The 288,358-nt window shown below is 44.8% G+C and overlaps 5 protein-coding genes across 6 annotated transcripts in view; 2 read left to right on the top strand and 3 right to left on the bottom strand.

Annotated features, from left to right (window-relative positions):
• The first annotated feature begins 52,735 nt into the window (after positions 1-52,735).
• NHSL2 (NHS like 2) lies at positions 52,736-130,496 on the top strand. The gene is made up of 8 exons (XM_081221743.1): positions 52,736-53,213; positions 112,152-112,307; positions 115,394-115,521; positions 115,828-116,023; positions 117,836-117,967; positions 119,176-121,500; positions 123,437-123,569; positions 124,411-130,496. The coding sequence occupies exons 1-8, from the start codon at positions 53,171-53,173 to the stop codon at positions 124,733-124,735; spliced, it is 3,438 nt and encodes a 1,145-aa protein (XP_081077869.1). The 5' UTR covers positions 52,736-53,170; the 3' UTR covers positions 124,736-130,496.
• On the bottom strand, positions 107,283-179,394 carry RTL5 (retrotransposon Gag like 5). The gene is made up of 4 exons (XM_081221742.1): positions 179,203-179,394; positions 166,992-167,099; positions 108,305-111,973; positions 107,283-107,859 (listed from the first exon to the last, which is right to left on the bottom strand). The coding sequence occupies exon 3, from the start codon at positions 111,681-111,683 to the stop codon at positions 109,935-109,937; it is 1,749 nt and encodes a 582-aa protein (XP_081077868.1). The 5' UTR covers positions 111,684-111,973; positions 166,992-167,099; positions 179,203-179,394; the 3' UTR covers positions 107,283-107,859; positions 108,305-109,934.
• Positions 179,395-179,676: 282 nt separating this feature from the next.
• PIN4 (peptidylprolyl cis/trans isomerase, NIMA-interacting 4) lies at positions 179,677-276,345 on the top strand (the record flags this gene model as incomplete). Of its 2 annotated transcripts, none has more annotated exons than XM_081222210.1 (4): positions 179,677-179,789; positions 182,371-182,444; positions 187,927-188,046; positions 276,256-276,345. In XM_081222210.1, the coding sequence occupies exons 1-4, from the start codon at positions 179,747-179,749 to the stop codon at positions 276,343-276,345; spliced, it is 327 nt and encodes a 108-aa protein (XP_081078336.1). In that variant the 5' UTR covers positions 179,677-179,746. The 2 variants fall into 2 exon arrangements, with proteins under 2 accessions (XP_081078336.1, XP_081078335.1); XM_081222209.1 differs by lacking the exon at positions 276,256-276,345 and adding an exon at positions 188,434-188,609.
• ERCC6L (ERCC excision repair 6 like, spindle assembly checkpoint helicase) lies at positions 190,766-251,228 on the bottom strand. Its single transcript, XM_081221327.1, has 2 exons — positions 251,041-251,228; positions 190,766-194,773 (listed from the first exon to the last, which is right to left on the bottom strand). The coding sequence occupies exons 1-2, from the start codon at positions 251,106-251,108 to the stop codon at positions 191,092-191,094; spliced, it is 3,750 nt and encodes a 1,249-aa protein (XP_081077453.1). The 5' UTR covers positions 251,109-251,228; the 3' UTR covers positions 190,766-191,091.
• Positions 276,346-284,103: 7,758 nt separating the features above from the next.
• The window catches only part of RPS4X (ribosomal protein S4 X-linked), a 6,614-nt gene continuing 2,359 nt past the window's right edge, over positions 284,104-288,358 (bottom strand). Inside the window, exons 3-7 of the mRNA XM_081221684.1 lie at positions 288,240-288,358; positions 287,761-287,858; positions 286,222-286,393; positions 284,910-285,067; positions 284,104-284,348 (exon numbers count right to left, since the gene is read on the bottom strand). The exon at positions 288,240-288,358 is cut by the window's right edge and continues 62 nt beyond it. Of these exons, the coding sequence (XP_081077810.1) occupies positions 284,247-284,348; positions 284,910-285,067; positions 286,222-286,393; positions 287,761-287,858; positions 288,240-288,358 (649 nt within the window). The 3' untranslated portion in view covers positions 284,104-284,246. The remainder of the gene's footprint in view (positions 284,349-284,909; positions 285,068-286,221; positions 286,394-287,760; positions 287,859-288,239) is intronic.

The raw sequence follows: 288,358 nt of genomic DNA, 5'->3' as shown, positions 1-288,358 counted from the left end.
GGAAGAGCAGTAGAACCAGTGCCTGGGCCTGCTCACCCTGCTGGAGGGAGAAACTGGAGGGGCTGAGTGGACTGGTGAGTTCCATGACTTCAGCTGAGGGGGCTGAGGGGGACTTCCAGGAGCTACCACCACTCCACTTAAAAACACCTCCTCATAGCAATATCTGTCTACAATGCACTCTGGACACTTGGGCTTGAGCTGGGCTTATCTGAGGGGCTACTTCTGAGCCAAGAAGGGAGATGGGGACTAGACTGTATGATTTCTTGAGGCTATGATGGTGACGCTCTGCAAATTTATCCTCGTCCACCCTTCAAATCCCACTGTGGTTGCTCCTAGCTCCCCATGAAGAGCTATCACCGAGCTACACCACCCTCTCACATGCTGTGCCCACTTCCTGGACCCCGGGCTCTGCCTGCAAGCTCCTGTCATTCTTTCACAGAATAAAGCTGCTGCCGCAAGCAAGTTGTTCAGCTGGGTGGCTGAGGGGAGAGGGGCAGGGAAAGCAGAGGAGGACAGGAATTGTGTCAGGCAGGTTAAATGCCAGCCAGCATCCTAAAGATAAAATAGGGAGCTGGGCCTTCCCATCTAGGGCAACTTCATGGAAGAAGTTCAGTAAACGTTGTTTTCTCTCTGAGGGTGCATTTTGGAGAAGCACTTCGTTTAGTCTCCATTTTCTCCACAAATTGATTGTCTAAGGGGAGCAGGTTTTGTGAACTATTTGTTTAAAGTGGAGAAAATCACCCCTGCGATGTAAAGCTAAGTAATTCCAGTAAAATGATCCAAGCAAATGAGGCTTCTGCCCAAGTATGGGAAAATATCCGTCCATCTCTCTCCACTTAATTAGAAAAATGATCTGCTGGGTAGTGAGTCATGCTGCCCGTCAGCAAACAGCACCATCCCTAGCCACAGAGCCAGAAATAACGTAGGTGAGAGATGACAGCAGCTGTGACGAAGAAAAGACGTGACGGGGCTCGGATTCCTGATGCCAGCAGCTGTTTGGACCACCTTTGCCCCCTCCTGCGCAATAGATAATGCACTGAACTGGGATGCCTCATCATCCGTGACGCATGCAGATCAGTATGGCTGGGGAGCGTCAGTGCAGCTTGATTAGTGGGGTCTCTGCAGGGGGGCACTCAGGATCAATCTGCAGCTCTTTGCATTGTCTGGGAGTTCCTTTTTATTGAGTAAAACACACATACAGTAAATTGCATACATTTCGCTAGTTGTAAATGTGCAGCTCAATGGATTTTTACCTGTGTATACATCTGTGTGTAATCATAAGCCAAATCAAGATAAAGGACATTCTCAGCACCCCGGAAGGCTCATTTTTGCCCCTTCCACCTGGGAGTTCTTTATTTACATGCACCTAAGTGCTGCAGCCAAATGTCTTGAATCGGCAGTGTGCTGGTAAATGTTTAACAACCAGTTCCGGTGTTTGTGGGGGGTGCCCTGCTTTGTAGCATTTGCCAATTTTTGTGGCATAGATATTCCTGCCATGGCTGATTTCAAGCTGTGAACAGTTTAACAATTGATTTGCAAAATTCTGAAACTTTAACAATCAGCTATGGTGAGCCAGGGCAAACTGGCTCCAGTATACCAGTGGCTGTGATGTGGGCTCAAAGAGAACTGGGTCCACACATCTATCCAGCCCACCTGAGATAGATGAAGGTGGGCTGTCAGATACTCCCAGGTGCAGCCCCCTTAGTTAAGAGAATTGGTCACAGGATTTAAAGTGACCTCTAACTTCTTTCACCCGTGCACCAGACATCAGTTGTTCCTCTATTCTAGAGTCATGAACCTGAGTAAACCATGGTTCTGTCTCTCAAGGAGCTTCCATAATTTAGCACCTGGAGGGAGAGGCAGGCATGTGGAGGTAGGTATGCAATAAAGTGTTCTAGGGACTGGGGTAAGAGACTCATGGGACTTATTGAGGGCACCGAGGAAGGCTCATCTCTGCTTTGGAATCTGAATTTCTTACCCCACTTTACTTTGGGAAGTGCCTTGGGGTTGAGGAAAAGAGCATCATACACGCCTGTCTTGGATCCTGATTCTACCTCTTCCATACTGTATGATCTTGAGTAGGTCATTTAACCTTGCTGAGCTTCAGGTCCCTCATCTGTTAAATGGGAGTAATAGTAGTACCTGCCTTACATAATTATTTTGAGTTATTAAATGAAATAATTCATTATAGCACTTAGCACACAAAGCACTTAATAATTATTAGCTTCAATTAGGAATTATTAGCCACTAACTTGGATAAGCTCTGAGTCTCTTTAAGACTTATTTTCTTCATCTGTGAAATGAGAAAAAAATACCAACCTTGCCAGAGTTGTCCTGAGATTTAACTACAGTCATGTAGGTGAGTTGTCTGGCCCAGAGCATGTTCCCAGCAAATGCTGGTTTCCATCCCTTACCTGCTTTCTGATAAACTGAGAATGAACCTCTCCCAAAAAACCCCAGCTCTGATATCTTAGGAAATAATACATCAAGTAAATATACCAACCCCCCTTTTTAAAATTTTTATTTGGAAATAATTATAAATTCACAGCAAATTGCAAAAAAAAAAATGTACAGGGGGTCCTGTGACCCTTCATCCAGTTTTCCCTGATGTTGACATCTTATATGACTGTAGTACAATGCCAAAATTGATATTGGTGCAATCCACAGAGCTTATTCAGATTTCATGTTTTACACGCACTCTGTGAGTGTGTGTACGTATTGTGTGTGTGTATGCAATTTTATCACGTGTGTAACCATCCCCAAAATCGAGGTGCAGAATAGTTTGGTCACCACAAAGATCTCCCTGGTGCTACCTCTTGATATTCACACCCACCCACTCCCCACTGCCCCCATCGCTAACCCCTGGCAACCAAGACGCTATTCTCCATCTATATGGTTTTGTTATTTGTTTAATGTTATATAAATGAATTCATATCATATGTAACCTTTCGAGACTGGCTTATTTCATTCAGCATCACTTTCTTGAGATCCTTGCAAGTTGTTGCATCTATCAATAGTTCGCTCCTTTTTATTGCTGCGTAGTATTCCATGGTATGAATGTACCAGTTCATTTAACCATTCACCTGTTGAAAGACACTGGTGTTGTTTCCAGTTTGGGGCTGTATGAATAAAACTGCTATGAGTATTCATGTAACAAGTTTGTCTGTGAACATAAGTTTTCATTTCTCTGGGATAAATGCCCAAGAGTGCAGTTGCCAAGTTGTATAGTAATTGCATGCTTAATTTTTTTTCCATGAGGATTTTTTTTTATTGAGGTATAGTTGATGTACAATATTATATAAGTTTCAGGTGTACAATATAGTGATTCACAATTTTTAAAGATTGCATTCCATTTATAGTTATTATTGGCTATATTCCCTGTGTTGTACTATATATCCTTGTAGGTTATTTATTTTATATGTAGTAGTTTGTACCTCTTAATCCCCTATCCTGTCCCTCTCCACTTCCTTCTCCCCACTAGTAACCACTACTTTGTTCTCTATATCTGTGAGTCTGTTTCTTTTTTGTTATCTGTTTCTGTTTTGTTATATTCAATAGTTTTTTTTAGATTCTACATATAAGTAATATCATACAGTATTTGTCTTTCTCTGTCTGATTTATTTCACTTAGCATAATGCCCTCCAAGTCCATCTATGTTGTTGCAAATGGCAAAATTTCATTCTTTTTTATGGCTGAGTACTATTACATTGTGTGTGTGTGTGTGTGTGTGTGTGTGCGTGTGTGTGTGTGTATACACAACATCTTCTTTATCCGTTCATCTGTTGATGGACACTTAGGTTGCTTCCATATCTTGGCTATCATAAATAATGCTGCTATGAACATTGGGGTACATGTACTTTTCAATTTAGTGTTTTCCCTTTTTTTGGATAAATAGCTTAAGAGTGGAATTGCTGGGTCATATGGTAATTATATGTTTAGACTTTTGAGAAACCTCCATACTATTTTCTTTAATGGCTGCACCAATTTACATTCCCTCCAACAGTGTGTGAGGGTTCCCTTTTCTCCACATCCTCACCAACATTTGTTATTTGTGTTCTTTTTTATGATAAACATTCTGACAGGTGTGAGGTGATACCTCATTTGCATTTCTCTGATGATTAACAATGTTGAGCATCTTTTTTTTTTTTTTTTTTTTTTTTTGCGTTATGCGGGCCTCTCACTGTTGTGGCCTCTCCCCTTGCGGAGCGCAGGCTCCGGACGCACAGGCTCAGCGGCCATGGCTCACGGGCCTAGCCGCTCTGCGGCATGTGGGATCTTCCCAGACCGGGGCACGAACCCGTGTCCCCTGCATCGGCAGGCGGACTCTCAACCACTGCGCCACCAGGGAAGCCCGAGCATCTTTTTTAAGTGCCTGTTGGCCATCTGTATGTCTTCTTGGGAAAATGTCTGTTCAGATCTTCAGATTTTTTAATCGGGTTGTTTGGTTTTTTGATATTGAGTTGTATGAACTGTTTATATATTTTGGATATTAACCCCTTATCGGCCATATCATTTGCAAATATTTTCTCCCATTCAGTAAGTTGTCTTTTTGTTTTCTCAGTCGTTTCCTTTGCTGTGCAAAAGCTTTTAAGTTTAATTAGGTCCCACTTGTTTTCTTTTGCTTCTATTTTCTTTACTTTAGGAGATAGATCCAAAAACATACTGCTACGATTTATGTCAAAGAGTGTTCCGCCTAGTGGCTGTACCAGGATTTGGTGTGGTCATTTTTTTTTAAGCCACTCTGATAGGTGTGATATCTCACTGTGATCTTAACTTACATTTCACTAATGGCTAATGATGTTGAACATCCTTCTCACAGTTTACTTGCCATCTATATATACTCTTCAGTGAAATGTCTGTTCATGACTTCTGTCCGTTTTCTAATTGGATTGTTCTTTTTTTACTGTTGAGTTTTGAGACTGCCTTATGTATTCTAGCATCTAGATATGTGGTTTCTTGGATATGTGGTTTGCGAATACTTTCTCCCACTCTGGAGCTTGTCTTTTTGTCCTTTACACATGGGCTTTTGCAGAGCATACATTTTAATTTTGACAAGACTCAGTTTATCAGTTTTTCCTTTTATGGCTTGTCCTTGAGATGTCAAATCCAAGAACTCTTTACCTAGCCCTTGATACCAAAGATTTTCTCTTTTTTTCTCTGAAAGTTTTATAGTTTATATTTACATTGAACTCATCATCCATTTAGAGATTCTTTTTCCCCCCTGGGGAGGTCAATTCCTTCAGTACCATTTTTTGAAAAGGTTATTCTTCCTCCATTGAATTGCTTTTTCACTTTTGTCAAAAATCAGTTGGGCGTATTTTGTGGGTCTATTTCTGGGTTCTCTATTCCATTTCATTGATCTGTATATCTGTCCCTCCACCAATACCACTCTTGATTAATGTAGCTATATAGTATGAGTAGAGTGAGTCCTCCCACTTCACTCTTCTCTTTCAAGATATCTTTAGCTATTCTAGGGCCTAGTGCCTTTCCACATAAATTTTAGAATAAGTTTGTCTATATCTACGAAAGAATCTGTGGGACTTTGATAGGAATTGCATTAAACCTATACCTTCAGTTTGGGAAGAATTGGTATCTTTACTATGTTGAGTCTTCCAATCCATGATACAGTATTGTCTCTCCATTTACTTAGGTCTTTAATTTCTTTCCTGATCGATTTAGTAATTTTCAGCGTAGAGATCCTGTACAAGTTTAATACATAAGTATTTCTTTTTCTTTGGAACAATTGTAAATGATATTATGTGTTTTTAATTTGGTTCCCACATGGTCAATGCTAGTATATAGTAATGCAGTTGTCTTTTCTGTGTTGAGTAAGAGTGGTAAGAATAGACATCCTTGCCTTGTTCCTGATCTCCAGGGGAAAACAGTCAGTCTTTCACCATTAAGTTTAATGTTAGCTGCAGATTTTTTTTGGAGGTGTTCTTTACTAAGTTGAGGAAGTTCCACCTCTCTTTCCTGGTTTTCTGAGCATTTCTATCACGAATGGGTGTTGGATTTTGCCAAATGATTTTGCTTCAGTTGATCCGATCATACGATTCTTCTTCTTTAGCCTGTTGATATGGTAGATTACACTGATTTTTCAAATATTGAACAACTCTTGCATTCCTGGAGTAAACCCCCATTGGAATAAAATATCCACTTTGTCATGGCATTTAATTCTTTTTCTATATTGCTGATTTCTATTGCTAATATTTTGTTAAGCATTTTTGTGTCATGTGTCAATTCATGAAGGATATTGGTCTGTAGGTTTCATTTTCATACTGTCTGTGTCTAGTTTGGTATTGGGGTAATACTGAACTCATAAATGATTTACAGGAGTGTTCCCTCCTTTTCTGTTATCTATAAGAGATTGTGTAAAATTGGTGTTAAATTTTCTCTAAATGTTTGGTTGAATTCTCCAGTGAAACCACCTGGGCCTGGAGATTTCTTTTTCGGAAACTTTGTAAATCTTGAATGCAATATTTTAAATCATTATAGGACTGTTCAGATGATCCATTTTTTGATTGAGCTTTGGTAGTCTGTGGTTTTGAGGTATTGATCCATTTCTTCTAAGTTGTTGAGTTTATGAGTGTACAGTTGTTTTATAATATTTGCTTATTATTCTTCTAATGGTTTCAAGATCTGTACCAATATCCCTGTTTCATTCCTGATATTGGTAATTTGTGCCTTCTCTTTTTTACCTTTGTTATTCTTCCTAGAGGTTTATCAATTTTACTGATTTTTTTAAGAACCAGCTTTTTGTTTCATTGATTTTGATCAATTGCTTTCTCATTTTTCAATTTCATTGATTTATGCTCTTATCTTTATTATTTCCTTCATTCTTCTTACTTTGGGTCTATTTTTTTCTTCTGTGTTCTTGGAGTATGAACTTAGATTATGGATTTGGGGCCTTTCGCCTTTTCTAAGGTAAGCATTTAATGCCACAAATTACCCTCTAAGCACTGCTTTAGAAGCATCCAACAAATTTTGATATGTTGTATTTTACTTTTCATTCAGTTCAATGTATTTTTTTATAATTTTATTTATTTATTTATTTTTGGCTGCGTTGGGTCTTCACTGCTGCCCATGGGCTTTCCCTAGTTGTGGAGAGCAGGGGCTACTCTTCGTTGCAGTGTGTGGGCTTCTCATTGCAGTGGCTTCTCTTGTTGCGGAGCACAGGCTCTAGGCATGCAGGCTTCAGGTGTTGTGGCTCACGGGCTCTAGAGCACAGGCTCAGTAGTTGTGGTGCATGGGCTTAGTTGTTCCATGGCATGTGGGATCTTCCAGGACCAGAGCTCGAACCTGTGTCTCCTGCACTGGCAGGCAGATTCTTAACCACTGCGCCACCAAGGAAGTCCAGTTCAATGTATTTGTTAATTTCTTTTGAGACGTCCTCTTTGACCCATGGATTTTTTAGAAGTGTGTTGTTTAACTTCCAAGTATTTGGAGATTTTCTTGTTGTCTTTTTTTATTGACTTGTAGTTTGCTTCCATTACAGTCATAGAATACACTCAATATGATTTCAAATATTTTTAACTTACTGAGGTCTGTTTATACATAGTCTAGGATATGGTTTACCTTAGTGAATGGTCCATGAATGCTTGAAAAAAATGTATTCTGCTCCTGTTGGGTGGAGTTTTTCATGTATGTCAATTAAATCCTATGGATTGATTGTATTGTTGAGTTCTTCTGATTTTATGTCTAGTAGGTCTATCAGTTATTGCAAGTGGAGTGTTTAAGTCCCCAACTATAACTGTGGATTCATCTATTTCTCCTTTCACCTCTTTTATTCTTTTTTTTTTTTTTTTTTTTTTTTGCGGTACGCGGGCCTCTCACTGCTGTGGCCTCCCCTGTTGCGGAGCACGGGCTCCGGACGCGCAGGCCCAGCGGCCATGGCTCACGGGCCCAGCCACTCCGTGGCACGTGGGATCCCCCCGGACCGGGGCACGAACCCGTGTCCCCTGCATTGGCAGGTGGCCTCTCAACCACTGCGCCACCAGGGAAGCCCCCTCTTTTAGTTTTTGATTCTTGTGTTTTGCAGCTCTGTTGCTTGATGCATCCATATTTAGGATTGCTGACTTCCTAATGAGTTGATCCTTTCATCATTATGTAATGTCTTTCTTTTTCCCTATGTAGACTTGAAAGCAAAGAAAGTAATTTTCTTTGCTTTCAAGTCTACTTTATCTGATATCAATATAGTCTCTCTTGCCTTTTAAGTTAATGTTTGCATGACATATCTTTTTCCATCTTCTTACTTTCAACCTACCTATATTGTTATGTTTGAAGCAAGTTTCTTGTGGACAGCATATAGTTGGGTAATGCCTTTTAGTCCACTCTGCTAATCTCTATCTTTTAGTTGTAGTATGTAGACCATTTACATTTCATGTAATTATTAACATGTTAGAGCTTAAGTCTGCCACTTTATCTTTTGCTTTCTATTTTCCTTTTCCTGTCTTCATGTGGGTTACTTGAACATTTTTTAGAATTCCATTCTGATGTATCTAAATGTCTTTGAGTGTATCTCTTTGTGTAACATTGCTGAAGGTATTTATAGATAGGTAGATAGACAAATAGATATAGATAGATAGATATTTATATAAATAGATATCTCATAAGATATAGACATAGATGTAGATATAGACCTTATCACAGTTGCTAATGTTGTCATTTTACCAGTTCAATTGAAGTGTAGAAACCTTACCTCCCTTTATGTCCTTTTTAGCATCCATTTATAATTGTCTTAAATATTTCCTCTAGATACATTTAGAACTATGTCAGACAATGTTATAATTTTTGCTTCAACCATAAAACGTAATTTAGAAAATTTAAGAGAATCTTAAATCTATTGTATTTACCCATATTTTTGCTTATTCTGTGCTTCCTTCCTTCCTGATGTTCCAAAATTCCTTCTTTAATAATTTCCTTTATATTTAAAGAATTTCCTTTAGCTATTCTTTCAGGGTAGTTCTCCTGATGACAAATTCTCTTAGTTTTCCTTTCTCTGAGAATGTCTTGATTTCCCCTCCATTCCTGAAAGATATTTTCATTGGATATAGGATTCTAGGTTGACAGCTCTTTTCTTTCAGCACTTGAAAAATGTTCTACTTTTTTCTGAACTCCATGGTTTCTGATGAAAACTCTACTGTCGGTTGCATTGTTTTTGCACTATGGGTAATAGATTGTTTTTCTCTGACTGCTTTCAAGATTTTTTCTCTATATTTAGTTTTCAGAAGTTTATTTATGGCTTGTCTTGGTGTGAATTTCTTTGGGTTTATCCCATCTGGGTTTGCTCACCTTCTTGAATCTGTAGGCGTATGTCTTTGACCAAATCTGGGGAGTTTTCACCCTTTATTTCTACTCTCCTTCTGGGGCTCTGATGATATTAATCTTAGATCTTTTGTTATTGTCCCACAGGTCTCTGATGCTCTGCTCATATTTTTGAGTCTATTTTCTCTCTGCTGTTCAGATTGTATAATTTCTGTTGTTCTATCTCCAAGTTCATGGATCCTTTCCTCCGTCATATTATTTCTTCTACTGAGCCTAGCCAGTGAGTGAGATTTTGTTATTGTATTTTTAAGTTCTATAATTTATGTTGGGTTCTTTTTGTATCTTCTATTACTTTGGTTGAAATTTTCTATTTTAAAAATTTTTTCAGTAGTATTTGTTGAAGCACTTTATGATGGCTGCTTTAAAATCCTTGCTTAATAATGCCAACATCTGATTCATCTTGGTGTTAGCATGTGCTGATTGTCTTTTCTCATTCATTTTGTGATTTTCCTGGTTCTTGGTATGATGAGTGATTTTTTTTAATGTGTCCCAGACATTTTGGATATTATGTTAGGAGACTCTAGATCCTATTTCAATCTTGTATTTTAACAGGAAGTAATTCTGTTTAGGTTTAACGGGCGGGTCCTGGCCTAATTCTGTGGGCTGTGGGTCCAATAACAATTTAGTTTTTAGAGCCCTTGCACTAGTATTCTGGTCTTTTTGTTCACCCTACTGGTGAACAGTAGAATGGGAGTAGAATGCACTTTACATGGGAGTAGAATGCTTCACATGGGAGTAGAATGCACTTCTCCAGGACTGATACTGTTATGTGAGGGTGTGAGACACCAGGCCTGTGAAGGAAGAAAGCTCTTCGCCAGGCCAGATGTCTGTGGACCTCCCACTGGATCCCTACTGGTGCCCCCAGTGGTGGCAGAAGGTGCTTCCCCAGGCCTCTTACCAAGTTCTTCTTGGTAAGCAGTGAGAGATACCAGATTGCTAAGCAGAGAGTGCCGCACCCAACCAACTCTCTGGGCAGCCTGGTGCCAACAGGGTTCCCACTCCATCTCTACTAGTGCCATCAGGGAAAGAAAGGCTTACCTAGGCTACCTTCTGTCACTGGGTGGACGGCTGGGAGATGCTGGACCTGGGTTGCCTTCTGCCACAAGGTGGAGGGTTGAGAAATGCCGATCAATCCCATTTAAGAATCCAAGCCACCAGAAAGCTCAACGAATCCCAGTTTGCTTTGGCAGCATAGGACTTATACTTCCAGATGCAGGGTATGAGAATGAGGTCTGGGAGCCTAAGACCTAATCATGCTTCTTGTCTTTGGACAAGTCATTTCACCTGTCTGAGCCTTAAGTGCCTCCTTTGTAAAATGAGGTGAAGGTTGTGTGAAGGTTTAAATGATCTGTGGTCTGTAGCAGGCCCTCAACAAAGAAGCGTGTGTAAAAGGATGAGGCAGGGGCAGCCCGAAACACTTTTTTCCTCCATATTTTCAAAATTATAAACTCTTTCAAACATACATCAAAGTAGACAGGAAAATGTCAAATCTTAACATTTTGCCACATTTGCTTGAGATCTTTTTTAAGAAACAGCTCATTACAGATCCAGCTGTGAGCCCCACCCCATCCTGGCCTGGAGGAAGCCAGTATCCCAAACTGGCTCTTTCTAATTCCCATGCATGCTTCCACCACATACATATGCATCCATAAAAATATATATATTGTTTTTTGCATGTTTTTAAACTTTGTATAAATAGCATCATACTGTTCATGCATATTCTTCTGCAACTTTCCTTTTTTAAAAACATTATGCTTTTGAGATTTATCCATGCTGATACAAGAGTTACAATTTATTCATTTTTATTGCTGTATACTATTCCATATAATAGCTGTACCACAATTTATTTATCCATTCTCCAGTTGTTAGACATTTAGATTTCTTCTCATTTTTCAGTGTTTACAAATACTGCCACTATGAAATGCCTTTTGAAGCTTTCAAAAAAAGTCTCCCACTTCGAGTTTAGTCAAGTTCAGTGGCAGGTACACTTCCAATCAGTAATCCCCATGTGGTATCTGTGGGAAATCTCAGAAAGGTCCATTAACCACAATCTGGCCCACTTTAGTTGGGTAGGAGCTGGTTATATCAGCGGGCTGGGTCCTGTGTGGAGTTGTTGTGGGTATTCAGGACACACACATGCATCTTCTTCACTCGTTCTCAATCCCTTGGCCTCATCTCATCATGGGCCTATTAAAATTCCTCCTGTCCTTGTCACTTTCATGTACACCCCCTTCAGTACACAACGTGACATGTCCTCAGTGTCCCTCCCTCTGCCATTATTTATTTGTTAGCCTGCAGTCCTGTGGCCCCATGGAAGGGAAAGGGCCCAAGGTTTATTGAGCATCTGCTCTGTACACTAACACCAAGTTAAGTGCTTCAGATGTCCAGTCTCATTAATGGTCCCACCCAGCCCTCCAAGCAATTGTTATCATTTTCATTATAGAGATGAGGAAACATCCAAATGGCAGCCAAAATGGGTTAAGTGAGTGCAGCACCTATGGGTGTTGTGGGCACTAGGGGATGGGGATTGGGGTGGCGCAGAGCTCTGCTGTGCCTGTGAGCAGCCTTTGATGGAGGAACTGGACTTAGCTCTCTCTTTGGAGGTCTTGTTAACCATCCTGTAATAGGATTCTTCCTTTTAGAGGATGTGTCCTAATCTTCCCTTGAAGTATCCCAAGGCATCGGAGCTGAATAGGAAAACAGATCACATCTGTACGGTTCCACATGTAATTTAACATACCCACTCACTCTCACACACACACATACTCCTTACTAACCTAGACCAACAAAGGGCCCAACACTTATTAACTGTCTGCAACATTTCACTTGACCTAGAGATACCTTGTTTATACATCATACCTACTCTGTGATAAAGTATCATTATTATTTTCTCTTTTTTTTTCTGGTTTGGATGTTGAACCTCAGAGAGGTTAAGTCATTTGTCTAGGGCCCCAGAGCTAGGATGTGCTGGAGGCAGGATTCTAAACCAGAGTGATGTGAGGTGGCCCCTGGAGCACTCCAACTCCAAACTAAAGTTTAAGTATCACTCTCCTTGGTCAGATGAGCTCCATTCTTTTAATCCGTGAGCATTTAGAGTGTGACAGGCTCTGTGCCAAGCACTTGGTGCCTAATGAGATTGACTTCAGGGAAACTAGAATCGCTCTGGTACCACCCAACTGGCCTCTGGTCCCCATCAAGGGATAGTCACTATCTATCCTGAGTGAGCACTTTACAGCTCCCTTTTCATCCCTTCAGTCAGTCATTCCATCATTTATTCAACAAGCATTTGAATGTCTCCTATGTGCCAGGCCCCTTGCTAGGAGATGGCAATTCAAAGATAAGGAAGACCTAGTTTAGTAGCACACAGTTTAGTAGCAGAAACAGACATATAAATGCATAATTATCATCCAATGGGTAAATGATAATGGTGGAGCATTGGCCTCGATGCAAGAATCCAGACAATGAAATCCCCAGCTCTGCTTGCATGAGTTAGGGAAGGCTTCACAGGGGAGATGAGGTTCAGTTAGGTTGTAAAGGATGGGTAGACATTTTCTAGGTAGGCTATAGGGTGGCATTCCATGCCAACAGTAGAATAAAGCAAACATGGAGGTGTGTTTTGGAAATAATAAGTAGCTGAAAGTAAATCAGAGATCTCAGCTGAAGTGCTGAGAGGGCCCCAGAAGTTAATATAAGTGCGTGAAGCAGGTCATGTACAAACAAAGACGAGCATGAACATAGTAAGTGGCCCTCCATGCCTGGAGCACCAGAGGGAAGTATGAGGAATGTGGGAAACTGGACAGTCTGTGCCCCAAGGGGACTGCTGCTTCTAAGCTCTACTACTCGTTGTCATCTGGAATTACTGGCCCAGTGCTGCCACATTTTCCAGTTTTTCGAGATGCCAGAAATTAATATTTTTTACTGTAAAATATTGTCACTTTTCAACGTTGACAATGATTTCAAATGTGTAAGCTACACCATCAAATCATGTCTACTGCAGGAATAAAGATGCAAATGTAGAGAATGGACTTGAGGACACGGGGAAGGGGAAGGGGAAGCTGGGATGAAGTGAGAGAGTGGCATGGACATATACACACTACCAAACGTAAAATAGATAGCTAGTGGGAAGCAGCCACATAGCACAGGGAGATAAGCTCTGTGCTTTGTGACCACCTAGCGGGGTGGGTTAGGGAGGGTGGGAGGGAGACGCAAGAGGGAGGGGATATGGGGATATATGTATACGTATAGCTGATTCACTTTGTGATACAGCAGAAGCTAACACACCATTGTAAAGCAATTATACTCCAATAAAGATATTTTTAAAAATAAAATAAAGGAATAGCTGGATGGAAAAAAAAGAACACATCTACTGGCCACTCCTTTACGGCCTCTGATATGACTATAACATGGAGAGCAGAGGGAGCAGGGAAGAAACACTAGGGCCAGATGCCCTCCCCTCCCCCTCTGCAAGTAGCCCTACTCCTGGGTGATGCAGAAGTACATCCACCTGACTTTAAAAATTGGCTTTCAAACAGGAGACAGCACAAAATAATATCCAAGAAGTTGGAGAAGAAAAAATGGGAGGAGGGTTTCATGTCACTTCCCTCTTTCCCTTTCTGGGTGGAAACATTTAGTGTCTGGCTTATTTACTCATCTGATCCTGGCCTTCAGCTGGTGATTCTCAGCAGGCTAGGGGTGGGGGTGGGATGGAAAACAAAAGGAGTTCAAGAGGGGCATGGTGAGGGCTTCTCTCAGAAGCTGCCCATGCAGGATGCTGCTTGTCTTCTCTTTCCCCTTCACGCCTCAGTTCTGGGCTCCTCTATGAGACCTGCCAGCCCTGAGAGAAACAGCTGCCACAGAGCCCAAGAGCTTTCTTTTGGGTAAGAGCAGGTAGACTGGCCTGGGGTGGAGACTGGAGGCTTTGCTTGGGGACAAAGGCCTTGCAGGCATCATGGATGAAGCCACCCCCTTGGGCCTTGCCCCTGGGTGTTCTACTCTCCCCTCCCAGTCTGTCTGATCCCTAGTCCCTGTGATTTCAACAGAAAAACATCTAGGATGGTTTCAACCCACAGGGTCAGGTGGAGTGAGTTAGCCTTTGAAACAAAAGCCTCAAAGTCCGCTCATTGGGCTTCAACCTCCTGTGGGGATGCGGCGGGGCAGCCGGCCCAGTGTGCTGCCTCTGTGAGAGACTGGCTGTCCCAGTTCACCCCCAGTGGGGGTCTAGGAAAGGACTGTCCCCAGCTGACTTCCTGGCCTCACTGTTTCTCTGCCCTACTCCATCCCGATCCACGTCCTCCCTGAGAGCAGGGCTCAGTTGCTCTCTTCTCTTTGTCTTTGAGTTGGTCCTCAATCCTGACCCCTTTTTCAGGCCAGTAGGAGCCTGGAGTGTTAGGGCCAGGCCAGGGTGGGGTGTCCTGGAGCTGGAGGGGGGTTAGGAACTACACACCACACCTATTTGTAGGCCGTAATGGGAGGAGCCAAGAGGTAGGATTTAAGAAGCAGAATCTTGTGAAGAAGCTGAAAATCAAAGCTGAGCAGGATGTCCGGCGAAGAAGACAGTTCCTGAACCCAAAGAAGGAGCTGCAAGGACTTTGTAGAGTGAGCAGGGAGACTTAGGCCTGGGTTGGTGTGGACCTACTGTGTGCCTCGTGCATGGTGGGTGCTTTATTGAATAAGTGAATGTGTTGCAGGAAAGAGAGCTGGGGCCAGAGAGGATGGTCACGTCCCAGGTCTCAGGCGAGTCCCTGGGACGGCCGCCAAGTGTGTGTTCTTGGCTTCATGCAGAAAAGAATTCAAGAGCAAGCCATAGTAAAGTGAAAGGTTTGAAACATACTCCATAGACAGAGTGTGGGCCATCTTGGAAGCTGAGAGAGGCAAGAGGGTATGGAGTTGTCAGTTTTTATAGGGGTGGGTAATTTCATAGGCTAATGAGTGGGAGGAGTATTCCAGCTATTTTGGGGAAGGGGTGGGGATTTCCAGGAATCGAGCCACGGCCCACATTTTGACCTTTCTGGTTGGCCTTGAACTGTCATGGCACCTGTGGGTGTGTCATTTAGCTTGCCCATGTGTTACAATGAGCGTATACTGAGGATCAAGGTCTAGTGGAAGTCAACTCATCCGCCATCTTGGACCTATTTGGTTCTAATCAGTTTATGTCGTGTCCTTGGGCTATGTCATTCTTTTAAAGGTTGTGCCCTGTCCCCTTCCTGTGTCAAATGGATGGATGAACGAACAAGGCGAAGACATGTAATTCAGGGCTCTCACAGACCCAAGTTGGGTAGCTTCTGTCCAGAATTCTCTGGTTGCCCTGTCCCCTCATGCATCTGCTCTGTGCCAGGCCTGGGCTAGGTACGTAGGGTGGTGGGGCAGAGAGAGGAGGGTTGGGCTTGGTGCTGCCACTGGGGTGCCCACAGTTGGCTTGGCGGAGGTGAGCATGCACACATGCAGCTGCAAGGTGCAGGTCCCTACTCCAGTGTTCTCTGCCTCATCAGACCTAATAAATAGCCAGTTCACTGTCACCTCATTTACTATCCTAAAGTGAATTTCCTAGAAGATATAAGCTGCCTACACACATAATTCCACCCTGAAGACCCTGCTTGAAGTCTCTGCAAATTTAACCAGGTTCAACTTTGTGTGTCAGGATCAATCATGTGCCAAACATTATTAATCATATTACTAATATATGCCATTTATTGAGAATGTTCCAGGTTACAAGGTAGCTTCTATGTATTATTTGTAACCTTTGTGCTAACTTGAAGCAGATAACGTTACTATCCCCATTTTACGCACGAAGAAATAGGCAAAGAAGTTTTCTTAGGAAATTGCCAAAGTCCCCCAGTAGATGGCAAAGCTGGGATTTGATCCTAGGCACTCTGGCCTCAAACCTGTATGCTTTCTGTTACACCGTGCTCCCTCAGAAATGACTTCTTTAGAGCCCCTGTGCACATTTCAGCACTCTTTACTTGGGGGCCCCTTTCCTCAGAGGCTGCTGTGCATTAAGACTCCGAGGCTTCCTTTTGACCAATGTGGTTGCTGTCCCTCTTGGACCACGCACAGTTGATTATGTTGGCAAATATTTACTCTCCATCTCACCTGGGGCCTGTGTTCTAAGCCCTTGTCCTTCCCCACTCAACTCAGCGTGAGCAAAAATTCACTTTGTAATCACAAGTGGAAATCCAAGTTTTAGGTCAGATCTTTCTTTGAAAGGAGTGGAGATTCTTCAAGGACAAAATAAGCTGACCAAGCCATGAGGAAGCCAGTTTAGTCCTACACTCGAAGCCGAGTGCAGGTATTTGTTCTGCCAACACTTACAGGCCCTCCTTTGTGTCACACACTCTGTGGGTGGTGATGGAGATACAGCGATGAATGAGACCCAGACCCCATCCTTAAGGGCCTCCCAGGCTAATTGGGAGGTTTGTGGAGAGCCAGTTCCAGATGGGCATCACCAGTGCTGTGGTCATGGAAGACAAAAGGCTGGAGCTGAGGGGACACAGGGCAATCTTAGACCCGGCAGACTGGCACTTAAGGCAGACTGTCACAGAGAGCCAGCATTGACACGAGAGCCAATCAGGAATCCAAAGAAGTACCAGAAGCAGATATCTGGGGCCAACATGGTAGTAGTGGAGGACGTTGTGGCTCTTTGGATTCTCACGTGCTTGGGGCCCATCCGACACAGCTAGAGACCAGGATTTAGGACAGCAGACTGAATCCCGGTTCCTCCTAGTTTTGGACCTCTTCCCCACATTGAGTGGAAGGGAAGGTGCTGCTCCCTAAACAAGGACTCAAGCCCTCTTTAGTGTGAGCATCAACCAGTATCCTTGTCAGTGTGCCCCTCCCACCTCCCACCTCAGCGTGGCTTGTGCCCCCACAGAACATTGAACTGAATGAAAAGTAAAATACAATATATCAAAATGTGTAGGATGCATCTAAAGCAGTGCTTAGAGGGAAACTTGTGGCACTAAATGCTTACCTTAGAAAAGGGGAAAGGCCCCAGATCCAAAATCTAAGTTCTTACTCCAAGAACATAGAAGAAAAAAAATAGACCCAAAGTAAGAAGAATGAAGGAAATAATAAAGATAAGAGCATAAATCAATGGCTCATGGAAACTTCCTAACTGGGGTGGCCCTGGCCGTACAGCAGGCTAGAAACTCCCACGTGGGGGTATGGGGCCATCAGGGTCCAAGCTGGCTCTGGACAGAGGGGCCGGGGACAGCTAGAACCCAGCAACCTTCCCAGCTTCTAGCTCACGGTAGGTGCTAAAATTAAGGAATAGCCCAGCCAGGGCATGAGAAGTAGTCTGAGTATAAAGTCTAAAGGATATGGGGGAAACTCAAGGCATATGTGATACAGAGTGCAATATCTAGGGAGTGTGGGCAGCAGGGTGCAATAGCAGGCTTTGGCGTTCAGTGGAAATCTAGTCACCCATCCCGCAAGCCCACACAAGGCATGAGGTCTAAGTACAGTTTTAACATTGAGGAAAGGGAGGGACTGGCAGGAACCAAACCTGCCAATTGGCTCCCCAACAGCCAGCTGAGGCTCAGGACTGGATGCCAGGTCCCCTGGGAGGTGAGGCTGATGGAGAGATCAAGGACAGTGGCCCCAGGCACAATGGCTGGTCAGGAAAACCAGCCCTTCAAGGTGGGGGTTCAGGGGCAGTGGGAGGTGGGAGACCCCCATGACCTCTGGGGCTTAGCTCACTCCCAGCCTCAGATGCAGCGCCCAGGGCAGCAAATGCTATTTGCAGTGTCCCCTCATACCGCTTGCTGAGGAGGGAACCCCCTAGCGCCCTGTCAGGCTGGGTTCACATTGATTCCAGAGCCGGGCCGAGTTGGGCGGGCAGAAAGTCTTTGATCATCCTTGCTGAATGAGACAGGCTTGAGGCAGGCAGGGACTGACATATAAATAGCTTTTCCTTCACTCAGGGGTTTAAGATGACCATGTGTGCCTTTTTATATCATGTACCGACCACATGCCTATGGCCTGCACAATTTGCATTTGTGCAGACCTGGCAAAAGCAAAAGTCTGCTAAAAACTGCTGTAGGATTTTTTGTTTTTGTTTTTGTTTTTAATATGACTGAGACCTTACGGATGCCAAAGGCCTGAGTGGGAACGCCCCCAGCTTTCTTAAGCCCCCTCCATGGACAGGTATAAGTACCTAAACAGAGCTGCAGACCCCTCCTCCCCTTTCCCCAGTTCAGGAAGACAGTTTCTTGATCACAGCCAATGATAATCAAGGCTGCCTCATGGAAACAGAGGGGCTCCTCCTCCATTGGTCCTTGGATGTTGCTGAGTGCTTTCATTGGTCCGTTCCCCCTATCTCCCTGGGCTCTGCATTCCTAACCTTTTAAGGTTTGGAGTTTCTTTCCTCCTAGGCCTCCCCACAGCCCCATCTGATAGGTAAAAGGGTCGCTTAGACAACACCAGGCAGCCTATCTTCCTGGAAAAGTATCGAATGGCTCGAGACCCTAAAATGCCATCCCTAAAATTCTAACAGCAATAAGGCAACTCCGCATACCCAGAAGAGGGTTTTGATCAGGCCAGGTGTTGGAAATGGCAGAAATCTTGTGCTTCCCAATTCCCACATCTTTAAACAAAAAGAAAAATACTCCCGTGCCCCCTGAGGGCTGATGTGGGAATGAACTAATCAGAGTGATCTCGATGCACTTTGCCAATATAAAAGTGAGCTGGCAGTACTCATGATCGCTAAGGAATCTGGCCCATTTCCTCCTCTTCCTGTGGTTATGAAAGCAGAAAGCTTATTAAAGCTGAGAGTCTGGTGGCACTGATAAATGGGCCATGCCTCCTGGATTCTGCCTCCCAAATCCTGGGCTGAGGATTATGCTCTCTTCTCTGGGGACATTTCAAGGACAGACACTACGGGGGGGGGGGGGGGGGTCAGGGGTCACCTTTGCCCTGTGTTTCTGCTTCTCAGTGTCTTTACATTGCTGGAAAAGCCCCCAACGCCGGCTCAGAACAAAATTTAGATGTAACAAATAAATGACTTCCTCTGTGCCCGGCACTTGGCTGGTTTCTCTTGTACACATTTAAGCCCCCAAGCAACACTACCAATTTAGTATTGTTATTGTTGTTATTATTATCAGGGTTGTACAGATGGGAAAACAGAGGTTCAGAGAGGTTAAGTGACTTCTCCAAAGTCACACAGCTAATAAGTGGCAGAGCTGGTATTAAAATCTCAGGATTGTTTAATTCAAAATGTAATGTCACGTGCATACACTACAGCTGTTGTTCACCCTGAAGGTGGTGAAGTTGAAACACGGCTGCCCCCTTAGTTCCCTCCCTCTTACACACACATACCTCACTTCATCATCCTTTTTGCCCACCATCCTGAAACCGTATCCAGGAGCCTAGTTTCCCTCATGCTTCCCCCAAGGGGTCTCCCCCATTATGCTTCCCTTACTTGTATTTGAGTATTTATTTCTCAGTAGGTGTTGGCAGACAGAGCATGGGGAGAAGGGAGCTGGCACCCATTGTGTTTCTCAGTTTTGCAGAGACTTTGCTCAGTAAACTGTTCTACTAAAGCCATCAACATTCGAGGCGGATTCACTGTGTTCCCATTCTCAGGCTTCGCATTCTCACTGGGAACAATGGCTTTGGCCATGGAATGAAGCTTTCTAATGGCAACAGCCACTGAATGACAGAGGAGGCACTTCTCGGCTTTTCTCTTGCTCTCCAAATCCTCTCTGCCTATACTGAGCCTGGCCCTGACTGTAAGTTTTTTAGTTCACTAGTTGTCTCACCAAATCGGGTTCCAGGGAGCCCCAAGTGTCTCAGGATGAGAACCATTAGTAGATTTCTCCCAACCGTTGTGAGGCCCAGTGTGCTGAGCTGGACACAGAGAAGGTGTGCCTGGTGCCTGGATGCAACATGGCACCTGAGGCCAGCTCCTAGTGCTAGCAGCCCTTGGGGTTGCCCAGTCATTTCAGATCAGGAGAGCAAGTCGAAATAGGGTGAAGAGGAGGCAAGTTGGGAAGCCAAGAGTTTCAGGAGGAAAGGATTGCCAACTCCGCCATGCAGAAGAATGCACCCTGAGGGCTCTGGGATCCAGCCTGGCAGTGACCAGGAGCCTTCTTTTGTAGGGCTTCCATCCTGAAACAAACCCTGAGCTATCCAACCCAGACTTGTCCAGACTGGTTCAGTGCCATTGACACTTCATTGCCGTTCACCGTGCCCTTCACACTCAAGATAATGATAATAATAATAAGCGACGCTTATCGAGTCCCTACTACATGGGCAGGCACTAAGCTAAACACTTTATGTGGATTAACTCCCTCAATCCTCGCAACAACTCCATAGGGTAGATACTGTTTTCTTCCCATAATACAGATGAGGAAGTGGAGGCACACAGATTAAGTCACTTTCCACCACTTGTGTTAAAGGAAAGGTAGTAGTTAATAGGATGGGATGTGATCCAGGATAGAGGTGGGCAGGGGCAGACTTGAGAAAAGATGAAGGACCGATCATCCTTCAGGGGAGAAAGGAACTCACGAAAAGCAGATGCAGATAACTTTGTTGGTGGGAGGGGCGGAGTGACAGAGTTCCCATCTGATGGCTACCACTTTCTCAGAATTACGAATCTGTATTCTCTTGCTTGAAAAGGGGTGACATGATCCCACTGCGATCTTGGGGAGAGTGCTGATGCTCTATCCCCATTATTCCCAATGCAGATGTTCCAGCAGACTCAAAAACTCACGTGTGGATGCCAGTGGGGGAGCCTTTTATTTCTCCTTCAGAGTGACAGGAGAAATGTCATCAACGTTGCCTTTAGGCAACACCAGGGGGTGCAGCAGCTTGTTTGTAGCCTCTGGCTTCTTGGACTTTACTCGACCTCTGTTGGGAGGGTAGAGAAGCACGTACCTCCCTAAATGAGGCAGGTGAGATGTTGCTGATAATAGAACACAGAGTCCTTGCTTGTAGAATAATATTCAGAATTCACCCAAGAACTGATTTTCGTCCGATGGCTCCACCTACCTTCCTGCCAGGGAAGAAACTGCTGTGTTCCAGGGCAAGGTGGCCTGTCAGGAGCTGTGAAACAGGGATAGCAGCCAGGGTGGTGACAGTGCCCTCAGCAGGTGGCAGTGGGTTACAGAATGATGGGAGATTAGAAACAACCTGGTTGGCCAGAGGGCTGATGCGGGGATCAGGACCGCTGCATATGGTTCTTCAAGTTGTGCCCTGTGCAAGGGCGCCCAAGCAAGTTGGGACTGAAATCCAGCCCAAGCTCCAATAGCCAAGCTCTGCATCTGGGGGCCATTTACCCTAATCCTCCCCAAGGCATCACTGCTCTCCAAATTGTGTGTCCAGCAGGAGAAGACACCTTTCTCAAATTTGTGCAAAGGTGCCCTTATGAGCTAGCAGTGCCCAATGGGAGTAAGACCCTCCTCCCTTCCTTATTCTCTCTGGTGTCCGTTTTGCTTCTAAGAGCCCCCTCCCCATACATTTTTTAGGGACGTTTCCTGCCTGAGCCTCCTGGCTTTTTCCTCTTCCTGGAGTCTCACTTCTCTGTAGCTCTATCACCCTTCCTTCTGCCGACGGCTCAAACCCAGTCCCCAGCTCCTACCTCAGGCAACAGTATACATTCCCTAGAAACACTGTGAGCACCTGCTTTGGCACATCTGAAATCCGGTCATTTGAGCAATCAAAATGATGCAGAGCTGGGGACACTCAAGGCTTCTCCCTTCCACCCTGTGCCCCTCAGCGCTCCTTCTCACTCACTCAGCAGATAGTCAGTGAGCATCTACTCTGTGCCAGGCGCTCTTCTAGGCACTGGGGACGCAACAGTGAACACGGGTAAATCCTGCTGGAGCTTACGTTCTAGTTCTAGAGAGATCACATTCCCTTTGATTTCACCATCCTTCTCTGGGTCTGATGACCTGAAAGCTCTCCTCTTCTCCTTCCCCTCCGGAAGACCCCCTCCTGGCCCCTGCGGAGGCTGGACCTGCCACCTTGGCTGTGGAGCTCAGACATCCTGAAGGGAGGAGCTGATTCTCATGTGAGGAACATATGTGTAAATTTTGCTCTCCAAGTGCCTTTGCATCCGGGCCTGGCAATAAGTTCCAAATCATTGTTCTCCACCTTGGGTCACTTTCGTTTAATATTTATTTATTGTTTTTCTGACTGAAAGCCAGTGAAGCTGGGTACGGGCAAGGGTGGCACTGAACCCAGGCTCTGTGATTTGGCTTTTATTAGGAACTGTGGGATCATTTTTCCTGTTATTTTTCCTGATCATGGCTGTGTTGTTCTTCCGTACGGGTCTGTGGGCTTCTAGTTGGTTGGATGCATTAGTGGCCAGCTCTGTATCTTTCATCCCTCTCCTACTTTGCTTTTTTCTCTTTTACTTAAAGAATATTTCAGAAAGTCAGAGGATAATGTAGCAAATGCTCATGTACCTTCCACCAAAATGAACAAATGTTAACATTTGCATCATGTTTGCCTGAGACTTTTTTCTAGCAAGATGACACATTACAGGTCCCACTCAACTCCCTATGCTGTCCTCTCAGTCCCATCCTTCATTGCCTTAGCCGTGATAACGTTACGTATCCAGGCCATGTTTATGTGTCCATATATGGTGTGTAGTGTTACTTTTTGAACTTTAAAATTTGTCGTAAGTGATATTCTTTATGAAATAGCTCTCTAAAATTTGCTTTTTTCACTCAGCACTATATTTTTGGTCTCTGTTCTTTTTACACATATAGATGTAGGTTGTTCATGGTAACTGCTACATGGTGAACCATCATATGAATAATAAAATCTATTTCTCTAATCCCCGATGATAGAAACTTAGGTTGTTTCTATTTTTTACCACTGCGAACTACGCTGCAGTGAACGTTCTCGTGCATATTTCCCCACGCACATGTAGAAATTCAACTGTATGTACCTAGAAGTCAGATTGCTGGGTTGAGGGGTATGTCTAGATATTACAAAACTGCTCTTTAAGATGGCTGTGCCAATTTACAGTTCCACCAGTAATATATGAGAGAACCTCTTCCCCTAGGTCGACATCAGCATTTCCCACAGCAACTGCACAATCCCAGATAATGTCATGCCACAGGATCACCTCCTGCCTGACCCACCTCTCTCTTGCTTCTCCCACGTCACTGCCGGGTCAATCTTAGTTAAGATTTCCTTCTCCACAATGCATTCCTGATCCATTCCTCCAGCTGGAATTTAAGACCCTCCACAGGATGGGTACGGGCAACCTTTCCAATATCATCTCCTACCACTTGCTTCCAGCAAAGTCTTCTAATTGCAGGCCTCCAACCATGCATCCCAATCTGTTATCTACACACCTTTGGTCATGCTACTGTTCCCTACACCTAACCACAGTGTTCATTTCCACCTATGAAAACCTCATTTATTCCTCAAAGCTTGCCTCAATGGCACCTTCTCTGGAAGCCATCCCAGATACCTCTAGGCAAAGCCCCCTCTTGGTTCCCACTGCACTTAATACAGTATGTATCCCAGCAGCTTGAAAAAAATCAGACATAAAGCCTCTTGACTCTTGCTTGGAAAGTAAGTTTGGCCAGCGTGGACTCATTTTCCCTTGTTGCTTAGAATTTCTTCAAGAAATTAAACAAATATGAATCACATGCCCACTACATCCGGGCCGGGTACTGACTGGTGGCTGAGCCCAACTGGGCCCCTGCCCTCCTGGTGCTCCCAGTGTGATGGGACAAGGAGCAACATGCGTGCCTGTCATCCTCTGAGAAAGCTGGGCCCTCGGGCCTCTGAGGCATGCCTGACTGGATGCCCCAGTTTATGTCCCCAGTGCCTGGCGCCAAGGAGGGATGAGAGTGAGCTTGCTTGTGTGCAAGGTCAGACACTGAAAGGCTTGGAGACTGGAAGGGGGAGAAGCAGTCCTCAGTTAGGTCACAGAGGTGCCAGGAGGCCTCCAAGCCAGCCATCCTGGGAGTTGTCTGGGAGGCCACACAACTTCTGGAACAAAGCGAGGAGTCTCAACTGAAGGAGGTGTGCTTGGAGGCGCAGGAGGGGATGGGGCAGGGACCTGACTACTCTCTGGTCCTCCCCACTTCTGCCTCTCCACTCCACCTTCCCCTGTGTCCCTCTCTCATTCCTCCAGGGGCACAGGGCACTCTCACCTGCCTCTCCAACTTGGGCTGATGCCCTGGTGGTTTCCAAGCTTGACATTTTCCTGTGTGTGAGGAGTGAAAGCCCCCCTCCAGGTTGCAATGGAAAAGGCAGTTGGTGGCCTCCCTGGAGCCACCCATCTCTCTGGGCTTTCCCTCCACGCTGCTCAGGCAGCAGAGCTGGGGACATGTCACTGCCTTGCCCCCCACAGCCCCTCTGCAGACACCCCATTTCCGGGTTGCTAACTGAAAAGGATAATTTTCTCTCTTGTTAACACCTGTTAAAGGTGCCGCTGTGGTCTGGCCCTCTTGGCCTCTGTAGGAGGTGGCCTGATTTCTACTTGCAAAAGGCAGCAGGGATCTGATGTGAACCTTTCCTGTGGGGAAACATTTCCTGCCATTGCCCAGTCCAATTGGCACTTTGTTTAAACAGCCATAACAATGTGTCCCAAATTGGGGAAGGGAAATGAAAAACAATACTTCTCCATGTTGGGAAGAACATAATGGCCAGAATTGAATGTGAGCCCTGCCTCATTAGGAATTGAGTGCAGCGAACCGGGAATTAGAAACCTGTTCTTTAGTCGGTCACTTCTCCCCGCCGACCCCAGGCTTCTGGGCCACTTCTTCAGCGTTGAGGGCCGCACCCCCTCTCACTAGATTCTTGCAAGAGCCTCCTGACTAGTTTGCCCGCCTTCATTCTCTCCCCATCCAATCTTCTCAATCCTGGAGATACAGCCTTCAGTGGCTCTTTATTACCTTTGGTACAATTTCCCAAAACTTGGAATCTCCTCCACTTTCATGAATTGAAATGCCTTCCAGAGGTATGGATGAACTTTTCCTTTTATTTGAATGCTTATGTATTTATTTTTCTATACACTAGGGAAAAGTATAAGCAGCATATCAAATCCATGGTGTCATAGAGATATTATTGCTTAGGATGAGGCTGAAGTTCAGAACCACAGACTGGCAGAGCTGAAAAGGGCCTGAGAGATCATCTCGCCCACTCACATGTCTTTGCCTTCACTTCAACTCTCATCCTCTCCCTGACTACATCTGCCTCCTGAACTCCTACCCTACCTTCAAAGCCCATCTCAAAAGCCGCTTCTTTCACAAGTTGCATATTATCTTCCCCAAACTGGGAACTTTTTGTAATAAGCTTCTCATCTGGGGGTCCACTCCTCCACTCCCATCTCACGCCCAGCACATAGTAGGTGTCAAGCAATGTTTGTGGGAGAAATGAACAGTCTCACCATCTAGAGAAACACAGGATATGTCTGCTTCCCCTGGGTGAGTCCCTTGAAGGTGGCTTGGGGGCAGGGACTCCATCTAAGGACTTGGTCATCATGAAGAGAGCCTTACAGAATCTTCAGCAAGGCCTCACTGAGCACCTTCTCACTCTGGGCCAGGTCTGCTCTGGATGCTGGGGATACAGCCTAGCCCTCTTTCCAAGGAGACTACGTAACCCGTTCTCTGCCATACTCCTCTCTGCACTCTGTATAGGAAGCAGAGTTATCCACTTGCACATGTCAATGACAAGTTCTAGTACCATTTGGTAGGTTGTTCTAAATTGGCTGCTTTTAGATGGGTTCAATAAGCTTTAGGAGACCCCCACTCTCACCTCCCCAGTGCAATAAGCAGGACATTTTCAAACTCTCTTCTCTGGGCCACTTTTGCAGTTGTCTGAGCTAATCCATGTTCCGAGATTCTTAATAGCTTCCCTTTCAGAGAATGACATGTTCTTCTGGTCCTGCCCCCCAACCTTGTCTTAAATAGAGTTGATTTTCCTGATTATAAAAGTAGGGCTTCCCTGGTGACGCAGTGGATGAGAGTCCGCCTGCCGATGCAGGGGACGCGGGTTCGTGCCCCGGTCCGGGAGGATCCCACATGACGCGGAGCGGCTGGGCCCGTGAGCCATGGCCACTGAGCCCGCGCGTCCGGAGCCTGTGCTCCGCAACGGGAGAGGCCACAACAGTGAGAGGCCCGCGTACCGCCAAAAGAAATAATAAATAAATAAAAATAAAAGTAAAATGTTTTACTTATTGGCAAAGAACTTAGTACTTAAATCTCTTTACGTAACATAGATATTAACCTTTTTTTGCCCTGTGCTGCAAATATCTTTTTATTTCCCACTTTGGTACTTTGATTTTTGATTTATTGTGCTTTGGGATGTGCTAACATTTTTTAAAAAAAATGATGCTGCCAAATGTGTGGCCGTTTTCCTTTGTGATTTTTATGCTTAGAAAGTCTTCCCTCTTCCCAGATCAGATGAGTACTCATCTATATTCTCCTCTAGTGGTGAGGGGAACGTTCACCGACCTTGCCCCATTCTACTGCTTCTGGGCTTCCCTCTTCCAGCCTCCAAGCAGCCCCTCCCCCTGCGGTGAACACAACCTTTCTTCAATGGAAGCCAAAGCAATCAATTAGGCTGAGGCTTTAAATATGCTAATGAGGTCTATACCCCAGTCACTCTTGCAGCCCCTTTGACAAAGGACAGCGTGGTGTGGATCCCTCCCACCAAGTGTCTATCTCCTGCTTCCTAACCTCCTTCTCAGTGGGGAGAGGGAGGAAAAGAAAAGGGAGAACTAACTTCAAGTGTTAGAGGGCTACCTTGCTGTCACCCCATCTCCAGTGTATGCTTTTCACCTCTTCTCAGTAACTACATTTTCAATTAGGTTCAAATCTAGTGCTCCCCGTTAATGGACCGTCCCTGAGCATCTAAACACTAGGGCCTGAGCGAAGTCATGCGGCCAGCAGCCAGAGCTCCCCCAGCAACCACCAGGCCAGGCTCCCCCAGCAACCGCCAGGCCAGGCTCCTGCATCTTCTCCGACACAGTTGCCATGGGAACTCGAGCTCTAAATTGCTTTGTGTGTTTGGAAGCTGAAGACCTCAGCTTTGACGCATGTAGCCCAGAAATCAATTGACCTTACGTTAGGTTTTTGTTTTCCTGAAGCATCTTCTGCTCGCGTCTTGCCCATCCCTCTTGAGGACTGCATTGCAGAGAGACCCAAGCATTAGCTCAATTTTTGTAAAAAATGATTTATACCTTGACTTATTCCAAAAAGGATTTAAGGTAGCTTATGAAGGTACACCCAGTACTTGGAAAGAGCCTAAAACAGATGTAAGAGAGAAAGATGAGGCAAGGGGAAAACAAGAGTAACCGGTGAAGAAGTCCCTTCTTGATAAACATGAATCTCGAAATTTGGCTTTAAGCTTTCATGGCAGATAACAGAAAGGGGAGGCATGATCAGTTATAAGACTCACAGATAAAAGCAAATCAATTGCTTAGTGAAAGCACAAGTGTTCCAAACCTTGAGACTAAACAACAATCTGCTTTTTTTCCCTGGAAACTCTAACAAAAAGTTCTTATCTTTTTATTCCTGTCACCCAGCATGTAACTTGAACAAATGGAGACATATTCTAACCTCAGTAGATGCTCTTTTTTTTTTCCTTTTCCACCTTTGTTATTATCATTGTTAAATAAGTTTTAAAAAATTGTAATGGGAAAAGAGTAGAAATGGCCTGAATAGCCATGGAATACTATGCAACCTTAAAAAATGAGGTGGCTCTTTGTGTTAAATGAAAAGTGTAAGGTGCCAAAAATGTGTGTAATATGATGCTACCATCTAATTTCTTGTATATGCACAGAACATCTCTGGCAGGATGTCCAAGAAACTGGGCTAGGACTCAAGGAGACTCACTTTTCTCTGAATTCACTTTTGTACTCTCTTAATATTTATGCAGTGCATATGCATTAAACTATTCAAAAAACATCCTAAAATGAGTAACACACATACACACAAGAGTGGTTAGAAGGTGGAGAAATGAGGAGAAATATAAATGTAGAAAATAAAACAATCTTTACAGAATTTTTACCACTTAGATCTGACTACTGTTGATCTTTTATTTTTTGAAACAGACTTGTTCCCATGTAAATCGGTACAGCCTTTCTGCAGGGCATTTAGGCAGCATGTTTCAAAAACCTTAAAATGTGTATACCCTTTGCCCTGGCAATTCTACTTTTAGAAATGCATGCTAAGGAAATAAACAAGTGCCCAATGATTCTTATACAAAGATGTACATCAAAATGTTGGTTATGATGTGGAGAGAAAAGGAAAACATTCTAAATGCCCTAAATAGGAGACTGGCTAAGTCAGTTATGGCGTGGCCCTACAGTGAGGTACTGTGAAGCTGTTGAAAATGAGGATTGAGATCTCTGTTTATCAGCAGGTCTCCCGAACTGCACCCAGCCTCACCAGTATACACTCTCAACATCCTGTACCTTCTTCCTTCCTTGCAGTTATCATGGTTTAATTATATTTGTATTTATGTGCTCACTTAACACCCACCTCCCCCCACCTCACACACACACACATACACCCCTAGGCTGGCAGGTCCATGAGGATAGGGACTATGCCTATTTTACTCCTTATGGTATCCCAAGTACTTTGCAGTCTTCTTGGCACATAACAGACGTTCAATAAATATTTGTTAACTAATTGACTGACTAAATAAATGAATGAGAAATCAAGGCAGTTTTCCTCCCATCTATCTCAGAGGTTCCTCAGCCTCCAGCTGGGCCTTCGATGCTGCCTAGACATACTTTTATTTCTCTCTAACCTCTATGGCAGCTGCTTCACATCTTCCATGGCTCCTCTTATTTTATTTTGTTTTGTTTTATTTATTTAATTTTATTTTTTATTTGGCTGCATCGGGTCTTAGTTGCGGCACATGGGGATCCTCGTTTCAGCATGCGGGATCTTTCATTGCAGCATGTGGGATCTTTCATTGTGATACATGGGGTCTCTAGTTGTGGCACATGGGCTTAGTTGCCCCGTGGCATGTGGGATCTTAGTTCTCCGCCCAGGGATCGAACCCGCGTCCCCTGCATTGGAAGGCAGATGCTTAAACACTGGACCACCAGGAAAGTCCCTTCCCTGGCTCTTGGAGCCCCAACTACATACCATCTCCTAGCCACGATCTCATCTCCTACTTCCCAGAGAAAATAGGAGCCAGCAAGTGGAAGCTCCTTCCATGCCCTCCCCTATCTTATTCTGGCCTTATTCTGTGAACTTTAGAAACCAGGAGGCCAGTGGTAACCCAAGCTAGTGCATATTGGGTAGATTGATAGAAGGCAAAATGCAGATATCCAATCCACTTCTTTCTCGGGACCTCTCTCCAGCAATCCCCCCTGCCTTTCACCACCAGAGCTCTTGAAAGAGTAGACTGTTTTCTGCCTCCCATTAGTTCTGTCCTTATTTGCACTCAAGGGCACAGTTAAATATATTGCTCTGCATACTATTATCTATCCATGAAAGGTCCTTTAAATTTTTGTGTAGTTTTATTTTATTTTTCCCTTTCACCTCTAATCCCCACTCCCATCCCCTCTCTAGTCGGTTGGTATGTGTTCTTGGAAATACACGCATACCTCGTAGATGTTGTGGGTCCAGTTCCAGACCACTGCAATCAAGCTAATGTCGCTATGAAGCAAGTCACACAAATTTTTTTTTCAGCTTCCCAGTGCATACAGAAGCTGTTTACACTATACTTAGTCTATTAAGTGTGCAATAGCATTGTGTCTAAAAAAAAAAGATGTACATACATTAATTTAAAAATACTTTATGACTTAAAAATGCTAACCATTATCTGACAATTCAGGGTTGCCACAAACCTTCAGTATGTAAAAAAAAAAAAAAAAAAACACCATCTGCGAAGCACGATAAAGAGAAGTGCAATAAAGTGAGGTGTACCTGTATGGATGTCTTTGAAAAATACATAGTCTTTTATGTATATATGTGCTTTTAATTTACATAAGTGGTGTTGATCCATAGATCATATTCTTTTTTCCCTCAACACTCAGTTTTTGAAGTCTCCCTATGCTGCTATGTGCACATCTAGTTTATTACTTCTGACACAGCGTACATCTGTCACATTTTACTTCTCCGTTCCTCTAAGATTGGACGTCTTGGTCCTGCCAACCTGTTATGACCACAAATAGTACTGCAATAAACCTTTCTTAAGTTGCCCCCATGGACCTGGGCAAGAATTTCTCTAAACCAGCAGTTCTTAAAGTGTGGTCCACAGACCCCTAGGAGTTACCAGTGCCCTTTCAGGAGGTGTGCAAGATCAGAGCTATTTTCAAGATAATATTGTACTAAGACGTTATTTACCTTTCACAAGGCTGACGTTTGCACCAAAGGCAAAACTGCTGGCACCTTAGTATGAATCAAGGCAGTGGCACCAAACTGTACTAGCGGTCATTGAATACTTCACCACCACACGCTCTCAGTTTTTTTTTTTTTTTAAAGTCGGTCTTACTGAAGAATGGCTTTGATAAAGCAGTAAAAATTGTTAATTTGATTAAATCTTGACCCTTGAGTTTAGATCTTTTTAATATTCTGTGTGACAGAATGGGAAGAACACATAGACCACTTGTGCTGATGCCGAAGGATGATGTTCGTCTCGAGGAAAAGCACTTGTGCAGTTGTTTGAGGTGTGAGCTCAACAGGCCTCTTTTTTCATGGAACATCATTTTTACTTGAAAGGACGACTGACAGACAAACTATGGTTATTCAGACTTGGGTACTTGGCAGACATTTTCTCAAAAATGAATGGAGTGAGCCTGTCACTTCAAGGAAAACAGCTGACAGTGCCTGTTACCAAAGATAAAATTTGAACTTTCAAGTGAAAATCAGAATTTTGGAAAATTTGTTTCTGCCACCACGGGCTTGACAGCTTCTCAATACTTAAAGGCTTTCTCTTCCTGCCCCTTAATTCTTCATGACCTGTTGGGATTATCAAGTCCCTCTTCCAGAAAATCCTCATGTCAAGGGTGCCAGCTGCCTGCCTGGATTACTAAGGCCCTATGCACACGAGCCCATGTCATCTTTGTCCGCCCAGTTGCAGGAGGGCATTGGTCTGCATTGCAGGGGTTTCCCTAAAAAGTTGGACTAGTGCAGAGCCAGGGAGAGACACAAAAAGGACACAAAACGTAAACGTCAGTGCTCCCTTCTCTTCCCATTTTCCCCACTCAAACTGGACCGGCTCATCTGTCTTTGGCTTCATATACCCCTGAGAAGTAGTGACTGCTCCATATACCCCTGACCTCCTCCGAGCTCCAGATTGCACAGCTCCACCGCCTCCCAGACAGCTGCGCCCAGAGGCACTGCACATGCCCAGTGGCCAAGCTGAGCTCTCTCCCCTTTCCCTGCACCTGCCCCTCTTCCAGAGCCACCTAACTTGGAGAATGGCACCACCCATTCTATTCCCATGTCACTGTGGCTGTCTGTTCTTCTCTCCACCCCACCGCCAGGAGAGAGCCAGGGAAAAGGGTCAGGTCATGACAACCTGGGGTGCTGTGTTTTAGGGAAGTTAGGCAAATCTGCCAACCAGAAGTATTTCCCCAAGACACGGGCTTCGGACCCTGGTAACCTGGAAGTGAGCTCAGGGATCTTTATCAGCATACACAAAACCGGCTCGAACCTCTCCACGCCCTGCCTCTGGGAGATACCCCCACGGGGCTTGGGCCTCTCTGTTGAGGCAGCCCTTGAGCAGATTCAGGCACCCAGCTGCCTGTTGCCATGGCAACATTCCAGCGTGCTTTGCATAGTGACAGGGATGCTAGGCTTTGCTAACAAAATGCTCTGTAAAGGACTTCATGTCTTTGGCAGGAACAATTCCGCCTTCTTTTTCACACGGATAACTTTGGGGGCCGTGAGGGATTTGGCAAGTCACTTCCCCTGGCTTGGCCTGCGCCCCTGGGCTTTCCTTGAAGGCACAAATTGGCAGCTTTTTATTTTTCTCTTTCCAAATACACCATCACCACCCTCCTCCTGTCCACCCCCCCTCCAAAAGAAAGAATGGGTTTTCCCTTACTTTGAGCTCTGGTGAACTCAGCATGTTTAAGAAAATGGGACAAATGGACTGTTTTAATCACTTATATAACCTTGGCTGAGTGCTGGGTCAAATAGTCTTCAATCCTCTTTTCTTTGTTCAGGATGCCCAGTAATTTTCAGGATTGAATCAGGAAGACCCTGTATTGTCTTGGTGAATGAGTCCCTGGAGCAGGAAACATAATTAGAATTCTGAGTAGGATGGAAATGTAGCCAGGCAGACCTGGGTGAATCCTGCTTTTTATCACTTACAAGCTGTGTGATCTTGGACAAGTTAACTTCTCGTGGCTTCAGTTCCCTCATAAGGGGAGTGGGGATGATGATACCGGCCTTTCAATGGCATTATTGTAAGGTTGTCACAAGGTTTAAATATATCTTATGCTCGCCTGCTTCTCGCTGTTTCCATTGCCCTGATCCTTGTCCATCGTCTCTTGCCTGGACCAGTATAGTAGCCTCCTCGCTTCCCCATTTCTACTCGAACCCCCTTTCAGTCCATAGTCCATATAGCAGACATGGTGGCCTTTAAAAATTTTTAAATCAGACCTTGTCACACCCTTGTTTAAAACTCTAACAGTTTCCCATTGTACTTAAAATAAAATCCACGACTCTCCCCACCACCTCCTCCACCCTAGATGTGCTGGCCTCCTTTCCATTCAAAAGCATTAAGATCCTTTTCACCTCATGGACTTGGCACTTTCTGTTTCCTCTGCTGGCTCCTGGTCATCCTCATTTCTTAGCTCAGAGGGACCTTCCCTGATGACTCATCCAAACTAGCTCCCCACCCCACCCCCATCGCTCACCGTCATATTGCCATGTTGTTTTCTTCATAACACTTTTCACAAGCTAGCCCTACCTTGGTTATCTGTGTCTTTGATTATCGTCTGTCTCCTCTGACCGGACTGTAAACTCCTTGTGTGTGTCCTGTCCATCTCTCTGTACCCCAGTGCCCAGCACAGGGCCTAGGTATAATAGGCTCAATGAAATCTATTGAATGAATGCATAACCAAGGCATGCAGAGCACTGAGAACAAAGCCTGAAAGCTAGTAGAGCATAACACATGCTTATCCCCTCCTTTTGCCTTCTTCCACCACCTGGCTGTAAGGCAGATGGTGGTTCACTAGACCTGTGGCTTCCAAAGTGGGTGCATAATCCATCGGGGTGCAGGAAGAGAATATTAACATTCCTATTAACATTCATTTTAATCACATCTGAATTTCCATATTTGTCTATCTTTTATAATGTATAAGATCGATTAGCACAGTATTACATGAAGATCATTTATACGTCAATATACAGATGTTGGGGTATGAGCTCAAGAGGACTGGGAGACCACAGCTGGTGGGAAGCACACTGGCAAGCTGTTGGCAGCCTGTGGACCACAGATAGGTTGGGCTGGGCTAGCATAGAGGTTTCCCAGATTGGAGGTTGAGTGCTTAGGGGCCAGAGTCAGGGATGGGCAGCATGCACACTCCAGCTCTCCACCCCCCACTGCTTCCCCCAGCAAACTTCACACATTTCTCTGCCCTTCCCGGCCTTGTGCATTTCCAACCCCAGCTAGGGTTTCCCTTGCAAGTCTCTAGAGACCCTCCTACTCTGGAACTCGGTGCTGGTCTATCCCCAGGAGCAAGTATATTGGAAAAACCGAGGCCTGGGAGGCCCCTGAGGGCAGCAGCTGGGGCCTCTCAATCTTGCATCCCCTATGACCAGAATGTTGCCTAGAGCAGAATGAGTGCTCAGATGATTCAAGAGCGCATTCGTTGACAAATTTCAGTGCATAGGACAACACCTTTCTGAACGTCTGAGCTGACAGGACCCTCAGGGAGCAATTAGGTCCATATATTTCACTGCCCAAGTGGGAACTAAATGGGGTGCAGAGAGGCCCAGAACCCACCCAAGGTTATGAAGCATCCAGCCAACACTCTGTCCCCTGTGCCAGCCTCTTTGCTCAGCCTCTGGGATGTATGCTCGTTTATGATCCAGGCTGGTTCCGCCCCCTTGGCCTGCGACTCATCAGCACCAGCTCTCAGAAGGTGCTCTGGCTTTCTTACTGGGACAGGGGACAAAGAAGAAAACATGCCCCAAATCACAAATCCATAGCCTCCTGCTTTCCCTAAACCCACTTTCTATACAGCCATGCCCTCCCTTCCTTGGATGTTAATGGCACCACCTTTCTAGTCACTTGGGCCCCAAACACAAAGTATTCAGCTCCTCTTGAGCAAGGGACTGTTTTTAAAAATTTGTCAGCTGCTTTTCCAAAAATAAATCTTATGGGTAATTAACATACACACCAAAAAATGCACACATCAAAAAGTGCTCACATTGATGAATGATGACAAAGTGAACACACCAATGTACCCACTACCCAGGTCAAGAAGTTGAGCCTGACCAGGACTAGAGAAGCCCTCCTCAAAGCAGTTTTTGGCCATCACTGCAGATCTTCTCACAACAGCCCTGGGAGGAAGGTGTAAGTAATTCAATATACTTTAAAGATACTGAATTATTTTTCTTTAAACCAACTCACTTAATTCAGCCTTGAGTACTCAGGAAATTACACATTTTCTGCGCTAGAGTTTTCCTCTGAATATTATTAGAATTTAATATGCATTAGAATGAATACATGACTATTAAACTTTAAAAAGATCCTTCACATATACTGAAAATTCCCTCTCTCGTACCATTCTCTCACTAGCATTTGCCACAGCAAAATGTATACCACACTTTGGGGAACATTGTATTGTAACATTGTAAACACAAGGAAGAGGCAGTTTACATTTGGGAAGATCAGGAAGGGCTTGAAGCAGGACGAGGAGGCATGTGCTATGGGCCTGACATTTGTGAAGAGGATATGTTTTCTTAACCATTTTATTGAGGTATGATTGACATACAAAAACTGTACATAGTTAATGTATACAACTTGATGAGTTAGGGGAAAAAAATTTTAATAATAAATAAATAAAGAGGACATGGCCACGTGGAGGTGAGTTTGCTTCTGGCTGCAAGGCTGAAAGTAAGCTTCATGGAGGAGGAGGCTGGGTCTTGAGAGATGAGTATGACTTTTCACAAGCAGAGTTGGAAGTGGAAGGAAAAGCATTCCTGGCAGAAGAAGTAGAAAACAGGCAGCTCTTATTTGGGGCTGGAAGAGAAGTTAGTGCTTCAGGCTTGAGGGGCTGTGACTGATGTGCAGTGGGAAAGTGTCCCCAGGATGGGACACTGAGTGAATTTCCAGGGGCCAGCTTCTCATCGTCTACGGCCTGCCAGAGCCAGAGTTGGAGCTGGGTATTAGAATCCACTTCTCCTTGTGGAACTTGCACCTGGAGGTTTGCCCACAGCAGGATAGTGTTTGTGAGGGTCATGGCAGCCAGGCCAGAGGAGGGAAGGACCAGGTTTGGAGTTGGTCTAACTTGGCTTTTAGTTCTGACCATGTATGTCACTTAGCAGCTCCACCTCCCTCCCCAAGCTCTACTTCCTCATCTGCAGAACCGGGCCTAATAATGCACAGGTCACAGGGTGGTTGTGAGGAGTGAGTGAGAGCATGACTCAAGCCACATGCTGGCTCTAGTCCCAGCTCCTGGGCTCCCGGGGACAGTCTGGAGATAGTACTGCCCCGTCCACTCTTCCCCCAGCCCCGAGTACAGCTGGATGTGACTGATGAGGTGGCAACAATGAGCCTTAAACGCTTTCACTTTGGGGAGATGGACCCCAGACTTGCTTATTTCAAGCCTCAGACTTCTCTGTCACCTCTCCTGGTGTCTCTAAGACTCCAAGTCGGGTGAGGACCTGGCCCTTCCTCCATAGACACGGCTGCTCCTGGCCTGGCTTGGCTTATGTGTGTGCTGAAGCCCTTTCCCCTCTAAAACTCTACATGAAAACACCATAACGGGTCTAACCCCTTCCTAAAGCCACTGCATCCCACCCCCAGCACACTACTCGGCGCAATGGATAGCTGATCTTCCTGGCACCATTCTACGAGCAGTGATCTCATATCAGTGGACCCAGCAGAACAGCTGCCACTAGCACCACACACAGCCTGGAGGTCCACCCTGGTAAGTAGGAAGGGATGAGAACATTTTCGGAAGACTCTTGGCTTGGTAGGGACACAAGGACCAAGCATGTGGAGCCTTTGGAGGGATTGTCAGGGAGCAAAGAAGATGTGGAGGAAGAGGAGGAAGGAAGGTCTGCCTGGTCAGGGTAGCTTGGTCTTTGCTGATTCACTGGCAAACACTGAGACATCCTCTGTGCCAGGCCCTGCACAGGGCATACTCGAAGATGCAAATTCCAACCCGTCCCTCAAGGAACTCACAAGCTGCCTGGGCAGAGAAGGTTCATGAGCACATGCAAGATTTCTAACAATTTCAGGACATCTATGTTTAGGGACAAGTGAGTGGCTCATATAGCCGGGGCTGAAGGTACTGAGGAGGGAGTGAGCCCTGCAGACTGAGGGCGGGTGGGGAGAGGGCTTTCATGGGATGGTGGGGATTGAGCTGAAGCTTGAGGGGCTGTAGGATTTGGGAACGGTAAGGAGAGACAGTGAGAAGGGGATGAGAAGCACTTTTTAGCAAGCACCTACTACGTGCCTAATGCCCGTTAGCTAACAGAAATCTCTCAATAGCCTGCAAGTTAGATGTTTTCATCCTCCATTATACAGATACGGAAAATCGAGGGCAGGGATGTTAAGTAACTTTGCAAGATCACACAGGTAGAAATGGCAGAGTGGGGATATGAATCCAGATTTCTCTGACTACAAAACCTTTCCCGGGTTGCTGCACCATGGAGTGATAAATCACAAGGACAAGGTAAAGAATATAACGAGTAGCCCACAGGTTGTGTGGGCAGAGGGGTTTGTTTCAGGGAACAAAGAGAGAGAAGTTGAAGAGGTCAGCTGGGCCGGTTCTGAGTGGTGGCTAGAGAGCATGGACTTGACACTTTAGACAACAGATCACTGGAAGGCTCCAAGCAATGGACTGATATGATTTGGTTTACGTTTGTAAAAGCTCATTCTGGCTGTTGTGTGCAGAATAGATTATAAGATGCAGGGATGGAAGCAGGGAACCCAGTGAAGAGGATGCTCACTGCAGTTTTCTGGGGGAGAGGGATAATGGTGGCTGGGGCCAGGGTGAGAGAAGTGGAGGTGACACTGAGAGGTGCTTGGATATGAGACAGTTCCAAGGAATAGCTTACAGGATTCAGTAAATGGATCGGGGAAGAAGAGGAAAGTGGTAAACATGTCTAAAGGCATTTCCCATCCCCGTTAGATGATAAAGAGGGATATGGTGGAGAAGGTGCTGAATTTGGAGATAGCCAGACAGGGGTTCAAATACTGGCTGCCCCGTGTACTAGTTGGGTTCATTTAGTCAAGAAGGAGCATGTGACTCCCAGTGGCAAACAGAGCAGGGAGACCCAATGACAAAAGATGCTGAAGCATCCTGGATGTGACCATGGGGACATTGGTGACTGGATGAGGGATGAGGAGGGGCCAGGGCTGCAGAGGGGAGGAGGTGAGGACGTGGGACACGGGCTGTAGACTCCTCTTATGAAAAGCTCAGACAGGAAAAGGAGGGAGAGGAATGATAAGGTCAAGGGACACAAGGAGAAAGGAGGGGTTCTGTGTCTGTTGTTCTGTTCTGTTGGCTTTTCTCCTCTGGGGGCAACTTGAGCAGGTGTATAGGCCCAGTGGAAGAGGCCAATGGAGACCTCAGTCAAGCTCCCTCCCCTCACTTAGCCTCCGTTTAGGTATCTGTAAAGTGGATTGAACTGATATCTACCTGACAGGGCTATTGTGAGGAGATCTGCAATAATGGTTTAAAAACTGCTTGTATGAGGCCTTCTGTAGTCCTCGTCAGGCTCAGCTTGTTGACCTGGATAGTGAGTACACAAGTGTGCTCAGTTTATCATTCACTCATTCTTCAGCAGCCCCCTCCATCCCCTTAGTCCCCAAACACTTCCAAAACATGCCTGTTCCTATTCAAGCTTCCTCACCTGGCCCCTGGGAGTATCATCTGGTGGCCCAAGTGCACAGCCCAGTTGAGTTCGATTCTGCTTTGACTCTCAGGGTGTTCCTGTGCATTTTAGGACTATCTCAAGACATCAGGGTTCTGTCTCTTCCAGCCTCTCTAAGCTTTTTTCAGTCCATGTTTACAACCTTGGACCTACGAAGACTCATATCTGGGACGCACCACAAGTGGACAAGAGGGCAGGGACCAAACCGTCCCCAAACCTCACCTTCAAGGTTTTTCCTATGCTCATAAATCTTTAAGGTTTTTCTCATAAATCTATTTTCCCAAGATGCTTCACCCTCGGTCCTTCACACTTGCTCTGGGACCTCTATTTCCCAAGACCTCTTTTCTGACCTCCAGTAGGTCCCCTTGGAGGCCTCCTGACACATTCAACAGTGAGCTGCAAAGCCCAAGCAAGGATCACACCATCCTGTGACTTCTCAGTATAATTATCTAACTCCCCAGCAGTGTCTGCCTCCCTCTGTAGCCTTGTTCTGGCACAGAGGTGGAGCTGAAGGGATGTGTGTGGAATTATTGAAGAAACCTGAACAGACCCTTGACATCTGGGGGCCTGGCAGGAGATGTTCCTAGCACAGGTACTACTCCAAATACTTAACAGTCTACCCTTTCCCTTTCTGGGTCTGGCCAATTCTTCTTCATCCTTCTCGACCCACTCCAAGAGTTACCTCCTCTGGGAAGGTATCTCCAACCTTTCCAGACCAAAGAAGCTTCTCTGGTGTTCCCCCAGCATGTGACCCTTTCCCTGGTACAGCAGTGATCACACTGTACTGTCATGGTCTGTGGCTATGTCAGTCACCCCTCCTACATGGTGACTTACACCACTGTGTCCCCAACACTTAGCACAAGGCCTGCCTGGCCAGAGCAGATCCCTGGGAACTGTTGAAAGAATGACTAAATGACTGAATGGGAGAGTGAGTGGGTGGATGGATGGATGGATGGATGGACGGACAGATGGATCCCACTTTAGACCTTTTGCCCCAAAGTCAGAAAGCTCTGCTTTCTGGGTGGCACAGAGCCTCAAGTCTGCCAGGCCGAGGCTGTAGTTGGACCTGCATCCACAGTGCTCTGTGGCCGTGATTGTGACAGACAGGCTCCCTGTCTCTGTGAGCATGAGTCTGATGACATCAGCGTTGGGCTCTGCTAAGTAAGTGAAGTCACTCAAGGCTGTCTGGCCCTGGCAGAGTTGATTCCAGGAGTCATGGCCCTTCCTTGCTGCCAGGCTATTGGCGCTGGAATGAGCTGCGAAGCCAGCACAGCCTGCCCCATGTCATTTATCCCACAGGGCTGCAAGACTTGCAGTGAACAGCTTTGTGTGTGTGTGTGTGTGTGTGTGTGTGTGTGACAGAGAGAGAGAGAGAGAGAGAGAGAGAGGAAGAGGATTTACAGTGGGACTCATGGAAGGAACCTTCTCATTGGCTGCCAAGGGTCCCGGCTCCAGTCTGTGAATCTCTGGGCTGCCAGCGCTACCCTCCCCTGGGAAGACAAGGCAGGCGAAGGAGGGGAGAGTGGAGTGAGACTTCAGGTGTGTCTGACAAGGAGGCAGGTACACCTAGTGGCCACATTGGGCATGCGAGAGGCATCTGGCTGTGTTCGTTCCCAGTCTGCAGCCTGGCAGCCTCGTGCTCTGCCCAGATCTCCTCAGTCAAGACTGGAGCCCAGAGTCCATTGGCAGCTGTCACTTACAGAACTGGATCCGTCCCCCAGCGGGGCAGGGAGCTGTGTCACTTAGAATTCCTGGGTAGCACATTCCTTCACTGGTCCCTGTCACACTCCCAGATTAGGCTCTGTTATTGGCCCCTCGCTCCTGCAAGCTTCTGCAGACAGAGCCGCAAGCTAGCGGCAGCAGAAATGACAGCACTAGGAACAGAGGCAGCCAGGGACGGTGAGGGCTGGCGAGACGGGTCCCCGAGGGCTCCCGCGCTGGCCCCGTCTGCGGAGGCAGATGTGGCGGGGGCCAAACTCGAGGCTCACTAGGATTCTCCTGCAACCTGGGCTGCTCAACCTGAGTGGAGCACCAAGCAAGGGGGAGGGGGGAGGGAGGGGGAGAGAGAGAGAGGAAGGGAGGGAGAGAGGGAGGGAGAGAGAGGGAGAGAGATAGAGAGAGGCTGAGAGAAGCTCCTAGCAGGCTCTAGTCCAAGTGAGAGCGTCAGGTCTGGACAATTGTGTGCCAGGGGCACAAGTGGGATTTTGATGAGCCATGTGTGTGAGAGGCAAAGCTGAGGTGATGTAAGCACCTGGGGAGGAGCACAGGCAGAGGAGGAGGAGAGGAGGGGGGAGGAGGGGGAGGGAGGAGGGGGAGGAGGAAAAGGAGGAGGAGGAGGAGGAGGAGGAGGAGGCGGCGGCGGCAGCCACGGGGCGGCTGCCAGTCCAGAAACAGAATGATGGGCAACTCTCACCACAAGCAACCGAGGAGTAAGAGCCAAAGCAGGATGCATTCAGCAACAGGTACTCTCTTCCCTTCCCTCCTTTTTCCGGGGCCCCTCCAACCAGGGCCTCCCCAGCTGCAGCCGCGCGGGGGGCCCCTGACCCTTGGCGTGACTTTCAGGGGCTGGCAGGGGGCGGCGAGAGAGCCCGGGGGAGATGCCGGTGAACTCCCAGCTCCCCTGCTCCCGCGCCAGCGTGAATTGCATAAGTCAGAGCTCCCCGAGCCGGTAGGGGCCGGCCTCTTCACCAGCAACCCGTGTAGCTTCTGGAGGGTAGCTGGAGCGTCAGGGAAGTGAGCAACGTGCTGTGGACTGAAGTTTATTGCTAGGACTGTGCTTTCTGTCTGCATCAGTAGGCAGAGACCTGGAACCATGCACGGCTTATCCTTCATGAGCCTTCTTTGTTATTCAAACCTTCATCTCCCCCAGCGGCCCCACCCCCGCACTGTACACCTACACCTCTCCTGGCTCTACCTCCTATGCTGCATGCACGGAATGATCCAGATGAATCTGTTTCTTGCTGTGTAATGCCCCGCCCCCACCTTCTGCCCCAGCCCCGGCAGGGAGCTCTCCTCACCACAAGGGCGAGAGGAGCCTATGCCAGCTTTGAGCTTGTTGCCTTCCTACCCTGGGCGTGCCCTGCTTCGCCCCTGGGCCCTCTCTAAACAAGGACACAAGGGTGCTGGCGTAGCTCCCCCCCAACAACCCCTTCCTGGATGCTAAGGGTGTGGAAATCAGGGACACAGGATCTGGAGACAACTTTTCCTAGCCCGCCATCCCAGGCAGTGCAAGAGCAACGTGGACGCAACTTCTCTTGTCCCGTTCACCCCCCCACCAACTCTTTTCCCTCCTGCTTTTCCCTTGGTCACTGGGTAGCACCTTCCACTGCTGCTTCAGATCAGGCCGCACGCAGTAGGGCCAGGGGTACCTCCCCTGCCCTCCTCCCTCTGTCTTGATGGTGCCCCCTCCTCTCCCTCCTCACAGAGAAGCCCGTGGTTTTCATCTGTACCTGTTGGGGAGGCCCTCAACTACCATTCAGGCCAGCGGGAAGGAAGAAAAAGTTTTCGCTAAATTTAATTCAAGCTTACCATAAGAAAGCAACAAATAGATAGGTGTCTTGCTGAAAGTCTGCCATGCTCAGGCCCAGAGGGTTGCCTCTCCCTTTTCCTGGGGACTCAGCTGGCCGTCTGGTTGAGGGGAGTTGCCCAGGGCCAGCCAGTCCTAGGGGCAGCCCTAAAACGGGAGTCTTGCAGGGTGTAGTGGGGAGGGAAGCTACAAAACTAGTGACTTGGGATGTGCTGCCAGGCAGGGTGACTGCCACGGGGGCCCGCCTGTCAGAGCAGGTCCTGGTTTGGCCTCCTGGATGGGCTGAATTGGGGACCCTGTGGTGGAATGAGCCAACGGCAAAGGTTCTGGGCATTGAAGTTTCTTTGGAATCTTCTGGGGACACACTCTTCTAAGGACACCACTAAGTGAATGGCCCAACCACCACCTCCTGCTTCTCTGCCACAGAGCTGGAAGCTCAGGACCTGCTGGTATTAAATGGAGATGCCTTGTACAGGCCACTACAGGAGCTTGAGGATAACTTTCCACATAACTGCTGGTGCTACAGCTTGGGACAGTTACTGGCTGCCATTTCATCTCTTAAAAACTGCTCTGCATCTTCAATGGCAGCTCCAATCCAGGATCATCCTGGAGGCAGTAGCTATGGGAGTAGCTTCTGGCTGCCTGAGGAGGTGGTCTCATGACCACTTCTCCCCCCGCCCCTCACTCCACCTCCTGCCCCGCTTCACCTCCTGGCCCTTGCCATCCCCCAGCACTGTACCTTCACCCTCAGCATCCCTAGGCAGTCCCAGAAGCCTTGGTTGAACATTCATGCCCACTGGGCTAACTAGAGAAAGCCTGGTTAGCCTCCTAGCCCCAGGCTGCCCACAGACTGGTCAAGGAGAGGAGGGAAACACAGGAGAAAGTCAGCTAGTGGCCTAAGGAAGGAAGCGAGGCCCTGGCCATGGGAGGCAGTTTGTCCTGAGGTCATGAGGAAAGGCTTTGGGGAGAAAGAAAGTACCTCTTCCATTGCCCACCCTTGCTGCAAATTCCTTTCCTCAGAGCGCTGGCTCAGCCTGTGTCTCCTCCTACTCTGCACCCTCTCCCCTGGCGGTCAAGGCCACACCCAGAGACCACCTCCAGAGGCTTGGCCTCCAAATCTCTACCTCCAGCTCAAACTAACATAGTCAACTGCTCCATCTCCACCTGAATATCACATGAGGACCTCACACTCAGCTGAGCACATCTTCTTGTGCCGCTCTCTGCCCCTGCAGAGAAGCCCCCCTTTCTCTTTTCCATTTTCTCTTGGGGACACCACCATCTCTCCAGGAACCCAAACTAGAAAACTGGGAGTCATCTCCTCTTTCTCCCTCACCTCACACTTACAATTTTCACTCACCCACCCACCCATCCACCCGTTCATTCAACAAATCTTTATTGTTGAGTCTTCCCCTGAGACCTGGCAGCCCCTCCTCTTATCCCACTGTCAATGTCTGAGTCCAGGCCTTTGTTATCTCTGGCCCGTTCCAGAACTAGGCTTCCTGCCTCCATATTTGCCCTTCTCCTGGCCACGCATAGCACAGCCCCTAGAATGATCTGCCCCTGCACTCCCGTGCTATGAAGCCAAGCCTTGCTAATTTGCAGAAGGGAGATCAGGATTGCTCCCAACATGTACCCTGCATGTCCCAGGTGGCCCAGAGAATGATTTGCAGGTGGTATAGACAAAACTTTTTTTCACCTTTCAGAGTTCTGGATATAGTTTAATGTGTATTAGGAAAAAATATAACTAGCAAATCCAACCTGTGGTTTCTCATATATTTTTTTATTAGGGCAAGATTAAGTGTTTTTAAAGTGAATCTTTTTTAATAAAATGGCTAAGTAAATAGTAGTGTAGGTGCATTGAAAAATTTGAGAATGTGAAACAGGATTGCCTAAGGTTTGGGAAGCACCAGTTTCTAGGGTAAATTGTATGTTCCTTAGCACAACTTAGAGACCTTCCATGATTGGACCCCACCTACTTCTCTGGCCTTACCTCCTGTCACTTCCTGTTGAACTTGATGATCCAGCCATCTTGAATAACTTGTGGTTTCCCAGGTACACCATGCCCATTCAACACGTCCGTGCTTTCACAAATGCACTTTCCTCTGATTGGACCCCTGCCTCTAACCACCTAATATCTTCTGTTGGCAATTTCCTAGTCATCCTTCAAAACCCTGATTGGGTGTCACCTCTTCTTTAAAGCCTTACCTGAGCGACCTCCTTCCTCCATACAAAATTAATTAACAGAGTTCATCCTTCCCTCCTCTGTACTAATTTGGGAACTTGTACATAATTGTATCGTTGCTGGCATTGTCTTTTTTTTTTCAATGTGCTTTTCATCTGTCTTTTTAAAAATAAAGCCTTTTCTTTTTAAGAGCAGTTTTAGGCTCACAGAAAAATTAAAGAGCAGGTATAGAGATTTCCTATATCCCCCCTCCCCCCGCACATGCATAGTCTCCTGCATGATCAGCATCCCCCACCAGAGTGGTACATTTGTTATAATTGATGAACCTACACTGACACATCATAATCACCCAAAGTCCACAGTTTGCATTACGGTTCGCTCTTGGTGTTGTACATTCTATGGGTTTGGACAAATGTATAATGACATGTATCCGTCGTTGTGGTATCATACAGAGTATTTTCACTGCCCTAAAAATCCTCCGTGCTCCACCTCCATCTCCCCTCCACCACCACCACTGCCAATCATTCTAGCAACCACTGATCATTATAATATCAACATAGCTTTGACTTTTCCAGAATGTCATATAGTTGGAATCATGCGGTATGTAGCCTTTTCAGATTGGTTTCCTTCAGGCATTGTTGTTTTTATGGTTGTTATTACATGCTCATCTGCCCTAGTAAAATGTGAGCTTTTCTAAGGCAGGGGCTAACATTTGTTTACCAGAGGGTGGAGAAAAGCTGTTGACCAGGCCTTGGAAGGCTTGGGTTCTCATCTCTCTTGCCTGTGAACCAGCAGGGTGATCTTAGGCAAGTCATTCACCTCTGTTACCTCCATCCTTCAGCTATAAAACCTATAAATCCTTAAAGGTGATCCTTAGCACACACACCCCACCCCACCCTTGCCAAGGGGGCTTGGGAAGATGTGGTGTGAGATGCTAGGAAGCTTTTAGAAAGTTGGGATTGCTTTCCAAATGAAACAAGTGATTATGATTGCAGATCGGGGAGCACCATGGGTCTTGCCCTGAGAATGGAAGCAGAAGTGAGCTTGGCATGTGTGAGGACCGTGGGGAGCAGCCAGTGCAGCTACAAAGCAGGTGGAGGTGGGGGGTGGGGGCACGGTAGTCACAGTGTGTGGAAGCCCAACATGACCTTAGAGCATAGGTTGCTTTGACCCTGGAAAGACTTGTCTACCAGGCTCGTGAGTTGGAATTGATTTCTCATCAACTTTCACACCCCCTTTCACCTCTTGAGTAAGTGTAGCCCTGTTGCCCTGTGAATCTGTACGGGGTGAGGGAAGATACGTGCTAGTGCCACCCTAACTACACAGCATGTGCATACCTGTGCACATATGAACCATCTATGTGAACCAGTATCCCACAGAGAAGAGACAGGGAACCCATATCACACACCTACTGTATGCCAGAACCTTTTTTTTTTTTTGCGGTACGCGGGCCTCTCACTGTTGTGGCCTCTCCCGTTGCGGAGCACGGGCTCCGGATGCGCAGGCTCAGCGGCCATGGCTCACGGGCCCAGCCGCTCCGCGGCGTGTGGGATCTTCCCGGACCGGGGCACGAACCCGTGTCCCCTGCATCGGCAGGCGGACTCTCAACCACTGCGCCACCAGGGAAGCCCTGCCAGCACTTTTTAAAATTGAAGTATAGTTGATTTACAGTGTTGTGTTAATTACTGCTGTACAGCAAAGTGATTCAGTTATACATATATATACATTCTTTTTTAATATTCTTTTCCATTATGGTATATCATAGGATACTGAATATAGTTCTCTGTGCTATACAGTAGGACCTTGTTGTTTATCCATCCTATATATAAATGCCGGCACATTTCATCCACAACTTTACCTAACCCTCAGAACAACCTCCAGGCAGGGAGTGGTTTTTTTTTTTTTTTGGGGGGGGATTGTTTTTTGGAAAACGATAGAGAAACGTTTTATTTATTTTAATAATTAGCACATATTGCATTCAACTTCCCATTAGTATAGCTCCTATTTGTTCTGTGAAACAGTTTTCAAAAATGGTTTGCCTGGAGGTGAGATGACCAAATCACAGTCTTGGACTTGATGAATCTCTCCTGGTAAATGATCCACACCAACTTTCACTGCTCCCTTCCCCCCACCACCCCCACTCCCCTCCTTCTCCATGTACCCCTCACTTCCCATCTGCCCCCTTCTCCCCTTCTCTCCCAGAATGCCTCTGACCTGTACCTGCTGGGGGTAACCTCTGCTCATGGGTAGTCTTGTCTGTGCTGGTCAGGCGGGGACTGTTGATGCCATTTTACAGTGGAGAAAACTGAGACTCAGGGGGTGAGCTCCCTCATGGTCTGATAGCAAGGAAGTTGCAGAGCCAGGATTTGAGGCCAAGTCTGTCTGATTATCAAGCTTGTGCCCATTGTGCCACGCCATGTGCTTTTCAGCATCTTTGCATCTGTGACAGGAGTTAGTAACCCCGGGGACCAGGTATGGTGAAAGGAGGGTCTATGGTTCTGTGCTGGTAGGGCTAGCAGATCTCTATAGCAGCAAGGACTGCAATTCCCAGCCTTGTAGAAGTCCCACCATTTGTGTGTCTGATGACACGTTTGTGTTGTTGGAATAACTGAACTCACTTGAGGCTCCATGTTGGGTCCAGAAGCTAGAGCTGAGGATTCCTGAGATAGTGAGAAAGTGGGGGATTCTTGAATTTAAGCCCAAACCGGGTATTGTGAGGGGCTTCCGATGCAGAGACAACTGGTATCATGCTTCTTTCCAACCCCTCTCCACGTCACCAAGCAGCCACGCCGGCACTGTAAGCAAAGTGATCTGTGCTTCAGGAGGAAAATGAGTCCACCATTCTCTCCTCTGTACCTAAACACAATGAAATCATCTCATTGCATTTGCCAGGCATTTTCATAGTTGACCTGGCCCTTTCATAGTCACAAGCTTACGGAACTCTCACAATCCTTGATTTCAGTATGATGGATGCTGAAGTGGCAGAGACTTATAAGGGAGTCAAGTGGTGTCTATCCCCCTGGGGTCCTTCTTCCCAAAGGCATAATTCCTAAGCCAACTTAATGAGCCCATTGGAAGGTATGGAGGAAGTGGAAACCCTAGGCCACCAAACAAGGTATTTCCTGGTGCTCCTCACCTCCCACAGCTGAGAGACATGTTGAAGGTAGAGGCATGGGCCCAGGGCTTGAGGCCAATCGTGATACTCCCACATTCCCTGGGCCAGAACTAGAAGGAAGCAAAAAGCGTATATAAAAAAAGTACAGTGCCCACCCTACTGTCAAATAATAGGGGAATGGCTAAGTGAACCTGATGCAGCCAACCTCACTGAAGTGAGATGGAGCCGCTAAAGAGCTAATTATGAAGATAGTTGAGCAACACGGACAATGCTCTTAGTAAAGTATAACATACAAAAGGCACGATACCAAATTTTATCTAGGCTGAGCTTCACAAACCCTGCAAAAAAGCATGTCTACACACGAGCGAGGGCTGGAAGGAAATTTGTGGAAAAAGCAAAACTTGATTTATTGTGGGTGGCAGGCTTATTGGTGAATTTTTCTTTTCCCTTAGACTTCCATTAATGCTGTTATAATGTCTGTGCAAAGAAAAATAAAAACCATTAACATATAGAACAATTACCCTGACAAATCATTCTGTCAAGCTGAGAGACCAAATCATATCACGTCCCTGAGCCAGCAAATATACTTGAAAGACATAAATGCAAAAGTCGGCGTCTGTTTTTATGGAGAGAAGCAGCCACGGGGAATGTGGAAATGTGTGGATTTAGTGTGGAAAACCTCAGGTTCGAATCCAAGCTCTGACCCTTGCTGAGGGTCTTTGGAGGAAGTTATTTTACTCCTGTAGCCTCGGTTTCTTCATCTGTCACGAGAGGATAATAATAATCACCACCACCACTTTACAGGGCTGTGGTGAGGAGAAAATGGCACAGGATGTTTTAAAGGGCTTTTTGTGTGAGGTGTAAAAATGCCACACAGTGTAAAGCCTCATCATGGTAGAGATACAAAGACTTGGAAACAAAAGTAATAGGTACTGTTTGCCACTGTCCCACCTCACTTGACAACAAAGCCAGGCTGGGCCTGTGCTGCTGGGTAGTTTCAGGTATCTTCTCTGATTGCAGGATGCCATTGAAATTTGATTAAGCAAGTGAAGCTTTCCGGTTTTACCTATGGTTGGGGAATAACTGGGGCAATGTTGTAGGTTTTTCTCCTCTAAAATGCTTAAAATTCACGGAGAGATTAGAATCATTGATACAGAACATGGCGAAGAGTTCCACAGCTGCTTGGATTCTCAGCCAGACTTGGCCACGTACTAGCTGTAGGCCTTTAGGCAAGTGACCTAAGCTCTCGGAGTCTCCGTTGCCTCCTTGGTCTGGTAGGATTCATAGTGTCTACCTCATAGGGTGGTTGTGAGGATGAAACCAGGTGCTGCGTGCAAAGCCCCTGGCACATGGTAAGCAAGGAGCATGGGCGTGCTGCCATCATTACTGCCTAAAACTGTCAGAGTAGGAGGGGTCTCTAGGGATCACCTGATTCTGAGCTTCTCAGCAGGTGCCAAGAGGGGTGTGGAGGGAGTCCTAGAGGAGCACAGTGTGTGTATATTATGATTTTTGCATGTCAACGTTAAAAAGTCTTCCATGGGAAAAGTAGACATTTTGTCTATCATGGTGGGACCCTTTTAAAAGGTGAGATATGCTTTTGGAAACCACTTATCTCCCACAAACCTTTCATTTTATAGACCCACACAAGTGCGGCGATGTGCCCACAGTTACCTAGCTACAGAGATGAGATTGATGTGGGTCACAGTCCAGCTGCTCTCCGCCCCCGCTCCCCCCACCCACCACTGTTACCAGTGCCCAAGAGATGTCCCTGTGGCCTCTGGGATTTCCTCATCACTCTGGTGGCGACACACTGTGCCGCATTGGCCATGTGACCAAACTGGGAGAAAACAGACAAGGCTCTGACATGGAGGAGAGGCAAAAACGATGCTTGAGATGACAAGGAAAGATGTCCCTGGAAGGGGGTCCTGCATGCTGACAGGTCAGTTCTGCATCACCCCTGGGCAGTACTTCCAAACAATCTGGGCTGACGTGGCCTCCTAAGTGCCATCTGCATCCCTGTCGAGTAAACGGTCTTTGATGAAACCTTCATCCCTCCCAACAGCAGATTTTCTATTTAACAATCTCCTGTCAAATTCTCCAAGAGCACACATGGAGGGCTGTGGGGTCCCAGAAGCGGGATGAGGCTCCCAATTGCTCCCTGCCATCCGAGTGGAGTGTGTTCTCTGCCTCTCGTTTCTGGCACTGGGGAAGGTGGCACAGAGCCACCTCTGTGAATTCCTTTTGTGGAATTTGTAGACCTGGAGGTTGGGGGATGGGGCAGGGCGGCACGGTTTGCTGGTTAGCCCCTTTAGGCTTGCCTTGGAGAAGATGTGCCCCTCTCCTGTGCCACACAGGAGATAAAAGGCACATACCATGTCTAGCATACTGCTCCTTGGAAATATTCTCACCCACCCAGCAGCCTGAAACCTTGCTCTTGCTTTGGGGACCTGGCTTTGGGGGCCTGGCTTAGCTCCTCACACTTCTGCCCTTACTTTTGTTGCGGAACACAGATGCTTACCCCATCTCCTTTTCCAGACTCTTGACTACCCCTGCCCCTGTACCATGGCTGTCTTCCTGGACATCTACCCCAACCTTTGGTTCTGTCACCAGCTCTTTCCTATTCTTTGGGTGCTTCAGGGCCTAGCTTGGGGGACAGGAGATGTCTACTCAAGGTAAAGGGCAAAAGGGGAAAGTTTGAGGTCTCTTTCAGTGGCCACCCAAGCCAGAGTCCTGATCCAGAGAGCCCAAGGTCACACTGCTTATTCTGAGGATGAAGACAGCCCCTTCCCCCATCATCATCAGGCCTCCAACCCCCCCAAAATGAAGTCTGTGTTGTGGAAACTGACACACACCAATCATTTCTCCACCCAGGGACAATAGTTTGCCCTGACTCCAGCCAGAAGAACTCAGAAACCTGAGTTGAGAAACAAAGGGCAGATATCGGCCGAGACTCTAATTGTGGAGTCTTCCCACTCCAAACAATATGGCTCTGCTCATGCGTGGTGGTGGTTCCTATCACAGCAACAGCAGCCAGCTCCAGCCTAGAGGAGCCCAGGTGAGAAGCAGCTGCTGAGGGGGCTGACAGAATCCAGCCTGTGCAAGGCAGGCCAGGGATGATAGCTGATGGGAGACCAAGCCGAGGGCAGGACCACCAACATTTTTGAAGGGAGGCTCTCCTGAGCCTTACGTGGACTTCCAGGAGAGATAGTAGAAGACACGGGCCAGCCCCAGCTGTCAAACTCTATCAAACTCAGCAGCATCCTGAGTACTTTGCAGATATTAACTCATTTGATCCACACAACAACCTGATGGTATAGGTACTGTTATTATCTTTTAAAGAGATGTATAGTTTAGAAACGGTAGATTATATAACTAATCTATAGATTAGAAACTGAGGCTCAGAGAGGGTAAGTAACTTGTCCAAGGGTGCACAAGTGAGACTGGGATTCAAGTCCAGACAGTAGGGCTCCCAAGTCTGTCTTCTTAACTACTCTGCTAAGCTGCCAACATAGGGGAGCTAAGAGAGTCAGGCCACTTTCCCCTCTACCCACTAGCTGGGCTACGACTGGACTTCAGTCTCTACCAAGAACTAGTGTGATGATTCTCAGCCGGGGGAGATTTAAAACACTATCAACTCCTGGGCACCACCCCTGAGAAATTCTGGTTTAATTGGTCTGAGATGACGTCCAGCCTTCAGGGGGTGTGGAGGGTAGGATGAGAGGCAATTTTGATGGAAGCTCCTCGACTTAAAAACACACAGCATGGGCTTCCCTGGTGGTGCAGTGGTGAAGAATCCGCCTGCCAATGCAGGGGACATGGGTTCGAGCCCTGGTCTGGGAAGATCCCACATGCCACGGAGCAGCTAAGCCTGTGCGCCACAACTACTGAGCCTGTGCTCTAGAGCCCGTGAGCCACAACTACTGAGCCCACGTGCCACAACTACTGAAGCCCGCGTGCCTGGAGCCCTTGCTCCACAATAAGAGAAGCCACCGCAATGAGAAGCCCATGCAACGCAACGAAGAATAGCTCCCCTCGCCGCAACTAGAGAAAGCCCACATGCAGCAATGAAGACCGAATGCAGCCAAAAATAAATAAAATAAAAATAAATAAATTTATTTTAAAAACCCAGCAATCTTGACACAAAAATAATAAATGAACACATATATCTATGTAACACACACACACACACACACACACACACACACACACACAGCATCTCTCCCATCTTGACAAACATCTCATTCCCAGCCGTAGCTCTGCCTCTCCCTCTAACTATGGCTCTCTCTCCTCTCTAACCACAGCCAGACTCCCTGAGGGGTCTCCCCTTCCCTGCCGTTTCCCTCCCTAACCTGTTGTCGTCTGGCCTCTGGAAGCTGGCCTTGCCAAGCTACCCTTTCGGTGTTGCAACAGTGTATATTCACCGCTTGGTCCTCAGCCTACTTAAATTCTTGAATGCAATTGATGATGTCAGTAGGTCCTTGCTCCTAGAAGCTAACCTTCTCCCAACCTTGGGGGCACAACCCATTGTCCTTGCCTGGAAATTTCATGTCAGTCTTTTTAGATGGGATTTTGTCCCAAGCCACACAAATATGTTCTGAGGGTGGGGCCTCCAGAGACCCACAGCCCTGCCTTCGAGGAGTTGAGAGTCTCGTCAGCACAAGAGGGGCTCAGCATCCTTGTACTTGAGGCAACAAGGTGGTTCCTCCAGTGGAGGCCCCCACCTCCCTCCCTCAAGCTGCTTCCCTGTCTCTTTGCACCTCTGGCAAAAGTGGGAAAGAGAACAAAGCTCCGGCTAGGTCTTCACTCTGTGAGCGAGAACCCATGATGCCTCTCTTCCGGTTAAAAGCCGGTTACTGGGACAGGGCGCCGTCCGTCCGCCTGTGCTCTTTTTGCCAGGTATGGTCATGGAGTCCCTCTGCAATGAGCTTCTGGCACACATGGCTTATTTCCCAGGACCTTGTCTTTCTAAACACACAGAAACAAATTTGAACAAGATATGTTTTAAATGTTTTAAAGTCAGCAATTCTCTCCTGCTTTGTGTCCTGGGAAATAGGCTTTGCTAGAATTTGCAACGCTGATTCTAGAATGCTGGCAGGGTGGAGGTGGGAGAAGCAGTGAGGAAGGACAGCAGGGTTCTCCACTTGATGCTATGGAGAGCAAAGTCGGACTCTGAGTCTCACTAGTCTCTGGCTGTTGGACCTTGTGAAAGCCCCTTTCCCTCCTCGAGCCTCAGTTTCCTCCCCAGTTACTGGGGCTCCTAATCATTAGCTCCTCTGTCTGTGGCGAAGATGCTGGGACATGACCCTTATGTGCTGGAGGCGTGATCCTCTGCCAGAGTAGGCACTCGCTAGGAGTTGGGGAAACTGAATTGAATTGTGTTTGGCCATAGTGCACAGCCTTGTTCCAGGCCAAGAGAGAAAGTGTGTGTGTGTGCAAGAGAGGCTTGCAAAAAACAAGGCCTATCTCTCTGCACGTCTCTCCTCTGGGAAGGAAGGGGCCCGCACGGTGACAATAGACCAGGGGCGCTGACTCAGACAGCCAGTTCCTGCTCATTTCCCCTCACTGTAGGACAGCAGCAGAGCGGGAGGTCAGCCCTCCGTGTGGCTCTGATTCGGGCCTTTGGCCGAGAACCTTTCCTAGAGAAAGACAAGGCCAACTCACAGACAGGTCTCGCTGTGACGGGACGGACTGGACCACTGTGGCTGTGGGCAGGCAAGTGGGGGCAGCGGGGAGTGGAAAAGGAGAGAGAGGAAACTCACTCTTTGAATCCTGCTTCGCTTTCCCTGGGCTGGGCAGCCTGGGAACAACTTTACGGGCAACAGAGCATGTGACCGATAGGGCCAAACAGACCCAGCCAGGGTGCTGGGAAACGGGGTTCAGGAAGAGTCCCTGGGTGTCCGCTGAGGAGCCTGGGGACGGGGTTCAGAACAGCGTGGAGCCCCTCGGCTCCCTGCCCTCAGTGTGGGCTCACCACACGCTTCTCCCTTGCATGAGGAGTTGCTGGATGTGGAGTCTTGGTCGTCCACACCGCTAGGATGGAGAGAGCCGAGGCTATCACCCTCTTCTGGAGCCGGGGAGGTGAGTCGGAGGAGGAGCAGGGTCGCATGCTCAGCAGAGGGGGCGTGGGGAGGAATCGGGGCTCGCTGAGGGGGAGGGTCGTGCACTCAGAGCTGTTCTGAGGCAGCCTGGGCCTCTTGGGGGGACGATGGGTTCCTTTAGTGCTAGAGGCATGCGATGAGGGGCAGGATAACCGCTTGGCAGAGGGGCTATAAAAGGAATTCAAAATTGGGTGGCTCTGGAGGAGGAGAGGGTGGATGTGATCACATCCCAACCCTGATAATCTGGGATTCTAGAGGGATAAGAAAAGTGACTGAAGAATTATAAGTGTATGTGTCAGAAATACTATCTCTCACTTTCTATAAATCGACTTAACATGCTCTCCGAAGCCTTGTCCCTTGCATGGTGGAAAATGCCTTTTCAGTCAATCTCGGGGCTTTACCCGCCTCCTGAAGTCCTGCTAAAATGCTGATTTTTTTTGCACTACCAAAGGATGCGGACGGGAGGGGGCAGGAAAGGGGTGCCTATCACTGGTCATCTGTCAACACAAGTTACTGCCAAGGGACCAAGTGCTTTCTAAGCACAGTTCAAGCCAGGCCTCCTGGCAGTAGGGTGGAATCAAGTTCAGGGTCCTGAGCCACACCAGGGGACCCCTCTTTGGTTTGTGTGAAGAAGATGTTGCCTGCCCTTGACAATGTACTGGAAGCTCTAGTTACGGCCGCAGAGGTAGCTGGCAGGAACAAGGGTTGGTCCTCTGTGGTAGGCTCAAAAGGAGTTTATGAGCTAAAGGAGTTTGAAAAGCAGAGTGATGACACTGAGAACTGAATACTGTGAGGACTACGTGCTGTCTGACATGGAGAAGAAGCAGAGGAAAGTGGTCTTTGGTCTTCAGGTCTTTGAGGGTCTGTCACAGGGTGAAGGGAATAGATGGGAGCTGAGGGGGGCTCAGGAGGCAGAGCTGTGTGACCTGTGGACAAGGAGGAACTCTCTAACAGACTCTCCATGGGCTGCCTTACAAAGCAGTAAGGAGTCTGGGTGTCTTTGGGAAGTAACAGAGCGAGCCCTAGAGAAGACAAGGGCAACTGAGAGCTGGTCTTCTTCTTCCAAGGAGGGAGGGGTGGAGGGAGGGAAGCCCCAGGGGCACCTGGCCTGCAGGGCCGGCCCCATCCTGCACTGGGTTCTCTCCTCCCATTCCTCTGGTCCAGCACTCCCATCTCCCTCCCTGCTGCTGGGCTCCCTGCTTCCACTCTTGCCCCTCTCCAACCCATTCTCCACTCAGCAACCAGAGTGAGACCTTATACAACAGCCCCGGCTGCTAAAAATCTTCCAGTGGCCGCCCACCGCCCACTGGTGCAAGTCCAGATTTATTTCTCTTCTCTATTGCCTCCTTTCTACTCTCTAAAAACAGAGCAGAGATAAGATCGTTTCTCACTCTAACGCAACTCTGACATTTCATAAATCTATGTCCTAGACAGCTGGAAAGGGCTATATTTAACCTTCCGCCTTGTAGTTTATAATGGAGGGACTTGTTTAAGGCGCTGCCTTCTAACGCCGCCACAGGAGCCTAGCGCCTTTTCGTTGTTCTCTGCTAAGCCACAGCCAGCCTTTCCCTCCAGCGGGTGCAGGCCACTTGCCCCAGAGCACCCACCATCCCCTCTGTCTCTCGGTGAGAGAGGTCCCCGTCCCACCCCCTGTAGTGTGCCCCCTCAGCTTTCTTATCTGCAAATACCTGAAAGACTGCTTATGAACCCCATAGCCCAATAAGTGGGACAGCAGGTGAGCACAAGAATAGATCAGAGGATGGGCTGCGAGGGGTGGGCTGGGCTAAGGGAGGGAGCCAGGAGAGAAGAAAATGTCTTGTCAGGGGTCTGGTTGTGGCCATAGAAGGGGGAAAGGGAGTAATGCTGAGTAATGTGCCGGACCCTGTATATGATACTTTGCATACATTGCCTTGTGCCATCCTCACAGCATTCCTAGGAGGTAGGTGCTAATAGTACCCGCATCATCTCCAGAGAGGGGATGGGCTCAGAGCAGTTCAGTGACTTTACCCAAAGTCAGACACAGCTAGAAAGTGACAGAACCGGGATTGAGCCCAGGCCTGTCAAACTCCAAAGCCCGGTGGTGAACAGTATGGAGGTTCCTTAAAAAACTAAAAATAGAATTACCATATGGCCCAGCAATCCCACTACTGGGCATATACCCAGAGAAAACCATAATTCAAAAAGACACACGCACCCCAATGTTCATTGCGGCACTGTTTACAATAGCCAGGTCATGGAAGCAACCTAAATGCCCATCGAGAGATGAATGGACAAAGAAGATGTAGTACATATATACAATGCAATATTACGCAGCCATAAAAAGGAACGAAATTGGGTCATTTGTAGAGACGTGGATGGATCTAGAGGCTGTCATACAGAGTGAAGTAAGTCAGAAAGAGAAGAACAAATATCATATATTAACGCATATATGTGGAACCTGGAAAAATGGTACAGATGAACCAGTTTGCAGGGCAGAAATAGAGACACAGATGTAGAGAACAAGCATATGGACACCGAGGGGAGAAAGTGGCGGGGGGGCTGGTGGTGGGATGAATTGAGAGATGGGGATTGACATATATACACTAATATGTATAAAATAGATAACTAATAAGAACCTGCTATCTAAAAAAATAAATAAAATAAAATAAAATTCAAAAATTCAAAAAAAAGAAAGCCCGGGGGCTTTGCCCAGTCCCGGGACACCTCTGGCTGTGTCGGTACTGCCCTTTGGAGGCAGTTCTCCCTCATTTCTTTGGGTATCTTTTGCAAATGCTTGAGCCCCTTGCAGGCTCTGTCCACACTGCCCACTACGCAGGCCCCAGGCCCACCTCAACCTCTGCCCCTAGCTGTGGAGCCCAGCCTAGGAGGTCTTTTGATGGTGCCCCCGTGCTCTCAGGCCTGATGGGCTGACTTCCGCCTATCTCTTCTTCCACGTTCTGTTCTCTTCTCCCTCACAGGTAGCAGCTACTAGGAACAGGAGTCTCAAACAGTAGGCTATACGATTCTTTCTTCCATGTCTGCCCACTAGACCACTAACACTAACACCCTCTGTGGCCTTAGACAAATTGTGTCCCTCCTCTGGTCCCAGTTTCCCCACCTGTAAAGTGGGAAGATAGGGTGCTCTATAAAGGCCCTCACAGTTCTAAGAACCTGGGATGCCCAGGGTCCTGCCCCTCTCCCAGCCCCACCCTTTCTGCTTTCTCTCGCACAATATGGATAATGATGGTCACCACAGGCACTGGTTTGGAAACCTTCACTAAGCCAAGGAAAGGACAGCTACATCAGAATGACTGCCCCAGAGCCAATGGACAAAGCAATCAAGTGGTAATAACAAGCACATTTGTAGGGCACTTTATTGTTTACCAACTGTTCTCATAGCCAGCCGAGCGCTAGGGAGGGGGATGCCAAGGGGATCTTAATGGTACGCGGTGCATCTTTAAAAAACATTAAATTACATGGTGAGAAAATGATTCTCGCTTCCTTCTCTTTCCAGTTTTCTGATTACATCAAGGAGAAAGTCTCAGTGTGATGTTATTCTTCACCCTGTGTAATGCTTGCTAATCTTCTTTCGGAACAGAGCTAGAGCAGGCCTCAGGCTCAAAGACAAAGACAGGCAATGATATCTACATAGAATTTAATTACTCTGTTCTGTTCCCATTGTATTTATTTTTACAATTACTTTCTATTTCTGGCAAAAGATCCTCTTTTTTGTTTTGGTTCTTGGGTGCCATATAAAATTTTTTAATATATATTTCTTTAAGCAAAAAAAAATTCATGTCGAGAAAAAGATGAAGTGAATAGTAAATAGAGCCAGCAGTGCGCAGATATGGCAAAACTTGTCAAAGTGGTTCCTAAATGGCTGAAGCTTGGGCCACACTGGAAGGTGGCATTCGTTCAGCACCAAGTTCCTCAGTGTGACCCATAGCGCCCTGCACAGTCTACACCCACTAGTGTCCCAGAATTTGTTGTTCCTTACTCCTTTCCCTCCCACACCCTACACCCTTTCACGCCTGCCAGCCTTTGCACATGCTGTACCCTGTGTCTGGAGTGCCCCTCCCACATCCCTTGTCCACCCATCAAACCCTAACTCAGCCTTCAAGACTCAGTTTAAATGGTACCTCCTCTAGGGAGCTTTTCTTCAGCTAAGCACTAGGTTCATTTATTTCTCTATTATAGTCTCTCCCATGGCTATAATCATGTGCTTCCAGGCTAATATCTTCCACCCTATTGGTTCCAAATGCATTTTATAAGAAAGAGAGAGAGAGAGAGAAATGAATAAAAATGTAACTGTGAGTAAGGCCTGGGCACAGTGATTGGGCCTTGGGGACTGTTACAGCTCCTGGGATCACTTGGAATTGAGACTTACCAGATGCTGAGCCAGAGCCTACACAGGCCACAAAGCTGGCCCAGGAGCTGCCTCTGGGGGACGGTTGCAGGCTGCATGTAAGAAGTTTACTGGGTGCCTTTGAGATCAACACCTGGGATCTAAGAGAAGGAGGCAAGATTGGTTCGAGGGAGAAGGCTGGGCTGGGACAGCTCATAACAGCTGACCCTGTGAGGAGCTCTGGAACTGGGTTGGCCCTTCAGAGTTGTTCTGAGTTAGGGTGAGGGGCCCAGGCGTTGACACCAGCCCATATGGACCAGTTATTAGATGCAGGCTGGTCCCAGGGAAGGAGCACGGTCTTGGGTGACGCAGCACTGGTCTGAGGAGGCGGCTGGGCAATCCTCGAAGAGGACTGTCAGCCAACAGTGCTCAGTCCTGGGGTGGTCTCGGGGTGGGGGCCTCGCTGTGTCCACAAAAGGAGCTTTGTCTTGCCCCCTGGGACTTCAGTGCTGGGAGGGCAGGGAAAATAGAGCAGTGGTTTGAAGGGCAGAATGTAGCTGTCAAGAGTTGGTGGCTGGAAGAGCCTAGTAAATGTTTGTTAAAAAATAAATGGCTGAGTATGAGGTTCGAGGCAACGTGCTTAGAGGCAAGGAGGATACAGAGGCAAACAAGTCACAGGGAACTTCTGGTATAATTAGGGTGACAGATACGGAAAAATAACTATTCTAGAACAATGTGTATAGGGGCTACAATGTGTCCCACAGACCATGCTGCCACAGCATCTCGTTCTTGCTTCTCTTGGAAGCCTTATCTTACCACACTTCTGACAACCCTCTAAGGCATGAATTCTTGTCTTCACTCTTCACATGTGAAAATTGAGATCCAGGGATTTTCTCTAGAACTCACTGCCATTTAGATCCCCCAAGCGGGTGGGCCTAAACCACCCAGCCCCTCTCCAAGCCACGTGCAGTCCTTTGCAAAGTGCTTATTACGTACGTTCCATCTTGTCACAGCCCTGTGAGGGAGTAAAATAAGGGCGTCAGAGGAAAGTAGATTTTTACCTTTATTTTCTTAACTTGTCAGATATAGATATATTCTGATCATATTTATAACAGTGACATTCTTTTTTATTCTGGTTTTCTTTTTCCTACACATTCTTAACCACCTGTGAAATTCTTCCATTACACTCATCTGTTCTTCCATATCTTGTCTCAAAAGTGAGAAAATTGTGATCAAAATCCAATTCGTTCCTTTTGAGCTGTGAGGGGGAAAAATATGTTTTTTTTTTTAATTTCAGCCTTACTCAAAAAGGCAAAACTTTCTTGGTTTGAAACATTAAAAATGTATGAAACCAAGAATACCCCTGATTCTATGTGTGATTAATACTCTAGGAGAGATGTTCTATGGGGGAGATTGTATAGTTTGAATAAAAGACCGCTCAGGAGCAACTAAAAATCCCCACTGAGAAGCTGTGTCTTGGGCAGGGTTGTTGTTCCTTGCTCCCCGACCCACCCAAGTCTGTGCCCTCTCCCTACCTTTGTGCCTACCCTCCTCCTCAAACTGCAGGCTGAGTTTCTTTCTTCTCTTCATTCCCTGCCTTAAAGATTTTCTGTCAAATGATGATGAGGGCAAAGTTTGAAGCTGCCCCCAAAGAATACTAGCATCTCTCCCAGTGGATTCATTTCTGTGGCCTCTCTGGTCCCAGAGCTCACCTAAAGCAAAACTTTTCTCTAGAGTTTTCCTAGCCGAAGCTGTCACACTGTAGAGAACCAACAGTTGCTCTATGTTCTGAAGGAGAAAAGTCTCCATACGTTCCCAGTGAAAATAAAGATGTACACGCTCTGTGTCCATGCCTAGCCCTGCATGATTTTATTTGCCATCACTATTACGGGATCATAATTAAAATTTCCCCTCTTGTTATAACTACCAAAACACCATGCTGGCCTCACGGCAAGGGAGCCCTCATTTCTACTCATTTCCTTGACTTCCTTGTAGGGAGCTTGCAATAGGCAATAGGGGCCGAAGTGGGGTGCAGGAGTCAATTTTACGCTTTAAAGATTAGCAAGGCAGATAAATTGCCCTTATCAAAGTGTAACTTTCAAAGAACTAAAAACATGACTCTCATTGAAATGTATAGTGATCACGTATCAAAAGTGTATTGAACTCATTGATGAAGGAACCAACATTGTGGTAAAGCTGTTTTTAAAAAGATATGAGAGTTTGGCAGTTCCTCAAAGTTAAATATAGAAGTACCATATGAGCCAGCAATTCCACTTCTAGGTATATGACCAAAAGAATTGAAAATAGGGACTTGAGCAGATACTTGTATGTTAATGTTCATAGCAGCATTATTCACAATAGCCAAAATGTCCATTATTCACAGCCCAAATGTCCATCAATGGATGAATGAATAAACAAAATATGGTATATCCATACAGTGGAATATTATCCATCCATAAAAGGGAGTGAAGTTCTAATCCATACCACAGTATGGATGAACTTTGAAGACATTATGCTACGTGAAAGAAGCCAAACACAAAAGAAATATTGTATGATTCCATTTATATGAAATATCTAGAATAGGCAAATTCATAGGGACTGAAAGTAGGCTGGAAGTTACCAGGGGTTGGGAAGAGGGGGAAGGGAAATTACTGCTTAACGTTTCTGTTTGGGGTGATGAAAAGTTTTGGAAATGGATAGTGGTGATGGTTGTACAACATCGTGAATATAATTAGTGCCGCTGAACTATATACTTAAAATGATTTAAATGGCAAATTTCGTGTTATATCTATTTTACCACATTAAAAAAAATAGTAAAAAAATGTGTGAGAGATCAAAAGATTTGAGGGACTTCAAAAGAAGGCTGGAATAAGGTCAAAAAGCTGGATACAAAACTGGTTAGTTATACAGGATAATAAAACATTAACTCTTGGGGCTATCTTTCCTACTAGACAGAAATAATTTTCATTTCTACCAGGCAAAAATCATTTGCAACTTATCAGTCTTTTACAAGATAACGTTTAACTTTACAGAGTGGGCCTTAATTAATAGTGAATAGTCAAACAACGATTTACTGTACAGAACAGGGAATTATATTCAATACCTTGTAATAACCTATAATGGAAAAGAATGGGGAAAAAAAGACTATATATATATATATATATATATATATATATATACATATACATATATATATACACACACACAGATATATATGTATAACCAAATCACTTTGCTGTACACCTGAAACTAACACAACATTGTAAACCAACTATACTTCAATTTAAAATTTTTTTTTAAATAGTGAATAGTCAAACAACCACATAGATGATACTCTCCTATGTTCTTGAAAGGGCACTCAGTAATATTTTTTGCCCTGTGGCAAGCTGCAGATAATTTTTCTTAACACCTCAAATAATACATGACAAATCACAACTCCCATATGGGTCTCCATGAAAGAAACAACTTTAGCTTCAAGGCCTGACTCTCATGGCATTAACATCTTGGTGGCATCTTCTGAGGGGTACCCAGCAAGTACAGACCTGGGCCACTTGTCAGGCTCATTTCAGTCCATACTAAATCCAGTATGAATCCACCAGACTGGTCTTTCAAAACACCACTTTCACTGTTCCTCCCACACACAGAACTGAAATGACTCCTGATCTAGCCCACACTTCCCAGACTGGTTAGCAGAAGCCTCTGGAATCTAGCCTGGCTCAGAGTTTGAAAAGGAGCTTTCAAGTCTCAGTGCCCTCAGTCCCAGCCAGGTTGGCTTCTCCCAACTCCCTGCTGAGTTTCTGAGCTTCACTCAGGCAGAGCTCCCACTTTATGCCCCTGGCCCATCTCTTATCCTAATGGGCTTATGGCAGTTTCCCAAATTTCAGTCATCCACGTACCTCTGTCACAAATTTTGTTCGCTATCTGGACTGTTTTCTAATTTTTAAAAAATTGACTCTCTTTTAAAAGATTTTACTTGCCCAAAGCTGCAGGTTTGCTAAGCTATGTAAAGAAAGAAGTTCATCGGTGTACCACCTCAAATCACATTTATTTCATACTTGGTTGTATTCTAATTGTTCAGCGTGTTTGGCCTCAGTTGAAGATGGTAAGCTCCTTGAGGACAGGTACTATGGTTCTGGTGTCCCTCAGCGTGCAGCACTGGCCTAAGCCCTCGGCAGGTCCCCACCACATGCCCTTTGGTTGACTGTCAGTCTCCTTTGGTAAGCTTCTCATAAGAACACTGCTGGCTTTCCCTCTGTCCCCTTAGTGTGCACAGAAACGTTGAAAATGTACCTCGAGGGACTTATACTCTGGCTGGAAAAACAGAAGCAGGTGTTCTTGGTGAGTCCGGCAGACCTAGCTCCCTCTTGGCCACTTTCTATGTATGTTACCTTGAAGAAGAAGCCTCCCTGCCCCTCAGTTTCCTCATCAGTAAAATGAGAATAATAATCATAATACCTGCCTTGCCTCCTTCATAGAATGGACGGGAGGCTCCAATGAAGTGATGGTCGTATAAGTGCTTTGTAAACAAGAACATGATATCCATATTTTAGTTAAATGTTTCCATAAAGCTTCCATAACAATACAAGATGGCCAAATAATGTCACAAGACAGTTTCCCAAGCTCCAAATGAGTCCCTGTGGTGCTCAGTTACTAACGGGCGGAAGGCTTCCAGAAGACTTGCTTGAGATGGGCCATGAAGCATGAGCAGAAGGTCGATAAGGAGTGGGGGTGGGGAAGGACAGCAGAGCCAGCTGTGGAGCATGAGGGAAGCAAATTGAATAGGGAAGAAAGATGGACACCTGCTTGGGCCTGGTGAGGAGTGAGGAGGCCAACTGGGCTGCACAGAGGAAAGCGTGAAGGGGCAGTGGAAGAAAAGGGGAGGTGAGCCAGACCTGGAGGCCTCCAGTGCCAGACTGAGGTGCTGGACCTTCCTGCTGTGAGGTCACTGGGCAGCTTTTGAACAGAGGAGCATGTGAGGAAACCAAGCTTTAGAATGCAGATTCCTCTAAGATCAGACTTCTTGTTTTCCTCATCATTTATTTACCATTTATATATTTTTATTATGAGATAAAATACAGAGTCATTATGCCAAAAAAATCACAGGTAAATCAGCAAGCATTTAGAGAAAAAAATTAAAGTTCCCCTCTAAACTCTCTTCCCCTCCCCCTAGTCAATCCCAGTCACTTTCAGAGACTACATCTGTTATTTGCATGTTGTGACTCATTCCAGATCTTTTCCTATGAATATGTCTGTGTATGTGTATACATATCTTTTTACATAAGTGAGATTCTCTTATGCATCTTGTACAGAGCCTTGATGTTTTTAACCTAATCTGTCTGTGGACATTTTTCTATGGCAGAATCTCTTCTTCTGAATGGCTATATAGCATTCCTTAGTAAGAATATGCTGCAACTTATTTAACCAACACCCTATTGATAAAGAATTCTGCAATTAATTTTGCTTTTTCTTTTTACTTTCATGTCTTTGAAGTAATATATGCATGTGGCAAAAGAAATTCAACAGTAAAAAGGAGTATTTAGCGAAAAAGTAATTCTCCTGCCTACCCCTAACCCCCACCCCCACTTTAATAGCTCCCCTCTCAAGAGGCAACCACAGAGACCAGTTGCTTGTGTGTCCTTCCAGAAGTGATCGACGGGCATACATAGATCACTTCTATGTGTGAGAGTATGTGTGTGTGTGTGTGTGTGTCTGTGGTGGGGGAAGGAGGGAGGGAGAGGGCAGAGGAAGAGACAACATTCCATATCAGCACATATTTCAGCTACATGATTCTTCTTAATGGCTGCAGAGTATGCCATCATGTGGCTGAACCACTGTTTAACCTATCTTCTACTGACGGGGTTATTGCCAGTAGTTTGCTATTGCACATAGTACTACAATGTATATCTTTGTTCATGTGTCTTCGTGTGTACTTTGTCTCTAGTGTAAATTCCTAGAAGTGGCATTGTTGGATAAAAGGAATGTGCATTTTACACTTTTGACAGATCATGCCAAACTGTCCTCCAAAGAAATTGTTCCAGTTGACCCTCCCACTAGCCATGAGAGTCCTGTCCCTCTCTCCCCATCACAGTGGGTAACAAAATTTTTTCCTCTGTGCCAGAGGAAGAGGATGAAAACCTGAAGTGGTGGGGTGGGAGTGTAGTCAGGGAAGGCACAGATCGCCCACTTGTTCCCCATGGGTATGGTTGAGACTCTCATAACAGCCCGATGGTGCATTTAACCCACAAAATTGTGTCCCCAAGACCTTAGGTATCTAGTGGCACCCAGGAATTACCCATGATCCACAAACCCATGTGATAGAGGTCCTGGACTGCCCAAAGAGATCCTTTTGGCTCTTGCCACCCTCTTCCAGCTTCACACAGAACCTCTTCTGGACCTGCTTATGTGCATCACCAGCCAGGACCAGGAAGCCTGGATGGCATTCTGCTGGAGAGTGGGGCCTCCAGCAAAACGTATTTTCACCCACTGTTCCCAAATTCACACACACACACACACACACACACACACACACACACACACACACACACAAAAGGACTGAATATGGAACTCAAGACCCAGGTTCAGAAATGCAAGCCCGGGCCTTGGGAAGCACAGCTCATGTGCGGTCTGGGTTCCCAGACACTTCAGGTTAGTTGGTTGAAAGAACAAGGGTGTGTCTTGGTTTCCTGGGTGGCAGGGCGTGAGTGTAAGGATTCACGTGTAAGTGAAGGACAGGAAGTCATCTCCGGCAGCCACTACTCTTCACAACTGATGCCTCAGCAGTGCTTTACAAGAAAGCAAAGTGCCCACCACTTCTCCCACTCAGCTGCTCTCTGCCATTGCTTCTCCTGCTGCTCCCTGTGGTCTTGCTTTACCCACTTCCCGTGGCTTCTGCTTACTGCTGTCTCTGTGGGCATCCCCTGGCTTCTGGGCCTCCCGCACTGCATGTGCTCTTCTGTCTGTATGTCTCACATCACATTACTTAGGGAAGGAGTCTCATCGGGTCAGTTGGTCATTCTGCATTCTGGAACACCTGTCTGTCTGGGTCCTCACTGCAGAACACTCACAGGCCACTGGGCGCCCTCAGAGCCAGCTGGCAGATGGCTACCCTTGACTCAGGCACAGGTTCCCCAGTTCATTCAGTCATTACCAAAAGAACAGTGCCTGGCACAGAGTAGCCACTCAACAAAATATTTATTGAATGAGTAAATAATAATCCAGAATCAAGGAATCACTTCTGTACACTTTGTTCAGAAGGGGCTATGGGTGAGGCAGGCACACAAAGCATTGTGGGAGCCCTCTCTAAGGCCACACTTAGCAAATCAATTACCTGGGTTTCTGATCTACTTCTGTCTTCCATGTAAAGGTGCAGCATGTTATAAGGAGAAAAATGCAGGCTTTGTCACCAGACAGACCTGAGTTCAAATCCTGACTATCACTAACGCTGCAGCTTTGGGCAGGTTCCTTGACCTCTCCCTGTCCTTACCAATAAAATGGTAATATATATATATATATATAAAATATTACATATATATCATAATATATCTATCTTGTGTCATTAAGAAAACTAGCCTAGACAAAGAATGCAGTGCCTGGTACTTAAAGGTGTTCAAGAGGTATTATCTATTGTGATTATTAAAGTCACTTTTAAAAGTTAAACCTTCTGGCTTTATCTATTAAGCTCCCAGTAAATGAGAGTGTGCTTGCAGTTCTAGAGATATGCTTGAATGTCTCAAGTCAAATACCACCAGGCACCACAAACATTTCCTCTTATTGGTGTTCATTACCAAAGGAAAGAGCCTTTTCTTCCTTTTCTTTCTGCTGGCCATTTAGCTTTGAGACTAAACAAGCCACCTCATCAATTTGCAAATGTTCCTTTCAAACACTTATGAATTCTGTCTCCCTCTGATTGATAGTTCCACAACCTGAGTTCTAATTTATTCCTTGGATGATTTCCCTATTTTTATTGAAATTGATTGCCAGGAAAGGCACCTTCCCTGCAGACATGGGACTCTGGCCAGGTCTCCACATGGCAGGAGTGAGGGTATCTCTATCTAATACACCAGCAGTTACAAGTCACCTCCCGGGTACCTGGCCCTGTGCTGTGAGCAACATTATTTCCTCAGTCCAGGAGTCAAGGCAGTAGGTGAGAAAGGGACTGCTTAACATTGCTTTCTTCCAGAGTCCAGGCATTCTCTAGGGTGGGGGTTCCATAAGTTGTTCATCTGCCCTGCTCTGCACTGATGGATGTTGAGAATGTTTCCAGTTTCACCCAATTGCTGATAGCGGGGCAGTGAGTGTTCTTGTACATAAATCTGTGTGTACATGTATGACTACTTCCCTAGTCTACTTTTATGAAAGTGCAGGTACTGGATCAAATAGAGTATGAATAGTTACTTTGGATAAATATCAGAATATTGCCCTTGGGACTTCCCTGGTGGTGCAGTGGTTAAGAATCTGCCTGCCAGCTCTATTTACAATCGCCAGGACATGGAAGCAACCTGAGTGTCCATCGACAGATGAATGGGTAAAGGAGATGTGGCACATATATACAATGGAGTATTACTCAGCCATAAAAAGGAACGTAACTGAGTTATCTGTACTGAGGTGGATGGACCTAGAGTCTGTCACACAGAGTGAAGTAAGTCAGAAAGAGAAAAACAAATACCATATGCTAACACATATATGTGGAATCTAAAAAAAAATGATTCTGAAGAACCTAGGGGCAGGACAGGAATAAAGACGCAGACATAGAGAATGGACTTGAGGACACGGGGAGGGGAAAGAGTAAGCTGGGACAAAGTGAGAGAGGGGCATGAACATATATACACTACCAAACGTAAAGTAAATAGCTAGTGGGAAGCAGCCACATAGCACAGGGAGATCAGCTCGGTGCTTTGTGACCACCTAGAGGGGTGGGATGGCGGGGGAGGGAGGAGATATGGGGATATATGTATATGTATAGCTGATTCACTTTGTTGTAGAGCAGAGGCTAACACACCATTGTAGAGCAATTATACTCCAATAAAAATGTTAAAAATAAATAACAAAAATAACAAAATAAAAAAAAAAAAGAATCCGCCTGCCAGTGCAGGGGACATGGGTTCGATCCCTGGTCCAGGAGGATCCCACATGCCGCGGAGCAACTAAGCCTGCGAGCCACAACTACTGAGCCTGCGTGCCGCAACTACTGAAACCCGCGTGCGTAGATCCCGTACTCTGCAACCAGAGTAGCCCCAACTCACCACAACTAGAGAAAGCCCATGCACAGCAACGAAGACCCAACACAGCCAAAAATTTTTTAAAAATATAAAAAAAGAATATTGCCCACATATAAGGCTTAAAAACTTACACTTCCACCCTTTACCTCAATTATTGCATGCCTAGGTGTCTATCCTAGAGAAACTCTCACGCAGATGGACACTGGCACATATAACATGGATGTTCATGACAGCATTGTTTAAAAGAGCAAAAACTTGAGAAACAACAGGAGGACAGGTAGATAAATAAAATCACTGTAAATTCAAACAATGGAATACTACACAGCATAAGAATGTCTGAACCAACATCAATGTGCTATTTCTCACAAATCTAATGTTGAGCAAAGAAAGCAAATTGCAGAAAGATATATACGGTTCAATATAATTTGTACAAAGTTTAAGGACATGCAAAACAATACTGTATCTTGTACATTGTTTACGAGCATATGCAGAGTATATTTTGAAGCATGCATGTGAATCATAGGCTGTCCATTCAGGAGGATGGCTGCCTCTGGAGGGAGGAATATGTGACTGGGGAAGGACACAAGCAGCTTCAACTGAACCTGTACTATTTTATTTCTTTAAGGAAAAGGTTCTGGGGTAAATACTAGGAAATGTGTTTGTTCCTAATACTTCTCTTTATGCTGAAAATAGTTCATCATCTTCAAAAAAGAAGAAAATAGAAGTAGAGCAAAGGTTCCCTCTGCTCCTTTTTTGCAGATGAGGAAACTGAGGCTCAGGCAGGTTCACAGCCTCTCTGGAGCCGACCCTTTTGTCCAGGATCACCCAGTACATCAGAGAGACCAATATCCTCTACGGGAAGGGACCTCGCACCCTGATTCACTGAGAACCCCCTTCTGTCCCAGACTCCAGTATAAATCCTTGGCATGGACTGCTTGGGTAATAACATCATGATTCTTGGCTTCCTGGCCCAAGAGGATGGCCACCTAATTTTTGCTATTGTCACCCAAATGGTGGAGGCTGCCTGCCCGCCCATGTAAGGATTCTGTGTGTACTCAAACCGAGTGTGATGAATGCGTAGGGCACATATTAGATCCAGTCCTGATTTGTCAAGAGCCTTTACCATGAGCCCACCATTGCAGCATGGGTGCAGGGCAGCAAGAGTATTGCAAAGCTCTTCCCAGAACTGAAATTTTGCCACAATGCCTCCTGCAAGCAGCATTGCCCTGATCGGGTGACACAATGGAACCATCAGGCCTTATCAGCAGCACTTGGTCCAAAACAGAAACTAGGAGGGGTAGGAAGGGCAGTCCTCAGTGCTTGGCCCTGTTGCCATGGCCCCTGTTGCCATAGTCCCCAAGCACTTTTGCTTATTATTTCTTTCAGCCATTCATGGCATCCATCAGCAAGCAGGACCTAGAAGTTCTTTGAGGCAGACCAGGGAGAAAGTGGTTAACAGAAAAGATAAGAGAGAGTAGGGAAGTAATTAAACACACAAAAAGAGTGGGTGGAAAGAATTTGGTGTATAGAAACACGAGGCCCAGAAAACAGTTACTTTTAAGGAATCTTCTTGAGATGTGATGGACCAAGATGGCTGAGTCAGAATTAGCTGAGAAGTGCCCATTATGCAGCTGTCATGTGTTTCAGGTATAGCAACTCTGTGCCCTAGATTTTCCAGAAGAGTCCCAGTTTCAAGTATTGGGTTCTGTTTGTCAGACCAAGGATCCTGATTTGAGATTCAGAAAATAAGGTCACTGTAGTTATAGTAGTTCTCTAAGTCAGCCTGGAAAAGCTCATTAGAATTCACTCTGCCCCACTGGGCGGCAGGGAATCCCTACAGTGCCTGCCCCTGGGCACTAAAGGCCTGAGCAAGGTGGCCTCTTATACTGCCAAGAAACATCAAAGTGCCTCTAGACTCCTTGCCCTCCACGCCACTGTAGCTCTCCAGGGGGCGTGTAGCCAGAAAGGCATAGGTTTTGACCCCCACAGGCCTGGGTTTCAATATTCTCTGCATTAACTCTGTCAGCTTGGGCAATGCTCTGAGCCCCAGTTGCCTCATCTGTAAAGTGAGAACAATAATATCTACGATACAGTGTTATTTCAAGCAAGCATCAAATGAGATGTTTACCTTTAAAGTTCGTACAAGTGTTAGTTGTTAAAATTTATCCCTACATTCAATCAGTAAGTGTCCACTACATGCCAGGCACGAAGCCAGTCCTGGGGATACAGACATGAGCAAAACAGACAAGGTCCCTGCTAGAATGGAGCTTTCAGCCCAAGGCAGATGGCAGACAGTAGCCAAAGAATTACCCATCCAAAGTTCACACAGAGGTAGAGCTGTTCTTTCTAAATGCTGGCTCTGGCTGTTTTGTAGAGTGAGAGGGCGAGAGAAGGGTCTGGAGGCCGCTTAGGAGGCTTCTGCCAGCCGTGATAGCGTGGACTAGGGTGGTGGCAGTGACGGTGAGAAAGGGTCAGATTCTGGATCTATTTTGAAGGTAGAAGCAACAGAACTGGATGATGGACTGACATTTGGGAGCAGGGAAGAGGCAAGGAGGTATCTTAGCTAGCTGTGTCCCAAGGACTGGAGCCATGGGAGCCACACAGAGTCAGTCCCAAGGCTGCTGAGGGATTCCATGTGGAGGTTGAGTTTCTTCTCTTCTCCCTTCTGTAGAATGGTGCAATTCCAGTCAAATTGGTTTGCTAGACTTGATCTTAATCGTTTAGTATTTAAAATTTTGCTTTGAGGTAGATAATAAAGGCAAATATACGGCATTCCGGCTTTACAATGAATGCAGATTTCCCCTTAAAGGGAAATCCTTTGCTTCCAAATTTCAAATGTAATGTTACTTTAAAAACAACATAGTTTCCATTCATTTAGGATGCTGAAAAAAATCTTCAGTCTAGGTGATCTCCTCAGGGACCAGCATATGTTCTTTAAACTGGATTCCTTTCAAACCTCTGGCTCAGTATTTTTTGTTCCAAGAGTCTGGGAGAGAACAGGCCTGAAAGGGGAGGGAGAGACAGGAAGGGCCAAAGACAAGTTTGAGTTTCATAACAATAGTGAACCACACTTTATAGTTTTCGAAGGAATTTCACACCAATTATTTGTTGTCATATTTTGCAAATTCAGGACCAGAGCTATGTCCTGACTCCCAGTCCAGTGCTTTTGCTACTTACAACACTGCCAGGTCCTTAACTTTGGGGAGTGGGGGAGGGGTGGGGGAGGGGCAGGTCTCTCCATGAAAAACAAAAAGTTCAAATAGACATTCAAGGCCCTTCTTTATTGAAGCAATTTATTTCATTTGCACTGAGAATGATTGTTACAAGAAAATTTGGTATTTTCCCACACCAATTGTCCCCTCTACACATCAACAGGGCTTTTATTCCTCAATCCTTGCAGGCCCACCCTTCAGAAGCTATTATCTGCTTGACAGTCTGCTGAGACCTCTTGTCTTTTTTCCTCTCTCAATTAAACACTAAGGACTGAGGTTCCATCTGCCCTGGAGCAAACAAATCTTTTGTTTCCCAGTAGCTAGAGAGCTTTTTTCCTTTCTCCAACTTCTATAGTTCTCTCTTCAAAACACTTGAACCTCTTAGTGATTTTTAACTGCAGATGGCACATGAAATTGGTTTCCCAAACTTGGACCAAACCTCTCCAAAGCCCACTGCTTTTACCCTGCCTCCACCCATCCCTGAACTAGGAAAGAAAAAACCACACACAAGTTTTCCTAAGTTGTTATTTTTCTCTTTTCTAAGCAGTCTCATCTTAACATGAATGTAGCAAACTCCTAGGGAGAAATGGTAGGGTGTATCTCCACTGGGTAGGTTTTCCTCTCCACAGTGGATGGGGCTGACCTGGTGGTCTTTGTCTTTTTTGTTGTTGTTGTTTTTAAGACTTATTTATTATTTATTTATTTTTAAATTTTATTTATTTTTGGCTGCGTTGGGTCGTAGTTGTGGCACATGGGCTCTTCGCTGTGGCACGCGGGCTTCTCTCTAGTTGTGGTGTACGGGTTTTCTCTTCTCTAGTTGTGGCGCACAGGTTCCAGAGCACATGGGCTCTATAGTTTGCAGCACGCGGGCTCTAGTTGAGGCGCACGAGCTCAGTAGTTGTGGTGCCCAGGCTTAGTTGCTCCGCGGCATGTGGGATCTTAATTCCCTGACCTGGGATCGAACCCATGTCCCCTGCATTGTAAGGTGGATTCTTTACCACTGGACCACAGGGGAAGTCTCCTGGCCGTCTTTGATAATGTTGTGGGTAGTTGAGCTTTATCCAGCATGGTGCCTTCCTTTTCTATGGAAAGACATAGGGGGCCTCAGGTTCAAGCTGAGCAAAGAGCCAACAGAAGTGGAATGGCTCCCCATGCACAGAGTTTTGAAGGTGAGAGGAAACAGAAGGTGAGGAAATAAAAGGGCAGAAAGGGAGGAACAAGAAAGTGTAAGGCAAGAGGGGTGTTTGCAAGTAGAAATAAAGCTATGAAAAGAATAATAGAACCTCTGATTTGGGGGCTGAAAAATGTTAATACTTTTATACTATTATATAAACTATTATAATAAATTATTTTCCAACATATAAAATTTAAATATATGTAATGGGCTCATTACTGTAAAAATATCACATTTGTTGTTAAAACTTCAAATAGCACTGAAGGGTTTAAAGTGAAAAATCCGGGTCAGAGTCCTTCTCCCTCCCTCTCAAAGCCCTCCTCATGCTCCCAAGAGGCCGTTGATGGTAACAGTCCTTGTGTGTCCTTGGCAGACTTGTTTACAATATGATATATTATACAATATACCATTATATATTGTATAGTATACAATATACAATTATACAATACAATACAATATATTGTATCATTCATATACAAACTTATGTGTGCTTTCTAGATGCACAAATGAGATCATATTGTACATGCTGGCCCATTCCTTATACTTTTTCCCTTAAAATTAAAAATAACTCTCTGAAATTTTCCCATTTCTTTTTTTAAATTTAATTTTTGGTAGTTTTAAAACAAAGTTTTTATTTTAATTGAAGTATAGTTCATTTCCAATGTTGTGTTAGTTTCTGGTGTACAGTAAAGTGATTCAGTTATTCACATATATATTCTTTTTCATCTTTTTTCCATTATAGTTTATTGTAAGATACTGAATATAGTTCCCTGTGCTATACAGTAGGACACTGTTGTTTATCTATTTTATATATAATAGTTTATATCTGCTAATCCCAAACTCCTAATTTATCCCTCCCCCTCCCTTCCCCTTTGGTAACCATAAGTCTGTTTTCTATGTCTGTGAGTCTATTTCTGTTTTCTAAATAAGTTCATTTATATCATTTTTTATACTCCACATATAAGTGATATCATATGATATTTGTCTTTCTCTGTCTGACTTACTTCACTTAGTATGATAAACTCTAGGTCCATCCATGTTGCTTCAAATGTCATTATTTCATTATTTTTAATGGCTGAGTAGTATTCCATTGTATATATGTACCACATCTTCTTACTGATTTATTTTCATTGAAGTAGAGTTCATTTACAATGTTTGAAGTTTTCCCATTTCTACTCATAGATATCTACTTCATTCTTCTCAGTGGCTGCATGGCACCCCATTGTATGGACACCCTGTGGTGTGTGGAACCCTGTTGATTGACATTTAAGTAAAATAGGAAGCCCAGCACACAGCGCCATCCAATAGAAATAGAATGTGAAGCACAAATGAAAGCCACCTATGGAATTTTGACTTTTCTGGTAGTAGCCACATTTTCTCCCTGCTGATTTGAGATGCCACTTTTATGATACTCTAAGCACTCATATACACATGAACCTCTCTTGGACTATTTTATTTCATTCAACAACTTGCCAGTTTCTACACCAGTATTGCCCATTTCCAGTAGCCACATTTTAAAAGGAAAAAGGGAAAAAAAAGAGATTCTAGAAACGATTTTTGGCATAGTCGGTTTTTTCCATTATATATCTTGTTTCAACTCGTTTCCATACTAAAAAATAACATTAAAAAAGATGAAATTAATCTTGAGAATATACTTCATTGACTCCAATTATCAAAAATATTTTTCAACATGAAATCAATATTAAAAATTATTAATAAGACAGATCCACCAGAGGGCAGGCAGCAGAAGCAAGAAGAACGACAATTCTTCAGCCTGTGGAAAGAGAACCACATTCACAGAAAGATAGACAAAATGAAAAGGCAGAGGACTTTGTACCAGATGAAGGAACAAGATGAAACCCCAGAAAAACAACTAAATGAAGTGGAGATAGGCAACCTTCGAGAAAAAGAATTCAGAATAATGATAGTGAAATGATCCAGGACCTCGGAAAAAGACTGGAGGCAAAGATTGAGAAGATGCAAGAAATGTTTCACAAAGACCTAGAAGAATTAAAGAACAAACACCTAAAAGAATTAAAGAACAAACAAACATAGATGAACAATACAGTAACTGAAATGAAGAATACACTAGAAGGAATCAATAGCAGAATAACCGAGGTAGAAGAACGGATAAGTGACCTGGAAGACAGAATGGTGGATTTCACTGCTGTGGAACAGAATAAAGAAAAAAGAATGAAAAGAAGTGAAGACAGCCTAAGAGACCTCTGGGACAACATTAAACACAACAACGTTCGCATTATAGGGGTCCCAGGAGGAGGAGAGAGAGAGAAAGGACCCGAGAAAATATTAGAAGAGATTATAGTCGAAAACTTCCCTAACATGGGAAAGGAAATAGCCACCCAAGTCCAGGAATCTCAGAGAGTCCCAGGCAGGATAAACCCAAGGAGAAACACACCGAGACACATAGAAATCAAATTGACAAAAATTAAAGACAAAGAAAAATTATTGAAAGCAACAAGAGAAAAACGACAAATAACATACAAGGGAATTCCCATAAGGATAACAGCTGATTTCTCAGCAGAAACTCTACAAGCCAGAAGGGAGTGGCATGATATATTTAAAATGATGAAAGGGAAGAACCTACAACCAAGATTACTCTAGCCGGCAAGCATCTCATTCAGATTGGATGGAGAAATCAAAAGCTTTACAGACAAGCAAAAGCTAAGAGAATTCAGCACCACCACACCAGCTCTACAACAAAAGCTAAAGGAACTTCTCTAAGTGAGAAACACAAGAGAAGAAAAGGACCTACAAAGCAAACCCATAACAACTAAGAAAATGGTAATAGGAACATACATATCGATAATTACCTTAAACGTGAATGGATTAAATGCTCCATCCAAAAGACACAGGCTCGCTGAATGGATAAAAAAAACAGACCCATATATATGCTGTCTACAAGAGACCCACTTCAGACCTAGGGACACAAACAGACTGAAAGGGAGGGGATGGCAAAAGATATTCCATGCAGATGGAAATCAAAAGAAAGCTGGAGTAACAATACTCATATCAGATAAAATAGACTTTAAAGAATGTTACAAGAGACAAGGAAGGACACTACATAATGATCAATGGATCAATCCAAGAAGAAGATATAACAATTATAAATATATATGCACCCAACATAGGAGCACCTCAATACATAAGGCAACTGCTAACAGCTATAAAAGAGGAAATCGACAGTAACACAATAATAGTGGGGGACTTTAACACCTCACGTACACCAATGGACAGATCATCCAAACAGAAAATTAATAAGGAAACACAATATTTAAATGACACAATAGACCAGATAGATTTAATTGATATTTACAGGACATTCCATCCAAAAACAGCAGATTACACTTTCTTCTCAAGTGCACACGGAACAGTCTCCAGGATAGATCACATCTTGGGTCACAAATCAAGCCTCAGTAAATTTAAGAAAATTGAAATCATATCCAGCATCTTCTGTGCCCACAACGCTATAAGATTAGAAATCACTTACAGGGAAGAAAACATAAAAAACACAAACACATGGAGGCTAAACAATACGTTACTAAATAACCAAGGGATCACTGAAGAAATCAAAGAAGAAATCAAAAACTACCTAGAGACAAATTACAAGGAAAACACGATGATCCAAAACCTATGGGATGCAGCTAAAGCAGTCCTAAAAGGGAAGATTATAGCAATACAGTCCTACCTCAAGAAACAAGAAAAATCTCAAATAAACAATCTCACCTTACACCTAAAAGAACTAGAGAAAGGAAACAAACAAAACCCAAAGTTAGTAGAAGGAAAGAAATCATAAAGATCAGAGCAGAAATAAATGAAATAAAAACAAAGAAAACAATAGCAAACATCAATAAAACTAAAAGCTGGTTCTTTGAGAAGATAAACAAAATTGATAACCTTTAGCCAGATTCATTAAGAAAAAGAGGGAGAGGACTCAAATCAATAAAATTAGAAATGAAGGGCTTCCCTGGTGGCGCAGTGGTTGAGAGTCCGCCTGCCGATGCAGGGGACATGGGTCCGTGCCCCGGTCCGGGAAGATCCCACATGCCGCGGAGCGGCTAGGCCCGTGAGCCATGGCCGCTGAGCCTGCGCGTCCGGAGCCTGTGCTCCGCAACGGGAGAGGCCACAGCAGTGAGAGGCCCGCGTACCACAAAAAAAAAAAAAAAAAAAAAAAAAAATTAGAAATGAAAAAGAAGAAGTTACAACAGACACTGCAGAAATACAAAGCATCCTGAGAGACTACTACAAGCAACTCTATGCCAAAAAAAGGAAAACCTGGAAGAAATGGACAAATTCTTAGAAAGGTTAAACCTTCCAAGACTGAACCAGGAAGAAATAGAAAATATGAGCAGACCAATCACAAGCACTGAAATTGAAACTGTGATTAAAAATCTTCCAACCAAAAAAAAGCCCAGGACCAGATGGCTTCAGAGGTGAATTCTATCAAATGTTTAGAGAAGAGCTAATACCCATCGTTCTCAAACTCTTCCAAAAAATTCCAGAGGAAGGAACACTCCCAAACTCATTCTATGAGGCCACCATCACCCTGATACCAACACCAGGCAAAGATACTACAAAAAAAGAAAATTACAGACTAACATCCCTGATGAATATGGATGCAAAAATCCTCAACAAAAGACTAGCAAACAGAATCCAACAACACATTAAAAGGATCATACACCATGATCAAGTGGGATTTATCCCAGGGGTGCAAGGATTCTTCAGTATATGCAAATCAATCAATGTGATACACCATATTAACAAATTGAAGAATAAAATCCATATGATCATCTCAATAGATGCAGAAAAAGCTTTTGACAAAATTCAACACCCATTTATGATAAAAAAAAAACTCTCCAGAAAGTGGGCATAGGGGGAACCTACCTCAACATAATAAAGGCCATATACAACAAACCCACAGCAAACATCATTCTCAAGGGAGAAAAACTGAAAGCATTTCCTCTAAAATCAGGAACAAGATAAGGATGTCCACTCTCGCCACTATTATTCAACATAGCTTTGGAAGTCCTAGCCATGGCAATCAATCAGAGAAGAAAAAGAAATAAAAGGAACACAAATGGGAAAAGTAGAGGTAAAACTGCCACTGTTTGCAGATGACACAATACCATTCATAGAGAATCCTAAAGATGCTACCAGAAAACTACTAGAGCTAATCAATGAATCTGGTAAAGTTGCAGGATAAAAAATGAATGCACAGAAATCTCTTGCATTCCTATACACTAATGACGAAAAATCTGAAAGAGAAATTAAGGAAACACTCCCATTTACCACTGCAACAAAAAGGATAAAATACCTAGGAATAGGGGCTTCCCTGGTGGTGCAGTGGTTGAGAGTCCGCCTGCCGATGCAGGGGACACGGGTTCGTGCTCCGGTCCGGGAAGATCCCACATGCTGCGGAGCGGCTGGGCCCGTGAGCCATGGCCGCTGAGCCTGCGCATCCGGAGCCTGTGCTCCGCAACGGGAGAGGCCACAGCAGTGAGAGGCCCGCGTACCGCAAAAAACAAACAAACAAACAAACAAAACCTAGGAATAAACCTACCTAGGGAGACAAAAGACCTGTATGCAGAAAACTATAAGACACTGATGAAAGAAATTAAAGATGGTACAAACAGATGGAGAGATATACCATGTTCTTGTATTGGAAGAATCAACATTGTGAAAATGACTATACTACCCAAAGTAATCTACAGATTCAGTGCAATCCTTATCAAACTCCCGATGGCATTCTTCAGAGAACTAGAGCCAAAAATTTCACAATTTGTATGGAAACACAAAAGACCCCAAATAGCCAAAGCAATCTTGAGAAAGAAAAATGGACCTGGAGGAATCAGGCTCCCGGACTTCAGACAATACTTCAAAGCTACAGTAATCAAGACAGTATGGTAGTGGCACAAAAACAGAAATATAGATCAATGGAACAGGATAGAAAGCCCAGAGATAAACCCATGCACCTATGGTCAACTAATCTATGACAAAGGAGGCAAGGATATACAGTGGAGAAAAGGCAGCCTCTTCAATAAGTGGTGCTGGGAAAACTGGACAGCTACATGTAAAAGAATGAAATTAGAACACTCCCTAACACCATACACTAGAATAAACTCAAAATGGGTTAGAGACCTAAATGTAAGACTGGACACTATCAAACTCTTAGAGGAAAACATAGGCAGAACACTCTTTGACATAAATCACAGCAAGATCTTTTTTGATCCACCTCCTACAGTAATGGAAATAAAAACAAAAATAAACAAATGGGACCTAATGAAACTTGAAAGCTTTTGCAAAGCAAAGGAAACCACAAACAAGACTTAAAGACAACCCTCAAAATGGGAGAAAATATTTGCAAATGAATCAACGGACAAAGGATTAATCTCCAAAATATATAAACAGTGCATGCAGCTCAATATTAAGAAACAAACAACCCAATCAAAAAATGGGCAGAAGACCAAAATAGACAGTTCTCCAAATAAGAGATACGGATGGCCAAGAAGCACATGAGAAGCTGCTCAACATCACTAACTATTAGAGAAATGCAAATCAAAACTACGATGAGGTATCACCTTACACCAGTTAGAATGGGCATCATCAGAAAATCTACAAACAACAAATGCTAGAGAGGGTGTGGAGGAAAGGGAACCCTCTTGCACCCTTTTGGTGGGAATGTAAATTGATACAGCCACTATGGAGAACAGTATGGAGGTTCCTTAAAAAACTAAAACTAGAATTACCATATAACCCAGCAATCCCACTACTGGGCATATACCGAGAGGGAACCGAGAGAAAACCTTAATTCAAAAAGATACATGGGGCTTCCCCCATGCACCCAAATGTTAATTGTGGCACTATTTACACTAGCCAGGTCATGGAATCAAGGTAAATGCCCATCGACAGATGAATGGATAAAGAAGATGTGGTACGTATATACAATGGAATATTACTTAGCCATAAAAAGGAACGAAATTGGCTCATTTGTAGAGACGTGCATGGATCTAGAGACTGTCATACAGAGTGAAGTAAGTCAGAAAGAGGAAAACAAATGTTGTATATTAACGCATATATGTGGAACCTAGAAAAATGGTACAGATGAACCAGTTTTCAGGGCAGAAATAGAGACACAGATGTAGAGAACCAACGTATGGACACCAAGGGGGGAACGTGGCGGGGTGGTGGTGGTGTGATGAATTGGGAGATTGGGATTGACATATATACACTAATATGTATAAAATGGATAACTAATAAGAACCTGCTGTATAAAAAAGTATATAAAATAAAGTTCAAGGGGCTTCCCTGGTGGCGCAGTGGTTGAGAGTCCGCCTGCCGATGCAGGGGACGTGGGTTCGTGCCCCGGTCTGGGAGGATCCCACATGCTGCGGAGCGGCTGGGCCTGTGAGCCATGGCCACTGAGCCTGCGCGTCCGGAGCCTGTGCTCCACAACGGGAGAGGCCACAACAGTGAGAGGCCTGCGTACTGCAAAAAATAAATAAATAAATAAATAAAGTTCAAAAATTAAAAAAAAAAGACTACGAAAGCGGAAATAAACATATTGGACTACATGAAACTAAAACACTTTTCTTGGTAAAGGAAACCATCAACAGAATGAAAAGGCAACTTTCAGAATGGGAGAAAATATTTGCAAATCATGTATCTAATAAGGGGTTAATATCCAAAATATATAAAGAAGTCACACAACTCAATATTAAAAAAATTCCAATTAAAAAAATTATTAATAAGACATTTAACGCTCTTATTTTCATACTAAGTTTTAAAATCCGGTGTGAATTTTACACTTATAGCACATTGCAATTCAGAGTAGCCAATTTCAAGTGCTCAAGAACCACACATGGCTGGTGGCTGTGGTACTGGAGGGTGGAGGTCTAGCAGGCAGAGGCCAAAATGTCACCTGAGTTGTGTGTCTCTGTGGTGAGTAGGAATGGATTAGAAGGGCAGAAGCTGAGAATGAAAACCTCAGCGTCACCACTTGGGACAACTCCTGGGGCCTCTCGGGTCCTTTGTGTGTGGACCCCCATAAACTCGCTGCACGCTGGCCTGGTGCAGGGCAGAACAGCCAACCAAGTACAAAAAGCCCAGCTCCCTACCCCTCATGGGCTCTAGCTCTGCTGGCCACAGAGATAAGGAAAGGACCTCGAGTGCTCAGGAAGTGATCATCTGGGGCCTGTCACAGGTTCCCCTTTCTTTGCTTCCAGAGGTACCTCTGTTCACAGCTTCTTATTGTACTTAATGAGCATTGTACCCGATGCTCCATTTCCTTTTTTCAAAAACAGAGTGGTGTGGCAATGGGGCTCTGAGGAAAGCCCTGGCACTGGGGTCATGGAGGGTGTGGTGTGAGGAACCCACACTGTGGCTTACTCAACTGTGAGATCTTAACCCAGTGGCCCCCAGAGCTCCTGCGGTCCTTGGTGTCAGTGGTGACGGCCATGGCAGCCCAGCCTAGCACCTGGAATGGTGAGCATGAGCACGATTGCATATTGTGAGGGGACTTGCAGTGGGGTTTGAGGTTGGGGGTTGGCGCCTGGATGGATGCTGGCAGTGCGGGACGAGGCAGGTGGCTGGAGGGCCCTGAGGATGGGGAAGCCAGCTTTGGCCTGGCCTGAGCCAGGCCAGGTTTGGGAAGCATTTGGACTTCCCAGCAGGCTTGAGAGCTTGCCCCTGGGTTGGCAGGAAGCTGAGAAATGTGATTATCCCCTGCAGGGCAGCATGCTGCCCCTGGGCAACGGTGGTGGCCCCCTGCCCACTGCCTGACTGATTTCCAAATCAGCCCTACCCCCAGCCTACCCTTCCCCTCCTGGCCAGCCACAAGAACCAACCCATGGTGGCGGGCTGCGCCAAGGTCTCACAGTGGACTCTGGAGCAGGAGAAAGGAATGTCGTCCTGTGGCAGCTGGGAGGGAGCTCTTCTTCACCTGTCTCACACCCAGTTTGCCGGCGGCTGCCTTGCCGGGGCGGGGGCCCAGCATTCCTCTTTCACTCCTGCTGCTGCCTTCTCCAGCCCTGCAGCCTAGAGGCTCTCAGAGGGATTGGACTCCTGAAACACCAGCAAAACCCAGCTGCTTTCTGCCTGGTCACCTAAGCTGGAGCCTCCCAACAAGTCGAGCCTGGGCCAGAGGAAAAGGACTAGGAAGACAGAGCAGCTTCACAACAAATCAAAGTCCCATATGCACATGGTGGCCTCACCCCAGTTCCACCGTGCCAGCTCCCTCCCCCAGCTGACCAAAGGGTGGAACCCTGCTGATTAAGACTCATCCCTGAATGTCAGTAGCTCAGCACCTAATGCAGAGCCTGGTACATACATGGGAGCTAACCAGTAGAGTTCCCATGGATGGATGGATGGATGGATGGATGAACATGCTCTAGATTTGGTCTTTGCTGTACCACCTGCTCCCAAAGCCCTCAAACTAAAATCTCTCACATCATCACTTTAGGGCCTTCTACTCCAGGCACCTAGGCTGACACTAATCTCCAGTAAGTAAGAAAAAATCCTGAGTACAACCAGCCCGAGGATTCCTGAGGGTAGGCTTGGAGAATGGTCTCACAACCTTGTCTCTCCTCACATTATTACTTGTGGGGTCTTCTGGGGCGAATCATCCTACTTTGAGAATCAAGAGCATGGGGGTTGGGTTCAAGTCTCAAGCCTGCTTTTTCCTATCTATGTAACCTTAGTCAAAAGTCATTTTGCCTCTCCAAGACTTAGGACTCTGCTCTGTAAAATGGAGCTAAAAATACCTATCTGGAATTATGGTAAGGAATAAGTGAGAAAATGTATTAGGTTGAACCCTAAGAAATTACCCCAAAACAGTTGAACACCAGCAATTTTGTACGGTTCAACCTAATATATAAAGTGTTTTATCCCTTTCATCAGAATACAGGTCAAACTAATAGAAGCAGCCACTTCTCCACCAATCATGGCTGCAGACATTTCCTGCAGTAGTTTGGCCTGGGAACAGGGTGACTCGTGGCAGCTCCTGCCTGGAAATGATTTACCCACAAGGGCACAGTAGGAGTTGGCACCTTCTCCTGACCTGGGTGAGAGTGCCCACTCCCTAGGTCAAGTTCCAAGGCAGAGATGGCCCAGGACAGGCCTTCCTTCCCAGGGGCAGAGCCACAGGGGTCCCAGGCCACCAGGCACTTGGAAGAAACTGAAAGCAGCTGCCTGCCAGCTTTTCTCTGCCTAGTGACAGCTGTCAAGCCCAGATCCTCTTGATCCAGCAAAGATCCAGGCCTGAGAAAGCTCCAGTTTGGAACTGACAGCTGTGGTGACCACAGTAGGAAAAGCCCTCTCACCATCCTACATATCTGCTACCCAATCCCAGCTCTAGCTGTAAAAGTCACAGGGATTTCAGGTGGGAGGGGGATGGGAGGAGTCAAGAGAAATGCCCATTGACTGGCCATGCCTCGGATGCTGGCGCCCCAGGCTGATGAGGACCACGGGGGCACTAAGCAGACATTTATAGAGTGCCTACTCAGTGTTTCCCACTGAGGGCATGATTGTCATTTTGGTTAAGACAATTCATTGTATAGGACTGTCCTGTGCATTGCAGGACAAGTAGCATCTGACAGCAAGATAAGGATAGGGTGCACACTGTAAGCCTAAGAACCCGGTGAGTCCCAGCCACTGAGGCTCAGGAGAAGGGCCCCAGCAGAGTGGTAGCCTCTCCACCGTTCTGAATGGCACCTTGAAGGTGACTTTTTTAACTAGATGCTCCACAGCTATGTGTTGGCCTGATGGCCGTGAGTTACCCCATGATCCTAGTGCCTGGGTAGTCTTGGCTAGGCCAGTGGAGACATGTAAAATCACTCAGGCCCGGCCTGGGACCTCAGGGGAGAAAAACCAGGGAAGACATCCCCCAGGAGCTGCCCAAATGGAGTGTGTACTCCTGGCAGGCAGTGAACCACTCTGCTCAGGGCCCCAAGCCCTGGCCAGCCTGCGCGCCAGAGAGTCCACATGGAGAGTGAGGCCAACTCGACCCATGGCCCAAGTGCTAGTTTCCCAGCATCAAGCAGGATGGGATGCGTGAAATTTGTTCAGGGAAGTGTGATGAATCTCCAACTTGAGCTACAGCATCGACTCCCAGCGCACAGAGGTGCCTGACCAGGAGTCCATGTACTTGGATGGGAAAAAAAATTGCAACTTTGTCCTAACTAACCTCTAATTGAAATTTCACCTTGCCTTCCCTAAAGAATGCAGCAGCACACTGAAGTCATATTAGCGCTACCTGCGACTTTGTCTCCAATTAGAACTGCAGAGAGTTTTCTCTCATTACCGTTGCTGCAGGTATTTTGAAATAACATTACACTCATGGCTACTTCAAAAGTGTGGTAGTTACTGGACCTGCCACTAGATCATGTTACTCAATGTGCTCATAATGAAATGTCTACTACTATATCACAAATTTTAAAACATATATATTTATAACCATCTTTAAATATGGTTGGCTTCCCTTGTAATCCTATGTATCTTATTTTATGCTTATAGAAACATTCCAAGAAGGGCTCCATAGGTGTCATCAGACTCCCAAAATGGTCCAAGCCATAAATGTGTTAAGAACTCCTGGGTTCTAGAGTTGGCAGGAAATCAGGCTGATTGGGGTCAACAGGGAAGGCCTGGATGCCAGAAGAGGCAGCACAGGCTTGTGCTCTGTAGGTACCAAGAGGATGCTAAAGGTTTCTAAGCAGGAGACGACGCAAGATGATGCTGAGGTTTCCAGCCTGGGATTCCAGAGATGGTGGTAGCATTAACAGAAGTCGAGAAGTCAGGAGGAAAGTTTGATCGGGGGAGTGGGAGAGGGTTTTGTTTTAAACATATTAAATTTGGGACTCAAAAAATGGCCATCCAGGTGAAGTTGTCCACCCAGCTCTGGGAAATGCAAGTGGGCAGACTGGGAGAGTGTCCATGGCAACAGGAATGATTTGAGGGGGGTCATCCTTCAAGATGGTCATGGAAGCATTTGGAGTAATTACAGTCATCAGTGGAAAAAGGACAGTGGGAGAAAAGACACCAAGGCAAGGGGCTGTCATAGGCTGGCTTCTCTGGGAAACAGATTCTGAGACAGAGATTTGTGTTCAGGTTTATGGGACTGGCTTCTAGAATAGCACCTGTGAAGAAGTAAGGGAAGCAGGATTGGTCAAAGGCAGGAGTTGAACTGCAAAACACAGTCACACTGGAGACCTTAGCTGATCCCATGAGGAGCTCTGAGCTGGGATGTTCCCTTCAGAGGGTCCCAACTGAGGCTGGCGGCTGGGCCTTTCTCCTCCCACCACCCTTGCCCCCCATCTATTGACTAGTCTTTGGATGCAGGCTGCCCTCTCCCCGGGGAAGGAGCATTACCTTGGATAGGGGCTCAACTGTGAGCCATCAGCCAACATCTCTGGCAGCTGGGGGATTGAGTGCCTTGGTCCTAAATGGGGGAAGAGGGGAAAGTCTGTTCTCCCAGCCGCAGGGAAAGTGCAAGTGGCTACCCCCCCAACCCTGCGCAGGCCTCTGAGCAAGCCCCACCCTGCCGTCCACAGCCAGTTGTAGGAGTCCCAGGGACAGCGAGTCAGGGCCTAAAAGGAATTTGAGTCCTTGGTGCCTATAATTCAGGGTCCTCAGTATCTCCTCCAACCTCTCCCATTTGGGGCTAAGCTGGGGGGGAAGTTGGAGAGAGCTGAGCCGTTGCCATTCTCTGCAGTTTGTTTTTAAGAGGTTACCAAACTAAGCAAACCAACCACAGCAGAAACAGGTTCTGTGGCCTCTGTGTTCCTCCCTTCCTTCTGGGGCGACCCACATCTCAAAGAGGGGATGTCACCACAATTGAGGTTAGAGCCCTGCTCACAAGGCCTGCAGTCTGTCCAGGAAATGATACTGTTAGAGCTGCCAAGTAAAAGGAGGTTGGGCTTCATTTTGAAAGCGACAAATGTACAAACTTGACTTTTGATTTTGACATTTATGTCCTACGACCAAAAAAGCAAACCAAATAGCAACCCAACTGATTAGGCACAAACTCTCCCCAAACTTTAAAATCCAGAAAAATTGATTTGTTCATTCATTCATTCATTCATTCATTCATTCCACAAAAAAAATAACAGGTTCTGAGTTTGCAAAATGATAGGCTGATAGACCAAATGTGGCTGAAGACCAGCTTGTTGTTGTTGTTGTACATAGTTTAAAAAAATAATTTAAGTTAGTTGCCAATTCACTTTTTATTTTAACATCTTTATTGGAGTATAATTGCTTTACAGTGGTGTGTTAGTCTCTGCTGTATAAAAAAGTGAATCAGCTATACGTATACATATATCCCCTTATCAATACCCTCTTGTGTCTCTCTCCCACCCTCCCTATCCCACCCCTCTAGGTGGTCACCAAGCACCGAGCTGATCTCCCTGTGCTATGCGGCTGCTTCCCACTAGCTACCTGTTTTACATCTGGTAGTGTATATGTGTCCACGCCACTCTCTCACTTCGTCCCAGCTTACCCTTCCCCCTCCCCGTGTCCTCACGTCCATTCTCTAGTAGGTCTGCATCTTTATTCCTGTCCTGCCCCTAGGTTCTTCACGGAATCTAAGGGGAAAAAAAAAAGGTTCTGGAGACCCTAGGGACCAATTCACTTTTTAAAAAATTGTAAGATCTGACCACAATGAACCCGTCAGCAAGAACTAAGTGCTGCCCCCTTGTGGGTGGGCGTGGGTCCCCCCTCCCCAGTTCACCTCAGACCCCATTCAAGCCTGCTGCTCTCCTCAGCAGGGGCCCTGTCATGTCAGCGTTCTTGTTCATGAACACTAGGGCCAGAAAAGCTGGATGCTAGGATTGCAATGCTGGATGGTGTTATGGCTCTTGCTCACAGGGCTGTCTCTGCTCTCTTCCACTCACTACCTAGGGTGGGACTTGGACCCACCGACCTAGACATTGCAGACTCGTTGTGTACCAATATACAGGGCCTTGGGGAAGGAGCCACAAATGTGGTCAAGAGAAGTTGGGAAAACATAACAGAGATTCTAGGAGGATGGATAGACTTCTACTGGGTGGAAAAGAGGGCAGGGGTGGGGGAAAGAGGCGTGTCAGCACAAAGGAATGCCGGAGGATGGCGCTTCTAAAGGAAGTGGCACGTGTGTAGTGGAGAGGGGCGGAGGAGGCCTTGCCAGCCAGGCTGAGGAACTGGCATTTTATCCCAGAGGTTTTGAGGCAGAGGCATGAGGTGATCTGACTTGTACGACTAGAAGCTCACTCTGGTGGCCACATGGAGGGCAAGATCCCAGGCAGGGAGGACAGGCAGGAGGTTCCTGCCACTGTTTAGGTGAGAAGTTAAGAGGGCTTTGATGTGGGGAGGTGCCAGTGAGTAGAGGAAGGAAGGGATTCAAGAGGGATTTAAGAGGTCAGACTAACAGGTCCTCTTGATTCTTCAAGGTGGGTGGGAACTTGCACACCATGGCGCATTGCTGAGCTCTGCTGGCGGCCACAGTAGCGGGTGCCCTTTGTTCGGCACTTGCCCATCCGTTAATGCACTCCAACCTCAAAGCCAAAGACAGCCAAATGACTGTCTTTCCACAAGGCAAACAGCTCCTTGAAGAGCTCCCTAGCATCCCTCCGGACACCCTGGCACATCCTGACCTTAGCCATAAGGACGGTCTCCTCAAACCATCCTTTGCTTCAAAGCGAAGTCCAAGAGGGCAGGGACTGTGCCCATCCTGGTCATTATCCCCCAATGCCTGCGTGCCCAGTACACAGGAAGGACCCAATGTATTTGCTGAATGAATGAACTATTTTTTGGCACCTACTTTGTGTCTGGTACTTTGCAGATATTAATTCATTTCATCTTTAAAACATCCCCATGAGGATAAGCCAGGTATGCTTATGATCCCCATTTTGTAGATGAGGAAAATGAGGTATGGAGAGGTGGAGAGACTTGCCCAAGGCCATGGGGCTTGGGAAGAGACAGAGCTGGGATGTGACTCCTGACTGATGCTGGTTCCCCTACAACTCATTGCTCCAAAGTGTGCATTCAAACAGGATCTCGACTGAGAAGGTTGAGGTTGTCCCATTTTTCTTCTTGTTTATTAAAAAACCCACAGATTTAGAGAAGTTAGATTTGCCCCTCAGAGTGCAAAGCAGAATGTCTACTCAGTAAGAAAGTCATCTCACCCCAGTGGGAGATGCAGCTGAAACTCACAGGACTGAACATCCCCTGGAGGATGCAGGAACAGAGGGGTGAAATGCCTCCCTCTGGCCCAGGTGTTTTTTCTCTACCAACTTCTTCTTAATCAGAGTGTGATACGAGGACCAGCAGCAATAGCGGCACCTGGGACCTAGTTAGAACTACAGCATCTCAGCACACACCCCCTTCCCACCTACTGATTCAAACCTTCATTTTAACAACATCTTCATGGGATTCATATGCATGAAAAGTTTGAGAAGCAGTGACCTAGGGGGCAGCCTCTGAGAGTGACCTAGCCCCTCACCAGATGGGAGCTCCCTGAGGGCAGGGTTGTGTCTTGTTGTGTCCCCAGTTTCCTTGCACAGTGCCGGGCACTAGCGGGTACTTAGTAATGTGTGTTGAATGAGTATATTGCCGAAGAAATCTAGCCACATACAGCCAGCCTTAGGCACAGATAGACTCATGTACCAGGCACATTGTGCAGCCCCGCCTGCCCTTGTCACCCCCCTTCTGCAAGCTACCCAAGGCAGAGGCCCAGTCCTGGGGCTCCTTCCTAGCCTATGGTCCCGTGAGGGAGGCCCAACAACAGGGAATTTGTTGCTATAGTCCTTAGACTTTGCACAGGACGCTGAATAGGCTTGCTTCCTCCATCCTCCTACCCCGAAAACCCCAAGGAGGAACTTCTGAGGTGCCCACACCCTGGTTTTTGCTCTCTTCACCGAGAGCCTGTCCTCCTCAGCACAAGTGACCACCGCCATCCCCATGCCACTTCTCAAATGCCCCCCCTGGAAATCCAGGTCCCTTCCAGGGTGCAGAAGGTGCTGCCAGGTGCTGGCTACCAAGCCCTTGCTGAGCGGGCAACCAAAATAAACCTCAGTTGATATGGAAACGGGTCAAATTATTTTAAGAAAAAAATTGCTCCTTCATTAAGTCACGTTGTTATGGCAACTGGGATTAGGAAAGTAACTTGGCCGGGGAGGTTATGTGCAATGTTTTGGGACTGAGAGTTTTCAGAAGAGCGGAAAACAATTTGTGAGCTCATCTCCTCATCCCCTGGTTCTGCCTAGAAGAGGAGGAGGAGGAGGGCCAGTTGAGGATCAAGCCATCCCACCTGGGTGGGCTTGTGCAGGGGGACTGGGGGCCACTCTCAGGGGACCCACCTGTGGTGATTCAGGCTGAGGTCATAAAGGATACGTGGGAAAGGAAGCTACCCGGGAAGAGGATGTCCTGACCAGAGGTCCAGCAAGCGTGTGCAAGCGAGCCTTCCACTCTGCTGCCAGAGGAACACCACAACTTCCTGGAATAAGGGGAAGGCAGGAGAGTTGAAGAAAAATCACAGCAGCTACTCTTGATTGGGTCCTAACTACGTGCTGGGCACTGAGCTAAGTTGACTCTCTCTCTCACATTCAATCCTTGCAACAACCCTGCCAGGCATTATTATTACCTCAGTTTTGCAAATAAGGAGACTGAGTCTTAGGTCTGTGGAGTGACTTGTCAAAAGTCACACAGTAAGTGCAGAGCCGGGATTGGAATCTTAGTCACCGCTTGTGGCCTTTGCTGCAAAGTCAAGGGACTAATCAGCTGAAACATGAAACCAGGTATTATCTTATGCCCTCATTCATTCGTTCATTCAGTTCAAAATAATTTATGGAGCACCTACTCTGTGTCAGGCCCTGAGAAGAGCATAGACATATTACATTTGCTTTTTGCCTTCAAGGAGTCCAAGGATGCATTGGGGGAAAACGTTGCAGTAAGTTGGGTGCCAATACAGGCATCCCCAGGCAAGATGCTGGGCAGCGTTGGGGAGCCAGAGGGCCCTGCACAGAAGGAATGGCAAATTGGTCCCTCCTCAGAGGGGCCCTGCTCTCGCTTCTTGATTCCCTCTCCCTTTCAGATATTCCAAAGGGCTCCTCAGACTCAGGAAACACTGGCCTTTGGGATGGGAAGAAGAGAGGTTGAGTGTCTCAAGCCAACAAGGAGAGGGGTGGCAGCACCTGAGACTCCAAGGGTCAGGAAAGGAGGCCAATCAGAGGGCCCAGCCTCAGTCAAGTTTTCTGCTTCCTTCCCTACAAAGCTGGGCAATGCACTGTGAACCTTGGAGGTTAGGAGGCTGCTGTGAGGTGTCCTGGGCCCACTAGAATAAGCCGGCTCCATCCCGCTAAGCTGAGTCATTGTGCACCAAGGCTTTTCTTAATACATAGCAAAATCTGTTGCTGCCTTTGAAATTGCCAGTTAGTATTAAATGAATAGTGCTGAGGCCCTTTGCCCTCTTTTCTTTCTAGCCTTGAACGGGCTACTGTTGTGAGATTATCACCAGCCTGTTGTACGCTGGTTTGCTTGGTGTTATGTAGCTGTCAGCATGGGCTGAGGCCCAGCTGAATAACAAGGGCCTAAGAAAGAGCCCCTCACCCAGCCCAAGACAAAGCCTTCAGAGCCTGCCTGGAGGATCACCAACCCAGGACCAAGCGGGTACACCCTCACCCCAGCACACCACAGTCAGTGCTCAGCAGGGAGCACAGAGGGGGTCCGTCTGCACTCCGGAGACCCAGCGAGGGCCCTCACATGCGGACGCGCACACACACACACACACGCACACATGCACACACACACACACCAGGTCTTGTGCAGTTTTGAGTAGGGAATAAAATTTGCCAGAAATTAAACATCCCCATTCCCACTTAATCCTCACTGTAAGGTAGATGCTATTTTTCCCATTTTATAAAAGATAAAACGGAGGCTCTCAGAGGGCTAGTGACATGCCCATGGTCACACAGCTGGGAAGTCACAGAGCTGGGATTAAGAACCACAGAGTTCTCATCCCTCACTGCTTCCAGGGCTAGAAGAACCCCCCAGAAAACTGCCTTATGACTCTGTTGACTGCCTCAGCAGCCCCAAGCTCTATTTACATTCAGCTCAGTGTTAGCAAAGCCACTGCCCACTGGAATCACTGGGGATATATATGCTTAAGAAATCGTATCTATTTCTGCAAGCTGGGTTGGAAAATTAACTGTCAGAGAGACCTGAGTTTAAGTGTAGGGCTACTCTTTACTGGCTGGGTGATTTACAGAGCCCCTCAATCTCATTTTTTAAATGAAAGCTTGTTGTAGGAATTAGAGATAATATATGTACGGGGCTTACCTAATGCCTGACATACAATAGGAACTGAATAAAGGGTTAAAAAAAAAGAATCATCTGGAGAGTTTTTTAAAACAGCCCATGTTGGAGCCTTACTCCAGAGCAAATAAATCAAAATCCCTGAGGGTGGAGCCCAGGGATTAGTATTTTTAAGTTCCCCAGATAGTTCTAAGGTACAGGTGATGTTCCAGGAATGACGCCCACGGCCCCTCTCTTCAAGGAGCTCCCAACCTGTGGAAAAGACAGAGGTCACCAGGCAACCACAGTCCACAGCAGCCAGGACTGCTTCCAGGTGCTGGGACTAGGACTGGGTAGCAGCTGACAGCAGGTGGTAAGCGCCATCAAAAGCTAAATTAAAGAATCACAGGGAATTCTGTGGCAGTCCAGTGGTTAGGACTACGCACTTCCACTGTCGAGGGTGTGGGTTCGATCCCTGGTCTGGGAACTAAGATCCCACTAGCTGCGCTGTGCGGCCAAAAAAAACCCCAAAAAACAGAGCTATAGCAGCAGTAGCAGTTCCAAGGTAGCATGTTAGCAGTGAGGAAGGGCTGCACTGATCCTCCAGACACTCACACTCAGTCTCCCTCAGCATCAGGAGCAGATATTTGCAAGGACAGTTGGCTGGAGTGAGAGTCACTCGTTTATTCATTCAACATGCATTTACCCAGCACCTACTATGTGCCAGGCACTGTGGATAGGCTGGTGACCAAGACAGACAAAGTCCCTGGCCTCAGGGAGTTTACCATCCAGTGAAAGGCAAATAGACAGGAAACAATGAAGTCAATAAACCAGAAAAGTTTCAAATGGTGGAAGCGCTATGAAGGAAAGCAAGCAGAGATGTGGCCAGGGCGACTAGGATCTGGGTACCATAGGATTGCAGGATCAGAGAAGGTCTACCTGAGGAGGCGATAGTTGAGCAAAGACCCAAATGAAAGAAGGAAGCAAACCATGTGATTATCTGGTAGAAGGGTGTTCCAGGCAGAGGCAGCAGCCAGTGCCAAGGCCTTGAAGTGGGAATGGGCCTGGCATGTTTCAGAAGCAGCAAGAAGGCAGCAGTGACCAAAAAAGAGCAAGCAAGGAGAGTGGTAAGCAATGAGGCCAGAGAGGGAGCCAGAGGCCACATCATGGTAAGGGCTTTGCATTTTCATCTAATGGGATGAGAAGCAATGGGAGGGTGTGGTGAGGAACAATAGAATATAATTTACTTTTGTGTGTGTGTGTGTGTGGTACGCGGGCCTCTCACTGTTATGGCCTCTCCCGTTGTGGAGCACAGGCTCCAGATGCGCAGGCTCAGTGGCCATGGCTCACGGGCCCAGCCGCTCTGCGGCATGCGGGATCTTCCCAGACCAGGGCACAAACCCATGTCCCCTGCATCGGCAGGCGGACTCTCAACCACTGCGCCACCAGAGAAGCCCTACATTTTTCTTTAGTAACAGGTTTATTGAGATATAATTCACATGCCGTATAATTCACCCATTTATTTATTTATTTATTTACTTGTTTATTTATTTAAATTGAAGTATAGTTGATTTACAATGTTGTGTTAATTTCAGGTATACAGCAAAGTGATTCAGATACATATATACACACACATATATATATATATATATATATATATATTCTTTTCTAGATTCTTTTCCATTGTAGTTTATTACAAGACATTGAATATAGTTCCCTGTGCTATACAGTAGGTTATTGTTGTTTATCTATTTTACACATAGTAGTTTGTATCTGTTAATTCCAGACTCCTAATTTATCCCTCCCCCACCCTTTCCCCTTTGGTAACCATAAGTCTGTTTTCTACGTCTGTGAGTCCATTTCTGTTTTGTAAATAAGTTCATTTGTATCATTTTTTAGATTGCACATATAAGTGATATCATATGATATTTGTCTTTCTCTGTCTGACTTACTTCACTTAGTATGATAATTTCTATCTACGTTCATCCATGTTGCTGCAAATGGTATTATTTCATTCTTTTTATGGCTGAGTAATATTCCATTGTATGTATATATACCACATCTTTATTCATTCATCTGTCAATGGACATTTAAGTTACTTCCACGTCTTGGCTATTGTGAACACTGGGGTACATGTATCTTTTCACAATTCACCCATTTAAAGCATACAACTCAATGGTTCTTAGTATATTCCCATATATGTGCAACCATAACCACTGTCTAATTCCAGAACGTTTGCAACCCTTTACCCATTAACAGTCACTTCCCACTTCCACCAACACCCACCCCCGACCACTGGTAGTCACTAATCTACTTTCTGTCTCTTGGATTTGCCTAGTCTGGACATGTCATATGAATGGAATCATACAATGTGTGACCTTTCGTGACTAGCTTATTTCACTTAGCATAATGTTGACAAGGTTCATCCATGTTATAGCATGTACCAGAGCTTCACTACTTTTTATTGCCAAATAATGTTCCATTGTGTGGATATACCACATTTTGGTTATCCATTCATCCGCTGATGGACATTTGGTTTGTTTCCACCTTTTGGCTATTATGCATAGTATTGCTACAAGCATTCGTGTACAAGATTTTGTGTGAACGTATGTTTTCAATTTTCTCGGGTGATAACTACAAATGGAATGGCTGGGTCATGTAGTAACTCTATGTTTAATCATTTGAGAAACTGCAGCCTGTTTTCCATAGTGGCTACACAATTTTACATTCCCACCAGCAGTGTATTTGGGGCCAACTCCTCCACATCCTTGCCAACACTTGTGATTATCTGATTCTAGCCATCTTAGTGAGTGTGAAGTGGGATCTCATTGTGGTTTCGGTTTGCATTTCTCTGATGACTAAAGATGTCAAGCATCTTTTCATGTGCTTACTGGCCATTTGTATATGTTCTTTGGAGAAATGTCTACCCATTTTTGCATTACGTTACTATTTGTCATTTTATTATTGAGTTGTAAGAGTTCTTTATATATTCTAGATACAAGTTCCTTAGGTAGATGACTGGCAAATATTTTCTCAAGTTTTGTGAGTTGTCTTTTCACTTTCTTGATGGTGTCCTTTGAAGCAGAAAAATTTTTAACTTTAATGAAGCCCGATTTATCTTATTTTTTTCTTCTGTTGCTTGTGCTTTTGGTGTCATATCTAAGAATCCATCTCCTTATCCCTTGACTTTGAGAATGACTCTTCTGGCCATCATGCTGGGAACAGATGGGAGGCAGGGCAGCAGAGTACTGAGCAGAAGCAGGACGACAGTGGCCGTGAGGGGTGCTCTGAGTACTCTGCTTAGAGTACTGAGCAGAACATTGGCCTCCTGATTGAGGGCTGGGCTCTGAAGCCTGCAAAGTGGCCCAGACCCGGGCACAAACACTGATATGCTGTCCTTGTTTTCTTGCCTTTCTTTTATGCAAATCCTGTTTCCTGCTCCTCTCCTGGTTTGAACCTCATTGGGCAACTCAGACATCTGGAAAACAAGCTCAGGAAGTGATATGGATGGCCTGGGGTGGTGGGGAGGAGCCCCTGTCACACTAACACAATGTGAGACCTGAGAAGACACCTCTCCTCTTTCTCGGCCCCAGTTTCCACATCTCTATTATGTGAGGGGCTGGACTTGGGTCTCTGGCTGCCCACAGGCTTCTGGGTCTTTACCTCCTCAGTCTCACAGGGTAGCTGAATAAGGCTGACAGAAAAGATTTATTGTGGGAGTGAGAGAGAGTTTAAGCAAACAAACCACAAAGCAATATTTACAGTATGATCCCTTAATTTGTTTGGCATAGGAAAATTTCAGGAAAGATACACCCAGGGTATCAGCAGTGTGTAGGATGATGTGTATTCTTTTCCTCTTTCAGTTTGTTTGTATGTTCTGGTTTTTCACTGTGACAAACACGTTTTGCTTTTGTAAAAAGGGGAAAAAAGAAAGGCATAGGAGAAAGAAACTAAATTTGACAATTTTTTTTTGAAGAGAGAGATTGCCTAGAGGTCATTAACAGGAAAAGGGAGAGGGAAAGCTAGTCTCCGTCAGGGCCGGTAGGAGCATGCCTCTACGCACCTTTCAAAATGCAAGGTGCTCTCTCTGCCAAGCGAGGTTGGGTGTCCCAGAAAGTGGACTCTGAGAGGGAATGAGCGTGCGGGAAGTTTAGTAGGGAGGATCTTGTGATCGACAGCTGTGGAAAGTGGGTAAGGAAGCAGGATCATGCAGAGGGGATAAAGTAAACTGCACCGCAGTCCTGACAACAGCCTCACTCGGTCAATCTAAGCGGGAGGCTCTGTCTGTGAGCTGGCCCCTCAGAGTTGGCCTGACTTGGGATGAAAGAGCCACCCCAGGAAGGAGGTGCGACATTTGACAAGCGATCCCCAAAGAGGGCTGGCAGTGCAATGCTACCTATGGCAGCTCTGCTGACACTTAGGAGACTAAGTTGTTTGTCCCTGAGGTGAGATCTGGGCAGCACATCACAGTGTCCGCTATAAGAGGACTGCCTTGCAGGTGACCCTCATGAAGGGCAAGGCCATAGGCAGATATTAGGGGGCGGTTTCAAAGAGGAAAGCCTCTTTTTTTTTTTTTTTTTTTTTTTTTTTTTTTTTTTTTTGTGGTACGCGGGCCTCTCACTGTTGTGGCCTCTCCCGTTGCGGAGCACAGGCTCCGGACGCGCAGGCTCAGCGGCCATGGCTCACGGGCCCAGCCGCTCCACAGCATGTGGGATCTTCCCGGACCGGAGCACGAACCCGTGTCCCCTGCATCGGCAGGCGGACTCTCAAACACTGCGCCACCAGGGAAGCCCCGGAAAACCTCATTTTTGACCTCAGATGCCTGTCTGCTCTATCATTCTGAGCTCTGATCTCTATTCCTGATTTGTCTCCTTAGGCAGTGACCTTTGAGGGCCACCGATGGGCCAGCCTTTAGTTTAGGTACTTCCCAGGATCCAAAACATTGCTCCAGACTTTGTCTCCTAGGATCCTTTCATGGCTTTGGAATACAGACAGGGTGGAAATATTATGGTTGCATATTATTAGTGAGGAATCCTGGGCTCCGAGAGGAGACACAGCTAGGTGGTGATGAGGTAGGCTCAGAGCCCCAGGTCCCACCCTCTTTCCCTGGTGACACAGCTGCCCAAAATTTCAGGTGATTTGTTTTGTGATCAAATGGACAAATCTCTTCCTCCTCATTAATGCTAAACCAGCTTGTTCCCCACACCTACCAGTCAATTTCCAGATGAGCCCATCTCAATCCTGCAAATCACAAAGTGAAATTTGACTTAGTGGATGCAACACAAAATGGCCCTTCCTCTTCTGGAAAGCTGCTCTCTTTGGAGGCGAGCAGAGCTTCCTTGCACCGAGGACAAGCCTGAGCCTCCCCAGTTTGGGGGGGACATGAGAGGCTTCAGGCAGTCTGGCTGAGTTAACCTTGAGTTAATCTTATTAACCTGTGAGATCAATTGGCTGCAGGCACCAGACAAGTGACAGCACAGGCATTAATTCAGCAGTGGCCGGGGCAGCCTGACAGCCAGGGGCCGATTTATCAGTCTTTTTAATGGATGGGATTGCATTTAGCTAATTGAGTCTGAGACTGGCATGAATAAGCCCTCTCTTCAGGCAACCCCCTTGTGATGTGGTGCTCCTCGGTGGGTGTCCCGCAGAGGGAAGGATGGGGGAAGGAGAAGAGGAGGCAGGTGACAGGTGATGCCCCCTCCCTGACCACTGTAATAACTGGTTTGGGGATCCAGGTATCTCTAAGCTGCGTGCTGCTGTCGGGAGGCAGTGGTTCTCAAATGTGATCCTCGCACCAGCAGGATCAGCATCCCTTGGGAACTTGTGAGAAATGCAGAGTCTTGGACTCTACCCCAGACCTACTCGATTAGAAAGTCTGGGAGCGGGGCCCAGCAGTCTGTGTTTTAAGAGGCCCTCCATGGCATTCTGATTCTCACTGAAGTTCGAGACTCGCTGGATAAGTTATGAGCACAAACTCTGGCACCAGGCAGCCTGGGTTACTAGTATATGACTTTGGACAAAGCATCGAACCTCTCAGTGTCTCAGTTTCTTCATCTGTAAAATGGGGGCTATAATAGTACCTGTCTTATAGAGTTATTGTGAAGGTTAAGTTTGCAAAGTTCCTAGAGCAACGTCTGGGACGTGGTAAGGGGCTGCATTTGTAAACGTTAACAACTGCTGTTATTGTTGGAAGTAATGGAGCCTCGGGCTTCTGTCTGCTCCTTCAGCATGACAGTGACTCTAAGTAAAAAACAGGATCATAAAATTCCTATGATTTGATAAGTAAAACCATATGGTACAAAACTGTCTCTTTACTGTGATTGTATTTATGTAAAAATGTGTATACACGTGAACAAGGTAAAATTATGGGTGATTTATTTCTCTAATCACAAATGTTTGCATGTGGTTAAATGTAATATACCTTTGGAATCAAAATATTAACTACATTCGACTAGATGAGAAAAATGTATTGGATCATAGATAACCAATGGGCAGAGTTGAAGACTACTCCAGAACGCTCAAGATATAGGGCTGCCACATGTGGGTCCCTGTCTCCACTCAGGGACAGGACAGCAGTTCTGGGCTCATCAGGTCACATCAGAGCAAAACACAAGGTCCCTCAAGGTTAAAAGGGAAGAGATGTGAGCCAGAGTCTGGTCCAACTAAGGAACCTCAATAATAGCATGAAGGATGGCTGGGAGGTGGGCATGAGGGCTGGGCAATGAATTCATCCTCAGGAAGGGAGAAAGTTTCCAGCTGAGAGTCAGCATGGCCTTGGGAGCTCTAAGACCTTGATGACTGCTGTGTAAAGGTCTGAATATTTGGTGAGAGCTTCAATTAAATCTCCATCTCTAAAGGAATAAGTCCAGCTAGCCGGCGGGTCTATATCTCCATCTTGTCACCTACATATATCTAGGTACCAGGGGGCTCCTGATTGGGCTGTAAAATCCTAGCATAGGGCCAGGATAGCTGACTTCAAGATTAAGATCTAGGTCAAATTATTGGGGTAGGTGTGTAGTTGGCTTGAAACTTCAAACATGTATGCTACCCTCAGCTCCACTTTCCTCTTTTAAACTTTGGTACCTAGAACAAGGACACTCTAGTTAGAGTTGACTAAGATCTGAATATAGTGCTTGTTTCTACAGAGTATTTCTTTGTACCTCGGTAACCTGTTTACTTTTAAATGGTAGCATATCTGTTGATACATGGTGACTATGGAATCTACTAAGACGTACTAGAATTTCTGCAGTTTATCACATAAACTACCCTGATCTCATCTTATGGCCTTTGTTTTAATACTTGAGTATGATATTGTGGTACATTTCTGACTTACCAAGGTTATTTTTCATGTATACAACAGCTTTATTGAGACGTAATGCATGCATATACCATATAGTTCACCCATTTTAAAATGTACAATTCCATGGGTCTTAGTCTATTTAAAGAGTTGTGCAGCCATCACCACAATCTTAGAACATTTTCAACACCCCTGAAAGAAACCCTGAACCCCCTCCCCAGCCCTAGGCAAACACTAATCTGCTTTGTCTCTATGGATTTGCCTATTCTGGTCATGTCATATAAATGGAATCATTCACTATGTGGCCTATTGTGTCTGGCTTCTTTCACGTGGCATAATGTTTTCAAGGTTCATTGATGTTGTAGTATGTCTCATTACTTCATTCCTTTTTATGGCTGCGTGACATTCCACTGCGTGGCTCTACCACATTTTGTTTATTTATTTATCCGTTCACCAGTTGATGCTCATGAGTTGCTTCCACTTTTGGCTATTGTAAATAATGTGGCTATGAATATTCATGTACAAGTTTTTGTGTGGACGTGTGTTTTCATTTCTCTTGGGTGTATGCCTAGTAGTGGAAGGGCTGGGTTGTATGACAACTCCATATTTAACATTTTGAGGAACTTACCATTTTCCAAAGCAGCTACACCATGCTACATTCCCACCAGCAATGTGTGAGAGTACCAGTTTCTCCACATCCTCATCAACATTTGTCTGACTTTTTGATTCTAGCCATCCTGGTAGGTGTGGAGTGGGATCTCACTGTGTTTTTTATCTTCATTCCCCTAATGAATAATGATGTTGAGCATCTTTTTATGTGCTCATTGGCCATTTGTATATCTTCCTTGGAGAAATGTCTATTCAGACCTTTTGCCCATTTTTGAATTGGTTTATTTGTCTTTTATTATTGATTTGTAAGAGATGTTTATATATTCTGGAAACAAGTCTCTTATTAGACATATGATTTGCAAATATTTTCTGGCATTCTGTAGGCTTTTTACTTTCTTGATGGTGTTATTTGTCACACAAATTTTTTAATTTTGATGAATTCCAGTTTATCTATTTTTTCTTCTGTTGTCTGTGCAATTTGTGTCACATCTAAGCACTATTGCGTAATCCAAGGTCTCAAAGACTTACACCTATGTTTCCTTCTCAGTGTTATAATTTTAGCTGTTATGTGTAAGTCTTTGATACAATTTGAATTTAATTCTGTAAGAGTGTGAGAATGAATTCCAATTTCGTTCTTCTACATATGGAAATCCAGTTGTCCTAGAACCACTTGTTGAAAAGACTGTTCTTTCCACATTGAGTGAATTCGGCACTCTTGTCAAAAATCAGCTGGCCTTGAGTATGAGTTTATTTCTGGATTCTCAGTTCTGTTCCATTGATCTACATGTCTATCCTTATGCTATCAGCACATTATTTTTTATTATTTTTTATTTTTTTGCGGTATGCGGGCCTCTCACTGTTGTGGCCTCTCCCGTTGAGGAGCACAGGCTCCGGACGCGCAGGCCCAGCGGCCACGGCTCATGGGCCCAGACACTCCGTGGCATGTGGAATCCTCCTGGACCGGGGCATGAACCCGTGTCCCCTGCATCGGCAGGTGGACTCTCAACCACTGTGCCACCAGGGAAGCCCAGCACGTTATTTTTTTATATACATTTATTTTTTTTTATTTATTGGCTGTGTTGGGTCTTGGTTGCTGTGCGTGGGCTTTCTCTAGTTGCAGCGAGTGGGGGCTACTCTTCGTTGCAGTGCACAGGCTTCTCATTGCAGTGGCTTCTTTTGTTGCGGAGCACGGGCTCTAGACACGCGGGCTTCAGTAGTTGTGGTGCATGGGCTTAGTTGCTCTGCAGCATGTGGGATCTTCCCAGACCAGGGCTTGAACTCATGTCCCCTGCATTGGCAGGCGGATTCTTAACCACTGCGCCACCAGGGAAGTCCCAGCACATTATTTTAATTACTGTAGCTTTGTATAAAGTTTTGAAATTGGTGGGAAGTGTGAGCCCTCCAACTTCGTTCTTTTATAAGTTTGCTTTGGCCATTCTGGGTCCCTGGAATTTCCATATGAATTTTAGGATCAGCTTGTCAATGTCTATCAATGCAAAGAATCCAGCAGGGCTTCTTATCGGGATTGCTTTGAATCTATAAATCATTTTGGAGAGTATTGCCATCTTTACAATATTAAGTATTTTGATCCATGAACATAGGATGTCTTTCCATTTGTTTCAATCTTCTTTAATTTCTTTCAACATGTCTTGTAAGGTTTCAATGTACAAGTCTGGCACCACTTTTGTTTAATTTATTCTAAGTGTTTTATTATTTTGATGATATTGTAAATGGAATTATTTTCTTAATTTTATTTCAGATTGTTCATTACAAGTGTATTACAATGCAATTTTTATATTGATTTCATATCCTACAACTTTGTTGAAATCATCTATTAATTTAAATAGTTTTTTTTTACCAGGTTCCTTAGGATTTCTATATATAATACAAGATCATGTCATCTGTAAATATAGTTTACTTCTTCCTTTCAGATCTTTCCAGTGCCTTTTATTTCTTTTTCTTACCAATGGCTAGAACCTCCAGTACAATGTTGAATAGAAGTGGCAAGAGGGGACACACTTGTCCATTCCTGATCTTAGAGGGAAAGCTTCTAGCATTTCGCTATTGTCATGTTCTTGTGGGTTTTTCACAGATGCCCTTTGTTAGGTTGACAAAGTTCCTTTCTATTTCTAGTTTGTTGAGAGGTTTTTTTATTATTATTATGAAAGGGTGTTGTATTTTGTTAAATCCTTTTTCTGTGTCTATTGAGATAATTATGTTTTTGTTTATCATTCCATTGATATACTCTATTTTATAAATTGATTTTCAGACGTTAAAACAACTGTGCCTTCCTGGGATAAATCCTACTTGGCCATGGTATATGATCCTTTTTATATGTTGCTGGATTTGGTTTGCTCGTAACTTGTTGAGGATTTTTGTGTCCATAATCATAAGAGATATCGGTCTGTAGTTTTCTTTTCTTGTGATGTTTTTTGTCTAGTTTTGGTATCAGGGTAATATGGGCCTCATGGAATGAGTTGAAAAGTGTTACCTCTTCTTCTATATTTTGAAAGAGTTTGTGAAGAATTGACATTAATTCTTTAATTATTTGATAGAATTCATCAAAGAAGCCATCTGTATCTGGGCTTTGCTTTCTTTTTTTTTTTTTTTTTTTTTTTTTTTTGCGTTACGCGGGCCTCTCACTGCTGTGGCCCCTCCCATTGCGGAGCACAGGCTCCGGACGCGCAAGCTCAGCAGCCATGGCTCACGGGCCCAGCCGCTCCGCGGCATGTGGGATCTTCCCAGACCAGGGCATGAACCCGTGTCTCCTGCATCGGCAGGCAGACTCTCAACCACTGCGCCACCAGGGAAGCCCTCTTTCTTCTTCTTTTTTTTTTTTTTAAGTCAATCTTATTTATTTATTTAATTTATTTATTTAATTAATTAATTTAATTTATTTATTTTTGGCCGCCTTAGGTCTTCATTGCTGCACGCGGGATTTTTCTAGTTGCAGTGAGCAAGGAGGGCTACTCTTCATTGCCGTGCGTGGGCTTCTCATTGACGTGGCTTCTGTTGTTACAGAGCACGGGCTCTAGGCACACGGGCTTCAGTAGTTGTGGCTCGCGGGCTTCAGTAGTTGTGGCTCGTGGGCTCTAGAGCACAGGCTCAGTAGTTGTGGCTCATGGGCTTAGTTGCTCTGCGGCATGTGGGATATTCCCGGACCAAGGATCGAACCCGTGTCCCCTGCATTGGCAGGCGGATTCTTAACCACTGCGCCACCAGGGAAGCCCTGGGCTTCTCTTTATGAGTAGTTTTGATTACTAACTCAATCTCTTTACTTAGATTTATTTGGAGTTTTTGTTTCTTCTTTGTGTCTTTTCAATAGTTTGGGTCTTTCTAAGACTTTATGCATTCTATCTAAGTTGTATACCTTACTGTCATATAATTGTTCATAGTATCCCTTTCTAATCTTTTTTTATTTCTGTAAGGTTAATTGTAATGTCCCCTTTTAAATTTCTGATTTAAGTAATTGGGTTCTTCTCTCTTTTATTCTTGATCAATCTAGCTAATCAAAGTTCTTTTGAATTCTCATTTGGTCCTCAGTCTCTTTCTGCCTATGTTTGGGAGCATTGGCCAACCTAAGAACATACATATATTTCTTTTATAGTCAAGAAAATAGGTCTTATTCACACTCCAGCATGTGGAGCTCTCAATCTGAACCCCCAAAGCATACTGTTCTCTTCCCTCGACTAACTGAGGCAGACTCACTGCGAACCAGACTCTCTATTAGCCCCTGGCTATAGCTCATAAAGCTATCACAATCTCATCCTCTCACTCTGAAAATTAAGCTTCAGCTCTTTTAGCACATTAGCCATCAGCCAAGTATTGCTCATTTCTGAGTAAATATGGGTGCCTGGGGAAGAGCAGAAGGCAGCGGACCCTGGCCAGCTGGGACCCCCAAGCAAGGCATTGTGAGTAGGCCTGGGGCCTGGTCTTGATGAACAGTGCTTTTTGAGTCTTGAATGGGAGCAGAGGCCTACTGCTGTTCTGACCATTTGTCTGCTTGGCCATGGCACCCACACTGTGCTGCCCTGCTTGGCAGGGATTCAGCTGACAGGTGGCAAAGCCAGGAAGTCAGGAAAAAGCATTTGGTATTTTGGGAAATTGCCGATTTTGACTGGTGTTCTGGGGTGCATGGCACAGTTGGTGATCTTTCCCCTTCTCTCTGCAAAACTTAAGCCTGGCTGGGGTGCTAGGGCAGAAGCATCCATTAGCTCAGAAAATGTCTTCGAGCCAATCAAATGTTCGCTTAAAGATTATTTCCAAACTAATGGGAAATCTGTGTGTGCAAGCAAGTCCAAATTTTAAAATGGAGCAAAACCCACCAAGATTTCACTGGTAAGGAAGTGGCAACAAATCAGCTCTTAGGGAGGAGTGTGTGGTGAGCTTGAAACTCAAACCAAGTGTGACAGCCTCAGCCCCACCCTGGGCTGCTGACTCAGGACCAAGAGGAAGAGGGAGCTGCCAGACTTCATGATTTCTGTAAACAGTTCTTGAAAGAGAAACCACACACTTGTCTTTCTGCCAGCCCCCAGCTTCTCCTGGGAGCTTACAGTTCAGCTATTGTCTTTTCTCTGACACCCGAGGGCAGGGTTTCTCAACTTGAGCTCTATGGACCTCCAAGGGGTGGAAAGAATTTGGGGGTCTGTGAACTTGCATGGGAAAATTTTTTGATCCTTTTCCACTAACCTCTAACAGAAATTTAGCGGTTCCTCAAACTAGGAATGTAGGCAGCCCGCATAATAGTATTAACAGTATCTTTATTAACAGTGACTTTATCCCCAATAGAAATCACAAATATTTTCATATATCAGATTACAGCTATTGTATCTCAAGAAAGTTACTTATGCTCATCATCACTTCAAAACTTCTAATCTATAGACTTGCCGCTCAGTCTTGTAACTTAATGCATTATTAAAGTGGTAACATAACTAGATCATAATTTCTGAAAAGTATTTTATAACTATTTCAATGTGATTCATTTCCTTTTTAATTCTATGCATTATATTTTATGCATCTGAAAACATTATTCTGAGAAGGAGTCCAGAGGTTTCACCAAACTCCTAGAGGGACCCATGATCTAAAAGGGATTGAGACCCCAGCCCTGGATCTTGGCCCTCTCCTGCTCCACTGGCCTCATTTCTGCTCCACAGAACTTTCCCTGTCTTACTGGAGGGCTCGAAAGCACTAGCATGCTAGTGCTGTGTGACATTAGGCAAGTTAAAATTTCCCTGCTGTTTCTTAGCCTGCAGAATGGGGAATAATAACACTACCTACTTTTATAGGGTTGTAGTGATGATTCAGTGAGTTAATCAGTGTAAAGCGCTTAGTGCCCAACCAATAGTAGGTGCTTGTAAGTATTAGCTATTTTTATTGTTGTTGTCATTTGATATCAATTCTCTCACTAATATCTACTATTATTATCTCCATTTTTAGAAAAAGGAAACTGGGGCTTAGAGAGGTGAAATGACTGACCCAAGGGTACACACAAGGAAATGGCAGAGCCAGAGTTCAAAGCCAGGTCTGTGGGATTCACAAGCCCAGCGGATGTCGCTCTCCACCTCATCACAGATTGGGAGTGATGGCCCCCCAAAGAGACAGGGACCATCAACAGGGGGCTTAGTTGGGAATGAACAACAAGCTCTGCACCCTCCTGCTTTCCCTTCCCAACTTATTCCTACTGTCCACACCTCCAACTTGATGGCGGGGCGGGGGGAGGGGTGGTGCTCCCAGTTCCACTTGCGTACCGTCAGCCCTCAGCCAGATCTCAGGAAGTCAGTCCTCCTCCCAAAGGCTACTGCCAGTGCAGCCCCCATGTGCCAAGGGGACAAATGAGCACCAAGCTCATTTGAGGTCATGGACCAGCTTCTGCTCAAGCCTTATGGAGCATTGGGGTCAGGGGCAGGGGAGTGACTGGGGACTCAGAAAGGCAGGAGCTTGTCTGGGGAGTGAAGGCAGCATGGTGGAGGAAGTGGTCTTGGAGCAGAGGAGATTGCCAGTTGGAGTGGGGCCAGGAGTGCTTATGAATTTTTAAGGCAGAGGGAATAGAGTGTGCAAAGGGCCAGAGGCATAAAGGGGCCCCGGGATGTAAGGAAAGAAGAAGGTAATTCAGCATGTCTGGGGTTTGGACTGAATGGAAGAGGGAAGAAGGTTGGCATGGGCAGAGGAGACGGCATAGGTAGTTTATTTATAACCAGCTAGTGAGGAAGGCCGGAACCGAGTCCACAAGTCTTCCAATAGAGGAAGGAGAGGCATTGAAGGGTTTTTGTATAGGAGCAACAGGAGCAGATTTGTGCTTTCAAAGGACCATGCCCACCCACACTCCAAGCAGGCGTGTGGAAGGTGGATTGATTAGAAGGGGTAGAGACTGGAGGCTGGTTAGACCAGCAGGGAGGCTACTTCAGCAGTCCAGGGGAGAGATGAGGGGTGTGCTAAACTGGGTGGGGAGGAGTCTGGAACTTGTGACACTCCCTCTGGCTCACGTGTCTGCACTAAGTGGTGAGGAGGAGGTAGGACCAAACCGGCAATTGCTGGGGGCACTTGCCCCCCTCAAGTTTGGTTGTGGATGGAAAGGCTTCCTTGGGCCAGAGGAGAGTCGCCATGAATTCACAGGCTAACACCTTCCATTTTAGCCTCTTTCTCGTATTAGCAGTGCACAGCAAGAGCAGAATAAAAAGCCAGGGCCCTACTTTCTGGCCCTGCCCTCCTGGGAGAGTAGCTGAGGTGAGGGGCCCCAGCTGTACCCCTCTGTGTGGAAGGCAGGAAGGGCACAGGGGCCGTGAAGAACAGGTCAGAGCCCCGCCCTCTGTCAAAGGAAATATCCACCCTCCTAAGCCTTTCAGAGACTATTTTCTTCCAAGTAGGTCCCGCTGTTACCAGGGCAACCGAGAGCCCTGGGCTTTGTGTTTCTGTGTCTGTGGAGTCCCTGGGGAGAAGTGGTCTGCCGAGCTTTCCCTAGTCTGGGCAGGATGCAGGAAGTGCTAGCCGGAGGTAGAGCCCCCATCCCCATTTGGGGGTAATCTCTTGCCTTGTTAATGCCTGTCCTCATCCCCTGGGAGGGGCCAAGGCCCCATGGGAGTCAGTTCTGGCGGTCAAGGGTTAAGGCTTAGGACCTGGTTTCTCAAAGTCAGATTTCTGCACTGATCCTATGGCACACCTCTCTCAGGAGGTGCAATCTGAGCAGGTGTCCTGGAGGGGCGAGCTCACACCAGACCATTGTACATGCTGGGGGATCATTGCACAAATATTTCTTGATGACTTACTGTGTGCTAGTGCAGGATCTCCAGGCTGGTTCCTGCTCCAGGGAGCTCTACGGGAAGTCTCAGGACCAAACTGGCTGCTAAATATCACCCGGGCTAGTTGGTCCCCAGTGCTCTTTTCTGCACTGGGCTGAGCTGGTCATTAGAATTGCCTAGGGAGCTTTTTAGAAATAGAAATTCCTGGACATTCTGATTCTACCAGCGTGGGTTGTGAGCGGAGGGTGGAGGTTAAGAGTTATGGAGGTCTAACCGCTGGAGTTCACAGTCAAACTCTGCAAATGGAGCAAGTGACCTTGAGCTGCCAGTTTCCTCACAAAATGAATGAGAGGAACAGTGAAGCCTGCTTCACAGGCAGCAAGCTTTTCTCTGCCTTCCTCCATACCTTGGGGCCAGAGGTTTTATGACTCTTGCCATCCTTGTCACCCTTCTACTGCCCCCACTCTTTCCTTCCTTCCTTCTTCCTGGCTTTTGCTCTATTTTCTTATTTTGGGCATGCAAAAGGGCTTCTGTGAGATGCAACCTGGTCACCTTCCATTGGGCAGCCAGGATCCCAGGTGGGCCCTGTCCATCTCCTGGGTCTCGCACTCACTCTGTTGCAGCAGCCCCAGAAGGTATTAGCATTTCTGGCAGCCACGGCAGTCTGCTGATTCATCCTGAGCCCCCATCAACTCAGGTTTTCAGATTTTTTTTCACAAGTTTCTTCTCATCCACATCTTCCCCACTCGGGCTTCTGCAGATGGTTTTCGGAACTTAACTGCAAGATCTCACAAGTGCACCTAGTAAAGGTCATTTCAGTACATCCTTCCAAGTTAGAGAGATTGCAGGGGTGCTCCTGATTCCATTTTGGAGGGGATCCTCTAGTCCTCCAAGCTTCATGCCATCTGCAGATGCCCTCAGCGAGCTACCTCTAGGTCTCCATCCAGTGGCCCATTTATTCACTCACTTCTTAGTTTATGTACCAAACTGGGGTTGCGATCCTACTGTGTATCCAGCCATGTGCTGGGCCCCAGGGACTAGGTGGATGAGGAAACTGTGTTCTGAGCAGGAATGGGACTCACATAGGGCCCCAAATCCAGTCAGTGGTGGGGCCGGACTGGAATCCAGGGTTTTTTTCCCTATACTCATAGGGCTCCCCACTGCAGGGGTGGGCAAGGCTGACCTTGCTCTTACTTTCCCCCGCCTGCTCTGATGGGCCATCACACACTCAATCTGGGATCACCTATTCCCTACCTGCAATGGCGTGAGAAACTCCAGGGGGTGCTGGAGACTTTATCTGACCCCCTGAAGCAGAAAGGGGAACCCTAGTGCTCACTGATGCTGCTCACGGCCCCACAGTCCTGTCCCTCCCCAGAAGGGGCAGTCAGCCACACACTCATGCATACTCATCGCCGTAAACTCAGCCCTGCCACTGGCCTGGCTTGCTCTGCAGGCCCTTCCCTGCAGGGCAGAACTGACTGGTTCTGGAGCCTCCAGAGAGAGGGCACCTGATGCATACCTGGTTGCTTTGGCAAAGACCCAGAATCCAGTCAGGGTGAGGCTTGAGCTCGTCAGGGGGCTTTCCTGGGAAAGGGCATGGAGTATCAGAGTTGAGAGAGTACGGGTCTGGGAGTCACAAAGACCCAAGTCCCCCACGCAACCTAATATCTCTGAAATTCAGGTCCCTCAGCTCTAAAACAAGACACCTGCCTCACTGAGTGTGGGAATGAAATGTGGTGAAAGTGTCTGGCACACAGTCAGAAACAAGCTGGTTTCCTCCCTCCCCCATAAAGAGGCAAAGCAAGTGCAACTCTGATGCCTGGCTTCGTTTCTCACTGCACGCCTGTACGGTGGCAGGGCAAGAGGACAGGTGGGCAGGACAGGGCAGACCCGGGAAACAGGAGGGCCACTGGAGGGGAGGCAGAGAGGGGTGAAGCATCCCTGGAGCTGACGAATGGGCAGCTGCCGTGCTGTGATAGAGCCACTTAGCAGCTGTAAACTTTGGGCCAGTGACTTCTCCTCTCTAAGCCTGTTTCCTCATCTGTAAGATGGGGGTGAGATGAAATGACATAACGCATGTGTAGTGCCTGGAACGGCACTTATACCTGGTAGGGGGTATAAGTCCATAAACGTTCTCACCCAGTGTCCCAGGGGAAGAAATTTCAACTCATGGCTGGGAATCTTGAGCAAATCCCAGAATGGGATTCAGTTTCTTCTGCTCCCACAATCTGTGAGGAGCAGTGAAATCTTACTGGAGGGTGTCTGCGTGGACTGCTCTAGGGATGTATTTAAAAATCTTCACCAGCTTTCTCACTGGTGTCCCATAGCACCATCTAGTGCCAAGAAGTGGAAGGGCCCTCCCCCTTCCCCAACGTGGGCCCCCTCCCTCCCTCAAAAGTCCTGTGTGGGGGTGTGTGTGCAGGGCGGGGGTGCGTTTGGGGGCCAGGGGTCAGCACTGTTATAGGATGGTAGGGTAGGGCTAGACCACTCATACCTTTATATTAGTGGAGAACTAATGCTGTTTTTCAAGATACCTAGCCCCTCCACTTCCCTCCTGACAACTTCTGCCATCCACAAGCCCTTAGTTTCCTCATCGAAGGACTTCAAGGCTTCAGGCTAGGGTTGATCCAGGCGAAGTGCCTGGTAAGTACCTAATGCCTCCTAGGTGGGCTTCTGTGCTTGCTCAGTAACCCAGAGAGACACAGTCTTTACACACCCTATATCTTTTTTATTGAGGAGAAAGCTTTAGCATACAGAACGATTTCTCATCTTCACAACACAGTAATGCAACAATATACGATAACACATTGGTTTCAAACGATTTCTTCCCGGGTCTCTGGGAATCCGTGGGCTGCCTTCATACCCCTGCATGCATCCCCTCATCCCCACCCACCCCTCTTTCAACCCAAGAAAGCACCCAAAGCCCATAGTTCCTCTTACAGCCCTTGTGGCTGTTACATCACAATATTGAAGACCTGGGAAAAGGGGGGAAGAGGGTCAAAGGGAGCCCAAGCCCCCTTGCCACCAGAGGGCCAGAAACCAGCTCACTGCTCATCTGCCCTTTCCCCGGCTGAGGCTACACGGGCTCAGGATGAGAAGCACCATGGGAACAGGCAGGGCCTGTGCTGAGGGGTCCCTGGAGATGGGCGTGCAAGGCACCTGTCCTTTGCACTTCTCCGGCAGGCACGTGGGCAGCAGGGCCAGCGTGTCAACCATCAGCAAACAGGGTCCACGGCCTTGAAGAACAGCGGTTCCCCTTCTGGAACTCTCTCCTGAGGAAATAGCTGAAAAACAGACAAACTTTTCTTTACAGGGTTATTTACTCCTGCACTGGTGGGGATGGGGGAAACCAGGCAACTGACATGTCCAACACATTAGGAGAATTCTTAAATAAATGATTCAGTCTGTGTGACTGCATAGGTGGCAGCCATTTTAAATCCTGCTGATCGAGAGCTCGCGGGATGATCTTGGCTTTGAAAAGACGCAGTGAGAACACATTAGAAAGAAAGTGTTAACAGTGCTTGCGTCTGTGTGGTGGGATTCCGAATGTTTGGGACTTTGGGGTTCTTATCGTTTTCTCTATTTGCCAATTTTTCTATAATGATTATGTATTACTTTTCTCTTTGGAGGAGGGGAGTAGCCTTTTTAAAAGATAACAACAGGTTATAGGAACTTGACTCCACCGATCCCCAGGCTGAGAAATGTGTGAGCAACAAAAGGGCTTCTTACCTCCCACTGATGAACAGAGACCTCACCAGAAACCAGCCGAGGCCTGGGTTTCTCCATGACTCCTCTTCCTCCAACTCCTTCCTCTTGCCTCTGGGCTCAAAATCCTAAGGCTGGGCTGAGGTTACCTATCAGACTCCAGTGAGGAACAGAGGCTTAATTTACTATGTTTTCCTCCCTTTGGCCGCAGACACTTCGGCTGCACTTGCCCGGCTGCCAGGCCCTGTGCAGGAAGCCCAGTGTGGAGGGCAGTTCAGGCCAGCAGTGGATCTGACTGGCATTCTGTGGCCAGAGTGACATAGTGTGTATTTTTCACTGCAGAAGCAGTGTTTTCTGGACCCAAGACAGGCAGCAGGTCTCTATGAGGGCCCCTAGGTTAGGACCCAGAAGCCCCAGGAGTTACTAGGAGGCAGTCAACCGCTTAGGCCTCACCGCCTACTCGATGCCCAGCGCCAGGCCATGGCTTGCCCCGAGTGTGAGAGACACAAGGTCATCCCGACAGCAAGGCTGCAGTGGGTGAAGTCTCTGTAGACAGGACCTTCCTCTCTACTCTCAGAAATAAGGAGTCCTTTAAGTTGGAGTTGAAGAGCAGGCCTTGGGCCTCTCTCTCTGGCAGTCTGGGAAGGAAAGGCCAATTAGGCCACCTCTGGAACCCCAAGGATGGCAAATCTTCTGCCAAGACCTTTGGCTGGAGACTGCAGTCCAAGGCCTGGCTGGGGGAGGAGACCACCGTCCCTAAGGAAAGAGTCACTCTTTACAAGGTCAAACTGAGTTGTTGCTGCTGCTTTCTCCTCCTCCGGCTCCCCCACCCAACTGCGTACCCTCTAGGCAATGTCAAGGAAAAGGGTAGGGCATGGAACATTGGGCTCTGTCCACTGGGGATGCCCAGGAGGGTAATGTAGTAAGAGGAGAGGGTCCCAGATCTGGGGAGCCCTGAGGCCCTGAGCCTGTAGTCTGTGGGAAGGTGGAACCAGCTTGCTCAGTCAGTCAAGGTCAGGTCTCAGCTGGGTGGTCCACTGGACACGTGGTTTTGCATACTCTCACTGGGCTAGATGGAGGGGGTTCTTCGGGGCCCTCCTGCTGGAGGGGTGACCCGAAGCAAGTGTAGGCTTCCAGGAACGTTTCTTGATAGCATTTGCTCTCCACTGATTATACCTAGTAAGTGGCCTCAGCGGCTTTAAGAGTTCAGTGGAGCCTGTCCTTTCACTCACTGGGGCAGAGCAGTGAGGCACTGGGTGAAGTCCTGGTTAGCCCGTCAGAGGATTAAACCATAGAACACGGCGTGAATAAACGCAGGAGAGGTGAGCGCTGGGAACAACTAGAGGGGAAATACAAGAGGGTGACCAGTTCATTTACAGGAACAGGCCCAGACACCTGCTCTCTAGCTCGTGGCAGGACTGAGCAGAGTGCACACCAAGAGGGCAGCTATTGCTGAGCCCTCCCTTCCCGGGTGTCACTCCCCGGTCACGGTCGCAGGAAGGTCTGGAGTTCTCCAGGTCTTCTTTGGGTTCTGCAAGTTTGGAACTCCCTTAAGTACTGGTCAGTCAATGGGGCAGGTGTGGCAGCGAAAGCAGGGGCAGGGGACGCAGTGGAAGGGTGTGTTCGCGTGGGGGGGGGCGGCTCGCCCTGGCTGTCACACGCGAATGCGGCCCCGCGCAGCCCGGTGGCCCCCCTGCCTCGGAGTGAGGCGGAATAGCACGGGGGGACGGCGTCGTATTTGGCGTTGCCCCAGGCGACCTGCCCGGCGAATCAGTGGCGGCGAACTGTAGAATGGTGAATTGGTACCTGGAAGGCCCTCCAAAAGTGGGACTCGATTCTGGTTCCTCCGTCTGCTGGGCTGTATGATGGGAGGTGACACATCTAGGAAATTTTCATGATAGTAGCCAGAAGTCTGGGATGAAGCATTGGCGTAGGTGGGCTCTATCTCCATCAGCTCATCCAGGTCATCATCTTGGGTCTCATCCTCTGTCTCTTGCTCCTGTTCTGGCTCCTGCTCGAGCTCCTGCTCCGGTTCCTGGCGGCCACCCTCATGTTCATCATCTTTCTCGTCCTTATTCTGATCTTCCTCCTCCTTCTTCCTCTTCTTCCTCATCCCCTCCTCCTCTTCCTCCTCTGCTTCCTCCTCCTCTTCTTCCTCCTCCTCTTCTTCCTCCTCCTCTTCTTCCTCCTCCTCTTCTTCTTCCTCCTCCTCGTCCTCCTCCCCTTTTTGTTTCAGCTCCTTCTTCCTCATCTCTTCCTCCCTCTTCTCCCCCTCCTCCCCCCTGGTCTCTTGCTGAATAGCTCTCACGCGCCTCCCCTGGTCCTTGTCCTGGAGCCTGCGCCTGCATGCCTCTTCATCTTCATCCCCACTGTGGCACTCTTCTCCCTCTTCACCTTCAAGATTACGGTCTGCTGCAAAAGGGAAGAAAATATTGCGAACCCCAGGGAGTGGGATTGGCTTGGGGACACGCACCTTTCTTTCTATCTCCACGCACTCGAGAATCAGCTCGTCCAGGTCGGCCATTTCAGTTGACCATAAGAGCTCCTTGCGGAAGAATTCTGACAGGCCTTTGAGGAATTGGTTTTGAAGGCGGCAGTCATCCCAAGACAAGAATTGAGCCAGGAACTGAAAAGCATCTGCATAGCTGCCCAGGGTACAGTCTCCCTGCTTGAGCTTGCGGATGGCTTTTTTTGCCACGCTTGGGGGGATGGGGCCACAGAATTCCTTACGGATTTCATCCAGGAAGCGCGGGAAGTTGGCATGCAGGGGGCTCCCTTCCTGGGTGACTGAGACAGCCCAGTCCTTGGCTTCACCAGCGAAAAAGGAGATCAGAAAGGACACCCGCTCAGCGCCCCCGGGGAAATGATCCTCATGGTCGGCTATGAAAGTCTCTAGCTGCATCAGGAATTCAGCCAGGTAGACTGGGTCGCCCGAGAAGGGTTCTATCTCGGGCCGCTCCAGCGGCGGCAGAGGAGGCTGCGGGGGCAGCTCCTTGGCCGAGGGTGGGGGCAGCGCCGGCGGGGGCGGGCTGGGCAGCGGGGGTGGGTCGGTGGGCCCGCCGGAGGTGCCGCAATCCTGGATCACGCTAATCAACAGTTCGTCTGGGGCGTACTCGGGCTCGGCGCGCGGGGGAGGCCAGCACAGGAAGGGCAGCTCTCCCTCAGGAACGGCGTCAATCTCACTGAGCGGGAACTCAAAGTTCTCCTCGGAAAGGACGGGCACCACGGGCACCGGCCAACGCATGTAGCTCGAGACATTGCCCCGCAAGGAATTGACCTCGGCCAGGGCTCTGCCGAGCTGAAGGCCCAGATTGGCATTCTCCCCGCGAAGGGCATTTAATTCTTCTCGCAGGGCCACGTTCGCCATGCGGAGACTATTGAGATTCCCGGCCGCCTCGGACATCAGGACTAGCCTGGGGGCCTGGGGCTGCGGGCGGGGATGGGATGGGGAGCTGGGGGCCGCTAGAGGAGCCGGGGGCGGCGGCAGGGCGCGCGGGAGGCCGAGCCACACCCACCGGGGCAAGGGCCCGGCGGCTCGGCCCAGGGCGCGTTACCTCGTCCCGGGGAGCGCAAAGGGCGGGCGGCGGCGGGAGCCGGGAGGCGCCGGGCGGAGGAGGCGGGCGGCGAGGCAGCGAGGCGAAGATCGGGCGGGCGGAGGCTGATGGCGAAGGAGAGAACGGACTGCGGCACGATCTGTCGAGGAAAAATCGTGCGGCTGGCGCATCCCCGCCTTTTAAGTGTGGCCCGCGCCGCCCCCTCACCCCCGGCCGGGGCGGGTCTTGGGGAACCGCGGGCGCCCACTGGCCGCCGCGCGCCGCCCCCGCCCCCCCGTTCGCCGGCGGCGCCTCTCACTGCCTCTCTCCTTCCCTAGCTGCAGCTAACTCGGGTCGGGAAAATGCGACAGAGACTGCCCACTCGAGGTCGTCATGGCGACAGCCAGTGAACGTGTTCCTCTCCTCGGGCAGGCCCCCGAGTGTAGAGGAGCTGCTTCGCGAGGCGCAGCTCAATCTCCAGAGCCTGTTGCAAGGTACTGAGAGGGAGGGGGGCTGCGGCCGGAGCCCACGGGACAGATGCATAGCGTCTGGAGGGAGGCGACGAAGAAAGAGGACAGGGACTCGCGAAATAAAGAGAGAGAATAGTAGAAAACCTATTGAGAAACAAAACACACTCTTTCCATCTTTCACCTTCCAGACTACTGACTCCAAAAGCCCTAATTCTACGGCTGTTTACACCCTCTGGTCCCCCTCCCTCGTTTTTTTCAGTTCAGTAGTCTCTGGGGAAAAGGGACAGAGGCCGAGGCAGGGCCATGGGTCAAGTCATTTACAAAGAGCGCTGGATGAGAGGCTCCCGCAGTGTGGGCCCACATACCCTCAGGCCTTCTCTTGCAACATCACCCAAGTCTTTGGAATCCCGTCGCCCAAAGACAAAGGAGGCATCTGCAGGGTCTCCCACTCTGGGCTTCACTCACTCTGCTCTTGCAATAACCTTGTCCACATATCTCCTGGGTCGCTCCTGCCTCACCAAAGTAAGCCCAATACACAGCACTCAGAGCTCACCTCATCCCCAATTCCCAACCCCATGTCTCTGAAGTATACTAATGAGCACCTTGTACACAAAGCTGGGTCCACACAACCCAGAGAAACAGCCCAGCCATAATGCCTGAGCAGTCAGATTGCCTGCACCAGGCAGAATGAGAAAACCGAGACTTTCAAATCAGACAGAGCCAGAATCTAATTTGAATCCCACACCTAACTAGCTGTGTGACATTATGCAGATTACCCAACCTCTCTGAGCTTCAGATTAGTCAGTCATCTTTACTTTGTTTTTTCTTTTTTTTTGCGGTACGCGGGCCTCTCACCGTTGTGGCCTCTCCCGTTGTAGAGCACAGGCTCCGGACGCGCAGGCTCAGCGGCCATGGCTCACGGGCCCAGCCGCTCCGCGGCATGTGGGATCTTCCCGGACCGGGGCACGAACCCATGTCCCCTGCAGCGGCAGGTGGAGTGTCAACCACTGCGCCACCAGGGAAGCCCAGTCAGTCATCTTTAAAATGGGGATTCCACTTCCCCACATGGCATTTTGTGAGAATTAAAAATAGGGTGTCCATAAACTGATTAGCAAGAGTATCTTGCAGCTGGAGAGACCCAGATAAGATGCAACATCAACTCCCGGTCTGTGTCCTTTGGAACATAGGATGATCTAGACGCAATATTAAAATTAACGTAAAAGAAAAAAACAATTGTGGTCCCCCATAGGACCTTACAATGTGAAGAACATACACACTGACCAGAGGGATTTATCCAGTGTAAGTGGCAATAGGATTAAAACTCAGTGCTATGAGAGAGACTACTGGGGTGCTACAAATATCTGGATGGCAGTTACAAGGGGCATGCATATGTCAGAATTCACTGAGCTGCACACTTAAGATTTGTGCACTTTACTGTAGGTAAGTTAGATCTCGAGAAAATAAGACAAATAAAACCCCAGTGCTAGTCACAAGCTCCTTACACCCTCCAGGCACTCACTCTCCCATTCGGGCCTCTTTTCCAAGCCTAAAAGCCCTTACTCCCTCTTCCCCACTCCAATCCTTACACTTTCTTCCAAGTTCTATTCTTGCCGCATCCAAAAAGACCTTTAACACTAGTTCTGCACTTTGCATCATTCCCTCCCTAAGCACTCATACGAGGCCCTTTGTACCACCCAGCTCAAGAGGACTTGTATAGTTCCGAACTGATTTTTCTTTCATTTGTTCATTCATTGACTCATTCATCTACTAGTCCCAGGTATATATTTTGTCCACCTAACCAGACTGGGCTTCTGAATGTAAAGGATCACGTCTCTTACTACTCTCCGGTTTCCAGAAACACCTGGCACAGGGCTGGATCCCCAAGAGGACATTTGCTGAGTGAACATTAAAAGTGAAAAGAGGTCTTATTAGCTGTCATTTACCCATACCAACAAAGAGTAACTTTTACGGAGAACAGAAAACTGCAGAGGGGCCACCCAACTGAACAACGGCCATGACCCCACCTCCCTGCCAGGGCAGTGGCAAGCTTAGAGAAGCAAGATTCTAAGGGACACCATGAGCCTTGTGTTCAGATAAGAGAGGAGCTGCTATGCAGAAAGAAAGAGTCAGTGTGCTCTGTGTTGCCACCATGGGCAGAATGAGGACACGTGGGTGGAAACCTAGGGGGAGGCCAAGGTACCTCAAGATGAGGAAGAACTTTCCTGACATGGCTGAAAGCCCCAACTGTCCTTGGATGGAATGAGCCACCTTGGGAGGAAGGCTTCTCCCCTTCTCTGCAGGCAGGTGTGTGTGGAGGCTGAAGAAACACCTGGAAGGGATGCTGAGGAAGCCGGAGCCCAGAATGGGATGTTGGACCAGAGGACCCTCGAGGCCCCCCTGACCCCAAGTTTCTATGATTCTTCAAATCTCTGTTCAAATGTGCAGAGTCCTGACTGTTCTTTAGTCTCACTTCCTTCACTCGTTGAATTCATCACTTAAATGAAACCCATTCAAATCTTCTGCATCCTTCTTATTCCCCAACGATGCCCCTGAACTTCTCCTTCCTCCTCCGCCACTACCTCCACCTTCCCTATCCTTCCTGGACCTGATATGCCCCCCACAGCGGGACTAAGGTGCAGGGAACCGAGCCCTCAGAGGCTCAGGTAAGAGTTCTCAGCATCCAAGGGAGCATTCCACGTTGGACTTCCCAACGCAAATTTCTTTGTGCTCCACACAGGTCATGTCCCTGGTAGGGTTGCAGAAAACCTGAAGAGATGCAGGGCTTCAAAGAGAGAATCTCGCAGCAGAGAGTAGCAAAAGGCATCTGCATCCTGAGCCTCTTCCCTGAGTTGAGCACTTAAGGTGGGGGCCATGGAGACAAAGGCTTGGTCCCCGAACCAGCACAACTCAAATCCATTGACTCTCTTTTCTCCTCATAGGAGGTAGGCATTTTTCCATTCCCAAATGGCTCAGATGCCGGGAACTATCCCAAAGAAACAATGAGAGTCAGACCTGGCAGCTAGAGCAGGAGCCCCCAGCTCATGGTCCTTCCCTGGCCCACCGCTTGGCCGTGGCTCCCTAGAGTGTGTATCCACTGTGCTGTTTTTCAGAAGAATATGAGGAACAGTACTCGGAGGCCAGACTCCTGGGGCAGACCTTCCGCTCTGCTGATGAGGCCCCTGAGCCCACTCCCAGCCCAAGGCCCCAGTCTGCCAGGCGTCTGGAGTTTGTACTGATGGTGAGTTGCCTCCTCCCCCACCTGGGAGAGCCAGCATGCAGAGCTCGCCCCGCGCCCATTGATGGGGAACCTGGAACTGCTTACATTACCCACTGGAAGCTGCTGCTCATCTCTGCTCACCAGCAGAGCCATCCTGAGGCCCTGCCGAGATGGGACCTGCACGGCAGGCGTCCGGCCTGGCAGCCTGTCCACACTTTCCTGCCTCCCAGATGAAGCCTCCAACCACCCTGCCTAGACAGCCATTCTGTGGGCACGGCTCGTCTCCAGTCGGGAGCACACCCTTCCCATCACCTTCTTTCCCAACAGCCCACAAAACGGCAGCTGAGCGAGGATGAGACTACCATGCAGGGTGTGAGGGCCCCTGAGGCCTCCCTGAGCCTGCCTACCACAGCCGACAAGCAAGCTGTCTGGAATAGCCCCTTCCCTCTGCCCGTCCTAGAGGAGAAGCGATGGCTTCAGCCTTGCCCCACGCACTCTGACATCGTGCCCATCAATGTCTCCGGTAGAGTTGTTTAGCATCGCCTCTGTTCGCTTCCTCCATGCCAACTACAGATCATCCTCTCCAAATGCACTGGGTGCTGGGGGAGGGAGCGAGACTTTCTTTGCTACTGGCTCACCCTGCACTGTCAAGGTCGTGGCTCTCGCCCGGGAACAGAGGCATGCTCTTTCTTCACTCTCTACTGGCCCTGCCACACTAACTGAGACCATTTGATGGCAAAGGAAACTCTCTTAACAGAAAACTCTAAAACCTTATGAATTCATGTGCTCTTTGGAGCATCTGTGGAAACTTAGAGTGTATGAGTTATGTTTGGTTTGGGGAAAGAAGACTTCCTGTGCCAGAAGCCGGGTTTGGAGCACACAGATAGGAGTTGCAGGGGAAGTGTGGGGTTCAGAGTGCTGGCGGTAAATGGGAGGATCAGACCCAGAGTACAGACCAAGGGCCTTGTGGCACTTTGAGTCATCACTCAGTCTCCTAGTGAGGTGGGCCTCTTCCACTTGTGTGAGACCAAAGAGGGATCCAGTACTACCTTGAGATGGGGAAAATAATGTACGCAGCTCAGCTGGCTATGTCTCTGGGGACATGTGGCACCCTGTACCATGCCCATTATTAATTCATTCTCCACACTTAACCGGCTGTAAGTGGAAGCGGAAGAGGGTCAGCCATTTCAGAAGGAGATAGGGCCAACGGCCTCATGAAATCAAGACCTCCTAACCCAAGGGGACCAGAGGCACCCTGTGAGCCAGTGCCAGCCCGTGGTGTGCTGGAAAAAGTTGGTGAAGATGATGAGGACAGCTCTGGCCACAGGTGGTGATGCTCCCTGGATATGGGGTAATCCAGCACCACTGGTGTCATCTCAGGAAATTAGAGACAGGAAATAGAGCCCAGAGCCTAGGGAGATGTACTAAGAGGTGTGAGGGCTGAGAGGAGAAACTCACAAAGTGATGGTGGGTGCTTTGCTTTTGAACTTCTACCTTACTCTCAATGAGGCTGGCCCTGTGTTTTGCCCACAGAGCCACTTTCTGTGGAGGGGGGTACCTATGTGGCCATGGGGCTGAGAGGGGAGGGTTTGGTTAGCCAGTCGCTGAATGAAGACAGTGCAGGGGAGCAGCAAACCTCACCCCACTGCCCCCGCCCTGCCCCTGCCCTAGCAATTCCATAGGAGCAAAGACTGAGCGGGTGCTTTGAGAAAAATAGATCTCAATCACCACGCAGGGGCGAACTTTGATCAAATGTGATCATGTGGCTGGAGGGCAGACCATCAGACTGCTTCCTGGATAGTGGGGAGGGATGGCGCAGCTTCTTGGAGACACTGTCTTCGTCGGCCTGAATAAAGGCTTTTCTCTGAGAAAAGATTGCAATCAAGCAATATCTAGTCTCAACATGTCTCTCCACTCCAGTGGTTCTCACCCCGGGCTGTACATCTGAACAATCAATCACCTGGGGAGTTAGAGAAAATGCTTCTATCTGGACCCTATTCCCAGAGTATTAAGTGTTCTGAGGTGGGGTCTAGTTATTAGAGTTTGAAAAGCTGCCCAGTTTATTTCGATATGTAGCCAGGGTTGAAAACCATGGCTCTCGGCCACCTAAGACTCACAGGTGACCCTGGGTGGACCTCTGAAAGCCAGCATGCGTGCTTTGGAGCTGCGGGTGCCCGGGGCCAAGTTGGGGGGGATGGGGAAGAAGGGTCACCTGCCTGGATGCTATTCATGCTCATCGCTACTGCCATCATCCCTTCTCTCAACCTCAGGCCAGTTTCTACCATACTGTAAACAGAAACCAGGATGCACCCAAGTGTCTTTATTTTGGCTACAGGGCAGCAGTTTGATAAACATGCAAGTTTGCGACACTCGTTGTTTAACACAGAGACAGCCGTGAACCCCAAGTCCACCCTGAGGCGGAGGCGGACCATTATTGGATTCTCTAACTATTCTCAGCGAGACCAAGGTGACCCCACCATAGCTGATCCCTCAAACCCTTCCCCTTGCTCACTCTCACCATTTCTGCAACCCAAGTGGTATTGCTGTGACAGGGAACGGGAATGATGGGGGGGGGAGGGACTTTGGATGTCCTGAAAAAGCCAATATAGTAATTAAGGATAACCAAGGACCTTTTGTCTAGGGCAGCAACCGAATATGGAGAGCAGGTCTCCCAGGCTAATAAATTCGTTATGTTATTGTTTCCTATTATAAGTGGAATATAACTATGTATCTCGAATTTAGGCAGATAGATGCCTAAGAGGGGGAATCATCGCTAAAAGTGCCACCTTCACAGAACCATTACTGCCATTAAATGAAGGCCATCCAAAGAGCATAGACCAGAGAGATATGGATACAAATTCTGGCCTGTCCACTTACTGTGAGGCCTTAGCCAAGTTTCCTAACCTCTCTGAGCCTCAGCTTCTTCATCTATAAATTGGGGATGATGATTCCAACCCGGTGGAATGTTCCTGAGGATCAGAGTTATTGTATGTAATTTTCCTACCATGTGCCTGGTACATAGTATGTGTTCAGCAAATGGTGGCTGTTATTATAAATTATCATAAGAGTAGTCGTCATCGTTGTCATCATCATCATCATATAACATCATCATGATATAATTGTTGTGTATATGAGAAAATATTTGGGGATTTTCAACATCTGAATGGTTTCCTCACATCTGTAGGTTATTCTCACTTTTTCCTATTGCCAAGTTAAAAAGTGAAAGGTGTCAAAAATGCAACCAGACTCTGAACTTTCCAGCTGTGGCATACTCCCAATGCACTGCTGGAGCTGAAGTTCACACTGCTGCCCTTTATCAGTTTGAAAGCCTCTGCTCTCATCTCAGAGGAGGTGAACGCTGAGGTCTGTGGTCGTTTCATGAGCCTGGGGTGAAAGCCTGGAAAAAACCCATGGTAGTCCCACGTGCCACTTCAGCTCTGAAAGGCATATTCAAAGCCGGAAAGTCTTTGGCAGCCATCTGGACAATTCAAGGGCGCCCTGTGACTCACTGTGTGGTGATGGGCAAGGACCCAACGTCCAAGGAACCAAGGAATTCTGACCAAGCTGTTGGCAACTGCTTCTTGGCAAAACTTTGGTGCTCCCATCTCTTTAGTGACAGCTGCTGCTGGGGGATCTCTGGCTGCACCACTAACATTCTGTGTTTACCTCCCCCAGGTCACAGCAACAGCCCCACAGGCAGTGTGGCCCGCTCTACCACCTCAGACATCAAGCCCAGCCATTCAGTTCCAGGAGGTGTTCATGGAAGAGTTGCCATCAGTCAGGAAGCTCAGTTACCAAATCTCACCTCACCAGTCCTGAGAAATCCTTCTAGTGATCTGGAAGAACCTCTCCAGGCACGTGGTGGCACAAAAGTCCCTGGCATGGAGAGCATGGGGATGGTGTACAGCGTCCCCAGTTCTTGCAATGGACCAACAGAATCAACGTTCTCCCCTTCCTGGAAGGGAGATGCTTTTACCTACGTGACTCCAAGTGCCACTGCTCAGAGCAGTCAAGACAATGAAAATGGAAAAAGTCCTTCCTCTGGGAATTCTTGGATCTCTCTGCACACATTGCCACCTCTTCCTAAGGAGGCTGCTACCTTCTTTGTCACTCGTGATACCCCAGCAGGATGCAGTGGGTCTGCTGGCTACTCTGAGCATTCTACTCAACGAAGGCACGTATCAGAACGACCCTCCAAGATTGGCCTCCTGACTGGTGATACCTCAAGGCTGGAGACAGGCCCAGGTGGGGCCAGCAGGTTCCGGGAGCGGTCACTGTCTGTACCCACAGACACAGGCACCACGGATGTGGACAATGACGAGGAGCAGAAGGCCAGTGAAGCCTGTGCCCTGCCTTATGCCAGTACAAGTTCTGAGGGCAGTAACAGTGCTGACAACATTGCCTCCCTTAGCGCCCAACAGGAGGCCCAGCAAAGAAGGCAGAGGTCCAAGAGCATCTCACTCAAGAAGGCCAAGAAGAAGCCTTCCCCTCCGACTCGCAGTGTCTCGCTGGTCAAAGATGAACCAGTCCTCTCGCCAGACAGTGGGTCAGCGCTACCCAAGGACCAGAGGCCCAGGAGCCTTTGCCTCTCCTTGGAACACCAAGGACATCACTCATCCCACCCAGATACTCAGGGTCACCCAGCTGTGCCAACCTTTAAAGACCCAGAAGGTACACAATTCGCCCACCACTGGTATCTTACTGACTGGAAGTCTGGTGACACCTACCAATCCTTGTCCAGCTCCAGCACTGCCACTGGCACCACAGTCATTGAGTGCACCCAAGTTCAGGGCAGCTCAGAGTCTCTTGCCTCCCCTTCCACCTCCAGAGCCACAACGCCTTCCCAGCTTTCCATCGAGGTGGAGGCCAGGGAGGTATCCTCCCCAGGAAGGCCCACTGGGCTGATGTCACCCTCCAGTGGATACTCCAGCCAGTCAGAGACACCAACACCCACTGTCTCCATGTCCTTGACCCTGGGCCACTTGCCCCCTCCAAGCAGCAGTGTCCGGGTGCGTCCAGTGGTACCTGAGAGGAAGTCATCACTACCCCCAACATCACCAGTGGAGAAAATGTCCAAGTCACGGCTATCATTTGACCTACCGTTGACCTCTTCAACCAACCTGGACCTGTCTGGGATGAGTATCTCCATCCGAACCAAAACCAAGGTGAGCCGGCATCACTCGGATACAAATTTTGGGGCCAAGCTGGCCCAGAAAACTAGCCCCAACCAGCCAATCATGCCCATGGTTACTCAGTCTGACTTACGTTCTGTTCGCCTGAGGTCAGTCAGCAAGTCTGAACCGGAAGATGACATTGAGAGCCCTGACTATGCTGAGGAGTCAGGAGCCGAAGTCTTCACCTTGCCAGAGAGAAAGGCAAAACCTCCCATAGCCGAGAAGCCCCCACTGGCCCGAAGGCCTCCAAGCTTGGTCCACAAGCCACCAGCTGTCCCCGAGGAGTACCCACTAACTTCACCTACCTTGGCTATGACCCCCAAGACCTCAATTCAACATATGAGGCCACTCCCTCAAGATATATACACCGTGGTTCGGAAACCAAAGTCCTCCAGCTTCCCTGAGGGCAGAACCCTGGGGGAGTCAACAGCACCCTCATCTCTTGTTTTCACGCCTTTTTCCAGTTCCTCTGGTGCTTTCTTCTCAGGAACACAGCAACCTCCCCAGGGAAGTACGGAGGATGAGGGCCCCAAGGGGAGAGCCCTACCTGAAAGAATTAGCCTCCAAAGCCAAGAAGAAGCTGAGAAAAAGAAAGGCAAGGTTCCACCTCCTGTACCAAAAAAGCCCAGCGTGCTGTACCTGCCTCTCACCTCACCTACAACTCAAATGGAGGCCTACACGGCTGAACCAAGGCTGCCTCTCAGCCCCATCATCACCCTGGAGGAAGATGCCAAGTGTCTCCCAACTAGCGACCACCTGCCATCGGCTGGTACAAGGACAACCTCCACACCACAAGCTGACAGTGAAAGGGAGGCAAGCCCTCTGGGTTAGTAAAGTGTCTGCTGGCTTTTCCTTTCAATCCCAGGAGAGGTGAGGGTGAGGACAGAGTGCCAGAGGCAGAAGCAAATGCCCCCAGATAATGATCCTGATCCCAGGGCGACCAAATCAGTAGGGTACACCTCTTGAGGGTTTGAGTTACTCTAAATCCATCTCACTGCCCTTGGGATCGGGACCAACCCAGGGGCGGATCTCCAAGGCCCAGTCTGGGCCAGACTACTCTGAAACCGCCAGTGCTGAGCTAATGAAATCAAACTAGGTCTTAGCACCCTAGGACCTTAGGAGCTTATCTTCCTCCTCAGGCAGGCATCTCCTGCCCTAGGCACTGTCTCTCCACGTCACCACACGGCACTTTTCACCAGCCACACTGAATTTAGTTTCATGCGCGGGACTCAGTACCTTCCCAGCCTGAGTTCAAGCGTCGTGGCAGGCTGGAAGGCTTCAAGCAGTGGAATATGTTACCAGCAGCAGCTTCTCTTAGTGTTTTCTAGAGGGAAGGGGGCTCATTTTCTTGGATGGTTTGAGCCTTGCTCTTCCTGGAACCTTAAGACCAGGCTAGAAAATGTTTCTCATCCTTTTGGGGGTTTTTCTTGTCTCTCTTTGTTTTAATTGTGGTAAAATACATATAACGTAAAATTTACCATCTTAACCTTTTTTTTTTTTTGCGATACGCGGGCCTCTCACTGTTGTGGCCTCTCCCGTTGTGGAGCACAGGCTCCGGACGCGCAGGCTCAGTGGCCATGGCTCACGGGCCCAGCTGCTCCGCGGCATGTGGGATCTTCCTGGACTGGGGCACAAACTCGTGTCCCCTGCATCAGCAGGTGGACTCTCAACCACTGCGCCACCAGGGAAGCCCATCGTAACCATTTTTTTTTTGCCGTACTCGGGCCTCTCACTGTTGTGGCCTCTCCCGTTGCGGAGCACAGGCTCCAGACGCCCAGGCTCAGCGGCCATGGCTCACGGGGCCAGCCGCTCCACTGCATGTGGGATCTTCCCAGACCGGGGCACGAACCCACGTCCCCTGCATCGGCAGGCGGACTCTCAACCACTGCGCCACCAGGGAAGCCCCATCTTAACCATTTTTAAGTGTACAGTTCAGTAGGTGTTAAGCACATTCACAATGTTGTGCAACTATCACCACCATCCATCTCCAGAACTGTCTTCATCTTGCAAAACTGAAGTCTGTACCCAGTCAACAATAACTCCCCATCACCCTCTCCCACCAGCTCCTGGCAACCACTCTTCTACTTTCTGTCTCTATGAATTTGACTCCTCTAGGGACCTCATATAAGTGGAATCATACAGTATTTGTCTTTTGGTAACTGGCTTATTTCACTTAGCATAATGTCCTCTAGGTTCATCCATGTTTCTCATCCTTTTTGAAACCCTTAACACCAAACATCAAAATCTTATGGCCTTCCTTAAGCTGATTTGGACTTTCAACGTAAGTTAAATCATTGTGACTAAAACAAGCAAACAAATCAAAGCCACACGCAAAAAAAAAAAAAAAAAAAATCAAAGCCACAGGTAATTTTAGAATCTGCTTCCTCAAACTCCACAGGCTCCCTCTGAGATTCAGATAGGTCCCACTCCCACCCACTGGTTGAGTCATTGCTTTAGATTGCTCTCAGCTCCTTGAGCTTTAAAAATGATGCATTTAAAACGAGAGAATGCTCAGGCAACCTGTTGTAATGGAAAAGGCATGAGAGAACAGGAACCCAGGCTGATCTTCATCACTCCCTCCATGTTTTGTTGGCCAAATCACTAACCTTAGGAACATTTTGTTCCTCTGCAAGATGGAGACAGCAAGTCTCTGCCCTGCTGCCCTCCCAGAGTTGCTTTGAACATCACATGAAATACATATGAGAATGTGCTTTGTCCTAACAATTGTGGTCAAAGTCGTTCCTTCTGGTTCTTATGCCTAGGGAGCTCGATGGAACCAAGCACCGAAGAAAAAAGTGTAATCAGTGATAAAACAGCCGAATGGATTGCGGAAGATGATGATGATGTGTTTGTGGCTTCACGAACAACTGAAGATTTATTTACTGTGATCCACAGGTCTGGACCAATTTCCTAAATTCCTATTATAATCGCCTCTCCTTCTTATATCAGAAGAAAAACTGCTACCTCTAAGCAGAATGCTTAGAATGGAAACTGGAGACTAAGTTCAGATACCCACGTAGTGAACCCAGTCCAGGGCCTCACCACCTCCAATTCACTGACATCTTTGGGTGAAGTGGAAGAGAGGCGGGCGGGGAAGGGAGGACCAGGTGCAGAGTGAGAGGCCCCTCGTCTCCTAGCAACCCCATGGCCTATTGTGGCTCCATCTGCTTTCTCACAGCTTTGCCTAGAGTCAGAGACATTTAACCCTTCACAGAATTCCTTGTACCAAAAAATCTCATCAAGAAGTGAAGTGGGGCACCAGGCCGAGCATCAAAGCAGGAGCTTAGGCAAAGGGGGACCAGACGGGGACCCAGTTATTGGACAGAAGCACAAGGCACGGGCTCCATGATGAGGAAACGTGAAAGAGCCCAGTTATGGGAGTTGGAGCACCAGTTCAGAACAGGATCAGCTCGTGGGCTGTCTTGATTCAGAGTCATTGAGCTACTAGCTTTGACTCCTTAAATTCTTCCTTGGTACCAGAACCTGGGCAGGACTGAGCCTGCAGGCATAGGCCAAGTGACTCTAGCTGTGGGCATTGAAAGGAGTGTAGGGACAGGGGGCCAGACAAGGGACTCTGAGGACTTAGTGGAGAGAGAGAAAGCTGGTTAGTACAACTGCTCACAAGGCTGTTGCATAGAAGTTCCCAGATTGTGTCACTGGCATTCGTGAAGTTATATGAAGCATTAGGAAATGTCTGCCGCACGAATTCACTCAAAGCAAACTTTCTCTCATTTAGGTCCAAAAGAAAGCTGCTTGGCTGGAAGGAGCCTGGTGAGGCCTTTGCTGGTGGCAGCAAACCAACCTCCCACTCACCAATAAGGAACACGGCTGAGTCTCCCATCAGTGAGTTGGCTGCCTCTGCAGGGTCAAGCGGCAGTGCCAGCCTAGATGCTGGCAGAAATGATGATTTCAAGGCCTTGCTACAGAAGAAGGGAAGCAAGGCGACTCCAAGGTCCCGCCCCTCAGCAGCTGAACTGCTGAAGACCACTAACCCACTAGCTCGGCGAATTATTGCACAATTTTCGAAAGACTACGAAACCCCTGATAACCCCACTACCTAAGCCCTGAGTTCAGCAAGCAAGGTTGAGTTACTAAGCTTGAGTAGAAAAGGGGGAAGAGAAAAAGGGTTTTAAAAAGGAACCATGGAAATAACAAAAGAGCCTGCATTTCTTTTACATTAACTCACACTCTGGACAGCAGGAGAGAGGCCACATCCAGAACTAAAATCATCAGGCACTTTAATCATCTTCAGACATTTTATGTTCTCATACTTACAATCTTGCCATTACTAACTACCGATTTTCTCCTTACTTCCCCCAAGTGGTATGCACTCAGAAGAAATTCTCAGATGCAAGGGCACATATGCCATCTTTTAAATCAATGACCAGGCTGCTCGATCCCTGGCTCCTATCACTGAGGGGCACAGTGAGAGAGCAGATTGGGGGCTGCCAAACCCAGGGGACATAGGGTGCCATTGCTGATTATTCACTTTCCCAGCAAGGCCCTGATGGCCCTGCATGGAGAAACAGAAGGACCCTGATGCCTCTTCAGCCACAGTATAATTCTCCGCTGCAAGAGGTTTGCAGGTGTGCACTTGTTTCGGCATGAGGTTGATTGGATGGCTTTTGTCGTGCAAAATATGAATGTGACGCTGTCCTGAACTTCACACCTTTTTCAGTTTGATTGTCTACACGGAGATCAGGGTGATGAGTTTTAGTAAACATATAGACCTCCTCCCCCCTCCCCACCCCCTTTTGCTAGAAAAGGTCAGGACTGAGTTGCTTTGGATGAAACCAACCTCGGCCAACAAACAAGGCAGCCGTTTGTTCACTCAGATCTAGCCAAGGTAACTCACATGTGCGCCTTGAGATCCTTCAAATGTCTGCCAACAATGGTAGCTAGTGTCTGTGCCCAGCTCATGCTGCATTCGAAGAACTCTCGCTTCATTTGCTTATAGTATTCATTACAGGAAGTCTTTAGCTGAAGGAACAGCATCCTCAAAGTCACAAGGAGGAGAGAAAGTAAGTGTAACTTGCCCACCACCATTCACTTCAGATTGTGGTTTGTGGTTGGTTTGGTTTTGTTTAAAGGAAATCTTCCTCTGTTCCCAAACCGAGAACGTATAGACTAAAAGGATAGATCCAAACTCTGAAAGGCAGCCTTGCAAGTTGCTATGGCCCATAACCCAAAAAAAGGGCTACTTTTTGCCATTTACTTTCTGCTGTTTGACCAATTTTCAATTAACCTGCTGGGGGAGAATGTAAGGACTGGGGTAAATGGGATACTGGATGCTGACAGAGTCCCAGGACAGTCATTGTGACCCCTTCTCCCCACCCCCTGCCAAAGCTTATAGACACTAACTGTCCTTGTCAGTTCAATTTTCTAAGCAAAGCAAGAGCCGTGATTCATTTGATTTTCATATGTCTGGTTTCTGGGAGGTTGGGGGGAAAAATAGCACTGAACAAAGAAAACTGGCTGACCAATAATTGAGGATTAATTGTCCACCATTCCCAAGAGGGAAAAAGGAAAGTCAAATGAAATTGTAGCCTGCTTCACAAAGAGAGTCCCCTGACCTCTTCCTCCTTCACCCCCCACCCAACAGATTCATTGGTCAACCTCTTGGAGAATGTGGAAACTGCTCCCAGAGACAAGCAGATCTTGATTTTGGCAGGTCTCAATAAGAAGCAAGCTCTTTAGCCCAACTGCCCACACAGCGGAAGAGCAACTGGAAAACCACACTGAGTGCTGAGGGGACTTGGGCCTCTCACATAGAAGCCCTAGGCCTGGGCCCTTGGTTGGTACAGTTGTGAATTCTAGACTTCTGAGTACAGGCCAGGCCCAGCACCTCCCCCTGATTTAGACAGAAGCCACCTCAAATAATAGACAGTTCTTAAAAGCCCAGTTGCTTTTGAAAGCGTACCAACTATTTAGTTCAAGGGTCCTGACCAAATTTTAGAGGTTTTGCCTGAAATAAAATAAGATTCATTCCTGGCCTTAATTTATATACGAATGCCACACACTTGTCTGCCCCGGACTCAGAATCCCAAAGGATGGAACCATTTTCCTCTGTGGGGAAATGAAGGGGTGTTTGTGCTTTTGCCTAACAAAAGTGAAAGGCCGCCGGGGCCCTCTAGTCCAGAACCATTGGGAGCTCTAAAGCAGAGTATGAGAGTCACACAGTATAGGACTTGTTACTTCCGCTAACTTTTCTGGAAGCTTCTTGTTTGGTACTTCTAGTGGGTTTTGCCTCTCCCCTCACCTTGCCACCTCTGGTGGTTTTTCCGAAGGATTCTAAAGCTGAATATCCAGACACCTTGACGTTTTTCAATTACCTTGAGTCTTGCTTTCCCCTGCAATACTTCGTATGCCTGGAATTGTTTAGAAGGTCTTCTACATCTTCACTATGGCCCTCCAATGCCCAGTGGTGTTGCCATTAGCATAAGAGGATTCGGGGCAGAGATGATGTGGTCACAGGTAACACTGAGGACTGGTAATATTCATTTAATATTTTGCAACAGGTGGACCTAGTCCCAAACAAACAACCAAATTGTAGAATTTCTACCAATCTCTGATGAACATAATACCGGACAACTCTCCTAATCCTCACACTCAACGTCTCGCCTCCCCTTGGGTATCATAGCACCAACTCTGTCTTCCACCCAGGCACAAGCCACAGTGTCTGCTGTCTCGTGCACCTACTCTGCCAAGGCTGGAGAAGAGAGGCTGAAAGCCCCTTCCAGGAGGCCTTTCAGAGAAGCAACTGTTGCCACTATTACTAGTGTGAAGAGTGATAACAATTTTTGAAGGTGGAATACAGAAGGGATACAGGTGAAATGAAGTTGGCCCCAGGAAGTCAGGTTCCAATTCAAGTTGTTTCTGTCCCTTTGTTTCCTCTGACTCCAACCAACAGCAGCAAGTGGCTCTACTGGACTGACTTCTGCCTAGGCAGGAGTAGATGCAGTCGTCCCCAGGGGAGGAGGTTAATCGGTAGCTAAGAGCACTTTGCCCTTGGTGGGTGTTCATTATGTATTTGTGGTTCAAACATTGAGGGTAGGGAGCAAGTCGTTCTCAGCACAGCAGGAAGCTTCGCTGCTCTCTCCTGTCCTTTGCCTGTCTCAGTCTCTCACCTGGGCCTCCCACATGGCCCCAACTTGCCCCTCAGTCCCTATTTCTTTGAACTGCATCCCTAGCCGACAGCTCACCCTTTAAGGATGCAAAACCACCGCAGGCAGCAAAATAGCTTGCGTTAGCTTACTGACCACAGGTCGACCAGTTGATCTGGAATCATTACCTTGAATGTGCAAAGACAGAGGAGAGTCTGCAAGGCTCTCACAACAAGCACGTCACCGGACACCCATTTTAACTCTCCGACAACGTGGGTCAGATTGTGATCCCGCTGGCCCCATCAGTCTGAGCAGATACGTCCATGCCACCTGCTCTCTTCCTCTTCAACAAACTACTTATTAAAAATACAAGTTCACAGTCAGTGCCCTGTTCCGCCAGAGAACCTTCCATTATCATCAAGTCTGTAACACAATGGCCAGGCTTCACTTTAATAGGATTTGCCAGGGCCAGGACTAGAGTGGGGTGAGTGAGGTGCCTGGGGTGCAAAATTTAAGGAGGCACCCACTCTCAGGGCCATGTTAGTGCCTTACCCTCGTCCCGGCCTTGCGATTTGCACTCTGTAAAGTTATATTGGTTTATCTTCTTTCTATGGACATGTATGGTTCTTCTGATTTGGGGGGGGTAACTCCCTATCTGTTGTCGCACCAGATGTTTTACTGCCATCTATTTTCCCATTGTTCTAAACCTTTGTATGCCTACACATCAAAGACTCTTCAATATTATCAGAAAACATGGCCGATTTCTAAGTAACCTACTCCAAGTGGCAAGTTAGCACCCATTTCAATAGGGATGCTGACAGGGACAGCCCTTCAGCAAAATAGTGAATGAGTTGGAGGTCTGTCAATGGGATCCTCCGTCTCCTCTGTCTGCTCAATTCCCCCCAGACCTTGCTTCTTGGCACCAACTCTCCTGAGTGCGTCCTCATTTGTCCTCCTCCTTGCTAAGGAAAGCATGCTCTCAGGAAAGGGATAAATTCCTTTACTTTGAGATTATAAGGCTTAATGATACCTCTTTGGAGGGTCACTTGCATTTTAACAGGGAAAAAGCCTTAAGCCAAAGGAATGACGTTCTACTTGTAGAATTTTAGGCATCAATCAGTTGCAGAAGTGTCTTTTTCACCATGGAAAGGTCAAATTCCCTGATGACTAACTCCCGAATATAGAAAAAACCTTAATCTGGAACTAAGTAAATTGCTGATGGTCGATTAAATTCTCCTGATTCGCAGTGCTGTTCAGTATGGTTACTACCAAGGGACTCTCAGAAATGGCTACTAAAGCCACTGAGAAGGCCCAGATAATTCTTATTATACCTTAACATTTTTACACAAATGGAATTAATACTACTTATTATTTGAGTAAAGAACACAAGGATTTAAAGAGTTTGTGAAAATGTGTCCTGTTTATGAAAGGTGAAACTGTCCAATCGGTGTCAGATCAATGTCAGCCGTCTAGTACCTCTGGTACCAGATTATTAAACTTCCTCGAGGCGCAAATTTACTGCACACAGCCTCGGCTGCCCCGCAACGCTTATCTGTGTTTTGTGCTACTACTTCCCCTTGGTGTGAGAATGAGACCCGATCTATTCCAGAGCACCCAGTCCCTCCAAAGCCTTTGCGTGTATTTCAGCTGTACTTGACTAAACTATTTGGTATTTAAACGGATGAGTGGGAAAGAGGTACAGAGAGCTACATTTGTCAAAGGGCAGCAAAAATGATACAGATTTTAACAAGGATATGAAATAAACAAATTTTTTAATACTCTGAAATATTTGTAGAGGAATACAGTAGGAAATGGTTATAGGCACACATTTAAGGCACTTTTAATAAGTTTAACAAAACAAGAAATTTGCATAAGTAATGGGTTATGTGAAATAGGTATCTACTTTTGCTCAGTAAAGCCCAAAATCTAGGCCAGTGGTTCTCAAAGCGTGGTCCCAGGACCAGCAGCAGCATCCCTATAGTGTGTGTGTGTGTGTGTGTGTGTGTGTGTGTGTTCCAGTGACGTTACTTCTTCAAGCCCCTGAGTCACTGTAGCCACGACTCTCCAAACGATTCCAGCCTTTCCCATCTTTTCTGCTGTCGTTACTTTATGTTGTCAGTCTCTGGCCATGTGATTTATATTGTCATGTTGCTCGGATACATTTTTATTTGCTGTTAAGAAATTATCAGATTGAATCAACTACTTGCTCAACCTGCAAAACCTTTGATTTGACTTAGCCAGCACATCTGGCCAGTTTTTGGTTTAAAAACAATTTTGTAATTCACAAATAGGAAAGAGGAAAATGTGTTACATTCATTTGGTACCCTTAAATGTCTGTCTTTCCTGTGGTGGCTGTTCTCTAGGAGGGCTCTGGCAGAAATAGATTTGATTTTAAGATTTTGCATATTTGTGGAATTTGATATCAACAAATCTGTAAACAAAATCTGAACTGGAACAACCAGTTAACTCCTCTCTCTTTAATTCCAAGCTTTATGGAAATGTATTCCTTATGTGGTGTTGAGCTCTTTTTAATGTTCAATTTTATAAAATGTTCTGCATGCAAACGCAGCATTGTGCTCATTGTACAAGTCACCTGACACTCATCTCCTCCTCCATATGTGTGATGGTGAAGAAACAGCAACATGTATGTTCTTACCTCTGCTGAATCAATTGTAAATTACAAATCTTTTCATTAATTTTTAAATGAGATATATTTACTCTGGCTAGTAGTTAAAATTTTATTCTTTTTATTATATTTCATTGCTACTTTTTTCTACTGACTCCAGAGCTTACTTTGGGGACTATTTCTTATTTCTATATTTATCTGTAGTCATGGAATGTTAGAGCTGAAAGAGACCAACCTCTCCTTTTACAGAGGAGGAAACTGAGGCCCAGAAAGTCAAAAAGCTTACACAAGGTCACGCAGTGGCAGGGCCCAGCCTCAATCCCAGTTCTCCTGCCTCTGGGCCCAGTGTTTTTTCATCCAAAGCACTGCATTTATGGAAGAGCCACAGCTGGCTTCTACTTTTATGACACGTGAATTTCCCAGGTATTTCAGCAAGCAATATATATGCTTTAAGGAAAATGTTCGAGTTCTTCAGCTTGTGAATCCAAAGACAAATCTGATTTGCAGTTTAGAAACTTTCATTTCCCTCCAATTTCAATGTACATGCCCTACTCTATACAGTGGATGCTTTCCCTAAAAGTTATTTGAAGAATGAATTTTTATAGATTAAATTTCATTTTTTTTAGTAGAGAAGCTTCCTATGGAAGGGAGTCTTCTGGTGACTTCTTTTGAAAAATGAAAAATCCTCTTGTCAATGTCCCCTAATGCCTCTACTTTTTTTTTTTCAGTGTGAACTTTTGTAAGTGGCGTTTATTTAAAGTAGGGCAAACCAGTGTAGGCTTTCCTAGAATCTACTTTATCCTCCCCTTCTTAAACTTTACAAGATAGTTTCAGACTGTTAGGTGTTCGTGAGATACTTAGTTGTATTCTAGAAACTTCTTGATATTTTAACAATCCCTGGGCTCAAACTCTATCTCAGTCTTATCAAACGATAACCAAATTTCCTAATCAGTACTGAGCTCTGCATGCAGTTTCGTTTCCAGAACATTCTTTGTCTAATGCTCCTTAGTATGACTCTCTCTTTAGCTATTCTCAGGCTTCCTTCTATAGCTCCTGTGTACCTCATTAGTCTAGTTTAGTAGAGTTGCAGGCAGTGCTCATCAGATGGAGTGGTATTTCCAATTATCCCATTGTTCCAGTCCTTCTCCTGGACCTCCTCTGGTTTCCCTTTTCAGGAACGTTCAGAGATTGGTGGGATTTTCCTCATCATCTACACCAAGGTTTGACAAAGTTTTTCTATAAAGGACCAGATAGTAACTCTTTTAGGCTTTGTGGGCCACAGATGATCTCTGTAGCATGGTCTTCTTCTTTGTTACTGTTTGTTTGCTTGCTTGCTTGCTTGACAACACTTCAAAAATGTAAATACTATTCTTAGCTCTTGGGCCATACGAAGCTGCAGATTGGATTTGGCCTGCTTGTCATAGTTTGTTGACCCCTGGGACGGGCATTTCTGTGACCCACATGATGACTGAGTTGTGTGCTGGGTGATGTGGCTCACTGCCCTCCCATCTCCCAAGCTATCAGGCCGGCTTGTGCAGAAGGGAGTGGAAAGGGGCTGCATTTGCCAACTAGTACTCTCCGCTAGATGGACTCTCTCATCTGTCTCTGTCTCTCTGTCTCACTCTCTAACTACCTCGGTGTAGAAACCCTCATTCTTTTCTTTAGATCTCCTGTACTGGTTATCCAATGTGCCTCTGCTTCCTCGAGTGTGGGGTGAGCTGGCAGGAAAGAATGGATTTCTGAGGTTTCTTATTTCGTTTGTCCCAAACTGTGGTCAGGGACGCCTGCCCTGGATCATCTATCCCACTCTGCCCTATACTGCCATCACGTGTTCAGGGCCATCTCTGGAAAGTCTGGTGGCCCAGGCCATGAAATTCCAGTTCAGTCTACTGTTTCCTAGGGGAATCACTAGCTCTCTTGGTTCCAATGGCTGGTTTTAAAACCCAAAATGTCCATGTGTCCAATTTAATGTGATTTGGATCTGTTCTAGACTCAGCCCCAGCAATGAAATCAATGAGGTATGGAAGGTGTTTTGTGCCCACAGTTTTTCCCCACCTTAACCCCCTGCCTCCTAGACCCCCAGCCTTGGGGATCGGCTCCTTGGGATGCCCCATGCAGCACCACAGCCAGCGGTCATTCAGCACACCACCACCTCCTGTTTTCTGAACCCCTAAGAGGGTTCCTTAAAGCTTCTTCACATCTCTCTCATCTCACTCCCATCTCTACCTTTCATGCTACTTGGGGGTGTAAAGCTCAGTTTCACATTTTCACATTTGCTTGTATAAATTTTGGGGGATACGGGTGAATGACAAGGTGTGTGCCTGTGTGTGTATGCGTGGTTTCTCCACCTGGACTATGAAGGTCCCATTTACTTGTGTATCTCTCTCTCTCTCTCTCTCTCTCTCTCTCTCACACACACACACACACACACACACACACACACACACACACACACACCATCCAGTTCTGTCATCAGTTCTCTGGTCCAGTTCCAGGTCTGATGGGGCTCGTCAAGGAGGAGGGATGGTGGGGCTCCTGAGGCATTTCCCTTTTCTTGTCTCTTGAAACCTTCTTCCCACTGGCTTGTGCTGGCTTCTCCCAGGAAGCCATTTGAAGAAACTCCCCTGGGGCAATTCTGGACAGGCCAACATACAAAGAGCTAGGACTTTAATTCCATATGAACTCTGTCACTTAGACATACCTCTCAGGCTGCAGGATTTTTTTTTTTAATCTAAGAACATTGCTTCTTGGGACCTTTAGTTTGCTTTCTGTCATTTGAGCCCAGGGATTTACCCACTTACTGAAATCTAGATTTTAAAAACTCAAGACACGAGTAACTTTAGGATTTCCTTATTTGAAAGCATCCATGAAACAGTTTCTTTCTGCCTTTTGTTTAGGATTTCCAGCCTTAAGAAGGAAACCAGGCTTGTACCTTGGACTCTAAAGCAGCAAAAGTACCACACTTGCCAAAAGCAAAATGAGGAAGGAGGATTGGCTAGGCCTAGTCTGCATAGTCAGGAGAAGGACTTTTGTTATGTTAGCGCTCACCATTCAATGCTTACTGAATGCCAACGGTGCACTCAAGAAAAATAAGGGAAACAGGAATTTGCAGACCGAGATCCTAAACTGGAAGGCAGAGATAAGGCAATTCCCCCAAGTGATGAGAATGTGGCCCTGGATAAAAATATCAAGAAGCAGCATAAACTAAGAGAGATTGTCATCCCGGTCTTTTTAGAGTTCCAACACAAAATGGAAGGGAGCCCTCTGTGGGGTGATATTACAAAGGGTTTTTCTGGTCTTTCTTTTTCTTTTTTTCCTTTAAAAGAAAAAGCATTCCTTACTGGCTTGCTACCAGCAAATTGAACTGTATTCTTTATATAGCTAGAGCTGTTTGTGTCTTCTTAAAATAAACTTTTTCTGTTAAAATCATTTTCTGTTTCACCCTCTGATTCTCATTGTAGCAATGATGACTTTATCCAGACACTAAGCCCAGTTTGTGAGTATGTTTTCCAGACCACACAAGTGTGGGACCCACAAACATGAGCTTTGACTCTCACAAACCCCTGAGAGCCCAAAACAGATACGCGGGACACAGTGTCTTGCAGAAACCTGGCCCACCGAGCTGTGAACCTAAGTTATAGGGGCAGGGAATATGTCTTTGAGGACTTTGTCTCAGGGATTCTAGTTCAACTGCTCCTAGAAGCAACAAGGGGCCTCAGACAGGCGCAGCTCTGGTGAAGTAGGCACCGGTCACCAAGCTCCTAAGGAGAGGAGGTTGCCATAGCAACTGTGCTCAGGGCATGCACTCCCTCTTTGTTCTCTGGCTCAATGAAGCCACCCAGCAGGGAAGACCAGAGTGAGTCAGGGCTGGGAGCAAAAAACACAGACCAGATGTGGCCCACATCACTTCCATCCCTCAAGAAGGGTATGGTCCCACCATGTAGGTGGTGACAGCTATATTCAAGGGTCAAGTCCCATCCAAAAGGAGCTTTGTTCTCTGGTGCCAATTGGCTCAGGCCTCTAAGGCTGAGGCCCTTGCAGCCAGTATCCTTGTCTCCCCAGGCCCCGTGCTAGCTCACGTCCCCTGACACCACTGGGCTGATCTTTCAAAAAGACACCACAGAGCCTGAAACAACCTAGAAAGCTTACAAGGGAAGGGAGAGGGGCTAGGGCTACTCTCAGACAATAGTAGGTGTCAAGACTTAAGACCAAGATCAGAGAAGGAGACTGGCTCGAGGTAGGCCTCACAGCAAGCAGTACCTCGGTGAGACCCTGTGGTTCAGGGGCTGGTGTTGACCCTGGCAGGGTCTGGGCCTGCTTGTGCCCCCCCACCATGAGCTGGGGGAGCTTTGTGGGATTGACCCACACTGACCAAACTCACAAAAGACATGTTAAAGCCAGGGGCCGGTATATTAACCAAAGAGAGAGGACACCTTTAAAGCCCAGGTCCTAAACAGGAGGCCTGCAAACTGAATTGAGTTTTCATACATTGCCAGGAGTACACAGTGTTGGTTTTTAATTTTTCAAAATGTAGATGGGGCACAAACTCTCCACTTTACCTAGTTCCCCACCACTCCCTGTTATATGAAGCCCAACCAGCTTCATTCATTTATATCACGTGCCAGGCTCCTGAAGGCATTTGAGCCTTGTTGCGGGTTGGGTTCCCTGGGAAGCAGACTCGGGAATGGAGTTTGGTGCACGGGATGTTTATTAGGAAATGTCCGAGGGATTGACATCTGTGGGAGGGAAGGGAAGGAAGTAAGCTTAGGCTGAAGAAGGAAAAGGCAGCAACGCAGGTGCCACAAAGCCTCAGCTGACTCAACAGAGAGCTCAGGCACTAATGTGACCCATCAGAGTTGTCCCACATGGGCCAAAGGCAGGCTTTCACACCCCTGCTTCAGTCAGGCCCTGGGTGAGGTGGCTCTCTGCAGCAGAGGCAATCTCCGAAGGAGTTGACAGCTAAAGACAGTTCTCGGCTGACAGCACTCCCAGAAGCTGGGGCAATATCTGCCCTTGAAGGGGGATCTGGGCAACACAGTTTTGTGTCCATTACAGGTGTCTTTCTCCCAAGCACAATGCAGGTTAAACACTTACAAATTCTTATTTTCTGGTTCCTACTCCTTACCTCAGAAAGATTACAGTTTGTTTGATGAGGTTCTTACCTTCCTCAAATTGTAGTCACCATGTCGGGATATGTACCAGTAGCCTTAATTGGCCTTTGCTGTTTCACAAGCCTCATTCATGCCCATTAACAAACCTTCTCCAAGGGCATGTCACAGATGCAAATGGATAAGTAGAGCCATCATAAGATACCAGGAATAAAATGGCACCAGCATCTATCAAGCACCTGCAGTGGGCCAGGCATTTCGTGCTCCTCCAGCCACTTCTTTTATTCATCCAGTCAGCAAAAATGTAACAAGCTCCTTCTACCTGCCTGGCAGCTAGATGCTGAGGGTAGAGTAGTGACGGACACAGACACCATCCCCATCCCTCATGGAGCTTACAGGCGAGTGGGGCCACTGCTGAGATTAGTTCAGTCTGCAGCCCTGGGGACCAGGACCAATGGCCACACGTTCCTGTTATCTGGGAGTCACCACCCTGGATATGAACTCCCTTGGTCACCCCTTTTCTCTCAATACTGATTTCACCGTGCTCTAAGCTTCCACTCTCCTACCCAACCTTCCACTGTCCCCCTCCCTCCCATCATTTTCAACTGTGCCCACTGGAACCTCAATTCTAGGGATTAATAATTACCCCTACAGGGCCTCCCTGGTGGCGCAGTGGTTGAGAGTCCGCCTGCCGATGCAGGGGATACGGGTTCGTGCCCCGGTCTGGGAGGATCCCACATGCCGCGGAGCGGCTGGGCCCGTGAGCCATGGCCGCTGGGCCTGCGCGTCCAGAGCCTGTGCTCCGCAACGGGAGAGGCCACAGCAGTGAGAGGCCCACATACCGCAAAAAGAAAAAAAAAAAAAAAAAAAAAAAAAAAAAAAAAATAATTACCCCTACAGCCCCAACATAAAGCATCCCTATGCATTCCTTAACTGAGATCTCACTCTCCCCTGAGAACTCCACTTCTCCTATAGGCCTCTCCCCAGAGATTCCTTCCCTCCCTAAATACTTCTGCATATGGAGGTAGAGTGGGTTCCTTACTTACTCCCCACTGTACCTTCCAGACCATGATTGCTGAACCTCTCAGTCACTCCCCTTCATTCAGTCTTCCTCTCCACCCCTAGACTTGCCAAAATCTGGGGTCCCTTCAACCTTCCTGTGGAAGACCCATTGCAAATCCCTGGCTTCTTCTTCCTTTCCTGCTCTCTTCTTATGGCCTCCTCTCCTGCTCCAGTCACCCACTCTCAGGGTCACAAATGAACCTTGTCATCCTCCAGAATTGCTATATCACTGAAATCTTAACTTTAGTCTTCCACAACCTCCTAGCTTTCCAGCTCTCTCATTCAATTACTCCATGACACTGTTCAAGTTCATTGAGACCTCCAATAACTTAACACATTCATTCATCCAATATTTAGTAGGCATCTAACACACCAGACACTGTATTAAGTACTGGAGATACAGCTTTGAATATGAAAAACATCATCCCTGCTCTCATGGAGCTCAGTGTACTTTCCCTTTATATTACAGCCCTTCCCTCTCTTTTAACTTCTTCCCCAGTTAGTTCAGGCCTATCATTTTGACCACTCTCTTGCAAACATCCTCGACTACCTTAGTTCCATTGTCCTTCCTCCCACCCACGAGGTACAACCCCCCTGGATCAATCCAACTGTCCACATTCTCTGTTCTCACACCCAGGCTGCTGGAGAAGACCACGCACAGTCATGCAAACTGGTGTTCTCTTACTGAAAAGGGGCCTTTGGCTCTACTCAAAAAAAAAAAATCTCTCTCTCTCATTCCATAATCAGCTCTCCTATTCATCACAACTTCAAACATCCACTTTCCTCAGAGTCAAAACCCTCCACTAGTCTCCCCTCCCTGCTACCTCTCCAGCAGATGATGTTGCCACCTGCTTCTCAGAGGAATTAGAAGCCATCAGAGGGGAAGTCCTCTACCTTAGTAACATCAAGTCCACAATCCCACCAGTGTGCACTCACTTCCTTATCCCCCCTCTATCCTGTATCTCCAACATCTCCTTTTCAAATGAACATTTAGTCAACAAATATTAACTGAGCACCTACTATATGAGAGGCACTCGTCTAGGAGCTGGGACTATAATGGTAAGCAAAACAGTCAAGGTTCCTGTCTTTAAGGAGCTTACATTCTAGTGTGAGGGAACAGACAACACACTGATAAACAAACAAGCAAGATGATTTTAGATTATTAAGGAAATACAATAGGATGTTATGATAGAAAGTAATAGGGGAGAACTATTTTGGATAAGGTGGCCAGGGAAGGCATTTGTCAGGAGGTGATGTTTGAGCTGAAGGGAACAATTTGCGTTTTAAACACATGAAGTTATTAGTTATACAAGTGGAAATACCAAGTAGAGAGCAGGTTATGTGAAGCTGGAGCTTAGGAGAGAAGTCAGGGCAAGAGATATAAATTTGGAGCCATGAACATATAGGTGGATTTGGTGCCATGGTACTGAATGAGCTGACATAGGGATAGAATGTAGATAGCGGAGAGAATCAAGACAGAGCTGTGGGAAGCCTCAAATACTTAGAAACTGAGTAGAAGAAGATCAGCAAAGAAAACTGAGACAGAGCAGCAGAAGGAGAAAACCCAGAGAATGTGGTGTCATGAAAGCCAAAAAGGAAGGTTTTACAAGACGTAAGGAATGACCAACTGTGTCGAGTGCTGCTGAGAGATCAAGTAGTATGATACAAAACAGAAATAGACTCATAGACATAGAAAACAAACTTATGGTTACCAAAGGGGAAAGGGGGGAGCGATAATTAAGAGTTTGGGATTAACAGATACACACTACTATATACAAAATACATGTCAACAAGGACCTACTGTATAGCACAGGGAACTATATTCAATATCTTGTACTAGGGAAAAACCAAGATGGCGGAGGAGTAGGAGGACGTGGAGTTTATCTCTCTCCACAAATGCATCAAGAATACATCTACAGGGACTTCCCTGGTGGTGCGGCGGTTGAGAGTCTGCCTGCCAATGGACGGGACACGGGTTTGAGCCCTGGTCCGGGAAGATCCCACATGCCACGGAGCAACTAAGCCCGCATGCCTAGAGCCCACGATCCCCAATGAAAAGCCACCGCAATGAGAAGCCTGTGTATCACAAAGGGTAGTCCCTGCTTGCCGCAACAAGAGAAAGCCCACATGCAGTGACGAAAATCTAACGCAGCCATAAATAAATAAATAAATAAAAAGAATACATCTACAGGAGGAGCTTCAAGATGGCAGAAGAGTAAGACGTGGAGATAACCTTCCTCCCCACAAATACATCAGAAATACATCTACATGTGGAACAACCCATACAGAACACCTACTGAACACTGGCAGAAGGCCTCAGACATCCCAAAAGGCAAGAAACTCCTCAAGTACCTGCGTAGGGCAAAAGAAAAAAGAAAAAACAGAGACAAAAGAATAGAGATGGAACCTGCACCAGTGGGAGGGAGCTGTGAAGGAGGAAAAGTTTCCACACACTTGGAAAGCCCTTCACAGGCGGAGACTGCAGGTGGTAGAGGGGGGAAGCTTTGGAGCCACAGAGAAGAGCACAGCAACAGGAGTGCGGAGGGCAAAGTGGAGAGATTCCCGCACAGAGGATAGGTGCCAACCAGCACTCACCAGCCCGAGAGGCTTGTATGCTCACCTGCCAGGGCGGGCGGGGCTGGGAGCTGAGGCTCAGGCTTCAGAGGTCAGATCCCAGGGAGAAGACTGGGGTTGGCTGTGTGAACACAGCCTGAAGGGGGCTAGTGCACCACAGCTAGCCGGGAGGGAGTCCGGGAAAATATCTGGAGCTGCCGAAGAGGCAAGAGACTTTTTCTTGCCTCTTTGTTTCCTGGTGTGCAAGGAGAGGGGATTAAGAGCATCACTTAAAGGAGCTCCAGAGATGGGCTCAAACCGCGGCTATAAGCGCAGACCCCAGAGACGGGCATGAGATGCTAAGGCTGCTGCTGCCGCCACCAAGAAGCCTGTGTGCGAGCACAGGTGACTCTTCACATCTCCCCTCCCGGGAGTCTGTGCAGCCCACCACTGCCAGGGTCCCGTGATCCAGGGACAGCTTCCCCAGGAGAACACACGGTGCGCCTCAGGCTGGTGCAACTTCACCCCAGGCTCTGCCGCTGCAGGCTCGCCCCACATTCGGTACCCATCCCTCTCCCCGGCCTGAGTGAGCCACAGCCCCCAAATCAGCTGCTCCTTTAACCGCATCCTGTCTGGGTGAAGAACAGACGCCCTCAGGCGACCTACACAAAAAGGCAGGGCCAAATCCAAAGGTGAACCCCAGGAGCACACAAAGAAGAGAAAGGGAAATCACTCCCAGCAGCCTCAGGAGCAGCGGATTAAATCTCCACAATCAACTTGATGTACCCTGCATCTGTGGAATACCTGAATAGACAACGAATCATCCCAAATTGAGGAGGTGGACTTTGGGAGCAACGATATATATATATTTTTTCCCCTTTTTCTTTTTTTGTGAGTGTGTATGTGTATGCTTCTGTGTGTGATTTTGTCTCTATAGCTTTGCTTTTACCATTTGTCCTAGGGTTCTGTCTCTCCGATTTTGTTTGTTTGTTTGTTTGTTTTAGTACAGGTTTTAGGTCTTCTTATCATTGGTGGATTTGTTTTTTGGTTTGGTTGCTCTCTTCTTTCTTTCTTTCTTCTTTTATTACTTAAAAGTTTTTTTGATAATTATTATATATTTTAATAACTTTTTAATTTAATTTTATTTTATCTTCTTTCTTTCTTTCTTTCTTTCTTTCTTTCTTTCTTTCTTTCTTTTCCTCCCTTTTATTCTGAACCGTGTGGATGACAGGCTTTTGGTGCTCCAGCCAGGCGTCAGGGCTGTGCCTCTGAGGTGGGAGAGCCAAGTTCAGGACATTGGTCCACAAGAGACTTCCCAGGTTCCACGTAATATCAAATGGCGAAAATCTCCCAGAGATCTCTAACTCAACGCCAAGACCAGCTCCACTCAATGACCAGCAAGCTCCAGTGCTGGACACCCTATGCCAAACAACTAGCAAGACAGGATCACAACCCCACCCAAGAGCAGAGAGGCAGCTGAAAATCATAATAAGGCCACAGACACCCCAAAACACACCAACAGACGTGGACCTGCCCACCAGAAAAACAAGATCCAGCGTCATCCACCAGAACACAGGCACTAGTCCCCTCCATCAGAAAGCCTACACAACCCACTGAACCAACCTTAGCCACTGGGGGCAGACACCAAAAACAACAGGAACTACGAACTTCAGCATGACAAAAGGAGACTACAAATACAGTAAGTTAAGCAAAATGAGAAGACACAAAAACACACAGCAGATGAAGGAGCAAGGTAAAAACCCACCAGACCTAACAAATGAAGAGGAAATAGGCAGTCAACCTGAAAAATAATTCAGAATAATGATAGTAAAGATGATCCAAAATCTTGGAAATAGAATGGAGAAAATACAAGGAATGTTTAACAAGGACCTAGAAGAACTAAAGAGCAAACAAACAGGGATGAACAACACAATAAATGAAATTAAAAATTCTCTAGAAGGGATCAATAGCAGAATAACTGAGTCAGAAGAACAGATAAGTGACCTGGAAGGTAAAATAGTGCAAATAACTACTGCAGAGCAGAATTTTAAAAAAATGAAAAGAATTGAGGACAGACTCAGAGACCTCTGGAACAACATTAAACGCACCAACATTCAAATTATAGGGGTCCCAGAAGAAGAAGAGAAAAAGAAAGGGATAGAGAATATATTTGAAGAGATTATAGTTGAAAACTTCCCTAATATGGGAAAGGAAATAGTTAGTCAAGTACAGGAAGCACAGAGAGTCCCATACAGGATAAATCCAAGGAGAAACACGACAAGACACATATTAATCGAATTATCAAAAATTAAATACAAAGAAAAAATATTAAAAGCAGCAAGGGAAAAACAACAAATAACATACAAGGGAATCCCCATAGGGTTAACAGCTGATCTTTCAGCAGAAACTCTCCAAGCCAGAAGGGACTGGCAGGACATATTTAAAGTGATGTAGGAGAAGAACCTACAACCAAGATTACTCTACCCAGCAAGGATCTCATTCAGATTTGATGGAGAAATTAAAACCTTTACAGACAAGCAAAAGCTAAGAGAATTCAGCACCACCAAACCAGCTTTACAACAAATGCTAAAGGAACTTCTCTAGGCAGGAAACACAAGAGAAGGAAAAGACCTACAATAACAAATCCAAAACAATTAAGAAAATGGTAATAGGAACATACATATCGATAATTACCTTAAGTGTAAATGGATTAAATGCTCCAACCAAAAGACATAGACTGGCTGAATGGATACAAAAACAAGACTAGTATATATGCTGTCTACAAGACACCCACTTCAGACCTAGGGACACATACACACTAGAAGTGAGGGGATGGGAACAGATATTCCATGCAAATGGAAATCAAAAGAAAGCTGGAGTAGCAATTCTCATATCAGACAAAATAAACTTTAAAACAAAGAATATTACAAGAGACAAAGAAGGACACTACATAATGATCAAGGGATCAATACAAGAAGAAGATATAAAAATTGTAAATATTTATGCACTGAACACAGGAGCACCTCAATACATAAGGCAAATACTAACAGCCATAGAAGGGGAAATTCAGAGGAACACAATCATAGTAGGGGACTTTAACACCCCACTTTCACCAATGGACAGATTATCCAAAATGAAAATAAATAAGGAAACACAAGCTTTAAATGATACATTAAACAAGATGGACTTAATTGATATTTATAGGACATTCCATCCAAAAACAACAGAATATACTTTCTTCTCAGTGCTCGTGGAACATTCTCCAGGATAGATCATATCTTGGGTCACAAATCAAGCCATGGTAAATTTAAGTAAATGGAAATCGTATCAAGAATCTTTTCCGACCACAACACTATGAGACTACATATCAATTACAGGAAAAACTCTGTAAAAAATACAAACACATGGAGGCTAAACAATACACTACTTAATAACCAAGAGATCACTGAAGAAATCAAAGAGGAAATTAAAAAATACCTAGAAACAAATGACAATGAAAACACGATGACCCAAAACCTATGGGATGCAGAAAAGCAGTTCTAAGAGGGAAGTTTAGAGCAATACAACCCTACCTTAAGAAACAAGAAACATCTCAAATGAACAACCGAAACTTACACCTAAAGCGATTAGAGAAAAAAGAACAAAAAAACCTCAAAGTTAGCAGAAGGAAAGAAATCATAAACATCAGATCAGAAATAAATGACAAAGAAATAAAGGAAACTATAGCAAAGATCAATAAAACTAAAAGCTGGTTCTTTGAGAAGATAAACACAGTTGATAAACCATTAGCCAGAATAATCAAGAAAAAAAGGGAGAAGACTCAAATCAATAGAGTTAGAAATGAAAAAGGAGAAATAACAACTAACACTGCAGAAATACAAAGGATCATGAGAGATTACTACAAGCAACTCTATGCCAATAAAATGGACAACCTGGAAGAAATGGACAAATTTTTAGAAATGCACAACCTTCCAAGACTGAACCAGGAAGAAATAGAAAATATGAACACACCAATCACAAGCACTGAAACTGAAACTGTGATTAAAACTCTTGCAACATGGCTTTCCCGGTGGCACAGTGTTTAAGAATCTGCCTGCCAATGCAGGGGTCACGGGTTCAAGCCCTGGTCCGGGAAGACCCACATGCTGCAGAACAACTAAGCCTGAGTGCCACAACTACTGAACCTGCACTCTAGAGCCCACACCACAACTACTGAAACCGCGTGCCTAGAGCCGTTGCTCCGCAACAAAAGAAGCCACCGCGATAAGACTGCGTGCCACAATGAAGAGTAGCCCCCTGCTCACTGGAACTAGAGGAAAGCCCATGCGCAGCAATGAAGTCCCAACACAGCCAAAATAAATACATAAATTTATTTAAAAAACAAAATCTTCCAACAAACAAAACCCCAGGACCAGATGGCTTCACAGGTGAATTCTATCAAACGTTTAAAGAAGAGCTAACACCTATCCTTCTGAAACTCTTCCAAAATATAGCAGAGGGACGAACACTCCCAAACTCATTCTACGAAGCCACCATCACCCTGATACCAAAACGAGACAAAGATGTCACAAAGAAAGGTAACTACAGGCCAATATCACTGATGAACATAGATGGAAAAATCCTCAACAAAATACTAGCAAACAGAATCCAACAGCACATTAAAAGGATCATACACCATGATCGAGTGGGGGTTATCCCAGGAATGCAAGGATTGTTCAATATATGCAAATCAATCAATGTGATACACCATACTTACAAATTGAAGGAGAAAAACCATATAATCATCTCAATAGATGAAGAAAAAGCTTTTGACAAAATTCAACACCCATTTATGATAAAAAACCCTCCAGAAAGTAGGCATAGAGGGAACTTACCTCAACATAATAAAGGCCATATATGACAAACCCACAGCCAACTTCGTACTCAATGGTGAAAAACTGAAACCATTTCCACTAAGATCAGGAACAAGACAAGGCTGCCCACTCTCACCACTGTTATTCAACATAGTTTTTGAAGTTTTAGCCACAGCAATCAGAGAAGAAAAGGAAGTAAAAGGAATCCAAATCAGAAAAGAAGAAGCAAAGCTGTCACTGTTTGCAGACGACATGATACTATACATAGAGAATCCTAAAGATGCTACCAGAAAACTCCTAGAGCTAATCAATGAATCTGGTAAAGTAGCAGGATACAAAATTAATGCACAGAAATCTCTTGCATTCCTATACACTAATGATGAAAAATCTGAAAGTGAAATTAAGAAAACACTCACATTTACCATTGCAAAAAAAAGGATAAAATATCTAGGAATAAACCTACCTATGGAGACCAAAACCTGTATGCAGAATACTATAAGACACTGATGAAAGAAATTAAAGATGATACAAATAGATGGAGAGATATACCATGTTCTTGGATTGGAAGAATCAACATTGTGAAAATGACTCTACTACCCAAAGCAATCTACAGATTCAGTGCAATCCCTATCAAACTACCACTGGCATTTTTCACAGAAGTAGAACAAAAAATTTCACAATTTGTATGGAAACACAAAAGACCCCGAATAGCCAAAGCAATCTTGAGAAAGAAAAATGGAGCTGGAGGAATCAGGCTCCCTGACTCCAGACTACACTACAAAGCTACAGTAATCAAGACAGTATGGTACTGGCACAAAAACAGAAATATAGATCAATGGAACAGGATAGAAAGCCCAGAGATAAACCCACGCACATATGGTCACCTTATCTTTGATAAAGGAGGCAAGAATATACAGTGGAGAAAAGGCAGCCTCTTCAATAAGTGGTGCTGGGAAAACTGGACAGCTACATGTAAAAGAATGAAATTAGAACACTCTCTAACACCATACACAAAAATAAACTCAAAATGGGTTAAAGACCTAAATGTAAGGCCAGACGCTATTAAACTCTTAGAGGAAAACATAGGCAGAACACTCCATGACATAAATCACAGCAAGATCCTTTTTGACCCACCTCCTAGAGAAATGGAAATAAAAACAAAAATAAACAAATGGAACGTAATGAAGCTTAAAAGCTTTTGTACAGCAAAGGAAACCATAAACAAGATGAAAAGACAACCCTCAGAATGGGAGGAAATATTTGCAAATGAAGCAACTGACAAAGGATTAATCTCCAAAATTTACAAGCAGCTCATGCAGCTCAATATCAAAAAAACAAACAACCTAATCCAAAAATGGGCAGAAGACCTAAATAGACATTTCTCCAAAGAACATATACAGATTGCCAACAAACACATGAAAGAATGCTCAACATCATTAATCATTAGAGAAATGTAAATCAAAACTACAGTGAGGGGGCTTCCCTGGTGGCGCAGTGGTTGAGAGTCCATCTGCCAATGCAGGGGACATGGGTTCGTGCCCAGGTCTGGGAAGATCCCACATGCCACGGAGCAGCTGGGCCCGTGAGCCATGGCTGCTGAGCCTGCATGTCCGGAGCCTGTGCTCTGCAATGGGAGAGGCCACAACAGTGAGAGGCCACTACAGTGAGAGGCCCGCGTACCACCAAAAAAGAAAAAACTACAATGCGGTATCATCTCACACTGGATAGAATGGCCATCCTCAAAAAATCTACACACAATAAATGCTGGAGAGGGTGTGGAGAAAAGGGAACCCTCATACACTGTTGGTGGGAATGTGAACTGATACAGCCACTATGGAGAACAGTATGGAGGTTCTTTAAAAAACTACAAATAGAACTACCATATGACCCAGCAATCCCACTACTGGGCATATACCCTGAGAAAACCATAATTCAGAAAGAGTCATGTACCACGATGTTCATTGCAGTTCTATTTACAATAGCCAGGACATGGAAGCAACCTAAGTGTCCATCGACAGATGAATGGATAAAGAAGATGTGGCACATATATACAATGGAATATTACTCAGCCATAAAAAGAAAGGAAATTGAGTTATTTGTAGTGAGGTGGATGGACCTAGAGTCTGTCATACAGAGTGAAGTCAGTCAGAAAGAGAAAAACAAACACCGTATGCTAACACATATATATGGAAACTAAGAAAAGAAAATGGTCATGAAGAACCTAGGGGCAAGATGGGAATAAAGACGCAGACCTACTAGAGAATGGACTCGAGGATATAGGGAGGGGAAAGGTAAGCTGGAACAAAGTGAGAGAGTGACATGGACATATATACACTACCAAATGTAAAATAGATAGCTAGTGGGAAGCAGCTACATAGCACAGGGAAATCAGCTTGGTGCATTGTGACCTCCTAGAGGGGTGGGATAGGAAGGGTGGGAGGGAGGGAGATTGAAGAGGGAAGAGATATGGGGATATATATATATGTATAACTGATTCACTTTGTTATAAAGCAGAAACGAACACACCATTGTAAAGCAATTAAACTCCAATAAAGATGTTAAAAAAAAAAGAATACATCTACAGATGGAACAATTCTCACAGAACACTGCCTGAACACTAGCAGAAGACGTTGGACACCGAAAGGACAAGAATGATCCCCACATAACCGGGTAGGCGGAAAGAAGAGGAGAAGAAGTGGGATGGTATCTGCACCCCTGGGGGAGAGCTGAAGCAAAGGAGAGGCTCCCACATTGGGGTAGCCCCTTCACTGACGGGGAAATCCGTTGGGACAGAAGGGGAGCATCTGAGGCTGTCAGAGGAGGGTGAAACGGCCAGTTTGTGGCAGACAGGAGAGAGTGAGTCCTACACAGACAGTCTGTGCCACAGCCCTGTGCACCCCAGACTGGGACATGTGTCCGCCGGTGCACACAGAGGCTGAGAGCTGGAACGTGGGGATTGGAGAGCAAACCCAGTGGGAGGACTGCTGTTGGCTGTGAGGAGACAGCATGAGGGGATGGGAGGGAGGAAATCCACATACAGGAATGCTTGTGGAGGAAACCCAGACTGCCATAGAAGCAAGGCTCCACTGCTGAGTGAAGCATGGGGGAGAGCCACAATTGCAACCTCTCTCTCCCCACACGCTGGCCCCCTCCCCTGCCAGGTGCTACAAAAAGCCCCCACCAGGGCTGGCCTTTTCGCAACTGCCACCAGGTACTAGGAAAAGCCCCCACCAGGGCTGACCTTTGCACGTCAGCCACCAAGTGCTAAGAAAGGCACCTACTAGGGCCGGACCTTTCGCACCAGTGGCCCCCAGCTTTCCCATGCAGCTGTCATCGCCAGGGCCCCCACGACCCAGGCAGTCGTGCCATCTCCATGCCCTGTCTTCATGGGGACAGACCTGAGTGCTCTAGGGCAGCCTCCTGTGGGAGGCCCACACCAGAGATGGGGCTAAAACCACAGCTGAGCCCCAAGGGTGGGGCAACTAAGGAAGAGGTGAAAAATCTTTCCATGCAGCTGCACAAACCACAGATTAAATCCCCGTGATCTGCTTGGTAAACCCTGCATCTATGGAGTATCTGAATGGATGAGTGTTCCCAAAACTGAAAGCGGTCTAGCTCTAGGAGCTGTGGACACTGGGGACTACTACACGTAGGAGTTGGGCCAGGTCAGAGTCTAAGCTGCTTGCGCAGTGCCCACAGAGGGACCAGAGACCTACCTAGAGGTTTCAGAGGGCCTCCTGGGTAGGCAGAGGTTGGCTGTGACTCACAGTAGGGGCAAGGACACTGACAGCTGAGACCCCAGAAAATATAATTATTACTATTTTCTTAATGTTTTGTTTTGTTCTGTTATTTTTTATTATGTTTTTATTTAGTTTTTTAATTTTTTAATGTATTTTTTTAATATTTCTATTTCTATTTTACTTTTTTCTTCTGTGTTTTTCCTTTTTTTCTTTCCGTTGTTCTGTTTTGTTTTTATCTTTTTTCCTCTGTTCTATTTGTTCTTACCTTTTTTTAATCGTTTTTGTGTGTTTGTTTTGTTTGCTTTTTCCTTCAGTTTGAATTCTGCTTTTGTTTTGTTTTTTATTTTTTGTTTTTGTTAGTTTTGTTTTTAATTCTTTGATTTCATTTTGGGATTCTTTTCTTTGTCTGGTTGTTCTCTTGTTTTTTTGTTTTCTCTGTTTTATGTTTTTGTTTCTTATTTTGTATGTGTGTGTTTCTTTGGGTTTTGTTTTGTTTTATTTTTGTTTGTTTGGTTTTGCTTTTACCATTTGTCTGGGGTTTTGTTTGTCCATTTGTTTGCTTGTTTGTTTTTAGTTGTTGCTGTTGCTGTTTGCTTGTTTTCCCCTTTGCTGTTTGTCTTGGGTTTTGTATGTCTCTTTGTTTTCATTTGTTTTCTTCCCGCCCTTTTTTCTTCGTTCTTTCTTTTTCCTTTTCTTTTTTTTCCCCTTTATTCCTGAGCCATGTGGCTTCCAGGGTCTTGGTTTCCAGGCTGGGAGTTGGGCCTGATCCTCTGGGATGGGAGCTCTGAGTCCAGGATGCGGGAACGCCAGAGAATTCCTGAGCTCTCCTGGAGGTCTCTATCTCAACTCCAAGACCCGGCTCCACCCAACTGCGTGCAGGCTCCAGTGCTGAACGCCTCATGCCAAACAACAAGCAAGACAGGAACACAAACCCACCCATCAGTAGACAGGATGCCTAAAGTCATACTAAGCCCACAGACACCCCAATACACACCACCTGATGCGGCCCTGCCCATCAGAGGGAAAAGATCCAGCTCCACCTACCAGAATGCAGGCACCAGTCCCTCCCACCAGGAAGCCTACACAAGCCACTGAACCAACCTCACCCACTGGGGGAAGACACCAGAAGCAAGAGGAACTACAACCCTGCAGCCTGCAGAAAGGAGACCTCAAACACAGTAAGTCAGACAAAATGAAAATACATGTTGCAGACCAAGGAGCAAGGTAAAAAGCCACAGGACCAAATAAATAAGGAGGAAATAGGCAATCTACCTGAAAAAGAATTCAGAGTAATGATAGTAAAGATGATCCCAAATATCGGAAATAGAATGGAGAAAATACAAGAAACGTTTAACAAGGACCTAGAAGAACAAAAGAACAAACAATGATGAACCCAATAACTTAAATTAAAAATACACTAGAAGGGGGACTTCCCTGGTGGTCCAGTGGATAACACTCCGCACTCCCAATGCAGGGTGCCTGGGTTCAATTCCTGGTCGGGGAACTAGATCCCTCATGCATGCCAAACTATAAGAGCCCACACGCCACAATTAACAAGTCCACATGCCTCAACTAAGAAACCCACATGCCACAACCAAAAGATCCCACGTGCTGCAATGGAGATCCTGTATGCAGCAACTAAGAACAGGCAGAGCCAAAATAAATAAATAAATAATTTTTAAAAATACACTAGAAAGAATCAATAGCAGAATAACTGAGGCAGAAGAACAAATAAAAGAGCTGGAAGATAGAATGGAGGAAATAACTGCCGAGGAGGAGAATAAAGAAAAAAGAATGAAAAGAAATGAGGATAGTCTCAGAGACCCTGGGACAACATTAAATGCCCCAGCATTTAAACTATAGGGGTTCCAGAAGAAGAAGAGAAAGAGAAAGGGCCTGAGAAAATACTTGAAGAGATTATAGCCAAAAACTTCCCAACATGGGAAGGGAAATAGCCACCTAAGTCCAGGAAGCACAGTGAGTTCCATACAGGATAAACCCAAGGAGAAACAAGCTGAGACACATATTAATCAAACCATAAAAAGTTAAATACAAAGAAAAAAATATTAAAAGTAGCAAGGGAAAACAACAAATAATATAAAAGGGAATCCCATTAAGGTTATCAGTTGACCTTTCAGCAAAAACTCTACAGGCCAGAAGGGAATGGCAGGATATATTTAAAGTGATGAAAGGGAAGAACCTACAACCAAGATTACTCTACCCAGCAAGGATCTCATTCAGATTTGACGGGGAAATCAAAAGCCTTACAGACAAGCAAAAGCTAAGAGAATTCAGCACCACCAGACCAGCTTTGCAACAAATGCTAAAAGAACTTCTCTAGGCAGGAAACACAAGAGAAGAAAAAGACCTACAAAAACAAACCCAAAACAATTAAGAAAATGGTAATAGGAACATACATATCGATAATTACCTTAAATGTAAAAAGATTAAGTCCTCCAACCAAAAGACACAGACTGGCTGAATGGATACAAAAACAAGACCCATATATATGTTGTCTACAAGACACCTACTTCAGACCTAGGGGCACATACAACTGAAAGTGAGGGGATGGAAAAAGATATTCCATGCAAATGAAAATCAAAAGAAAGTTGGAGTAGCAATACTCATATCAGACAAAACAGACTTTAAAATAAAGACTGTCATAAGAGACAAGGAAGGACACTACAAAATGATCAAGAGATCAAGCCAAGGGATCTCCCTGGTGGCACAGTGGTTAAGAATCTGCCTGCCAATTCAGGGGACACAGGTTCGAGCCCTGGTCCAGGAAGATTCCACATGCCACGGAGCAACTAAGCCCGTGTGCCACAACTACTGAGCCTGTACTCTAGAGCCTGTGCTCCACAACAAGAGAAGCTACCTCATTGAGAAGCCCACACACTGCAACGAAGAGTAGCCCCCATTTGCCGCAACTAGAGAAAGCGCGGGCACAGCAACACAGCCATAAATAAATAAATAAATAAATTTATATATATACAAAAAGACATCAAACCAAGAAGAAGATATAACAATTGTAAATATTTATGCAGCCAAAAAAGGAGCACCTCAATACATAAGGCAAATTCAAACAGCCATGAAAGGGGAAGATGACAGTAACACAATAATAGTGGGGGACTTTAACACTCCACTTACACCAATGGACAGATCATCCAGACAGAAAATTAATAAGGAAACAGAAGCCTTAAATGACACATCAGACCAGATAGACTTAATCAATATTTATAAGACATTCCATCTGAAAGCAGCAGAATGCACTTTCTTCTCAAATGCACACAGAAAATTCTCCAGGACAGATCACATCTTGGGTCACAAATCAAGCCTCAGTAAATTTAAGAAAATTAAAATCGTATCAAGCAGCTTTTCTGACCACAATGTTATGAGAATAGAAATCAATTACAGGAAAAAAACTGTAAAAAACACAAACACATGGAGGCTAAACAATATGCTACCAAGAGATAACTGAAGAAATCAAAGAGGAAATCAAACAATACCTAAAAAAAAATGACAATGAAAACACGACGACCCAAAACCTATGGGTTGCAGCAAAAGCAGTTCTGAGAGGTAAGTTTATAGCAATACAATCCTACCTCAAGAAACAAGAAAAATCTCAGATAAACAACTTAACCTTACACCTAAAGCAACTAGAGAAAGGAGAACAAAGAAAACCCAAAGTCAGTAGAAGGAAAGAAATCATAAAGATCAGAGCACAAATAATGAAGTAGAAATTTAAAAAACAATAGCAAAGATCAAGAAAACTAAAAGCTGGTTCTTTGAGAAGATAAACAAAATTGATAAACTTTTAGCCAGATTCATCAAGAAAAAAAGGGAGAGGACTCAAATCAATAAAATTAGAAATGACAAAGGAGAAGTTACAATTGATACTGCAGAAATACAAAGGATCATAAGAGATTACTACAAGCAACAATATGCCAATAAAATGGACAACCTGGAAGAAATAGACAAATTCTTAGAAATACACAACCTTCTAAGACTGAAACAGGAAGAAACAGAAAATATGAACAGACTAGTCACAAGTAATGAAATTTGAAATGTGATTAAAAATCTTCCAACAAACAAAAGTCCAGGACCAAATGGCTTCACAGGCAAATTCTATCAAACATTTAGAGAAGAGCTAACACCTATGCTTCTCAAACTCTTCCAAAAAATTGCAGAGGGAGGAACACCCTCAAACTCATTCTATGAGGCCACCATTACCCTGATACCAAAACCAGACCAAGATATCACAAGAAAAGAAAATTACAGGTCAATATCACTGATGAACATAGATGCAAAAATCCTCAACAAAATACTAGCAAACTGAATCCAACAACACATTAAAAGGATCCTACATCATGATCAAGTGGGATTTATCCCAGGGATGCAAGGATTCTTCAGTATACACAAATCAGTCAATGTGATACACCACATTAACAAGCTGAAGAATAAAAACCATATGATCATCTCAATAGATGCAGAAAAAGCTTTTGACAAAATTCAACAGCAATTTATGATAAAAACTCTCCAAAAAGTGGGCATAGAGGGAACCTACCTCAACATAATAAAGGCCATATATGAGAAACCCATAGCAAACATTATTCTCAATGGTGAAAAACTGAAAGCATTTCCTCTAAAATCAGGAACAAGACAAGGGTGCCTACTCTCACCACTATTATTCAACATAGTTTTGGAAGCCATGGCAATCAGAGAAGAAAAATAAATAAAAGAATCCAAATTGGCAAAGAAGAGGTAAAACTGTCACTGTTTGCGGATGACATGCTATACATAGAAAATCCTAAAGATGCCACCAGAAAGCTACTAGAGCTAATCAATGAATTTAGTAAAGTCACAGGATGCAAAATGAATACACAGAAATCTCTTGCATTCCTATACACTAACAACAAAAGATCAGAAAGAGATTTCTGATCTTTCAGTAGTAAATGGGAAACAATCCCATTTACCATTGCAACAAAAAGAATAAAATACCTAGGAATAAACCTACCTAAGAAGGCAAAAGACCTCTACACAGAAAACTATAAGACACTGATGAAAGAAATAAAAGATGACACAAACAGATGGAGAGATATACCATGTTCTTGGATTGGAAGAATCAACACTGTGAAAATGACTATACAACCCAAAGCGATCTACAGATTCAATGCAATCCCTATCAAATTACCAATGGCCTTTTTCACAGAACTAGTACAAAAAATTTTACAATTTGTATGGAAACACAAAAGACCTCGAATAGTAAAGGCAATCTTGAGGAAAAAAAAAAAAAGGAGCTGGAGGAATCAGGCTCCCTGAATTCAGACTATACTACAGGGCTACAGTAATCAAGACAGTATGTAGAAAGATAACCAACAAGAACCTACTGTATAGCACAGGGAACTCTGCTCAATGTTATATGGCAGCCTGGATGGGAGGGGAGCCTGGGGAGAATGGATACCTGTATATGTATGGCTGAGTCGCTTTGCTGTGCACCTGAAACTATCACAACATTGTTAATTGGCTATTCTCCAATATAAAATAAAAAGGTTTAAAAAAAAGACAGTAAGGTACTGGCACAAAAACAGAAATATAGATCAGTGGAACAGGATAGAAATCCCAGAGATAAACCCACACAGCTATGGTCACCTAATCTATGACAAAGGAGGCCAGAATATACAATGGTGCAAAGACAGCCTCTTCAATAAGTGGTGCTGGGAAAACTGGAGAGCTACATGTAAAAGAATGAAATTAGAACACTCCCTAACACCATACACAAAGATAAACTCAAAATGGGTTAAAGACCTAAATGTAAGGCCAGACACTATAAAACTCCTAGAGGAAAACATAGGCAGAACACTCTTTGACATAAATCACAGCATGATCTCTTTTGACCCACCTCCTAGTGTAATGAAAATAAAAACAAAATAAACAAATGGGACCTAATTAAATTTAAAAGCTTTTGCATAGCAAAGGAAACCATAAACAAGACGAAAAGACAACACTCAGAATGGGAGAAAATATTTGCAAACGAAGCAACAGACAAAGGATTAATCTCCAAAATACACAAATGGCTCATGCAGCTCAATATCAAAAAAAACAGACAACCGAATCAAAAAATGGGCAGAAGACCTAAACAGACATTTCTCCAAAGAAGACATACAGATGGCCAACAAACACAGTAAAAAATGCTCAACATCACTAATTATTAGAGAAATGCAAATGAAAACCACAATGAGATATCACCTCACACCTGTCAGAATAGCCATCATCAGAAAATCTATAAACAATAAATGCTGGAGAAGGTGTGGAGAAAAGGGAACCTCTTACACTGTTGGCTGGAATGTAAATTGATACAGCCACTATGGAGGACAGTATGGAGGTTCCTTAAAAAGCTAAAAATAGAACTACCATGTGACCCAGCAATCCCACTACTGGGCATACACCCAGAGCATACACCGTAATTCAAAAAGATACAACCATAATTCAAAAAGACAAATGTTCACTGCAGCACTGTTTACAACAGTCGGGACATGGAAACAATCTAAATGTCCATCAACAGAGAAATGGATAAAGAAGATGTGGTACATATATACAATGGAATATTACTCAGGCTTATTTATTTGTTTGTTTGTTTGTTTATGGCTGCATTGGGTCCTCATTGCTGCACATGGGCTTTCTTTAGCTGTGGTGAGCAGGGACTACTCTTCATTACAGTGTGCAGGCTTCTCATTGTGGTGGCTTCTGTTGTTGCAGAGTACAGGCTCTAGGTGCATGGTCTTCAGTAGTTGTGGCACACGGGCTCAGTAGTTGTGGTGCACGGGCTTAGTTGCTCTGAGGCATGTGGGATCTTCCTGGACCAGGGTTTGAACCCATGTCCCCTGCATTGGCAGGCAGATTCTTTTTTTTTTAACATCTTTATTGGAGTATAATTGCTTTACAATGGTCTGTTAGTTTCTGCTTTATAACAAAATGAATCAGTTATACATATACATATGTTCCCATATCTCTTCCCTCTTGCTTCTCCCTCCCTCCCACCCTCCCTATCCTACCCTTCTAGGTGGTCACAAACCACCGAGCTGATCTCCCTGTGCCATGCAGCTGCTTCCCACTAGCTATCTATTTTACGTTTGGTATATATGTCCATGCCACTCTCTCACTTTGTCACAGCTTACCCTTCCCCCTCCCCATATCCTCAAGTCCATTCTCTAGTAGGTCTGTGCCTTTATTCCCGTCTTACCCCTAGGTTCTTCATGGATGGACCTAGAGTCTGTCATACAGAGTGAAGTAAGTCAGAAAGAGAAAAACAAATACCGTATGCTAACACATATATATGGAATCTAAGAAAAAAAAAAGGTCATGAAGAACCTAGGGGCAGGCGGATTCTTAAGCACTGCGCCACCAGGGAAGCCCTACTCAGCCTTAAAATGGAACGAAATTGGGTCATTTGTAAAGACGTGGATCAACCTAGAGGCTATCATACAGAGTGAAGTAAGTCAGAAAGAGAAAAACCAATAACGTATATTAATGCATATATGTGGAATCACTGGTATAGACGATCTTATTTACAAAGCAGAAATAGAGACACAGACGTAGAGAACAAACGTATGGATACCAAGGGAGAAAAGGGGGGGTGTGGGATAAATTGGGAGATTGGGATTGACATATATACACTATTGATACTATGTATAAAATAGATAACTAATGAGAACCTACTGTATAGCACAGGGAACTCTACTCAATGCTCTGTGGTGACCTAAAAGGGAAGGAAATCCAAAAAAGAGGGGATATATGTATATGTAGAGCTGATTCACTTTGCTGTGCAGTATAAACTAACACAATATTGAAAAGCAACTATACTCCAATAAATTTTTTTTAAATCTTGTAATAATCTATAATGGAAAAGAATCTAAAAAAGAATGTATATATAAGTATAACTGAATCACTTTGCTGTACAGCTGAAACTAACACTACATTGTAAATCAACAATATGTCAATTAAATTTTTAAAAAAGAAAGAAAAGGTGAGAGTGAATAATACCCTGAACACAGGAGGAAGGGTTGGTTGACTTTTTATAGGCGTGAGGACAGTTCTTCCATATTAACAGGACAGAAGGCAGAGTATTTGGGCACAGCCACGGGTTGCATGGACTGGTGTGGATATAGGAGCCTGAGGAAGTTCATTTTTGGCTGCTTCAAGTTTCTCAGTGAAATAGGAAGCAGAGCCATCAGCTGAGATGGTGTGGCCTTTTGAGGGGAGGGGTCACTCTCTCTCTGGAAATAACAAGGCAATGTGGAGGTCATACAGTGACCTGGGATTCCTTTCTCCTAACTCCTTTTGTTTGGAAAAGAAACAGCCACATCTCTCTATCCTAAAAATACCTCTTCCTGGACATCACACTTCTTTCCAGCTACCATCCTGTGCCTCATCTCCTTTCATTAAAATTAACATCATGATACAAATGAACTTATTTACAGAACAGAAACAGACTCAGACATACAAACTTATGGCTACCAAAGGGGAAAGGGGGAGAGGGGATAAATTAGGACTTTGGGATTAGCAGATACACACTACTATATGTAAAACAGATAAAACAACAAGGTCCTACTGTATAGCACAGGGAACTGCATTCAATACCTTGTAATAACCTATAATGGAAACAAATCTGAAAAAGAATCTATATATGTATGTATGCATAACTGAATCACTGTGCTGTACACCTGAAACTAACACAACATTGTAAATCAACTATACTTTGATTTTTTAAAAAATCAGTTAGGATAGGAAAATCTTTAATATTAACTACATTTATGACTAATTTATTTCTTTCAAGGGTTGATAATGAAAACAAATCTGGATTTTTGATCTCTCATGAGCGAAAGTCTCAACTGTGCACTGCTGTGTAAAATAATATTTTGTGAAGATTTGCAACTTATGAGAAGTCACTTTTTTAACATATTTTAAAATTATAATACCTCAGTCAAATTCTCCTAAGGAAAGTTATCTATTCTCTGGTTGTGCTCAATATCAAAATAACAAATATAAAACCAATAGGTATTGAACAAGAAAAAAAATTAACATCATGAAAGAATTGTCAGCACTGTCCAGCTCTGTCCTTCATGTGCCACCCACTCACAACTCTCTCTGATCTGAGTTCTCTCCACCATGTACACACGCCATCCTGAGGACCACTAAGGACCTCCATGTCAAAAAAAAAAAAAATCGGGACTTCCCTGGTGGCACAGTGGTTGAGCGTCCGCCTGCCAGTGCAGAAGACACGGGTTCAAGCCCTGGTGCGGGAAGATCCCACATGCTGCAGAGCAACTAAGCCCGTGCGCCACAACTACTGAGGCTGTGCTCTAGAGCCCGCAAGCCACAACTGCTGAGCCCACGTGCCACAACTACTGAAGCCCGTGCACCTAGAGGCCGAGCTCCACAACAAGAGAAGCCACCGCAATGAGAAGCCCATGCACCGCAACGAAGAGTAGCCCCCGCTTGCCGCAACTAGAAAAAAGCCCGCACGCAGCAATGAAGACCCAATGCAGCCAAAAAAATTTTAAAAATCCAGCAATGCTTTCAGTCCTGTCTTATACCTCTGAAGCACTTGGTACTGTTGAGCTTTTTTTCTTCTCAAAAAGCTTCTTCTTTTGGCCCCTTGACATTGCACTCTCCTGGTTTCCCCACTCACTTATCTGACCACTCCTTTGCAATTTCCTTTGCTTCTCCCTCTGCTCTTTTCTTTTTTTAAAAATATTTATTTATTTATTTGGCTGTGCTGGGTCTTCCTTGTGGCACGTGGGATCTTCGTTGTGGCATGCAGGATCCTGTTTTTGTTGTTGTTGTTGTTGCAGCATGTGGGACCTAGTTCCCTGACCAGGGATCAAACCCATGCCCCCTGCATTGGGAGCATGGAGTCTTAGCCACTGGACCACCAGGGAAATCCCTCTCCCTCCACTCTTATTTTAAGTTGGAGTCCTCAGGCCTGTATCCCAGGCTTTCTCCTCCTTCTCCTTTACAAGCTTTCCCTGGGCTGTCTCAGTCACACCTACTGCCCCTCTCTTTGTGTTTCTTCCCTCAGTGAATTGTGTCACCATCCACTCATTTGCATGAGCCAGGGGCCTGGGCACCTTCCTAGATGTCTCTTCTTATCTCCTACATCCAATAAGCTTTGCAGATTCTACCACCTAAATATCTCTCATATGTCTTTATTCTTCATTTTATTTGTTGCCATAGGGGCTCAATAAATATTGAGAAGCCTATCATTCTATTTTATTTATTTCACATGATAAAAATTAAGCCTCATACCATACTGAGAAATCGGTTCCAAGTAGACAAAAACCTAAATATGAACAGCAAGAATATAAAGCTTTTGGAAGATAATGAATGAAAATATCTTCATGACCTCAGAATCGAGAAAGATTTCTTAAATAAGATATAAAACCACTAACCATAAAGGAAAATTGATAAAATTCAACTACTTTAAAACTAGGAAACTATTTAAAGAATGAAAAGGTGAGCCACAGTAGAAGAAGAGATATTTGTAACACATATAACCAACAAAAGGCTGGTATTCAGAATACACAAAGAACTACAAATTAGTAATAAAAACAAAACTCAGTAGAAAAATGGGCAAGGGACTTGTATGGGCTCATGATAAAAGAAGAACTCCAAATATCCAATAAGCATGAAAAGGTGCTTAACCTCATCTATCAGAGAAATGAAGAATGAGGGAAGAGGGAGGATGAATTACCAAGGAGCAGGGGAACTTTTGGAGGTGATGGGTATGATCATTATATTGATTGTGGTTCTGTTCACAGATGTTTACTCATCAAATTGTCACTTTAAATACGTGCAGTTTGGCGTACATCAATTATACCTCAATATAGCTGTAAAATAAACACACACACACACACACACACACACAATGACATACCATTTCACATCCACCAGACTGGAAAAATATTTTTTTTAATTTTATTGAAGTATAGTTGATTTACAATGTTGTGTTCATTTCTCCTGTACAGCAAAGTGACTCAGTTATACATATATATTCTTTTTCATTATGGTTTATTAGGGGATATTGAATATAGTTTCCTGTGCTATACAGTAGGACCTTGTTGTTTACCCATTCTATATACAATAGTTTTTTTTGTTTTTTTGTTTTTTGTTTTTTGTTTGTTTGGTTTTTTTTGCGGTATGCGGGCCTCTCACTGTTGTGGCCTCTCCCGTTGCGGAGCACAGGCTCCAGACGTGCAGGCTCAGCGGCCATGGGTCACGGGCCCAGCCGCTCCACGGCATGTGGGATCTTCCCGGACCGGGGCACGAACCCATGTCCCCTGCATCGGCAGGCGGACTCTCAACCACTGCGCCACCAGGGAAGCCCACGATATTTTTTTTGAATTTTAATGCAAAATATTTTTAAGTCTGACAATAACTAGTGTTGAGGAAGATGTGTAAGAATAGAAACTCTGATACACTGCTGGTGGGGATCTGAATTGGTTCAACCACTTCGGTTAAAACAGTTTATCGATTCAAGTTGAAGGTACACATCCCCCAAGACCCAGCAATTCCACTCCTAGCTATATATCCTAGAGAAATGTGTACCTATCTTTCCCAAAAGATATACAGAAGATACATAGCAGCATTGCACATAACAGCCCAAACTGGAAACCACCCAACAGTCCATCAAGAGGAGAACAAATAAACTGTGGAATATTATACAGCAATGACAATTAAACTACAGCCACATGCAACAACGTGTATGGAGCATACAGATATAAATTTGAGCAAAAGAAGCAAGGCACAAAGGAACACATACAGTATGATTCCATTTATATAAAGTGCAAAAATAAACAAAACTACACTCTTGTTTAGGGATGCACAGATAGATGATAAAACTATTTGTGAAAAAGCAAGGAAATTGCTATCATAAAAGTTAAGAGAGTGGCTCCTTATAAGACGAAGAGTAAATTGTAATTGGTGAGGACACAGGGGAGGCTTCTAGGGTGCTGACAAAGTTCTAGTTTTGGACCTGGGTAGTGGTCATACTGGTGTTCACGTGTAACAATTTTTACAAGTGTACAAACTGTACATTTGTTTTACTTTTCTGTACGCATACTTTTCTGTACGCATGTCTGTGTATTACATTTTACAACAAGAACATTTTTTAAAGACCTGGGATACAATTCTGAGTTGCACCAAATTTAAGGGAAGGGCTGCAGGAAAAGGAGTCTAGGAAAGAGACGGGGCAGGCAGCAACCAAGGAGAGAAGCTGCTGCCAAATTTCCAAAGGAAGTGGACCACAGCACCAACCCTTATTCACCCCTGCTCCACAGGATGCATCAGAGCAGGTCTGAGAGCCACCAGCCTGGGTCTTTGCAACCATGATAGGAATACGCTTGCATGAGAGGAAAATGAGCGAAGACACAAACAGACGGGAATACTATTAGGAGGCAAACATATGGGGAAATGTCTACTCTTCCTTAATGAGAGAAGACATACAAAATTTTGAAAACTGAATGGCAATTTTTTTGCCTATTATAGTAGCAAAAATTGAGGAGAGGCGGAAGAAATCACAATATGTCAGGCTGGAAAGAGTACCAAATTGATGCCTGGAGTTACTGGCTGCTGACGCTATGAATAAACATGATCCCTTTAAAATAAAATCTGGCAATTGCATCAGGAAATTGTAAATGCTCATACCTTCTTATTCAGTAATCCTACTTCTGGGAATCTATGCTAGGAAAATTATGCAAAGGAAGGAAAATGTTATATGAATGAGTCTGGAAGTGACTCAAGTATCCCTCAACAGGGAAACCATTGAATAAACTTTGTTAAGCACCACTAAGTAAAAATCATAATTATGATAATGGGAAGGAAGGAAACTAACATTTATTTAGTGATACTTCTTAACATGTATACTATACTAAGTGCATTACTTTATCTAGTTTAATGCAGCCACCTCCAAAGTCTTTTATTGTTACTTTCATTTAAATATAGAGAAACTGGGACTTCCCTGGTGGTCCAGCCCTTAGGACTCCACACTCCCAACGCAGGGGCCCCAGGTTTGATCCCTGGTCAGGGAACTAGATCCCGCATGCCACAACTAAAGATCCCGCTGCTGCAACTAAGACCCAGCACAGGCAAATAAATAAATAAATATTTAAAAAAAATAAATATGGAGAAACTGAAGCTCAGAGAAGCAAATTAACTTGCCAAAGATTACACAGCTAGTGAGGGGTAGAACCAAGATTTGAGTACTATGTCTGAATATGAAACCTCTGTTATTTTCATTCCATTACACTGCAACATGAAAACAAATACTTCTGCTAGCATTTCTTGAAGTATTTTTTTCCCAAAACACATAAGACATTACTAATAGGTCTTTTTAATACAGATTTAAAAGGTTTCTTTAGTAGTAACTGGACTTCTCAGAGCCTTTATTATACATTTATTCATTTGACAAATATTTATTGGGTATATAAGACACTTAGGTGTTAGGGATACAGCAGTGAACAGAGACACAAGATCCCTGACCTCATGAAGCTTATATTCCAATCAGAAGAGGCAAAATACAAATAAATATGCCAAATTACTTCAGACTGCAGCAAGTGCTGTGCAGGAAATTGACAGGGTGATATGGGAGATGGGAATTGAGAGGGAAGGGCTACTCTAGATGGGTTGATCACAGAAGGTTCCTCTGGGGTGACATCAAGGAGCCTGAAGGGAGAGTCTTCTGGGCAGGGGAACAGCAAAGGCAAAGACCCGGATGAGGGAGAGAGTTTGTTGTTTTACAGGAATAGAAAGAAGCCGACATGACTGGCAGAGAGTGAGTGAAGCAGAGTGACCAAGCTAAGGAGTTGGGATTCTATTCCAAGAACAAAGGAAAGCCCTTAGAGGGTTTTAGGAGGGTTGCTGACATGATTTTTTTTGTTTGTTTTTTTTCAAAAGTGTTCTGGCTGCTCTGTGGAGAACAGAGTGGAGTGAAGCAAGAATGAAGGCAGAAGACCAGTAAGAAGACTACTGCTTCAAGCCAGGAAGAGAGGACAGCAGCTTGGGCCAGGGCGGCAACAATGGAGATGGGGAGAAGTGGAAGGATTTTGGTTATGTTTTGAATATTGGACCAACCAGACTGTCTGGTGACTTGGAAGTGAAAGGGAGGAATCAAGAATGACTCCTGGGGGATTCCCTGGTGGCACAGTGGTTGAGAGTCCGCCTGCCGATACAGCGGCCACAAGTTCGTGCCCCGGTCCGGGAAGATCCCACATGCCGCAGAGCGGCTGGGCCCGTGAGCCATGGCCACTGAGCCTGTGCATCTGGAGCCTGTGCTCCACAACGGGAGAGGCCACAACAGTGAGAGGCCCACGTACTGCAAAAAAAAAAAAAGAGAGAGAATGACTCCTGGGCTTCCCTGGTGGCTCAGTGGTTGAGAGTCCGCCTGCTGATGCAGGGGACATGGGTTCGTGCCCCGGTCCAGGAAGATTCCACATGCCGTGGAGCAGCTAGGCCCGGGAGCCATGGCCGCTGAGCCTGCACGTCCGGAGCCTATGCTCCGCAACGGGAGAGGCCACAACAGTGAGAGGCCCGTGTACCGCAAAAAAAAAAAAAAAAAAAGAATGACTCCTAGTTTGGAATTAACATATACACACTACTATGTATAAAATAGATATACAACAAGGTCCTACTATAGCACAGGGAACTATATTCAATGTCTTGTAACAACCTATAATGGAAAAGAATCTGGAAGAGAATATATATTATATATATATAATATATATATAATATAATATGTATTACATATAAATATATATATAATATATAATTTATATATATAAAACTGAATCACTTTGTTGTACACCTGAAGCTAATACAACATTATAAATGAACTATACTTCAATTTTTTTAAATGATTATTAGAAAAAAGAATGACTGCTAGGTTTGGGGTTTCAGCAGCTGCATGGATGGTGGTGCCATTTATTAGGATGGTGAAGATTTGAGAAAGAGCAGATTTGGGAAGGTCAGAGGAATGAATGGTTATGTTTTATATAGACTGAATCTGAGTTGCCTATTAGATATTCAAAGGGTGATGCCAGTGGACAGCTGGATATACAGATGAGCAGTTCAGGGCAGTGGTGAGGGCTGGAGAGAAATTTGGGAGTCCTTAAAACATTGATGGTTTAAAGCCTTGAGACTGGATGAGTTCACCTAGGGAGCAAAAGTAAATAAAGAAGAGGACCCAGGATGAGCCCTGGGGCTGTCCAGTGTTTAGGTACCTGGTAGAGAAGCAACAACCAAGAAAGGAAACTGAGCTGTAAACTGTCAAGAGAAGACCTCTAGATTGCAGTGTGCCCAAGCCTTCTTGATCATGGAAGCTTTTTGTCATGGGGCAGCTTGTGCTCAGCAAAACACATGAGGGAAATGCTGGCTTATGCTACTGTAAGTGGAGAGGCGGGCTACAAAATGATGTGCAAATTATGATCACACCCACGTACAACCATGTACAGAACATGCCTGCACGTGTGCTCAGTAAACATTTGTTGACTGAATTAAGAATGCAAAGTAATATACATATGGTATCACAACCACTACAAGGGGATAAACAAAAATGACAGTAGTTGTTAGTAGTGAGATATGATTAGAAATAGTTTTTTCAAACTTTCTGCAATGTTTTATTGCCTATTTTTTTCTAACGGTGTTTTGCCAATTCCATGCATCCATCTGCCTCTGCTGCATTCAGGGCCACTGTTCCCAGACACTCTAGGAATCTGCCTGTTCTCTCCTGCTCACTTTGGAATCCTTGACACCTGTTTAATTTTAATTCCATTCAGTGCCATCAATAAATATTTACTGAATCACCTTCAGCCTAGAGAGATGATTAATACATGTGGCCCCTGCCCTCACCTTGCTCACAGTCTAAAGGGAGATAGATGTGTAAACCTTACTCAGAATCTACTTCCCCTCTAGCCCCTCTTGTTCAGTCTATCCCTGAATTTTGACACCTGTTTATTTACACTTTCCTGCTTCAAGTCAATTCCCTCCAGCTTCCAGCTGTGGCCCTAGCCCTGCCCCTCCAAATAGTCCATTCACGTATCTAATGAGGGTAAATAAACTCCACTGGCAAATACCTGGAATAAAAGGTTACAATGGAGTTTCTACCACAGAGGTGATTTTCTGAGTCCCTGCATGAAATGTCTTTTACGGACAATTGTTCATTGCTGTTAAATGTGTCTCTGTGTGTGTGACTTGCTTCTCTTTGTCTTTGGAATAGCTCCTAAGGGTTTGATTGGTTTTGCTAGGAGAAGGCACCTTACACTGTAAAACACCCTACCATCTACCAGGACATCATCTCACGGAGCTTTGATTATGTTAATTAATACATTTTGCCAAAAAAGAAAAAAAATACTGGCTCATGCAAACATAGTAATTGTTTATGTTTGTTGAGAGTGTACCATGTGTTAAGCATCATTCTAAATGCTTTATTCAAATTAATTCTTGTAATCCTCCTAATGTCCTATGAGGAAGATACTAGTATTACACTGCTTTGCAGACGAGGCCAGAAATATTAAGTAACTTACCTGTGATGTTACAGCTGGTAGGTGACGAAATTAGGATTCATACCCAGACAGGTGCCACCCTCACTATACTCACTGTAAACCTACTCCCACATACAGATACATCCTACAACACTTTTTGTATTGTTTTAAGTCAACTAACATTGACTACCACCTGAATCATACTAAGCTCTTATAGCAGACCTAGCATACTTTCATATCACGGAGTTAGAAGTGGCAAAACTTTGAGACACCAAAATGCCCCATTAGAACATGTGAACTTCATATTCTTTGTAGACAAAAGCATTTTGTTGAGGTTACAAAAGAGTAACATGCCTAACTTTGCTAAAATACAATTACTAACTTGAAATGTTTTAGATGTAATCCTAGTCCCAAAGGAGCTAAACCCCCGCAAAGGCCTGTAATTAATTTACTTTGCTTAAGAAATGTTTCAGCAGAGCAAAGACTAGCACGTTGGAACCTTGCCATGGCACTGTTCCCTATAAAACCAATTTAGTATTAGGCCAGAGGCCTTGGATGGGATCCAAAGGGGGGTTATTTCTGAAGTAATCGGAGACCCTTGCTAGATGGTGACTTCCCTTCCTGAGGCAGTACTATGGCCTGAATACAGAGGAAAATGTTTTCTAGGATGATCTTATTAAACTATTAGCTAATTAAGTAATCAAGGCAGCTCTTTTAAGAATAAAAGGTTAGTAGAGAAATAGGTGCCCTTACACATGGTCAGTGGGAATGTTGTCTGGTCTTCTCTCTTTGGAGGGAAATTTGACAATTACTACCTAAGTTCAAAACGCACACATCCTTTGCCCCATGTGCGGGAATCTATCCTAAAGACATCTCACATCTGTGCAAAATCTACATTCAAGATGTTCATTGCAAATAATGCCATTTGCAGCAACATGGATGGACCTAGAGATTATCATACTAAGCGAAGTAAGTCAGAAAGAGAAAGACAAATACCATATGATATCACTTATATGTGGAATCTAAAATATGACACAAATGAACATATCTACAAAACAGAAACAGACTCACAGATATAGACAACAGACTTGTGGTTGCCAAGCGGGGGGGTGGTGGAGGAGGGAAGGATTGGGAGTTTGGGATTAGCAGATGCAAACTATTATATATAGGATGGATACAACAAGGTCCTAATGCACAGCACAGGGAACTAAATTCAATATCCTATGATAAACCATAATGGAAAAGAATATGAAAAGGAATATATATACACATATACATGTATAAATGAATCACTTTGACACAACATTGTAAATTAACTATACTTCAATAAAATTTTTTTAAAAAGATGTTCTTTGCAGCACTGTTTGTCATAGCAAGAGACCAGAAATAATCTCTAAATGCAAATCAATAGGAAACCAGTTAGATAAATTATGATACATCCATACAATGGAACTCTATGCAGCCATTAAAAAAAGAGAAAATGTCCATACAATGGAATATTACCAGTAATTTTAAAAAGAACACAATCAAAAAAATGGGCAGAAGATCTAAATAGACATTTCTCCAAAGAAGACATACAGTTAGCCAAAAAGGACATGAAAAGATGCTCAACATCACTAATTATTAGACAAATGCAAATCAAAACTACAATGAGGGGCTTCCCTGGTGGCACAGTGGTTGAGAGTCCGCCTGCGAATGCAGGCGACACAGGTTCGTGCCCCGGTCTGGGAAGATCCCACATGCCGCGGAGAGGCTGGGCCCGTGAGCCATGGCCGCTGAGCCTGTGCGTCCAGAGCCTGTGCCCCGCAACGGGAGAGGCCACAACAGCGAGAGGCCCACATCCGGCAAAAAAAAAAAAAAAAAAAAAAAACTACAATGAGGTATCACTTTACACCAGTCAGAATGGCCATCATCGAAAAAATCTACAAACAGTAAATGCTGGAGAGGATGTGGAGAAAAGCGAACCCTCGTACACTGTTGGTGGGAATGTAAATTGGTACAGCCACTAGGGAGAACAGTATTGAGGTTCCTTAAAAATCTAGAAGTAGAGCTACTGTATGATCCAGCAATCCCACTACTGGGCATATATCTGGAGAAAACCATAATTCGAAAAGATACATGCACCCTAATGTTCATTTCAGCACTATTTACAAGAGCCAAGACACAGAAGCAACCTAAATATCCATTGACAGAGGAATGGATAAAGAAGACATCGTACATATATACAATGGAATATTACTCCGCCACAAGAAAAGAATGAAATAATGCCACTTGCAGCACCATGGATAGACTGAGCGATTATCATACTAAGTGAAGTAAGTCAGACAGAGAAAGACAAATATCATATGAAATCAATTCTATGTGGAATCTAAAAAATGATACAAATAAACTTCTTTACAAAACAGAAATAGACTCAACAAACTTAGAAAACAAACTTATGGTTACCAAAGGGGAAAGGTTGGGGGGTACAAATTAAGAGGTTGGTATTAACATAAACACACTACATATAAAATAGATCATCAACACGGACCTACTGTATAGCACAGGGAATTCTACTCAGTACTCTTTAATAACCTATATGGGAAAAGAATCTGAAAAAGAATAGATATATGTATATGTATAACTAAATCACTTTGCTATACAACTGAAACTAACACAACATTGTAAATCAACTAGACTCCAATATAAAATAAATTTTAAAATAAATAAATAAAAAGAACGAACTGCTGCTACTCACCAAAAGAAGCCAGATACAGAGGAATACCTTCTATACGGTTCCATTTATATGAAGTTCAGAACTTCCCTTTCTGGACAAGATGGAGTAACAGGGACCAGATTTATCCTCCTGTCCAAAATAAAAAAATAATAGACAGAATATATGAAACTATGGATTATGGTTTTTAAGACACTGAACATCAGAAAATGAAGGATAGTGATCCCTGAGAGACAGAGAACAAAGTAGGTAAGCCCTCCAGTTGCCCCAGCTACTACTTTGTGAGAGTTTCCAGGCTCTGGTGCAGGGAGGGGGAACCCAGTTAGAATCCAGTGGACTTTCTGAGTCGGGTAAATGGAGCTGAGAGTCCAAGAAGACCAAGGCAGCTAGAGTTTGCAGGACAGTAGTCCAAAGAGGAGGACACCACATAGAAAGAAAGAACCTCAGAGATCTGCAGAGGGTATTCCTCAAGTATTCAGATGAGTACTGATCAGTTTGGAGGAAACTGCCTGAAAGGAGTAGGAGTAGAAATTGCTGGCGCTCACATAGGACTATAAATAGTTCATGTTCCCACCAAGAAGAGCTGCAAAACTCCTGACTCATGGGGAATTGATTATAGAGTCCTCAGAAGGCTATTGCCTCAGTAGTGGGGTCAAATTAGATCTAGATTGAAGCCTATTCTGGGCCCCGTTTAACAAAACTTAAAAATAAGCTTCAAAGGAATCAAACTGTTTCCAAATAACTTAACTGCATCCCAGAACCTAGCTCAAGAATCTTTAAAGGAATACAGAAATCTAGCACACACAACATAAAATTCAATGTCTGGCATCCAATCAAATATTAACATGGTGTAAAGCAGAATTCCAAAATGGCTCCCCAAGACTTCCTGCCCTAATCCCAAGAACTATAAATAGGATAATACACCCATGATTATGCTAAGCTTCATGGCAAAAGTGATTTGGGGGATGTAATTAAGGTCCCTAATCAGCTGACTTTGAGTTAATCAAAAGGGAGATTATCCTGGTTGGCCCAGTCTAATCACATTGAGATCTTAAAAGCAGAGTGTTTTCTCTGGCTGGTAGTAGAGGAGGACCTGAGAGAGATTCTAAATGTGAGAAGGATTCAACACACCATCATTAACTTGAAGATGGAGAGGGCCAAGTGTCAGGGAATACAAGTAGCTCAAGAAACAGAGAGTGGCCCAAGGCTGTCAGCCAGCAAGAAAACAGGGACTATAGCCCTACAGGTGCAAGGAAATGACCTTCAGTCACCTGAATAAGTTTGGAGCAGATTCTTAGCCAGAGGCTCCAGATAAGAGCCCAATTCAGCTGACATCTTGATTTTCAGTTTGTGAAACCCTAACTAGAGAATCCAGCCAAGCCCACCCAACTTCTGACCTACATAACTGTCAGCTAATAAATAGGTATTGTTGTTTTAAAGCACTAAGTTTGGGATTTCCCTGGTGGTCCAGTGGGTAAGACTCTGTGCTTCCACTGCAGGGGGCACAAGTTCGATCCCTGGTCAGGGAACTAAGATCCTGCATGCTGCGTGGCATAGTCAAAGAATAAAAATTAAAAAAAAAATTTAAAGCACTAGGTTTGTAGTAATTTGTGACTTTTTAAAAAAGACTAATATACGGACTTTCCTGGTGGTGCGGTGGTTAAGAATCCGCCTGCCAATGCAGGGGACATGGGTTCGATCCCTGGTGTGGGAAGATCCCACGTGCCACGGAGCAACTAAGCCTGTGCACTATAACTACTGAGCCCACGTGCCACAACTACTGAAGCCCATGTGCCCTAGAGCCCATGCACCACAACTACTGAGGCCATGTGCCGCAACTACTGAAGCCCGTGTGCTCTAGGGTCCGTGTGCCGCAACTACTGAAGGCCATGCGCCTAGAGCCCGTGTTCTGCAAAAAGAGAAGCCACTGCAATGAGAAGCCCACGCACCGCAACAAAGAGTACCCCCCGCTCACCACAACTAGAGAAAGCCCACACGCAGCAACGAAGACACAATGCAGCCAGAAAAAAAAAGGACTAATATAAATCATTATGTAAAGATGCAAGAAAATACAACCCATAAAAAAGAAAAATCAATCAACAGAAACAGAATCAGATTATCTATTTAGTAGACAAGGATGTTAAAACTGTGATTATAACTATCTTCCATATATTCAAGAAGACAGAGGAAAGAATAAGCACAATAAGAAGAGAAAGAAATGATATTTTTAAAGACCCAGATTAAAATTCTTATAAATAACTGAGAGGAAAAATATTCTAGATGAAATTAATAGAAAATTAAATACTGCAGAAGAAAAGATTAATGAACTTGAGAGCAGATAAGTAAACTTTAGAGCAAAGAAAATTACTGAGGACAAAGAGGGAAATTGCATAATGATAAAAGGGCTGGAGGAGTGATGGGAACAAAATGGCAGAGTAGGCAAATCCAAATGCCTATCCCTCCACAGAAACCTTGAAAAGCAAGCAGAAACGATCAGAACCAACTCTGTCAGAACCCTGGAAAATAGTCAAAGGTTTATAGCAACCAAGCAAATGCTGAATCAAGAAAAGGGTAACTTTAAAATGGTATGTAGGAAAGCTTCATGGCTTTGCCCTCGCCTCACTTCTTCCCTGACTGGGTAGTGGTCTTGAAGATGACAACCTATGTTCCCACCATGCAGACCTCATCCCTGGTTCCAGAGGGAATAGAGAAGACCTTGCTTGCAAATTATTTTGTTTGTCTCTTCTAAACTGTCTGGGGGCTACCTGAAGGACTGAACTTGGAACTTGCTCAGAGTGAAAAGGTAGCAGGCATTGCTTGAAAACCTGCATCTTTCCAGGGCAAGAGATTATGGTTGAGACATACAATAGACCACCTAAGGCCTAGGATAGAGTTTCTTTGGAAATTAGGGCATTTGAAAGCACCTGTGTATACTGGAGAGCTTAGAAAGCCAGATGCATGCCCAGGACAGCTTTCACCTCTGGCTGATCTCTAAGCTCACAGTAAGCAGTAAGTGAAGGCTAAGGCAGAGCTGTAAATGATCAGGCTAAGTGTTGAAAGGGTGACCCAGCACAGAGCCAAACCACAAATACTGGGAGAGAAGCTGTTTGTTTGCTTGCTTTAGTTCCTGATGTTCAAGGAAACTTATGTCCAATACTAGCTGAACACAAGCTAAAAGAACAAAGACTTCAGGGACCCCACAAAAAGATAAGTAAGCAGGCTAACAGACATATTATGGGAGCCCCAGAAGGAGAGCAAACAAAAAGAAGGAAATAATAAAAATAGGAACAAAAATCAGTGAAACTGAAAACAGAAAGACAATAGAGAAAATCAATGAAACAAAAATCTTGTTCTTTGAAAAGATGAATAAAATTGGCACACTTCTAACAAGACTAGAAAAAAGAGAGAAGATACAAATTATCAATAATAAAAAAGAAACAGGGCCAAACCCTATGGATATCTCTACACAGATAAATTTCGACATTTTGATGAAATGGACCAATTCCTCTGAAGAAAACTGCGTATGTAATTAAAAATTTGTCCAAAAGAAATATTCAGGTCTGAGGACTTCCCTCGTGGTCCAGTAGTTAAGAATCTGCCTTCCAATACAGGGGACACAAGTTCAATCCCTGGTCGGGGAACTAAGATCCCACATGCCGTGGGGCAACTAAGCCCCTGTGCAGCAACTACAGAGCCTGTGCGCCACAACTAGAGAGCACACTGCAACAAAGAGCCCGCTCACCGCAATGAAAGATCCCACATGCTGCAACAAAGATCCTGCGTGCCACAACTAAGACCCCACGCAGCCAAATAAATAAATAAATAAATATTTTTAAAAAGATAAATATTCAGGTCGGGTGGTTTCACTGGACAGATCTACCAAATATCTAAAGAAGAATTAATACCAATCCTATATAATCTCTTCCAGAAAATAGGAGGGAACACTTCCCAACTCATTTTGTCAGGCCAGGCCCTGATACGATAACCAAAGACAGTACAAAAATTAAACTACAGGGGCTTCCCTGGTGGCGCAGTGGTTGAGAGTCCGCCTGATGATGCAGGGGACACGGGTTCGTGCCCCCGTCCGGGAAGATCCCACATGCCGCGGAGCGGCTGGGGCCGTGAGCCATGGCCGCTGAGCCTGCGCGTCCGGAGCCTGTGCTCTGCAATGGGAGAGGCCACAACAGTGAGAGGCCCGCGTACCGAAAAAAAAAAAAAGAGCAAATAGAATTCAGCGATATATAAAAAGAATTATACAGCATAATCGAGTAGGGTTTATTCCAAGGATGCAAGGCTGGTTCAATATTTGAAAATCAATATTTGAAAATCAATCAGTGTAAGAAGAAAAAAATCACGTGATTATATCAACTTATGCAAAACAGGCATTTGACAAAATTAAACACACATTCTTTTTTTTTTTTTTTTTTTTGCGGTACGCGGGCCTCTCACTGTTGTGGCCTCTCCCGTTGCAGAGCACAGGCTCCGGACGCGCGGGCTCAGCGGCCATGGCTCACGGGCCCAGCCGCTCCGCGGCATGTGGGATCTTCCCAGACCAGGGCACGAACCTGTGTCCCCTGCATCAGGCAGGTGGACTCTCAACCACTGCGCCACCAGGGAAGCCCACACATTCATTTTTAAAACCCTTAGAAAACTAGGAAGAGAGGGGAACTTCCTCAAGTTGGTAAAGAATATCTATAAAAACCCTACAACTGGGGACTTCCCTGGTGGTCCAGTGGTTAAGACTCAGCACTCCCAGTGCAGGGGGCCTGGGTTCGATCCCTGGTCAGGGAACTAAGATCCCACATACCGCAACTAAGCCTGTGCACTGCAACTACTGAGCCTGCGCGCTCTAGAGCCTGTGTGCCGCAACTAGAAAAGCGCGTGCACCACAACGAAGACCCCACATGCCACGATGAAGACCCAGTGCAGCCAAAATAAATAAATAATAAATAAATAAATAAATAAAAACTCTGCAACTAATATTATACATATTTAATGGTGAAATATCAAATATTTTCTCCTCTAAGATTGGGAGCAAGGCAAGGACGTCTACTCTTACCACTCTCATTCAACATAGTACTGGAAGTCCTAGCCAGACAAGAAAATGAAACCAAAAGCGTACAGATTGGAAAGGAAGAAAAAAACTATCCCTATTTGGAGATGACATGATGTTCTCTATAGAAAATCACAAGAAATCTACAAAAACAAACTAATATAATACCCAACCTTCTAGAATTAATAAATGAGTTTAGCAAGTTCACAGGATACAAGATCAACATACAAAACTCAATTGTACTTCTAAATATCAGCAATGAACATGTGAAAGACAAAATTAAAATTACAATATCATGCACAAATCACTCAAAGAAAATGCAAAGGTATAAATCTAAGAAAACATGTACAGAACTTGTGTGCTGAAACTACAAAACACTGATGAAAGAACTCAAAGAAGATCTATCTACATGGAGAGTTATACTGCGTTCATGAATTAGAGGACTCAACAGAGTAAGGATGTCAATTCTCCCCAAAATGTTTTACAGGTTTTAACACCATTCCTATCAAAATCTCAGCAACATTTTGTTTAGATACAGACAAAATTATTCTAAAATGTACATGGAAAGGTAAAAAGAACTAGAATAGCTAAAAGAACTTTGAAAAAGGAGAATAAAGTGGGAGAAATTGCTCTACCCAATTTTAAGACTTAGTACGTAGCAACAGTAATGAAGGCTGCATGACATTGTGTGATACTGATGGAGGGATAGACACATAGATCAATGGAACAGAATAGAGACTCCAGAACAGATTCACACAAGTACAGTCAACTGATTTTTTAACAAAAGTACAAAAGCAATTTAATGAAGAACAGCTTTTTCAACAAATGTTGCTGGAGTAATTGGACATCTATATGCCAAAAGAGAAAAAAGGACTTCAAACTAAACCTCACACCTTCCACAAAAATTAACTCAAATGTATCACAGATTTAAGTGTAAAACATAAAGCTATAAAACTTTTAGAAGAAAATATAGGAGAAAATATTTGAGACCTACAGCTTGATAAACAGTTCTTAGACATGACACTATAAAAGCAAAATTTGGGGCTTCCCTGGTGGCACAGTGATTGAGAATCTGCCTGCCAATGCAGGGGACACGGGTTCAAGGCCTGGTCTGGGAAGATCCCACATGCCGCGGAGCAACGGGGCCCGTGAGCCCCAACTACTGAGCCTGCGCGTCTGGAGCCTGTGCTCCTCAACAAGAGAGGCAGCGACAGTGAGAGGCCCACGCACCGCGATGAAGAGTGGCCCCCGCTCGCCGCAACTAGAGAAAGCCCTCGCACGGAAATGAAGACCCAACACAGCCAAAAATAAATAAATAAATTTATTTTTTTTAAAAAAGCAAAATCCATAAAAGAAAAAAAATTAAGGACTTTTGCTTTGCAAAAACCCTCTTAAGAGGATGAAAAGACAAGCTTAGAGACTGGGAGAAAATATTTGCAAACCACATATCTGACAAAGTACTCATATCTAGAATATATAAAGAGCTCTTGACACTCAATAACAAAAAAAATCCAATCAGAAACTGGGTAAATGACATGACATTTATTTCACTGAAGAGGAATTACAGACATCAAATTAACACATGAAAAGATGTCCAACATCATTAGCCATTAGAGAAATGCACATTAAAACCACAATGAGGGACTTCCCTGGTGGCGCAGTGGTTGGAAGTCTGCCTGCTGATGCAGGGGACATGGGTTTGAGCCCTCGTCCGGGAGGATCCCACATGCCAGAGCAACTAAGCCCATATGCCACAACTACTGAGCCTGTGCTCTAGAGCCCATGAGCCACAACTACTGAGCCCGCGTGCCACAACTACTGAAGCCCATGCACCTAGAGCCTGTGCTCCACAATGAGAGGCCACCGCAGTGAGAGACCCACACACCACAGCAAAGTGTGGCCCCTGCTCGCCATGGCTGGAGGGATCCCGCGCACAGTGGTGAGGACCCAACACAGCCAAAAATAAAAAAAAATAAAAAAATAACCACAATGAGATATCAGTATACATCTACCCAAATGACTAAAATAAAAAATTGTAATGATACAAAATGCTGGCAAGTAGGTAGAGAAGCTGGATCACCCATTCATGGCTGGTAGGAATGTGAAATGGTACAGACACTCTGGCAGTTTCTTACAAAACTAAAATGCAATTACCATACAACTCAGTAATTATACTCTTGGAAATCATCCTAGAGAAATGAAACCTTGTATTCACACAAAAACTTGTACACAAATGTTTATAGCCACTTGATTTCTAATAGCCTCAAACTGAAAACAAACCAGATGTTTTTCAATGAGTGAATAAGTGAACTATGGTCCATCTATGTCACGGACTACTACTCCAAATCATACAAATGGCAGACATAAGCACAGGGTGCTTTGGAAGCACAGAGGAGTGCCTAGCCCAGCCTGGAAGAAGGTGGCGAAGAGGGTCAGGGAAGGCTTCCAGGAAGAAGTAACACCTGATCTTGCTCTTAAAAGGTAAATAAGGGTTAGCTAGATCAAAAATGGGGAAGGAGTATTCCAGGTAGAGAGAACAGTATGTGCAAAGGCATGGAGTCTTAAGAGAGCACTGTATACTTGAGGGCCTGTAGATGGTAACTCGACATGGCTGGAGCCCAGTGGGGATCAGCACGAGATGAGACTGCAGATGTCAGCAGAAAGGCCCTTGGCCCTCCAGGCTAAGGAGCCTCTCAAATAGTGGGGAGCCACTGAAGGGTCTTCATTGGGGGAGGGTCAGATCTGTGTTCCTGAGAGCTCTCTATCAGTTGCTGCGGAGGGTAGTTTGGAGGGGGTGGTGAGACTGGTGGCTGAGACACCAATGTGGAGGCTGTTCCAATGGTCTAGAGAACATGCAAAAGGCTGCAGCAGCAGGGAAGTGGGCAGGAGCCAGTACAAGAGATGACTGCTGAATCCTAGTGAAGTGTTTATTGTTCACTATAAATTGATGAAGGGTGTGGAGAAAGAGCTGTTTAGGAGGCAGAATCCACTGGACATGGAGACCAGTTCCCAAGGACACAGAAGAGCTCTTCCTAACCGTCCCACCTCTGCCTCGGCTACCTCGCTCTGCCCACTGGCCCCCACCCACACCGTGTTCCTTCTCCTCGCCTCTGTGCTTCTGGGCTTGGGAGCTACATCACTATAGGCAGAGGCAATCACCTTCTAGATTACTCCGAACCAATACACTGACACATAAACCAGAGGTGAGTTTATTTCTGTCTCATGGTGGGGCCATAACTTGGCCCTGGCACCTCTTGGGCAGAGAGGTCCCTGGGAAGCTGACTTGGAGAACAGGCACTCAGAACAAAGGGAACTGGATGCTCTTGAATTTCATTTACAGGATGGCAAAGCCTGGAGCAGTGTCATCATGCAGAGGGTACCAGCTTGGAAGTCACACAGCCCGAAGTTCTGAGCCCAACAGTGCCACAGTCCTTAGCTGTGAAAACTTGAACACATTACTTAACTTCTCTGAGCCTGTGTCTTCAGCTCTGAAATGGCAGTGATGATTCTCGGCCAGTAAGACTGTTGTGAAAACTAAGAGAGATCATGAAGATCTCTCATGCCACATATGCCATTTGTGTCACCATTGCCTCAAATGAACACTGCCTCCAAAAAAAATCCTCCTCACTAGACACTGGAATATTAATGTTCTCCAGAAACTGCAGCTCTTTTGCTTAGACAATGCTGGACAAACCTAGATGGAATCTTCTTCTCTGACGCCCTTTTTAAAAAACAGTTGGGCTTCCCTGGTGGCGCAGTGGTTGGGAATCTGCCTGCCAGTGCAGGGGACATGGGTTCAAGCCCTGGTCCAGGAAGATTCCACATGCCCCGGAGCAACTAAGCCCAGGTGCCACAACTACTGAGCCTGCGCTCCAGAGCTTGCGAGCCACAACTACTGAGCCCACGAGCCACAACTACTGCAGCCCGCGCGCCTAGAGCCCATGCTCCGCAACAAGAGAAGCCAGGACAATGAGAAGCCCGCGCACGGCAACGAAGAGTAGCCCCCGCTCGCCTCAACTAGAGAAAGCCTGCGAACAGCAATAAAGACCCAACACAGCCAAATATAAAAACAAATAAATAAATTAATTAATTTTTTAAAAAAACAGTTGTTGGACTTCCCTAGTGGTGCACTGGCTAAGAATCCGCCTGCCAATGCAGAGGACATGGGTTCGAGCCCTGGTCTGGGAAGATCCCACATGCCGCGGAGCAACTAAGCCCGTGTGCCACAGCTACTGAGCCTGTGCTCTAGAGCCCGTGAGCCACAACTACTGAACCCGTGTGCCACAACTACTGAAGCCCACGCGCCTAGAGCCCGTGCTCCGCAACGAGAAGCCACCACAATGAGAAGCCCATGCACCACAATGAAGAGTAGCCCCCACTCGCCGCAACCAGAGAAAGCCTGTGCCCTGCAATGAAGACCCAACGCAGCCAAAAATAAATAAATTAAAACAACAAAAAAAACAGTTGTTGGGACTTCCCTGGTGGCACAGTGGTTAAGACTCTGTGCTCCTAATGCAGGGGGCCCAAGTTCAACCCCTGGTCAGGGATCTAGATCCCACATGCATGCTGCAACTAAGAGTTCGCATGCCACAACTAAGAAGCCCTCGAGCTGCAACTAAGGAGCCTGTGAGCCGCATCTAAGGAGCCCACAACTAAGACATGGTGCAACCAAATAAATAATAAGTAAATTTTCTTAAGAAAACAGTTGCTCAAAGCTTATCTCATGTCAGACATGTTACAACAGCATGAAGAGGGACAGAAAGTTTTCCGCCCACTGACTGTGCTCAGGAGACACATCCATCCCATCAGCAATATCCCTCCATCCATTTGCCTTGATGGGTGGCTACTTTTGCAGGTGGTTATTCTCCTCTACCATGTACTGAATTTTCCTTGTTTCGGTTTCCAAAGGTGACCTTCTTGTACCTTTGTCCCTAGAGTCTGGGGCCCAGAGCTCCCCATACACTGACCTCCTCTGAATGGGATCAACCAGAGCTCTGTGTTTTGTTGCGTCAAGGCCCCCTTTCAGAATAAGCTCTGCTGGCGTCTCAAACGGGAAAGAAACTGCAGCCCTTTGGTTGTGGAGCAGGTGGGGCGGGACAGCGAGTTTGGGTCAAGGTTTGTGAACCTGTGTCCTGGGAAGAGGGCTGCCAGCTTCCCTGCCTGATTTTCCTCATTTAAGAAATGTGTGGAAGAATCAGTCTGAGGAGATAATTAATAGAAAATACGACTGGCAGCCATCCCCGGCTCTGACTCACTGTGCACGCTCCTGCAGTCGTTACCATGGTTTCGAGGCTGAAGTTTTCTCCTCTCTGCCCCCCTGCCCGCCTTGCTGTTCATTCGTCACTCTGCTCCCACAGACTCCTCCACAGCTGGCCTCCACAGACTGGTGCAGACTTAACCCTGTATAGAGGCTAGCTTTTTTGTTGTTTGTTTTACAAATAGCATTATCTTTTTTCTTGAATAAAATATATATATATATATATATGCCAATTCATATAAACAGAATATAATTTAAACAGAAAAAAATGAAAGTTAGCCATAAATTCACATCCCAAAGCTAACACTTAAGATGTTTGTGATGCATACTGCATAGTTGAGATCGTACATGATTTTATCAGTCTTAAAGTGCTTTTGACCTCGAAACCCCTGGACCTATGCCCAGAGTTTTCTCCTTTGAACTACTGGCCTTTAGGCACTGCTTTGGGCACATTCAGCCACTTACACAGGCTTGTTTATTACTGTTGTTGTTGTTATCTGCTGGAATGCCCAGAACTCTCACAACGTTCCAGGCACCAAGCATTTGCCAGGTACGTCAGCCATTTAATGCTGGCTCTTCACTGGGGTCTGAACTTTGCTTCATTCCCACTCCAAGACTGCCATAGCCAGTGGTTGCAGGAAAGGCTGTTCCCTAAGAAAAACCAGAAGTAAAGGTGCCCCCTCGGCCTCCTGGCTGTGGATGAACTGATGACCATGAGGCCATACTGTCACTGTCAACCCGCCCCATCTCCCAGCTGAACTCTGAAAGTCAATACACAGGTGGGATCCACCTCAGAAGTGGGGGAGCAATGATCTCCTCAGCGCTGGATGTGTTCCCCACAGTTGATCACTCCCAATCCAAAACAAGGAGTGCCTAAGCTGAAACGTGTTCAGAAATGACAGCAGTACAACGTGCGGGGGCCGCTTGAAACGTATGAGTTGGAGGTGGCACAGTCTCAGAAATACTTGATCCCCCAGTCTGGGCATGAAGCATGCCAAGTCCCACAAGACTGTATCCAAAAACTAAACTCTGAGCTGGAGGGCCTACACATTCTGGCTGGCAGGGGCAAGCTAGGACAGCTGTCTCATGGAGTAGAGGAAAAGCCCTGACCTTATATTGGGAGGAGAGGCGTTGTGGATAAGGGTAAAAAGTTTGAGGGCATAAATTCAAAACTCATTCACCTTAAGCTAACACTCCACAAGCTAGTCGTTGTTTTATGTGCTTTACAAATACGAACTTGTTTAATTCTCTTCACACCCTATTAGAAGGTATTATTATCATCAATTCCATTTTACAGATGATGAAACTGAGCCAAAGAGAGGTGAGGTAACTTCCTCAAGGTCACAGAGCTAGTAACCAAATGGTGGAGCAGCGATTTGAAGCCAGGCGGTCCAGAATCCATGCTTTTAACTATATTACGCTGCACCATTACAGAAATTTTGGAAACTGTGCAGAAACATACACTGCACTGGCACTCCTGGTCACGTTTTGCTGGATAGTCTTCCTGTCCTCTATAAGCAAATATTATATAGTACACGAGATGCCTTTTTTTTAAAAAATGAATCATATTCTATAGCTTGGTCTGTAACCTTCCTTAACGCCATTTCTCGAGTCTCTACCGAGAGCTTTACACTAGTTATTTTAAGTGGAGCATATCCTATGGTGTGGTTGAAACATCATTTATTTAAACAATACCCTATTAAGGGGAATTTAGACTACTTCCATTTTTTCTCCATGACAGAGTTCTGCAAGAGGCAGACGGGTGATAGTCTTCTTTTAAAAGAGGGAGGGTAGGAGGGAGATGCAAGAGGGAGGGGATTTGGGGATATATGTATACGTATAGCTGATTCACTTTGTTATACAGCAGAAACTAACACACCATTGTAAAGCAATTATACTCCAATAAAGATGTTAAAAAAAAGTACCTTTTGAACTCAGTCAACTACAGGCTGCAAAATAAACTTTAAAAACGAAAACCCGCAAGGGAGTGTAGGCCCGTGTGTAGGAGGGCGCAGGAGGGAGAAGCGGCCGCCACTGTTCTTCCGGCTTTGCCTTTGTCTGGCGGCCCCGCGGGATTGGCTAGAGCCAGCGCGGAGAGACTGCAGAGGTCCGCGGCTTTCACTACGCACGCATGGAGGAGGTGGGTAGGGAAGCGGGAGAGCTGGGGGCAAATAAGGGCTTGTGAGAGAAGTTCAAAAAGCGCAGAGGCTTGGTTTCCCGCCCCGGCCCAACCTTTGGCTCCGCCCCTCTACCCGGCCCAAGCTCCTTATTGGTCAGACTCTTCAGCCCCCATTGGCCCTAGAGCCAAAGGACCGGGCCTGCCCCAAGATATGCCTGCTTCCAGAGCAACAGTAAGGATGGCCATTTGCGATGTCACTTTCAGGCATATGTTTAGGACATACCGATGGGGCCTGAAGGGGCTTTGTGCGGTAACCGAAGCAGTTGAGAGTTCGACGGCGAATTTCGGGGATGCCGCCGAAAGGAAAAAGCGGATCTGGGAAAGGGGGGAAAGGTAGAGCAGCCAGAGCAACCAAGGAGAATGGGGTTGGGTGAGGAGCGGGAGGGAGGGAGCAGACCGGCGGTCCCCGGGGTCCGGGGCGGAGGCAGCGGGTGGCCAGTTACTAGAAGACTGACCAGGAAGTGATAAGTTGAAGACAGTCAGTGTGGACTTCTCTGGAAGGTTTTGATAAAAAGCATGGGGATGAGATGGTGGATAGACGAGGGCAAAGGATTATGAGAAAGCTTGACTTTGATAGATTTTTCCGAATGAGCAAAACTTGGGAGTGAGGCTGAAATGAAGGATCCAGTAGAGCTAGAGAGGTAAAGGTACAGAGGAGTGAGATTTGGGAGAAAAGAGGTGGAGCAGTTGACCTTTGAATAGGAGAAGGGACACCTTATGTTTGACGTCACAAAGAGACGAGGATGGATGTGGTGGTAAAAATTGGGGCCAGAGCGGGGGAGGTTTTAGGAGATCTGGCTTAGTGGCCTGAATTTTTTAATAAAGTGGAAGGCAAGGGTAGTTTTTAAGACTGCGGGGCAGGGACTGGCTGGGGGTCTTGAGAGTGGTAAAGGTTTGGAATAGTCGTTGGGGTGATGGGAAAGGGGATGAAACACTTATAAAAGGATTTCCTTCAGTGCTGAGAGCCTAAGATTGAAGGCCATGAATTTGTAGAGGACACGATCTGCTTAGTCATGATTTACCTAGTACCATATAAGTGGCACAATACAGGACTGAAAAGAGCTAGGTGTAGCCTTGAGCCAAGGTTGAGGTTTTGTTGGACAATGATAATAGAAGGAAAGCAACACAAGGGAATTAAGGGTGCCAGTGGGGACGCAGTTCAGATAATCGAGCATGGGATCCAGACTGGGAAGGGAATGAGAAGTCTGATAGTCTAGGGGGACATAGCAGGATAAAGGGACTGAATGGGGGGGGCGGTTCTGTGAAATTAAAGAGCCAGTGTTGTGGGAATGAGGCATGAGAAAGCTGGAAGAACAGAGTTGTAGCCAGAGACTGAACTACTAGTTCTGAGTGGCACAGTTCCATCGTGTGCCCCTGGCAACAGGTGGCCTGGAGTAAAAGGCATGGGCATTTGGGAAGGAGGTCCAGAAGTGTGAGATTAGACTGCTGGATGATTCCTCTGCATAGATGGTGAGGTCATCCAAGATGATGACAGTAGTGAGGGTGGAAAGGAAGCCTGAAGTTGCTGCCAGGGTCGTCAGTCAATCAGGGAGTGAGGTGGCAGTCAGAAGATGACAGCATCCAGTGGGGGAGAGGATGGAATAATTGGAAGGTATCATTGTTCTGGAGTGAATATACAGCAAACCCCTTGAAGAGTTTGGTGTAATAAAACTCCTTTGGCAGTAACATTTTCTTAGGCATTTGGTGGTCAGCATTTTGGATTTTCAGTTTGGTTGAGCATTCATTGAACAACTGTTGTGTGCTAGGCTTTGGAGATCTTAAGACAAGTAAGATGGAGTCTCCTGAATAAAATTTTTCAATGGCTCCCTATTACTTCTAAGATAAATTTCAAGTTCCTTAATGGGGCCCACAGGCCCTCATGCCCTCATCCTCAACCATCTCCCCTGGGCTCATCTCACAGCACTCCCACCTCAGATTTGGCTTCACCCATAGTTTCCTGCACATACTACACTGTTCCCTCACCCTGGAATGTCTCCTCACCTATGTCCTTTCTTTGCCTGGTCAGCTCCTGTTCATCCAGGAAAGCTTCCCTGACTGGCTAAAATGTCCCTTTGTGCTTCCACAGCCCCCTGTCTGTAGAGCATAGCTCATTCTCCTGAAAAGATCTATTTTACATAACTTTACATAACCATCTTCCCCAGTAGTATATGAGCTCCCTGAAGGAAGGTACCATGGCTTGTTCATCTTCGTATCCCCAATGCCTGGAACTTAGTTATTTAGGAAATGTTTATTGAACTGAACACTTAATCCAACAATAGTTTTTAGGAATATCAGCCTCTAACAGTAAGTATGCTGCCATCAACACAGAAGTTGGCATAGTAGCAAAATGACACAGTAGTAAAATGTAGAATGCTGCCAGTGGTTCTTAATCTGAATATCGATATCTTTTCTTAGGAAGGTATCAATAGGCAATGTAGTCGACTCCAGGAGTTTGGACATCAATGTGTTCTTTAGCCAAATATGGGTGGTGGGAAATTTGATCTTTATTTAAAATATATTCTTGGAGATTTTACTTACTGGAATTGTGAGTATTCAGGTACATAGTTGCAGTGCTTATTAGAAATCTCACAAGAGCTCAGGGGTTTGCCCTTAGAAGGCAGGATTTCAAATTGGGTCCAGAGAATCTGGGCCAGGCTTTTGGCGCTCCCATTCAACTATTAGCACACTCACTTGTGTATCCATTTTCCTTGAAGGGTTTATGTAGGGCACAAATTTCCTGTTTGAAGAGGTGAGTCACAGGTTAATTTAGCTTGATGTAGCAAAGTGTCTACAGAGTTCCCTTTTGAAGCTTGGTGCTATGATGGAAGTATCAACTCCTATTGTGTTGAACTTTTCTGTAAATAACAAGGGGAAGGTGCAGTTTAAATGAGTACCTGTCATCTCTTCTCTAAAGGAAAAGCAGCCTCTGGGAGTGATGGTTCTGACAAGAAGGCTCAGGGTCCCAAAGGTGGTGGCAATGCAGTAAAGGTGAGTTGCTTGTTCCTTTTTTTCATGTTAAATATAAATAACATACATCTGTTATTTTGGTTCACATAAAAGGAAAAGACAGTATGCTTAACTCATTCTAAGGCTAGCCTAATACTGATGTACGATAGCACAAAAGTACAAAATAATAGGTCACTCTCATTTATGAAAAGTAATTCCTTTTAAATATTTTCTCAGATGTTTTCTCAGACATCCAGAATTTCTTCATACTCTAGTATTTTTCCTTAAAATGTATTAAGTTAGGTCTTCCCAAGTAAGTGAATGAATTATTTCTCAGGACGAAATAACATTTGACAAAACGAAGAACTGAGATGAACAGGCAAAGGCACAGGTCTCATTAGATAGCTCCCCTGCTGTTGAGCTACAAGCCAGAGCCCTGACCATGAAAATGAGGGGAGACAGTTGCAAATAATTACTTGAAGTACTTGACCTAGTGCCAGAGGGGTGTCTGCCCTGGAAAAATATAATCTACAAACAGAATTATACTGCTTAGTGCTAGTAACAAGGCAGTTACCACGTTTCAGTCAGGATATGGGGTTCCATACTTTGATTCATTCATTCATTAAAGATTTAGTGACATCTGCCCTGTGCTAAGCAGTGTATTAAATTCTGGGTATTTAAAAAGACAAAAAAACAGATAAGAGATGGTCCCTGTTATCACAGTCTAGTTGGGAGCAGTTAGGTAAAGAAAGAAATTTCATTGCTATATGAGAAGAGCTGTAGTGGAGTTGTATCATATAAATGCACCCATACACATGCAGCCAAAAAAAAGGAGAGCGAATGTAAATAGTGTGGGCCATTCTGCCCACTTTTCTACTCAGTGAACCCAGAGAGAGAGAGAGAGATGGGAGACATGAATTTGCTTTTCCATAGTCGACCTCCATTCACGTATGAACATCCAACCATGTAAAGTGGGATTCTGGGGCTTCCCTGGTGGTGCAGTGGTTGAGAGTCCGCCTGCAGATGCAGGTGATACGGGTTCGTGCCCCGGTCCGGGAAGATCCCACATGCCATGAAGCGGCTGGGCCCGTGAGCCATGGCCGCTGAGCCTGCGCGTCGAGAGCCTGTGCTCCGCAACGGGAGAGGCCACAACAGTGAGAGGCCCGTATACCGCAAAAAAATAAATAAATAAAGTGGGATTCTGGTATCCAAAGATAATTTTCATAAAACATGGTGCCTGAATGCAAGCCAGCTACTTCGTCCTGCGGTCCAGCTGAAGAAGTGGTCATTGTTACAACACAGGTGGGGGAGACAGGCTGTGTCGGGCTTACTGAGGGCTGACGTGTTGGTTTCAAGTACACCATCTTCGTAAGGGTTGTTGTAGGGTAATTTTGACTGTTATGTGCTGACTTTCACAAGCACCTAACCTAAGAGACTGCTCCACTGCATATGGCTTTAAAGAGGCATCTTGTCCTTTCTGGAAAAAAATAAGTTCAGTGTGGCTATACCTGAGGTATATGGAAAGGAGTGGCATGCAATTAGCTAGGAAAGTCAATTAGGATTAAACTCTTTTGTTAAACTTTTCCTTTTGAGATAATTTTAGACTCATATTCAACTGTAAGGTAGATGTGCCTTTTATACATGTACATGTACTTTTTACCATTTCCCCAATGGTAACATCTTACAAAACCCTAGTACGTTAGCACAACCAGGAGATTGTCATTGCTACAGTCAAGATCCAGAACATTTCCACCACCCCAGGGATTCCTCCTGTTGCCCTTTTATAGTGATACCCACTTCCCTCCCACCCCTACCCCTGCCCCCTCCTTGACCCCATAGCAGTGGCTAATCTCTTCTCCATTTGTGTAATTTTATGATTTCCATATGAGTGAAATGATACAGTGTGTAACCTTTCGGGATTGGCTTTTTTTCCACTCAGCATAATTCTCTGGAGATTTCATTCCAGTTGTGTGTATCCATAGTCTGTTCCTTTGTATTACTGAGTAGTGTTCCGTGGAATGGAAGTGCTGTAGTGTGTTGAACTGTTCACCTGCTAGAGTACAGCTGGGTTGTCAGTGTTTGTGAAGGCCCCAGCAGGGGAGGGACCCCAAACCCTCCAGCCTTTTAGGATCTAGGCTCCTTCCACATCCTGCTATTCTGCTTCAGACCCCACTCCTGAAACCACCCCTGCTCTGTGTCACTAGAGCTGCCCAGATTCTGAAACCCACCTGCCGACCACAACTTCCTTCCTTCCCCACTTCCCACCTCCCCCAATCCTTTTCTGTTCCTCTCCACGCACAGACTTCCAGGCAGGCCCTCAAGCCTGCCCTGTTCGCCTCACCTTCTCTAAGGCCACATGTCTGTTCTCCAAGCCCTGTATGTCTTGTAGGCTGGAAATTAAATGGAAGGGTTTGACCACTGGATCAAGGAGCCCCACCTCCTTTTCCTTTTGGTCATCCACTGCATCTACCTGCCAGACTACAACTCAGGATCAATCCAATTATCTACTTTCTTTACACTCAGACCCAGAACTGCTGGGCCCCACTGGAGAGTCACACAACCTCGGGTTGGGGCCACTGATTCCTGGTCTCTAACGTGAGCTGGGCCCTCAGTACTGCACAGCGATCCTTTGCCACTTGCCTCAAGCCATCCACCACCCTCCTCCAGTCAGTCAGCAGACAACTTCATCCAGGGTTCTCAACCCGTGTACATCAGATTCACCTGAAGAGCTTCTAAAAGTCTCAGTGCCTAGGGGCCCACCCCAGACCAGCTGCCTCAGAATCTCTGGCGGGTGGTGACTGGACCTTGATATATTTTTTAGAAGCTCTTGGTGTGATTCTGACATTTGCCAGGGTTGAGAAACACTGATCTAGTCTCATGGGGTTGGTGTGAGGATTTCATGAGATCACACATGTAAAGCGCTTAGCACAGTGCCTAGCGAGTATTAAGTACTCGATAACTGAAATATTGTTATAATTGTCACAAGAAAATGGAAACTAGAACTTTAGTCATGAACTCATGGCTTCCCAGCCCCCTACCAACAAAGTTATCTTCACCCACACCTCCCTCATCTCTCTTACCTCTCTTCCTTTAAGGCTGATTTTTCCAGCAGTGCTCTGAATGCCCAGCCTTGCTCCTTCATTTATCTCCACCCTCTTTCTTTGCTCTGTCTTCAACCTTTCCCTCTTTACTGCATCTTTCCCTTCATTCTGAAAATATAGCCAGGGATCTTTAAAATATATCCGTGACTGTGACCCTTTCCCTTTGACTAGAGCCCTTTCTCCTCCTTTTCTAACTCAGTTAGTTGGGGAAACCCCACCCGCATTATCGGCCTGCTTCCTGTTACTTCCCCAGTCAGTTGCTGCAGCCTGGCTTCTGCACTTACTACTCTTCTGAAACAGCTTTTGCTGAGGTCCTCAGTCAATCATTGCTAAATTGATTATACTTCTAACCTGATCACTCTGAAGCATTTAACCCTGTTGACCATTTCCTCCTTGAAACTTTCTCTTGCCTTGGTTTCTTTTAACACACCTTTCTCTCTACCTGTCTAGCCCTTCATTTTTATCATGCTTGTTGAGCTTCTTTCTTTGCTTATTGCTTACACATTGATATTCTCCACGGATGTCTTGAGTCTGCTTTCCGCCTCTTCTCATTCTGTGTAGCCTCCCAGGATGATCCGTCACCTCCCATAGCGTCAGCTACTACCTCCATGCTCATCACTCCCACATTCTCTGGAGCTTGGTGTCTCCTAAGACAACAGTCTCACACTGCCAGTTGGTCGGTCACACTTGCAAACTCCACAGGTACTACAGACTCATTATGTCTAACCCATCAAACTGTCTAAAGCAGAATACTTGTTTATTCATTTATAAAGTGGTGGATGGGATCCCCTTTCTGTGATCATTAATGCTGTGTGCACTTTCCCAGTCATTGAACCAGAAGGTTGCTTTGTGAGTGTGGAAGCAGAAAGACGGAGGCAGTCGAGAAGGTGTTTTAGCCAGGCCAAGATGAGGTCTGAGAAACCATCCTTGTCCCCCAACATGTATCTCTCTGGTGTCCAGAGTGTTTGTCCCTGTCTCCCGTGGACAGTGCTGGACACATTCTATAGAAGTTTGCCTCCCTGAGCCCTACTTTTTCATACATTCTTTCCTTTGCTGTGTCTGTATCTCCTGTGTCGCTCCTCCAGTCAGGGATCCTCTCACCCCCAGTTTCAGTAATTGAATCCTGAGGACAGCCATGGTTTGTCTTTCTCTACAGGGAGACACCTTTAGCCCCCACCCTAGTACACGACAGTAAGAAATGAATAACGGATTCTATTTGAATAGAATAGAGAAATGGCAAATCCTACAAAACAGATATCTTGACAAAATCATTTTTAAGGATATAGTGATTTTTTTAAAACATGGCTTTATGTAAACATAGGTTACATTTGAATACTTCTCTAGGGTTGAGTATTCTTTCATTTTTTAAAAGATTTATTTATTATTTATTTTTGGCTGTGTGGGGGCTTAGTTGCGACACGCGGGATCTTTTGTTGTGGCTTGCGGGCTTCTCTCTAGTTGTGGCACGCGGGTTTTCTCTTCTCTAGTTGTGGCGAGCAAGCTCCAGGGTGCGTGGGCTCTGTAGTTGTGGTGCATGGGTTCCAGAGCGCGTGCACTCTGTAGTTTTTGCAGCACATGGGCTCTACTTGAGGCGGGCAGTCTCAGTAGTTGTGGCACACAGGCTTGGTTACCCTGCGGCATGTGGGATCTTAGTTCCCTGACCAGGGATCAAACCAGTGTGCCCTGCATTGGCAGGCGGATTCTTAACCATTTGCACCACCAGGGAAGTCCCCGGGTTGAGTATTCTTAATCTTCAACATATGATTCATTTTCAAAGTGTTAAATTGTGGGGAGGCTTTATACATTGGGCCTCTTTTGGTGAAAAGTATTTCCTGGTGGGTTTTTTTCATATCATCCCCACTCTGATGAAATAATAGCTAACCTTTATTGAGTGCTAGCTGCATCATCTCAATCTTCACAAACCTATGAGAACATATAGGTACTGTTATCTCAGTGCACAAATGGGGAAACATTTAGAGGTTTAAAAACATGCCTAAGGGACTTCCTTGGCGGTTCAGTGGTTAATCCCTGGCTGGGGAACTAAGATCCTGAATGCTGCTAGGTACAGCCTTAAAAAAAAATGCCTAAGATCATACAGGAGAGTGGGGATTTGACTCGACCTAAGCTCTCAACCATTATCATGTTTCCTCTTCCTGTTACCATTGAGGTACATGGTAAAGGCTGGGAGCTTCCCACATCCAGGTGCCCACTTTCCATCTAAATCTGGGTTCTGAGATATTGTCGTGATATGGGAAGTGGGTTTGTGGCCATCGCCCAACTGGGCAGACTTCCAGGATTTTCCATTGCCTGAGCGAATGTGTTTTTTTCACTAGTGGGGGGTAGTCCTGACACGACTGCTGTACTGTGAGGAAAGGAATCATTTGGGTCTCCATGTATTACGTGAACATACTTTTGCCTTGTAGGTCAGACACATTCTGTGTGAAAAACATGGAAGAATCTTGGAAGCCATGGAAAAGTTAAAGTCTGGAATGAAATTCAATGAAGTGGCCACACAATATAGTGAAGATAAAGCCAGGCAAGGGGTATGGTGCACTCATCATTTAAAACGTCCCCCATGGAGGACACACAGCAGTAGGGATTATTTCTGTTTCGCCATTAATTTTAGCCATATCTTAGTTTAAAGATCTTAAAAAAGCAGAAATGTCCAACTTGTGAACAGTTGAATACGGGTCACCTTTGTCTAAACCTAGGCATAACCAAACTTGCACAACTAACAGACACCCAGCAACATTGTGTTTGTATGTTCAGCCCAGGGTTCAGCCCTGTTTGTCCTTGTCGAGCCTACTTCTCTCCAGCCCAGATGAATAAACCTAGGAACCTTAGCATTTGTGTTGGGAAATTCTCAGGCTACAGTAGAACTGTGCCCTCTTCAGGGCCACTTGACATCACAAATCTTTTGGGTTTTTCAGGGCGACTTGGGTTGGATGACCAGAGGGTCCATGGTGGGACCATTTCAAGAAGCAGCATTCGCCTTGCCTATAAGTGTGCTGGATAAGCCTGTGTTTACAGACCCTCCAGTTAAGACAAAATTCGGGTATCATATTATAATGGTTGAAGGGAGAAAATAAAATTGTATGAAAGACTACATGTATTTTATACATTGTTTATTTATTTATTTAAAAGGTGTTGAATAATCCTGGTATTTTATGAACTCTGTCATCATGGGTTTGTGGGTGCAGAATCAGGTGGGTAAATGTTGGTGTGCACAGCAGTAGGTATTCAGTCAGTGGGTCTTTAAGATAAGTCAAGCGGACTCCTCTTAACCTGTTAGTCCCTTCCCTCTGAGAACTGCTTTATCTGATTCTCAGTATATCCCATAAGTTAATTTAGAAACCATCTCTAGGGGCTTCCGTGGTGGTGCAGTGGTTAAGACTCCACCTGCCAATGCAGGGGACACAGGTTTGAGCCCTGGTCCAGGAAGATCCCACATGCCGCGGAGCAACTAAGCCCGTGCGCCACAGCCATTCAGTCCATGTAGGGAAACGGTGAGCTGGAGTTAGATGCAGACTATGAATTGCTGAATCACACAGTGTTATCGCCAGGATTTTTCTCAATAATGACATGTGTTCAATCATATCACCCTCCCTAAAATATTAGTCAGTCGTCTGTATCCACGGTTCTGCATTCACAGATTCAGCCAATTGCAGATCAGAAATATTTTTTTAAAAATTCCAGGGCTGGACTTCCCTGGTGGTGCAGCGGTTAAGAATCCCCCTGCCAATGCAGGGGACACGGGTTCAAGCCCTGGTCCGGGAGGATCCCACATGCCGCGGAGCAACTAAGCTCATGCGCCACAACTACTGAGCCTGTGCTCTACAGCCCGCGAGCCACAACTACTGAAGCCTATGCGCCTAGATCCCGTGCTCCGCAACAAGAGAAGCCACCACAATGAGAAGCCCATGCACCACAACGAAGAGTAGCCCCCACTTGCTGCAACTAAAGAAAGCCCACGGGCAGCAACGGAGACCCAACGCAGCCAAAAATTAATTAATTAATTAATTTAAAAATTCCAGAAACTTCCAAAAAGCAAAATTTGAGTTTGCCATGCACAGGCCTAACTATTTACATAACACTTATATTGTATCTACAAACTATTCTCAATTTATATTTATGTTGTATTAGGTATTATAAGTAATCTAGAGATGATTTTAAAGTACATGTGAGAATGTGTGTAGGTTATATGTAAATACTACACCATTTTATATGAGGGACTTGAGCATCTGTGGAGCTTGGTATCCACAGGGAGTCGTGGAAGCAATCCCCCTTGGATACCGAGGGGCAACTGTAATAATTTCTTTCGGTAAGAGCAAAATTTTGTACTATCAATAAATAACCTAGGGGCTTCCCTGGTGGCGCAGTGGTTAAGAACCCGCCTGCCAATGCAGGGGACATGGGTTCCAGCCCTGGTCCGGGAAGATGCCACATGCTTCGGAGCAACTAAGCCTGTGCACACAACTACTGAAGCCCACATGCCTAGAGCCCGTGCTCTGCAACAAGAGAAGCCACCGCTCGCCACAACTAGAGAAAGCCTGCGCACAGCAACAAAGATCCAGTGCAGCCAAAACAAATAAATAAATAAATAATGAAAAACTAAAGTGCTAAAAAAAAAAGCAGGTCAATTATTATAGTGGCTTTTCACTAGGTAACACATGGTTAACAATCCATTTCACCCCTTACTGCGTGATCTTGGGCAGGTCACAGCCTCACTGAGCCATTTCCTCAACTAAAAAATGGAAATGCTACCCTCGACCTCAAAGGATTAAACAAGAAACCTATGTAGAGTACCTAATACATAGTCAGTACTTGATAAATTCTCCAGTGACAGAGCACAGAGTGCCGTGCTGCACTTTATGTTTCTGGGAGGGAACCAAACTCCTTTTCAGTCTGCAACCCAAAGATACAATGTGCTAGCATGTGTCAGAATGCAGCTGGTGGTGAGTGAAGGATGGCCAAATGGTAGGCAAAGGGACTCCAGGGTAGGGTACCAGTGATAAAGAAGCCCAGCACCAGGTAGCTTATCCCAGTCTTCGGCTATAGTGAACCGAGAGCCTACAATAGCATGTTAAGTGCGTCTTAGATCTTGAATACTAATGACAAACTTCTGCCTAAATGAATTTTTATATGCATTTGCCGATATCAATCATCTCAGTGAAAGAAAGTAAATGAAAAGTAACTTTAATATTATCTGAACTGTGATATACAAAATTCATCATTTTCAGAATAAAATTTTAAATGGCCAGAGTAATGTTACAAAAATTTCTCTAGAAATAACACAGTTCTATTATGTTTATAGAGTATGCCTAAAAGAAAAATACAAGAATATTTGAGTAAAGAAATATTAACCTAATGCTCAGAATACCAGAATATATGTATAGGAGAAAGCAGGAGCAGGTGGTAAAGGCAAAATTTACAAAAAACAATTGGAAACAAAAACTCCCTTTTTGACTTCTCTCACCTTAAGCCTGAATGCTTCATGCTCCCAAAGAATCCAATTATGGGAACAAATTACCTTATACTCAGTTTTGCTTTAAAATACAAAATTTTTGCTTTAAATATACAATATATTCTCAAGTTTTATTAAGTTGCTTATACAAATTTAAAGTCATGAGCATGACTTCAGAATCTGAGCTTTTTATGTCAAGTGCTTTAACTAAGCAGTCTAAGGCTTCCTGTATTTTTCCACACTCTTTCAGTTCTTTTCCACGCAAGACAAGAGTCTCATAGTCGTCTGCAGCCTCCAGTGCCACATCCTGGGGAGAGTCAACCAACTGTCCACCAGACAAAGGCTCAGGGTCACCAGGAAAGTTCTCCTGAGCCAGAGCACCAGGCTTAGGTGTACTTAACCAGCTAGACTTATTTTCTGAAGACAGTGTTTCTCTGGAAGGATCTTCTTCTGTATGCTCTGGGGCTTCACCACTGCTTTCCTCTGCTCCTTCCTCCAGGTAATCTTCAGCAACCTTTGCTTCACTGCTATTGTCAAGTCTTTCCTCCATATCCTCCACATGGTCTAAAACCACATTAATAAGAGACCTCCTAGAAGCCAGGGATCTTCTAGAGTTTATAGACTTATTTAAACTATCAGATATTTTAGGTGAAAAGAACCTTCCAGGTGGACTGATGTCATCTTTGGGAGTTGAGGCATCAAATTGTTTTACAGATAAAAACGGGAAGGGAGATGTGTTGAATGGGTTTGTGCCTGAAGTATCTGTAATAAAAGTATCATGTTCAACTTCATCGTCTGAATCGATACGTCTAGCTTTTCTTCTGACTTTCACATTAACTACTACTTCTTCTGGCTCATCATCTTTCTCAGAAAGATCCACACTGAGACATGCTTTGCTATGCACGGACTCTGCTCTGGAATTAGCTGCAGAGCCACACAAGCTATTTTCTTTCTCCACATGCTCCAAAGACTGACTGGAAAAATTTTGTCCATTGTCTGCAGAATCTTCCAAGAAAAGATTGAAGTCACATGCATACTGTGCTGGAGATGCTAAAGGTTCCTCTTCCAACTTGGCCTCATTCACTTGAACATCCTGTAGTGCACTGTGGGCTGCTGCTAAGTCATCATCAGCTATCTTAATAACAGATACATTCGATTCTGGCCTTTGATATTCCTTTGTTTCGGGATTAGCAGGCCAGGGATTGCAGTGATGTAAAATCTCATCTTCCTCTAGTTGATCTAGATTTGGCCCAAGATCAGCTCTAACTGACTTGCTAGGTAAAAAATTGAAACTTCCCTGAGGGCTCTCTTGCTGTGCCTCCCGCATAGGCCCCTCTTGTGATGCCTCTTTTTGGAGAGCCATTCCTGATAAAGAGTCAGTCCAAATTTCTTCTACATCTTCACACCCCTTGGGTAAAGTGGCTACAAAATCAGCATCAAATGTACTTGCACACGGGTGCCTACCATCTTGTGGGATGGTAATGTTCATCTTTCTCCTGGCGAGATCTTGTTTTTCACCCTCTTCAGGCAGATCCTCAATGATTACACTTGCCATTTGGGAACTGATTTCGTCTTCCTGGGTGTGGTGAGTTGGTAGAAGACGTGAAGGCCAAGGCTGTGGTTTATTTAATTCATGGCAGTTCTTCTTTGTTTGAGAAGGAAATACAGGTTCTCTCAGCCATATCCCCTCATTTCCAGCTTTTTGTCTTTCCATTAAGAACTCTGTATTTTGAGACTCGAATTCAACAAGGAATTGAGCTTTCTGAACCCTTTGTTGAATATAGTGAGAGTCTTCGATCACATCAAGCTCTTCTTTAACAGATAGGTCATGCGTGTACATCAAATCATGGTCTGAGATTCCAGCTATCCTCAAAGAGTGCAGGAAGGCAATATGTTCATCTAGTTTCTTATCAGATCTCCTCTGAGCAGCATGCAAAGACTGAAGCTGCATCTGGGTTGCAGAGTTCTGAAAATCCTCAATTGTAAAGAGCTCTCTCAATTCTTGTTTACTAAAATATCGGAAAGGGTTCTTCTTATCACCAGTAGTTTGTCTTATTAATGAGTCCTTGAAAACCTGTCTTCTGTATATTTTTTCCTCTACAGTTCCACAAGTGATTAGCCTATAAACTACAACATTTTCTTTTTGTCCAATTCGGTAAACTCTATCCACAGCTTGAGCATCAGTTGCAGGATTCCAGCTAGGGTCAAAGATGACCACTCTACTTGCTGCGGTTAGTGTTAAGCCAACACCACCTACTTGAGTGGTAAGCAGAAAAACAGAGTAATCTTTATTTTGCTGGAATAAGCTAATTCTTTTTTCTCGTTCCACAAGATGAGTAACTGTTCCATCAATTCTCAATATCATAAAGTGCCTATTCTTTAACAGGCGTTCGATGATGTTTAGAATTCGTCTTGACTGGCAAAACACCAGAGTTTGATGCCCTTCATCTCGCAGTCTCTTAAGCAGGTCCATTAGAAATATCATTTTTCCAGATTCTTCCATCAGTGCATCATCACTTATTTGATCAATATGGTCCACATCTGAGGAATCTTCCCCTTCAATTTCATCTTGAACAGAGAATTTGACAGCTCCTAGATTCAGCAAACCACAAGCCCGTGCAGATAGCAGCCTAGGATGATCACAGAGCTTCTTTAAGACACTTAGCTCAGCCAAAGGCGAGCGTGTCTCCATTAACAACTCCTTGATATGATCTAGAGACACGAATTTCCTGTATATTTCTTCCTGTAAAGGTACAAGACGTATCCAAATAATTAAATCATTTTTTCTGGAAAGGGAAGGCATTTCACATATGGCACCAACATCTGGACTCTTTTCACTAAGCTGGACCTCTGGGTTGCTTGACTTTTTCTTCTGTACCTCTTCTTTAGTCCTCCTAAGAAAATAGGGCTTTATGATTGCCATTAAATTTTCAGATATTTTAAATCCCAAGGCTTTTTCCCCTGGGGTAGCATCCTTCTCTCTTGCTCTAGTAATAGGATTTTCGTACTCCATTTTAAAAGTTTTTAATGTTCCTAGCAGGGACCCTTGACAAGCGAAATCAAACAGGGACCACAGTTCTTGTAAATTATTCTGGATCGGGGTTCCTGTGAGGAGGATGCGATTACTGGCAGGGACAGCACGAGCACATATTGCTGACTTGGTAGATGAGGTTTTTATTTTATGTGCTTCATCAAGGATGACATAGTCCCACACAAACTCTTGGCCATTCAAGCTGGAAAGTTGCTGCCAATTATTGATTAACATTTGGTATGTGGTGATAATGACACCATTCCTTTGCTGAATCCGACTGAGGTTTCTGGTACGTTCATCCTTGCTAGGACCATGAAAGGTTTTGACTCTCATTCCTGGGGTCCACTTGACAAATTCTTTTAGCCACGTGCTGATGAGACTGGTTGGCATGATCAATAGCACATGGTTCACAAGTGAAGCATCAAACATACCAGAAAGGAAAGCGATGATTTGAACAGTCTTTCCTAATCCCATATCATCTGCCAGAATACCACCTCTCCTTCCATCCCTATATAGGCTATAGAGGAAAGCTACACCTTCCTTCTGGTACTCAAATAGTTGGTTGTGCAGTTCTCTATAGAGCAGCAGGCCACAGTTGCACACATCCGTGAATTCATCATCTCCATGTTCTGCCAACTCCTCCAAGGCTTCCTGTAGTTTTTGGATTCTGCTCATCACCTTTTCATTGGGAAAAATGTCCTTTGCCAAATTGAAAAGTTTAAGTGCTTCTTCCAGATCTCCATTCTTAGTTGCTTCTTTGGCCTCTTTCACGTATCTATAAAAAAAAAGTTAAAAAAAAGATATATATACATAGAGAGAGATTGATAGGTAGAAGATTAGAAAGAAAGGAAACAGACTGAACATTCAGTCTAAGAACACTTTAGAGTCCATTTTGGAATCCAAACCACAGTTGAGCTTTCAATATCCTCAATTCAGGATGGGAAAGATGAGCACAGAAGATGCCAATGAAAGCTGGCACCACTTAAGAAGACACAAATATCCACCAGACACTGCCAGCAACAACTTCATGCATTAGTTGTAGGAAATGTATGTGCAAAGGTTATTGCACATACAGTAACAAACCAACCAACCTATATTGTGGGAATATGGAAACAGGAAGATACATGGGCACTTCTCGGACCTTATTTTTCTGGACCTCTGTTCACACTATTGATTACTCTCCTTACAATTCCCTCCTTCCACCGGATTCCTATAGATTCCTCCTGGTTTCCTCCCCCATCGCTGGCCCTTTCTTCTCTGTGTCCTTCTTAGGCTCCTATTCTTCCTCCACAAGGGCTCAGTCCTGGGCCCTCTTCTCACTCCTTTTACTCTTTGCTCATTGTCTCCCAGAGCTTCCACTCCCACCTATGTGCTCATAACTCCCAAAGCACTTTCTCCAACCCAGGGCTTGCCCTCAAGCACTAGTCTAGACCCATATTCCAACTACCTTCTGGACATCTCCATTTGAAAGTTTCACATGCACCTCCAATTCAATTAATCCCAAATTAAACTTATTATTTCCCCTCTTAAAACGTACGTCTTGGGACTTCCCTGGTGGTCCAGTGGCTAAGACTCTGCGCTCCCAATGCAGGGGGCCCGGGTTCAATCCCTGGTTGGGGAACTAGATCCCACATGCATGCCACAACTAAGAGTCCGCATGCTGCAACCAAGAAGCCCGCATGCCACAACTAAGATCCCGTGTGCCACAACTGGGACCTGGTGCAGCATGCATGAATGCATAAATAAATAAACGTGCTTCCCCATTTGTGTGGTAATAAATGACACTACCATCCACTTAGCCATAAAAGCTAGAAACTGAAAGATCATCCTTGATCTCCAAGCGAAATGAGTCATTCTTGACTTCTCCCTCTTTTTAACCACCTCAGCCCTTAGCCAAGAGTCCCCCAAGCCTGTGTCAAAACAGAAATATAGATCAATGGAACAGGATAGAAAGCCCAGAGATAAACCCACACACATATGGTCACCTTATCTTTGATAAAGTAGGCAAGAATATACAATGGAGAAAAGACAGCCTCTTCAATAAATGGTGCTGGGAAAACTGGACAACTACATGTAAAAGAATGAAATTAGAACACTCCCTAACACCGTACACAAAAATAAACTCAAAATGGATTAAAGACCTAAATGTAAGGCCAGACACTATAAAACTCTTAGAGGAAAACATAGGCAGAACACTCCGTGACATAAATCACAGCAAAATCCCTTTTGACCCACCTTCTAGAGAAATGGAAATAAAAACAAAAATAAATGGGACCTAATGAAACTTAAAAGTTTTTCCACAGCAAAGGAAACCATAAACAAGACGAAAAGACAACCCTCAGAAAGGGACAAAATATTTGCAAATGAAGCAACTGACAAAGGATTAATCTCCAAAATATACAAGCAGCTCAGGCAGCTCAATATCAAAAAAACAAGCAACCCAATCCAAAACTGGGCAGAAGACCTAAATAGACATTTCTCCAAAGAAGATATACAGATTGCCAACAAACACATGAAAGGTAGCTCAACATCACTAATCATTAGAGAAATGCAAATCAAAACTACAGTGATGGGGCTTCCCTGGTGGCACGGTGGTTGAGAGTCCGCCTGCCGATGCAGGGGACACGGGTTCGTGCCCCGGTCCGGGAAGACCCCACATGCCACAGAGCAGCTGGGCCCGTGAGCCATGGCCACTGAGACTGTGCGTCTGGAGCCTGTGCTCCGCAACGGGAGAGGCCACAACAGTGAGAGGGCCGCAAACTGCAAAAAAATAAAAAATAAGAAAACCTACGGTGAGGTATTACCTCACACCAGTCAGAATGGCCATCATCTAAAAATCTACAAACAATAAATGCTGGAGAGGGTGTGGAGAAAAGGGAACACTCTTGCACTGTTGGTGGGAATGTAAATTGATACAGCCACTATGGAGAACAGTATGGAGGTTCCTTAAAAAACTACAAATAGAACTACCATATGACCCAGCAATCCCACTACTGGGCACATACCCTGAGAAAACCATAATTCAAAAAGAGTCATGTACCACAATGTTCATTGCAGCTCTATTTACAATAGCCAGGACATGAAAGCAACCTAAGTGTCCATCGACAGATGAATGGATAAAGAAGATGTGGCAGAGCTTCCCTGGTGGTGCAGTGGTTGAGAGTCCGCCTGCCTATGCAGGGGACACAGGTTCATGCCCCGGTCCGGGAAGATCCTACATGCCACGGAGCGGCTAGGCCCATGAGCCATGGCCGCTGAGCCTGTGCGTCCGGAGCCTATGCGCTGCAATGGGAGAGGCCACAACAGTGAGAGGCCCACGTACCGCAAAAAAAAGAAAAAAAAAAAAGATGTGGCCCATATATACAATGGAATATTACTCAGCCATAAAAAGAAATGAAATTGAGTTATTTGTAGCAAGGTGGATGGACCTAGAGACTGTCATAGAGAGTGAAGTAAGTCAGAGAAAAATAAATACCGTATGCTAACACATATATATGGAATCTAAAAAAAAATGGTTCTGAAGAACCTAGGGGCAAGACAGGAATAAAGACGCAGATATAGAGAATGGACTTGAGGACACGGGGAGGGGGAAGGGTAAGCTGGGACGAAGTGAGAGAGTGGCATGGACATATATATATACTACCAAATGTAAAACAGATAGCTAGTGGGAAGCAGCCGCATCGCAAAGGGAGATCAGCTCAGTGCTTTGTGTCCACCTAGAGGGGTGGGATAGGGAGAGTGGGAGGGAGATGCAAGAGGGAGGAGATATGGGGATTTATGTATATGTATAGCTGATTCACTTTGTTATACAGCGGAAACTAACACACCAGTGTAAAGCAATTATACTCCAATAAAGATGTTAAAAAACAAACAAAGAAAAACAAATATAACCTGTGTCTTTCTCTCCCATCACTACTACTACTGTGGTCCAAGTCACCATCATCTCTGGATTGGATAACTGCAACTTCCTACTCACTGGTCTCCCTACATCCACTCTTGGCCCCTCCAATACATTCTCTACATAGCAGCCAGCGATATTGTCTTAAAACATAAAAGAAATCGTCACTCTTCTGCTTAAAATTCTTCAGTGGTTTACAGTTGATAAGATTTTGAGAGGATGCCATAACAATTCACTGAGGACAGGATAGTCTTTTCAACTAAATATCCATGTGCAAAAGAATGAAAGTGGTCCCCGACCTCACACCATACACAAAAATTAATTCAAAATGAATCAAAGACCTAAATATAAGCGCTAAAACTATAAAACTCTTAGAAGAAAATATAAGTATAAATCTCCATGACCTTGGATTTGGCAATGGTTTCTTAGATATGATACCAAACACACAAGCAACCAAAGGGAAAAATAAATTGGGCTTCATAAAAGCTAAAAACTTGGGGACTTCCCTGGTGGTCCAGTGCATAGGACTCCATGCTCCCAATGCAGGGGACCCGGGTTGATCCCTGGTCAGGGAACTAGATCCCACATGATGCCACAACTGAAGAGCCTGCATGCCACAACTAAGACCTGGTACAGCCAAATAAATAAATAAAATAGTTTTTAGAAAACAGCTAAAACCTTTTGTGCTTCAAAGGATACCATGAAGAAAGTGAAAAGACAACCCAAGGAATGAGAGAAAATACTTGCAAATCTTGTACCTGGATAAAGGATTTGTACCTTAAAAAGAACTCTAAGAACTCAATAATTAAAAGACAAATAGGGACTTCCCTGGTTGTCCAGTGGTCAGGACTCAGCACTTTCAGTGCTGTGGCCCCGTGTTTGATCCCTGGTCAGGGAACTAGGATCCCACAAGCCGCGCAGCATGGCCAAAAAACAAAAAACAAACAAACAAAAAAGACAAATAACCCAATTAAGGTGGTCAAAGGATCTGACTAGACATTTCTCCAAAGAAGAAATACAAATAGCCAATAACCATATGAAAAGATGCTCAACATCATTAGTCATCAGGGGAAACGCAAACCAAAACCACAATGATACCACTTCATGCCCATTAGGATGGCTAGAATCAAAAAGAGAGAAAATACCAAGTGTTGGCAGCAATATGGAAAATTGGAACTCTATAACACTGTTAGTAGGAATGTAAAATGGTGCAGCTGCTTTGGAAATTAGTCTGTCAGTTCCTCAAAAAGTTACACATAGAGTTACCATGGAATTTAGGAATTCTACTCCCAGGTACATACTCAAGAGAAATGAAAACATTTGATCACAGAAAATCTTGTACATGAATGTTCATAGCAGTATTGTATTATTCACAAAGCCAAAAGGGGAAATAACACAAATGTCCATCAACTGATGAATAGATAAAAATGTGGTATATCCACACAACGGAATATTATGCAGCCATAAAAAGTAATGAAATACTGATTCATGCTACAGCATGAATGAGTCGTGGAAACGTTTTGCTGCATGAAATAATAAGGCAGTCACTCACAGATGCAGAGAACAAACTAGTGGTTACCAGTGGGGAGAGGGAAGGGGGAGGGACAATAGGGGTAGGGGATTAAGAGGTACAGACTATTAGGTATAAAATAAGCTAAAATGATATATTGTACAACACAGGGAATATAGCCAATATTTTATAATAACTATAAATGGAGTATAACCTTTGAAAATTGTGAATCACTATATCTTACATCTGTAATTTACATAATATTGTATATCAACTATACATCCAAAAAAAAAGCCAGTCACAAAAGGCCACACATTTTATGATTCCATTTATATGAAATGTCCAAAACAGGCAAATTCACAGAAAAAGTAGATTAGTGGTTGCCAGGGGCTGGGGGGCTGGGGGATTCATGGACTTGGGGGTGGTACGTATGATGGCTAAAGGGTAAGGAATTTCTTTCGGGGTGATGAAAATGTTCTAAAACTAATTGTGGTGATGGCTGCACAACTCTGTGAATATACTAAAAATTATTAAATTGTACATTTTAAATCAGTGAAATGTATGGTATGAGAATGATACCTCAACAAAGCTGTTAACAACAACAAAAAAATCTTGGGACTTCCCTGGTGGCGCAGTGGTTAAGAATCCGCCTGCCAATGCAAGGGAAGTGGGTTCGATCTCTGGTCTGGGAAGATCCCACATGCCACAGAGCAACTAACCCCGTGTGCCACAACTACTGAGCCTGCGCTCTACAACCTGCGAGCCACAAATACTGAGCTGACGCACCGCAACTGCTGAAGCCTGTGTGCTCTAGGGCCTGTGCTCCGTGACAAGAGAAGCCACCGCTATGAGAAGCCTGAGCACCACAACGAAAAGTAGCCACTGCTCGCCACAACTAGAGAAAGCCCATGCACTGCAAGACCTAAAACAGCCAAAAAAAAAAAAATCTTCAGTGGCTTCCTATGGACTACAGAATGAAGTTTAAGCTCCTTAGCTTGGCATTCCAAGCCCTGACTGATACACCCAGGAACTGCTTTCCTCTCTGCCTTAACTTCTGCACGTCCTGCCTCAAACATTTTATTTTAACCCCTTATGCCCATCATACTGTGTTATGTGCTCTAATGCTTAAGCTCACCCCACCCTCCTTTCCTGGAGTACACTCCTCTCCTTTCACCAAGCTTACCTCAAAGAACTCATTCTATCTATCTATCTATCTATTTACTTATGGCTGCATTGGGTCTTTTTCTTTTTTTACATCTTTATTAGAGTATAATTGCTTTACAATGGTGTGCTAGTTTCTGTTCCACAACAAAGTGAATCAGTCACACACACACATATGTTCCCATATCCCTTCCCACTCGCGTCTCCCTCCCTCCCAGGTTCCCTATCCCACCCCTCTAAGTGGTCACAAAGCACCAAGCTGATCTCCCCTTGCTATGCAGCTGCTTCCCACTAGCTATCTATTTTACGTTTGGTAGTGTATATATGTCCATGCCACTCTCTCACTTTGTCTCAGCTTACCCTTCCCCCTCCCCATATCCTCAGTTTCATTCTCTAGTAGGTCTGTTTTTATTCCTGTCTTACACCTAGGTTCTTCATGACATTTTTTTTCTTAGATTCCATATATATGTGTTACCATACGGTATTTGTCTTTCTCTTTCTGACTTCCTTCACTATGTATGACAGACTCTAGGGCCAGCCACCTCACTACAAATAACTCAATTTCGTTTCTTTTTATGGCTGAGTAATATTCTATTGTATATATGGGCCACATCTTCTTTATCCATTCATCCAGTGACGGACACTTAGGTTGTTTCCATCTCCTGACTATTTTAAATAGAGCTGCAATGAACATTTTGGTACATGACTCTTTTTGAATTATGGTTTTCTCAGGGTATATGCCCAGTAGTGGGACTGGTGGGTCATATGGTAGTTCTATTTGTAGTTTTTTAAGGAACCTCCATACTGTGCTCCATAGTGGCTGTACCAATTCACATTCCCACCAGCAGTGCAAGAGTGTTCCCTTTTCTCCACACCCTCTCCAGCATTTATTGTTTCTAGATTTTTTTTTTTTTTTTGCGGTATGCGGGCCTCTCACTGTTGTGGCCTCTCCCGTTGCGGAGCACAGGCTCCGGACACGCAGGCCCAGCGGCCACGGCCCACGGACCCAGCCGCTCCGCGGCATGTGGGATACTCCCGGACCGGGGCACGAACTCGCATCCCCTGCATCAGCAGGCGGACTCTCAACCACTGCGCCACCAGGGAAGCCCTGTTTCTAGATTTTTTGATGAGGGCTATTCTGACCAGTGTGAGATGATATCTCAATGTAGTTTTGATTTGCATTTTTCTAATGATTAATGATGTTGAGCATTCTTTCATGTGTTTGTTGGCAGTCTGTATATCTTCTTTGGAGAAATGTCTACTTAAGTCTTCTGCCCATTTTTGGATTGGGTTGTTTGTTTCTTTTAATTGAGCTGAATGAGCTGCTTGTAAATTTTGGAGATTAATCCTTTGTCAGTTGCTTCATTTGCAAATATTTTCTCCCATTCTGAGGGTTGTCTTTTGGTCTTGTTTATGGTTTCCTTTGCTGTGCAAAAGCTTTGAAGTTTCATTAGGTCCCATGTGTTTATTTTTGTCTTTATTTCCATTTCTCTAGGAGGTGGGTCCAAAAGGATCTTGCTGTGATTTATGTCATAGAGTGTTCTGCTATGTTTTCCTCTAAGAATTTGATAGTTTCTGGCCTTACATTTAGGTCTTTAATCCATTTTGAGCTTATTTTTGTGTATGGTGTTAGGGAGTGTTCTAATCTCATACTTTTACATGTACATGTCCAGTTTTCCCAGCACCACTTATTACAGAGGCTGACCTTTCTCCACTGTATATTCCTGCCTCCTTCATCAAACATAAAGTGACCATATGTGCGTGGGTTTATCTCTGGGCTTTCTATCCTGTTCCATTGATCTATCTTTCTGTTTTTGTGCCAGTACCATACTGTCTTCATTACTGTAGCTTTGTAGTATAGTCTGAAGTCAGGGAGCCTGATTCCTCCAGCTCTGTTTTTCGTTCTTAAGATTGCTTTGTCTATTCGGGGTCTTTTGTGTTTCCATACAAATTGTGAAATTTTTTGTTCTAGTTCTGTGAAAAATGCCAGTGGTAGTTGGATAGGGATTGCATTGAATCTGTAGATTGCTTTGGGTAGTAGAGTCATTTTCACAATGTTGATTCTTCCAATCCAAGAACATGGTATATCTCTCCATCTATTTGTATCATCTTTAATTTCTTTCATCAGTGTCTTATAGTTTTCTGCATACAGTTCTTTTGTCTCCCTAGGTAGGTTTATTCCTAGATATTTTATTCCTTCTGTTGCAGTGGTAAATGGGAGTGTTTTCCTGAATTCACTTTCAGATTTTTCATCATTAGTGTATAGAAATGCCAGAGATTTCTGTGCATTAATTTTGTATCCTGCTACTTTACCAAATTCATTGATTAGCTCTAGTAGTTTTCTGGTGGCATCTTTAGGATTCTCTATGTATAGTATTACATCATCTGCAAACAGTGACAGCTTTACTTCTTCCTTTCCCATTTGGATTCCTTTTACTTCCTTTTCTTCTCTGCTTGCTGTGGCTAAAACTTCCAAAACTACGTTGAATAAGAGTGGTGACAGTGGGCAACCTTGTCTTGTTCCTGATCTTAGTGGAAATGCTTTCAGTTTTTCACCATTGAGGACGATGTTGGCTGTGGGTTTGTCATATATGGCCTTTATTGTGTTCAGGAAAGTTCCCTCTGTGCGTACATTCTGCAGGATTTTTATCATAAATGGGTGTTGAATTTTGTCGAAAGCTTTCTCTGCATCTACTGAGAGGACCATATGGTTTTTCTCCTTCAGTTTGTTAATATGGTGTATCACATTGATTGATTTGCGTATATTGAATCCTTGCATTCCTAGAATAAACCCCACTTGATCATGGTGTATGGTCCTCTTAATGTGCTGTTGGATTGTGTTTGCTAATATTTTGTTGAGGATTTTTACATGTATGTTCATCAGTGATACTGGCCTGTAGTTTTCATTATTTGTGACATCCTTGTCTGGTTTTGGTATCACAGTGATGGTGGCCTCATAGAACGAGTTAGGGAGTGTTCCTCCCTGTGCTATATTTTGGAACAGTTTGAGAAGGATAGGTGTTAGCTCTTCTCTAAATGTATGATAGAATTCACCTGTGAAGCCATCTGGTCCTGGGCTTTTGTTTGTTGGAAGGTTTTTAATCACAGTTTCAATTTCAGTGCTTGTGACTGATCTGTTCATATTTTCTATTTCTTCCTGATTCAGTCTTGGCAGGTTGTGCATTTTAAAGAATATGTCCATTTCTTCCAGGTTGTCCATTTCATTGGCATAGAGTTGCTTGTAGTAATCTCTCATGATCTTTTGTATTTCTGCAGTGTCAGTTGTTACTTCTCCTTTTGCATTTCTAATTCTACTCATTTGAGTCTTCGCCCTTTTTTTTTTTTTTTTTTTTTTTACTTTTTCGGTACGCGGGCCTCTCACTGTTGTGCCCTCTCCCATGGCGGAGCACAGGCTCCGGACGCGCAGGCTCAGCAGCCAGGGCTCACGGACCTAGCCGCTCCACGGCACGTGGGATCCTCCCGGACCGGAGCACGAACCTGTGTCCCCTGCATCAGCAGGCGGACCCTCAACCACTGTGCCACCAGTGAAGCCCTCCCTTTTTTTCTTGATCAGACTGGCTAATGGTTTATCAATTTTATCTTCTCAAAGAACCAGGTTTTAGTTTTATTGATCTTTGCTATTGTTACCTTCATTTCTTTATCATTTATTTCTGATCTGATTTTTATGATTTCTTTCCTTCTGCTAACTTTGGGGGTTTTTTGTTCTTCTTTCTCTAATTGCTTTAGGTGCAAGGTTAGGTTGTTTATTCGAGATGTTTCCTGTTTCTTAAGGTAGGATTGTATTGCTATAAACTTCCCTCTTAGACTGCTTTTGCTGCATCCCATAGGTTTTGGTTCGTCGTGTCTCCATTGTCATTTGTTTCTAGGCATTTTTTGATTTCCTCTTTGATTTCTCCAGTGATCACTTAGTTATTAAGTGGTATATTGTTTAGCCTCCATGTGTTTGTATTTTTTACAGATCTTTTCCTGTAATTGATGTCTAGTCTCATAGCATTGTGGTCGGAAAAGATACTTGATACAATTTCAATTTTCTTAAATTTACCAAGGCTTGATTTGTGACCCAAGATATGATCTATCCTGGAGAATGTTCCATGAGCACTTGAGAAAAATGTGTATTCTGTTGTTTTTGGATGGAATGTCCTATAAATATCAGTTAAGTCCATCTTGTTTAATGTATCATTTAAAGCTTGTGTTTCCTTATTTATTTTCATTTAGGATGATCTGTCCATTGGTGAAAGTGGGGTGTTAAATTCCCTTACTATGAATGTGTTACTGTCGATTTCCCCTTTTATGGCTGTTAGTATTTGCCTTATATACTGAGGTGCTCGTATGTTGCTGCATAAATATTTACAACTGTTTTATCTTCTTCTTGGATTGACCACTTGATTATTATGTAGTGTCCTTCTTTGTCTCTTCTAATACACTTTATTTTAAAATCTATTTTGTCTGATATGAGAATTGTTACTCCAGCTTTCTTTTGGTATCCATTTGCATGGAACATCTTTTTCCATCCCCTCACATTCAGTCTGTGTGTGTCTCTAGGTCTGAAGTTGGTCTCTTGTAGACAGCATGTATATGGGTCTTGTTTTTGTATCCATTCAGCCAGTCTGTGTCTTTTGGTGGGAGCATCTAGTCCATTTACATTTAAGGTAATTATCGATATGTATGTTCCTATTCCCATTTTCTTAATTCTTATGGGTTTCTTATTGTAGGTCTTTTCCTTCTCTTGTGTTTCTTGCCTAGAGAAGATCCTTTAGCATTTCTTGTAAAGCTGGTTTGGTGGTGCTGAACTCTCTCAGCTTTTGCTTGTCTGTAAAGGTTTTAATTTCTCCATCAAATCTGAATGAGATCCTTGCTGGGTAGAGTAATCTTGGTTGTAGGTTTTTCTCCTTCATCACTTTAAATATGTCCTGCCAGTCCCTTCTGGCTTGCAGTTTCTGCTGAAAGATCAGGTGTTAACCTTATGGGGATTCCCTTTTGTGTTATTTGTTGTTTTTCCCTTGCTGCTTTTAATATGTTTTCTTTGTATTTAATTTTTGACAGTTTGAATAATATGTATCTTGTTGTATTTCTCCTTGGATTTATCCTGTATGGGACTCTCTGTGCTTCCTGGACTTGATTAACTATTTCCTTTCCCATATTAGGGAAGTTGTCATCTGTAATCTCTTCAAATATTTTCTCAGTCCCTTTCTTTTCCTCTTCTTCTTCTGCAACCCCTGTAATTAGAATGTTGGTGCGTTTAATTTTGTCCCACAGGTCTCTCAGACTGTCCTCAGTTCTCTTCATTCTTTTTTCTTTATTCTGCTCTGCAGTAGTTGTTTCTACCATTTTATCTTCCAGGTCACTTATCCGTTCTTCTACTTCAGTTATTCTGCTATTGATCGCTTGTAGAGTATTTTTAATTTCATTTATTGTGTTGTTCATCGTTGCTTGTTTCCTCTTTAGTTCTTCTAGGTCCTTGTTAAATGTTTCTTGTATTTTCTCTATTCTATTTCCAAGATTATGAATCATCTTTACTATCATTATTCTGAATTCTTTTTCAGGTAGACTGCCTATTTCCTCTTCATTTGTTAGGTCTGGGGGGTTTTTATCTTGCTCCTTCATCTGCTGAGTGATTTTCTGTTTTCGCATTTTGCTTACCTTACTGTGTTTGGGGTCTCCTTTTTGCAGGCTGCAGGTTCGTAGTTCCCATTGTTTTTGAGATCTGTCCCCAGTGGCTAAAGTTGGTTCAGTGGTTTCTGTAGGCTTCCTGGTGGAGGGGACTAGTGCCTGTGTTCTGGTGGATGAGGCTGGATCTTGTCTTTCTGGGGGGCAGATCCACGTCTAGTGGTGTGTTTTGGGGTGTCTGTGGCCTTATTATGATTTTAGGCAGCCTCTCTGCTAATGAGTGGAGTTGTGTTCCTGTCTTGCAAGTTGTTTGGCATAGGGTGTCCAGCACTGGAGCTTGCTGGTCGTTGAGTGAAGCTGGGTGTTGGTGTTGAGATGGAGATCTCTGGGAGATTTTCGCCATTTGATATTACGTGGAACTGTGAGGTCTCTTGTGGGCCAGTTTCCTGAAGTTGGCAATCCCACCTCAGAGGCACAGCACTGACTCCTGGCTGCAGCACCAAGAGCCTTTCATCCACACAGCTCAGAATAAAAGGGAGAAAAAGTAGGAAGAAGGAAAGAAAGAGGATAAAAGAAAATAAAATAAAGTAAGAAAAAATAAAATAAAGTTATTAAAGTAAAAAATATTTATGAAGGGGCTTCCCTGGTGGCGCAGTAGTTGAGAGTCCACCTGCCGATGCACGCAGGTCACCTTCCTCCCCACAGATACACCAAAGATACATCTACACGTGGAACAACTCCTACAGAACACCTACTGAACGCTGGCAGAAGAACTCAGACCTCCCAAAAGGCAAGAAACTCCCCACGTACCTGGGTAAGGCAAAAGCAAAAGGAATAAACAGAGACAAAAGGATAGGGACGGGACCTGCACCAGTGGGAGGGAGCCATGGAGGAGGAAAGGTTTCCACACACTAGGAAGCCCCTTCGCGGGCAGAGACTGGGGGTGGCGGAGGGGGAAAGCTTCAGAGCCACGGAGGAGAGCACAGCAACAGGGGTGCGGAGGGCAAAGCGGAGAGATTCCTGGACAGAGGATCGGTGCCAACCGGCACTCACCAGCCCAAGAGGCTTGTCTGCACACCCGCCGGGGCAGGCAGGGCTAGGAGCTGAGGCTCGAGCTTCCAGCTTTGGTCGGAGCACAGGGAGAGGACTGGGGTTGGTGGCGTGAATACAGCCTGCAGGGGATTAGTGCACCACGGCTAGCCGGGAGGGAGTCTGGGGAAAACTCTGGACCTGCCAAAGGGGCAAGAGACTTTTTCTGTCCTCTTTCTTTCCTCGTGTGCGAGGAGAGGGGATTAAGAGCGCTGCTTAAAGGAGCTCCAGAGACGAGCGCGAGCCGCGTCTAAAAGCGCGGACCCCAGAGATGGGCATAAGACGCTAAGGCTGCTGCTGCCGCCACCAAGAAGCCTGTGTGCGAGCACAGGTCACTATCCACACCCCCTTCCAGGAAGCCTGTGCAGCCGCCACAGCCAGGGTCCCGGGATACAGGGACAACTTCCCCGGGAAAATGCACGACGCACCTCAGGCTGCTGCAACGTCACACCGGCCTCTGCCACTGCAGGCTCACCCTGAACTCCGTACCACTCCCTCCCCCCGGCCGGAGTGAGCCAGAGTCCCCGAAGCAGCGGCTCCTTTAACCCCGTCCTGTCTTAGAAAAAAACAGAGGCCCTCAGGCGACCTACACACAGAGGCGGAGCCTAATCCAAAGCTGAGCCCAGGGAGTCGTGAGAACAAAGAAGAGAAAGGGAAATCTCTCCCAGCAGCCTCAGAAGCACAGGGTTAAAGCTCCACAATCAACTTGATGAACGCTGCATCTGTGGAATACCTGAATAGACAACGAATCATCCCAAATTGAGTAGGTGGACTTTGAGAGCAAGATTTATGATTTTTTCCCCTTTTCCTCTTTTTGTGAGTGTGTATGTGTATGGTTCCATGTGAGATTTTGTCTGTATAGCTTTGCTTCCACCATTTGTCCTAGGGTCCTATAAGTCCTTTTTTTCCCCTAATAATTATTTTTTTATTTTAATAACTTTAAAATAAAGTAAGATAAAATAAAATACTTTACTTTGTCTTCTTTCTTTATTTCTTTCCTTCCTTCCCTACCTCCTTCCTCCCTCCCTCCCTCCCTCCCTCTTTCTTTCTTTTTTCTTTCTTTCTTTCTTTCCTTTCTTTCTTTCTACTTCTACGAATTCTTTCTTTCTACTTTTTCTCCCTTTTATTCTGAGCTGTGTGGATGAAAGGCTCTTGGTGCTGCAGCCAGGAGTCAGTGCTGTGCCTCTGAGGTGGAAGAGCCAACTTCAGGAAACTGGCCCACAAGAGACATTCCAGCTCCACATAATATCAAACGGCGAAAATCTCTCAGAGATCTCCATCGCAACACCAACACCCAGGTTCACTCAACTACCGGCAAGCTACAGTGCTGGACACCCTATGCCGAACAACTAGCAAGACAGGAACACAACCCCACTCATTAGCAGAGAGGCTGCCTAAAATCATAATAAGGCCACAGACACAACAAAACACACAACCAGACATGGACCTGCCCAGCAGAAAAACAAGATCCAGCCTCATCCACCAGAACACAGGCACTAGTCCCCTCCACCAGGAAGCCTACATAACACACTGAACCAACTGTACCACTGGGGACAGACACCAAAAACAACGGGAACTACGAACCTGCAACCTGCAAAAAAGGAGACCCCAAACACAGTAAGATAAGCAAAATGAGAAGACAGAAAAACACACAGCAGTTGAAGGAGCAAGATAAACCCCCCCCCGACCTAACAAATGAAAAAGAAATCAGCAGTCTACCTGAAAAAGAATTCAGAACAATGATAGTAAAGATTATCTAGAATCTTGGAAATAGAATAGACAAAATGCAAGAAACATTTAACAAGGACCTAGAAGAACTAAAGAGGAAACAAGCAACGATGAACAACACAATAAATGAAGTTAAAAATACTCTACATGGGATCAATAGCAGAATAACTGAGGTAGAAGAATGAATAAGTGACCTGGAAGATAAAATAGTGGAAACAACTACTGCAGAGCAGAATAAAGAAAATAGAATGAAAAGAACTGAGGACAGTCTCAGAGACCTCTGGGACAAAATTAAACACACCAACATTCGAATTATAGGGGATCCAAAAGAAAAAGAAAAAAAGAAAGGGACTGAGAAAATATTTGAAGACATTATAGTTGAAAACTTCCCTAATATGGGAAAGGAAATAGTTAATCAAGTCCAGAAAGCACAGAGAGTCCCATACAGGATAAATCCAAGGAGAAACACACTAAGACACATATTAATCAAACTGTCAAAATTAAATACAAAGAAAACATATTAAAAACAGCAAGGGAAAAACAACAAATAACCCACAAGGGAATCCCCATAAGGTTAACAGCTGATCTTTAAGCAGAAACTCTGCAAGCCAGAAGGGACTGGCAGGATGTATTTAAAGTGATGAAGGAGAAAAACCTGCAACTAAGATTACTCTACCCAGCAAGAATCTCACTTAGATTTGATGGAGAAATTAAAACCCTTACAGAGAAGCAAAAGCTGAGAGAGTTCAGCACCACCAAACCAGCTTTACAACAAATGCTAAAGGAACTTCTCTAGGCAAGAAACACAAGAGAAGGAAAACACCTGCAATAACAAACCCAAAACAACTAAGAAAATGGGAATAGGTACATACATATCGATAATTACCTTAAATGTAAATGGACTGAATGCTCCCACCAAAAGACACAGATTGGCTGAATGGATACAAAAACAAGACCCATATATATGCTGTCTACAAGAGACACACGTCAGACCTAGAGATACATACAGACTGAAAGTAAGGGGATGGAAAAAGATATTCCATGCAGATGGAAACCAAAAGAAAGCTGGAGTAGCAATTCTCATATCATACAAAATAGACTTTAAAATAAAGACCATTAGAAGAGACAAAGAAGGACACTACATAATGATAAAGGGATCGATCCAAGAAGAAGATATAACAATTGTAAATATTTATGCACACAACATAGGAGCACCTCAATACATAGGGCAAATACTAACAGCCATAAAAGGGGAAATCGACAGTAACACAATCATAGTAGGGGAGTTTAACACCCCACTTTCACCAATGGACAGATCATCCTAAATGAAAATAAATAAGGAAACACAAGCTTTAAATGATACATTAAACAAGATGGACTTAACTGATATTTATAGGACATTCCATCCAAAAACAACAGAATACAGTTTTTTCTCAAGTGCTCATGGAACATTCTCCAGGATAGATCATATCTTGGGTCACAAATCAAGCCTTCGTAAATTTAAGGAATTTGAAATTGTATCAAGTATCTTTTCCGACCACAATGCTATGAGACTAGATATCAATTACAGGAAAAGATCTGTAAAAAATACAAACACATGGAGGCTAAACAATATACCACTTAATAACGAAGTGATCACTGAAGAAATCAAAGAGGAAATAAAAAAATACCTAGAAACAAATGACAATGGAGACACAACGACCCAAAACCTATGGGATGCAGCAAAAGCAGTCTAAGAGGGAAGTTTATAGCAATACAATCCTACCTTAAGAAACAGGAAACATCTCGAATAAACAACCTAACCTTGCACCTAAAGCAATTAGAGAAAGAAGAACAAAAAACCCCCAAAGTTAGCAGAAGGAAAGAAATCATAAAAATCAGATCAGAAATAAATGATAAAGAAATGAAGGTAACAATAGCAAAGATCAATAAAACTAAAACCTGGTTCTTTGACAAGATAAACAAAATTGATAAACCATTAGCCAGACTGATCAAGAAAAAAACGGAGGAGACTGAAATGAATAGAGTTAGATATGAAAAAGGAGAAGTGACAACTGACACTGCAGAAATACAAAAGATCATGAGAGATTACTACAAGCAACTCTATGCCAATGAAATGGACAACCTGGAAGAAATGGACAAATGCTTAGAAATGCACAACCTGCCAACACTGAATCAGGAAGAAATAGAAAATATGAACAGACCAATCACAAGCACTGAAATTGAAACTGTGATAAAAAACCTTCCAACACACAAAAGCCCAGGACCAGATGACTTCACAGGCGAACTCTATCAAACATTTAGAGAAGAGCTAACACCTATGCTTCTCAAACTCTTTCAAAATGGCAGAGGGAGGAACACTCCCTAACTCATTCTATGAGGCCACCATCACCTTGATACCAAAACCAGACAAGGATGTCACAAAGAAAGAACACTACAGGGCAATATCACTGATGAACATAGATGCAAAAATCCTCAACAAAATAGCAGCAAACAGAATCCAACAGCACACTAAAAAGATCATACACCATGATCAAGTGGGGTTTATTCCAGGAATGCAAGGATTCTTCAATATACGCAAATCAATCAACGTGATATGCCATATTAACAAATTGAAGGAGAAAAACCATATGATTATCTCAATAGATGCAGAGAAAGCTTTCTACAAAATTCAACACCCATTTATGATAAAAATCCTGCAGAATGTACGCACAGAGGGAACTTTCTTCAACATAATAAAGGCCATATATGACAAACCCACAGCCAACATTGTCCTCAATGGTGAAAAACTGAAAGCATTTCCACTAAGATCAGGAACAAGACAAGGTTGCCCACTGTCACCACTCTTATTCAACATAGTTTTGGAAGTTTTAGCCACAGCAATCAGAGAAGAAAAGGTAATAAAAGGAATCCAAATCAGAAAAGAAGAAGTAAAGCTGTCACTGTTTGCAGATGACATGATACTATACATAGAGAATCCTAAAAATGGAAAACTACTAGAGCTAATCAATGAATGTGGTAAAGTAGCAGGATACAAAATTAATGCACAGAAATTTCTGGCATTCCTATACACTAATGATGAAAAATCTGAAAGTGAAATCAAGAAAACACTCCCATTTACCACTGCAACAAAAGGAATAAAATATCTAGGAGTAAACCTAAGGAGACAAAACACCTGTATGCAGAAAACTATAAGACATTGATGAAAGAAATTAAAGATGATACAAATAGATGGAGAGATATACCATGTTCTTGGATTGGAAGAATCAACATTGTTGAAAATGACTCTACTACCCACAGCAATCTACGGATTCAATGCAATCCCTATCAAACTACCACTGGCATTTTTCACAGAACTAGAACAAAAAAGTTCACAATTTGTATGGAAACACAAAAGACCCCGAATAGACAAAGCAATCTTAAGAACGAAAAACAGAGCTGGAGGAATCAGGCTCCCTGACTTCAGACTATACTACAAAGCTACAGTAATGAAGACAGTATGGTACTGGCACAAAAACAGAAAGATAGATCAATGGAACAGGATAGAAAGCCCAGAGATAAACCCACACACATATGGTCGCCTTATCTTTGATAAAGGAGGCAGGAATGTACAGTGCAGAAAGGACAGCCTCTTCAATAAGTTGTGCTGGGAAAACTGGACATGTACATGTAAAAGTATGAGATTAGATCACTCCCTAATACCATATACAAAAATAAGCTCAAAATGGATTAAAGACCTAAATGTAAGGCCAGAAACTATCAAATTCTTAGAGGAAAACATAGGCAGAACACTTTATGACATAAATCACAGGAAGATCCTTTTTGACCCACTTCCTAGAGAAATGGAAATAAAAAGAAAAATGAACAAATGGGACCTAAGGAAACTTCAAAGCTTTTGCACAGCAAAGGTATCCATAAACAAGACCAAAAGACAACCCTCAGAATAGGAGAAAATATTTGCAAATGAAGCAACTGACAAAGGATTAATCTCCAAAAGTTATAAGCAGCTCATGCAGCTCAATAACAAAAAAACAAACAACCCAATCAAAAAATGGGCAGAAGACCTAAATAGACATTTCTCCAAAGATACACAGACTGCCAACAAACACATGAAAGAATGCTCAACATCATTAATCATTAGAGAAATGCAAATCAAAACTACAATGAGATATCATCTCACACCGGTCAGAATGGCCCTCATCAAAAAATCTAGAAACAATAAATGCTGGAGAGGGTGTGGAGAAAAGGGAACACTCTTGCACTGCTGGTGGGAATGTGAATTGGTACAGCCACTATGGAGAACAGTATGGAGGTTCCTTAAAAAACTACAAGTAGAACTACCATATGACCCACCAATCCCACTACTGGGCATATACCCTGAGAAAACCATAATTCAAAAAAGTCATGTACCAAAATGTTCATTGCAGCTCTATTTACAATAGCCCGGAGATGGAAACAACCTAAGTGTCCATCATCGTATGAATGGATAAAGTAGATGTGGCACATATATACAATGGAATATTACTCAGCCATAAAAAGAAACGAAATTGAGCTATTTGTAATGAGGTGGATAGACCTAGAGTCTGTCATACAGAGTGAAGGAAGTCAGAAAGAGAAAGACAAATACCGTATGCTAACACATATATATGGAATCTAAGAAAAAAAATGTCATGAAGAACCTAGGGGTAAGACAGGAATAATGACTCAGTCCTACTAGAGAATGGACTTCAGGATATGGGGAGCAGGAAGCATAAGCTGTGACAAAGCGAGAGAGAGGCATGGACATATATACACTACCAAACGTAAGGTAGATAGCTAGTGGGAAGCAGCTGCATAGCAAGGGGATATCAGCTCGGTGCTTTGTGACCACCTAGAGGGCTGGGATAGGGAGGGTGGGAGGGAGGGAAACACAAGAGGGAAGAGATATGGGAACATATGTATATGTATAACTGATTCACTTTGTTATACAGCAGCAAGTAACACACCATTGTAAAGCAATTATACTCCAATAAAGATGTAAAAAAAAAAAAGAAAAAAACACAGATCGCTGGACCCCAACACCATATTTTCTGATTCTGTAGTGAGGCCCCATAATTTGTAGTTCTATAGAGTCCCCATGTAATGCTAATTCTTCTGGTCCAGAGACCACACTTTAAGAGATGCTTTAAGATCAGGCCTCACCTGTAGTTCCTCTAGGATGCCTTTCATCGCTACCCTATCCCCCATCTTGATCAGTTGTTGCACCTCAGTACTCCTCTATGTGTTCATCTTTATCGGTACATTTAACATATTGTACTAAAATCATTACAAAACAATCTAGCTGTATTACAAATGTATGAAAAAACCTCATTGAAGGGGGTCGAGGGAAAAGGTGCTGACCTAAGTAACCTAGGAAATGAATGAAGTCTATAAGACTAAAACCAAAAGAAACAACATAAGCATGTACTCTAGTGGATAAAATTGTTTCCCATGGGGTTTATAAGCTAACAATTCTGATACTGCAATGCATGTATACTAGAGTTGAAGAATTAAGTAAATGGGTGGCAGATAGTGGGAACCAGGTTTCTGACTGTAGGAGTGGGATTTTACAGATTGGCAAGAGGAGGTTAGAATGATCCATGTGGTAATGGATCAAAGTTGGAGACATCAGTACAAACCCACGTTCAACATAAATACAGATAGTTACACCTAGAAATATTTACAGACCTGTGTATACACATGGGTTAGTATATACACGTATTTCCTTGCTCTGTCAGCTAAGAGGGCCTAGAAGCAAAGAAACCCCAGCAGCAACAAGTACACTTAGCACCCATATCTTTTTTTTTAACATTTTTATTGGACTATAATTGATTTACAATGGTTTCTGCTGTATAACAAAGTGAGTCAGCTATACATATACATATATCCCCATATCCCCTCCCTCTTGCATCTCCCTCCCATCCTCCCTATCCCACCCCTCTAGGTAGCACCCATATCTTGGTTTCTAATACCATTCGCCAATAAAAAGAACTGGGCCTTCTTGGAAAAATGACTGATTCTAAGGCTGTGGGAAGAAATCTATAAGATGCACAGAAATATCTCGCATTCCTGTACACTAACAATAAACGATAAGAAGGAGAAATTACGGAAACAATCCCATTCACCACTGCAACAAAAAGAAAAAAATACCTAGGAATAAACCTACCTAAGGAGGTAAAAGACCTGTACTCAGAAAACTATAAGACACTGATGAAAGAAATCAAAAATGACACAAACAGGGACTTCACTGGTGGCGCAGTGGCTGAGAGTCCGCCTGCTGATGCAGGGAACATAGGTTTGTGCCCCAGCCTGGGAAGATCACACATGCCGTGGAGCGGCTAGGCCCGTGAGCCATGGCCGCTGAGCCTGCGCTCCGCAACGGGAGAGGCCACAACAGTGAGAGGCCCGCATACCGCAAAAACAAAAAAAAAAATGACACAAACAGATGGAGAGATATACCATGTTCTTGGATTGGAAGAATCAATATTGTGAAAATGACTACACTACCCAAAGCAATCTACAGATTCAATACAATCCCTATCAAAATACCAGTTGCATTTTTTAAAGAACTAGAACAAAAAAATCTTAAAATCTTAATGGAGACACAAAAGACCCCGAATAGCCAAAGCAGTCTTGAGGGGGAAAAAAAAAAAAACGGAGTTAGAGAAATCAGACAACCTGACTTCAGACTATACTACAAAGCTACAGTAATCAAGACAATATGGTACTGGCACAAAAACAGAAATACAGATAAATGGAACAGGATAGAAAGCCCAGAGATAAACCCACACACATATGGTCACCTTATCTTTGATAAAGGAGGCAAGAATATATAGTGGAGAAAAGGCAGCCTCTTCAATAAGTGGTGCTGGGAAAACTGGACAGCTACATGTAAACTAATGAAATTAGGACACTTCCTAACACCATACACAAAAATAAACTCAAAATGGATTACAGACCTAAATGTAAAACCAGACACTATCAAACTCTTAGAGGAAAACATAGGAAGAACACCCTTTGACATAAATCACAGCAAAATCTTTTTTGATCCACCTCCTAGAGTAATGGAAATAAAAACAAAAATAAACAAATGGGACCTAATGAAACTTAAAAGCTTTTGCAAAGCAAAGGAAACTACATACAAAAAAGATGAAAAGACAATGCTCAGAATGGGAGAAAATATTTGCAAACGAATCAGTGGACAAAAGATTAATCTCCAAAATATATAAATAGCTCATGCAGCTCAATATTAAAAAAACAAACAACCCAATCAAAAATGGGCAGAAGACCTAAATAGACATTTCTCCAAAGAAGACATACAGACGGCCAAGATGCACATGAAAAGCTGCTCAACATCACTAATTATTAGAGAAATGCAAATCAAAACTATAATGAGGTATCACCTCACACCAGTTAGAATGGACATCATCAGAAAATCTATAAACAACAAATGCTGGAGAGGGTGTGGAGAAAAGGGAACCCTCTTGCACTGTTGGTGGGAATGTAAATTGATACAGCCACTATGGAGAACAGTATGGAGGTTCCTTAGAATACTACAAATAGAACTACCATATGACCCAGCAATCCCACTACTGGGCATATACCCAGAGAAAGCCATAATTCAAAAAGATACATGCACCCCAACGCTCACTGCAGCACTATTTACAATAGCCAGGTCATGGAAGCAACTTAAATGCCCACTGACAGATGAATGGATAAAGAAGATGTGGTACATATATACAATGGAATATTACTCATCCATAAAAAAGAACGAAACTGGGTCATTTGTAGAGACGTGGATGGGTCTAGAGACTGTCATACAGGGTTAAGTAAGTCAGAAAGAGAAAAACAAATATTGTATATTAACACATATATGTGGAACCTAGAAAAATGGTACAGATGAACCAGTTTGCAGGGCAGAAAGAGAGACAGATGTAGAGAACAAACGTATGGACACCAAAGTGCGGGGAAGTGGCAGGGGCAGGGTGTGGTGCTGGTGGGATGAATTGGGAGAGATTAGGATTGACATATATACACTAATATGTATAAAATAGATAACTAATAAGAACCTGCTGTATAAAAAGTAAAATAAAATTCAAGATAAAATCTATAAGATAAGCCTGGAGCATCTTGTACTGTCAGAAAGTAAGGAAGTGCTCAAAACAAACAAACAAAAAACAAACAACACACAACAATGATGGGAGTATGTCAAAGAGACACAGGAGCCAAATGAAAGAGCTCCCAATGGTCATAGCTGGAAGAATTTGAGCAAAAAATAAAGTAGTACTGGATTATAACCCAAAGTATAAAATAAATATCTGTGAGTCCATACTAATATAAATGAGTGAATAAATACATATAGGAGATAAGACAAACCTCCCATACAGAAGAATTTCAAATAATTTATGTAGCTACTCCACCCTCAAGAAGATGGAGCATAATTCCTGCTCCTTAGCTGTGGAGTGCACATAGTAACATCCTTACAAAGAGTACAGTATGGAAAGGTGCAGTGGGGGAAAGAGTAACTTTAAGGTGAAGAAACTGGGAATTCCCTGGTGGTCCAGTGGTTAGGATTCCACTGCAGGGGGCACGGTTCGATCCCACAAGCCATGCAGTGCAGCCAAAAAACCCCACCAAAACCCAAAACAAAACAAAACAAAAAAATAAAGTGAAGAAACCTGGCAAACAGTACCCCAGCCAGGTGATTACAGTCAACATCAACAGTGATAAGTCATGTGGGTAGTACGTACCCTTGATACGATTTAATGAGAAGGGTACTTTACCTCTGTAGTCTTCCCCCCCACCCCGCCCCAAACCAAAAACCCCAGTCTAATCATGAGAAAATACATTGACAAATCCCAGCTGGGGGAACAGTCTACAAACTGCCTGATCAAGTACTCTTCAAAACGGTCAAGGTCATCAAAAACACGGCAAGTCTAAGAGACTGTCACAGGCAAGAAGAACCTAAAGAGACAGATGACTAAACGTAATGTGGTGTCTTAGATAGGATTCTGGAACAGAAAAAGGACATTAGGTAAAAACTAAGGAAATCCAAATAAAGTATGGATTTAATTAATAATAATGTATCAGTATTGGGTTATTAATTGTAATTAATGTACCAAACGAATGTAAGATGTTAACAATAGGGGAAACTAGGTGTGGGGTTATATGGGAACTCTCTGTACTATTTTTGTGATATTCCTGTAAATCTAAAGCTACTCTAAAATTAAAAGTTTGTTTAAAAAATTATCCATTTGTGTATCTGCCTGCTTGTGTATCTGCCTGTGAACTCCTTGATAACAGGGATAGGGATCAGGTCTTAGAGCAGACACTCATTAAAGTCAGGTGAATGAGGGCTTCCCTGGTGGCACAGTGGTTGAGAGTCCGCCTGCCGATGAAGGGGACACGGGTTCGTGCCCCGGTCCGGGAAGATCCCACATGCCATGGAGCGGCTTGGCCTGTGAGCCATGGCCGCTGAGCCTGCGCATCCGGAGCCTGTGCTCCACAACGGGAGAGGCCACAACAGTGAGAGGCCTGCGTACCACAAAAAAACAGTCAGGTGAATGAAAAGATGAAGAAGCGAAGAAAAGAGCCCACTGGCTACAAAACTCTGCCATTCCTACCCTGCCAGGTTAGCTGCCCACCTCCCCTACTCTGGTGGGCTTTAGAATTAAGTTACATTCCCCGTTACTCTGATCTCGAACATGATGCCATAGTGGTGACCACTAGGCTCCTCTACCTGAGAGCCAGACCCTGAACCCATTCAGTGTTCTCCCTTTCTTCCTGGCCCTTCCCACCCCCAGGGTGTCTTCACCTGGATAACTGGTCTTCTGCCTTGGTCTATGTCATTTTTTATTACTATTAGATTGTCTCCAAGTTCCCGAAGTGGTCATCTACCCAGTATCCTGAACCCCTATGAAGCCCCTGGGCTTCTAACTCCAGCCAGGCCTCCTCCCCAGAGAGAAAAGTGCTGCCCCTGAACCCTACCTTTTGGCCAGAGTCCCCATAATCATGCACCAACCTCTAAAATGGCAACTGCCTGCCTAGACTTCTTACCACCAGCCCAAGACTCATACTACTGGGTTCTTTCTACCCATCCTCTGTAACTCCCACATTTGTCAACCTTCTGCCTGAACCACAACTGGAATTTTCAGTATTCGTTGGACGCCACCACTTTCTGGCTGGGTCAAACCCCCCTGCTGTCAGCCAAACTACCTTCCCAGTCCCTGGAACACTCTAGTTAGCAGATCTAATACTGCATCTCAGCTCTTCCCCTCCACCCTGTCTTCTCCAACAACAAAGTTAGACCTAGGATGCTATTCTTTCCCTATAATGGAATCGGAGGAAAAAAATGAAATCTGCTTTTTATAGCACTGCTCTGGATATCTTGTTATTTACAAGACTACAATGCTTTCTGTAATACAGTTTGATTTAGCCACTTAACCTTTAATCCTGGGCTTGGAAGGAAAACGTCATTTTTACTACCACTGCAATCATGTGTCCATCTATAATGCATAGGATCCCTAACGATCTGGAGAACTCAGCTAATACTTCATGGGCTCAAATATTTTTTCCAAAATTTAATAGTTTTTAAAAGATGCTTACATGTTAAAGAACTTATTCAGATGCAAAACTGTCAACCCAAAAGAGAGTTTTAATTCCATAGCAAGGGACAACAAAACAAAAATCTTTACATTTTAATGATTGTACCCTAAATTACATGCCTAGAATATGGTTCCCTTTAAGGAACGCTTTAAAGGACATATGGAAAGACTGTATACAAACAACTCCTGGAGGAAAAAGACACAACCATTAAACATAGGCTACAAGTCCTATACCTGCAAAGCTACCCTTTCATTGGCAGAACTGCCCAGCTGCTAATTCCCTGGGTCCTAACCCATCCTAAAGATGTTTGCCTTAAGAAATCCTGCCCAAGTGGCCATTTAAAACCATCTCTGCCCAAAAGCACTTTCTGTTTCCCCGGATGCAAAAATCTTCCTCAACCACAGCCAACTAACATCTCAACAATCCCATCCCATCTTCCACCTTTCCATTCCTTGCCTGATACCTTGTGAAGCATTTCCTGTCCACAGAGGGAATGCCAGGCTTAGATGCTGCAAAGTTTTCCTACCAGGAGAAACCAATTAGCCATGCTATACCTATATGCCAAAAAGCTAAGCCCTGCCAAACACAGCAGTGTTTGCAAATCAGCAGCTGAAAAGACACAAGCTTAAACTGCAGAGCCAAGCACTAGGTTTTCCTTAATCTGGAGGGCCCTTTTCAACATTCCCTATGATGTTCTTCTGGAATGTGACAAGACAGGGAACTAAATGCAAAGACCCCAACCCAATAAAACTTTATCAGCTTCACTTGCAAAGCAACCAGAAGTTGCTCTTTTCTAACCTGACCACCAGCCACAGGGCCTCTGGTAGTGGTATAGGAGCCTGGTCCTGCTAATCTCAGTCCATGTGAGTAGAGTTATCGCTGTCCTTCCCACAAGAACTCAGTTCCCCATAACCTATAATGGAAAAGAATCTAAAAGAATCTAATTCAGATATATATATCTGAATCATCTTGCTGTACACCTGAAACTAACACAACATTGTAAATCAACTATATTTCAATAAAAATTTTTTAAAAAGAACTCAGCTCCCCTATCCTGATCCAGCCCCCTCATAAGGAGCTCACTGACACATCTCTATGTATTCAGTCCCCTTCTCAAGATGCATGTGGATACATCATACACAATTGGTTAAGTCTTTTGATTCTCAATCAGAATCAATAAAACATGTGTGGCTGACATAAAAACTGCAGATGGGGACTTCCCTGGTGGTGCAGTGGTTAAGACTGCACTTCCAATGCAGGGGGCTCGGGTTCGTTCCCTGGTCAGGGAACTACATCCCACATGCATGCCGCAACTAAGAGTTCGCATGCCACAACTAAGGAGCCTGCGAGCCGTGACTAAGGAACCAGTGAGTCACAGCTAAGGAGCCTGCGAGCCACAACAAAGGAGCCCACCTACCTCAACTAAGGAGCCCACATGCTGCAACTAAGGAGCCGGCTAGCCGCAACTAAGGAACCCGCGAGCCACAACTAAGACCTGGCACAAACAAACAAATAAATAAATAAATATTAAAAAAAAAAAACTGCAGATGACCTGAATGCCAGTATTGGAAACTGGTCCATCAAAACCTGGGTCACTGGGACTCCCCTGGTGGTAGAGTGGTTAAGAATCTGCCTGCCAATGCAGGGGACACAGGTTCGAGCCCTGGTCCAGGAAGATCCCACATGCCACAGAGCAACTAAGCCTGTGCACTACAACTACTGAGCCTGCACTCTAGAGCCTGCATGCTGCAACTACTGAGCCTGCGTGCTGCAACTACTGAAGCCCACGCACCTAGGGCCCATGCTCCGCAACAAGAGAAGCCACCGCAATGAGAAGCCCGTGCACTGCAACGAAGAGTAGCCCCCGCTCGCCACAACTAGAGAAAGCCTGCGTGCAGCAATGAAGACCAAATGCAACCAAAACACACACACACACACACACACACACACACACACACACACACACACACAAACCTGGATCACAGAACTAGCCTGGGAAGATGGCCGCCTTTTGGCCTTACTTCCAGGGGTGATCATTTTAACCAAAGTGGAAAATAGTTTATAATAATAACTTATAAATACAAACTAATTATTAAATAGCAACCTCTGGGATAAATTAGAAGAGAATATGGTCCACATTTCAGTCAAATAGCAAGTATTACTAATTATTTAATAGTTAGCTTTCCCCTGCTTAGCCCCATTTGTGAGATGGACATCTAAGAATAAAAAAACAAACAAACAAAACCCCCCTACATTGCTTTATTCTTTTTTTAAAAAAAACCTTTTTTCAAATTTATTTATTTTTGACTGCATTGGGTCTTCATTCCCGCCAACTCTTCGTTGCAGTGCATGGGCTTCTCATTGCAGTGGCTTCTCTTCTTGCGGCATATGGGCTCTAGGACCATGGGCTTCAGTAGTTGTGGCACGTGGGCCCAGTAGTTGTGGCTCATGGGCTCTAGAGCACAGGCTCATCAGTTGTGGCCCATGGGCTTAGTTGCTCCACAGCACGTGGGATCTTCCCGGACCAGGAATCAAACCCATGTCCCCTGCATTGGCAGGCAGATTCTTAACCACTGCGCCACCAGGGAAGCCCTCTTTTTTTTTTTTGAATTTTTTTTGATGTGGACCATTTTTAAAGTCTTTATTGCAATTGTTAAAATATTGCTTCTGCTTCATGTTTTGGTTTTTTTGGCCCCAAGGCATGTGGGATCTTAGCTCCCCAACCAGGGACTGAACCCACACCCCCTACATTGGAAGGCGAAGTCTTAACCACTGGACTGCCAGGGAAGTCCCCTTGCTTTACTCTTAATAGCCAAAAAATGGAAACAGCCCAACTGTCCATCAGCTTGAATTATCGATCTGTGGTATATTCAAATAATAGAATACTACTCAATAACAGAAAAGAATGAACTACCATATGTATGAAAGCATGCATAAATTCATACATGTATGAATCTCAAAAACATTATGCTGAGCCAAAGAAGCCAGGTATAAAAGTAGAAGCAGTGTGATTTTTTTTACTTACGTCAAGTTCTGTATTAGGCAAAACTAATCTGTGGTAGAAAACATCAGAGCAGTGGTTGCCTCTGGAGGTGGGATTGGGGATTGCCTGGGAAGGGGCATAAGGGAACTTTCTGGGGTGATGACAATGTTCTATACCTTGACAGGGGTTTGGGTTACACAGGTGTATGCATTTGTCAAAACTCAATAAATGTACACTTAAGGTGTGTCCATTTCTTGGTATGTAAACTTTACTTCAAAAGAAAAAAACCCTAAAATATTGAAATCTAGTTAATGGTAAGTATGCTGAAGCAGGAGGAAATATCCTGATGTCTGCAACTTACTTTGAAATGCATCCAAAAAATGAGATGGATTGGTACAGCAGATATGTGATAAAAACAAATATAGTGAAATGTTAATAATAGAATCTGGGTGGTGGGTCAGAAAAAAACGGGGCCTGCTTTGCCCATAGACTGCTGCCTCTCAGTTCAAAGTAAAACATAACTGGGAGTCATAACTCAACACGCTGCAATTAGGCTTCTTACCCAAGCACCCTAATGCAACTGTTTTCACCAAAGGCACCAATAACCTCCATATTGCCAAACTCAATGGCCACTTTTTGGTCTTTCTTGACCTTTCTGCTGCATTTAAAAGCACTGAGGGACTTTCCTGGTGGTCCAGTGGCTAAGGTTCCGTGCTCCAAATACAGGGGGGCCCGGGTTCAATCCCTGGTCAGGGAACTAGATCCCACATGCCGCAACTAAAGATCCCGCACGCCACAACGAAGATCCCACGTGCCGCAACTAAGACCTGGCACAGCCAAATAAATAAATAAATAAATATTTTAAAAAATAAAAAGTAAATAAAACCACTGACCACCATGGGACTTCCCTGGTGGTCCAGTGGTTAAGACTCCATGCTTCCACTGCAGGGAGCGTGGGTTTGATCCCTGGTCGGGGAAGTAACATCCTGCATGCCAGTAATGTGTGGCCAAAAAAAACCACTAACCATCATCCCCCTCGTTAACTTTTCCCTCCTCCTTGGGTACAGTGGCACACAACACTCTCTCCTGGATTTCTTCCTACCTCTCTAACCGTTCCTTCTCAGTCTGCATCTTGAATTCCTCCCCCTCTGCCTGTCCCCATATAAACATTGATATTTCCAAGGATCTTTCTGTTGTCATTGCCCTTCTGCCCTTCTGACTCTATGTACTTTCCCCCAGAAGATTTTATCCGCAGCAGTGGCTTCCTACTGGGTTGAATAGCATCCCCCCAAATTTCATGTTGACCTGGAACATGTGAATGTGACCTTATTTGGGAAAATAGAGTATTTTGCAGATGTAATCAAGTTAAGATGAAGTCATACTGGATGAGGGAGGGCCCTAATCCAACATGGTGTCCTTATAAGAGGTATATTTGCACACAGAGAGACAGACAGAGTGGAGAATGTCATGGGAAGACAGAGGCAGAGACTGGAGTGATGCATCTACATGCCAAGGAACTCCAAGGATCGCCAGCACCACCAGAAGCTAAGAGAGGCATGGAAAAGATTCTCTCTCACAGCCTCCAAAAAGAAACTAACCGCCCCCCAAAAATGTCATGAAGAACCTTGGGGTAAAACAGGAATAAAGACACAGACCTACTTGAGAATGGACTTGAGGATATGGAGAGGGGGAAGGGTAAGCTGTGACAAAGCGAGAGAGGCATGGACATATATACACTACCAAACGTAAGGTAGATAGCTAGTGGGAAGCAGCCGCATAGCACAGGGAGATCAGCTCACAGGGAGATCAGCTAGGTGCTTTGTGACCGCCTGGAGGGGTGGGATAGGGAGGGTGGGAGGGAGGGAGATGCAAGAGGGAAGGGATATGGGAACAGATGTATATGTATAACTGATTCACTTTGTTATAAAGCAGAAACTAATACACCATTGTGAAGCAATTATACTCCAATAAAGTTTAAAAAAAAAGAAACTAACCCTGCTGACACCTTGATTTCAGACTTCTGGACTCTGGAACTATGAGAGAATAAATTTCTGGGGAATTATTTTATTGTGGTAAAATCTATGTAAGATAAAATTTGCCATTTTAACCATTTTAATTGTAGTTCAATGGCATTAATCACATTCATAATGTTGTAAAACCATCACCACTATCTATTTCTAAAACTTTTACATCACCCCAAACATAAACTCTTTACCCATTAAGCAGTAACTCTCCATCCCTCCCTGCCCCCAGCCCCTGGTAACCTCTATACTTTCTGTCTCTATGTTGCCTATTCTATGTATCTTATACAAGTGGAATCATACAATATTTGTCCTTTTGTGTCTGGCTTATTTCACCCAGCATAATGTTTTCAGGGTTCATCCATATTGTAGCATGTATCACAATTTTCCTCTTTTCTTTTTTTTTTTTCTTTTTTTTTTTTTTTTTGCTGTACGCGGGCCTCTCACCATTGTGGCCCCTCCCGTTGTGGAGCACAGGCTCCAGACGCGCAGGCTCAGCGCCCATGGCTCATGGGCCCAGCCGCTCCGCGGCATGTGGGATCTTCCCAGACCGGGGCACGAACCCACGTCCCCTGCATCGGCAGGCAGACTCTCAACCACTGCACCACCAGGGAAGCCCACAATTTTACTCCTTTTTAAGTCTGAATACTCCACTGCATGGAAAAACATTTTGTTTATCCATTCATCTGTTGGTGGACACTTGGGCTGTTTCCACCTTTTGGCTCTTATAAATACTGCTGCAACGAACACTGGTGTACAAGTATCTGTTTGGGTCCCTGTTTTCAATTCTATTGGGTATACAACTAAGGTGGAATTGCTGGCTCATGTGGAAATTCTGTGTTTAACTTTTTGAGGAACTGCCATTTGTTTAAGGGGATGGGTGTGGGTAGGTGGGAAGTAAAGCAGTCTGGACGAGATATAATAATTTGGCTAAGAGAAGGAACAGAACAACTGACCCAGGCCCAGATATCCCCATTTTATATGAGGAAACTGAGACTCAGCATGCATGGTCAAATGACTTGTCTGAAGTTACCCAGCTAGCAAAGCAAGTGGCAGAGCTAGAATTTTAACTGAAGCCTGAAAAATCCAAAGCTACTGCTCTATCCACCATTCCACCTTGCCTGCATATTATATTTTTCACTGGCCTACCATCAAGGTCCAAAGATCTGCTTTCACTCCCCCAACCTCCACTGTGTTCCAGCAATGCGAAACTTCTACACTGCTCTGAAGGGGCCAGCCATGCTTCCTCTTGCTTCTGAACCTTTACACATAAAACTATCTAGTATGCCATGTACATCAGCTTCTTCCCCACTGCTTAGTTAATTCCCACTCATCCTTAAATAATATACTTTTTAAAGTAAATTTATTTATTTTATTTATTTATTTTTGGCTGTGTTGGGTCTTCGTTGCTGTGCGCAGGCTTTCTCTAGTTGCGGCGAGCAGGGGCTACTCTTCATTGCAGTGCACGGGCTTCTTATTGCGGTGGCTTCTCTTGTTGCAGAGCATGGGCTCTAGGCATGTGGGCTCAATAGTTGTGGCTCGCAGGCTCTAGAGTGCAGGCTCAGTAGTTGTGGCACACGGGCTTAGTTGCTCCGTGGCATGTGGGATCTTCCTGGACCAGGGCTCGAACCCGTGTACCCTGCATTGGCAGGTGGATTCTTTTTTTTTTTTTTTTTTTTTTTTTTTTTTGCTGTACGCGGGCCTCTCACTGCTGTGGCCTCCCCCGCTGCGGAGCACAGGCTCCGGACACACAGGCTCCGCGGCCATGGCTCGCGGGCCCAGCCGCTGCGCGGCATGTGGGATCTTCCGGGATAGGGGCACGAACCCGTGTCCCCTGCATCGGCAGGCGGACTCTCAACCACTGCGCCACCAGGGAAGCCCTGGCAGGTGGATTCTTAACCACTGTGCCACCAGGGAAGTGACAACTCTCCCCTCCTCTCTCTCTCTCCCCCCCCTCCCTCTCTCTCTCTCCCTCCCTCCCTCACACACACACACACACACACACACACACACACACACACAAAGCCTGGATTAGGGACACATCCTCTGTATTTATATCTATCATATGAAATTTTCCGTTTGCTTTCTTCTACTCTAGACTATAAGGGCATGTGTCTTCTTCATCATTGCATCCTCAGCAACCAGCAGTGTGGGCTGGTCCACAGGAGGCATTTGGTAAATGTTCACTGAAGGCATGGAATGGTGAGATCGGGATAGATACTCAGAAAGTTAAGAGAAAGCAAGCATCTTTCACATACAATGGGCAGTCTTTTGTCTTTCCAGGAGTTTGCAACTCTCCGAAACCTTCTTCCACTAACCATACATTAGCAGATCTTAATGGAGGAACTTGAGCTTAGCCATAAGGCCCAGCAGAAGCTTAGATCCTGAGACATAATTGCTCCTGAATTAGCTCTAATCACAGGTAGCATAAAGGCACCAATCCCCAGTAATGCCCCAGTAAGCTCTCGCTCAGAATATTCTCCTGTGATAATCACCCAATGTTTATAGGTTCTCCACTGGTGAAATTGTAACCACTGTGGTTGGAGGACATTTGACCAACCAAAATAAGCTAAGAAACATTCACTTGTTCATCAAATATGTATAAAGCATTTACCACATGTCAAGCATTGTGCTAAATGCTGGAGATATACCTAAGAGCAAAACAAGTCTCTGCCTTTGTGCAGCCCATAGTACAGCAGACTGACATTTACCAAAGAATCACATAAATAACTAGCTACAATCTGTAGTAATGGCTATGAAGGAAAAGTATAGAGGGCTATTAGAGCATACAAGAGGGGAACTCAGGGATGAAGAGCAGTGGGCCTCAAATCTTACAGAATTCTATTTTAACTCTTCAGGTTTGGTCCTTGCCAAATACACCCAAAGTATAGAGGTCATAAAGCAAAGACTTACAGGGACAAGGCAAGTAAAAGAAACAAGTGAAGCTGCTGTATGAAAAGCAACACTGGGGCATGTGCCCCATGTAAAGGGGGCACGCTGCTATTCATCTCCAGATGGTAACTGAAGCACAGAAGTAAGAACCCAGAGTTGCCAATATCTTCTGATGGTTGAAAAACAGTTGGAAATTCTGATTTTTACGTGAATTCTCCTGAGTTTTAAATGGTAACTAGTGCATACATTTTAAAAGCACTGGGCAGGACAAATAAAACTTATCTGTGAACATGGCTCATGGGCTGCCAGTTCGTGACTTCTGGTTTATCTCAGAAAGAAAAAGTACCATCAACTTTGGTTGTATCCCTTCTCCAAATGCTTTCACCTGCCTCCACCCCAAAAATGGTAAGCCTAGGGCTCTCAGGATAGAACCCTACCACAAGGTTTGATTTGGGTCTTAACACTGTCCATATATGTACTCTGTTTCCCCTATCACTTAAAACAGTTTAAGGCTTTCTGTTGCATTTATTATCTGTGTCACTGGCTTGGGATTCCAGACAAGAACTATCTGGACCAAACCATATGGCCCAAAAGAGATCCAAGGTTCCCAGTGCTCTTTCAGGTCCTTTGTACCCTGTCACAAAGAGAATATAAACAGGCAGGAAGAGCAAGGCCTATTTTAAAGTGAGTAAAGGCAGACAGGGATCTAGTCCACCTCCTTTGTAATTTAAGACCTGAAAATTTTGGTTGAATTGGGCAAACACTCTCCTACCAGAATAAATAGGAAGATAGCATCATCTTACATGTTAACATGCCCTTAGAAAGCAGCTGAACCTGCTCCTAATTACTCCAGAAAAAGCAGCTAATTAATAATTATGCCAAAACCAAAATTATCTTTTATTCTGACACAGAGGATGTGCTTTGGCATCCAGATGGACCATACCAGCTAATGCTCCTCATCAGGAAAAATAGTTTCATTATTTGGGGGAGCATTTGGTGGCTAACATCCTGACTGACCCTTTGAGATAAAGTCTAACTAAAAATGAAAAATTCTCCAGGAACAATATTAAGTTCTTTTATGGGGACTTCCCTGGTGGCTCAGTGGATAAGACTCCACACTCCCAATGCAGGGGGCCTGGGTTTGATCGCTGGTCAGGGCACTAGATCCTACATGCAGGCTACAACTAAGAGTTTGCATGCCACAACTAAGGAGCCTGCCTGCCGCAACTAAGGAGACCACATGCTGCAACTAAGGAGCTGGCAAGCTGCAACTAAGACCTGGCGCAGCCAAATAAATAAATAATTTTTTTTAAAGTTCTTTTATGGTAGAAAAGAACTTTGGTGCCTCCAGCCCCCAATCTTCCAGCCCAAGGTTATCTGGTTAATCACTGCACTGGAATGCAAAACTCTGGGGCTTCAAGCAAGCAATTAATCCAGAATCTGAATAAACCTAGGGTTGTTTGGGAAAAAGTCCTGAACCCTCAAGTCTGCCTTCAGTTCACCTTCAGGCCACCTCAGTGGGGAAGTAGATAAGACTTTCCATTAAGACAAGAATATAAATCTAAAAACAAACCATGACCTAGGTAGTGGTTACAATAATAATTCATTAAATTGAGTATTTACATTTTATACATTTTCCTATATATGTCTTATTTTCAGAACAAAATGTTAAAGAATGTTACTCGCCCACCCTATTGGCCAAAGGATAAGCTCTACCACCAGAAGAAGAAGGTGGATGTGAAAGCTTGCTGAGCAGACAAAAAAACCAAGACAACAAAACACAATAGCAACCATTTAGTTTTGTAGTAAGCTTTGATATCAGGTACAGTGAGTGCTCCAACTTTTATTTTTCAAGATTGTTTTGGATATTCTGGGTCCTCTGCATTTACACAAGGCTTTTTTTTTTATAATAGCTTGCCAGTTTCTGGGGAAAAAAACCAGCTAGGATTTTGCTTGATACTGCATTCGAATTTGTCTATCACTTTGGGGAGTACTGCCATCTTAACAATATTAACTCTTCCAACCCATGAACACTGGCTATCATTCCATTTAATTAGGCTTTCTTGAACCTCTTGCAACAATGTAGTTTTCAGTATACAACTCTTGCACTTCCTTGATTAAATTTATTCCTAAACATTTTATTATTTGTGGTGCTATTGTAAACGGAATTGTTTTCTTAATTTCTTTCATTGCTGTGTAGATAAATACAACTGAATTTTGAATATTAATCTTTGCATCCTAAAACTTTACTTGTGGGAAGCAGTCAGCCTTGAGAGCAGGCTGCGGACATGCCAGGCATGCCACCGCTGCTCGAAGGGACTGGCCCTACTTGTTACCCTCCTTGTTCCATTCCATGGGAGATAAATCACCCAGAGATCAGAAAGAATGTAAAATGAGATAAGCAAAGCTGTCTCCCCCCTGCACGTGCAGGTTATTTTTGATGATTCTGGGTTTATGGGTTTTCTCCCAGGGAAGTTAACCTTGAACCGAGACAGTCTTTAGATAATGTAAACCACCGTCTGGCAACCTTCCCTTTTCTAGCCTACATAATCTGCAACTGTAGCACAATAAAATTTGCCTTGCTACCATCAGTTGTCTTCGTCCTTCTGACCCCATTTGTCCGTGCTATTTCAGTTCCTTACCCCTTCCCTTTTGACCCTGGGCGGTGAGATCCTCTTTCTCCGGCATTTACTGAACTCATTTATTAGCTCTACAGGTTTTTTTTTTTTTTTTGTAGATTCATTAGGGTTTTTTATATAAAAGTTCATGTCATCTGCAAATACAGATCGTTTGACTTCATTCTTTCCAATCTGCCTGCCTTTTATTTCTTCTTCTTGCCTAATTGCCCTGGCTTGAACCTCTATTATAGTGTTGAATCAAAACAAATTATAATGTTGAATAGAAGTGGTGAGAGCACCCAACCAAAAAATGGGCAGAAGACCTGAATAGATATTTTTCCAAAGAAGAAAAAGAGATGGCTAACAGGCATATGAAAAGATGCTCAACATCGCTAATTATTAGAGAAATGCAAAACCACAATGAGGTATCACATCACACCTGTTAGAATGGCTATCTTCAAAAAGTCTACAAATAACAAACGTTGTACAGAATGTGGAGAAAAGGGAACCCTTGTACACTGTTGGTGGGGATGTAAATTGGTGCAGCCACTGTGAGAAACAGTATGGAGGCTCCTTACAAAACTAAAAATAGAAATACCATATGATCCAGCAATTCCACTCCTGGGTATCTGGAAAAAACGAAAACACTAATTCAAAAAGATACACGCAAGAGCCCTGAACCTAGATGGCGGAGTAGAAGGACGTGCTCTCACTCCATCTTGTGAGGACACCAGAATCACAACTAGCTGTTGGACAATCATCGCCAGGAAGACACTGGAACTCACCAAAAAAGATACCCCACACACAAAGACAAAGGAGAAGCCAAAATGAGATGGTAGGAGGGGCACAATCACAGTAAAATCAAATCCCATAACTGCTGGGTGGGTGACTCACAGACCAGAGAACACTTATACCACAGAAGTCCACCCACTGGAGTGAAGGTTCTCAGCCCCACGTCAGGCTTCCCAACCTGGGGGTCCAGCAACGGCAGGAGGAATTCCTAGAGAATCAGACTTTGAAGCCTAGTGGGATTTGATTGCAGGACTTTGACAGGACTGGGGGAAAACAGAGACTCCACTCTTAGAAGGCACACACAAAATAGTGTGCGCATCAGGACCCAGGGGAAGGAGCAGTGACCCCAGGGGAGGCTGAACCAGACCTACCTGCTATTTTTGGAGGGTCTCCTGCAGAGGTGGGGGATGGCTGAGGCTGACCGTGGGGACAAGGACACTGGCAGCAAAAGTTCTGGGAAGTACTCCTTGGCATGAGCCCTCCCAGAGTCTGCCATTAGCCCCACCAAAGAGCCCAGGTAGCCTCCAGTGTTGGGTTACCTCAGGCCAACCAACCAACAGGAAGGGAACCCAGCCCCACCCATCAACAGTCAAGCGGATTAAAGTTTTACTGAGTTCTGCCCACCAGAGCAACAGTCAGCTCTACCCACCACCAGTCCCTCCCATCAGGAAACTTGCAAAAGCCTCTTAGATAGCCTCATCCACCAGAGGGCAGACAGCAGAAGCAAGAAAAACTACAGTCCTGCAGCCTGTGGAATGAAAACCACGTTCACAGAAAGACAGACAAAATGAAAAGGTAGAGGACTTTGTACCAGATGAAGGAACAAGATAAAACCCCAAAAACACAACTAAATGAAGTGGAGATAGGCAACCTTCCAGAAAAAGAATTCAGAATAATGATACTGAAGATGATCCAGGACCTCGGAAAAAAAATGGAGGCAAAGATCAAGAAGATGCAAGAAATGTTTAACAAAGAACTAGAAGAATTAAAGAACAAACAGAGATGAACAATACAATAACTGAAATGAAAACTACACTAGAAGAAATCAATAGCAGAATAACAGAGGCGGAAGAACGGATAAGTGACCTGGAAGAAAAAATGGTGGAATTCACTGCTGTGGAACAGAATAAGGCAAAAAGAATGAAAAGAAATGAAGACAGCCTAAGAGACCTCTGGGACAACATTAAACACAACAACATTCGCATTATAGTGGTCCCAGAAGGAGAAGAGAGAGAGAAAGGACCAGAGAAAATATTTGAAAACTTCCCTAACATGGGAAAGGAAATACCACCCAAGTCCAGGAAGCGCAGCGAGTCCCATACAGGATAAATCCAAGGAGAAACATGCCAAGACACACAGTAATCAAATTGGCAAAAATTAAAGACAAAGAAAAATTATTGAAAGCAACAAGGGAAAAACGACAAATAACATACAAGAGAACTCCCATAAGGTTAACAGCTGCTTTCTCAGCAGAAACTCTACAAGCCAGAAGGGAGTGGCATGATACATTTAAAGTGATGAAAGGGAAGAACCTACAACCAAGGTTACTCTAACCAGCAAGGATCTCATTCAGATTCGATGGAGAAATCAAAAGCTTTACAGGCAAGCAAAAGCTAAGAGAAAACAGCACCACCAAACCAGCTCTACAACAAATGCTAAAGGAACTGCTCTAAGTGGGAAACACAAGAGAAGAAAAGGACCTACAAAAACAAACCCAAAACAATTAAGAAAATGGTAACAGGAACATACATATCAATAATTACCTTAAACGTGAATGGATTAAATGCTCCAACCAAAAGACACAGGCTCGCTGAATGGATACAAAAACAAGACCCATATATATGCTGTCTACAAGAGACCCACTTCAGACCTAGGGACACATACAGACTGAAAGGGAGGGGATGGAAAAGATATTCCATGCAAATGGAAATCAAAAGAAAGCTGGAGTAGCACTACTCATATCCGATAAAATAGACTTTAAAATAAAGAATGTTACAAGAGACAAGGAAGGACACTACATAGTGATCAATGGATCAGTCCAAGAAGAACATATAACAATTATAAATATATATGCACCCAACATAGGAGCACCTCAGTACATAAGGCAACTGCTAACAGCTATAAAAGAGGAAATCGACAGTAACACAATAGTAGTGGGGAACTTTAACACCTCAATTACACCAATGGACAGATCATCCAAAATGAAAATAAATAAGGATACAGAAGCTTTAAATGACACAATAGACCAGATAGATTTAATTGATATTTATAGGACATTCCATCTAAAAACAGATTACACTTTCTTCTCAAGTGTGCATGGAACATTTTCCAGGATAGATCACAACTTGGGTCACAAATCAAGAGACAGTAAATTTAAGAAAATTGAAATCATATCAAGCATCTTTTCTGACCACAATGCTATAAGATTAGAAATGAATTACATGGAGAAAAACGTAAAAAACACAAACACATGGAGGCTGAACAATATGTTACTAAATAACCAAGAGATCACTGAAGAAATCAAAGAGGGAATCAAAAAAAAAAAACCTAGAGACAAATGACAACGAAAACACGACAATCCAAAACTTATGGGATGCAGCTAAAGCAGTTCTAAGAGGGGAAGTTTCCAGCTACACAAGCCTACCTCAAGAAACAAGAAAAATCTGAAATAAACAATCTAACCTTACACCTAAAGGAACTAGAGAAAGAAGAACAAACAAAACCCAAAGTTAGCAGAAGGAAATAAATCATAAACATCAGAGCAGAAATAAATGAAACAGAAAGCAAAGAAATCAATAGCAAAGATCAATAAAACTAAAAGCTGGTTCTTTGAGAAGATAAACAAAATTGATAAACCATTAGCCAGACTCATCAAGAAAAAGAGGAAGAGGACTCAAATCAATAAAATTAGAAATGAAAAAGGAGAAGTTACAACAGACACCACAGAAATACAAAGCATCCTAAGAGACTACTACAAGCAACTCTATGCCAAAAAATTGGACAACCTGGAAGAAATGGACAAACTCTTAAAAAGGTACAACCTTCCAAGACTAAACCAGGAAGAAATAGAAAATATGAACAGACCAATCACAAGTAATGAGATTGAAACTGTGATAAAAAATCTTCCAACAAACAGAAGTCCAGGACCAGATGGCTTCACAGGTGAATTCTATCAAACATTTCAAGAACAGCTAACACCCATCCTTCTCAATCGCTTCCAAACAACTGCGGAGGAAGGAACACTCCCAAACTCATTCTATGAGGCCACCATCACCCTGATACCAAAACCAGACAAAGATACTACAAAAAAAGAAAATTACAGACCAAAATCACTCATGAATATAGATGCAAAAATCCTCAACAAAATACTAGCAAACAGAATCCAATAACACATTAAAAGGATCATACACCATGCGCAAGTGGGATTTATCCCACAGATGCAAGGATTCTTCAATATATGCAAATCAATCAATGTGATGCAACATATTAACAAATTGAAGAATAAAAACCATATGATCATCTCAATAGATGCAGAAAAAGCTTTTGATAAAATTCAACACCCATTTATGATAAAAACTCTCCGGAAAGTGGGCACAGAGGGAAACTACCTCAACATAATAAAGGCCATATACGACAAACCCACAGCAAACATCATTCTCAATGGTGAAAAACTGAAAGCATTTCCTCTAAGATCAGGAACGAGACAAGGATGTCCACTCTCACCACTATTATTCAACATAGGTTTGGAAGTCCTAACCATGGCAATCAGAGAAGAAAAAGAAATGAAAGGAATAGAAATTGGAAAAGAAGAAGTAAAATGGTCACTGTTTGCAGATGACATGATACTATACATAGAGAAACCTAAAGATGCCACCAGAAAACTACTAGAGCTAATCAATGAATTTGGTAAAGTTGCAGGATACAAAATTAATGCACAGAAATCCCTGGCATTCCTATACACTAATGATGAAAAATCTGAAAGAGAAATTAAGGAAACACTCCCATTTACCACTGCAACAAAAAGAATAAAATACCTAGGGATAAACTTACCTAGGGAGACAAAAGACCTGTATGCAGAAAATTATAAGACACTGATGAAAGAAATTAAAGATGATACCAACAGAGGGAGAGATATACCATGTTCTTGGATTGGAAGAATCAATATTGTGAAAATGACTATACTACCCAAAGCAATCTACAGATTCAATGCAATCCTTTTCAAATTACCAATGGCATTTTTTACAGAACTAGAACAAAAAATCTTAAAATTTGTATGGAGACACAAAAGACGCCGAATACCCAAAGCAATCTTGAGAAAGAAAAACGGAGCTGGAGGAATAAGACTCCCTGACTTCAGACGATACTACTAAGCTACAGTAATCAAGACAATATGGTAGTGGCACAAAGACAGAAACATAGATCAATGGAACAAGATAGAAAGCCCAGAGATAAACCCACACACCTATGGTCAACTAATCTATGACAAAGGAGGCAAGGATATACAATGAAGAAAAGACAGTCTCTTCAATATGTGGTGCTGGGAAAACTGGACAGCTACATGTAAAAGAATGAAATTAGAACACTCCCTAACACCATACACAAAAATAAACTCAAAATGGATTAGAGACCTAAAAGTAAGACTGGACACTATAAAACTCTTAGAGGAAAACATAGGAAGAACACTCTTTGACATAAATCACAGCAAGGCCTTTTTTGATCCACCTGCTAGAGTAATGGAAATAAAAACAGAAATAAACAAATGGGACCTAATGAAACTTAAAAGCTTTTGCACAGGAAAGGAAACCATAAAGAAGACGAAAAGACAACCCTCAGAATGGGAGAAAATGTTTGCAAACGAATCAACGGACAAACGATTAATCTCCAAAATATATAAATAGCTCATGCAGCTCAATATTAAAAAAACAAACAACCCAATCAAGAAATGGGCAGAAGACCTAAATAGACATTTCTCCAAAGAAGACATACAGACGGCCAAGAAGCACATGAAAAGCTGCTCAACATCACTAATTATTAGAGAAATGCAAATCAAAACTACAAAGAGGTATCACCTTACACCAGTGAGAATGGGCATCATCAGAAAATCTACAAACAACAAATGCTGGAGAGGGTGTAGAGAAAAGGGAACCCTCTTGCACTGTTGGTGGGAATGTAAATTGATACAGCTACTATGCAGAACAGTATGGAGGTTCCTTCAAAAACTAAAAATAGAATTACCATATGACCCAGCAATCCCACTACTGGGCATATACCCAGAGAAAACCATAATTCAAAATGACACATGCACCCCAATGTTCACTGCAGCACTATTTACACTAGCCAGGTCATGGAAGCAACCTAAATGCCCATCGACAGACGAATGGATAAAGAAGATGTGGTACATATACACAACGGAATATTACTCGGCTATAAAAAGGAACGAAATTGGGTCATTTGTTGAGACATCGATGGATCTAGAGACTGCCATACAGAGTTGAGTAAGTCAGAAAGAGAAAAACAAATATCATATATTAATGCATATATGTGAAATGGCACAGATGAACCGGTTTGCAGGGCAGAAATTGAGACACAGATGTAGAGAACAAACATATGGACACCAAGGAGGGAAAGCTGTGGGGGGGTGGGGGTGGGGGGTGATGAATTGGGTTATTGGGATTGACATGTATACAGTGATGTGTATAAAACTGATGACTAATAAGAACCTGCTGTATAAAAAAATAAATAAAATAAAATTTAAAAATTAAAAAAAAAGATACACACAACCCAATGCTCATAGCAGCACTATTTACAATATCCAAGACACGGAAGTAACCCAACTGCCCATCAAGAGACTATTGGATTAAGAAGATATGGTATGTGTGTATGTATGTATGTGTGTGTGTGGGTGTGTGTGTGGGTGTATATATATATATATACACACACACATATATTCGTGTGTGTAGACACACACACATACACACTGTACTATTAACCATAAAAAAACATGAAATACTGCCATTTGCAGCAATGTGGATGGACATAGAGAATATTATGCTTTGTGAAATAAGACAGAGAAAGACAAATACTGTAAGATATCACTTATATGTGGAATCTAAAAAAATAATACAAGTCAGTATATATGCAAAACAGAAACAGACTCAGATACAGAAAACAAATTTGTGTTTACCAAAGGGGAGAGGGAACTGGGGAGGGACTAATTAGGGGTATGGGATTAACAGATATAAACTACTATATATAAAATAGATAAGCAACAAGGATATAAACTGTATAGCAAAGGGAATTATACCCATTATCTTGTGATAACCTATAATGAGTATAATCTGCAAAAATATTGAATCACTATGCTATACACCTGAAACTAACACAATATTGTAATTTAACTATACTTCAATTAAAAAAAAAAAAACTACTGGCGAGAGCAGACATCCTTATCTTGTTCCTGATATAATGGGGGAAAGCTTTCAGTCTTTCACCATTAAGTATAATGTTAGCTCTAGGTTTTTGTAGATACCCTTGATCAGGTTGCAGAAGTTATGTTGTATTCCTAGCTTGTTGAGTGTTTTTATTATTGCAGGATGCTAGATTTAGTCAAATGCTTTTTCTGTACCTATTGAGAACACATGGTTTTTGCCCTCTGTTTTTGGATGAGTTAAGTTTGATATGTCTATTATCAAGTAGAGATGTCAAGTAAGCAGCCAGATACAGGAGTCTGGAGTTCAGAAGAGGTCAGGACAAAAGACAAAAATGTGAAAATTCTCAACATAAAGATGGGATTTAAAACCAAGAACCTGAATAAGATCACCAAAGGAAGGAGTATAATTTTAAAAAGACATGGCATTCCAACACTCCAACATTAACAGATGAATTCCAGCTAATGAATACAGAAAGAATGGTGAAATTAGAAAACCATCACTTGTAATCCCTAATGAAATAACTGATTTGGGCAATGATTATCAATGGATGAAAGGTTGCTGGGGAACTGGGTATCCACAGGATGCTAAAGTATCCCCGACATATTATTTATTCATCACAAGGGGGAAAATGCAACTTTGCAAAGGAGTGATCAGCCTATGACTACCTGAACCCATTGATCAATCATAAAATTAATTAATATTCAATACAGTATTATTAACTATAGTCACCACACTGTACATTACATCCCAGGATTTATTTATTTTATAACTGGAAGTTTGTACCTTTTGACCCCCTGCATCCATTTCGCCCACCCCTCAACTCCGGGAACCACCAATCTGTTCTCTGGTATCTATGAACTTGGTTTTGTTTTTGTTTTAGACCCCACATATAAGTGAGATCATACAGTATTCGTCTTTCTCTGTCTGACTTATTTCAATTAGCATAATGCCCCCAAGGTCCATCTATGTTGTCGCAAATGGCAATAATTCACTCATTTTATGGCTGAATAATATTCCTCTGTGTGTGTGTGTCACATTTTCTTTATCCATTCATTTATCAGGCCTTTAAATTTAAATTACAGGAGATAGAAGAACAAACTAATGACACTACAGACTAATCCAAATCATTGGCATAGAAATAAAACTGGGGAGTGATTTTTCTAGATTAAAAGATGCTTAAGAAAAGAATCTAAAAAAGAGTGGAGGGACTTCCCTGATAGTCCAGTGGTTAAGACTCTGTGCTCCTGGGACTTCCCTGGTGGTCGAGTGGTTAAGAATCCACCTTCCAATGCAGGGGACATGGGTTCAATCCCTGGTTGGGGAAGTAAAATCCCACATACCGCAGGGCAACTAAGCCTGCACGCTGCAACTACTGAGCCCACGTGCTCTAGAGCTCATGTGCCACAACTAGCGAGCCTGCATGCTGCAACAAAAGATCCCACATGCCGCAATGAAGATCCTGCATGCCGCAACTAAGACCTGATGCAGCCAAATTAATTAATTAATTAAAAAGAAAGACTCCGTGCTCCCAGTGCAGGAGGCCTGGTTTGATCCTTGGTCAGGGAACTAGATCTTGCATGCTGCACCTAAAGATCCCGCATGCCACAGTGAAGGTCCCAAGTGCCACAACTAAGACCTGGAGCAGCCAAATAAATGAATAAATAATTTGTAAAAAACAAATGAGAGTGGATATATGTATAACTGATTCACTTTGCTGTACACCTGAAACAACATAACATTGTAAATCAACTATACGCCAATAAAAACTTAAAAAAAATAAAGTGTTATCTTAAAAAAAAAGAGGCTAATGAAATATAACCAAATGCAGCTTGTGGAACTTCTTTGGATCCTGATTCAAACAAATCAATTATTAAAAGACTTAAGACCATTTGAAAAATGCAGATAGGAACTGTGTATTAGCTGATATCAAAGTATTAATTTATTTTGTTAAGCGTGATATGGTACAGTGGTTTTGTAAGAATATGTTCTTTTGTAGAGACGCGTACTGAAATATTTAAGGATGAAATACTATGATGCCTGAGAATTCACTTTAAAGTACAGTAGGGACTTCCCTGCTGGTCGAGTGGTTAAGAATCCACCTTCCAACGCAGGGGACACGGGTTCGATCCCTGGTCGGGTAACTAAGATCCCACATGCCACGGGGCAACTAAGCCCGCAGACCACAACTACTGAGCCCGTGCACCACAACTAGAGAGCCCACGTGCTGCAACTAAGACCCAATGCAGCCAAAAATAAATAAATATTTTCTTAAAAATTAAAATAGGGGCTTCCCTGGTGGCGCAGCGGTTGAGAATCTGCCTGCCAATGCAGGGGACACAGGTTCGAGCCCTGGTCAGGGAACTAGATCCCACATGCCGCAACTAAGACCTGCATGCCGCAACTAAAGATACCACACGCCGCAACAAAGTTCCCACGATCCCACACACTGCAACTAAGACCTGGCACAGCCAAATAAATACATAAAATATTTTTTAAAAAATAAAAAGGGACTTCCCTGGTGGCACTGTGGTTAAGAATACACCTGCCAATGCAGGGGACACAGGTTCAAGCTCTGGTCTGGGAAGATCCCACATGCCACAGAGTAACTATGCCCGTGCACCACAACTACTGAGCCTGTGCTCTAGAGCCCACGAGCCACAACTCCTGAGCCCATGAGCCATAACTACTGAAGCCTGCGCACCTAGAGCCTATGCTCTGCAACAAGAGAAGCCACCACAATGAGAAGCCCATGCACCGCAACGAAGAGTAGCCTCTGCTTGCCACAACTAGTGAAAGCCCATGAGCAGCAACAAAGACCCAACATAGCCAAAAATAAATAAATAAAATAAATTTTAAAAAATGTTTAAGCAGTGCCTTTAAAAATAATAATAATAATCAGCCTGCCAGTGCGGGGGACACAAGTTCGAGCCCTAGTCCAGGAAGATCCCACATGCCGTGGAGCAACTAAGCCCGTGTGCCACAACTACTGAGCCCACGCACCACAACTACTGAAGCCCGAGCACCTACAGCCCGTGCTCCACAACAAGAGAAGCCACCGCAATGAGAAACCCGCGCACCACAACAAAAAGTAGCCCCCGCTCGCTGCAACTAAAGAAAGCCCGCACACAGCAACGAACACAGCCAAAAATAAATAAATAAATAAATTTGAAAATAAATAAATAAATAAAACTAAACTTTCAAAAAAAAAATTTTTTAAATAAAGTACATTAGAAGAAAAAGCAAAAGCAATTGGGGATATGAGAAGAAATCAGCAGAATCTAAGAAGCAGCAACCAGCGAGGTAGAAAGAAAGTCAGGAGAGTGAGGGGTCCTGGTGGCCAAATGAATCTAGCATTTTGTGGAGAAGTGATCAATTCTGTCAAGTACTACTGGTGGGTCAAGGAAGAGGAAGATTATGAAGTGACCATTAGATTTATGAAAGTCGACCTTGACAAAAGCAGTTGGAGTAGAATGATAGAAGAAAGTGGGTGACATAGAGAATAGAAAGCAGATGCATAGAGAATAGAAAGCAGATGGGTGACAGCAAGAGAGAGTTGACAACATAGAGTACAAGCAAGTGAGTAACAGAGAGGGTGACACAGACAGTGAGTGACATGGGAGAGAGGTTGGATGACAGATAAGTAGAGGGTCAGATAATTCTGCCAGTCGTCATTTATTGCCTCTCAGTTCCAAATTCACCCCTCAATACCTGCTCTGTGATAATGACAGAATTCCTTTAAGCATCTCTCCTCTACAGCCAGCATGATGTTAAACTTTCTCAGTAGAGGATGCCTGAAGGACACTGCAGGAGGAGGGGGCTCTCCTGAAGTTGCCAGCTGCCGCTGCACAGGGGGTCAACCAAGTGACACACAGCCACCCACCCAGAACATGCAGTCTTTCAACGACCTTGAAGTCTCCACCTGGCCTGGCGATAACCTTCTTGCAGCCCTCCCTACATGGGAACCAGCCTCCCCAGCAGCTGCCTGTGCCCCAGGTCCCACCCCTTCTGCACTCCTACACCATGGGTTGCTGCTGGCCTGCTTCCCACCTGCACTCCAGAAGGTTGCTTCCTACGAGCCCAGGGAGTGCAGACCAGCTCCAGCCTGGGCAAGCCAGCACACTTCTCTGCTATCCAGTGGGCTGAACTATACCTTCTCCAAGGAGGTCTGAACCTCAGCCATGGGGAGAGGGCCTCCTTCCAAGTTTGTCCTTCCTTGGGTACTCTCCCTTAGCCCTAGGGCACCATATGGAGTTTCCTTATTTCTTATAGTTACTCATTTATCAATTTAATAACTCTTACTTTAAAATTCCTGTTTTAGTGGTTGAGAGTCCTCCTGCCAATGCAGGGGACACGGGTTCGTGCCCCGGTCCGGGAAGATCCCACATGCCGTGGAGCGGCTGGGCCCGTGAGCCATGGCCGCTGAGCCTGTGCATCCGGAGCCTGTGCCCCGCAACGGGAGAGGCCACAACAGCGAGAGGCCCGTGTACAGCAAAAAATAAATAAATAAATAAATAAAATAAAATTCCTGTTTTAATATACTGTATGGTTTCTACCTCCTGATTGGACCCAGAATGATACAGTGACAGAGAAAAAAAGAGGATGGGTGACTGAATAAGGGAGTGGGTAACAGAGAAAGAAAGTGGGTAACAGGGAAAGAGTGGGTAACAGAAAGAGAATGGGTAATAGAGGTAGAGAGTAGGTGACAGAGATGATGGGTGACAGAGAAAGGGGGTACAGAGGTACAGAGTGGGGAGGTTGACAGAGAGACAAAGAGTAAGTGGGTGAGAATGAATGGATGACAGTGTGAGCAGGTAGTTGAGAGTGTGAACAGGTGGGTGACAGAGAGGAGGGGGTGGTAGGTGACAGAGAGATAATGGGAGAAAGGGAGAGAATGAGAGAGAGAGAGAGAGAAAGAGAGAGAGAGAGAGAATTGAGTGCCAGAGAGGGAGAGCAGGTGACAGAGGTGGGTGACACAGAGAAAGAGATAATGGACAACAGAAAGAGACAGAGGCAGGGGAGGGAGAGAGGGAGGGAATGCCAGAAGAAGAGAAAGAGGGGGCAACAGGGGGAGAGGGACAACACAGAGTGGAAGCAAGCAGGGGGTACAGAGAGCACAAGGGGCCGGTAGGCAAGAGAGGAGCTGGTGGGCGGGCATCACCAAGGGAGAGCATGACTGACACAGAGTGTGTGACAGAGTCATTGTATGCGACAGAAGATGAAGGTGTGGCAAAAGGAAAACGTGCAGAGAGTGTATGACAGCAAGTCTCAGTTCACTTTCATCTCTTGGACTGGAGAGGCAAAGAAACAGGGAAGGAGAGGGACAGAAAAGTGAGAGGAGAGAGGAAGAGAGAGACAGAGAAACTGTGAGAGCAGGATTGTACCAAGGAGTAGAATTATGAGCAAGAGAGAAGGGAGAGAATGTAGAGAAGGCGATGCTCTGTGCAAGGCGGTTTTGGTTTGGGGGGGATTTGGAAGAGGATGAGAGAGATTGAGACAGATTAGGAGAAATAAAAGAGGGATTGGGGGAGTTGAGGGCTCATGAGAGTTGGAATGTCAGGAGAGACAGAGAAATGAGAGAAAGGTTGGGATTGTGAGAGTAGAAGATGATTGCGAGAGAAGGGGGTGCTTGTTGAGGGGGGTGGGAAAGAGACCATTTGAGCATGCTCACAAGAGAGCATGTGGACTGAGTGAGACAGGTGCCAGCACGAGAGGCAGTGTTGGTGAAACCAAGTGGGGCCCTGTGGGGCTCCTGGACACGGAGGCCTTTTTGTCCCCTGTTTCTTGTAGGCAAGACTCCAGCCTCCATGACCTCCCCTGAGTTCCAAAGGGCAGATTCAAACAGTTGCTAATCAATGGGGGGAAACAGCCAAGAAACCACCTGAGGCAAGATTAAAAGGACCAGAGAAGCTCATCAAGATTAGGAGAGGACCACCTGAGACCCTACACACACCCTAATCTTGTCAGCAACCCCACCTTGGGAAGTATTGTTATAAAACTCATCAGGGCTTCCCTGGTGATACAGTGGTTAGGAATCCACCTACCAATACAGGGGACACGGGTTCGAACCCTGGGCCGGGAAGATCCCACATGCCGCGGAGCAACTAAGCCCCTGTGCCACAACTACCAAGCCTACGCTCTAGAGCCCGCGAGCCACAACTACTGAGCCCGTGTGCCACAACTACTGAAGCCCGCACGCCTAGAGCCCATGCTCCTCAACTAGAGAGGCCACTTCAATGAGAAGCCTGTGTACCACAACGAAGAGTAGCCCCCGCTCGCCACAACCAGGGAAAAGTCCACGTGCAGCAACAAAGACCCAATGCAGCCAAAAATAAAATAAATAAAAATAAATAAATTTTAAAAAACTCCTCATCAAATCCTCGGGGTTGGGGGGTGGGTGGGCACATAGTTTTTTGAGACAGGAGCCCGCTGCCCGCTGTGTCCCCCTTTGCCTGGCAAGGTAATAAAGCTACTCCCTTTCTACTCCTCCAAAGCTCTGTCTCCACGTTTCTATTCGGCACTGGTGAACAGAGGCCGGGTTTTTGGCAACAAAATTTGGGGGGCTCTCCTGGTATCTGACTCGAGGGCCGGCAGCCCCGTTGGGCCCCTCGGCTTGATCAGACGCTCGGAGGTTTCTCTGCACACCAGCCTCCTTCGGGAGAGCAGAGGTTTGGAGGACTTCTCTGAGGCCAGATCACTAGGGATGCCCTGCCATAGGGCTGTTGTGCCCCGATAATACCCGGACTGCCATCTCAGTAGTCGGAACTCCGAGATGGAGGTGGAGAACGGGAGAGAGGTTGCCCTAGTAACTGCTAAGGCCACCTTTGCCTTGAGGACACCCCCTCTTCTATCCACATCAGTCCGGACTTCCTGCTCTGAGAAAGCATTTTGGAGAAGGAGAAAAGTAGGATTAGGTACGTCACAACACCTCTGCCAGCATTTTTGGAAGTCCCCCAGCATGCACACCGAGGTAGCTCGACCTGGTCCGTTTGGGGGAACTCTGGTTCCTGTTCGGGGATTTTCCATTAGGAAGATCCCATTTGTAAGGCTCAACTTGGACCAAGGCCACCAGCTTAGTGGGACTTAGAACCCAGTTTGAACCTTGGGCTGTTTGTTTTGTGTGTGTGTGTGTGTGGCTTCCGTTTGGCTGGCGAGATTTCTGGTTTTGCTTTCAGTTTTGTGCACATAGCTGTTTAATTCGACTCAATATGGGAAGCGCTTCCTCTTCCTCTCCATCTGACAGTCCCCTAGGGAAGATTCTGGCAGATTGGTCAACCTATAGCTATGAATCTATTTTAATTCTGTTTAGCCAATGTATATTCTTAAAAGTGAGGAGAGGTGGCCTTTGTATGGTAGCCTAAATTATTATACTATTCTTCAGCTAGAATTGTTTTGTCACAGAAATGGAAAGGCTGGGAATTCTCTCCACTTCATCTGGGCTAGCCACTTTGGCCTCGCTCCCTTGCAGCAATTGAGCCACTCTGGGCCCCCTGAGAGCCAACTCTGGGTTTGTTCTCTTTCAAGGACTGAGCCAATCTGTTTGGAAGCCTTTGTCCAGGAGTGGAAGTGGAATTTTTCAACTATACCTCCTCTGAGTTTCTGTCTGTGTGGCCATAGCCTATCTGTCATTTGTGTTTTTGTGTGTATTGCTTTGGGGTGAGCCACTCTCGCTTGTGTAGGGTGGGAAAATTCTACCAGATCATTGCGAGCCATTTTGAGTCCTATGTCCGGGAGTGGAAATGGGCTACATCTTGTCTGATCTTTTGTTTGTGGGACCATGTTTGTTGTCTATGTATGTGTCTCAGTACTTGCATTGACTGGTTGAGACGAATAACAGGGCTCACGTGTGACAACACCAGTGTACCCTATCGCGTCGGGCTTTGCCTGTGGCAGAATTGTTGGTTGGGATTTTCCCTTTTGGACTAGCCTTGTTGAAACCATGCACCTCAGATTGGGACTTGAACCCACATGCCGGGACTCAAACCCAGCCAAAACCCAGACTGGGACTTGAAACCATGAGGCTGGGACTCAAACCCGGCCAAAACTCAGATTGGGACTCAAACCCAGCCAAAACTCATATTGGGACTCGAACCCACACAGCCGGGACTCGAACCTGGCCAAAACCCACCTGTCTTCCAACTGAGATCACATACCTGGCTTCAGGACTTAATGAAGCTCAGGTTCTCTTTTTTTTTTTTTCTTTAGAAGTAATGGATTTACTTTACTTTATTTTTTTAACATCTTTATTGGAGTATAGTTGCTCTACAATGGTGTGTTAGTTTCTGCTTTATAACAAAGTGAATCAGCTACACATATACATATATCCCCATATCTCCTCCCTCTTGTGTCTCCCTCCCACCCTCCCTATCCCACCCCTCTAGGTGGTCACAAAGCACCTAGCTGATCAGAAGCTCAGGTTCTTGATGTCCCATCGCAGAAAGAATTCAGTGAGAGACAAAATGATAGGTAAGAAGTGGATTTATTTACAGAGAAATACACTCCACAGACAGAATGTGGGCCATCTCAGAAGGTGAGAAAGGCACCAGGGTATGGGGTTGTCAGTTTTTATAGGGGTGGGTAATTTCATAGGCTAATGAGTGGGAGGAGTATTCCAGCTTTTTGGGGAAAGGGTGGGGATTTCCAGGAATTGGGCCACAGCCCACTTTTTGATCCTTATGGTTGGCCTTGGAACTGTCATGGCGCCTGTGGGTGTGTCATTTAGCTTGCTGATGTGTTACAATGAGCGTATACTGAGGCTTAAGGTCTAGTGGAAGTCCACTTGTCCTGCCATCTTGGACCCATTTGGTTCTAATCAGTTTATGTCATGTCCTTGGACTGTGTCATTCTTTCAAAGGTTGTTTCCTGCCCCCTTCCCTCCTGTTTCATCGTTATGGATGACCAGAGTTCTATTCCATCTTGTAACGGCCCCCCCCAGGGTATTTTTACAAAACTAGGAGATCTTCAGCTATGCCCCCATGAAAAGGAATTGTTATTTCTCTCCCCCTGTGCCTGGGCCCTCCGGGAACACTTATCTAGACCATCTCTAGTTCCTGAGACTGAAGAAAAAGGCAGGGAAAGAAGGCCTTTTTTGTGGAAGGGGGAAAACTGAGGTCTCTGGTTTGGTCTTTATGTAAAAGTTAACTTGTAAATGAGCTCTGTTTAATTGACTTGAAAGTAAGCTCTTACAAACTAAATCTAAATGTCTAGAAAATTGGCCAAGATAAATTTTAGGACCACATGATCTGAGAAATATTCAGTACTGAATTGATATCTGCTATTGAAGGTGGCTTAAGCTTGTTGGTTTGATTAATATAGACATGTCTTTAGAGTCATCAGTGTTAAATAATGCAAGTGAGATAAGAGCTTTTGGGTAAACTCTTCAGAAATAATTGTTTTAGGAATGTGTACTTAAGAATAATCTCTTCAGTTACTTTGTAGCTTAAAAATTTAGAGTTAAGTTTATTGAATAAGTAGGCCATTTACAAATAAAATAAGATACTGAAACATTAGTTAGTGAATATTGGCTTACCTTGGCAGAGAGAGAAACTAAAGGTATTTGGTGCCACCCTGAGATACTCTCCATAAGAAAGAGACCCTACACACACCCTAATCTTGTCAGCAACCCCACCTTGGGAAGTACTGTTATAAAACTCCCAAATCCTCCGGGGAGGGGGGCGGTGGGGACACATAGTTTTCGAGGCAGGAGGCTGCTGTGTCCCCCTTTGCCTGGCAAAGTAATAAAGCTACTCCTCCAAAGCTCTGTCTCCCGCGTTTCTATTAGGCAACACTGGGGAATCAGCACAAGCTGCTTGCTCAGGGAAAGGACGGGGTGGGGGACTAAAGGTCTTAAGCCTTATCCCCATTTTCCAGATGAGAAAATTGAGGCTCAGAAGTCAGGGGACTTACTTGAGGCCTCCCAGCTAACAAGTGCCAGAGTCATAATTTGAACCCCAAATGGCCCAGCTCTGAAGCCAGCACTCTACCCCCACACACTTCCTCCCTCTGTTTTCCCCAAGTCTTCTTTAAGGAAGTCATGTAACTCAGTCCAAAGATGTGTTTCACTCCTCTGTAAGGAGACCTTTTGTCTTCTAACAGCCTTAAAACATTCTTTTTTTGGAAAAGGGAGATGGAACTATTCCACTGCTCCAATTGATTTCTTTGTACTACAACAAAATTTAAAACTTCTGTGCATCAAAGGACACAATCAACAGAGTGCAAAGGCAACTTACAGAATGGGAGAAAATATTTGCAAATCATACATCTGGTAAGAAGTTAATATCCAGAGTATATAAGGAATTACAACTCAACAACAATGAAACAAGCAACCCAATTAAAAAATGGGCAAAGGACTTGAACAGATATTTCTCCAAAGAAAATATACAAATGGTCAATAAGCACATGAAAGGATGCTCAACATCACTAACCATTAGAGAAGTGCAAATCAAAACCCCAATGAAATACCACTTCAATATCATTAGGATGGCTAGTAACAACAAAAACAACAACAACAAAGTAAGTGTTGGAGAGAATGTGAAGACATTGGAACCCTTGGGCACTGTTGGTGGGAGTGTAAAATGGTGCTGCTGCTATAGAAGACAGTATGGCAGTTCCTCAAAAAATTAAAAGGAGAATTACCATATGATCCATCAATCCCACTTCTGGATATATACCCAAAAGAATTGAAAGCAGGATCTCAAAGAGATATCTGTACACCCACATTCACAGCAGCACTATTCACAATAGTCAAGAGATGGAAGCAACCCAAATATCCATCAACGGATAATTGAATAAACAAAATGTGACCTTATGCATACAATGGAACATCATTCAGGCTTAAAAAGGAAGGAAATCCTGTCACATGACACAACATGGATGAATCTTGAGGACATTATGCTACATAAAATAAACCAGTCACGGGCTTCCCTGGTGGCGCAGTGGTTAAGAATCCACCTGCCAATGCAGGGGACCTGGGTTCGATCCCTGGCCCGGGAAGATCCCACATGCCTTGGAGAAACTAAGCCCATGTGCCACAACTACTGAGCCTGCGCTCTAGAGCCCGTGAGCCACAACTACTGGACCCACATACCACAACTACTGAAGCCCACGCACCTAGAGCCAGTGCTCCGCAACAAGAGAGGGCACAATGAGAAGCCCGATCACCGCAACGAAGAGTAGCCCCTGCTCGCCACAACTAGAGAAAGCCTGCGCACAGCAACATAGACCCAACACAGCCAAAAATAAAAATAAATTTATTTTAAAAATTAAAAAAATAAAAAATAAACCAGTCACAAAAAGACAAATACTGTATGATTGTACTTATATATAAGGTCCCTAGAGAAGTCAAATTCACAGAGAAAGTAAAATGGTAGCTGCCAGGGGCTGGGGGAGAGAGGAATGAGGAATTGTTGTCTAATAGGTATAGAGCTTTAGTTTTGCAAGATGAAAAGAGTTCTGGAGAGGGATGATGGTAATGGTTGAACAACAATGTTCATGTATTTAATACCACTGAACTGTACACTTAAGAATAGTGAAAATGGGTGCTCACTTTGGCAGCACATATACAAAAATTGGAACAATACAGAGGAGATTAGCATGGCCTCTGTGCAAGGATGACACGCAAATTCATGAAGCATTCCGTATTTTTGGAGTTTGGGATTAGCAGATGCAAACTATTATATATAGAATGGATAAACAACAAGGTCCTACTGTATAGCACAGGGAACTATATTCAATATCCTGTAATAAACCATAATGAAAAAGAATATGAAAAAGTATACCTGAAACTAACATGATACTGTAAATCAACTATACTTCAATTTTAAAAGATTTTTTTAAATTTTAAAGACTATATATAAGTATAAATGAATCACTTTGCTATATACCAGAAACTAACACAACATTGTAAATAAAAACACTTCAATAAAAAATAAATTTTAAAAAAATAATGGTTAAGATGGTAAATTTTATGTTGTATTTTATAATAATTTAAAGAAAAATTTAAATGCTCATTCCCACATCACCATGTCCTCCACCCTTAGCCATCCGGTGAATGATTAGTTTCTCAACACCAATGTCTCCTCTTGTGAGCCCTTCCCTTAGCTCACTGATCCTTGTAGTTGGCCATTCCCTCCTGTAGTATGCCTTGCACACTGTACCTCTTACAGCACTTATCAAACAATATAGCAATTATGGTCTACCTATCCCTTTCCACCACTAGATTATAAGCAGTCTGGGGGCACGGACAGTGTTTTACTCCTCTCTGTATCCCCTAGACCTGGGGCTTGGTAGACTGGACAAACCCAAGAAAGGCTTCTGTAGGGGGGTATCTTAAAATTAATGCTTATTTTTGTACATTAAAGCACAGCATACACAAAAATCACTGAAAAACTACAAAAGGAAAATATTTTACCATATATAACAAGAACTTTAAATTTTTAATATATTAATATATATTTAAATAACTTTAAAAAGCTAGTTCCAAACAGAAAGATGAGTGTTGAACCTTGACTGGAAGTGTATACAGTAAATTATAAATGTAAAATAGAATAATAGAAAATATTTAAATTTAGAAAGAATAATATCATAAGGCATTACCAATCTTTATTTATTAAAAGAAAACGGATTTCAAAATGGTAATTTTGTGATACAGCCACTATGGAGAACAGTATGGAGGTTCCTTAAAAAACTATAAATAGAACTACCATACGACCCAGCAATCCCACTACTGGGCATATACCCTGAGAAAACCATAATTCAAAGAGAGTCATGTACCAAAATGTTCATTGCAGCTCTATTTACAATAGCCAGGACATGGAAGCAACCTAAGTGTCCATCCACAGATGAATGGATAAAGAAGATGTGGCACATATATACAATGGAATATTACTCAGCCATAAAAAGAAACGAAATTGAGTTATGTGTAGCGAGGTGGATGGACCTAGAGTCTGTCATACAGAGTGAAGTAAGTCAGAAAAAGAAAAACAAATGCCGTATGCTAACACATATATATGGAATCTTTAAAAAAAAAAAAAAAGATTCTGAAGAACCTAGGGGCAGGGCTGGAATAAAGACCCAGATGTAGAGAATGGACTTGAGGGACACGGGGAGGGGGAAGGGTAAGCTGGGATGAAGTGAGAGAGTGGCATGGTCATATATACACTACCAAATGTAAAACAGATAGCTAGTGGGAAGCAGCCGCATAGCACAGGGAGATAAGCTCGGTGCTCTGTGTCCACCTAGAGGGGTGGGATAGGGAGGGAGACGCAAGAGGGGAGAGATATGGGAACATATGTATATGTATAGCTGATTCACTTTGTTATAAATCAGAAAGTAACACTCCATTGTAAAGCAATTATACTCCAATAAAGATGTTTTTTAAAATGGTGATTTTGAAAGCTGTAGACCCGAGAAAGCCTGGATCGATTGAAGTTCTGGCTCTTAAGGAGTTCATACTGGAGTTATTTGACCCGGGGCATCGGGGGCTCCCCAGGCTTTAGAAATCTGGGGAAATCCCCACGCCTCCTCCGAGAACACGGGCGCGCGTCTCACAAGGCTCCACCTCAACAGTTTGGGCCCCTGGGAGGGTCCAGGGGACCCCCCACACACACCCACACCCACTCCCACTCCCGGCCAGGGCCTGTGAACTAGACCCGCCCAGCGACCCAAATGTACCTCAGGTAACGGGCAGCCTGCTCTGGGCTTAAGGCCCCAGCTTCCGCAAACCCTCGGGACGCCTCCATGACCCTCAGATTGGGCTCCGAGTATCTCGACCGCGGATTGAACTTCCCTCGCTCCCGCCCTGCGCATGAGCCTTGCGCGTGGAGGCGGGGCAGGGCCAACGGACAGTGTAGCGGCCGGCCAATCCACTGCACCGCGCTCCGGCGCCCCCGCCTGAGCCCCGCCCACGAAGGTCGCGCGCATGCGCCTACGCCCGCTGTGGGGGTGTAGAGGCGGTAGCTGACCCCGTGGCGGGGGGTGGGCTATGTCCTCTTGTCTCTTGCATTTTCAGTCTAGTCCAAACCACGCTGCGGCGAATTCTTGTGTGCGTGTGATATCCTTGTGAGTGGAGTAGACTGCCTGATATGATCTCAGTCGTTTTAGTGGCCCTTAGAAACCTCCTCCACAGCCCAGATCCCCAAATATCCTCCCTTCTCTGCTCACCAGCGTCTGGTACTGAGCGTGCTTTGAATTCATACATCCTAGGAGGCATAGTCCTCGTGATTTAAACTCACAGTAAAGAAGAGTATTCAAGAACCAAGCCAAAAGTCTCATTTGAGAAATAAGTAGTGCTGTTGTGTATGGTCACCACCATTTCTTCAGAAGCTCCAACTGAGATGCAGTCATATTTTCAAAGGCAGAGCTCAGGGCTTCAGGTAACATGGTGATTGAGTTTAAGTGGCTTCCCTGGGCAATGCTAAATAGGTTTGTGAGCCAACAAAAATTGTCCTTTTTCACATACTGGCAAGAACATGGACATTAAGATTCCTCGAGGCACTAATTAACATTCAGTATTTGAAAACTCACCTATTGACCCAGTCATATGCCTACCACATATCCAGAAGATTTTACGGTTTTTGTAAATTTCATAGAACGTTAGTGATAAGGGAAACACCGACTGAAACCACCCGCCCTCGCCAGGCACCATAGTAACCACTTGCATGAGGTATCTTAAAACAGAAGGTCCCGGGGCTTCCCTGGTGGCACAGTGGTGGAGAGTCCGCCTGCTGATGCAGGGGACACGGGTTCGTGCCCCAGTCCGGGAAGATCCCACATGCCGCGGAGTGGCTGGGTTCGGGAGCCATGGCCGCTGAGCCTGCGCATCCGGAGCCTGTGCTCCGCAACGGGAGAGGCCACAACAGTGAGAGGCTCGCGTACCGCAAAAAACAAACAAACAAACAAACAAACAAAAAAAAACAGGTGGTCCTGGTAAGGAATACGGAACTAACAAGCTACCAGCGACCAGAGTTAAAAAGGGAACTTAAAGAAGGTGGTCTACTTTCCTGGTTTATATGACTTTAAGTCATATGTTCATGTGACTTTAGGCCCTCTGTTAAAGAGGGCTTTTAGTATACCACTACTGTCCCCATTTTTCAGATGTGAAAATTGAGGCTCAGAGAAATAAAGTGACTTGGCCTAAGGTTCCAAAGCTGGGAAATGGTAGGGCCAGAATTCCATACCAAGTCTATGTGAACACAAATCTGTGCTCATTCACAGTGTCACACTGCCTATTGCTGCAAAGAAGAGGGGAGTGGTGGGAAATGAGGTTTCAGGGGTAGTTGGAAGCCAGTTTGTGAAGGAGCTTGTTTACCCTGCTAAAGTGTTTGAATCACTTCTTCTCCTGGAGGCAAGTTTGAATTGGGGATGGGGGTGGGGAGTCAAGTGTATAGGTGCCCTGGGTACCCAAAGGATGAGTGTGGTGAGAAGAAGGGCTGGTGGAGAGAATTCCATTGAAAAGAAAAGAGAGATATGAGCACAAAAATCTTTATCTTGAGTCTGAGGAAGGCCATCTCTAGTTGTGCTTTGGCTCAGTGTCTGCCATCATCACTCATACCCTTGGAATTGTTGAGAACCCAGGGTGAAGCAAAGCAGAACCCTGATTGCTGCCTTAGGCAACTGCCCCTATCTTGGCTTTGGAGAAAAGCTAAAAGGAAGGCCCTCAGGAGCCATGCTACTCCCTGTATGTTTCCCTGGGACAGTGATCTCCAAACGACCTGATCATTAGATAAAAGGACCAACCCTCCTGCTTACCTGCCCTTAGGCTACTGGATTTTTCTCAGTGCCATTTTCACACAGCCACAGGACTCCCCCTCTTTAAACACAAAGTCCTCCAGCTCTCCTTCCCTCCCCCTCAGTCCTGCAGTAGCTGCTTCCTTTGGGCCCTTCTCAGTGCCTTCTGGAGTGCCAGCTCCCACCATAGGGTGCCAATGGCCTAGGAAACTTGGCACCCATGACTCCTAGTCCTCCTCTGTAAATGGTCACACACATTCACAGGCTGAAAATAAGAGAGAGGTTGGGGAGGATTTAGAGTGGATAAATGGAGAGAATGAAAAGAAGATCAAGATAAGAGTTACCACTCATACTGAAGAATAAAAACCATATGATCATCTCAATAGATGCAGAAAAAGCTTTTGATAAAATTCAACACCTATTTATGATAAAAACTCTCCGGAAAGTGGGCATAGAGGGAACCTACCTCAACATAATAAAGGCCATATACGACAAACCCACAGCAAACATCATTCTCAATGGTGAAAAACTGAAAGCAATTCCTCTAAGATCAGGAACGAGACAAGGATGTCCACTCTTGCCACTATTATTCAACATAGTTTTGGAAGTCCTAGCCACGGCAATCAGAGAAGAAAAAAATAAAAGGAATATAAATTGGAAAAGAAGAAGTAAAACTGTCACTGTTTGCAGATGACATGACACTATACATAGAAGACCCTAAAGATGCCACCAGAAAACTACTAGAGCTAAACAATGAAGTTGGTAAAGTTTCAGGATACAAAATGAATGCACAGAAATCTCTGGCATTCCTATACACTCACAACGAAAGATCAGAAAGAGAAATTAAGGAAACAATCCCATTCATGATTGCAACAAAAAGAATAAAATACCTAGGAATAAACCTACCTAAGGAGGTAAAAGACCTGTACTCAGAAAACTATAAGACACTGATGAAAGAAATCAAAGATAACACAAACAGATGGAGAGATATACCACGTTCTTGCATTGGAAGAATCAATACTGTGAAAATGACTATACTACCTAAAGCAATCTACAGATTCAATGCAATCCCTATCAAATTACCAGTGGCATTTTTGACAGAACTAGAACAAAAAATCTTAAAATTTATATGGAGACACAAAAGACCCCGGGTAGCCAAAGCAGCCTTGAGGGAACAAAACGGAGCTGGAGGAATCAGACTCCCTGACTTCAGACTATACTACAAAGCTACAGTAATCAAGACAATATGGTAGGGCTTCCCTGGTGGCGCAGTGGTTAAGAATCCGCCGGCCAATGCAGGGGACATGGGTTTGAGCCCTGGTCTGGGAAGATCCTGCATGCTGTGGAGCAACTAAATGCATGCACCGCAACTACTGAGCCTGTGCTCTAGAGCCTGCGAGCCACAACCACTGAGCCCATGAGCCACAACTACGGAAGCCCACACGCCTAGAGCCCATGCTCTGCAACAAGAGAAGCCATCACAATGAGAAGCCTGCGCACCACAACGGAGAGTAGCCCCCACTCGCCGCAACTAGAGAAAGCCCATGTGCAGCAACGAAGAAGACACAACACAGCCAAAAATAAATAAATAAAATTAATTAATTAATTTTTAAAAAGACAATATGATACTGGCACAAAAACAGAGATATAGATCAGTGGAACAGGATAGAAAGCCCAGAGATAAACCCACGCACCTATGGTCAACTAATCTATGACAAAGGAGGCAAGGATATACAGTGGAGAAAAAACAGTCTCTTCAATAAGTGGTGCTGGGAACACCGGACAGGTACATGTAAAAGAATGAAATTAGAACACTCCCTAACACCATACACAAAAATAAACTCAAAATGGATTACAGACCTAAATGTAAGACCGGACAGTATAAAACTCTTAGAGGAAAACATAGGAAGAACACTCTTTGACATAAATCACACCTCCTAGAGTAATGGAAATAAAAACAAAAATAAACATATGGGATCTAATGAAACTTAAAAGATTTTGCAAAGCAAAGGAAACTACAAAAAAGATGAAAAGACAACCCTCAGAATGGAAGAAAGTTTTTGCAAATGAATCAATGGACAAAGGATTAATCTCCAAAATATATAAACAGCTCATGCAGCTCAATATTAAAAAAAAAAAAAACAACCCAATCAAAAAATGGGCAGAAGACCTAAATAGACATTTCTCCAAAGAAGACATACAGATGGCCAAGATGCACATGAAAAGCTGCTCAACATCACTAATTATTAGAGAAATGCAAATCAAAACTACAGTGAGGTATCACCTCACACCATTTAGAATGGGCATCATCAGAAAATCTACAAACAACAAATGCTGGAGAGGGCGTGGAGAAAAGGGAACCCTCTTGCACTGTTGGTGGGAATGTAAATTGATACAGCCACTATGGAGAACAGTATGGAGGTTCCTTCAAAAACTAAAAATAGAATTACCATATGACCCAGCAATCCCACTACTGGGCATATACCCAGAGAAAACCATAATTCAAAATGACACATGCACCCCAATGTTCACTGCAGCACTATCTACACTAGCCAGGTCATGGAAGCAACCTAAATGCCCATCGACAGACGAATGGATAAAGAAGATGTGGTAGGGACTTCCCTGGTGGTGCAGTGGTTAAGAATCAGCCTGCCAATGAAGGGGACATGGGTTCAAACCTTGGTCCGGGAAGATCTCACATGCCATGGAGCAACTAAGCCCATGTGCCACAACTACTGAGCTAGCGCTCTAGAGCCCATGAGCCACAACTACTGAGCCTGTGTGCCACAACTACTGAAGCCCGTGTGCCTAGAGCCCGTGCTCCGCAACAAGAGAAGCCACCGCAATGAGAAGCCCGCACACTGCAACGAAGAGTAGCCCCTGCTCACCATAACTACAGAAAGCCCATGTGCAGCAACCAAGACCCAACACAACCAAAAATAATAAATAAATAAATGAAATTAATTCTTAAAAAAAAAAAGACGTGGTTCATATATACAATGGAATATTACTCAGCCATAAAAAGGAACAAAACTGCATCATTTGTAGAGACATAGTTGGATCTAGAGACTGTCATACAGAGTGAAGTAAGTCAGAAAGAGACAAACAAATATCGTATATTAACGCATATATGTGGAACCTAGAAATATAGTACAGATGAACTGGTTTGCTGGGCAGAAATAGAGACACAGATGTAGAGAACAAACATATGGACACCAAGGGGGGAAAGTGGCATGGGGGCTGGTGGTGGGATGAATTGGAAGATTGGGATTGACATATATACAGTAATATGTATAAAATAGATAATTAATAAGAACCTGCTGTGTAAGAAAATAAATAAAATTTAAAAATTAAAGAAACAAACAAACCCAGTGCCAAGAGCCGCACCTCACATCTCCTGGAGCTATCTTTTTCAGAGATATGCTTGTGTAGCCAGTAGCCCCAGTTACTGCAGTTACAAATCAGTATAGTGTGTTCAGACCACCATCCTCCTATGATTCATCAGGGAAGTGATGAAATAAATTAAGTGTAGTGAATTGCTTTAGAGACCAGGGAATGAAAAATATATGCTTGTTTCTGTTCTTTCTTTTGTATTCCTTTTCAAACAAATAAGTACTCCATAAACATTAATTTTTAAAAAATGAGTTACTACTATATTCCATTTATGTGTCAGGCCCTGTTCAAAGCAGTTTACTTTTATTAACTCTCTTGGCTGTTCCTCATTTCACATCTACCCCCAAAGCAAGTGCTTGAATTCTCACTGCTTCTCTCAAGGCAATGGAGTTTTTTAAACCTTCCCTAATTATTGTTAATTTTTAAAGTGTGATGGTGGTATTGTTGTATGTTTTAAAGCCCTTATCTGCTAGAAATACATAATGGAGTATTCTCAGATAAAATGATATGACACCTGGGATTTACATTAAAATACTCCAGTAGAGAGCAAAATGAGAGACAGGTGAACATAGATTGGCAAAATGTTGATAATTGTTGAAGCTTGTTACAGAGGTTCATTATCCTCTTCTCTCTACTTTTCTGCATGTTTGAAAATTTCCATAATAAAAAATAAAAAAGAAAAAAACCTTTGCTTTCTAATCTGCAAATTACACTGAGTCACCCGCACTCACAGACTGGAAATAAGATAATGAGGCCTTGTGGGAGAGTTCAGAATAGGTAAATGGAGAGATGGATGAGGCAGAATACAAACAATAGCTACTACTGGGACTTCCTTGGTGGCACAGTGGTTAAGAATCCGCCTGCCAATGCAGGGGACATGGGTTTGAACCCTTGTCTGGGAAGATACCACATGCTGCAGAGCAAACTAAGCCCGTGCGCCACAACTACTGGACCCACGTGCCACAACTACTGAAGCCTGTGCGCCGCAATTAGAAGCCACCACAATGAGAAGCCCACACACTGCAACGATTAGCCCCCACTCACCGCAACTAGAGAAAGCCTGCACACAGCAACAAAGACCCAACGCAGCCAAAAAATAAATTAATTAAATAAATAAAAATTTTTTAAAAGAACAATAGCTATTACTAATAGAGCACTTGAGTGCCAGGCCTTGTTGTATGCGCTTTACATATATTAACTCTTGTAATCCTCACAACAACCTTGTTAGGTAGTGTATACCATTATTAAAATCCCTTTATAGATAAGGAAACTGAGGCACAAGAAAGACTGAATAAGTTACACAAATTTACACAGCTTGTGAGTGGCAAAGCTGAGTTCCAAACACAAGCAGCCTGGCTTTTGACTCTTTGCTCTTAAATACAATGCTAGTTAGATATAGAAAGCAGCTGATAGGTGTAAAGAAGGATTCATTCTTCTATTATTTATTTATTTCATAAATATGTGTTAAGCCTTTACAAGGTGGCCAGGCAAGGATATGGGTGCTAGGGAACAGTGGTGAGCAAAAGAGACAGATTCTTGCTATCAAGGAGTTTAAATTTTGATTGGGGGCTGGGGGTTGGGTACACTTGAAACAATGATCACGCAAGCATATGGAAAATTACAAACCATGATGAGGTTTGAGGCAGGAAAACTCCAGGGAGTTCTGAGAGCATCTGATGAGGTACCTGACCCAGTCTGGAAGGGCTGGGAAAGGTTTCTCTGAGAAAGTAGTATTTGAGCTGAGAGCTGAAGGATGAAGAGGAGTTAATTAAACGAAAAAAATAAAAAGGGAAGGGAAGAGCATTTCAGGAAGAGGGAAGAGCATTACTAAAAACCCTGTGACAGGAGAAAGCTTGATGCATGGGAAGAATTGAAAAGGATAGGGTGATTGGAGCAAAGCCTAGAACGCTAAAGTTGGAACAGTTTTCTGGAGTCAGTGCAATGTCACAGGTGAGGGAACTGCCACTGGGAAAGAAGGGAGCGGCTTGTCTGAGGTTACACCCTGAATCAGTGGCAGAAATGGGATTCAAACCTAAGTTCCTTGACTCCCAGCCAAGTGCTCTTTCCAGCACAGACCTCGGCTTCACTGCATATGAGGAGGAGGGAAGCCAACTTGGTGTCAGCAAAATGCTGCTCTTGGGGACTGAGAATGGGAGAGGGTATTTTTAGAGATAGATAAAAATAACCAAATGAAGTCTTCATGGGCAAGGAGATCAAGAGTGGGTTGGGGGCATAAAAAATAAGAAAGTGATTTGGAAACAGAAAGAATTTAATTTGTGATTCCCAGACACCTAATTAAGCTTTCCTCCCCTATTTCTAGCTAGGGTTCTAAAGTGGGTGGAGGTTTTGTTGGCGGGTGGAGAAGGGGACTGAGACTGAGGCCTTAATTCCCTCTTTTGTGGGTGAGAGGCGTCTGTTCCAGGGGAAGGAGGGAAGGTGCTTGGAGGAGGTGAGTCTTCTCCAGCTCTGCCAGCAGGGGGAGCCGGAAACCAAATTTCCTAAGAACGGCAGCTGGCCTGGCCCGAGGGCTGGATAAATTCTTTTCTTTTTTTTAAATTAAATTTCTATATTTTATTTTTGGCTGCACTGGGTCTTCGTTGCTCCACGCGGGCATTCTCTAGCTGCGGCGAGCGGGGTCTACTCTTCATTGCCGTGCGCGGGCTTCTCACTGCAGTGGCTTCTGTTGTGGAGCACAGGCTCTAGGCACGTGGGCTTCAGTAGTTGTGGCACACGGGCTCAGTAGTTGTGGCACACAGGCTTAGTTGCTCCGCGGCATGTGGGATCTTCCCGGACCAGGGCTTGAACCCGTGCCTCCTGCACTGGCAGGTGGATTCTTAACCACTGTGCCACCAGGGAAGCCCCGGGGCTGCATAAATTCTTATTGGAAACTAGTCAAGTCAGCCTGAGATGCTGTGGAAATGACAGGAACTGAGAGGAAAGAGGGAGCCAGGAGTTAGGATTGTCCACAGGGTCTTTGCACTAAATTGCAAAGTCTGATGAGTGCTTTCTAAACTGTCTCCTAGGGTTTGGGCTGAAGCAGGCACCAAAGGGGAGGGAATCCTTTGACAGGAAGGACAGTGCTGCTGCAGAAAACATGGCATCCTCCACTCTCCTTGGGCTACCTCATCCACTCGCAGCACATCACAATTCTGTCTGTAACCTCATCCTCTCTCCCGAGTTTCAGACCTATATGGCCAGATGGCTACAGGACATGTCTTCCTGGAAGCTCGAACTCAACATGACACTGACTTCATTTCCTACCTTCCCCTACACCTGTTCCCTCAATATTCCCTGTCTCCATGAACAGCAGTGCCAATCCCCCAGTTGTTCAAGTCAGAAATTGGGAGGCCTCTTTCCAATCTACCAATAAGTCCTGTTGCCTCTACCTCCAAAATATATCTCAAATCCAACTGCCACTGCCAATCTCCACTGCCACCATTCTGGTCTATGCCACTATTATCTCTAGCCTGGCTCACTGCAATAGCCTCCTGACTTTCTTCCAGCTTTTATATTTGTGCCTGTTCCTCATTGTCTCCGCACCCAGAAACCAGAGTGATCTTGCAAAAACACCGATCTGATCATGTCATGGGCCAGTCTAAACCCTTCAAAGCCACCTCTTTGCCCTCAAAATCAAATCCTGCCTTCTCACCATGGCTTACCAAGCCTCCCTGATCTGGCACTTGACTGCTTCTCCCACCTTATGCCTCACTTCTTCACAGCCCCTACACACACACACACACACACACACACACACACACACACCATGATCGTCTCAAACTGAACCACCTCCACTTACTCAAATCTTGCCTCTAGGCCCTCGCACGTTCTGTTTCCTCTGTCTGGACTTTCTTTTTTGTCTCAGTATCCCCTAATCCACTCCTTGGCTCTCAGGTCTCCCTCCTTCCAGAGACCTTCCATGATCCTTCTCAACAGTGGTCCTCTGTGACGCAGTGTGACACACCTTGCCTTTATCCTTAGATTTAGTCCATGGAATGTGGCTGCCTGATTACCTGTCTGGCTCCCCATATTCATGTGAGCTGTGTGAAGGACAGATCTGTCTTTTGCACAGTTACAGCTTCACAGAGCTTAGCAAGCACTTACACGTAGTAGCTGATAAGTAAATATTTGTTGGAGGGATGGATGGATGAACTGTCAATTCACTAATCCTAAAGGAGAGCAACGGGCACCATGTTAGTGAGTTCGAATGAGGCTGGGGGTGAGATTGATATATCCAAAACAATAATAGGGACCAGGAACCAGGGAAGAGGGGAGGTCCAAGCATGCCCATCCCAACCACTCCTCTTGCCAGCATTGCCCTGTTTCCCTCTTGAACCTGCTTCAAGAGGGGCCTGGAAATAGCGCAAAGGAATCTGAGTTACACCCAGGAACAAGATTTTCCTTTTCTATTCCTTTCCCAAATCTTGGGCAGGGGCAAAGTCATGCATGCTTGGCTGTGAGATGGATGGGCTCTAGCCAGGTCCAAGAGTTGGTAGATTCTCTGCATGTCCTGTACCCACGTTCCCCAGGTCAAGGGCATTTCTGGGAGCTCCCTGTGAGTTCCTTTTCAGCTCCCTCACCCTCCCTGAAGCAGCAGAGAAACCCTCCCTACACGGATGGGCGCCTCTCCCAAAAGCTGGAGTCAAGGCTCCACCCTGGAAGCCCAAGAAGGGATTCCTGGAGGTGTCGGGCGGGGTGGGGGGGGGACCTAACCTTAACCTCTGTGATCCTTTTTCTTGCCTCTTTGGCACTAAAAGAGACAGACAGTAAAAACTACAAGCTCTCGTGTGGGGGATGAGGGTTACGTTTTTCTCCAGCCCTTCGAAGGCCTTGGCCCCCTGCCCAGATCTGAGTCAGGAACTGTATGTCCCAAAGAACTGGCTTCCCAGCCATCTGCTCTGAGCTTAAAGAGCCTAAGGGCCCTCGTGGGATGCTTTGTTCAAATTAGCCAAGAAGGGCAGGGCGAGGACAACACAGCAGGAGGGACCTTGGCCAGTCTAGGCCTCTGAAGGTGTGGAGGGAAGGGGCAGATACATGACACCAGGGCATGTTGAGGGCATGGCAAATCCCCAAGCAGAGAGCTCCTCTCACAGTCCAGCTGCACTGCTCCTAGAGCCAAGCTTTCCCAGCTCCCCTTCTGAGGGAACTAATGGCTTTGTGAGCACCTACTTTATGCCAGCCATTTCCCCTACAACAAGCAAGAAATGACAGTTCTCCTTCACCAGCCACAGATATCAAAACTCAGGGAGGTTAATTGCATTATGCAAGGTCATGAAGCAAGTACACAGCAGATTCAAAGAGACCAGGACCAGGCTATCAACTCTCAGCCCCTTGGTGAATGGTTGCCAAGGCTACTAGAAAGTGAGTCTCCCTATCAGTGAGCAGGTGGGAAGACTGGGGATGATGGCTGAGAGGAGATACAGAAATTCACACTCCTTCTGTGCCTGGGATACAGCTTGCTCCATTCAGGAGAAAACTTATCTTTGTTCCTTTGACACACACCATCTCAAGTTGGTAAGAACAGGTCAAGCAATAAGGTCAAGTTTCACATGAGGAAAATTTTAGGGTGGAGACAAAAAAACACTTACCCAAGGTCTCATATCAGAGGATAAGAGAACAATTCAGATGAATAGACCTGTCCAAGAAGCCAGACAGATCCACAGAAGGAAGACTGACAAGGCACCCCTCACTCCTAAAATCCTCACAGACCTGGATGTTCACATAGATTGAAGAACCAGTCCTCAGGCATAGTTGCCAGGGGGCAGATTTGGAGACCCATAAAAGTAGGGAGACTTTGGGGCTGATCTTTAATGTACCAGGAGTTCTCAACCCTAGATTCATGTTAGAATCACTGGGGATCTTTTAAACAGTGATTATATTTGCAATACATGTATCTGACAAAGGACTAGTATCCAGAGTATATACAGAGTTCCTACAAATCAACAATAAAATGATTGGGGACTTCCCAGGTGGTGCAGTGGTTAAGAATCCACCTGCCAATGCAGGAGACATGGGTTCGATCCCTGGTCCGGGAAGATCCCACATGCCACGGAGCAACTAAACCCATGCACCACAACTACTGAGCCTGCACTCTAGAGCCCATGAGCCACAACTACTGAGCCCACACATCACAACTACTGAAGCCCACGTGCCCTAGAGCCCGTGTGCCGAAACTACTGGGCCTGCATGCTGCAACTACTGAAGCCCTTGCGCCTAGAGCCCGTGCTCCACATCAAGAGTAGCCACCACAATGAGAAGCCGGCACACTGCAACGAAGAGTAGCCCCCGCTTGCCGCAACTAGAGAAAGCCCGCACGTAGAAAAGAAGACCCAACACAGCCAAAAATAAATAAATAAAAATAAATTTTAAAAAAGACCTATGCAGTTTACCATGTGTTAATTACACCTCAATTAAAAAAAATCATGCCCAGGCCCCACCCCTGACTAATTAAATCAAAAATCTCTAGAGGTGGGGCCTGGGCAAGGGCATTTTAAAAATCTCCCCAGGTGACACTAATGTGCAGCAGTCTGAGAACCACTGGTTAATATATTACCGCCACCTTTCCCTAGCAACAAACCCTCTCAGCGTCCTAAGTCATGGAGGCTTTTCAAAGATACCCATTGGAAAAAGTCCCTCCCACTATCACCAGCAGAGGTGGGAACCGAAGGTGAGTGAGGGTAGGCACTTACCAATATATCTTGGACAGTGTTTCACATAAAAACATAAAGACACCCTGAGAAAACCATAATTCAAAAAGAGTCATGTACCACAATGTTCACTGAAGCTCTATATACAATAGCCAGGACATGGAAGTAACCTAAGTGTCCATCAACAGATGAATGGATAAAGAAGACGTGGCACATATATACAATGGAATATTAGCCATAAAAAGAAATGAAATTAAGTTATTTGTAGTGAGGTGGATGGACCTAGAGTCTGTCATACGGAGTGAAGTAAGTCAGAAAGAGAAAAACAAATACCGTATGCTAACACATATATATGGAATCAAAAAAAAAAAAGGTACTGAGGAACCTAGGGGTAGGACAGGAATAAAGACGCAGACATAGAGAATGGACTTGAGGACACGGGGAGGGGGAAGGGTAAGCTGGGACGAAGTGAGAGAGTAGCATTGACACATATACACTACCAAATGTAAAACAGATAGCTAGTGGGAAGCAGGTGCATCGCATGGGGAGATCAGCTCGGTGCTTTGTGACCACCTAGAGGGGTGGGATAGGGAGGGTGGGAGGGAGACACAAGAGGGAGGGGATATGGGGATATATGTATACTTATAGCTGATTCACTTTGTTATACAGCAGAAATTAACACAGCATTGTAAAGCAATTATACTCCGATAAAGATGTTAAAAAAAAAAAAAAACAGTTTCTCTGGTGGCACAGTGGTTGAGAGTCCGCCTGCTGATGCAGGGGACACGGGTTCGTGACCCGGTCCGGGAAGATCCCACATACCGCGGAGCGGCTGGGCCCGTGAGCCACGGCCGCTGAGCCTGCGTGTCCGGAGCCTGTGCTCCGCAACGGGAGAGGCCACAACAGTGAGAGGCCCGCGTACCGCAAAAACAAACAAACAAACATAAAGACACTGAATTTTACACTTTAAAATGAGTGAAGTTAATGTTATGTGAATTTCGTCTCAATTAAAAAATAGTAAATAAAAACATCAAGAGCTTCCTTTGTTTTAATGGCTGCGTATATGCCATTGTAAGAGTCCATTTTAATTTATTTGTCCAGTCTCGTTGATGGATATTTTTTCCAATCTTTTGCTATCACAAACATTGCGGCAATAAATATCCTGGTACATGCATTTCTGTGAATATGTGTGAGTATAGCTGTAGGATAATTTCCTAAAAGTGGAATTGTTGGGTCAGAGTGTATGTGTCTTTCTCATTTTGATAGAACCTGCTAAATTGCCCTCCATAAGGGATGGGCAAACTTACATTCGCGTGAACAATATATGAGGGTGCTGTTTCCCCACATCTTTGCTAACAGTGTTTTGCAACCTTCTGATCTTCACCTTTCTGACTATTAAAAAGGCATACCTGGGCTTCCCTGGTGGCGCAGTGGTTGAGAGTCCGCCTGCCGATGCAGGGGACACGGGTTCGTGCCCCTATCCCGGAAGATCCCACATGCCGCAGGAGCGGCTGGGCCCGCGAGCCATGGCCGCGGAGCCTGTGTGTCCGGAGCCTGTGCTCCGCAACGGGAGAGGCCACAGCAGTGAGAGGCCCGCGTACAGCAAAAAAAAAAAAAAAAAAAAAAAAAAAAAAAGGCATACCTGATAGTTTTACTTTGCATCTCCCCTGAGAGTAAGTCTTCACTGAGACAGGTCAAGGGCATTCAAGTGGAGGGCAAGGGTATTGTTTTGGAGGCAGGGAGGGAGGCATTTATCCCCACCCCCATCCCCCATCTCTGTTCTAGCTTATTGTTAGCTTTGAACAAATCACCAAGAATTCCCAGAACTCTTAGCTAAATATTAAGGACTCCCACATATCTTTCTTAGGTCCAAACCTCTCACTTGAGCCCCAGACTCCTATACCAAGGCGTCCCTGAGATCTCACACTGAAAACGTCCAAAAGAGAAGTTATCGATTCCCAACCCTCAAACCTCATCTGCTCAAGTCTTCCCCATCTCCATATATGACAACACCATCCACTCACTTGCTCAAGTCCCAAACCCAGAAACTAGAAGCGTTGTCTCTTCCCTGTCCCTCATCTAATCCATCACCAAGCCCAGTGGGCTCTGTCTTCAAAATACATCCTGAAGCTCTCCACCTCTCCCCACCCAACTGCAAGCACCCAAGCCTAAGCCACCTGGCATTTACCAATGGCTTCCTAACCAGCCCCTGTACTCCTATTCCTGTCTCCCAGTCCATTTTTCTTATTAGGAAAATCTAATCCGTTCTTCAAACAGCAGCCAATAATCTTTTTAAAAAATATAAACCAGATCACATCACGCCTTCGCTTAAGACCTTTCAGTGAGTTCACAATGCACTGAAAATACCATCCAAACTCCTTACTGTGGCCTGCAAATCCCTAGTGACCTGGCCTGTCCGAATCTCATCTTGTTCGTTCATTTCACCTCAACCACATTGGCTTTCTGGGAACTACCAAGCCCATTTCCACAGAGGGTCTTTACATTTGCTATTCCCTCTGCCAGGAACACCTTCCCCTAAAATCTTAGTATGGCTGGCTCCTTATCATTTAAATCTCAGCCACCTCTCCCTCGAGACCTTCCTGTTTATATCCTTTAGAGCCCTTACTACTATTTAAACTTATCTCCTTTCTGTTTACTTCCATACTGTCTGTTCCTCCTCTAGAACATTAGCTCCATATCTGGATGTCCAATACCCGAAATAGTTCTGGCACATAGTAGGTGCTTAAAAAATGTTTGGAATGAATGAATAGTTCAACAGTGCTTTCTTGTTTTCAAAGCCTTCTTTTGGTCAGGATCTCAGATTTAGATACAGAGGAGGCGATTGGAGAAGGAAGGGTTGTTTTCCATCTCCTTGGAAGGAACAAAACTGATTTTAAGGACTTTAAGGTCTGCGTCTATCCAAATAATTAGCAAAAGTCTTATTTATTCCCTAACTAAATCTCTCCTTGGAAACACTCTGGGAGCCTCCTTTGAATTATCGCGTGTCATTGCAGGCAATAAAACGTCCTTTCTTTGTCGATATTCTCTGCTTCAAATTTGTCACTAATTCCAGCTGGCCTAGTCCCAGCCCATCTGAATGACCGAAAGGCAGAGTGAATACAATTTAATCAGTGGCTTGGCCCCCGCGGGATGAGCTGGCAGTGTCTCTGTGGGCCTCATAGCCAAAAGGTGTTCAGGGGCCGTGATTTTTGCACTGAACAAAGGCGGGCCAGCAGGGCCCTCGCTCCTGCGGCGGCGGGGGAATCTGGCAGGCGCTGGCTCCGGGCGGGGGCGAGGCGGCAGGGGGAGCCGCAGAAAGGCGGGGAGAAATAAATGGGAAAGGAGACAATCCCACAGAGAAGAATAATCATTGTTCTCATAAGCGGCCCTCGATTTACAGTTGTACAAGCTGTTCCAGCCATTATCTTGTTTCTGCCCCACGACAGCCCGCGTGCGGGTTAGTATAACATCCGGTGGTAGCAACGGGGAAACCGAGGCTCCGGGAGGCCGGCCTGGGAGTGCGGCTGTGCCCCTGGCCCTGCCGGCCGCCCGGAGCCCGGTGGCGCTGGGGCCGTTGCTATGGCATTTCTGGATTGTCACAAGTGCCCAGGAAGCATACAAATCGACCTGCGTGAGACACAGCCCTGGGCAAAACAACTTCCAATTTACTCGCAATAATTACCACCCCCAGATAATCGCCTGTACCCGGGCGGGCGCGGAGGGCTTGGCTGGGGGAAGGGAGGGAAGAGGCAAGGAAGGGAGGGAGGGAGGCCGGGTGGAGGTGGCCGAGCCGAGGTTGGGGTTTGGGGCGGGGTGGGGGAAACAGAGAGGGAGTCTTCCTGCACTCGGTACTGAGGAGGGTACTGAGGAGGGCTCTGTCCTGTGCCCATTGAAGAAAAACACACAACCTAACGGTTTCAAGTTAAGTTTGGGGGGGTGGGGGGGAGGGGGAGGGGGACCTTACTGAGGACTGTAGCCCGGGAGTCAGCCTCTCACACAGCTCTCAGGAGCTGCTCCTAAAGAGGTAGGGGAGGAGCCAGAATACACAGGAATTTTTTTTTTTTTTTTTTGCCTGGGAAATACATAATGTCAAGCATACATCTTGGGAAAAGTTACTGCTAGTCATGAGGATCAGCTATCTCAGTTAATTATTTTAGTGCTTTTTCTACGTATGAGTAGATGCAAGAGTCTGTGGTCATTGAAATTCTTCCTTAGATATGCATCTTAACTAACTATCTAAGGCCAGTCAGTATCCAAAGCAAAGGAATGTTTTCTGTTTTTCTCCATTTGAATTCCCCTCAGGGTGCACCTTGAAGGGGTGCATGTGGGGGGAGGCTGCAGTGGCTGACGGCTTGATGGCGGCAACATTTGATGTTTACTGGAATGGCAGGCAACATTCTTTGTCCGCACCTGTTTGGTTCTGGAAGCTCAACATTCTGGATGGATCATATCAAGGCATTTCATTCAATATGTACTGGGCACTTTTGGTGGTGGACACTTTGCCTGGCATTAGGGCTGCAATGGCCGCTCTGTGGTGGAGTATGTCACAGACTCCTGGGAGACACACACACACATACACACATGCACATACATAAGACACACAAACAAGGTACAATTATACGGGCCATTATTCATTCAACATATATTTGTTAAGTACCAGGCATTGTGCTGAGGATACAGTAGTGAACAAAACAGACATAAATCCCTGCCTTCATGAAGTTTACGTTGGCGTGGAGGGAGACCAACAATTTTTTTTTAAATAATGAAAGTATACTGTTGGTTGGTGTATTTGTCTGGGTTCTCCAGAGAAACAGAACCAATAGGATGTGTATATATACATAAAGAGATTTACTATAAGGAATTGGCTCAAGCAATTTTGGAGGCTTGAGAAGTCCAAGACGTGCAGTGGGCAAGCTGGAGCCCCAGGAGAGCCAATGGTATAGATAGTTCCAGTCCAAGTCCAAAGGCCTGAGCCAGGAGAACCGATAGTATAAGTTCCAGTCCAAGTCCAAAGGCAAGAGGGAACTGATATCCCTCATGCAGAGAGAAAGGATTTCTTTCTTCCTCAAACTTTTATCATATTCAGGCTTTCAATGGATTGGGTGAGGCCCATTCACATTGGAGAGGGCAATCTGCTTTTCTCAGGTCTACCGGTTTCAAATGTTAATCTCATACAGAAACACCCTCACAGACACACCCAGAGATAATGTTTAGCCAAATATCTGGGCACCCCATGGCCCAGTCAAGTTGACACATAAAATGAGCCATCATAGGGCCTCCCTGGTGGCGCAGTGGTTGGGAGTCCGCCTGCCGATGCAGGGGATACGGGTTCGTGCCCCGGTCTGGGAGGATCCCATATGCCGCGGAGCGGCTGGGCCCGTGGGCCATGGCCGCTGAGCCTGCGCGTCCGGAGCCTGTGCCCCGCAACGGGAGAGGCCACAACAGTGAGAGGCCCGCGTACCGCAAAAAAAAAAAAAAAAAAAAAAAAAAAAAAAAATGAGCCATCACAGTTGGTGATAAGTGCAAACAAGGGAGAAAAATGAAACAGGCAAGTAGGAACAGGAAGCGTTGGTTGGGCAGGGGTGGAAAATTTTAAACAGGGTGATGGTGAAAGTCTCACTGAGAAGGTATCATTTGAATGAAGACTTGAAAGAAGTGAGGCAGCAAGCTGTGCAGATTTCCAAGAATGTTCCAGGCAGAAGAAACAGTATATACAAAGGCCCTGAAACAAGAGCATGTCTGGTATATCCGGAGGAGCAGGAGTGAGTCCAGAATAGCCAGAGCAGAGTGTGCAAGGGAGAGGGGGTTAGGAGAGAGGCAGAAACAGAGCACACAGGCCATGTAGGCCAACATAAGGACGAACACTGTAAGTGAAACAAGAGCCAGGTCAGGATTTTGAGTTGAAGACACATGATTTGACTTGTGTTTTAATGGGCTCCCTCTAGCTTCTGCGTGGTAAATAGACTGTGTGTGTGTTGAGGCGGAGGGTGGTGAGGGGCAAGGGTGAAGCAGTTAGGAGCACTGTGGGAGGGGGGGCAAAGGAGCACTTAGGGTACCACTGTAGTAATCCAGGTGAAAGATGATGGGAGCTTAGACCAGGGTGGTGCCTGTGGAGATGGTGAAGTGGTAGATTCTGGATATACTTTGAAGGTAGAGCCAATGGGATTTGCTGATGGATTGGACATGTGGTAGGATAAAAAGAAAGGAGTTAAAGGTGATCAAGGAAGAACGTGTCCTGGGACAGGCAGTGCGGTATAATCCGGAGAAAGTTCAAGTTCATAGGGACTTGGGAGTTAAATTGCGCTAGATCCCTGCCCTTCTCGGCTGTGGGACCTTGGGCAGGTTGCTTTCCATCACCGAACCCGGGTTCCTTTACCTGTAGAACCTCACAGGGCTGCTGTGAAGATTGAATGAGGTGAGGTATGTAAAACCCCCAGGGCTACAGCTGGCACAGAGTATGTGCTCCCTGAGCACTTGCCCCTCTGCCCTTCCCTTTCTGGGGAAGCTGAAGAAGCTTCATAGGAGGGCCAACCAACATTGGAGGCGACTGTAAGGATGAGTGGGGCTTTGTTAGGAGGAAAAGAGGGGCAAAGGGATTCATCCTTCACAACAGGCAGGGTGAAATGGAGCCAATGGCCAGGCAGGCCTTAGTAGACGTCCTACGGTGGGGAAAGCTGCAGGAGGACAGGGAGCATCTGGGCATAGAAAGAGTGTGAGGGAAAGAAAGTCATGTGCGAGGAAATGGGCCCCAACAGGGAGTTGTGAGAGGATGGGAGGCCAGCCTTCTTCCTCCCTGGCTCTGCCTTGGGCCAGCCTCGGCCCAGAGGATCTTTGAAACCTTCTGAATTAAGGGATGAAGCTGATTGGGGCTATGGCACACAAATTCCCACATGATGAGGGGTAGTGAGCTCTGTGCTGTGGGGAGTCACATGACAAACATCTGGCTTGGCCACTGACCAGGACAGCCCACCCCTCCCACCCCAGTGGTACACATACTGATTGTGAACACATGGCCCCCAAGGAGGGGGCTTTCCAAAAGAGCCATCTTTGCCTTCTGCCTGAATCACCCTGGCCTGGGGCCTACCACCAGGGCCTCCTTACTCCCTTACTCCTTGCATGAAAACATGAATTGCCCTTACATGGGACCAATAGGCCCATGCCGAGGAACCCCTCTCCAGAACCACAAACACCAACCCTCCACTTCATGGGAGGCTCAGGCAACAGACTGCCTGGGTTTCCATCCAGCCCCATCCCTATTCATTGTGTGAACTTGGGCCAAGGTTCTTGACCTCTCTGAGCCTTATTTTCTAGCTCTACAAAGAAAGATATAAATGACACTTCCCTCGCAGGCTTGAGGAGAGGCTCAAATGGGATTATATGAGACTATGATCCAGAGGCTCTAACTACTGAAAAGATGTAGATTCTACCTGTAAACCACCCCCCACCAAATCTACACTCAATACTACTGCTATCCGTAGGTGATTCAGAGTAGAACTTATCACAGAATGTAAAAAGGGAAAGTCCAACCAAGTTCAGATTTTTCCTGTGATGACTCCTTTGATGGAGTCTCTTGAAATATCAGCTATCATATTCTTTCCTCAAACACTTTTGTTGTTGTTCCTGCTATACGAATGCCCTAAGCATTTTTTAAAACATTTTAAAAAATTAATTTATTTTTGGCTGCGTTGGGTCTTCGTTGCTGTGCACGGGCTTTCTCTAGTTGCAAGGAGCGGGGGGCTACCCTCTTCATTGTGGTGTGCGGGCTTCTCATTGCGGTGGCTTCTCTTGTTGCAGAGCACAGGATCTAGGCACGTGGACTTCAGTAGTTGTGGCTTGCGGGCTCTAGAGCGCAGGCTCTGTAGTTGTGGCGCACAGGCTTAGTTGCTCTGCGGCATGTGGGCTCTTCCTGGACCAGGGTTCAAACCCATGTCCCTTGCGTTGGCAGGCAGATTCTTAACCACTGCACCACCAGGGAAGTCCTGCCCTAAGCATTTTTATTGAGCAATTGGGCCCTGGAGAATTTGGATTTGGAAACTGTAATGGGTCAGATACATTCTTGTTGGCCAGGATCAGCTAACATTCAATAGAGTTTACTACCTGCCAGGGAATGTTCTAGTTCATTTTTTTTAAATTTATTTATTTATTTATTTATTTATTTTTGGCTGTGTTGGGTCTTCGTTGCTGCACATGGGCTTTCTCTAGTTGTGGTGAGTGGGCGCTACTCTTCGTTGTGGTGAGCAGGCTTCTCATTGCAGTGGCTTCTCTTGTTGTGGAGCACAGGCTCTAGGCACATGGGCTTCAGTAGTTGTGGTGCACAGGCTCAGTACTTGTGGCTCATGGGCTTAGTTGTTCCACGGCATGTGGGATCTTCCTGGGCCAGGGCTTGAACCCATGTCCCCTGCATTGGCAGGCAGATTCTTAACCACTGTGCCACCAGGGAAGTCCCTGTTCTAGTTCATTTTATCCTCACAACAAACGCTATGAGGTTGGTACAATTATTATCCCCTTTTACAGATAGGAAAGCTGAGAATCGCGCTAGGAGGTAAACTGACTTGCCCAACGTCACACAGCTAGTGAATGCTGGTGGAGGTTTTGAACGCAGGCAGTCTTGCTGTAAAGGCCATATGCTTAACAACAAGGTCCTACTGTATAGCACAGGGAATTATACTCAGTTTCCTGTAATAGACCATAATGGAAAAGAATATGAAAAAAAATGTATATATGTATAACTGAATCACTTTGCTGTACACCAGAAACTAACACAACACTGTAAATCAACCATACTTGAATTAAAGATTTAAAAAATAATAAAAATAAATTTTTAAAAAGAGAGACTGGGACTTCCCTGGTGGTACAGTGGTTAAGAATCCGCCTGCCAGTGCAGGTGACACGGGTTCGAGCTCTGGTCCAGAAAGATCCCACATGCCGTGGAGCAACTAAGCCCGTGCGCCACAACTACTGAGCCTGTGCTCTAGAGCCCACAAGCCACAACTACTGAGCCCGTGTGCCACAACTACTGAAGCCTGTGCACCTAGAGCCCGTGCTCCGCAATAAGAGAAGCCACCGCAACGAGAAGCCCGCACACTGCAACAAACAGTAGCCCCCGTTCGCCACAACTAGAAAAAGACTGCACGCAGCAATGAAGACCCAACGCAGCCAAAAATAAATAAATTAATTAATTTAAAAAACCAAAAAGAGAGAGACTGAGCTATTTTTTTAAAAAAGGCCGTGTGCTAAACCACTATGCTATACTGTCTCTTCAAACAGTTGGATCAAACCCTTGTCACACAGGTGAGAGCCTTATATCCCAAGGGGGACTGGGATGGGTTGAGGGAGTGGGATTGGCCCTCAGTAGCCCTCCCCATGGCTGAAGACCCAGCCCCCCAGCCCTCATCCTTGCTACAAAATACATGAGTGCTCAAATTGGCAACGGGGCTGCCCAGTGTCCCTCTTTGCGGAGGCATCTATAATTGAGAGAGAGATTTGAACTAAATACCTTCCAAAGGTCCTTTCAGTTCAAGAAGTTGAAGTCTCTAATCTACCTCAGGTCTGCCCGCTGTCTCCTCCCAAGCCCACTCTTCGCTGTTCCCTGCAGGCCCTTTACCCTTGGTTCTCCTACAAACGGGTGGGGTACATCTGCCCTTGCCTTGCTCACTGTGCGCACCTGAGAGACCTCATCCCTCCATGGCTGATGCCTTCTTTTTCCTGATGCCTGATCCACACCTCTTCTCTGGGCTCTAGAACTATCTGTCCAGCTGCCTCTTGGACCACTTGGTGCTCTACCTGCAGTGTGAACTGCATGGGTGTCTTCTTCCCTGAAACCTCTTCCTCCTCTAGTGCTCCTCTTCTTGAGGAATTGCTTCTCCATTTATCCATTTGCTTAAGCCAGAGCCCCAGGAGGCATCCTCAAAGTTTTCTTGCCCTCACTCCCCACATCCTATCAGGCACCAGGGCCTGTCAGTGTTACCTCCTACGTATCTCATGAATCCACTGCCTTCTCTCCATCCCCACCACCACTTCCCCAGTCCAAGCCACCACCATTTGAGAGAGGAAGTAGAAAGCAAAGCCTTCCCCTGCCCTCTCTGCCTCTATTACCTCCCTTCCAGTCCATCTTCCACCCCGCAGCCAGGGTGAGCTTTTTTTTTTTTTTTTTTTTTTTTTTTGGCGGTACACGGGCCTCTCACTGTTGTGGCCTCTCCCGTTGCGGAGCACAGGCTCCGGACGTGCAGGCTCAGCGGCCATGGCTCACAGGCCCAGCCGCTCCGCGGCATGTGGGATCTTCCCGGACCGGGGCACGAACCTGTGTCCCCTGCATCGGCAGGCGGACTCTCAACCACTGCGCCACCAGGGAAGCCCCAGGGTGAGCTTTTGAAAACAAAATCTGGGTGTCTCTTCTCTGCCTAAAACTCTTCTATGACTTTCTCTTAAGATTAAGTCCAGGACTTCCCTGGTGGCGCAGTGGTTAAGAATCCGCCTGCCAACGCAGGGGACACGGATTCGAGCCCTGGTCCGGGAAGATCCCACATGCCACGGAGCAACTAAGCCCGTGTGCCACAAGTACAGAGCCTGCAAGCCACAACTACTAAGCCCACGTGTCACAATTACTGAAACCCACACGCCTAGAACCCATACTCTGCAACAAAAGAAGCCACCACAATGAGGAGCCACTGCACCTCAAGAAGAGTAGCCGCCGCTCGCTGCAACTAGAGAAAGCCCACGCACAGCAACGAAGACCCGATGCAGCCAAAAATAATAAATTAATAAATTAAAAGATTAAGTCCAAATTCCTATACACGTGTGATGAGGCACTGTGCTATTAGGCAAGCCATTTTCCAGGATAGGTTCTGGAGTCTATATACATGCTTTTTTTTTTTTATAAATTTATTTATTTATTTTTGGCTGCATTGGGTCTTCATTGCTGCACACTGGCTTTCTCTGGTTGCAGAGAGTGGGGGCTGCTCTTCGTTGTGGTGCGCGGGCGTCTCATGGCGGTGGCTTCTTTTGTTGCGGAGCACGGGCTCTAGGCGCACAGGCTTCAGTAGTTGTGGCACGCAGGCTCTAGGGCGCAGGCTCAGTAGTTGTGGCACACGGAGTTAGTTGCTCCGCGGCATGTGGGATCTTCCCGGACCAGGGCTCAAACCCGTGTTCCCTGCATTGGCAGGCGGATTCTTAACCACTGTGCCACCAGGGAAGCCCCTCTATACATGTTTTTAATTGAAGTACAGTTGATTTACAATGTTGTGTTAGCTTCAGGTAGACAGTACAGTGATATATATATATATGTGTATATATATATATATATATATATATATATATGCGTATATATATGTATATATGTATATATATGCGTATATATATATATATATACACATATAATTGTATATTCTTTTTCAGATTCTTTTCCCTTATAGGTTATTATAAAATATCGGTATAGTTCTCTGTGCTATACAGTAGATCCTTGTAGTTTATCTATTTTATATATAGTAGTGTGTATATGTTAATCCCAAATTCATAATTTATGCCTTCTGGAGTCGATATTAAACCTCGATCCTGATGTCAGACCAGCCACCTAATAGCGAATGTGACTTTCAGTACACTTGTTAAACTCTCTGACCTGCAGTTTTCTCACTTGTAAAGTAGGACAATAGCAGCACCTACCTGGTAGGCTTGTTGTGAGACTGACGGAAGGTAGTGTGTGGAATGCACTGAGCTCCGTGCCCTGAGAAGATGTGCTTTAATCATTCACTGCAAGTGAGATCTTATGATTTTAAACTTAGCAGTATCAGTCATATAAATTATTGATTGAATCAACTAATGATTAATAATTACAATTAATAACACCGTGGATCTTCTTATATTGTATTAGACATTATTACTATGAGGTTATTATTATATTACTTTGGATTTTATGATTCCCTCTCCAGGCTCACCTCTCACAACCCCCCCCACCACATCTTTTCCCTTCTTTTCATTGCCACAAACTCTCGCCACCCCCCACCCCCCAGCTTTTTCACTCTCTCCCTGGAAAGTTATTCTTTAAAAAAAAATTATATTGACGTATAGTTGATTTACAATACGGTGTAAGTTTCAGGTGTACAGCACAGCGATTCAGTTATATATATAAATATATATATATATATATATATTATTTTTCAGCACCTTTTCCATTATACGTTATTATGTAATATCGAGTTTAGTTCCCTGTGGTATACAGTAGGTCCCTGTTGCTTATCTAACCCTGGAAAGCTCTTCTCTTCCCATCCTCTGGTTCCTCAAGCCCCTTTTTCTATTGCTAAGTCCCTTCCGTTACCAGCTCAGGCATCGATTCCCCTGGGAAGCCTTCCTAGACCCTCCCCCAGACCACTGTAGATGGCTTTTCTATGGGTCCCCAGAGGACCCTGTGTTTCCCTTCTCAAAGCATCCATCACACCATATTTATAAACATTTACTTGTCAGGCTCCTGGAATTAGGCCGTCAGTTTGGGGAGGAGTTCTGTGTCTCATTCACCACTATACTCCAATCTCTTAGCACTGTTGTGCACATAGTAGTTGTCCAGTAAATGTTTGCTGAATGAACAAAAGACTGGCCTGGCAGCAATCCTCCCCCACACGACTCCTACCCCCCTCCCAAGGCCCTGAGCCAAAGCTCTTCAAAGCCAACAGCTGTTAACTGAGCACAGAATCAGACTGAACCCAAGTGGGTGGGTTGACCACCTGGTCACAGAAGGAACTTTCTGTCTCTACCCTAGAGGTATTTCTGTCCTTGGGTTCATAAACCTCTCACTCCCTGTGGGCTTAGTAAAGGTGTGGACGTTAGTGGTAGGGAGTGATTTAGGGCAAGTTGACTCACCTCCCTGAACTTTATTTTTGTCATCTGTAAAATGATAAGGCCCACTTGGCAGGGTCATCATGGAGATTCACTGAGGTAACACACAGAGGTGCTTTATAAACTGCAAAGGACTGCATGTAGCACTTGATGACAGTCAGACACAGAAAATGGGTCACTCTTTGGCTCAGATCTTTTCAAGACCTCATGTAAACCAGGGCCCTCCTGCTTATACAGCATTATCTCCAGCAATCAGGTTACAATTGATTGACATTATTGCTTTCTTTATATTTGGCAGATTCCCAGCCTGTGGCAACATGCTGGTCACCATAGAGACCTGAGAAGCACCCTTGTCTCATTGGTACCACATTTACAAACCAACCCTTAAAGTGGATTATTTTGCAGATGGCTGATCTCATCTATTCATTGTTGATTGTATTAGTTCCAATTTGAGAACGTGACATTTTCTGACCTTGTCCCCTTAAGCACAAGCAAAAACTGTGGCTTTTTTTTTGAAAATGAAAAAGTACAAGGTGTGCAGTAAGGATACAAGACAGATGGAGGGAAGGGTTTGTAGGGGAACTGCAGGATATACCTCTCATTCATTCATTCATTCAGCACCCACAATGTGCCAGTTACTGGGCTAGATACTGGGGATACAGCAGTGAGCAAGATTAGCCTTTAGGGCCTCGCAGTCTCCCGGAAAAGACAGACAATTAAATAGACAATTATAATACAGTGTGGTAAATTCCATGATGAGAAGAACAGGGAAATGGTGGGCCATGGGCCCCTACTCTTCCCAGAGGTTTCCCAGAGGAAGCAACATCTCAGCTGAGCCTGGAAGGATGGGTGAGAGTCCACCAGAAAAAACAGATAGGGGAAGGGCATGCAGGAGAATGGAGCGAAAAAAAAAAATGTTCCTGGAAGAAAAAAGTGTCCAAATAATATGAAGAGAGACAAGAACGGGGTAAATTTGAGGGCCAAAAAGAAAATCATTGACTATAGGAATAGAAGCACTGTGGGGGCGGGAGGGAGAGGAAAAGGATGTGTTCTACTTGGGACATGCTGAGGAGACGTCCAAGAGGAGACTCCGGGTGGCAGGTGACTATGTGGGTCTGACTCCAAGAAAGAAGTTGCGGGGAATAGAAACCTGGGAATCGGGAGCTAGCGTGTTTTCCCCTATTGAGAAAATAGCTTAGGACCACACTGGGGAGGGTTTGCAAGGGTAGCCCAGGCATTTGGACCTGATTCTACAGGCAGTGTGTTTGAACAAGAAGCCTTGAAGAGGAAGTGACACAATTTTAAAAATCTACAAACAATAAATGCTGGAGTGGGTGTGGAGAAAAGGGAACCCTCTTGCACTGCTGGTGGAAATGTAAATTGATACAGCCACTATGGAGAACAGTATGGAGGTTCCTTAATAAACTAAAAATAGAATTACCATATGACCCAGCAATCCCACTATCGGGCATAACCCGGAGAAAACCATAATTCAAAAAGTCACACGTGGACTTCCCTGGTGGTGCAGTGGTTAAGAATATGCCTGCCAATGCAGGGGACACGGCTTCGAGCCCTGGTCTGGGAAGATCCCACATGCCACGGAGCAACTAAGCCCGTGTGCCACAACTACTGAGCCTGAGCTCTAGAGCCCGCAAGCCACAACTACTGAAGCCCGTACCCCTAGAGCCTGTGCTCCGTGACAAGAGAAGCCACACAATGAGAAGCCTGCGCACCACAACGAAGAGTAGCCCCTGCTCGCCACAACTAGAGAAAGCCCGCACGTAGCAACAAAGACTCAACGCAGCCAAAAATAAATTTTAAAAAAAGTCACATGTACCCCAGTGTTCACTGCAGCACTATTTACAATAGCCAGGAAATGGAAGCAACCTAAATGTCCATCAACTGATGAATGGATAAAGAAGATGTGGTATATATATATATATATATATATATATATATATATATATATATATATATAATGGAATATTACTCAGCCATAAAAAGGAAGGAAATTGGGTCATTTGTAGAGATGTGGATGGATGGACTTAGAGTCTGTCATACAGAATGAAGTCAGATTTCTGAGAGGAATATCGCATATTAACGCATATATGTGGAATCTAGAAAAATGGTACAGATGAACCTATTTACAGGGCAGGAATAGAGACGCAGACATAGAAAACGGACATGTGGACACAGGGGGCGAAGGGGAGGGTGGGATGAATTGGGAGATCAGGTTTGACAGAAGTATACACTACCATGTGTAAAATAGGTAGCTAGTGGGAACCTGCTGTATAGCACAGGGATCTCAGCTCGGTGCTCTGTGATGACCTAGATGGGTGGGATGGGATGGGGGCGGTGTAAGGAGGTCCAAGAGGGAGGGGAATATGTATACATATAGCTGATTCACTTCATTGTACAGCAGAAACTAACACAATATTTTAAATCAATTAGATTCCAATAAAAAAATAATCAATTAGAAAAAAATTCTAAATGTTAATATATAAACTTACAATTAAGTAACTTATATTCAATAGAGGTAATAAATAAATACTAAAAACTCATCACTTCCTAATTATTTTACTACATTTTACTGTTATCTATAATCTTGAGGTTATTTGCACCTGCTGTATCCTCATGGTGGGAATGCTATATAATGGTGTACTACTGCTAACTTCTTCCCAGCTGCCTGTTCATGGTGGTAGCTTGAAATAGGCTATGGAAATTGGTAAACACTACAAATCAGGACTTGATTACTGTTTTGTTGATTGTCTAGAGTTAAGGAACTGATGGAGAAAAATGTTAAAATGCTGATAAAACTTAGAAACGTGTTGTGTCTTGTAGGCATTACATTGTAAATTGTACAAAAAAATATGGAAACATTCTCTCAGTATTTGGAAAGTATTATCTGATTCAGCAAATAAGTTGTTCATGTCATTGACAAATGAGTGAAGTTCTAACATATGTCTTGGTTATTTCACTTTTGTCTTATTTGTTAATGCAAACAAAAATATCAACACTTGTCAGAACTACATTTCTTTGTCAATTGCAACCATGATGATAGGTTGATATGGATACAAGAGTTTGGCAAAAATCAATGAAAACATTCTGTGAGAATCAACTGGCTATATGGAATTCACAGTAAAGAGTCTTGCCTACTTTCTTACTTGCAAATTGTGTTATATATCCTTTTATTTATTTTTTTATTTATTTTTGGCTGCGTTGGGTCTTCGTTGCTGCTCGCGGCATTTCTCTAGTTGTGGTGAGCAGGGGCTACTCTTCATTGCGGTGTACGGGCTTCTCACTGCGGTGGCTTCTCTTGCTGCTGAGCATGGGCTCTAGGCATGCAGGCTTCAGTAGTTGTGGCATGCAGGCTTAGCAGTTGTGGCTCGCAGGCTCTAGAGCACAGGCTCGGTAGTTGTGGCACATGGGCCTAGCTGCTCCACGGCATGTGGGATCTTCTCGGACCAGGGCTCGTACCCATGTCCCCTGCATTGGCAGGCGGATTCTTAACCACTGCACCACCAGGGAAGCCCTATACATCCTTTATATTAGTAAAATGTACAATAAACCTATGTAGATACGCGCACACACACACACACACACACACACACATTTTTTCCAGAGAGCTAGATGTTTAAGATTTACCAGCACACCACTAATTATACATGTTCACCATTGCTAGAAAAGCTAAGAAAAACACATGAGCATATCCCTACGAAAGTCCCTGGAATATACTGAAAAGCTGTTGGCTCTTGAGAAGTTTCTTCTTTCTGTTGTTGTTATTATTATTAATAAAGGCTATTTGTTGTCTCTTAGGAACATTCTTTATTATTATTATTTATTGTCCAAACAGTACCACATCCTCAGAAATCAAAATGGTAGAGAAAAAAAAATTGGCCCACAAACTCCTGCCTGAGCAAATCAAACCTTTTCATTTTTCATCCTCTCTTTGGCCTTTAGGATTGATCTTTGGGTTTGGGGAATTTTCCAGGCCCAACAACCTGGGGCAGATGAGCGGATTTCCCTGATTTAGGATGGATAAGTCCTCCCTGAAAAGACAGCATCTCTCTTGGGTGTCCAGTTACCCAAGGTAACATGGAAATTAACTCCTTGAGTGGAGCCCCCGAGAGCCAGCACTTGACATTTCTTGGCACCAGGAACTCAAGGTCATGATGTCTTCAACTGACTTTCGAAGGGTTCGAAAAATAGGTGTGTGTGTACATGTCTACACAGAGAAATAAAGCAAATGTGACAAAACGTTAATTAACTATTATTGAATCTAGCTAGTGTCTCTACAGGTGATCACTGTACTACTCTTTTGGCTTTTCCTATATATTTGAAAGTTCATAATATAAACTAGCTGTATAGAGTCAATGCAAGGTGCTAAGACAGGAGAGTACCTCTCTTGTTCAAGAAACAGCAGGAGAAACAAAACACTAAAAAAACAAAATAAAAATGAAACAAACAAAAAATAAACAGCAGGAGGCCAGTGTGGCTGGCACAGATTAATCCAGGGGGAGAGTAGTAGGAGATGAAGTCAGAGGCCAGATTGTAGGGGGCCTCATGGGGCCTTGTGATGACGGTGGATTTTAGTCTGAGTGAGATGGGAGCCACTGGGGCCTCTGAGTAGAGGAGTGACCTAACTTACACACTTTAAACAGGGTTCCTCTGGCTGCTGGGTTGAGACTGTAGGGAGGTAAGGATGGAAGCCAGGAAGCCAGTCAGGGGTTAATGCTATAATCTATAATGTAGGCCAGAGTCGTTGGTGGCTCAGACCAGGGTAGTAGCAATGCAGGTGATAAGAAGTGGTCTGATATTGTTTGGGAGCCAGGGGAGGGCAGACACCTTACCATTTTGTTGTCCCTTTAAAAGTTTATTGTGAAAAATGTCAAACATATACAGAGGGGATACAGAGGGGACTGCCCTGGTGGCGCAGTGGTTAAGAATCTGCCTGCCAATGCAGGGGACGCAGGTTTGAGCCCTGGTCCGGGAATATCCCACATGCTGTGGAGCAACTAAACGCGTGAGCCACAACTACTGCGCCTGTGAGCCACAACTACTGAAGCCTGCGCGACTAGAGCCCGTGCTCTGCTACAAGAGAAGCCACCGCAGTGAGAAGCCCGTGCACCGCAATGAAGAGTAGCCCCCACTCACTGCAACTAGAGAAAGCCCGCACGCAGCAACAAAGACCCAACACAACCAAAGATAAATCCCTGGTCTGGGAAGATCCCACATGCTGTGGAGCAACTAAGCCCATGCCCCACAACTACTGAGCCCACGTGCTGCAACTACTGAAGCCCGTGCTCCGCAACAAGAGAAGCCACCGCAATGAGAAGCCCGTGCTCCACAATGAAGAGTAGCCCCTGCTTGCTGCAACCAGAGAAAGCCCGTGAACAGCAGTGAAGATCGAATACAATCAAAAAAAAAAAAAAGAAAAGAAAAAGAAAAAGAAAAAAAGAAACATATACAGAAGTGTTGTGACTGGTGTAATGAACCCCATGTACTCATCACCCAGCTTCAACATTATCAGTACATGGTCAATACTGTTTCATTGATATTCCTCACCCACAATATTATTTTAAAGCAAATTCCAGATTGCTTGTCATTTCTTCTGCAAACCCTTCATTATGTGTCACAGAAAGATAAGGACTCTTTATGATTATCATGTAAAAAATGACCAGTAATTCCTAAATATCACCCAATGTGGACTCTGGATATATTTTGAAGGTAGAACCAACAGAATTTTCTAATAAAAATTATGTGTGGAACATTAGAAAAGGAGTAGAATCAAGGACAAGTCCAAAGTGTTTGACTTGAGTAGCTGGTAAGACGGCATTTGCCGTGAAATGAGATGGCAAAGACTTTGTATAGAGCTGATTGGCATGGGTCAGAGGGCAGAGGGGTGGATATGGCCCTTCTTTAACATCTGGTTTAGAAACAACACAGGATTCGGATCTCAAAGAATCAAGAGGGCTCTTGTAGAGCTATAAGGTTCTACACAAGTCCTAGCTTGTTGTAGTCTCGTTCTCATTCAAATCTGTGTTGTGCTGCCCTGAGTGGAGCATGAGGCCCAGTCTGCTAAAGGCACAAGGGAAGTAAACCAAACCCAATAAAGTTCTGCTTGCTTCAGTCAGTTTTATCTTGGGACCATTTGTCTGCCTTTCTGCTGAGATGATCTCTAAGATTCCCTCTAGTTCTAAGATTTGATGAATCAAATTGGAAGCCTTCTTAAGCCTACAAAGACTCAAGCCATATATTTGGAAACTGGAGCTCATTCTAATGATACAGGCTGCTTTTGCTAAGTCCACCGATACAACTTGGTATGAGGATGGAAATCTTCCCCCACATTGGGACTAGTTGCTTAAAAAAAAAAAATCCCTGTGCTAGCTTAACAAATAACCAAAATAAACTTAAAATGTTTAAAAAATTCTGGTGATATGAAGAGAATGCAGCCAAATACACCAATTCCGCATTTGGAAAAGATGGCTGGCCAGTCAGCGTCTAGGAAACCACTGCACTTGTGGAAAAAACCAACTTGGAGGCCTTTCATCCCCCATATTTGCTTTGGTTCCTTAGCTAAAATTCAAACCATTTCCATCATCTGCTGAGACTCAGGACAAACCTAGAAAGTGTAAAAGAATCCACCAGCATTCAGTGACCCCTGCCCTCTAGCCTTTCAGTCTTCCCTGCCTGTTTCTCAAGGGGCACCATAAAGAGTACTTCTGATCTGGCCCCTCATTGTTTCTCGATAAGCTCCACTCCTGGCAAGAGAATTAGGCTGAAATAATGTGTGTGGCACTTCCACACCCCTCTGCCACTGGATTTGGCTGGACCCAGTTCTGCAGAAATTCCCTTTCTCCTGCTTAAGCAGCAGTCCCGTGGCCCCAGCCAATTGCGCTTTAGTTTGCAATATGGAAGGCAGAGATGCCCTGTGGGGTCAAACCTGGGCTTGGGAGACACCTGGGCATGCATCCTACTTTTGCCTGACTAGTTTGTATGTTGCTCAGTTCTTTGGCAAGACCAGTATTACACTGCTTGACTCCAAGCCCAGGACGCAGCCAGGAGTGGAGACGCTGTCCTTAGCCACAGCTCAACAGGCTTCCTCATCCACTGGACCAGAGGCCTGGACACCAGAGATGACCATTAGACACGCCCAGTTAAATATGCAATGACTTCACAGGTTCATCACACCTCAGATGGAGGAAGACATCCAAAACAACTGTTTTTCACTCCAAATCCTGCCATGAGGGGCAAGGGAGATTAAGTGGTCTGCAATAAGATGTTAAATGAAGGTGATGGTGAGATCTAGAAGGCAGTGGTTCTTAACACAGGGCAATTTTGCTCCCATGGGGGATCTGGCTATGGCTCAAGTCAGTTTCTGGTTATCACAACAGAGAAGAACAGAAGGGCATGCTGTTAACATCTGGTGGGTAGAGGCCATAAATGCTGCTCAACATCCCACAATATACAGGGCAGCCACCCACAAGTTATCTGGCCCAAGAGTATGAAGATTGAAAAGCCCTGCTAAAGGAGGCCAAGGTGGTTTTGGTTCTCAGCTGGAAGATACATTGTAAACAGGAGGAGAGTTGGTCGTTATCACACTGCAGGGTAATTGACACTCTTGTAAGAGACCCAGGGCTTAAAATGAGGAACAGATCTAAACAGCTGGCCCCTTGGAGCAGGGGCACCTCTTGAGACGGGCAAGCAAACATGGTTTTGCAGTCCCGAGGAATGCAACTGAGGACTGAATGCTGTGGCAGCTGGAGAATGATAGAGGACTAAGTCCAAGCAACTGCACTGCTGCATTGCTTTGCAACATCAAGAGCCCGTAACTCTATAATTACCTGTATCCAAAGCTGGACACAGATGTGGGAAAAACATATGAGCCAGGCTTGTGTATGGGTAGTGCAATGAAGACCAAAGAGGGCAATCATTTCTTAAAAAAAGGCTAAGAGAACAGGGTAAATGAGGTCTCAGCCAAGTAAGGGAGCTTGGCCTTATGGGCTTCCCTGGCTCTCTCCATTCTTTGGTTACTTGCGGCTTCTTCTTTGCCAAGTTTGATGTGTTCTCCCTCCCACCACCACCCAGGTCCAGCCTGGGTCCAGACACAGATTCACATTCCAGAATGCCCAAGCCTGCCTGAAAATTCAATCTACTTTTCATGTTATAAAGTAGAAAGGAAAATGTAAATCAAAGCAAACGGAACAAACACAAACCCAAACCACAACAAACACTAAAAAGGTTTTTAATTATGTAGCACTTTCCCAATTGCGTCATTTAGAGATCATTTTATCCGCTGCTCTGTTTGGCTGCCAGTCTCTTGTCTCTCTCCTCAGCAATGGTAAGGCGGATACCCTTTCCACGAGGAAGAGAGATCCATGGTTTGTTGCCCTGGAGGAGAAAACAAGGAGAATCAAAACCTGCTACACACCATCAACAGGTTGGCACATGCTACATTTGTCTTCCCATCTAGAGGAACAGAGAAGCCTGTCTGTGAAAACACTCAGCAACAGTCAGGCAGTCTTAAGACACTTTGATGCTGGTTTATCAGAAATACCCACTTTAAACTTGTTGCCTGTATCTGTAGATGCAAACTACGATACCCTCCATAATTAGTCTCAGAAGTACTGAAATAGTGCCCAAGGCCAAGCATTAGTTTCAAAAAGCACACCCCCACCCCAACACAGGCACAAATGAAAGAACCTAACTATAAGGCATATTCATCCCATTACTGGCACTTTCCACCAACCCAGGTGTGAACTGGTCCACCACTGATTCTCTGACACTGAAAATGCACAGATCTGCCTCAGCCCTGTTGTGAGCCCTATCCCAGAGGTGGCTTTATACTAGGTTCAGCAGAGCCAGCAGGAGCCAGGCACTGCCATCCCAGCCAGTACTTGCATTGTACAGGTTTCTCTGGACTAGGCAGAAGACAGAGAGACCCAGACTTACTTTGCCAATAACGAAAATGTTGGAGAGCCGGGTGGCAAAGCTATTGCCGTTGGCATCTTTCACATGAACTACATCAAAAGAACCAGGATGTCTCTCCCGGTTAGTGATCACACCAATTCTTCCCAGGTTAGCACCTCCAGTCACCATGCACAGGTTACCTAGGCAGGAAGGAACAGACAATCTGCTCAGAACAAGGAACCATGCCCTGTGTAGCAGAGAGACAGGTCTGCAACAAAGTCAAAGTTAATCTTTTTGTCCCAGTTGAATTCACTTCTATGGATCTGTTACCCAAGCTAGAACTCTCAGGGCCCTCTTTTAAGATTTGCTCTATCCTTCCTGCACAGCTAATAAATGTAATAAACTCCACTGCACCCACCTCACTAGGTCCTTACCATGTCTTGCCTGGACTACTGCAGTTCCTCCAAGGCACAATTCTCTGCTACCGTTGTGAACAGATTTGGGGGATGACAGCATTACAAAGGGCTGTTCTCTCAATTAAGTTTGTTCCGCTTTTTTGTTAGACTTCCCTGCCCAGCCCTCAAGCCACTTCCATGGATGGGGAGGCTTTGGAGATCTGGAGCAGGCCTGAGAACATGTTATACAAGACCTCATCTCTGCCACACAGGATATTCTAAGCACTTGGATCCCTGAGGTAAAAATACCATACACCTGGGCAGTGGAGCAGTTACCTGTTCACAGCTTCTCCCAACTCCCCACTGAAAACATTCTTAGCTGACTTCCCTCCCCACAGTTCAGAACATATCCCTCTCTCTAACCCTCATTGCCACCACAAAGCCATGCCGAAACGAGACACCGTAAGGGTTTTACAGATTCTCTGAACATTCTTAAAAATAAGAGTTGCCTCCTTCCCAATCCGTTACTACATCAACAAAAGACATCTAGCTTTGGTTGCTAACTAGGTGCACATCAGAATCACCTCGAGCCCCTAAAACGCCAAACAAAACCCTGTACCCAGGCCCTGCACGAGTCATAGGGCTTGATTAAATTAACTTAAAAATAAAAGTAGGGCTTCCCTGGTGGCGCACTGGTTGAGAGTCCACCTGCCGATGCAGGGGACACAGGTTCGTGCCCCGGTCCGGGAAGATCCCACATGCCGCGGAGCGGCTGGGCCCGTGAGCCATGGCCGCTGAGCCTGCGCGTCCGGAGCCTGTGCTCCGCAACGGGAGAGGCCGCAACAGTGAGAGGCCCGCACCGCAAAAAAAATAAAAAATAAAAAAATAAAAATAAAAGTAAAGAACAGCTCTTATGCCTGGCCTTTAAAGAGAATGCCTATGTAGCATAGCCTGCTTACCAGTGTCAAATTTGATGAAATCAGTAATCTTGCCAGTCTCCAAATCAATCTGAATGGTGTCATTCACCTTGATGAGGGGATCAGGGTAACGGATGGTGCGAGCATCATGGGTCACCAGATGAGGGATTCCTTTTGTCCCCACAAAGATCTTTCTCACTTTGCATAACTTATACTGAAACACATGGGTTACCCACATTAGTCTAGCTCATATGCACTATGCTCCAGAGTACAAAAAACAAGTTCTTTCAAAGCCACAAATCACCAGCTTAAAGATGCAACCAGCAGCTGAAGGTACCAGCCCCCACACAGAACAGCCTGTTTCCTGAGCTGCAGCTGAATGATGGGGTCCCTGACTTTTCTTCCCACTCCGCCATAAATTCATCTTGCACACTGCCCCCTTCTAGGCTAGCCTTCCTATTTCTTATTATGTATTTCCTCTGTAGTACTGCATCACCCCCAAGGTTAAAAGTTCAAAGCACTTAAGGCCTCACAACCTCAAACTCCCAGGTGGAGGGATGATCACCACCATTTCCTCCCCGCTCCAATGCAAATCACCTCCCCTTTCCCAGGTCGTTTAAGTCTCAAGGGGCGTCTGAATTCTTCCCTCCAACTCACCCAGACAGCTAACAAGTGCCTCTTAATGGCTCCTTCTACGTCACAATTGAGTTTTGTCTCACAAACTGCAATTGTATTACCAGTTCATCTAATCAACAATTTCACAAAGCATTTCACTCCCCAAGACATCCTTTAAGTAAATCAAATCACCTTGATGCCAATGGATGTGCCCTCCGGCCTGCTGGTAACAAGGTAGCTAAGGAAATTAGCCGATTCATCCAATTGAATTAACCTTCACTTACAGCCAATAATTCAAGAAGCCATGAACTTTTGCATAAAACCATCACAACAAACTGGATTAAATAATCAATGTCTGTAACCTTTTTTGAGTTATCTCAAACTAGTGCCCCGAGGGTTATTGGTCCCCTCCACTAATACCTTTCCCCTCCCCAGAGTAAAGCTAGACAAAGGGCCAATAGGATTGAACTAGATATTGGTTTTCTGGCCCTTTATCCTTAAAGGACCCATTCTTCAGATACTCAAACGTTCCTAGGAATCACTCTCCTTGCCTCAAAAAAAGGCAACCAGAAGTCACTGCTCAGCTAGAATTCATTTCTGCCATAAAAAGCACTCTTTTGGGGCTTCCCTGGTGGCGCAGGGGTTCAGAGTCCGCCTGCCGATGCAGGGGACACGGGTTCGTGCCCCGGTCTGGTAAGATCCCACATGCCGCCGAGCGGCTGGGCCCAGTGAGCTATGGCCGCTGAGCCTGCGCATCGGGAGAGGCCCGCGTACCGCAAAAAACAAACAAACACACACTCTGTTGAGGATGTTAACTTGATTGGCCTGGTTTCCAGGTATAAGATTATGAGTAATTCTAGTCTACCTACCTCAGCACAATGGATCGGCCCATGTACTTAATTCAGGCTGTAACTCAGAATCAAGTACTTTTACTAAACGAAGGCCCAGCCTGCTTGCAACACTCACTTTGGCCTCCTCAGGTGTAATACGATGAACAGCAAAGCGACCCTTGGTGTCATAGATCAGACGAAAATTCTCTCCAGTCTTGTCAATGCTGATGACATCTGATATCAAATGGTAATAACTAAGGTTACTATAGTGACCCCCAGTACCCCCATGCTGAACAATAACCACACTATAAGGGAAAAAAAAAACCCCGTATGCTTCCCATTTCGAATATTAACAAGGATTCCTAAGATCAATGATGGCTAGCTAATCTTTAATGTTTCAAAATCCTGTTTTTATGACTCGTAAAATCTGAAGTAAATTGAAATTTGGTTTTGAGAAATGATTTATGATTTGCAGCCCTATAATATGGAAGTAAAACTCTTCAGAGGGAAAGTCATGCTTTATTTCTGAGACTGAAAAAGCCTGCTGGTAACTTTAGAGAGGGAGATAAAAAAAAATCAAGGAGCACCACCAAGTGCCCACCACTAACCACTTACCCATAAAACCAGCAGGGTAGGTTATATCAGTGCGGACCTTGCCATCAATCTTAATGAAACGCTGCATGCAGATCTTCTTTACTTCATCTCCTGTTAGGGCATATTTAAGTCTGTTCCTT

Source organism: Mesoplodon bidens (genome assembly GCF_964165515.1).
Source record: "Mesoplodon bidens genome assembly, chromosome: X".
Taxonomy (NCBI): Eukaryota; Metazoa; Chordata; class Mammalia; order Artiodactyla; family Ziphiidae; genus Mesoplodon; species Mesoplodon bidens.
Note: the sequence above shows the minus strand (reverse complement) of the source record. Positions and strands in the feature narration are given on the sequence as shown.

Bases quoted from the DNA above. Each gene is read 5' to 3' on its own strand.
- NHSL2 (XM_081221743.1), top strand. From the start codon at position 53,171: ATGGAGAGAGCCGAGGCTATCACCCTCTTCTGGAGCCGGGGAG. The intron at 115,522-115,827 runs GTGAGTTGCCTC...CTTTCCCAACAG, and splicing joins GTCTGGAGTTTGTACTGATG to CCCACAAAACGGCAGCTGAG. The intron at 121,501-123,436 runs GTTAGTAAAGTG...TCTTATGCCTAG, and splicing joins AAGGGAGGCAAGCCCTCTGG to GGAGCTCGATGGAACCAAGC.
- ERCC6L (XM_081221327.1), bottom strand. From the start codon at position 251,108: ATGGAGGCGTCCCGAGGGTTTGCGGAAGCTGGGGCCTTAAGCCCAGAG. The intron at 194,774-251,040 runs GTACATTTGGGT...TTTTTTTTATAG, and splicing joins CAGGCTGCCCGTTACCTGAG to ATACGTGAAAGAGGCCAAAG.
- RTL5 (XM_081221742.1), bottom strand. From the start codon at position 111,683: ATGTCCGAGGCGGCCGGGAATCTCAATAGTCTCCGCATGGCGAACGTG.